This window comes from Miniopterus schreibersii (assembly GCF_964146895.1).
Source record: "Miniopterus schreibersii genome assembly, chromosome: 1".
Lineage (NCBI taxonomy): Eukaryota > Metazoa > Chordata > Mammalia > Chiroptera > Miniopteridae > Miniopterus > Miniopterus schreibersii.
Genome location: NC_138101.1, coordinates 195329587 through 195605051, shown reverse-complemented (window position 1 = coordinate 195605051; position 275465 = coordinate 195329587). Strand labels below are relative to the sequence as shown.

At 49.0% G+C, this 275465-nt stretch overlaps 2 protein-coding genes and 1 pseudogene across 12 annotated transcripts; 2 read left to right on the top strand and 1 right to left on the bottom strand.

The window, feature by feature from the left end:
• The first annotated feature begins 45255 nt into the window (after window positions 1-45255).
• CLMN (calmin) lies at window positions 45256-128745 on the top strand. Of its 2 annotated transcripts, XM_081138685.1 has the most exons (14): window positions 45256-45360; window positions 96022-96083; window positions 101293-101388; window positions 103506-103589; window positions 107375-107467; window positions 109253-109443; window positions 111304-111497; window positions 112350-112432; window positions 115002-116621; window positions 120761-120942; window positions 125208-125268; window positions 125866-125936; window positions 126313-126409; window positions 127890-128128. In XM_081138685.1, exons 1-14 carry the CDS (start codon window positions 45279-45281, stop codon window positions 128052-128054), a joined length of 3081 nt encoding a protein of 1026 aa, XP_080994811.1. In that variant the 5' UTR covers window positions 45256-45278; the 3' UTR covers window positions 128055-128128. The 2 variants fall into 2 exon arrangements, with proteins under 2 accessions (XP_080994811.1, XP_080994810.1); XM_081138684.1 differs by lacking the exon at window positions 126313-126409 and having other exon boundaries at window positions 127886-128745.
• Window positions 96487-97067, bottom strand: LOC308564675 (cytochrome c oxidase subunit 7A2, mitochondrial pseudogene; annotated as a pseudogene). Its single transcript has 2 exons — window positions 97043-97067; window positions 96487-96742 (listed from the first exon to the last, which is right to left on the bottom strand). The product of its transcript is annotated as a cytochrome c oxidase subunit 7A2, mitochondrial pseudogene (transcript).
• Window positions 128746-147507: 18762 nt separating the features above from the next.
• On the top strand, window positions 147508-215564 carry DICER1 (dicer 1, ribonuclease III). 9 transcript variants are annotated; one of them, XM_081159358.1, is made up of 29 exons: window positions 147622-147824; window positions 168206-168269; window positions 169195-169295; window positions 172786-172973; window positions 173605-173767; window positions 174604-174734; window positions 176017-176151; window positions 176571-176731; window positions 178565-178733; window positions 179955-180427; window positions 186400-186532; window positions 187686-187928; window positions 188532-188686; window positions 190982-191114; window positions 191893-191968; window positions 192594-192733; window positions 193503-193682; window positions 193909-194122; window positions 194326-194479; window positions 195445-195627; window positions 195877-195982; window positions 196779-196954; window positions 197839-198619; window positions 201670-201825; window positions 204899-205775; window positions 207793-208061; window positions 210505-210667; window positions 210759-210834; window positions 211164-215564. In XM_081159358.1, the coding sequence occupies exons 4-29, from the start codon at window positions 172830-172832 to the stop codon at window positions 211327-211329; spliced, it is 5757 nt and encodes a 1918-aa protein (XP_081015484.1). In that variant the 5' UTR covers window positions 147622-147824; window positions 168206-168269; window positions 169195-169295; window positions 172786-172829; the 3' UTR covers window positions 211330-215564. The 9 variants fall into 9 exon arrangements, 8 of the variants coding, with proteins under 8 accessions (XP_081015490.1, XP_081015483.1, XP_081015485.1 ...); XM_081159357.1 differs by lacking the exon at window positions 169195-169295 and having other exon boundaries at window positions 147608-147824; XM_081159359.1 differs by lacking the exon at window positions 169195-169295 and having other exon boundaries at window positions 147614-147667.
• Window positions 215565-275465: the final 59901 nt, after the last annotated feature.

Sequence of the window (275465 nt, the reverse complement as noted above, 5' to 3'; positions counted from 1 at the left end):
GGGCCAGGGGATGGAGGCTGGTGCTTGCCTGCCCCTGGGTGACAGAGACGGGCCACCTCTTGCAGGGCAGGTGGAGGAGAGAGTCGGCTTTGTGACGGGGCCGCCTGTGGAGCAGCTCTGATTCCTTCCACTGGAGGAAAAAAGGGGCACTTTCTCTCTAGGGGCAGTGCCCATGCATGTTCTAGAAGTTTCATTGGCAGGGAAGACATGGACAGAGGGGGGGTGTGTGTGTGTGTGTGAGTGTGTATGTGTGTGTACACTCTACGCACATCTCTATCTAGAAGCACAGGCAGGCAGCCCTTGTTTCCAGCCCTGGGCTTCCAGACAACAGACACCACCAGCTGCATGGTCTCTGGGAACCTCAGGGTGTTCCCCCTGATTCCAGCATTTTATACCTCGTATGGGATTGACCCCCGAGATCTCTGCCTTCTGGAAACTTCCTCGGCTGGTCTGGAGACAATACCGTCTCCTTGTGTTTCATGTAACCTGCTTGTAAGTGAGGACTCAGCTCGCTCGATGGGTCCTAAACTTGCCTGTGGCTCTCTTGCCCTGTGTCTGTCTGTACGTCTTTGCGTTTTAGAGACCGGTGATGTTTGTTCAATTTGCTGAGCACTTGAGGTGCTAAAAGGAGGAAAATAGCGAGTTTCCAGGACCAGCTGGGGAGGAGTGAGCACTTTCCCCTCTGCTTCAAGCCCCAAGACCTGCTGTCCACGTGGCTGGACTGGTCTGGTCAATGAGCCAGGCAGTGGCATGGGTGTGTGTGTGTGTGCGCGTGTGTGGTAAGCAGGTTTTGGTGTCAAAAGCAAATTAACTTCATTGTTTAAAATGTCCTGTTATGTAAACGGTATACACAAGGACCATATCCATGCCCACCATACCATTTGTGGTTGTAAAACGTGCATTTGCAATAAATGAAGCTTTCTGGGAAGGCGAGCAGCGTCAGAGCCAAAGGGCCGTCCTGGGACGCGTGTGCTATCTCGGTTCACATCGAGTCCACCCTGCGCCGGCCGCCCGCCGCCCCGCTCCCCGCTCGGGAGGGACGCGAGTTTCTCCTTCGAGCTGCATGTTAAAGGCACAGTGGAGCTGTCACCCCTCCCTGCTGTTCAAGTTGGAAGTCGGTGTTTTCAAACCCGGCTTCATGTTTCCGTTGTTGCTTCATGTTTTTAAAGACGTCTCTGCTTTGTGTTTGGAAATAAAAATCTCTATTTTGGTCTATGAAAGATTGTGTGGTTTGGAAATTCTTCTTCTGAAGTAAAGAAAGGGTTTTGTCCCAAGAGGTTAGGAGGAGAAAGATGACATGTGACTAAGGCTGGCTGGTTTTTTAAATGCATATATTGATATTTATTACTGATTAATGATAATTTAATTAAATCACCTTGACAAATGTATTTTTTATCATCTTAAACATATAAAAATATAAAAGCTCAATGAGATTGCTTTGATTTGCACAATAAGGCCGATTGATTTTTAAATGCTGAATTCCGAGGCAGAACTACTGCCCAGTTTATGGGAAGGTGGAACTCAAGGCAACGGCGTCCCTCGACCCAGCGTCAACATCAGCATCACCTGGGAAGCATCTTCAACAACATTGCCAGCCTCTCCCAGCCTCCTGGGTCACAGTCTCAGAGGGGAGGGGCAGGCCAAGTGGATTTTGAAAATTCCAAATACACTCTGAGTAGGGAGATGGCCCCAAACAGATCCAGGTGCTGGGCAGATAACAGGAGGCCCCTCCAGCCCTTGGCTCCCACCCCTCGGATGAAAGGCCCACCAGGATGGTTTGTCTAACAATTCTTAGCCCTGGGGGTCTGGTTTCCCAGAACCAGGACCCACCACTCATGATAGCAGGTTCCTAACAAAGGTCCCCACTGGCCAGGAAAAGGACAATTTATGTCCAGGATCTGAAACAGAGGCACGAAGTGTACACTTCCATTCAGAACCCTCTACGAGTAGGATTTAAATAGAAAGGCTTTGCATATTGCATAATTTACCACCCCCCCAAATTGAAAAAACCTGCCATTATTTTAACAATGCATGAAATCCGTTTCCTAATCTGTCATCTTAGGAAACCCTCCTCACCTTTCGGGAGGCGAGGGGCCCCTCAGGTGTAATCCTTCCTTCAGTAGCAGGTAAAAGTCAGGAAGTTTCAGGCTCTGCCTTCATCGAGGTGAGGAAGACCCTGAACCCTCTGGATTCTCGACTCGGGATCCGATTCCTCGGCACAGGCCCTGGAGGTCAACACGGGCCAAGTCCAGTTGCTCCGAGTTGCTGGCTTAGTGGAGCAGCTCTGCAGGTGGAGAGCAAAGGGCGGAAAGCCTGCTGTCTGGGGAAGCGGGGACTTTGTTTCCACCGGGGCCCTGTTTCACAACAAGTGACATGATGACATCATCTGCACTCTGCTCACACAGTACTACTGTCGGAGGACAGAAGGACAACCAGAAAACCTTGGTTCGCAGCAAGGAATCTGCAACTGGAAGAGTGTCCACCAGGCTTCTGGGGACCCCCAGTCTAAAGTCTTGGAGCAGTGCCAAACGCCCCCAAAGTAACCCCCGTGAGTCTCACGGCCTGGGACACAGAGGCCCCTGGCCTTCCGTGAGTTGTCCAAAGAGCAGAGCGAATTCTGTGAAGGAAGACAAAAAACTCTGCCCTCTGGGCTCTCTGCCCTTCAGGTGTACTGGGCTTGGGCACAGCGTTGCCCTGTGTAGCTGATTTTTAAAAGCGTTCACCCGCAGAGCGTGAGAGCGTGTGCGCATCACGCAGAGACGCCAAGCACCCGCACGTGCTCTTTCCACGGCAGAGGCACCACACCCGGCTCAGGGCCTTCGGGGTTAAGACCTGGTTTCGGGGGGAGAACCAGATTCAGCCTCCCTGGTTCTAATTTCACACCTTTTGGGGACCCAACCCGTTGTGACATCACACACACACACACACACACACACACACACACACACACACAGTGTGCAAACCCTCGCCGGCCCTCTCGCTGCCTTATTTTTATGCTGCTGTGATTTTTTCGCAGCTGGGCGTGTTATGGAAGCAGTTATCTTACCTCTGTTTTCATCTGCGGCTTCCAAGCCCAGCCGTGACATGTTTAATTGGAGAGATTCATCATTTCTCGGGGAAACCCCTTGGTGCGAACTTTGTTCAGCTACTTGGGCCTGTCAGCCTCTTCTGTCACTGTCTGGCCAGCCCAGGCTCCCACCGCCCCTGCAGTGGCCTTTCTCCCCCTGCTTCCCTCGATTAAGCTTCAAGAGGGGCCACTCCGACCTTCTCAGGCTCCCTTTGCTGGGGTCTCCCCTGCACTGCTCACGGAGTGGCCCTGCTCCCAGCTCCCTGCTCCCTGCTCCCTGCTCCCTGCTCCCAGCTCCCAGCTCCCAGCTCCCAGCTCCCTGCTCCCTGCTCCCTGCTCCCAGCTCCCAGCTCCCAGCTCCCTGCTCCCTGCTCCCAGCTCCCAGCTCCCAGCTCCCTGCTCCCAGCTCCCAGCTCCCAGCTCCCAGCTCCCAGCTCCCAGCTCCCTGCTCCCTGCTCCCAGCTCCCAGCTCCCTGCTCCCAGCTCCCAGCTCCCAGCTCCCAGCTCCCAGCTCCCTGCTCCCAGCTCCCAGCTCCCTGCTCCCAGCTCCCAGCTCCCAGGTCCCAGCTCCCTGCTCCCTGCTCCCAGCTCCCAGCTCCCTGCTCCCAGCTCCCAGCTCCCTGCTCCCTGCTCCCTGCTCCCAGCTCCCTGCTCCCAGCTCCCAGCTCCCTGTTCCCTGCTCCCAGCTCCCAGCTCCCTGCTCCCTGCTCCCAGCTCCCAGCTCCCAGGTCCCAGGTCCCAGCTCCCTGCTCCCTGCTCCCAGCTCCCAGCTCCCAGCTCCCAGCTCCCTGCTCCCAGCTCCCAGCTCCCAGCTCCCTGCTCCCTGCTCCCAGCTCCCAGCTCCCAGCTCCCTGCTCCCTGCTCCCTGCTCCCAGCTCCCAGCTCCCAGCTCCCTGCTCCCAGCTCCCAGCTCCCAGCTCCCTGCTCCCAGCTCCCAGCTCCCAGCTCCCTGCTCCCAGCTCCCAGCTCCCAGGTCCCAGCTCCCAGCTCCCAGGTCCCAGCTCCCTGCTCCCTGCTCCCAGCTCCCAGCTCCCAGGTCCCAGCTCCCTGCTCCCTGCTCCCAGCTCCCAGCTCCCTGCTCCCAGCTCCCAGCTCCCTGCTCCCTGCTCCCTGCTCCCAGCTCCCTGCTCCCAGCTCCCAGCTCCCTGTTCCCTGCTCCCAGCTCCCAGCTCCCTGCTCCCTGCTCCCAGCTCCCAGCTCCCAGGTCCCAGGTCCCAGCTCCCTGCTCCCTGCTCCCAGCTCCCAGCTCCCAGCTCCCAGCTCCCTGCTCCCAGCTCCCAGCTCCCAGCTCCCTGCTCCCAGCTCCCAGCTCCCAGCTCCCTGCTCCCAGCTCCCAGCTCCCTGCTCCCTGCTCCCAGCTCCCAGCTCCCAGCTCCCTGCTCCCTGCTCCCTGCTCCCAGCTCCCAGCTCCCAGCTCCCAGCTCCCAGCTCCCTGCTCCCAGCTCCCAGCTCCCAGCTCCCTGCTCCCAGCTCCCTGCTCCCAGCTCCCAGCTCCCAGCTCCCTGCTCCCAGCTCCCTGCTCCCTGCTCCCTGCTCCCAGCTCCCAGCTCCCTGTTCCCAGCTCCCAGCTCCCTTTAGCTGGTCCTTGTGGCTCCGGTCTGCTTTCCATTTCCAACAGGAGGCTCCTCTACCAATGGGCATCGAGGGAAACTGTTCCACAACGTCCTTGCTCGCATGGTGAGCACACGTTTCCAGTCCCAGGCATGTGCAAATAATTGAGGCCTCTTTTGCCTTGGAAGGAGGGGATGGGATGACAGAAGGAAAAGTAAAATTTAAAAAAAGGAAAACCAAAGGCCTGTGGTACCCTGGGTCGCATCCAAGACGTCAGCGAAAACCCAGTGACGCCCCCAGGAGGTCTGTAGTCCGGTAGTAACACTGTGCCCTTCTGTACTCTCCTCTCGGTCTGGACAAGTGGCCCATGGTCATGTAGATGTTAGTATTAGAGGAGACCGGGTCAAGGGCATATGGGAATGGTGCTATTTCTGCACTTTTCTAACATGCTCCCAATTAAAATTTTACTTTTTTGAAGAGGGATTTTTATGGCCTTGGAAAAAAGTAAGGGTTCTCTTTTGCCCTTAACTTGCTCCCTTAAAAATGGGGATGAATCTGTCCTAGGAGCAGGCGTGGAGTCGGCCTCTGTGTCTGGCTCCCAGCAACCTTGCATCTCCAAGGTATTGGAGCTTGGGAATGACAACCCTCCTGAAAGACACTTACCTCCGAGGGCGTGGTGGTGAGGACACATGGGGCAGTGTGTGTGCAGGGCTTGCATGGTGCTGGGCACAAAGTAAATACGCAGTAACTGGGGGCTAGTGATCCAGCTCCCGTGCCCGCTGCCTCCATCTGCAGGTCCAGAGGAAGCATCTCGGTTTAGACTCCGAGCCTCGAGTTCCAGGACACTTAGCGTGGCCCAGAGTTCTGCCCTGCAACTGCTGCTAGGGCTCGGGGTACACTCTGCGGGCGTACAAGTATCCTGGGGATGCTTGTCGAGGGAAAATTCTAGAACCAGTCAGGGTTCAGTTGCAGACAGCAGAGCCCACTCTCCTAGTCCGAGGAGAGGAGACTTTATTGCGAGGTGGCTCAGGAAATGGTTGGAAGGGCCGAGGGAGTAGATTCCAGTCTGAGGATCCAGGAGGAACTCCAGCCCCAGGACACCGCCTTTCCCACGAGGGACAACGAGAGTCGCCCCTACAAGGAGCTGCCCAACCTGGAAACCGCCACCGACGTCCACCCCAGCAGCAGGACGGTGCCGCACGCCAGGCTTCCCCCTCGTGTGCCTGCCTCCGTGCCAAGGATCGTGCAGGAGACCCTGGGTGGGCGAGACCGAGGTCTCATCCAGAACGTGGCAGCAAAGATGCCCAGACACTGCAGAGACACATACAGATACAGACACACGCCACACACAGGTGCACAGACCCACGTGGACACGCGCGTGGCTCTCTGTCCAGCCTTCCTGACCGTGTCGCATGGGGTCATTAGACTGGGAGCTCGGCAGAGTTTTGAGCACATCCCCGGGGGATCCCCCGTTGACTCTCAGACTGATTAAGTCAGCTCTTCAGAAACCAGAAAATTAAATTTGGGGCCATTTCTCGGTTCCGGATATTGTGCATAACTTGAGGATTACTCTAGGCAAGGAAGAGAGAATGGACTATTTTCTCTTTTTGAAAAGCTGGGCTTGAGAAGAAAAACACTGCTGTGTGGGTTAGCGAGCATTCTGGGGGCCCAGTCAGGAGGCGGCGGGGCCCGAGCAGTCAGAGCCAGCATCTGAGTGAGCAGCAAGCCTTGCCTTTGGGGGTCAGGGGGGCGTCAGTAATGCAGGGGCTGTAAAGAAAGAGGTTGCACTTAATGAAAGAAACGTCTTCTTACAATCAGGTTTTTGCTGACAGGCCTGTCGGTCCCTGACCAGAGGCTCAGGGCCCAAACACAAAATGTGTAGTCGGGGTTGCCAGAACACCTCCCACAAGCTGCATTTTAACAGGTATCAAAACCCGAATTTATCCAGGAGTTGGGGGAAGTCAGGGAGGGAGCCCTTTATTTTAAGGGCAACGCATACAGGCTTAATAGTGCAGTATTCCCACTTTGCTGGGCACTTCCACACATTCTTTCATTTGGTTCTTATAACAGGCAGCAAAGGTAATATTATGTCTAATTCCCGTGACTATTAGGTGGGGAAGAAAGTCATGGTCTCAAGGTTAACAGAGCAGAGCTGGGGAATCTTGAACAAAAGCGGTCAGCCCAGAGGTGCCTGAGAGGTTCCCTGAGTGACTGCCTGGAGCACTGTGTTAAGGACTCTGAGGCTGTGGTGAAGCACTGAGCTCCAAGATCTGCTGCTGATGTCTGCATGCGGTGGGAGGGGCGTATTCGGATTCCTTTAGCTTTAGTTTCTTTATCGATAAAAGTAAAGGGATGCTCTCAGTGTGGGCCCCTAAACCCACATGCTTCCAGAACCCAGACAGGAAACACACTATTGGGTGGCTATATCCCAAATGAGAGACCCCTCTAAACATAAAAAATATCGTGGAGGATACCTGTGTGAACCGTGTGTGTATGCGTGTGTGTGTGGGGGGGGGGCGCTGGATGTGGCCCACAGGCCTTCACTTTGCATCCTTTGGTCTAAATAGTCCCCAGGACGCCTTTTGGTTCAAAATTTCTAAAATTCTATGTGAGATGCAGACCCACACACCATGGGCATGCGATCGCTTTCTCAGTGGACCCATTATTCTAAACCTGATCACTTACCCACTTGGCCTGAGATCAGCTTGAACACCTACTATGTACCTGCCAACGCTTATCTCATTCAGGTTTCACAATGACTCTTCCAGCTGGCTCAGAGAGTTTACAGACTTGCCCAAGGTTGCACAGCACATAATCAAATCAAAATTTACTCCTTAGTGATTTTTCAAGCTTCTGGGCTTTGTAGGCGGAAATTCCATGACCTAATCAGCACTAGTAGAAAAACACCCTCCAAACACAGACAATAATAGCATGACGCTAGTGAGGGCTTGAACCCACCCAACGTCGTGCCTAGATCTGCTGTGGCACGTCCAGTGTTCACGAGGGTTGTAACTCGATCCAGCAGGGTTATCAGGTCGGGGTGGTAGCCGAGGCCTCTGGGCGAGCCGTCCCTTGGCTGCCTTCCAGCCCATAAATTGTCCTAGATGGCCACCTGGTTTTGGCCGTTGGTGGAAGGTGGGAGAGAGGGAGAGGCCCTGAAAGGCGGCATCTTCTCCATCTGGTCCGCATTTCAGCGCTGTTAAATATTTCATGCTCTCCACTGTACCAACAAATAAAAGCAGAACTAATCTCTTTGTTTAAGGTTAATTAATGGCATCACTGGTGCTTAAACGACATACTTATTTTCTCATAACTGGAGGAGGCTGGTTCTGCAGGAGGTTTGCAAAGAGAATAGGCTCTTCCCCTTGAAGCCGAGCAGCCCAATGCTGCTGGAGGCAGAAAAAAATGACAGCTCTAGGGAATGGGGGTAGGAAAGAGAGATGCTTCACAGGAGTCTCAGCCACGGAGATGCGAACCTAGAGGAGACAGAATTATTTCTGGATTTCCATCCATCCATCAATCTATCCACCCACCTACCCATCCTTCCATCCATTAATCCATCATCCATCCATTCACTTATCCATCTATCCACCCACCCATCCAACCTATTCATCCATCCATCCACCCATCCACTCATCTATCAATCCATCATCCATCCATCCATCCATCATCCATCCATCCATCCATCCATCCATCCATCTGTACATCATCCATCCATCCATCCATCCCTCCATCATCCACCCATCCCTTTATTCCCATTGCTGGAAGGGGGCCACAAACCAAGGGACACACATGGCTCTAGAAGCTAGAAAAGACCAGGAATGGCTTTCCCCCCAGAGCCTCCAGAAGGAACACACCTCTTCTGATATCTTGATTTTAGCCCCATTTTTGGACTTCTAACCTCCAAAACTGTAAGATAATAAATCCGTGTCATTTTAAGCCACCAAACAGGTGGTAGTTTTTACAACAGCAATAGTAACCTAATACCCAATCTCACGTGAGCATGAAATAAGCTGTGGTCAAGGGCTGGCTCCACCTCTGCCTGACATTCTGGGGGCCACCCCTGGCGACCAGTGATGAGTGAGTATTGTTCTGGGCCCACCTGAAGCCGGGCTGCTGCAGGCAGAGGTGAGAAGTGTCAGGAGATTGATGAAGTCAGCCTTGTTCCTGAAATGGAAATTGTTGTTAAATAAGAGCATAAATATTTAATCGCCCACGGTGACGACTCTTTGCATAACAATTTCGAGTCCAGATTCAACAGGAAGCAAGTTTAAAATAAGCACGACAGCCAGGTACAGGCCTGGGGCCCCAGGCCCTGGCACTGAGGTGGCTGTCACTCGCTGCCTACTCTCATCTGCCCTTACGAGAGGCCTTTTATTTCGTCCGCCCCCGCGGTGTTTCCAGGTGATCAGAAAGGAGTGCCAGGGACCTGTCCACAGCCTGGGACGCCACTAATGGCCCCACATTAAAAATCTCGCCTCTTTGGAGCACAGGCCCCACTGTCTAAGGTGAGACGTGGCCATGACACGATTTCCTCACACTGCCGGCTCCTTGTCGCTCCCCAAACAGCGAGCTTCAGGGAAGACCTTGAACTGCTCTGTCCGCCACTAGCCCTTGGCCTAGGTTCCCCTCTTCCAAGTTCAGAGCAGAAACGAGGCAGCCTTCCTGCACGCACGGTCTCTGGTGGAGGGGGGCTGCGTGTGCCCACCCGTGACGCTTTCTCTGGCGTGGGCCCAGCCTGTGCTCCTCTCCGAGGTCTCCCCTTGCCCATCAGATTGTCGGTGGCGGGGGCCAGCTTCTCAGGAAAGCTCTCTAACTTTTCACACCTCCTCTGAGAAATAGTCCGGGGAACCTGCTACGGCCCTTGCCAGGCTCACCCAACAGACATCAACGGAACCGTGAGACAGAGTCTGTGCGAGTTTCTCCAGCTGGTGGAGCTGTGAACTTGCTTAGCCTTTGAGAGGCGTGAGTGTGGGGGCCAGGGGGAGGGGGACAGACGTGGAGATGGAAAGAAAGACAGCAGGCAGGTCACAGATAGGTTAGTCACTGAAACAAAACAACAGGCAGTTATAATAGCTCGTTCTTACACTGCGTTTCCCATGGGGCAGGTGTATGTATAACTCACTGAATCCCAGAGTACCTCCATTAAGCAGGCACTGTTACTATTCCCATTACACAGATCAGGAAACTGAGGCTGCCTTGGTCCTGCCCACTTCTAAGCCAAATCTTCCAGCCTCTTGCTGTTTTTGAGGAATGCCGTCCTTCCTCTCCTGTACTCTTCCCATGCTTTCCTTTCGGGCACGGCAGCCAGAATTGAGTCCTGTTGTTTGCCACCGAAGGCTGGCTGAGGAGCAGCCAGTGGTTCCAGTAACTGGATCTTGGTTTAGTCTGCAGCACCTGAGTCTGCCACCTAAATCCCACCGATTCAGGCTCCGGACCCCTCTGAGCCTCAACCAGGGACAATTCTGCCCTCTTGCCCAGGGGACACATGGCAATGTCTGGAGACATTTTTAGTTGTCACAACTCGGGGGGAGCATTATGGGTATCTCAGCCCCCATGACAAATAACGATCCAGCTCCGAATGCCAACAGTGCTGGGAGTGGTGGGACTCTGCTCTAAGCCTGGGGTCCAGCTTTGTTCCCCCTGACATGTATCTCATCCTTAACACAAGGGTCTCACATCTGAATCCCGCCTTTGATTAGACCCGTGAGAGCTCCTTCCTGCCTCCACTTAATGTCTGTTGCCCACCTCTGGGCATCCCGTGGTTCTCTGCTGACCCTGACTTCTTGCTCGAGTGGCCACCTGCTCCCTGTCACCCTTGCCACATGCCACTGTGGACATCCTCCCACCACCTGCAGTGGGTCCCCCGACCCACCCACCCTCCCATAGTGCCAACCTTGCCACATGGGCATGGCTGCACCCGGGGCTTGGCCAATACCAACTGCAGTCCCCATGCTCGCCAAGACACGAACGGAGCCGCACTGGAACACGCTGCTCGCTCCAGGACACAGTGTCCCGCTCAGAACACCGCCCACCCTGCTTCCTGCTGGAGCCATTCATTTCCTGGGCATCCAGGCCAACCCCCCGGAGTTCTGGAGCGGGGGCAACCCCGGGAGCAGAATGAAAGGAGCCGGTGACCCACGCCTAAAAATAAAATGTTACCCAATTGTCGAGTCTGACAGAGCCTGACGCAGAAAGCAAACCCATGGCAACCGGATAAACACACTGGAAACCTTTTTACTCAGTGGATTAGAGCAGATCTCAGCTGGGCCCTGGAGACTGTCACTTGTCCCCAGCACTTTCAGGGGCAGCTGAGACTGAAGATGGCACTTCTGCTCTCCCCGCCCAGGCCTTTTCTAGGTAGGAGCCACGGACCTCAGACAGACCTGGCCTGAGTCTTGCTTTTACCCCGGACAACCCCTGGGAGCCTCCTCCATCCCCTCACCGTGACTGTCCCTGGAGTTGCTGCCAGGACTCGAAGCCCCCCGTCAGTAGATGTGAGTTTCCCCTTCCGCCTCCACCTGCTGCTCAAAGACGGGCTGTCTTGGCTCAGGAGACTGCAACCTGGAGCCTGACAGAGAGAGAGTTTCACGGACACAAACCGCCCAGAGGACGCAATTTGATAAACGAATCCTATTTTGGAGTCTTCTGCTTCCCTAATTGTAGGGAAACCAAGAGATTGAACTCCGATGACCCTCTCGTCTTTCCCGGAGGGCTGTCATTCCTGCCAACGAGTTCTCAGATAATAAATGCTTTTCTTGTGAAGCTTTAGCCCTCCCCTGAACAATAGAGGGACCCCTTGGCCTCACTTATCGCATTTCATGACAGAGTCGGGCCACAGTGATGGCCAGTCTGGAGATCATAGAAACATCTGCTCAAAAGCGGGAGATAGCGTCCACTCCAGACAAGGGCTTCAAAGGGGAGCGGTCCACGCAAAGTGAAATCCTGACTCCGCCTCCACCTGATAAACCGCCTTAGAAACTAAATCCGATTGGGCCCCAAAAGAGAGAACGAAAACCAGAAACTGAGACTCAAATGCCATATTTTGTTTCGTTTTGTTTGTTTTTGTGTATGTGCATTTTAAAAGAGAGAAATGCAAATATTTTTTTGTTAGGATTCTACTTTCAACGAGGTTAAACACACTGAGTCATGGTTCCCAACAGCAAATATGTTGACTTTAGGGGCTTGGAAATATTTTCTGGATGTGCAGGAAGTTTCAAGTTTACCAACAGGAGAGGACTGGAATTCCCCTGAGCAGACACTGTCTGTCTTGTCTGTCCCTGGGTCCCTGCCATTAGCCCAAGGCCTGCCTGGAGCAGATGCTCACCCAATATTTGCCTGACAGGCAAGTTAAGCCACAATCATAATAAGTTCATCAACCATTTGAGCGACACCCTGCACTGTCATCCCCATGTTGATGGAAAGCGCTAAACAACTCAAGTCCAGCATGCCTGGGCTCCAGAACCGACAGTCACCTGAAGCAATGCACTTAGTCACCTCCATTTCAATTCAAGTCCAAGTCTGGCTAGCCCTGTGTCTGGGTTGAACCTGCCTCCCTCTTCTGGGTCAATCGTCTTCTCATTTCTCATTTGAGGAACATCACACACGCAGGAAAGCTGCTGCCTTCAATTTATTGCTTGTCAGTTATGTGCAGGCACCTCACCTGCAGAAATACTCTGAAATTTCTAGGAAGAATTTAAAGTCAGGGGTCTACACATTTCCAGCTGTGTATCAGAGCACAGGGCTGGACCCCACACTGAGAAGAAACTGCTAGGAAGGGAATCAAAACTGAGTAATATCGAAACCAAGTGAGGGAGAAAGAAAGGCAGACGAGAGCGGGGGGAGGAACAGAGTCACAAAACTCAGACAGCTGGACACCATATTTTTAAATATTACATGAAAACAACAGAAGAGCCCGGCCAGCATAGCACAGTGGTTGAGTGTGGACCTATGAACCAGGAGGTCATGGTTCGATTCCCGGTCAGGGCACATGCCTGAGTTTCGGGCTCGATCCCCAGTCGGGGTCTTGCAGGAGGCAGCCGATCAATGACTCTCTCATCATTAATGTTTCTCTCTCTCTCCCCCTCTCCCTTCCTCTCTCTGAAATCAATAAAGATATATTTTTTAAAAGGAAAGAAAGAACAGAAGAAAGAGTTCTGTACTTTTTTTCTTAATTGTAAACATGAAGAAATTGACAAGGGAAGCCATAGACTAGGAGAAAATATCTGCAGTACATCTACCTGATAAGAGACTGGTATCCAGAATCCACAGAGGATGCCTACAGTTCAATAAGAAAACAAACAACCCAACTTAAATAAAAATGGACAAAAGACTTGAATAGACACTTCACAAAAGAGGCACAAATGTGCCACAGAGGTGAGATAACACAGTGTGTCCACCAGAACAGCTAAAATACCGAGAGGACCAGGTGCTGGGAGTGATGGGGTGTAACTGAAACTCACAGGTTACTGGGAATGCACAGCACACAGGGGAGCAACCCTTTTGCAAGATAGTTTCACAGTTTCTTACAAAGTTACACATAACCCTGCCATATGTCTCAGCAATTCGACTCCTAGGTACTTACCCAGGACAAATGAAAATTTGTCAATAGAATTGAATATAACTGTGCAATAGAATATGACTTGGTCATAAAAAGGGAACATTTGGGAAAGAAGTCAGGCACAGAAGAGAACATTCTACATGCTTCCACGCACACGGAATCACAGTATAGACAAAACGATTCTGCAGTGACTGAAATCAATTGGAAGTTGCCTGGCTGGGGGTGGTGTGGGTGCATGACTGGGATCGGGCAGAAGGAAACTTTCTGAGATGATGGAAATAGTCTCAGGTCGCTCGGGTGAAAATTCATCCAATGGTAGCCTTTATTGCATGGAAAGGACATATAATACAGCTGATGAAAAATAATAAAGTAAAAAAGAGAGTCCTATGTACATATGTACAAATATTGGAGTTTGGGAGGCTGATATTTAGCCACATCTCTTCTCTTTTTCTTTGTGTTCAAAAGCAATTGAGAAGCAGATCTAGGATCCAGACAGATGGAGATTTTTTAAAAATCAGGTTTATTACTGAAATAGCCAGATTGAAATAGCCAGATTGAAATGACCACGTGACCACAGCTGGGGTCTCTGGTTCTTCCCCTCTCCTACAAAGATGGCACAGTGGGTGCCCTCAGAACCAGGCCACACACCTGCCACACCCAGCACAGGGCAGAGATGGGGTTTTCAATGGATTCTCAGAGCAGAGCCTACCACACGGGCTGGGGTGAAGGTAGTTTATTCAGAAGGTGATCCAGGAAGCAGGAGTGAGGCGCAGGGAGGAGATGATTCAGGGGAGACCTACCGCGGTTGTTGCCACAGGCTGGGGCCCAATTCCACGGGGCCTCCTGAGAGGCATCCATACATAATATCCCACAGAGCTCTGCCTGCAGGAAGCAACGTGGGGACATTCACCACCGGCTCTCACCCCACATGTGACAGGGCAGCTCTAAGCTTTCCAAAGGCAGACTGGTCTGTGCTAGGATGGCCCATATTTGCAGAGGAACCCGGGAAAAGCTGGCCCTCACCATCAGGCCACCCCTGGAAGACCTTTCCTGCCCCCGTAGGCCATCTCCTGTGTCTCTGGCCTGGCCACCCTCTCCGGAAGCTGGAGTGAACACACAGGAGTAACACTCAATAATGAGCAATGGGGTGGCTAGAAAAATACCCCAGCTTCCTGCCCGTTGGTGGGACAATTCTGAGGGGTGCTCCAAATAGTCTCTCAGAGGGTCCCCAACAGGATTGAGCTTCCATAACCCACAGCAATAACTCGCTCATTAACACCTTTTTTTGGCATTTCTCCCTTCCCCATTCCCTTACCTGCTTCCCAAACCACCTCCCAATAAGCCGATTACACCCAAGTCTTGGGGTCCACTTCTCGGGGGACCCAAACCCCGAGTGAATGAATGATGAAAGCAAAGGAGAGCTAGGATGAACTGTGAAACTATGGGAAAATTAACAACCCGAGCACCGAATGGACAGGAGTCCACTCTCACACTCTAGCATGAGGCCACCCTTCAAATCTATTATGTATAAAAAATAAATAAAAGTTCTACCTGGTAGCTTCCTTCTTGTTGTTAACTATATCAGTCTGCTGGGGCTAATAACAAAGTTCCACGGACCAGGGCACTTAAACAGCATAAATTTCTTTTCTTCACAGCTCTGGAGGCTGGAAGTCCAAAATCAGGGTGTAGGCAGGGCTGGCTCCTTCTGAGGCCTCTCTCCTTGGCTTGTAGACAGCCGCCTCCTTCCTGTTTCCTCACCCGGTCTTCCTTCTGTACCTGTGTGTGCCCTAATCTCCTCTACTTATAAGGACACCAGTCATTCCGACTTAGAGCCCGCCCTAGTGACCTCATTTCAACTTAGTCACCTCTGTAAGACCCTGACTCCAAATGCAGCCATATTCTGAAGTACCAGGGGAGGTCAGAGTTCCAACATATAAATTTGAGTAACACAATCCAGTCCATAATACTAACCTTGAGTCTTTTATTAAGAATAGATTGGCCCTGGCCCATGGGGCTCAGTTGGTTGAGCGCTGTCCCATACACCAAGAGGTCACTGGTTTGATTCCTGGTTGAGCACATGCCTGGGTTGCACACTCAGTCCCCAGTGTGGGCCACATAGGAGGCAGCCGATCAATGTCTTTCTCTCATTGATGTTTCTCTCTCTCCTTTTCCCTTCCTCTTTCTATAAAAAAATTTGATAAAAACTTATTTTTTTTAAAAAAAAGAATAGGTTGGCAGGAAGTTCATGTGGTTTGGGGGCCAACCCAATGGAGAAAGGGCCACACACGCTGCGGGGACCCTCTGGGGCTGCCACTTCCTTTCCTGCCTCAGGCGCCAGGGGCACTCCTGCCATCTGCTGCTTCCAGCTGAGAGTGAACTTAACCCCCACTGGGGTTTTTAAGTTTAAATCCCCTTGCAGAATATTAATCCCACCTGCCTCTTTCCTATTCCAGATCCCAGAGGAGTTGGCGGTAATTGAGACCCAGTCATTCAATCTTCTCCTGAGCCAACGAGGGTGGGTTCCCAAGGTGTAGCCCATGTGGAGCGGTTTTCATCTGCATTTTAATGTCCTCAAGCTCCAGAGCATTTCCCCCGAGCGACGGAGGGGCCTGAGCTCTTTCCCGTCCACCTGCTGCCCGCAGACACAAAGCTCTGTTTGTGTCCCCTTGGCTGTGGGGAAACGGCTACCCCATCACCTCATCCACCCGCAGGCCACTGACGCCTGATGCGAGGTGCGGATCGAAACAGGCCAGGGAGGCGCTGCCAAGCCAAACACGGAGGGAACGCGGGGCCCGCGGAGAAACCAGATTCCCCTGGACCCCGCCGCCCGGGCCGTCTGGAGGGCCCGCTCCAATAAAGCGGCTCCGGAAGGCCCGAAGGACCCCCACGGCCCTCATCTTGACGGAGGTGCCAATAAAAACCTCAGAACATCCAGCCTGCAGGCCCCTCGGCGCTGCCCGGGGCCCGTAAAGCAGGATACGAGCATCTGGGGGGCAGGAGGGAAGAGGCCTGCTCGGGAGAGAGGCCACCAGCCAGCCGGCCAGCAGGCCAGCGAGTGACAGAGCCGCCGTCGGGGAGGCGGAGGCCCGGGGCCCAGGCAAGGGAGGCTGGGGCTGGAGGGGGAGCCGCTGGCCTGGGCCTGCTCCCGGCCAGGCCGGGCTGCAAAATGCATGGGAGCCCCAGGAGAGAGCAGCAACGGCCAGCAAAGGCGGGTCCCAGGAGGGCTGGGGAACGGCCTCGGGAAGCACCCAGGCCCTGCGGCTGTCAATGCAACTCTGAGGCGCTTGGGGACCCAACTGTGCTCAGCGACAGGGGAGGAGGAAGTGTCACATGTGCTCATGCAGGTACCTGTATCCACGGGCTGGACATGCCAGCCCTTCGTGTGCATGAGCATATTTGTGTGCATGGGTGTCTGTGTGTATGCAAGCACGTGCGCAAATGTGTGCAGACATGTGTACACGGGGCCGCCAGATTTGGTAAATATATAGCATGCCCAGTGGCATTTGAATTTTAGACCAAGAAGAAAGTTTTTAGTATAAATATTCCCAAATATTGCGTGGGATGTAGTTAGACAAAAAAATGATTCATTGTTGATCTGAAATTCAGATATAAGTGTGTCCCATATTTTATCTGGTGACCCTATGTGTGCACAAGTGTCCAAATTTAGAGTGGCACAAATATTTGAGGTTATAGAAGGGGGTCTTTGGTAATGAGAAACAATATTTATATTAATTACATTATGTTAATCATATAATATATAATATAATATAATATTACATTACAGTATATTATTATATTATATTAGTTAGTATGATAGTCCTCAAAAGTTCTCCTAGCAGGTGGCTGGTCACCTGTAGTGAGAGGAAGGTGGTTTGCCTCCATGCATTTCACCTGCAAATTCATCTGCAGGCCTGGCAGAGAAAGTAACCCATGCAAATAGCACGTTTGCATTTCCTGCTGTTTCACCCAGTGAGGAAAGTGAGTTCAGCTGGGAGGCTGGAGTCTGTGCTCCTCCACCATCTGAGTCCAGACACCCCTTCCAGGGGCAGCACCGACCATTGGGGTTCTCTGGGGCTTAATGACATCCATTTTCCTGCCCTTAACCGTGAAATATAAGCCAGCTCCTTCATCTGGGGCTTACCCCAGACACAGACATCTGTTTGGAGGGTGATGGGAAAAACTGATTTGTACCTTCTGGACTCCAGAGGACTGAACATCTAATACAAAGACTTGTTTGCCCTTTGAAAATGGTCTCCGCTTGCTGAGGGCATGTCCTGCTCAGAACTCCTGTTTCCCAGACTCAGCAGACATAAACCTTCCCCCGCAGATGGTCCCAGAAGACAGGTGCTGCAAGCACTGGGGGCTTGGGTCTGAGACCAGCGTTTCTCACCAGCACTGTTGACACTTGCTGCCCCATCATTGTTGTTGCCCGAAGGCTGTCCTGGGCTTTGTAGGATGTTTAGCAGCCTCCCCAGCCTCTGTTCACCAGATGCCGGTAGCACTCCTCCAGGGGTGACAACCATGAATGTCTCCTGGGGGGCAAACACCCCTGCCCCATTTGAAAATACTGTGTTGGATTGAATGAATGCGGTTTTTAGTCCCTGGGGAAAATTCTAACTTTAGTGTTTTGTTCTGTTTAAAAAAAAACCAAAAACCGCCTTTTCAGAGAAAGGATGACCAATTTGCAAGTAATATTTATTATTATTAGCACCTGAAATAATCTGCTTAAAGACTGATAAGCACTGAGGGGAAAGGTTATTTATTATTTATGTCACGTGAGGCAAACTAAAGCTAAGATAAGGGACCAGAGGTCAGGAGACAGAGGGAGAGGGAATTAGGAGGGAGGGAGAGAAAGGGCTGTTTATGGAGCATCCACTGGGGGCAGAACCTGGACACACTGTCTCCTTGGTGGCCTGAACGCCACCAGGGACGCTGAGAAGGCCAGCGTGGAAAGGTGGCGCGGCAGTGAGGGGCAGGGCTGGGATTCCCTCCACTAGCTCCCCCCTGGCCCGTGTTCCCTTTCTGGTGGAGGAGAGGGGAGCGGGCATGGGTTCTGGAGCCCGGCTGGTCCACCCTCTCCAAGCGCAGAGCAGTGACAGGACTTGGAGGCCACCAGCCTGTCATTAAGAAGAGGGCAGAGAGGAACACCCGGCGAATGCCTCCGTCTCCTTGAAGCCTCACAGCAACCCCACGGGGCAGACATTCTCCCACCCAGGTTCAGGGAAGGGGAAGTCAGGATGCACCCTGAGCTGGTCACAGCGCTGGGAGGGGCTTCTACCCCGTCTCTCTGCACCCCCTGCCCCGTGCTCTGGCTCAATCAGAGGACCCTCCTCATTTATACACAGACAAGGTGGCCTAAGAGTGTCAGCCTAGCAAGGGAGATATCATATGTAGGTGACAGGGTCCCCGTGGGAGGTACTTCAGTCCTGGAATGAGGTCCACTGAGACCACTGGATCCCTGTCTTCTCTCCCTCCAACTGAGCAACTCACTGCTTGATTGCAGACAGAAGTTGATGTCTGATAGACCATCCCCTGCACCTGGAGAACCCAAGATCACACACAAGTCACAGGTTGGGTCACAGTAACCAATCTAAGTACCTCTGAGCAGCCATCCTCAGGAGATCAAGTCCGGCTCTCAGGGTGAGGACCACACTGCTCGTTTCACTAAACGTCACGAAAGGAGTCAAGTCTGCTTCCCAACTGGCTATCCTGACCTCAGAGCCAGTGGACAAGGAGCCCAGGACTGCCTTCGATTCTGCAGAAATGCCCAGGGGACTAGAGGGGTTCATTGTTTCCAGTGGATATTCTCCCCGGGTGGACATATGCCCTTCTATAGAAGCTTCTCTGTGTGCCAGACGCCCAGGCTCCCATCTGCTCCGTGGCAGGTGATTTAAATACTGGCTGAAAGGGACCTGGAGAGAGGTGAGCACTGCCCCTCTTTGCGACTGAAGAGCTTCTCAGCTGAGAAGCCTGTCCATGTGCACAGACCCCCCTCAAGTGCCCCAACTCTGCCAGGAGGGTGGCAGCTGTGGGGTCGTCGCTCTGTCTGCCTCATGGAGCCCCCTTTTACTCTCCTGGACCAGAAAGTCAGTAGGCATGTTTCTGATACTGACTCAGCTAATTTGTGCTGAGTTCTCTCTGCCTTTGCTCCCCGACAGGAGGGATGCTGGAGTTAAGACAGAGAAACGGAAGAATGAACCGGGTTGAACCAAGCAAGGCAATGCCTGGCAGGCTCTGGCTCCTCTGGCCGACACAAAAGGATTCACCTGGGAAAGGGGCCAGCTTGGGACAATCTTTGTGAGCAGCTCCTTAGCCGGATCTGTCAAACCAGCCAGTGGAAGTGCCAGCCAGACTTGGGCCTCTCCTGCAGGGAGAGCAGTGACACTCAGGTGGCTGCCTCCACCCCAGTTCTTCACACTGTCTGGGAGGGGCGCTGTCACCTGCACACTGCAGAGTTCTAACACCTGCCTGCTCTTAGTGTGGCCCCTGCCCCAGGCCCTGCCCAAGGCTGGAGGCCAGCTCTTAGCCCTGCAGCAGGCTCAGGGTGCTGGTGTTTGCAGGCCACCTGGGCCAGGCTACCTGGCAACCCTGTGTAACAACTACTTCCTCGTCCATAGGGGTGATAGCAGCAATCATCATCACAGCTGCTTTTACGGAGCACCTACTATGCACCTACTATGCACTATGGGTTTGGTGTAATTACCCCCATTTTACAGATATGAAAGGCAAGGCTCAGAGGCTCCATAGTCAATAAGCATCAGAGCTGGGTTTTCTATATCCCAGGTCCCAGCTCCTTCCAGTGCACCACACGACCTAGATGCTGCCATTCCAGCAGGGCCACTTCTCCCCTGGGACCCAGGGTTTCCTCGACTGCCTAGTGCAGCTAACATGCCATCAACAGCACCCCCCAATGGAGTCACCCAGACTCCAGGCCCCAGTGGGAAGAGACCTGGTTCTAAGTCGCAGCATGACCTTGGGCAAGTCATTTCCTTCACCTAGCCTGGGAGAATCTGGACGGCTTCCTGGAAGGGGTGATACCTCAGCTTGGACCTCAGGACTCACATGGGTCTGGCATGCAGAAGGCACTTGGGGGGTGCTTGCAGAATGTGTGTCCTGTGTGAACACTTACTGAGTGTTTTCCAGTCTGCAGGTGGGGTCCTGTGAGGAGGGTCAAGCCACCTGCAGCCCCCAGCAGAGCACTGAGCACAAATAGATGCTGCTTTCCCCTCACTGGCTCTGCCAGGCAAAGACTATAGCAGCACCTGCTCCAGGAACACGTGACAATGTCCAGGCACATTTTTGGTTGTCATAGCTGGCAGGGAGTGCTCCTGATCTAGTGAGTCCAGGCCAGGGCTGCTGCTGAGCAGCCTCCAATGCCCAGGACAGTCCCCACCATGAAAATCTATATGACCCCAATGTCAACTGTGCTGAGGGTGAGAAGCCTGTTTGAGGCCAACTCTCCCGTCTCCTAACATTTTGCAGATGGGGAAACTGAAGCCCAGAGGGAGACACTGACTCAGCTGCACTGAGACCCACATGTCACAGTTCTGAGGGCCCCTGTGTGGGTTCCATGTGACCTGGGCAACAGCAATGACAAAAGGTGGGAGGCAGGGGCCGGCTCTGTGCATGGGATGGGCATGTAGGATCTTATTTAATCCTCACAAGCAGCTTGTGAGGTGGGTGCTATTGGAACCAAGCACAGAGAGGGTAGACCACCTGCCCAGGGCCACACAGAGCCGGGATTTGAGCCTGGGACTGTTGGAACCCAAAGCCCACACTCCTTTCATTACCTGGCCCGGCTCTGGCAGAGCTCCCATCAGAAACACATGCAATCTTGTTGCCAAAGCAAACAGAAGTATCCTCCTATGAATTCCATCGCCAGCGTTCTCACTCCTGTTGGCTCAGGGCTTTCCAGTCCGTCTCAGGATCGCCACACTCTCATGGCCTTGGCCACACGCGCTGGCACTCTGAGCCTCAATGTCCCCACTTGAAAACAGAGACTTTGAGGCTAAGCTAGCCGAACAGCAGGCATGCAATGAGGTCACAGCGCACGGTCCCTCCCCCAGCAGAGGATTAGCCCAGGTCTGACCCCTCTCCCCAGACGTCTTCTTTGTAGCACCGACTCTGGTTGTGGTTCTGGGGTGACCCGGTGCGTTTTTTCCACGGCCAGGGTTAGGGAGGCTTTGCATATTTGTGTGGGTAGCTAAGGGGCCGCCCCCGCGTGAGCCCCTGAACAAAGAGTCCTCACAGCCCTCCCCAGCACCCTGCCCCCCGGGCCCACCTCTGGCTCAATGGAGGCTTGTGGCACCACGAGCTCGCACATTGTGCATTGTGTGAGGCCAGCACAGCGGCTGGCAAAGGCCCTTAGATCAAGGTCGGGGCCGGGGAGGCTGGGGCGGGTGGTGTGCGCAGGGCACGCAGGCTGCCTCCGCCGAGGCCTCAGCTACTCTGGATTTTTCCCAGGGCCTAGGCCACGGGGACTTCCCAAAAGGAAGCCTTCCCGGCAGCTCTCTGCCCTTGATAAAGGCACCCATCATCCCGGGCTGACAGCTCTCAGACGTCAGAGGGCGGCCCAGCCCGCTCAGGCGAAACCCCACATGGTCCAACAGACCTGAACTGCAATGATCCAGGAAGCCACGGCGGAATGAGCTCCAGGCTGAAGCCAAATGTTCGTTTTTCACCCAACCGGAACAACACTTGTGTGCTTTCCAAAATCATTCACTAGGAACATTTGTGCATCTGTTTACTCATCTAAGAAACACTGGCCACTGTCCTGTGGGTCAGTCAGACATAGTTCAAGGTACTGGGGACGGCTGGGAGTAAGCCATGGGTGGGCTTGGGCCACAGAAGGACAGGCCCACCTGGGTGACAGCTCCACCCACGCTGTATGCATTGGGTGGGACTGTCTCCTACACAAAATCAGAGTAGTGACGCCACAAGGATGGGGAGCAGGTACTGAGCAGGCAAAGCTGGGTTACCACATTTCCCTTAGCAATCCCAGTACCTGGCTCCATAGCTGGCACATAGTAGGTGCTCAAGAAATATTTGTTTAATGAGTGAGTAATCAAAGGAATAAATGTGCATGAATGAATGAATGGACAAATGAGTAAGTGGGTGATTGGACAATGAATGGGCAGGGTGCTGGCTTTGAAGATACCTGCAGGATGTTATAACACTTGAACTCTCCCGCACCCAGCCAGGCTTTTCTCTTCAGAGGGTTTGCAAGCCTGGATTCTAGAATGTAGAGAATTTTAATCCCCTGATCCTGTCAGTTTAAGAACACCATACACTTTGAACAGAATCCATAACAATTCCTAAAATCACTCCAGGAGCAACAGCTCCCTAGTCCTGCTTGATTTTAAATTAAGTTTTCAGGGGCAGGGTGGTGAAGGAGACAGAAGGGAGGGCGAATCCCTCAGAAGTTAGAAGCTGGGACAGCTGTTTAGCAGAAGGCGGCTGGAAGATGCTTGGTCTGCTGGAGGCCACCTTTCACCTAAGGCAAGTGAGTCTACGCACATCTGCCCCCAAGCTGCCCATAAGGAACGTCGGGCCATGGTGTGACTACCTGGTCTCCTGAGAGTCAGCGGGTGGACGTTACCAACCCCTCAGCAAGCTCCTGCTGTTTCTTTTGTGAGCTGTGCTTTCAGACACGCCTCCTGGCTGTGCAATACAAACTGAATGCTCAGGATAGTGTCTGCAATATTAAATAGAATATTTGATACCTTTACGATTTGGTAAAACATGCACAATGGAAGAAAAATTAAAAGCAAATTGTATTAGTATGAATTAATAGAAGTATCCTAATTTAATTATCAGGAAGTACCTGAAGTCAACCACTGCTCCCCAGAAGGGAGGGAAAAGGTATGTAGAGGAGGGAAGGTCATTTGTGCTGAGCACCTACTATGTGCAAGGCTGCAAAAGGCATTGTCACTGCATCTGCCCCCTTGTCCCTACAACAATCTGGAGATTCATATCAAGTCCATATTGTATAAGAACCTTATAACAGGATACTTCCATTTCCTCTCTCCTGGCCTTTTTGTTAATTTGTCATAGATTTTTACTTCTATATATGTTATAAATCTCACAATATAGTGTTAGTATTTTCACTTTAAGTATTTAATTATCTCTTAAAGGGATTTAAAAAAAAAGAAAACATATTTTATATTTACCCACATATCTGTCATTTCCAGTGCTCTTCATTCATTTAAAAAGACCAATGGGCTGGCTTTAGCTCAGTGGTTCCTTCGAGTCAAGCCTTCGCTTACCAACCACTCTTGCTTGCGAGGGTGCCCTCCAGTCCTATAAAAAATAAAAATAAATAAATAGAAATAAAAAGACTATGTCAGGTATTGCCAAGGATGTGGAGCAATTAGAAATCTCATGCACTGTTGGTGGGAATATAAGATAGTATAACCATTCTGGGAAACAGTTTGGTGGTTTCAAGCTAAAACTACACCTACATATGATCCAACCATTTTACTCCTAGGACTATATGCAGAACAGATGTAAGCCTATTTTCCACACAAAGACCAATACATGAATGCTCATAGCAGTTTTGTTTGTAATAGCCCAAAGTGGAAACAACCCAGGTGTCCATGAGTAAGTGAATAGATAAACAAACTGTGGTACATCTATGCAACAGAATAGTACTTGGCAATGCATAGGAATGCATTATTGACACCTGAGACAATATAGATGAAGTCTGAAATAGTTCTGCTGTCAGAAAAGAACTAGAAAGAAACAAATGCTATCAGAAAAGAGCTAGAAAGAAACAAAAAGCATGTCCTGTACAATTCCAATTATATAAAATTCTAGAATATGCAGTTTACTCTATAGTGACAGAAAGCAGATGGGGCTGGTGGGTGAGAGTGGAGCATGGATTTCAAAGTAGCACAAAGAAGCTTCTGGGAGTAAATCCATCATGTTAATTGTGGTGTTTTTTTATGGTTACATACATATGTCAAAATTCTTCCAAGTCTACACTTTAAATACGTAATTTATACATCAATAAACTGTAAAAATGTATTGGATTGGCTTAAATCAGATTGGACATGGCAGAAGAAATGACAGTGAACTGGAAGAAAACACAACAGAAATTATCCCAACTGAGAAAATAATAATTGAGAAAAAAAAAAACAATGAAGAGAGGCCAAAGGATCAGAGGGACAAAGCCAGCAGATTAACATATGTTCAATTGGAGTCTCATAAGAAGAGGAGAGAGAAAAGTGGACAGAAAAAATACAGAAAGAGAGAATGGCCACATCTTTTCTTTTAAAATTTCCAACAAACTGTGCATGCCGAAAAAGATCAACAAATCCCAAGCAGAAAAACTATGAAGAAATCCGCTTCACCATCAAATGTCTGATGACCAAAAATAAAGAAAAAATTCTTAAAAACATCCAGATATTGTTAAAAGGTACATTTACAGGGGAGCAATAATAGAAGCCACAGTTGCCTTCTCAATAGGAACAGGAGGACAGAAGACAACGGAATCACATCTTTAAAACTGCTGAAAGAAAAGAACCGCCAACCTAGAATTCTATACCCAGTCAGGTTTCTCCAAAAATGCAGGGGAATAATGACATTTTCAGATAAACAGACACTGAGAAAATTTACTGCCAGCAGATCCGCCCTATGGAAATATTATAAGAAATCCTTCAAGCTAAAGGGAACTAACAGATGGAAATACAGATCTAAGGAAAGAAAGAAGAGCACTGATCATTTGTTTATTTTTATTAAAATGTGGGCCTTGGACTCTTGGTGAGGGACGTAGTCTATTGTGACATTTTTTCCATGGAGAAATCAGACTTGGCTGATGTTATTCCTACGCAGTACCTTTGCATTGGAGATCAAGTTTATTCTAGACTTGAGGGTTGCCTGTATTCTGTTGAGGCAGTAGAGGCATGGGTGATATGATTTAGAGTGTTGTTTTGTTTTTATTTTTTATTTTTTACCAAAAAGACTTAAAAGGTGGTTGAGAGTTTTTTATTTTATTTTATTTTATTTTATTTATTTTATTTTATTTTATTATTATTTTATTTTATTATTATTATTTTTTAAAGAACTGTCAGCTATATGAGAAAAAAAATACCCTTGGATGCTGACTCTGGAACAACGTGCTTCTGGAGTGCCAGGGTCACGCGGTCCGCCTGCTGTGGTGCTGTCCTTCACCCCGTGACTGGGGAGTGGGGATGCGGTTGATGCTGGAAGGGTGGAGGGCAGATGGAGGGAGGAGCTTGTCCTCAGGTGAGCAGCTTTAAATCCCAGCTCTGCTGGATGAGGCATTTCACAATAACAGCCCCCCTCAGGGTGTTTGAGGATTGATGCAGAGCTTGCAGTCAGACCTGCCCTGAGTGAGGCTTATGTTGGCCCAGGCCCCTTCTCTTACCTGGCCCCTGGGGACCAGCACAGCGAGCCAAGAGGGTCCTGAGAACACCTCCCTACTGTGCTCTGATCCCACACCCACACACGGTGCATGACCCATTCCCACTGACCCAAGGACCCCTGTAAAATATTAAAGGAGGCGCTATTTGTAGGTTTAGAATAATACCCATGTCTTTACCTGTGCATCAATTAACCGCCTGTAAAGCCCCACTTCTTATCCCATTTGATCTTCACAACCACCTTCTAAGGGCCTTAGAAGGGTAAGAATCGCATGTGACCATTTCACAGAAGGGAAAACTGTTCTCAAAGGGAAGTGTGACTTGCCTGGGGTCCACATTAATCAGCACAGCTGGGGCTCAGACCTGCCCGGTCTGTGGCCTCCCCACCAGTGATTCTAGTTGGGGAGGCTGATGTGGAAAATTGCTGTAGGAGCTGGAGGCTTAGCTGGGGCTCTCTTGCCACATGACAGCCATTTGTAAATAGCACTGGAGCCGGGTGGGGCCAGGAAAATGTTAATCAAATAAGAGCTATCTTTTACATAGGTCGTTTCTATAGGCCGTTTCCTGGAACCCAGGCCAAGCAGGCGAGATGGCGGGGAGGGGTTGCCCCTTCGCTGTAAAGGAGCCCAGAGCAGCCCAGGGTGGTGAGATTTTAGGGACCAGCCTCTGGTTTCCTCCCCAAACCTATGTAAACATCAGGAGGGTGTCCACAGGCTAAGGTATGTTTCCTAGGGTGACACAGACGGAGGAGGAGCTGGAAGGCAGCTTGTATCATGAGAAGGGGGTGCTGAGCAGCTGTTCCGGGCCAGGGTTTTCACACTATGCGCCGTCTCCCCCAGCTCCTGCCCCTGCTCCCTGAGATCATGCAGGTGACAAAGGCACCAGGCTGCACTTTCCAGAGGCTCATGTTTCAGATGTTTTTTCCTGCTCTGTTTCTCTGGGCTTTTGCTCCCCTGTTTAACTTTGAATGAAGACAAAGCACACATGAACTTACTTGTTTTCAGAAGCAGAAACCCTGGCACCTTTCTGCAATCTCTTCTCCCCAGCCCCACTCTGGGGTATATTTCTGACCCTTTGTGTCTCCTGAATTCCTCCTGGACCTCCATCCCAAGCACAAGGTCTAAGTACCCAGTTCCACCCCAGGACTGTTGCACTGCCTCAGGTTTCCCTCCAGGTCCCCTCGAAGCCTCTCCGAACTAGCCTTAGATAAGAGAAAAGCACTGCCCACCTCCCATGACTGGAGGAAGGGTTGGGGATGGGGGTGTGGGGAGGGGCTCAGCATGCAGGGACCACACCCTCCAGTTCCCTGGCCTCTCCTTGGAGTTCTGCTGGATGAGCAGGCAGAGCTCACAAAATCAGCTGTCAGCCAACTACTTTGCAAGTTCCATCTGCTGGCCTGGTATCCTCTCCAGAATGTTGGGAGTCTATTCTTGAGCATAAAACAGGGAGTAAAATAGTTCCACCTAAACACTACAGAATATAACGTCCTCTTCATCTAAAAGGGCCCAGCACACAGCAACCATGCAATAAATGTCACTATTCAGCTACCCGAACACACGCTAGCCACGCTGTTATCACTGCTGCTAAGCACCTTATGTTACTGCGCAGGCTCAGCTCTTGAAGATCTGCTCGGCGTTTATGGTTGAAACTCTCCCAGTGCCTTGTGGCTTCCTGCCTTCGTCCACGCTGTTTCACCGGCCCTGGATGCCTTCCCATCCCCGTCTGGGGGACTTCACCAGTTCCTTTGCGGCCCATCGACCCATGGCCACCAGCAGGCTGCTCCAGCCTCTCCAGGTGAAGCTGACGCCCTCTTACCCTGATGGTCCCCGCAGCACCTAATCTATTCTGCCTCCATTCTGGCACTAACCACCCACTGCTGTGGCATAGCCCTCGCCTGCTGTCAAGTCCCTGTACATGTGCGCGCACAGATGCAACTTTGAACCAGGTCTTGTGCTTGCCCATAGCCCTAGTCAAGAGTGCCTGTACTCAGCAAGGATGGGTGAGTGAACAGCTGATGAGTGAATGAGTGAATGTAAGCATCAGGGAACTGAAAAATCAATCAATCAATCAATCAATCAATCAATGTGCTAGAAAAAGAAATGAAATCCTCCTCAGTGAAATCCTCCTCTTGCCCAAAGTTACCACCTCAGCTGAGCATTTCAATGAGCCTTCAGTGGCTAAAATACAGCCCAGGGACTATAGCCAAGAATACTGCAATAGCTACACATGGTGCCGGTGGGTACTGGACTTATTGGGGTGGTCACTTTGTAAGTTATAGAAACGTCTAATTACTATATTGTGCACCTGAAATTAAGATAGTATTGTATGTCAACTATAATTGAAAAATAATTAAAAAAAATCCTTACCAACAAAAAGAAATAGATAAAATAAAATTTATCTCAGGTTCTTCACTGCATAAAAAAAGTATCTAGATTTTTCTGCTCTATTCACCTGCAAGTATAAACCAGGGAGTGGTAGAGTGTGGCTCACTCAGGCCTTATAGCAAAGCATCCAAGTGCCCTGGCTCTCCAAACCCCAGGGTTGTGAGGCCGTTGCAGCCAGTGACGAGGTTGTTCCTTTGCTGTTCACTGGAGTCACCATTCCTGTGATTCAGGAGGTACAAGGGACCTATTCCCTGCGGAGCACTGTAACCATGATTATGAGCTCCGAGTCTGACACTGACCGTGCCCTGCCCTCGACAGTTTATGAAGGGAATCCACTTACATATATGCTATGAACACACACATACATGCTCCTAGGTATGCACCTAACATATATACCTAACAGAAATGCTTACACACGTGTGTGGAAAAAACAGGAACAAAAATATTAGCTGAATTATTAATAACCCCAACCTGGAAACTCCCCAAATGTCTGTTGACAATAAAATGGATAAATAAATTAAGGTGTAATCATATAAGAGCTATTGGAAGAAAAAAAAAATCTGAAGTAAAGAATCTGTAAAATCCTGTCGCTTCAGCCCTTAGGAAACTCTTCCGTCCCGATGGGATTGGGTGTGAGTCAGTGTGTGCCCATAAAAGCACACGTTCCCATTTCATCCCTCTGAGTCCTTCCTGGGCCCTCACGGCAGAGAACATGCCCCAGGCAGCAGCCCATCAGTGCGGTGCTGTGGGTTTGCCAAACACCACCCACACGCTGAGCTTTCCAGAAACCTGCCATGGTCCATGGAGGGGGTGAGTGCCAACTCACCGGCTCTGGGTTGGCCCTCTGTGGGCTTTATGACATCAGTCCTCCCACGCCTTGGCAGGTAAACACCATCATCATCTCTATTTACCAAGGAAACGGTAGCCAGGGTGGCTAAAGAGGCCTGGAAACTTGCCCAAGGCGATTGGCAGGTCAGGATTTGAACCCTGATCAGTCCTGCTGATGCCGAAGCCTATGTGGTTTCCAGCACATTGTAAGTGCCTCTGCCTAGAGCACGAGAGAGCTGATGAGCCCCAGGGCCCGCTCCGAGCCCCTAACGCCTTAGAGTCAGCACTTTGCTTCCCAGCATATATGTTCCTTGGGCTGGAATTTGGTTCTGGGAAGCATCCCATGGGAGCTGACCTGCTCACTGTGAGTTGTTTCCGAGGTCCTCGGTGGATAAATACACAGTTCTCACTTGCAGCCTCGGATCCCAGCCTCCTCTTGAAACGCCTAAATAAAGGCAGGGAATGGCACCCCGCATGAACTATAAATACAGGCGTAGACAGTTGTAAAGATATATAATTGTAAGAAGGAAAGGAGGAGGTGGCCATAGAGCTATTTAGAGGGGATGAACACAGAAGGAAGGGAGACAATAAAATCACCTTGGCGTCTTGCACAGCAGTTTGGGGAGTTATGCACACAGAAGCCTCTGGCAAGAGGAAAAGGGAGATGCAGAAGTTTCTCATTAAATAACTTTCCCAACTGAGTACAAAGGTCTCTGGGTGTGTGCCCAGCGCACCTCAGCCCGGCGGGGAGGGGGAGCAGAATTGGGGGGGTCAGGACACACTCTGGGAACAAGGAGTTCAGGTCAGTGCTCACCGGCCTGGAAAATGAGGGGTGGTGGGTCCTGAATCAGCCCTGAAATTGGAAATCTGAATGTGATCTCGGTGGCCCTGCAAGCCTCCCAGCTGTGGCACAGTGTAGAGGCTGAGAGCAGGCACTTTGGAGACAGGCTTGGTTCAAACCCTGGCTCTGTCCTTAACTGGCTGTGACCCTGAGCCAGGGGCTCTGCCTCCCTGGGTCTGGAAAGCGCAGATGCAGACAATAGTTTCTACCATGTCCAAGCTTGATGGGGCCCCAGAGCTGGAAGAGTGGCTGCTGGGGGGAGCTGCATCGCTGTTGATCTGCACTCTGGGAGCTGAGTGTGGACCTTCCTCAGTCCGAGCGAATATTCGCAATCACTTGCACGCTGAGCTTGCACCAGTGGGGAGGAAGGCGCTGGCCTGCTTGTCACTGTAACCCTAACCAGTGACCCTGCGCCGCTCCCGGGGCCTTCTCTTTGGCATCGTTGTTCATTGTCTGTCTGCCCCGCTGCAATATATGCCTCGGGGTGGTGGGGAGCGAGGAGGTTAAGGCCTGGCTGGGTCCTGAGAACCCGCCCAGAGCCAGCTCACAGGGGGAGCGTAGCAAGGTTTGGCGGCATGAACGTGTGTACCCCCAGAAGCCTGGTCAGGGGCGGGATCAGCCTGCAGCGCTACAGGCACTGCTGTTTGCAAGTCTCAAGCTCCTGACAGCAGCAAGCTGAGCACCGATGCCACCTCCTCCTGGAAGCCTTCCCATCCCCCTGCCCTGTGCTTCCATGCTATAGGCCTTTATCATCCCCTGATTGTGGCTGTCCCTTTCCCAGATGCCAGGCACTGTCTCAATGACCGGACAGTTGCAGCAGAAAAGCAATGGCATCTGAATTAAGTGCTAACAGGATGCATCCAGCTGCTGGGCTCAGCCTAGATTGCAGCAGGAATTGAGGGCAGACCAGAGGAGACTAGTCAGGAAGCAACTGCAATAATCCGGGCAAGAGATGCTGTGGCAGGGAGGTGGGAAGAAACAGTTGGTTACAGATTTTTAAAAATTTTTTTATTTTTGTAAAATGGACAGGATGTCCTAGGCAAGGACAGAGTACCCAAATACTGAGATCTGGAAGCCTGGGGGTGAGGTAGGGGCTGGGGATTGAGTGTGATAAAGGAAGACCAAGGAGCTAGTCCCTGGGGCTGGATGATACTTGCCCTGTTCGCAGCTCGCACTAGGAGCTGTGGGAGGGCACAGATTTGAATGAGACCCAATTCTGTCTTCACGCAGCTCAGAGACTGGCAGGGAAGACAGATCCTAGGAGCTGGGCAACAGGAAGGACTCTGACCCCAAGCCAGGCAAACCTGGGCTGGACCCCCACACCACCACCACATGCCCTCCCACCCCCACCCACCCCCATGCCTTTCCCCTGTTGTACGACTACCTCTGAGCCTCAGTTTCCTCATCTGTGAAATGGGGATAATTATACATCCGGGTGGAGAAGATGCTGAGAGCTTTAGAGAAAAGGTGTGCTGGGCACACATAGGTGCTCCACAACATGCACTGTGTATTATTTGCTAGCACGATCCCCCAAGCCCGCAGCGCTGGAGCCCCATCTTCGTACATAATATCAGTTGCGTTTCCCGGAATGGGCCTGGGGTGTCCCCTTGCCTGCTGCCCTGCCTTCCCCCATGGCTGGTGCTGCCTCGGGTGGGCTTGGGACGTCTGGTGGCAAGGTCAAGGCCACGCTGCCCTGGAAAGTAATTGAAGATGACAATGGTATTTTGTGTCTCAGGGAGACTGGTGGAGATCAAAGGCACCACGAAGGAGCTGCTGCGACAGGCAGGAATTCCCTGGCAAATGCCACCAATTACCGAAAATTGGCTGCAGTTACGGCCATTACCATGAAGGGCGGCCTGGCTTCTTCCAAGGGCTGCCGAGGCGCATTTCTGACAGCGCCCCCCTGCAGGACGGTGGGAGGGCGGAGAATTCGGAGGGTCTCCACCCACCACAGCTCGGGCTTCCACACGGATGACTGGCCCAGAAGCGAGCAAGGGGAGTAGGAGGCAGGGGTCCTGGAAAAATATGTGGGGAGAGAAATTGAACTCTAGGCACCAGCAAGGGAAATGACAGTGGACTCGGGGCTCTGTCTGCCATTGGGTGCAGCTGGGCCTTGGTAGGAGGTGGACGTCAGCCCTCTGGGTCCTGCCCCGGGGACACAGCTGTAGACAGTGTGACACAGGAAGGCCTCACTTCGGGCCTGAGGACAAAGCATATAGAACCTCAACAGGATGAAGCACCCGGAGCCAAGCTATGAGGCCCCACTGGGGTCTGATGCCCACTCACTGCCTTTTTGTCTTGGTAGCAACTTTGGGGAGGGGGTTCTGAGGAAGATGCACAGCCAGGGAGTGACCCCCAGAGCGACATATCAGAATGCCAGCAGGTACCAGGGGCGAGGGGAGGGAATGGTAAGGGAGCAGGCATTCCTTCCATCTTGCATCATCCCGAGAGGAAACAATAAAATGGCCTGCTGGTAGGGTGCTTTTGGCTGCAAGTAAAAAGATGCCTAATTGACAGTGGCTTAAACAATGAAGATAACAATTGTCTCAGCAAATAGGTGAGGGAGACTGGCAGGGACTCTTCTTCCAGGGTTGGTTTAACAACTCAACAAATCAAGAACCCAGTTTACTTTCTATTCTTAGTCTCTGCCACCTCCAACCTGTTGTCTCCGCTGGGGCCCAGTGCAATGAAAACGCAGAGTCCTTGTTTCAAAAACAGGAATAAAGTGCTAGAAAAGGTACTAAAATATAAAATGCTTTTTAATTTCATGTCATGCTTCCTCACAAGGTCCCGAAGTGGCCAGGGGTCCCCACCCTGCAACTGAGCATGCTGGCTGCTGGGCTCCTCTCCCCCCAATCACGGGACTGCCATCCGGTGACCAGGCTGGGGACTGGAGCACCAGGGGCTGGAGAGCAGGTGGCTGAGACCCTTCCCAGAGAGGGGGAGGTAGTGGAAGGCAGGAGCACGTGTGAACTGAGGCTCCCGGGCTTCAAGTCTCCAGCACACACTCCATTGTCCCATCAGACTTCACTTACAAAACACAAATTCAAAGAAAAAATTATATAGAATTTTAAGACAGTGACCACAGAACATTAAGCCCCAAGCATAGGATCCTTCAGAGCAACTGCACTGCTTACACATCCATGAAGCAAGCCCACCCCCACCCGGCCTCCTCTCTGCACATAGTGTCTTCATGGGCTGACACCCACAGGTAGGAAAAAAGGAGGCTTTACCCACAGCCTCTCACCCCCAGGGGCCAATGAGATATTTTTACTGTCATTGGTCCAATGGGGTCATGTGGCTGCTGATAGCTGCAAAGGAGTCTGGGAACGTGCGTATCTAGAATTTTGAGCTTCTGTAGGAAGAGGTAGGCATGGAATAAAGCGCCTGGCAATAGCTACTGCTGAGACCAGTGGTTTTTCAACCTTTTTATCTCACGGAACACAACTAATTACTAAAATTCTGCAGCGCACCAAAAAATATATTTTAGCAGATGTGACCAAAAAAAGGGCATAATTTTTATTCAGTCACACCAGATGGCTATTGCTGTGTTGGCTGTTGTCATTGTTTTTATTTGAAAGTCTAAGGGAAAAGAGGTCAGTGTCCCTGACTGAACAGTCACGTAAAGCGTGTTTTTAAAAATCTTGTGGCTCACTGGTTGAGAATCGCTGGTGTAGACAATCAACAGTGGAGCCGCAGGCTAGGATGGGAATTGTTCCTGGAAGCGGGCTCCTGTGACCCAGATCTACTTAGGCCGATGGGTCAGCAATGGTAACGGGTTTAATCCATTGACCTGCTAAGGGATGGGCGCGGGAAATTCAATGGATGCCAAGGAAACACTCACTAGGCGTCAGGGTCTTGGACACACTGCGTTTCATTCTCACCCAGTCTAAGGAGGGTAAGAGGGTGTCCCACTTTTTGCAGATTGGGAAACTGAGTCTCCCAGTTTTAGGTAATTGTCCCGTGTCACACAGTGAGTTAAGTGAACCTGAGCTGTCTAACTCCGAAGCCTGGGCCGCAGCCCTCATCTGGTCCAGTGCAAGCTGAGGACGGGACAGTTTGGGTCACTGCCCCACTGGGGTTCTAGGGGGCAGACTCCCAGCCAGGTTGGGCAGGCCCAAGAGGGTCTCAGAATTGCAAGGAAAGTGAAGGACCAGACAGGATAAGGCTACTGAGGGTGTGATGGGGCTGGGGGGGTGGGGGGTGGTCCAGTCACCAGGAAGCAATAAGAGCGTCAGTCTCCGTCCCCTTAGCACATTACTCCTGCCCCTCCTGCCTCCTGGGCAGATCAGCCTCAGCCATTTTTAGTGCTTTTGACCCTTTGCTTGAGATAGAAACTCCAGGGATTGAGAGATAGAGCCTCTGGTGGGCTGAGCTGGGTTCCAGCCCCACTCCTTGGTCAGAGGATGTGGGCACCTTGATCGATAATCCCACCAGCCAGCCCGTCGTGGGGAGACTGCAATTTCCCCAACGAAGACAGGGTAGTGTTATCAGGAGCAGTGGAATCAATGTTGGACAGGAAAAATGAACAGTGTCTCCTGCCCTGCCCCCTTCTGGAGGCTCAGTTTCCCCTTCTGTAAAACGGGGACAGTGATACCCATCTACCGGAGGTGGTGCTGATTCACTGCACCTGTGTGGGCCTGGCACAGGGCAAACAGCAGCTGTTGGTGTCGGGCCCACCGGAAGGCACAAGATACGGAGACCAACCCTCATGTTGATGACATCCACACCAGGCGACGGTCATGCCATTGGAACCAGGGAAGGGCTAGATGTTGATGGCAGCTCATTTGCTTCCAGAAGGTGTTTGCTTTCACGAGGAAGGGGTGGGTCCTACCAGCGTTCATGCTCATTAATGCTCACAGCCGGCCCATTTTTCAGGTGGGAACTGAGCCTCAGCGAAGCTAAACGGCTCTCCCTCGTCCTGGGCACTGCTGGCTCCAGCTGAGGTCTATGTGGCGCCCACTCACGGTGGCCGTCACAGGTCGGGGCCATGCTGCACCTCCAAAGGGCACGTCCTAATTCACGGGCGTCCCCCAGGGACACCGCAACCCCCCGGGGGGCCGCGTGGAATTCCTCGACGAGCCTCCCCTCCCGGGCCCTACAGATGGTTCTACTTTTGCTCTGAGAGTGTTCCGTGGATTCCCCTGGAGTCATTTTGGGGGTGAACGAGTTACCAGATGCTGGCACACGGCCTCCCCCTCCTCCTTCCTGAAAGGTAAGGAGCTTTAATTTGGGCTTTTCTTACATAATAATGGTTGTGGGGGCGGGAGGACACGTGAAATCAAAAGGAAATTATAGGCATTGCAGACAACTCCCGGCTTCCAGATGCCCGTCCAGCGGCCTCAGGAAGCGGCCTCAGGAAGCGGCCTCCTCGACGCCGGGCTCGAGCATCCGGCGGAGAATTAGTGGGAACTCGGCCTCCTCACCTGGGACCCGGCGCTGGGCTCCGCGGCTTTTGAGAAACGACCCCCCATCACTGCTGCTTAAGAGGAACATCAATTTTAAAGGAAAGGTGTCACGGAAGTTTGGCCACATGGCCTCGCTGGAAAAGGTTGCCCTTTCTCAGACTGAGTGAGGGCAGGACCTGAATGGGGGCAGGACCTGAGTGGGGGCAGGACCCAGAGTGGGGGCAGGGTCTGAAGGCCGTAGGTGACACGGGCCCAGTTGAGGCTGTGGCCTGAGCGCCCCTCTGAAGGTGTGAGGCCCCTGCGTTCACAGGATGCTTGGACTTGGTTCAGGCAGACGGGAAGGGCCCGCGAGGCCTCAGCTGCTGACCACATCTCACGTGCATGGCTCATGTTACCAGTGAGAACGTATTTGCAGCAGCTCCTGTGCTAGTTCGCCAAACCCTCTGATGGCGGCTTAGCAGAGCCATATTTGAGGCTCCCTATGATCCCCGATTGTGTTACTTCAAACACCGCCCCACACACTTCTAATAGTTTCTAAAGACAGGCACAGACGTGCGACAGGCTTATTACGGGCTGGATCTCATGCTATGTCCCCTCCCTCCTGGTCCTGGGGAACAGGCCATCATGATCATTGATCTCATCCCCTGAGCTGGTCACTAGCCCCAGGAAGCTGGGTGTAGAGGTGGGAAGGGAGGGGTGGGGAGGCAGTCAGGAAGGACAGGGGTGTGACAGAAAGGACACTGCCTCCATCGGGGGTCCCAGGCTGTCCTAAGTTGCTGTGTGACCTTGGAAGTCCCTTCCCCTCTTGAGGATCAGGCTCATCTGTTCTCTGAACAAGCGGACTGGGCTCACCCTGACATCCCATGGAAGACATGGTCCTCACTGCCCACGGGAGCGTCACTCAGGCCCCTGCAGGTCTGCCCCAGGGCCCAGTTATTCTGGGACAGCCCCTTGCTGGCCAGGAGAAGGCAAGCTCCTCCTCTGCCCAGAGGTCAGAACCCCAGGTCCTCCAGCTCCAGACTCCATGAGGGCAGCCCCCAGCTCCAGGGCCTCTTCAGCTCCCGCTCCCCACAAAGCACCCACTTCCACTGGACAGAGAGGAGGAGGCCCCTCCTTTAGGGGCACATGATTCCACTGCCGGCATCGCAGTCTGGGGACTCTTTAGCCAGACTGACCCCAGCACCACATCTTGCTGGTGGGTGATCAGGGACACAGAGCTTCCCTGAGCCCTGTGTTCCCATCCATTCAATAGAAATATCGATACATCCAACCTAGATTTCTCACGGGGCTGGTGCAGTGTTCCAGATTGTGAGGGGACATATGTTCACGACAATGGGGCCAGTGAATGCTGGGGATTGCTTGAGCCATGTAGATATTTAAGAGGAAGGGATGGAGGCGAAGGTTGATTGGGGTGGGGGGGGGACCTCAAGCTACCCATTGAAGGAGCCAAGAGCTGAGCAAGCAGAAGAGAGAAGGTGGGGGCAGCCAGGTGGCCAGGAACAGGGTGAGCCAAGATGCAGAGGCTGCAATGAGAAGAGTGAGTGGGGGGGACAGGGGGCACCCAGCCCCCAGAGGCAGCCCAGCCTGTCCTCTGCCAAAGAAGGGCCTCCTATTTCCCAGGGTTTTTCCCTCCCTCCCTCCCTCCCTCCCTCCCTCCCTCCCTCCCTCCCTCCCTCCCTCCCTCCCTCCCTCCCTCCCTCCCTCCCTCCTCTCTTTTTTCCTTTCTCTTCTTTCTACTTTCTTCTCCGAATACCTAGCAGTAGTATTAGTCCCAGCCACTGTGCTGGGCTCGGTGAATGCACCAGCCCCTGCGGTACAGAGTTACAGGGAAGTGGGAGCAGAAGAAAAGGGACAGCTCACTGCACAAATAGCCTATTACCTACCGCAGGCTGCGTGCCACGGAGGGAAAGTTCAGGGAGCTGTGAGCACGGGTAACAGGGAAGCTTTTCTCCGCGTGGGTGGGGCAGGCAAGGTGGTAGAAGACAGGGCCAGAGATTCCTCCCATCCAGAGGTGGAGTTCATTTCTTCACCTCTTGGACCTGAACTTGGCCGTGTGACTTGCTTTGGCCAATGAACATTAGCAAAGGTGACACCAGCAGAGGTTTAAGAAGCACTTGTGCACTGAGGCTTGCCCTCTTCTGTGGTCCCTGGAATCCTGAGACCATGATGTGATGAGCCCAAGCTAGGATGCTGGAGAGGTCACCTGGAATAGCACTGAGGTGCCCACCAACAGTGTGCCAACTGGCACACACAGAAAGCCATCCTCAAGTATCCAGCCAGCCAAGGTGCCAGCTAACTGCACATACATGAATGATCCCAGGTGAGACCAGCTCGAGACCCACACAAATCAGCAGCCACAGACTCATGAGCTAACTAGTGACTGTTGCTGTAAGTCACTACATTTCTGGGTGGTTTGTTACACAGCCAAGACTGACTGATACAACAAAGGGTTCCCTAATGAAGGAAGGTCTGAGTTAGATCTGAACAACTGGTAGGAATTACCAGGGAAAGACTAAGAAAGGATGGAGAATTCCAGGTGGAGCAAAGAATGGGTGCAAAAGCCATTTGGCAGGAGGCAGAGAAGCACTTTTGTTTTAACACTTTATTTAATGCACAAATTGGTGAACTATAACATAGTGAATAAACACTTGTGTAACCAGGCCCATTTAAGAAACAAATCATGACCAGCACCCAGGAGAACCCCCTTGGGTCTCTTCCCATCCACACCTCCTTCCAAGGCTGACCACTATCCTGATTTCTATCACCATAAAGAGAAGTGTCTTTGAGACTCTTAGTTTGGAACTGCATAGATTAGATTTTGAAGCTTTTACCAGCAGCATCCTGCAGTACGCTCTCTCCTGTGTCTGGCTTCTTTTATTCCACATTATGGTTGCAAGTCACATGGCCAAGTTCATGCACCGTGTTGCCCTTTCATTCTCATTGCTGAGTTCCATTATTTATCTGTACCGCGCTTGATGGACATTTGGGTTGTTTGGCTATTAAGAACAATGCCGCTATGAATACTTGAACACATCATTTGAGGAATTGGTATGCATGTTTCTGTCCAGTGCAGACCAGCAATGGAATTGCTGGATTATGGGGTTTGCATATAAAGCAGCGCTCTTGAGGAACTGAAGGGAACGGGGTCCTAAGTGGGGGGACAGTGCATTAGGGTGGAATGCAATCTGTAAGGAGGCTGGGTTTCAGGAAGAGTGCAGTGGCAAGCCAGGGAGTGACAGGCTCTGGTGACATTTAAGCTCACTCTGTGGGCTGTGTGGGGAACAGGATGGGGCGTGAGGCTGGAGACTACCATGGGGAGCAAGGAAACAGGCAGGCAGGATGGAGATGGTGGTGGTGGTCCGGACCAGGATGCCAGCAGAAATGGAGATGAGGGGGTGACATTCTGGTTGTCTAGTGCTACAAAATACAACTTTGCGGCTTAGAACAGCGGTGCAGTTTCTCCCACAATTTTGGGATTGATTGGGCTCTGCTGGGAGGTTCTCACTTGGGGTCTCTCATGCAGTTACAGTCAGATGGTAGTTGGGGCTGGAGTCATTCAAGTTCAGCTGGATGGAAGATGAGCTCTTGTTCAAGATGGCTTTTTTAACTCACGTGCCTGGTGCCTGGGCTGGGCTGGCTGGAGAAGCTGGGCTCTCGCTCTCTCCCTTTTCCACCTTCAACTCCCATCCCATGACTAGCTTGGCTTCCGTCACAGCATGGCTGTTTCGATTCAGTGGCACCTGGCTCTCCCCAGGTCAAGCATCTAAGAGGAGAGGACAGAACCTACAAGGCCTCTGATGACCCAACCTCAGAACATTGCTTCCACTATATTCTCTTGGTCAAGCAAGTCATTAGATCCAGCCTGGGTTCAAAGGAAGGGGAATTAGACTCTGCCTTTCATGTGAGGAGCAGCACGCGTGTGCCAGGAGGGAAGGGTTGTTGATGATGGCCATCTTTGGGCACTGGCTACTCAGGATGGATTTGGAGGTCAGACCAAATGGACAGGACCTGTTGCTGACTTGGAATCTACATGTTAAAATCCATTTAAACAGCAGGAAACATACATATGTTTCCAGAGTTCTTCACAAAGATATATGATGCCATCTGAGATGCTGAGGGTCGGAAGTGGAAATACCTCCCAGCATTTCACACAAACCTAAGAAACCTCCATGCAGAGGGAAATAGAGAGAGGCTTTTGTTCCTGACCTAGAAGGGAAAACTTGCCCCTGGTGGTTATTTGGCTGGATTCTTTCCCAGTGAGTCTTCAACAGGACCTGTTCCACCTAGTAACCTGGGCCAGCTCCAAAAGGTCAAAGGCTGTGCCACAGAGCGGAAAGACCAGGCTCGGTTTCTGCACAGTATCTGGGGTCCAGTCCCTTCTCTGCTCACCTGTGACCCGTGTGACCTTGGGGATGTTATTGAACTTCTTGTCCTGTTTCCTCAGAAGTAAGATCAGGATGATAACCTTGGAAGGGCTGTTGGTGGGGTTAAGTGAGGTAATGCAAAGCATTGGGCACAACCCTCAGCAAATAATGAGTTCTTGGTACTGTTACTGCCCAGCAGACAAGAGACACAATACATCTGTTGAAACTGACTTACCTGTGTGTCAGTGTCAGCTTGAGGGGCTGGCCCAGGGATATTATTATTATTATTATCATAATTATTTTGCACCAAGCTGTAGCTTTTAAACTACACTTCCTGGGATTATCATCAGCAAAGTTTACTTTTGATTCCAAAATGTTTTTAAATTAAATATGTATATATTCCTGCAATGTTGTTGAAAACCCCTCAGATAGGGTATTTTCTCTCCCTCTGCAGCATCCTGTCTCCCCCAACATCTTCACAGAGCCAATCCCTCTCACTTTCGGGGGAAAAAGTTTTTATCACTTGCTTTACTGTAAAATGTACACTCCTGAGTGTTCCAATGCCAGCAAAAAATAAATAAATTAGCAGGGCTGACTCCGGGGACACGAACCTGGAAGAAATGAAGGGTTTTATTTATGGAAATTGGGACATCCAGTGCTGTCTACTTAGGAGAGCAAGATTTTTTAAAACCACCTATCAACACCTCCACACACCAAAAAAAGTAATAAAATCCCAGAGAAGACATTAATATTTTACATTACAGGTAACCTCGCAAGTTCAGCGGGTAGGTTTTCTTCTGTGTGTGGTTCATTTCATGCCATGGACATGGTCTGCATCTTACCTAAGAGTCTTACTGAAGTATTTCTTCTCTCTTCTATCTTTGATCTCAGCAATCCTGACAGGTAGGGATTCTGGGCCTCATTTTACAGATGAAAGCACAAAGGCCCAGAGAGGTTAAGAACTTGCTTAAGGTCACACAGCTCTAACCTCCAGTGTCTGCCCACCATCCAGTACACTGCATGTTCTCCACCTTTTTACTTGAACCTGGATTCCTTCTGTCTCTTAGCCTCTCTCTCTGCCACCAGCCTTTGCATCATGTCCTGCAGTATTCCTGGAGATAGGTAGCAATCAACGGGGAGAATTTACCAGGGGAAAAAAATCAGCAGATACCTGGCATTCCTAAGGCATGGAAGAGACTCAGATTCCAGAGGAGCCAGGGCTCAAAGAGTTCTTAGAGTCACTGCTTAGTGATGTTTAAATATCATTTGTTTATTCATACATGTAACTAACATTTATTGAGCACCTACTATATATCCAGCATGGTACTGGGCTCTGGTGATACAAAGATGAATTGGGCAGCCCTGCTTGAGAGGCATTCTTGAGGGGTTTGCAGTGAAGTGGGTGTAAGAGACATGCACAAGTACCGGAAGCAGAAGCATCGGGCCTGGAGCTGCAGAGTTCCTTAGCCAGCCACCAGGCACTGTCAGTTCCAGTCTCAACCACTGGAGAATCCATGTCCATGACCACCGCTCTGGTGTAGGCCACCGCCATCTCACACCCGTGTCACCGAGACCAGCAAGGTTTCCCGAGTTCTGCCTACACCTCTGACCCCTTCTCTGAGCCACAACTAAAGGGACAATCTGACCCATTTAGTCTTCCAAAGGCTCCTCTCTGTCCTTACAACAAAGTCCAAACTCTTGAGCCAGGGCCCCTCCTCAAAGGCCGATTCTGTGTCATGACCACTCTTGGGCACAGGGCCAGGCCATGGGCGGACATCCAACCAATGTCTGATAAGTGAATATGAGAGGCCAGGGTGGGGGGTCTTTACACTACAGTGCAGCCTTGTGACATCATAATGCAGACCCCTGTCCAGGAGATGATCTTGGTCTATTCAAAGGATAACCTCTTAACTAGATTTAGTATGAAATTTCTAACAGTGTTTATATGCTGATGGGAGCTATGATTTCAATGGAGCTAAGACTTTTAAAAAATGTTATATAAATATGACAATGGGTAGCAATGGCTGATACCAAAATGGCCAGTTATTCTTGTCTATAGCATAAGTCCAGCCATACTGGGGATTGAAGCGGGTGGGCAGTAAGGACTACAGGACAAGGTCTGGTCTGGCCTTACTCTGTGACCTTGGGCAGTTGACTAAGCAGCTTTAAGCCCCATCTAAAAATGATCCCTGCCCAGTTGGCCTAAGGAGGCTGCTGTGAAGACCAGATGAGCACTGGCTGGGAAGGGCTGTGCAAATCCTACAGGGCCTGGCACACAAAGGGGCCACGCAGTGTCCAGAGAGAGGAGCTTCCCACCGTGGGAAGCCCATCACACATCTCCTGGAGGTGGCTGGTACAGTACACTGGGGTCACCCTTGTTCCTATTCTTTTCAGAGGGGGCCTGGGATGTAAAATGCAAACCTTCGGTCCAGTTTCTCCACCTACAGGCCCCACGAGCAGAGGTAGGAAGAAAGTTTTAGAAGTCCATAAATGAGGAGGGATGTTCATTCGATGATCTCTAAGATTCAGACCAGGAATTCTCTGTGATTTTCTTCCTTTCCCTTGGCAGAACTCAGTTTTAAACAAAGACAAGGATTCTAGCGGAATTGGGCAACTTCAAAAGAATCAGCTCTGGAAACTCCCGGAAGCCAAGCCTTCAGACAGAGTACTTTTTCTTCCCCAAAATAAAAGTGCAAAAGAAAAATAGTACTGTCCATTCATGCAAGAGAGCAAATAACCTAACCCCCCCTCGAAGTCACACGCCCCTCTGTCCCAGCTCCTCCGGTCCCAGGAGGCTGTACTCGCCCGAGGAAGAGGCACATCACAGCCTGGTACCTGCCTGTGCCCAGGTAGGTGTGCTTTGCCCAGCACTAATATGCAAACACTTTTTTGATCGCTTCCTCAGAAGGCTAGTTGGGCCCAGGACATGGGGGTCAACTGTTTGTTGTTTGGTCCCTGCTTTCTGAGTTCAGGCCTATAATGAGAGGCATCCATTCATCCATTCCCTCAATATCGAGGCCTCTCTCTATGCCAGGCGCTGTCCTAAGTGCGTGGATAGAGAAATTAATTACACACAGACCTTGTTCTCAAGTGGTTCCCAGTTTATGAGGGGCGAGGGCCATCAAGTAAGTGTGATTACAACGCAATGTAGAAACGGGATAGCAGGGTCCATGGCTATTATGAGATTGTCTGAATATTATGGGAATTGTATAAGATGGGCATCATCACTAGATCAAAAAGTGTAAAACCAGGATGGATGGGCAAGGAGGTGGCACAGAGACCAATCAGGGAGGACCAGAGCTTAGGACCGAAGAGAAGAGGGGTGAAATTGACACGTTACGGCAACGAATATTCAAGTACCTTCTAGAGGCCAGCCTCATGTTCAGCGCTGGCTCAGCTTCCTATTCCATTTTAAAAACCACCTAAAATTCTCTTTGTACTTTGTTGTGTGTGTGTGTGTGTGTGTGTGTGTTTGCTACAGGAATAGGTTTATGCAAAGAAAAGAAGTTCTTTAGGCTGCTGATGTAACATCTGGTACACAGTTGGTGCTCAGTCAGTGGTGATCATGGCTTCTCGCTGCCAGGGAGTTGTTACTGCCTAAGCAATGCTCCCCATAGATGCAGGGATCCATTCACAGGAATGGCCACCTTTGTATTGTGAAAAATGGCCTATCCCTGCAGCCAATAGCCACACTGAACTGTTCAAAGCCTTCTGTTCCCTGGGACCTGCCTCTTGATGGAGGGGAAGCCTGATTCTCTTAGGCTCTTTGCTCTGGGAGGAAAATGATTTTCAGCCCAACTCTACCCCATGGCAATCACGGAAAATAAATTAAAGTGTAAAAACCAGAGATTACTAGCAGATGGGGCAAAACCAGGTGACGCCTAGCTACAAGTACCCTGCTCCTTGGAGTGTGAAATGACCACTCGCTTTCAAATCAAGTTGGGGAGAAGGCAGCCCCCACCTCAAGCCTGGGAGCATGTGCCCTGGCACCCATAAGCCCCATGGGGTCTCCATTGGGCTTCCAGACCGGCAGATGAGGACAGCTGGGGCAGGCAGGCAACTCCTGGAAAGGGCCTCGAGAGGTTAAACAAGAACTTATTGGTTTCTGTCTGATTGTAAAAAGATGTGCTCATGGCGGGTAATGTGGCAAATGGAGAACAAAGAGAAAGAAAAAGCAATTGAGACAGAGCTCTGCATCCTGACCTTATATTCCTGTCCGTCCTGCGGACAAACCTCCCACCAGAGGGTCAGCTCCCACGGCAGTGCCGGCCTGTCCCTGGCTGTGGCCCTGGTACCTACGAGAGGGTAGTGCACAGGGAGCCACCCAGGTCCTGTTTCCACTGACCCTTGCCCAGATGGCGGTCTCAGTGGTGGCTCCCTTCATCCCTCCTCTCAGCTCCAAGCCCAGCTGCTCACCCCAAGTTCATTTTCTCCTTTCTGGAACTTACTTGCCACTAATTACCTTGTTTCCTTGTTTGCGGGCTGTCCATTCTCTCTCCCCAGTAATCTACCTGAGGGTAGGCCCCGCTCACCTTCCAGTCCTGCCTCAAGGGCCCAGGTCCCCGCACCAGGGCGGGCTCTCTACAGCTGTTAGTGAGGGAGGGGGCCACCCATCCGGGTAGCCAGTCTGTCAGTAAAATAGCCCATGTTTAAATGCTCGGTGAAGCCTGGCCATTCTTCCGCCCCTGGAATATCCCGGTCTACAAGCCATTGTGTGCGTGTGTATGTGCGTGCCTGCGCTCGGGGAGATGTCACAGTGCTGAGCTGGAGGCTGGAGCCTCAGGTCCCCAGCTCACTCCTCACCCTGGACAAATTCCACGACTCCAGACAGTCACTTTTCCGGTCTGTACAGCCAGTCAAGGACTCCCCCTGAGGCATGCTGTGAGCCCCAAACAAGATAAGATCCTGGAACTCTCAAGAGTTAAAAGAAACACGTACACACTAGGGGAAAGGCCCGCACTCGTTTTCTGTAGTGCCCAAGACGGTTGCTTGGAGACTCAGCGCCCCGGTCTGCAGGGGGTGCCCTAGCTCCCGAGGAGTCCACTGTTTCTCCCTCCTCTCTAGAACCCAAGGCCACGTCCAGGCCGGATCCCCGCAGAAATGTCCCCAATATCCAAACCCAGGGAAGAGGTCCTTTTGCCATGCTCCTCCGCGCCCCCGCCTCTATTTGGAGATAGATGAGAGCCTCCCCCTAACTCCATTTCCACAGGCATTGGCCCCCTACCCAGGCCCTGGCCTCTCCCCTGGTGCCCTCAGCGCCGGTGGGCACGGCTCAGCCCTCACCTCCACAGGGGCTGCCTCTCCTAACTGCGCGGGGGGCAGGGGACCTGCCTTGAAGGGGGGGGTGGAGGGGGGGGTCGTCCCTGGGGGTCATCCCCGGGACAGGGCTGGAGGGGCCGCGCTGGAGATGGGGTGGGAGGGGGCGGCCCTTCTGAACCAGGCCCCGGGACCCTCGGGCTCACCCCGCGGTTGCGTCACCCAGCCCACCGCCCCCTGAGACATCACAATCTAGGGGCCGGGACCCCCACGCCTCATCAGCGCCTGTCTGCAACCAAATAATCCACCCAACAAACACCCGGGGAAGAAGGACACCGGCCTGAGCGCAGCCTCCATCTCCGCTCCTCCTAGCGCCCCCCGGGGCCCCCGCCCCCAGATGGGGGAGTGAGCGCGAGCCAGGGCGCCCCGCACCCGCCGCCCCGCGCCCGCCAGCTGCCCGCCCGCGGCGGGGGCGGCCCGAACGCGCCCGCCCCGCCCGAGCCCCGCCCGCGCCGCCGCTCCTCCCGCTCCGCGGCGCCCTCGCCGGGTGCGTGCCGCTCGCGCGCCCGCCCGCCAGGCTCCCCGCGCCCGCCGCCCGCGCCCGGCCCGGCGCCCCGGCCCTCCCGCCCGCGCTTCATGGCTGCTCAGGAATGGGACTGGTTCCAACGCGAGGAGCTCATCGGGCAGATCAGCGACATCCGAGTCCAGAACCTGCAAGGTAACGCGCCCCAGCCTCCCCGACAGGGACGCCGGGCCGGGGTCGCCCCGGGAGCCGCTCCCGCGCTGGGCAACGGCGGCCCGCCGCCCCCCGCCGGTCCTGACCCCGTCTCTGTCACTGACTGGGAGCAGGGCTTGGGCCACCCGCCCCCGAACCCCAGCGTCGCCCGCCCCGGGGGTGGGGCGGCACACGTGTGTGTGTGTTTCGGGGGGGGGGTCCTCTTTTTTTCCTGCGGGACGTCACGAGTCTCCTGCAGCCACAGCGGAGTTTGGAGAAGTTCGCAGTGCGCTCCGGGGGCGGCCGGGTCGGGGAGGGGGGAGCGCGCGGTTACGCTGCGGGTGGGGGTCGCGCACTTCTGGGCGCCGCGGAGCCGCGGGGAGCTGAGTGGGGGCGGCGCCTCGGGGGGCTGGGGAGCAGGGGCCGGGGGCTAGGTCTGCGGTTCAGAAGGGCACCCAGCCCAGGCCGGCCGCGCTCCTCCAGGAGCGGCCCCTCCCCTGGCCCCGGGCTCACCTTGGCGGGCGGGAGAGGCCCCGCCCACTGGGGCGCGGGGCGCGGGGCGCGGGGCCCGGACCTGCGTCCACCTGGAGACGCGGCGAAAGCGAAACTAGGTGGCCCGCGCCTCCGACCCGGGCGAGGAGTGGCTCCGCCACAGGTGGAGTGTCTTTATCTTTCACAGGAGTTTATTCATCGTGGAAACTTAGCACAAAAATCTATCAAGGGGAAAAGTCACCCACACTCACCTCCTGCCCCACCCCCCCAAACATTTTGATTTTCCTGGAGGCGTATTTGCAACCTCTCACTTTTTAATTGTGAACTTCGCAGAACTGGACAGAGTTCCACTGCCGCCCCTTGTCGTGCACATGGACCCGGGCAGGGGAAGTTTCTTTAGCAGTTTCTTTTGCAGTCGTGGGTTTCTAGAGATTCCAAGGTAGGGGTTGGCTCAGAGGGAGTTGGGAGAGGGCGACAGAGAGGCCACGGGGCTGTTGTTGCCCCAGCCCCAGCCCCAGCAGTTGACGTGACTTCACTGCTGGGGGGCGGGACAGGGAGCCCCAGCCGGCAGAGTGCCGTCCAGGGGGTGGCTGAGCAGTCAGGTTTAAACATTACACCCGATGGAATGTCCTGGGAGCCCACGTGGACCTGCTCCACCCCCAGGTTGGGCAAGGACAGTGCGGGCAGAGGTGACCTCAAGTGGAGAGGGAGCCTACTGCAGGGGCCAGTGGAAACAGTTTTCTCTGGGCTCCCCTGACCTCTTCTGGCTGTGATTTTGTGTAAGAGGAGGACCCCGCTGGAGATGTGGGAAATGATTTCTTTTGATAATAAGTCTCATGTTTGGATCCTGTTTCCTGAGAACTGACATCTTATTTGGGGGTTGGCGTTAGTATCTTTTGCTGAGATGGCATCTGGTTTGGGCTGTTGGGGTGTGTGTGTGTGTGTGTGTGTGTGTTAGGCAATTAATTAGTGGGTGTTTAATAAACACATTCTAACCAATTCTTGGTGCCTCTTCTTGCATTCCTCAAGGATCAGCTCCCCCGTGTAAGGGAGATCAACTTTTGTGAAGGGATGTTCAACAATGTGAGCAGTTAGCCACACCTAAAACTTGTGAGCAAATGGAGATAATTTGATATGGGTTCTGAAGGCTGGGTAGGAGTTCACTGAGTTGGGTTCCTGTCTCTCAGCTCCCAGTGAACTTCCTTGCTCTTAGGCAGTACCAGTTACAATTTGAGCCATCAAAAGCTCTGCCATTAAAAAAAAAATAAACTTTTTAATGGATATATGTCATATATATATCTTATATGATTACATATATTTATGTAAAATGCATTAATCTTAAGGACAAGCCCAACAAATTTTTACCTATGGATACACCATCACCCAGATCAAGATGCAGAAGATTTCCAGCGACCTGGATGGATGCCTCATCTCCCTCCCCAGTCAGTAGCAACCCCAACACACACCTAAGGCAACCACTATTCTGATCTTTATTACTATTATTTTGCCTCTAGAACTTCATATTACATTGAATTGACTAGCACGTACTCTTTTAAACTGACCTTTTAAATTCCACATTATGTTGGAGCAATTGTCCTTGCTTGTTTCAGTACTTTTTTGGCGGGGGCGGGGGGGGGGGTATAAAACCACTTGAGGTATAATTTACATATCATAAGATTCACCTGTTTTAAGTTTACAATTCAATAATTTTTAGTAAATCTACAGAGTTGTGCAAACATCACAACAACTCAGTTTGGCAACATTTTCATTACCTGCAAAAGAACCCTAGTGCCCAGCATATGCATTGGTCTCAGCTCCCAGCCCTGGACCAGGCAGTGGGTAGTTCCTTATTTTTGCTGAAGACCCGTCTGTTGTATACACAGTTCATCAGTGAGGGACATTTGGGTTGTTTGCAGTTCAGGCTATTGTGCGTGAAAGAAGCTGTTAGTCCGGGGGGGGGGGGGGTGCTGCAGGGTTGCTGGCTCTGGCTCTGCTGCTCTGCCCAGCATCACTGAGAAGAGGCTGGGAGAGGAGAAGGGGGCAGGAATCTTCTCTCTATCTCCATTTTCCCCTTGGCTTTCCTGTTTCTTGAGTGGATATTTAACAGATACTTTCTCTCCTTGTCTCTGTGGTACTCAGGAAGTCCCAACCAAAGGGCCAAGTCCCGAAGGCACCCCACCACATGCTTAGAGCATCTGCCCAAACCAGCTGCTGGGTGTCAGCAGGCCCTGGATGGTCTGGATGATCAGCTCTGCAGGCCACGGGCAGAGGCCCTGTGCATCTGAACTCCGCGTGGGTGGTAGTCAAGACGCAGGAGGAGTCCAGGCAGAAGGGTTGTTTTTAAAGCTATGTGCTTACTTGGGGCACAGGTAGTCGCAGTGGTCGACACTGAGGGATGTCACGAACCTGTAATCAAAGGGACTGAGGAGGACGCCCAGCCTCCATGTGCTGCCATGGTCATATGGTCCTGATTCTTTTCAGAAAGCTTGACCCACGGTCCTGGGGTCAGATGCTCCTAGGGGCAGCCTCAAGAACACTGCATTTCAGGTGAAAGTGGTTCAGTAATGTACCTATATCTTATATCTTTCTCTATATCTATATTTTACATTAATTAGGAGGCATGTTGCCCTCTGCTCAGTTGATCATCTGAAGCTTTTTCTATGGCCCTGAACTGTGGAATTCTGGGATGCAGGAGGATACAATTGTGACACCGCCAGATTGCCCCCAGGGAATGTTAGAATGAAAACCTTCGGGCCTGAGGTTGGGTGAGCCGGACAGAAAACACGGCCTCTCCCAGGAGGCATGTGGCACCACTTACTGACACATGGGCAGATGCAGTCCCTGTTGACATGTTCACTTCAGTGCCTCATAAAAATGATTGTGAACGAGTGACTCTCTGGCAGAGAGCATTGGATGTCCCTCTGGGAAAAGGCTGCTATGCCACCCTCACACTGTCCCTTGCAAGGAAACGGGGGTGGCCCAAGCTGTTGACCTTTGCAGAGAGGAGAAAATGGAATTGCAGGATGTGGGCAGCCTCCACCTGGTGGCCCCCGCTTCCCTGGAGCCATGTGGAGCTGAATTGAGGACAGAGGCAGTTGGTTAATGGGTCTGTGCTGTGGGCGGCACGGCATTACCTTTCTGATGACAAGGCACTTTGGCCGTCTCCTCTCCGTTTCGACCTCGCTTTAGGGTTCATCTGAATGTTCCACTCCTTCTGGGGTCACTTGACTGTTGGTCAAAGGGTGATGTCAGGCCAGGACTTGGAAGATGCTCCTGTTCCCTTAAAAAGCCTCTGCCACCCCAGAAATCCACAGTCCTTCTCTGTGGACTTGAGCAAACGTGTGCTGAGCATATAGCATCCTGCAGACACTGGAGAACCCAAAGTGGTGCTTTTCCCTGCCTTTAGGGAGCAAAGCCATCGTGGGCACCCAGCCAGACTGGGGCTGACTTTTCTGCCTCTGGCAGCACAAATGGCAGTTCAGTTTGGGGCTGTCTCCTGTTGCCCTGGGCCTGTGGTCTGATGCTGTGAACCTCGACCTCGTTGTTCGGTAGGTGGATGGAGTTAGGTGGGTGGGGCTAGGCAGGCAAGGCTGTTCCCACCACTGCTCCCAGGAGCCAGGAGGGGGTATCACTACTGCCCCCTGAGCCCTGCGGGCTGGCACTCCAGGAGCAGCCTCCCCACCCCTGCCTCAGTGTCTCCTTCAGAGTTTGCTAGGAAGCCCTACTGCCCAGGGTTAGTGAGCAGGAAGGGTGTTTTGGGGCACCTGGAATTGACTGTCACAGAGAGGTGGTAACAGTTACCCTGTCTAATTGCAGCCTGGGTGCCCCGTGCTAACTGCTTTTAACGTTGTCCACTGGCCTTTGAGGCTGGTGCTTGTTGCAGAAGTGGAGAGTTGAAGGACTTGCCCAAGGTCAGGGACTTGTGAGTGGAGCTGGGATTGAAACCAGGTCAGACTGAGCCCATGCATCCCTCGCTCTATGAATCACGTTGAGGAGCTGGTGGCCTCAGGGCTGGGAGCAGGGAAGGCCTCTCAGAGGAGGGGCTGTTAGAAGTAGACCTTGAGGCTGAGCAGAAACTTGACTGCAGGAATTCGACATTGCCCGTAGGAGGAAGGTGGTTGGGAAAGCCCAAAGGCACACTCGGGGCAGAGCAGGGCCTGTGTGGTTGAAAGATCAGCCCTGGCTATATACACTTCTTCCTTGCATTCCTCTGGCTCAGAGCCAGGCGCAGGCTCTCTTCATGCTTGCCTCAACTCCCTAGTGACCTCTTTATGGCTCTGGCCCTTGAGTCACCTCCTCCAGTCTACCCGCCACCCAGACACCCAACACACATCCCTGCTAATCCCTTCACTGGATGTCCGTGGCCAACCCCGGGCAGCCCCTTGGTCCATCCCAGGACTAATAGCATCATTGTCCTGTGATGGGAGAAAGGTTGGGCTGCACTGACTTACAGGATCAAGTCCAAGCCCCTCAGCCTGGCATGCCGGATCCTCTGTGGTCTGGTTGGGGATGCCACACCAGCCTCCTCTCACACAGCTACGTACCCCCTCCCGGCACCCAACCCCCCCCCCCCCATTCAGTCTTCATCCCTCCTGACATCCTGTGCATGCAGCGGGTGGCATCAGTATCGTTGCTGTGGTCAAAGGTATCCAGCACCCAGAGTGAGAAGGAGCCCAAGAGGGCTGGTTCCTGCCCTCTCCTCCCCTGGTTCCTGGAGGGCACAGAAGCACACTGGAGGTTTTTGGATAAAAACCAAAGAAAATCAAATGCAGAGGTTTCATGTCCTCCAGGAACTTGCTGCCTGTTAGGGCCCTGCCCCGGGCTGTGTGCTGGGCTCCAAAGGATGAGTCACCACGTAGAGCATTTCTTTCAGGCCCCAGCTGGAAGCAGGTCATAGCTTTGAGCTAACTCTGGATTTTGCCCACAAAAGCCCTGTTCCAGGCCTGCTCCATCCGTAACCCAGGCTGTGGATTCCTCTCGAGGGGACTCGCCAGGTGGAGTGCGTCGTGCAGGTGGGGAAGCCACAGCCAAGACACAGCTTAAGTCCTGGGTCTGGGTCCTGGCTTCGTTGCTCACTTGCTGTGGGACCCTGGGAAGTCTTTTCCCTGAGCTGTGCCTCAGTTTCCTCATCTACAAAATGAGACAGTTGGACTGTTGGGCTCCAACAGGCCCCGGGAAGGTGGTGTAAGGACAGAACCTGCCCACGGAAGCCATCGCGTTCCAGTCCTGACACACGGTGGGCGGCCGGTGTGGGACGCTGGGCACCGCTGAGCTCAGCTGGCTGTATTCCTGGATTCTTTTCACCACTAATGCAGGAGACTCGCTCCTACCAGGGTCCTGTGCAGAAAAGGTTGCAGTTCATAAGCTTTGCTGTAAACCTACACGTCGGTAAATAATGTGGGTTCATGGTTTATTCTGGATCAATGAAGGCTCCTATGAAAAGCCCAGGGAAGGTGTGGGACCCCTGCTCTGAACTAGCTGGGTGCAGTCGACGGTGCCCAGGGAGGCGGGGTTCCTGCCTTCACCTGTGCACATGCGTTTGGGGCCAGTTGAAACAGAAGCCCAGCGCCTACACGGTCTGTAGCTGTAGAGAGGGAGGCCCTCGGGCCAGTGGCAGCAGCCCCGGGAAGAGGTTTCGCCCCGGAATCATTTGTTAGTGGCCGGGCTCCTGCTGGCCTTGACTCCAGCCAGCAGCACTGGGCGACCTCATGGGGGAGGCTGGACCTCTGACCAGATCCAGTGCCCTGGGGCAGCAGCCCTTTGCTGAGAGGCCCAGACTGTGCTCACTGCCCTCCCTGACCCCTGGAACGCTCTGGCATTTAAATTTGACTGAACAGCTGAGGCCCTGGGCAGAGTCCTCCTGCCGGACCATAGGTCACGCCTGCGCTGCCTCCGAGGGAAAGAGAGAAAAATAAAGTAATTGTCTTTTTAGTGGTTGACCATTAAAAGTAAACTCCCCGTTCCCATAGAAACCTTTTCTGATTGCCCCTACCCCTCCCTGTACCTCTTTTTTAAAATTGTGTCCGCCACAGAAGGAATTAGAGGCAGTGTCCAAAATCACACGTCTGGCTTTAAAGAACATTTACCATTTCCCCCTCACTTTGTCTTGTTTTTTGTGTTGTTTTTTTTTTAATATATATATATATATATTTTATTGATTTCAGAGAGAGGAAGGGAGAGGGAGAGAGAGAGAGAAACATCAATGACGAGAGAGTCATTAATCAGCCGCCTCCTGCACGCCCCTGACTGGGGATCGAGCCCGCGACCCAGGCATGTGCCCTGACTGGGAATCGAACCGCGACCTCCTGGATCAAAGGTCAACGCTCAACTGCTGAGCCACGCCCGGCTGGGCTGTCTTGTTTTCTTAATTTTTAAAAAAATCAGAGCTGGGATTGTCAAACTATAGTTTTTGTGCCAAATCCGGCCTGCTGCCTGTTTTTGTGAATAAAGTTTTATTGAGACACAGATGTGTCCATTCGTTTTCGCGTTGTCTACGGCAACCTGTGATAAGGGTGTTAGGACTGAGGGTGCACAGGGTGGGTGCTGCAGGGGGAGCGGGAGGGGAGGCCCAATTCAGCCTTAAGAGTTGGGGAAACCGGACAGGGAAAAATCTGTAATCACAAAGGCAGACGGTGTGAAACCAGGGAGTAGGTGTGCGGTGGCCAGTGTGTGTGCGGGGGTTCTTCAGTAGGATTGTGACCAGGATTGGGGAGCAGGCCTGGAGGCAGAGGAGGGTAACCTGTGCAGTTGACATTCCCCTTTCCTTCTTGGCCTTCTTGGGCCCTGTGATCGTCTGCTTCTTAGAGATTATAGCTCAAAGCCCTTGAAGACAAGGAAAAGCCAGGCAGGATTTGGGGCATTTGCAGAAGCCCTGGGATCATTTTGGTGTCAACCAGCAGGCCCTTCAGCTCCTGTAGAACTGGGGGTCTAATCAGAAGGTCCTTTAGGGCTCTGATGACATCACGCCCCACTCCTGCTTCCTTCTCCTGGGGGGCTCTCCATGCTGGCAGGATCTTTTGCGATATTTATATCCCTCTTCTCTTTTAAACTATTTTCAATCCTCTATGGTATGACATACTTAAAAAGCAGCATTCTGGGGCCTTCTAGCTGAGAACTGGGGCGGGGGGTGGGGAGGTGGCACAGAGATGACCTGCCAATTTGGTGGTGAAATGACTTAACCCTCAGATGGCATCCTCCACTTGTGCCTCCCTCACCTTCCGTTTCCCATCAGTCCTGGCCCTGAGTGTGTCTCTCCTGTGGGCCTTTCCATTCCTGCTCGCTTTGTGAACATCCTTGCCATCAGTAGCTGGGACCTCTGTTTTCCTGCCTCAGTGCCTCCACCCCTGCTTCAGCCCTGCAACCCAGAGATCTTTCTCTCTCCCTATCCGTCTTCCACCAAGAAGCCTCTGCCCTCAGGAAGAAGCCCTACTGTTTGCTCTGGCCCCTCACTTCTCCTGGCTTCCAGGAATGAGTGAGACCCAGCTGCACCCAGAAGGCTTCCTGTTTCCCCCACAGGCCATGCCCTTTCTCATCCCTGCACCTTTTTCTGCAGTGCTCCTCCTGCAGAGAATGACCATGACCGCACCTAGGGCGGCCTCCCGGAACCCAGCCTGTGCCTGCCTGGGTGGATTTCACAGCTGCCTCCTATGGATTCTGTGGGGCCCCATCCCTGAGTAGGTCCCTGAGAGAAGTAGGTCTTCTCAACTGTTGGCCAAATTGTTGTAGCTGAACAGTGGCCCCCCAGCAATGTCCACATCCTAATCCCCAGGGATGTGGTAGCTTACTTGGTGGAAGGGACTTGCAGGTGCAGTTAAGTGAGCGGTCTTGACATGGGGGATGATCCTAGATTGCCCAGGTGTCCCGTTTATCACAAGCATCCTTATAAGAAGGAGGCAGGAGGGGTGGGGTGGGAGGGGTGGTGTGACAAGGGAGACAGAGGTCGGAGTGATGCCACATGGGAAGGGCCCACAAGCCGAGGAATGTGGGCCGCTTCTAGAAGCTGGAAGAGAGAAGGAAACCGGTGCTCCTCTAGAGTCTCCAGAAGCAATGCAGTTCTGCCAGTAACTTTGATTTTAGCCTGTCAGACCCATTTTGGACTTCTGAACTGTAAGATAATCAATTTTTGTTGTTTTAAACCACTGAGTTTGTGGTCTTGGCACAAAGATGGTGACATCACACCAGCCTCTAGGTATATATCCTGTGGTGTGGACCCTGGGGCTCAAGATGCTCTGGCAGCTTTAACATCTCCATTCTAACCCTTGTGTTCTTTTGGCATTGACGTCTGTGAGCTCTGGAAATGCTCTTAACCTGGAGCAGTCGAGTCCTGGATGTTTTGGACAAATAGTCTTCTTCTTGCCTAGAAATGTGAAAGTCTGTTTAGAATGCAGGAGAACATCATTAGAGTACTGGCTTACAGGCAGTTCCAGCGTTTGGTTACATGACATCAAGAGTTAAACGGCTCGGCATACATGTTGTGAGAATCTTAAATTCCCAGAGAATAGAGGAAAAACCCTCATGGTGCCTCACTGTTTAAGTGAGGTTGAATGGCACCATACTATACTTCTCTCATATAATTTTACGAGGTTCCCCTCCCTCCCTTCTTAGCTGAAGGTCAACCCATAACCTTCCTTGCTCTGGTTCCAGGGCTGTCTCCATGGTATTAAGTTTATGAAAACAACAGTGATCACTGATAATGATACTTTCATTTTTTTTCTGTTTCTACTTATTTTTATAAGACAAGGGTGAAATGCAACCACATGTTCCAGTAATTTCCCAAACGTGCAGTATAGTGAAGATGGCAATGGGGTGAAAAGGCTCCCCGATGCTTAGCAGGGCCCCTTCATTGTCAGGCTGACTTAGCAAAGTCTCGACTTGAGTGACAGTAGATAATTTGGGATGCTATTGTTGGAAAATGAATAATACAGAGTACAGGCTGTGTAAAAATCAATTAAGTCAGAGAGCATCTTAACTGGTTATAGGCGTTGATGTCCGGATTGTGGGGAACGTGGGGGATGGGGCGGTGACCACTTACTGGACATTGTACCACATCTTCCAAATAACCCCGTGTTGGGTATTACCTGTCTCCGCAAAATTAAGGCTGAGCTAGAGCATCACAAATGCCAAGCTACTGAGCTAATAAGTGGTAGGACCAGGAATCAGAATGCAGTCTGGGAAGATGGATTAAGTTGGGGGGAGGGGGTGTGAAGAGGGGGCTGATGGGACTTAGATTTGGGGGAGAGGAGAGACTTGGTGAGCACTATCAATGCCTGTCTGGCTGTGGAGAGGGCAATTGACTTGGAAACCACGAAGACAGCTGCGCCAGGCTAAAGGGGTGTTGGGCAAGAAGTCAGGTGGCCTTGGGTATTGAGCCTTATCAGAGCAGACTCAGTGACTCAGTTGTCCATAGTCACTTATGTACCAGGTTCTTCACCCCGTGACAAAATAAAGTGAATTCCTAACTGATGACTCCTGACTAGCGATTCCCGGGGCAGATCTGAGAAGAGTGGGGACAAAGACCCCATTTTAAGAGGCTGACAAGATGAACTCCTCATAAACTTGAATTATGACAGAGGTGGCTGGAGGCAGCCATGGGAAACCATCCTGTCATTCTCATCCTCGGTCATATGGTGACAATGGCACATTAAAAAGCACGGTCATCTCCATTACCTCATCTGAGTCTACCGTGACCCTCTACGGTTGGTGTCATGTCCCCACTTTGCGGATAGACACAGAGGCCCAGAAGAGCTCAGCCACGTTGCCCTGTCCCACAGCTACTGAGTGGACAGCTGAGGTTCCATTCCGCACTCTGGCGTCTGGGACCCCCTGCCCCTCCACACCCACCAGCACTTGCTGGGGGCCGGCCGGTACAGGTATGCCCTTGCCTTTCATGTGCACAGGGACAGTGTGGAGTTCTTTGGAAAGCCGGCCTGGCCTTTGAGCTTGACTCTGATCTGAAACAAAACAAAACGTGATACCTTCCAAAGCAAAGCTGAGGGCCCTGGGCCTTGGAAGTGGGGTACTGGCAGGCCTGGGGTGATAACCTGTTGAGCTCCCAGAAGTGCTGTGGGCAAGTGCCATGAAGTGGCATGTGATGGCTCACCTGGGAGGGGATGAAGGGGACAAGGCTCCATGAAGCCACAGGACCAGTGATGGGCTTGCAGAGGAGGACAGGAATCAGACAAGTGTTTCCCCTGATGGACTGTGACTGACCAAGATGGGCACTGCTGTACTGGGACTGGTTATTAGCGATGGTTTGCTGTTTACTGTTGGTTTGCCCTGGTAGACCAGAAGCCTCCTTGGGTTGGGTCCTGGGTTTGTCCTGTCCACCACTGTCTTCCAGGCTACCCTCCTGCCTCAGGCTCAGTGTGTGCTTAGTTTATCTATTGAATATACAAATATATACTCAAAGGGAAAGGGTAGATTCTGAGGTCTGGCAGAACTGGGTGTTTAGTTTTAGCCTTTTTTGAAGTATTGACTAGCTGTAGATGTCTGAGCCTAACGACATCTTTTTAGTGAAAAGGGATAATTCCAACTTCTCTTGGTTGTTAGAACATTCAGTGATGTCACACATCTTCATTAGAGCCTGTTTCCCCTTCCCTTGCCTTTTCCAAGTCGTACATAACTGGTCCCCGCACTAAGCATCATCGTTCACCTGTTGCCCAGGTCTTTGTTTTAAAGCCTCAGCTCTGCCGCCCACAGGGTGCCCTGGCTCCTTGGGAAAGAAAAACCAAATCGCTGAAGGAACAGGGTCATTTGGTGTCTACACTGTTTGATGTTGGGCCCCTGCCCCAGCCCCAAACCACAGGCTACCTGGGGCAGAATTGGCTGGCGCCGAGCTTTTAAAGTTAAGCTGTGCTTCGGGGCCAGATTCAAGATTATCCTGCCTGAGCCGCCATCAGACCAGCCAGGCTGACTTTTCTCGATCTTCTAGATTTTTGAGTGGGTTGGATCCCCCGGAGGGGAGGAGCACCATAGACACACCCTTCCTATATTCTGGTTGAGACGGAATCAATCCATGACCCTCCAGGTTCCCTGAAATGATGCCTTTTTATCCTGAAGCCTTTAGCAAGTAAACAGTGGATCAATAAGAACAGAACCAGACACAGGAGAGCCTGCCTGGCTGCGGAGGAGAGAAAAGATGTTTGAAGCCAGGGGGAGACTGAAGTTTAGCGCCTTCACTTTGTAGTTGTGGAACTTTAGCTGAATGACAGGGCCCTGTGTAGTTTGGATCTTGTCTGTGTGTAATGGGACTTTTAATAATAGCAGCACCCTCCCAGGGTTGTTTGGAGATTAAATGAAGCTGTGACTGCTGAGTGTCCAATACTAGTCAGGACCTTCGGAACAGATGTTTCTTTATTTAAAGTAGAAGGCGGATTTTTTTGGTATGGTGATCATCATTTGGTAGAGGTTCAGCTGAATGATGTGAATGAATCGATCACTTAGCCACTATGTTTTTTTCCTTTCAATCCTCACCAGAGGATATTTTTTTCCATTGCTTTTTCAGAGAGAGTGAAGGCCGGGGGGGGGAGGGGAGAGAAACATCGATGTGAGAGAGACACATCAATTGGTTGCCTCCCACTCGCGGACCGACTGGGGCCCAGGATCAAGCCTGCAACCGAGGTACGTGCCCTTGGTCGGAATTGAACCCGGGACCCTTTAGTCCACAGGCCAATGCTTTAATCACTGAGATAAACTGGTTAGGGCTGACTTAGCCAACATTTTGAGTTCAGGTTTGGTGTCTACACTCGGGATCACACTGTGGAGGCCACAGGGCAGTGGTCGAAGAGCCTTCAGTGGGTTGTCTAGTTGGGAGGCTTGGAATCCATTGGAGGTAGGAGAGGTGACTGGGGCTGAGCCACCCAGCAGTTTGTCATACAGCAGGGCCTGGTGCTGGGTGGGGATGGGGGTAGGTGGACATTGGCAGGGGTGGATTGGCCGGTGAGTGAGCAAGTTTCTGTGAGCCAAGGTACAGAGACAGGAATGTGCTGGAGTGTTCAGAAGGTGGGGAAAGGGCCAAGAGGGGGCGGCGTTAGTGGGTCCTTATTAGTAATGACGTGACCTTTTTGACTCGTTTGCCCCCTGCTGCCACTTTACCCTGGGGATGTGGCCTAGGCTGGCTTGCGGGCAGGATTCCTCAGTGAGTACTGAGGGGACACGCTTGGTTTTGGGAGCAGGATGGGCTTCCTTGAGTGGGATGTTCCCCGTGCCACAGGAGGTGCGGCATCCTGGGTTGAGCCCACAAAACACTAATTGTGTGACAATCTCAGTCTCCCCACCGTTTCTACCTGGGAGTGGTACCACCCCTTTGAGGATCAGTAGGGTACCATGCATGCAAATGAAAGGGGGAGACGGCTCCCCCAAAGAGCATCTCCGCTCTCCGACACAGAAGAGTTGCGATGACGACGTGCGCCCCCTCTCAAAAGGCTCTTTGATGTGAAGCCCCAGCTTTGCGGCTCCAGGAAATCAATAGTTGATGTAATAGTTGTTCTGTGAATTGTGTCCATTGTAACCAAATTCTCTCTGGTTGTTAGAAGAATCTGGCAAAGTGACACGACAGTGTGTGACCCCTCTGTGTTATTCCACAGAAAATTACTTCATGTAGCAGGTGCAGATGCGGCGGCCTTTATTTCTGTTCCAGAATATTCCCTCTTTGCTCTGTGAGTCAAACCCACCAGAGCCCGCCTGGTTCTTGAGTTTCCTTCGTGCAGCAGCCACTTCCAACAGCTGTTTACCGAGCGTGTGCTCGGTGTCGCCCCCCCCCGGGCACCGGTGAGATGCAGACCTGGTCCCTGCGCCACAGCAGGGAGTCAGTGCCCATGGGCCCACTGAGATATAGTGACAGGCGGGGTGGCCGGCTCCTGTGTCTAATAAGGGAACCCTGCATCAGGTGCCATGGAGGACGTTCAGACAAGGTGACATTTTCGGTTGAAATGAGAAGGATAAATGGAAGGGGGAAGGGCACATGCCATGCAGAGGGAACTGCTCGCCCAGATGCTGAGGGGGGCAGAGCATGGCTCATGGACACGGCTTCATGGACTCAAGCTGACAAAGGCTTGGAGTTGGAGGTAGAGCTTCTGGATTTTTCCCCACTCAGCCAAACCATAGACTGGGATTCTGGGCCGTTATCAGAGGGACCAAAATGTCTATGACTCGCATCCTTTGAAATAGGCCGAACTCTGAAGAAGCGCTCCTGCTCCCCCGCCACTGATGGCATGTGGGTTGGCTCTGGCGCTGGCCCATGCAGTTGGGGGGCTCCTGTTTCATCTTCTGCGTGCTGTAGGGTGCAGCAGGCACTGTGGCTCTAGTTCTAGTGCCCTGTGGGTGTGCCCTCTCCTCCCCGCATGCCCACCTCTCTCGTTTCCTTTTCCTGCCCCCTCCTCCCAGTCCAGGCAGCTCTGCCCCCCGAGAGGAGGGACCACCTCCTTCTAGCATGATTTTTGTGGGTGGGGGATGATTACAATGTGGGTGATGGAGCAGATGATGATGGCAGTATGTCCCCACTTGTATCACCAGCATGTCCCCATATTGAAGACCTACTATGTGCCAAGGACTCTGTTGGGTAGTTTATATTTTACTCTCACAACTATAGGAGTAGGGAAATTATCTCCATTTTTCATATGCAGAATTAAAGCTCAGAGAGGTCAAGTACATGATCCATAGCCATGCAGCTAGTTAGTGGCTGGGTCCAAATTGGTTTTGGATCTTTCTTACTGTGAAACCCGTGCTCTATCCTCTAAGCCACACCAATCCCCCATCAACATGGAGTCTGGCACTGTGATTGACAAGTGCAAGACTCTGGCCTCCTTCAGTCCTGTAGTTGACCTTGATATCTGACGTGCAAACCAAGGGGTTAGACCTATATTGTCCTTTACAGGGGCCACCAGGCACTGTAGCGGTTGAGGACTTGTGTCTTGTCCAGACTGGCATGTGCTGTGAGTGGAAAACATACACGGGAATCGAAAACTTACTGTGAACAAAAGAATGTAAAATATCTCATTAATAGTGTTTATACATGGCTTACATGTTGAAGTGAAAATGCATCAGCTATAGTAGGTTAAATAAAATATACTATTAAAATGAATTTCTCCTGCTTTGTTTGGCTTTCTATAATATGGCTACTAGAAAATGTCACATCACACCTATGGCTCGCATCTTTTTCCCATTCAGCAGGGCTGGGTTAGACAGTGATTTCTAAGGACCTTTTAATGCTTAATTCGTAGACCCCAGTGCTCATGTTTCCCTTCTTCCTATGTGGTGTCTCTGAGCCCCGGCCCCCTGCTGAGTTACTTCCCCATGTCTCTATGTCTGCCCCTGAGACTGTCCACACAGCTCTATGGGAATATATCACAACTCTATGGGAATATATATATATATGTGTGTGTATATATATACAGCAACTTCATTCACAGTAGCCCCACACTGGATCCAGTCCCAGTGTCCCCAGCTGGTGAGTGGGCACAGATTGTGATGTCTCCGTGCAGTGGGACACCCATTACTCAGCAATCAAGGAGAAAGAACCACTAACGCACACAACACAGAGGGATCGAAAACACATGCCAAGTAGAGGAAGCCAGATTCTGAAGGTTCTGCATACGATTCCATTTATATGACACTCTGGAAAAGGCAAAATGATCAGAACAAAGGAATGGATCTGTGGTTGTCAGGGACTGAGGAGTAAGGGCCGAGGATTGGCTGCCATGGGGCACAAAGGAACATTTTTTGGGTGAGAGAATATTCTACATCTTGAATGTGGTGGTTATGTGACTATATACAAAAAAGGGTGAATTTTAGTATATGTAAGTTACACCTCAATAAATCTAACGAGAGATACACAGAGAGAGGGAGAGACACCTTTAATGACCTGGGCATCTCCTTATCAAAGTTGTTTTCATGACACTGGCGTATCCGTTGAAACAGGCCTGCACAAAAGTGGCCTTTTTGTGATTCTGTGACCACTGATGCGAGTCAGTACTTTCTAAACTGATCTTTGCAATCTCTTCCTCATAAAAGCCACAGGAATCCCACCGAGCCCCAGGCATAGATTTACCTTGTAAATGAGACTTTACAGACCTCTTTCAAGCCTAGTAAAGTGAGACCTGCAGGGAGAGCCACAGGTAGGAGTCTGACAGCCACCCTTTCACTGTGACTCCCAGCAGGCACCAAGCCCAGAGCCCTCCCTGGGAGCACACTAGCTGGCCTGCCTTTACTTTCTCCACCTCTGAGAGACAGACCTGGGAGTAACTCTGAATTAGTCTTGATTAGGATTGGCTGTGAGTTACAGAAAGTGCCAAATAATTGTGTTGTAAACATATGCATTTATGCACAGGCAGTCCAAAGCTATAGGCAACTGTGCACCACAAAATCTGAGGGACTCCGCTCCCTAGCTCATAGTACTGCCATCCCCCTGTGTAGCTCATGACCTCATGGCCCAGGATGGCTGCTAGAGCTCCAGCCATTACATTAAGTTTCAGGCAGCAGGAATGAGGACTGGACAATAAAGAAGGCTCAGGGGATGAATGCTAGCTCTGCCAATGGACGATTCAAGAAACTGCCTATGACATTTCTGCTAACATCTTATCAGCCAGCACTTGGTCATATACTTGCAATTAACTGTGAGGGAGGCTAAGAAATAGTCTGTGATGCACACCTAAGAACAGGTGGCTCTCTTTCAATGAAGGAAAGAGAGAACAGGCATTTCGGGTGGGGGAGAGAGCCAATAGTGTGCTATAACACCCAGTTTTGCCATGTTTTTGCTCTGGGGTCTTGGACCAGTCTCTAATCTCTTTAGGTCTCAGTTTTCCTGTCTGTAAAATGAGCACAGTATCTGCTTCCTCTCTTGCTTGTTATGGAAATTAAATGAGCTGATGTTTATATAGCCCTCGGGGCACTCAGTTTCCCCATGGTAACCATTTTTATGACTCTCAGGGTGTTATCTATAAGTGGCCTCTGGTGATTAATGTCTGGGCTGAGCGGGCACTGTGGAGAACACCATAAAGAGAGGACACACGCTGGAGATACCCGAGATCCAGCCATCCAGCCATATTTATTCAACACTTACCTCTGATAGGCCCGTGGACCAAGCCACTAATTGATACACTAGTGTCACCACCAGCTGCCCTGCAGCGGGCACCGAGCTCATGCCTTTCTGTGCCCTGGAACTGTGCTGTTATCACGCCTGCTTGGCAGAGGGGGAGCCTGAGCACTGAGGGGCTTAGGCAGCTGGCCAAGGTCACATGGCCAGTGGGAGGTGGGCTTGAGACCAGGCAGTGTGGGGGTGGCCTGGGCTCTTTCCCTCCATGTGCTGCAGACTCCCACAGCTTTGTGCAGGGTCAGTCTGTGTGTGGAGGTCCTGAGGTGGGATTTGTTTGTGGGTCGCTCTTCTGTTCTGGCCAGCTGTCACGTTAAGTGACCTGGTCCTTTGGTCAACGTGACAGCACTGACCATTGCCCCACTGGACCTCTCCTCTCATTGTCTCGCTCATGTTTTTCCCTCTTCCCTGGGTGCTCCTTCCTCCAGCGAACTCCTACACATCCGTGGAGGCCCAGCCCAATGTCTCTTCTGAGAAGCCTCTCCAGACAGCGCCCCTATGCGGACTAACATCTCCCCTCCACCACCACTTTCAGTTCTTGGCTCGGATCATGCTTATCCCATTGTGCCCCAGTCACTTATTTATACACCTGTCACCTCTGCTGGCCCATGCCCAGGAGCGGAGGCTGGCTCTTACCGAGCCCTCTACCTTTAGCACCTGGCATGCAGGAGGTGCAGCGTTTGTTGAGTGAGTGATAGATAGCTCTGACCTCCTCCCCCTCCTCCTCAGCAGCCTTCTGGTCTGTTGTCAGGGCGGCTGTGGGACTGGCGCTGTCCCCACTGGCATTCAGCAAGCATTAGCTGGAGTGTTAGGTGAGAGACGGAGGAGGCAATGGGGAGGCTTTTTTTCTTTTTTTTCCCACTGCCTCCTTCGTTGTCATTTCAAACCCAAGCCTGGCTTCTACAGACAGCAGGTTTGTTGGCCCCGGGGAGGGAGGGACAGACGCCTGGACCCCATTCTCAGCCTCGCAGGGACAGCTCAGCCCAGAGATTTGTCATTGCATGGATTGATTGATTTCGTCATCTCATATCACAGACAGGACCACATGGGGGGCAGCTCCCCAGCCTGGCCCTGCCCCTCTGAGCTGGGGCTGGGGCTCGGGGGCTCACTCCTACCCTCAGGCCAGGCACTCAGTTAGAAACTGTTCTTGGGTCCAGAGAGAGCAGTGAAGAATGAGCCTGGTGGATGGGACGCCCAGGAGGGCTTCAAAGTCCATTTATTTTATTTAAAAACAAATTAGAGAAAGCTTGGGGAAGGGGGTGGGGCGGAGAAAGAAAGAAAATGATCTTCAAGCCCATCCACTCTGGTGTAATTATTGTCACTTTTATGTTTTTTCATTTCTGATCCTCTCCCAAGTCCATTTACATATGTCCTTGCGGCCATGGAAGGCCATGTGCACAGTCGCCTTCTGCGTGTGTCACTTACCTACTTCTCTTTCCTACTACTTGCTGCCCCCGCATCTGAGGATGGGTGGTGGCCAGTTGGGTGTGCTGGGATTGAATTGGCCATGTCCTTGTCCTTGGAGAAGCAGACTCGGGGGGCCTCCTGTCCCCACGCCTCCACAGGCATCCTGTGCTCTCACAGGCCTGCCCTTCCAAGCTTGTCTGTGTTAATCCTTGAAGATTTCTCTCTGCCTCCCAGCAAATCCTGGCTCCTGGCAAAGCTGGTGTGGGTTTTTTTTTGGGGGGGGGCGGATGCACAAGCACAGGGATCCCCACTTGCCCCGAGATGGGCCTAGGAGTCCAGAGAGCAGGTGCAGCCAGCCGGTCCCCTCTGCGCCCTGAGAGTGGGGTAGGGGAGAGCTGTTCTCAGGCTTTTGACATGAAGCTATTTGAAGTCAAGGGCATGGTCTCCTAGGAAGGAAATCCATGTGTAAGACAGTGAGCTTTGCTCCCACCACCCAGGGTGGGGGTGGGTGCCAGGTGGGGAAGGGGGCAGTCCTGGGAGGGTAGGCCTGCTCTCATTACTGGTCTTTGTTTGTGTTGTTATTTTAAACTATTCTAGGGGAGGTTATGAACTCTCTGGAGGCTTTTAAAAATAGCATTGTTTCTGGTTTTAAAGGTAGTCCATGTCCACTGTATAAAATTTGGAAAATACGCGAAATATGAAGAAGAAAATAAAATCACCCTGAGTGGTTCCTCCCAGAAATGACCACCATTAATGTTTAGATACATTTGCTTTTTAGGCTTTTTCCTGTAAATGGGTTGATGGTTTTACCATAAGGAGTGTAACATACAGTCATCTGGACTTGCCTTGTGGTCCCAGTGTCACTGCTGACAGGCCAGGTGATCTCGAGCTGATGACTTATTCTCCCCATGGCTCAATCCCCTCATCTGTGAAATGGGCCTAAAGCTGGGCCTCCTTCACAGGCTTGCAGTAAAGCTAAAAGATGTCATGTGAATACATGTCACGCCCTGGCACAGTGCCAGGCTCCCAGTAAGCACTCAATAAATGCCGGTCGCCGCCGTTAGTGATTTCAGCCAATCGTGTGTACATAACTTTGGACCCTACCTTTTCCCCTCCTGTATTATGATCTCGGAATTTTCCCGTGCCTTAAACGTCGGAGAAACGCCGTTTCTGTGGCTGCGTAAGAATTCTTCTGATTTATGTAGCCACTGTTTACCGCTCCCGTCTCCAGTTTTTCACGCTTTGGGATACATCCTGCTGTGATGGGCTCCTCGCACATTCATTCTCATCCCCTTTTCTGATGATCTTTTAGGACAGATACCGAGATATAAAGATATTGGCCCCAGGCTATAGGGATTTATTTCCGAGGCTCTGGGTAACATGAGACCAGATTGCTTATCAGGAGGGTGGTGCTACTTTGTGCTCTGCAGCCAGAATTGCTGGGACTAGGACCGTCTTACCCTGCGCCCCTATCACCTACCTTCTGGTGGGGTTGATGCTTCTTTGCAAAAAGGGCTCAGCGCTGGCCATGCCTGTAACTGGGAGCCTAAGGGGATGAGAGGGGCCGCTCTGACCAACCTCCAGGGAGGATGCGGCTGTCTGGATTTTTTGTTCTGGCGTAGGCAGCAGGCAGCCCCAGTTATTAGTCAGCTCTGAGAACGGCAGGAGCCGTAGGAGCTGTGGGACGCAGACTTGCATGGGCAGGAGGAGGAATCTGTTTACAGAGCTGTCGCCAGGCTGCTTGGCTCCCAGTGAACAGGTGGTTTCCTGGATGGGCAGCCAGGCCCCAGGCAGACAGGAAGCGCCACGCCTCCTGCTCAGCCAGTGAATGTTGTCATCAGTAACCAAGGACACTTTCACCGCCCGGCTACCATCCAGTCAGCTAAAGCCTTTTCCAAGGTGGTTTCTCCCTGCCTCCCTGCCTCCCTCCCTCCCTTCTTTTTTGAATTGTCTCTATTTTCTTGGAAATGAAGAATTCGACACAAGAGCTTGGTCAGGTCAGTGCCTGACAGGTGGCTAGGAGGACCGTAATAATAATGATAACTGCAGATTGTAGCCGGTAGTTCAGGGACCCCTGCGCTTTCCCAGCATATGTCCATGTGGCCTCTACTGCCAGCACGTGCGCCACAGCCTCAGGGGTCCTCATGTCTCTGCATCATCGTTCCTGAGCTGCTGAGACTTACCGGCCTCTTTGCCAAATACTCCTGTCCATGGGCTCTTAGAACCTGAGCAAAATAAAACCAAACACATGCAGGTAAAACAGTACCTGTTTTGTAGGAAAGGATGCCGAGGCTCAGGGAGGTTAACTGAGAAGTGGCAGAGCCAGGACTTTACCCAGGTCGGTCTGTCTGTCTGTCTGTCTCCAAGACCTGTGCTTCTAACCTCCACCATATGCTTCCTTCGTACATCAGTGTCGATGGAGTACCCACTGGGTGCCAGAGCACTAGTGGGCGTGGGCAGTTCTGTGAACAGCAAGGCCGTTCTGACATTCAGTGCCTCAGAGCGTCATGCTGAGGGTGTTAGTTTCCTGTGGCCACTGGATCAGATTGGCACAAACCTGGTGATTTCAAATCACGCACATTTATTATCTTACATAAGTTCTGGAGGTCAGAATCTGATGCGGTCTCTCTACCCAGGTACGTGCAAGACTGCATTCCTTCCAGAGGCTTCAGGAGAAAAATCTGTTCCTGGCCTTTTCTAGCTTCTGGAGGCCACCTGTGTCCCTTGGCTTGTGGCCTGGAAGCCAGCAGCAGCTCATCTTCTATCTTTGCCTCTGCTTTCATCACTGGCTTCTTGTCCTCTGCTGGGTCCAACCTTCCTCCTCTGTGATTACACCCAGTCCACCCAGGGAATCCAGGAAAGTCTCCCCACCTCAGGATGCTCAGCTTGATCACACCTGCAGAGTCCCTTTTGCCACACAGAAGTAACAGTCACAGAGTCTAGGTTGAGTATCTGGATATCTTTGGTGGGGCTACAGAAGGTGACAGGGTCGCAAAGCATGACCAACCAGAAGATAGCGGTAAACTGGGCTGAGCCACGGTCATTGTCAGGGCCAAGCAGTAGCGTCTGTCATACACGAGACGCTTTGCAAACTTAGGGGGCTCTACAAATGTCAAGGGCTCTGTAGATGTCTCTATATTAAACCTATTTCTTGCCCGGCCTGCTTGGCTCGGTGGTTGAGCATTGACCTATGAACCAGGTTCCATTCCCTATCAAGGTACATGCCCTGGTTGCGGGCTCGATCCCCAGTAAGGGGCGTGCAGGAGGCAGCCGATCAATGACTCTCATCATTAATGTTTCTCTCTCTTTCTCTCCCTCCCTCCTTCTCTCTAAATCAATAAAAACATTTAAAAAACCCCTGATTTCTTTGCTAACAGAATATTGTGATGTGCTCAGATGCTGAAAGGTGGGGGTGGGGAGGGGTCCTTGAGGACCTGGAATGTCCTGAGGACGCCCTATGGGACCAGTGCCAGCTTGTTTGTCAGGAGCCCTTGCCATCCAGCAGACCCTGCTCAGTGGATTTTTTACAACTACAAGAGCCGAGAAGCACAGCCTTGGGTTTGAGGCAACCTGTCTTTAATGAGAGGATTAACCAGCTTTTCTTTTCTGAAGGTTTCATTATTGTGAAGCTATAATCCCTGAAAGACATTCCCCAAAGAGTGGAAGCTTTGCCTTAAGATTTTTCATGCCTCCCTCAGCTGTTGGGTTCATTTCTCCTGTGCCTGTAAACGTTTACGCGGCGAGGATGCTAACCCCTCACAGGCCCAGCCACTGCAGAATGGCATTCCTCTAGTTTCAGCTCGGCGTATTCCCTGTGTAATTTCACCCGTTTGACAAGTAAAACAGGTGGGTTTAAGCACTTTTTCTTTGGGATTATACTTGACATAATGTTTCGTTTTGTAAATGTATCCAAATAATTTCCAAAGCTGTGCCAGTTTATGCTCCTGCCAGCGCTGTGGGAGATGAGCTCACACTTCTTCAGGTGACTTAAGCACGGAATCTGCCAGTCTCCTCAGCCTTGCCCTTTGTCACCTAGCAGAACCCTATGCTCCAGCCTCTCTAGTTTCAGTCATTCAAGTATTCCTGCTCTCTCTTGCTTCTAGGCCTTTGCATAGGCTGTTCCCTCTGCCTAGAACACTGTTCCCTCTCCAGCCCTGCCAACTCACTCTGGCTAACTCCTTCTCTTTCAAAGTTCTTCTCTTTCAAGAAGCCTTCTCTGATTCCAGAACTTCATTGGGTGCCCTCCTTGGGCAACTTTGCCCCCTGGACCAGCTGGATTATAGCTGTCGCCGCTTTGGGTCACACCCTCTAAGCCTGGAGGCCTTGGGTGAGTAAGGCCCCTGCCTTAGAAGACAGGGCTTCTACAGGGCCATGACCTGGAGGCCGCTTAGGTAAGGCCACTGGCCTTTTTTTTTTACTTATGTTTCCTCTTCTTCCCAAATCATAGATGCCCCTTTGTGGTAGGTGGCTGGCTGTCCGCAAAATTGTGTGCAGACTTTCTGTGGGGTCGCGTGGCAAGCAGAGGCTAGCCAAGGCTGGTGATGAGTGAGACCTCGATGATCCCTGAATGATCTGCACACGCTTCAGGCCTTTGAACTTGCTGTTCCCCTCTTCCTAGAGGAAAGCGTCCCTCTCCGGCCTCTCTGTCTTTACCTGTTTAACGCTAATGCATTTTATTTTACTATTTTTTATTTGGAAAAGCAGCATTTTTATTTTGGGGGACTTTTTTATTACTAAAGTGCATAAAATTAGCCATGTTAATGTGCACCATTCAGTGGCATTTAGTCCGTTCACAGTGCTGCCCAACCATCACCTCTCATAAGTTCTAGCATGTGTTCATCTAGTCTTAAAGTAGACCCCACACCCAGCAGTGGTGACTCCCCACCACCTCCACTCCTGGCAACCACTAACCTTTCTGTCTCTATGGATTTACCTATTCTGGGTAGTTCATATAAATGGACTCATACAATGCATGTCACCTCTTGTGTCTGGCTTTTTTCATTTTGCATAATATTGTCTAGGTTCATCTTTGTTGTAGCAGGTGTACTTCTTATGGGTGAATGCTGTTCCATGGTGTGGATATTACATCTCCCCTCTTCTGTTGTAGTACCCTGTGCTGCTGTAAGATCCTGCCCACCCCCCAGATCCCCAGGTCCACTTAAGTGCCTGCCTGGGCTCTCCATACTAGACTCAGCTGCCCATTGAAGCCTATCCCACCTCCCCACCTCCCTTCCCACTGCCTCATGGTCATCTCTGAGCAAATCATTGGGTCTTTCCTCAGATGTGACCCTTCCCGCCCCACCCCCAGCTCTTGCTCTTGTCCAGGTCCCCGTTATGTATGCCTGGACTAATGCAGCTTCCTAAAGGGCTTCTGGACCTGTACTTGCTCCCCACTCTAGTTTTTCCTCCTTATGCTGCCAGAGTTATGTTCTTAAAAATGAAGTCTGAGTTGGCTATTCTCCATGGTTCTCTAGAAATCCAAATCTTAGTGCAAGAAAAACCATTTTAGAGATGATATTGGCCTTCTGCCTATCTTCTGCTCCTGCCAAATCAAACTGTTCATGCTTTTTGCAAATGCTGTGTTCTGGACATTCTCTTCTCTAGCAGTTGTGCCTGGCGAACTCCTATTCATCCTTCAGAACCCAATTCACATATTCTCACCTTCTCATGCAGCTGATGCTCTGAGGAAAATTGCCGACTATGACCAGGGACACAAAGCCAAGTCCAGAAGGTGTGGCCCACAGCAGATGAAGGTGGAGCAGTTCTGTGGCATATTGGGGGATAGTGGAGCAAACACCTACCCCCTTCTCTCTCTCATTCTCCCTCTCTCTTTCTCTCTCTCCATCTGCCGATGTTGGAATTGCCCCTCTCTGTGCAAGAAAACAGCATGTTAACATAAAGAATCATCAGGGGTTTCCTAAGGCTTGCTTCCAAATTTCCACATGTAGATAGAAAGATTTCAGCTAAAAGTGGAATTGAATGGGGTCATCTTAATTTTACGTCTAGAAATGCTGTCCTGGCAGATAACAAGAGATCTCAGAAATGCTCCCCCTGAAGGACTTGGTCCTGGCTCCGTGTGCTAATAGATTATACATGTGTGAGCTTGAACTCCCTGCCTCCTTATTTTGCCTGGGTCCTCATGGAGATCTCTGAACAGGGAGACTGCTTTGCCCTCGCAAGGCCGAGGGTCTCCCACCTCCAGTGGTCTCCTACTGATGGCCGGCAGTTTCAGACCCGGAGCACCTATGTATCCTTTAAAGCTCAGCTCCACAGGCAGCCCCTCCACAGGGAGCCCCCCTCAATTCCTCCCAATCTGGGGAGGGGGGAGGAGATTGTTGCCCTGGAGACTGTAGCGCGCGGGTTTACTCTCTTTTAGCCCACGAGCTCCTGGAAGGCAGGGGCGATGCACGCCCATCCTGTTATTTCCTGTGTCTGTCTCTGAGCTCAGAGTTAGTGCTCCCAATTTGTTGAATGAATGAATAAATAACCACTCAATTGTTCTGGATCTGGGGGAGACCTGCCCCACTGTCCTCCAACCCCGATTCTCTGGGATTTGTCTTCATCTCCCCATTTCATCTGTTCACTTTCTGTGTCTCTTCTCTCGACCCGCCAACTTTCTCTAAACACTGCCCTGACCTGCTAAACCCAAGTGCCTGCCACAGGAGGAAGGAAGGGAGTTTACAGAGATTTCCATCAGAAGGAGCTTGGATGGTCAAGAGATAAGCGCTGGTTGTCTGACCTGTGCCGCTTGAACAGCTGTTCCGATGAGCTGTGGTGCCTGCAGGGACCGCTGTTCCTTGTCAGGAGTCAGACGGGTCAAGGGTGGGAGCTCCCGACGTGCTCGCAGAGCCAGGACGAAAACTAATCAGAAGTCCGCCGTCTAAGCTTATTCTTCTGGCTTGGCCTGGCCTAGGTCCCTGTCTGTGAGATACTCTGGTGGCATGGAACTGGGGACAGTTTCTGGACACAAACTTCATTTTATTCTGAGAGCACCTTGAGGCAGCCTGTCCGAAAGGCCAGCCTCTGGGTAAGGCCTTGCTCAGCGGGGAGATAACCAAGGGCCCCAGCAGCAGGGGCCTGAGCTCTGTGACATCTGTCTCTCCTTACGTCCCCGTATTCATGGCACTGAGAAGTGCCAGTTCAGGACAGAGCCCGGCAGGCAGAAGCGACTGAGGGCAAAAATGATCCCCCCAAACCTTTTCTTAGAGCAACTGTATATTTTAATCTCCATTAATTAAAAATGATTATGGAATATTTCAGGCATTCACCAAAGTAGAGAGAATAGGACAGTCATGACCCTGTGCCCCTCGCAGCCACAGCGGCGACGGAGCTGTGGCCGCTCTTCTGTCACCCTTGCCCCCAGCCTGTTCCCCGCCTGCCCTGATTAGTTTGAAGCAGACCCAGACATCACATCGTTTTATCCACAGCTACTGTAGAATAGAGCTCGAAGAGAGAAGCAGTGTTCTGAACACACTACCACAACGTATCCCACGAGGAAAACGTTCCTTTAATGGCATCAGGTACCACTGCTCCTGGTTCCCAGTTGCCTCAGGAACAGTCTTTGGTTTTGCTTTTTGCCCTTGCTGAAGTCGAGGCCCGATCAAGGCCACACGGTGCACCTGGTTGCTCTGTCTGTCTCCTTTTAAGCAAAGGGGGAGGCTTGGAAATTCCTGGAGAGCTGAGAGGGGTTGGTGCCCACCCGCCCCGCCGGCCCACGGCCCGGCAGGAGCCCCTGGAGCTCTGCAGGACAACGTCACTCTGCTTCTGTCTGTCCTGCCGCCTCATGCGACAGTGCCTTCTTACTCCTGGGGTATTTCATTGTGTCCTAAATGTGCCCCAGGTGTTTGTGGCACCGAGCTAGACACAGGGATAGAGAGCTGAGTCTCACCGAGAAGATACACAGTAAGGGTATCTGTTGGAGTCCGTGTGTGTGATCATGTGTGTGATTGTGTGTGTGTATGTGATTGTGTCTGTGATCATGTGCATGTGTGAGATTGTGTGTGTGTGTGTGTGTGTGTGTGTGTATGTGTGTGTGATCATCTAAATCTGCCATCCCTTGTCTCCCTCGGGTCTTTACTCAAATGTCACCGTTTCGGTAAGGCCTTCCCCAGCCACTCTATGAAAGTCAGGGTTCCTGGGCCTCAGCACTGTGGACGCGCTGAGCCAGATAATCCTGCCGTGGGGCTGCCCTGTGCCTTGTGGGACGCTTAGCAGCATCCCTGGTCTCTGCCCACTAGATGCCAGTAGCACCCTCCCCTCCATTGCGATGATCAAAACCCAGTCTAGGAATTGCCAGTTGTCCCCTGGGGGCAAAATTAGCCCAGATTGAGAACTGATTTAAATTTAAATTGGGGGAAATAAAAATCACCACTTTCCACCCATCCCTCCCTCACCCACAATCTCCATTCCTCTTCTTTTTCACCTTTTTTCTTTTTCACGGTAGTCCTTATACCCAGCTAACAGACTAGACAGTTGACATATTTTTCCAGACGATCGTTGGCTGCTCTGTACCAGACTGCAGGCGCCATGTGTCTGGGACTTTTGTGTGTGTTGTCTATAATACACTCAGCTGCCTCTCTAGAGCTTAGACCACTGTCCAGCCCATAGGATGGGTCAGTGAGTGTTTGTTGAATGAACAAGTGACTGTCTTCCAATAATACTGAAGGACACCCGGGAAAGAAGACAGTCAAGGTCCCCCCTGCCTGTAGCCTCACAGTTTGGAGATACCTCCTGAGGCAGCATGCTGGGTGTGGCCAGCTCCCTGGGGCTCAGGACATGCTTCCCTCCCAATCCGTGGCCGGGCACCTGTACCCAGGTGCCCAGGAACCTGACAGGACATGACACTGGCAGCTGCTGCTGGGCAGAGAGGCAGGCAGCTCCCCAGGGGTGCGCTTGCTGCTGACCACACGATGGCATGATGACAGCTAATCGGGCCCATGACTGCCAGGCTCGGGCAGGGGTGGCGATTAAAATACCCGCTGATTTCATGATCCTGATGCCACGTAGCCCTGGGAATTTCATAAGTGTGGCCTGTGCCGTGTGGGGCCTGATGGGGGGAAAGGAAGACAGCAAGAATTTTCCCAAGCAGAGCGATGGAAAGGATGACCGGCGGAGGAAGGGGGACCTGTGGGTGGGTACGCGGTCATCTCACGGCCGAGCACTTGCAGGGGGATAGACGGTGGAACGGAAAAAGCAACAGGAGCAGGGGCTGGACAGGGCATTCGGGAAAGAAAGATGACCCCGGCCGGGAAATCCAAGAATCGCAGCGAAGGACGGCCTGAACCGGTCGGTAAGCCAGAGCCCAGACATGGAAAGCGGGAAGGTATACGGGTAGGGCGCGGCCTTGCCTCTCTCTGCCTCAAACAGGCACAGAGAACGGGAGTTAAAACAACCCCCAAACCACGTGGGAAAGGTCCTGTTCCCCAGGTAACCGAAGGGCGCGAGGGTTCAGAGCTGGACAGCTGAGTGCGGAGGCCCCGGGTGAGGGCGGGGCTGGTGGGAGGCCTTGCAGAGGTTCGTGGGAATCAGAAATAATCCTTTTAGGGTAGGAGAGGACTCGGGGACTGTGCCCGTTATTGTTGTGGATGTCGTGAACCTAAGGCATGTCGTCAGAGTCGAGACCAGGTAGGTGAGGGCAGAGGAAGTATTTTTAGAACCATGGGTCAAATGTACACTCACATTTCCCTGCTCACCCCTCCCCTCCCCTGGTGGAAGGCTGAGACATTCAAGGTTATTCAGTTGCTCGGTTGTGAGCCTAGGGAGGGCAGGATTAGTGTGATTTTCATGGATCCGTCATAAATGGGAGAGAGAAAGGGCAGGAGCGTGTGGGAGGGAGAATGGCCGGAAGTGACACGCATTTCCACCTGATTCCATCGACCAGAACTCTGTCACAGGACCCCCCCTAGATGCAGGGGCTGGAGATGCAGGCGCGCCTCGGGGATATCTAACACTTAGGAGGGGAGCCTGACTCTTCAGTAGGCAGGCAGCCGGGCTTGGGGATCCAGGAGGGGAGCCTGGAGAGGGCTCAAGTTGGCAGAACCTGTTGACCACAGTCAAGGGGCCACGTGATTATCCACTGGGACCATGGATAGCAAGGTCTTTGATGAGCTGAAAGGCAACATTTGAACACAAAGCTCTGTGATGTTTATCAGTTCTCTGACCACCTTTCAGTAGATCTACCAATTGGAGGGGAAGCATGTTTTTACACAAACACCTGTAAACTTCCAGATGAAAGGACTATAACGCTTCTTGCTTATCCCACTTTGTTCTGGTCTAAGTGTGGCTGCCCCCACACAGGGCTCTGGTGTCTTGTGTGTTGGTGGCAGCTTCTCCCGTGGCCTGTGCATGAGATGGGTTTTGCCAGGAGATGGCTGCTTGTTGCTCGCAGCTGCCAAGAGGATTGTATTGTGGGGCTGTTGCTATAGAGAAAATCTGATTATATTCAGGCTCAAATTCGTTAAGTCAGAATGTTCTTTTTCCTGAAGGGCTGGAGAATGTCATGGGGAGGCCCTTCTTCCTTCTGCCTGCTTCAGGCTGCTGAGAGGCAAATGTTTAGCAGTGTGGGGCTGAGCATGAAAAGAGGGCCTTGTTCCTTCTGATCCCAGCCAGCTGCTCGAAATGTGATTCACTGGGAAGTGAAAATGAAACATTGGCATGGTTGGAGCAGTTGCAAATTATTGCAGACAGGAGGCCTGATTCACAGGTAGTGTCTTTCTCCTCCCCTTTCCTGCACTCCCACATGCTGCAGTACATACCTGTGTGTATTAGTCAGGGTTCTCCGGAGACACAGGATCAACAGAATATGTACAGAGAGAGATGTATTTTAAGGGATTGGCTCACTTGATTATGGAGCGTGGTGAGTCCAAAGTGTAAAGAGTTGGGTAGGCATCAGGCTGGAGATTCAGGGAAGAGTTTCAGTTCAAGTTCAGAGGCCATCTGCTGGCAGAACCCCTTTTTGCTCGAGGGAGCTCAGTTTTTGTTCTATTCAGACCTTCAACTGATTGCATGAGGCCCACCCACATTTTGGAGGGCAATCTGCTTTATTCAAAGTCAACTGATTTCAATGTTAATCTCATCCAAAAAGCACCTTGTTAGAAACATCCAGAATAGTGTTTGACTAAAGATCTGGGTGCACGGCCTAGTCAAGTCAACATATAAAATTGACTATCAGACCGGGTTCATTTCAGATGTGCTCACAGAAACAGCAGGCTGACCTGCAAAGTGCATGGACACTGGGAAGCCTGGGTGTGAATCTTCCCTCCTGAATTTTCTAGGAATGTAATTTCAACATCTCTGAGCCTCTGTGGCCTTGTTAAAATACTGGCCATTTATTGAGCCCCTTCTGTGACTGAGCAGGGTAGATTCATGATTCTTTCCAAGTCCAAGGCAGGGCATTTGAAGGGACTGTCCCAGGGTTGTACAGCTGCTGAGTGGAAGAGTGGAGCCCAGAATCCTGGTCTGGCTTTCCATTCTGCCTCCCAGAAGGACAAGCTGTGTGACCTGGAGCATGTTCCCTGAGTCCTCACACCTGCTGGCCTCATCAGGAAAATGGGGGAAAGAATAGCCCATACCTCGAACTCAGCAAGATTTGCGATGATAATCTCTCGAAAGCATTAGCACGTAGTGCAGTGCCTGCCTGGCACACAGCAAGTGCTCAAGAAATGGTCTCTATTTTTAGTAGGCATTTAATAAATGCCAAGCCGGTATCTAGTGGCTGACTCTGCTTGTTCTAGATTATTTTTCAGGCCATAGCTTGCTGAGCTGTCCCCTGGTCACTGGAGTGTATTTGTTTGTGTTTTGTGGAGGGAGCTGAAGCTAGTTCTGGTGAGTAGAGCAGCTGGGGAAAAGCTAGTGTTCAGTAGCCAGGCCAAGATCTGGGTTAAGCCCAGGCAGGTACAGGGCTCCAAGGAAATGTGAACTTCAGAACTGTCTCTGGAGCCCGGCTGAGCATGGCTGTAATGATTTGCAATAGGTGATGACACTGATGCTGACACCCCACGCGATGTGGGGAGACACGTGGAGAGTTCAGATTGATGTCCTGGACACTTGGGAATGCAGACGCTGGTGGACGCTGGCCCCGCCCCAGTGCCTGTCATGCAGGCTTTGGATGCTGGCTCTCCTGAGCCCTGAGCCAGGGAGCTGCTGCCGGGAGGAGAGATTCCCAGGAAAGCATCTGGGGGACGGAGCTGCCTGCAGGTTGTCAGGATTCATTCCTTCTCAGAGCACAGTTGACGGATGCTCTCAGCGGCCGGGGCGTGAGAGGGTGGTGATGAGTTCCAGGTTCTTGCTGCGACTGCAAGATGGGCTGTGGGGATCCCCGTGTTGTCTGGGGCACAAGGAGGTGGGAGGAGACAGCACATCTGCAGGCTGCTTAGGATTAAGGCCGGGGTTGGAAGAGCCACCCTGCCTGATAGCAATTATGTGCTCTACCGGGTCCCACTGCAAAGGCTCAGGTCCCTGAGACCTGGTGACTGTCAGATTTTTGAAAGTGAAATAGAGGATGCTGTCAATTATGGTCAGTGCTTATTATTTATAGATTCCATATCTGCAGTTCCCCTACTCGCTAAAATTAGTCGTAACTCCAAAATCAACACTTGAGGAGCTTTTGCAGTCATCTGCAGATAGGCACAGAGTGGCGAGACATTTGAGCTATCTAGTGCACGTGTCCCCAGCAGCTATGGGACACAGAGACAATCTGGCTTCTTTTGTCAGCTCTTGCTCTGTAAACAAGTGTCCTCTTTGAGGTTCATTAGTGCTGCGTTTGTAGCATTTTTTGTGCTTTTTGTCGGTGAGTTCGGAGTTTACTCCACACACGGTACTAGAAAGCACAAGAGCTGCAATATTCCTTTCAGAGAAAATACATGTGTTAGGTGAGAAAATACATTTGTTAGATGAACTTCGTTGAGGCATCAGTTGCAGGGCTACTGGCCATGAGTTTAATGTCAGTGAGTCAAGAGTACACACTAAATAAGGTGTCTTTAGACAGAAACACATGTAAAAAAGGTATGTGTTGATCAGTTGACAAAAATGGTGTGTCCAGAGGCTCCCCTTTTCCCTGGGGAGCAATAGCTTAGTTTTTGCTAATTCTTGTTTGCGGTGACCTTCTAGATCACAGCTACTGTCAATAACAAGAATCAACTCAACTACCGTTGGCCAATAGGGAAAAATTGGGTCATGTAGTCATTCAAGACCTCACTTAAAGCTGCCCCCTCCAGGGAGCCTCCCATGGTCTGCCCAGCCTCTAACGACCTTTCCCCTCCCTCGTCTCGCCCACAGTATGGATTATGCTTATCATTGGTTTGACACATGACACAGACACTACAAGACATCAGTCATTTTCCCCCGTACGCTTATCTCATTGAGGCGACAATATGAGGAGCCCCTTGAAGGCTGGGCACGTGCCTCATTCTTTGAACTCTACTTATAGCAGGCAGTATACTAAGTGTGTGACTCTTTCCACAAACATTTGATTCTTTAATTTGATTCGTGTATTGGATTTGTTCTTTTAATGAACAAATAAATACGAGACCAGATGGAGGAAGGAGTGATGTACTCACTGAATGCGAGGTGCCCATGGGGGGCAGCAAAGCTGGAATGGTGAGGAAGTCATCATCCGAGATTCTCGGGTGCTTCAGAGTAGGGGGCAGAGAGGAGGCCCCCGCCGTCTTAGGAAGGGCAGGGCGGGCATCCAGGGGATTTGACAATAGGTGGAGAAGTGCAACGACTATGTTCCAGGCAGTAGGAACAGCATGTGCAAAGGCCCGCAGGCGTGGCGAGCGGGCCTGTTTCAGAGCTACCGTGATGGGCAGCAGCAAAGGGCAGGGCTGGGTGGAGGTGGGGAGCGGAAAGGAAGGAGCGCATGGACAATGGTGGGTCCAGGCCCCAGGGGCCACGTGTTTGTCTATTGAGGAGTCCTGGGTTATGAAGAGGGGTTGGACAATGCTTTTGTCCTTAATTAGCTCAACAATTAGCAGGCACTGGGGAGAGCTCTCCACCCTGTGCTGGCCAGTGGGCGGGCTCTCGGGAATAAGGCGGCCTGTGGTCCTCAGGGAGGTCACGCCCAGGAGGGGGCGGTGGGCGAGAGCCTATAAGTAACTCCTTTCCCAGCCCCGCAGCCAGGCATGAAAACAGGAACCCCAAGCAGATCAAGATCGCCTTTCTCTGGCCTGCTCCCAGCAGCTCTGTGGGAACTGCAGCCTTTCGTTTCCTCCCAAATGTTTCTTGAAACCCCAGAGGGCCCAGGCAGGTGGGGGTGGGGTGTCCTCCCATGTCCTTGTTAAGTACATGTTGTGGCACCGCCAGGCTTGTCCACAAGGCATTTCCTCCTGCCCTTGTGCCTGAAGTCAAGCCTGGTATGGGGGGAGCCGGTGGACGGGCAGGGTCCAGCCAGCATGCAAGCTTTCCAGGCTTGTCCTGTGTCACAGCGTACACACCCGTGTCACCTCGCTCCATTCCTGCCCACAGAAGGCGCTGTCTGCCTGGGTCTCCTGTCCCAGCCCCGGTTAGCAGGCCTGCTCCTCAGTTCAGCCTCCAGGGCTCAGCAGTCCCCTGAGCGCACACACGCATACACAAGCACACACACATATGCATACACACCACACACAAATACACCATATACATAAATACACACACCACACATACATGAACACCACACACATACATAAACACACGCACATATATACACACCACACACCACACACACATACATATACACAAATACCAATACACCACACACATAAACACACACATCACACACAAAAACACAAATACACACACATACACAGACACTACCACACCACACACATGAACACGCACACATAAACGCGCACACACACCACACACAAACATGCATACCACACACAAACACACACAACCATATCGCACACACCACACACACGTAAACACACATGTACAAACGTACACAAACATGTTGCACACACACCACACACATACATAAACACACACACACAAATACCCACACATATCATACACCCACAAACATCCTCCACATGTAGCACACATGTACTGTATACATCATACACACACACCACAGACGAATATAAATGTACATAAACACACACCATACACATGCACACCACACACACATCATATTTCCACACTCACCACACATAAATACACCCACTGTACACACACACACACGTCACATACCACACATGCCTGGACACACCACAGTCACCACACACACACACACACACACACACACACACACACAGGAGATGCGCTGTTTCGGGGCTGCAGTGCTGGCCCCACACTCGCTGTTCCCTCAAGGCATTTCCTTCCAGCGCTTTCCTTTTGGCTCTCGCTCTTTACTGCGGGCCCCTCGGCCTCTGGCTCCTGGCCAGCTCTTGTTAATGTCGCCCACATGGCACCTCACTGAGCTCAAGGCCGCCCCTCGCCTCCGCACATCCCCTTTGGGGGCATCTGGCGTACCTACGCACGTGCACCCCCTCTCTGGGATGAGCCGTGCCTGTGTGGTTCGTAGGCCGGCCCAGCAGTCCCGTCAGCGGGAGGCAGGTTGACAAGAGCCAACCCCGTTTCCTATCGTGCGCCCGGGGCCCCGCGTACGACAGTCAGAGGCAGAAAGGGGACCGGGGCACATAGGACATCCCGAGCTAGGGGTGGGGTGAAGTGCCTTGGGGGCTCCCCAGGGTCACTGCAGGGTGGTAAGAAGAGCAGACCTTTAGTAAAGAGAGGTTCCCTGCCCTGTAGAGAGGCCTGAGTGTGCCAGGGTCACGCCTGGCCCGGGGTCGGGTCGGCGCGTGGTAGCTCATGCCCCTCGGAGCCGTCGGTGCGGGCGCCAAACACGTCGGCGATCCTGAGCGCTCTTAGCCCACTGCCTGCCTCCAGAAACGTTTGCTCCCTCGCCCCTCCCCACCCTCTGTGTCGTGCACGCTAATTGAAAGAGATTAATATAAATTAATGAGGTGTGGTTAAAATATTTTTAACGCTAAGCACATAGACGCCCCATTAGCAATATTTTACATGGCTGCTGCTGCGTCTTTGGCAAAGAAGAGACACTTTCATTTACAGCTGGCGCCCTTCACATCCCAGAGAGTGACTTCAGACCCATTGTCTGTAGAGCGTCAAGAGGGAGCGGGAACAGACGCAGCGACACGTAGTTCCTCGTCTGGACGCCGTTGGCAGCAGGGGCTGGGCCATAGTTTCGTTGGATGTTTTACTCTTGCCTTCGGTTGACTCCTCAGATTCTAACTTGTTTAAACTGCAGCCCAGGGTGGAGCACGAGTTCTAATGTAAGGAACCCACGGGACTAATGGCCTCACTGTGTATTTGGTCCAAGGGGACCCCCTTGGGTGGCGTTCAAGGCTCTGTCAGCGCCCAGCTCTCCCAGCGCCCCTCCCTGCCAAGGAGCTTGGGTTTAACAGGTGTCAGGACACACTGTTTATTATTAGTCACCCTGCAGCCTCCGCTGTCATCATCCCTGTCCCCCTTCCCTGTCTGCCCACGATGTCCCGCAGATCTACAAGTGCCTACTCCGACCCACCCACCCGGGAAGCTCCTGAGGCTGGTGGCCCGGATCCACACCAGAGCCCTGTCCTGCCCTCCGGTCTCCTGTGTCTGTTTGCCTGGCAGGTGCAGCCTGGGGCCCTGCGTTTGGCGGTTTCTCCCCTGCACCAGCACAGACTCACCTTGTGTGTCCAGTGCATTGCTCAGTTCCACGTTTAAATGAATAAATTAGGGGACTTTGAGCCAGGAGCCACCTGGTCTTCTGTCTGGTCACTTAAGGGTCTTGAGTGAACATTTAAAAGATGGTTGAGAAGAGAGGGGTGGGCCTCCTGGGAATACTCAGCGGGCGCACAGCACCCCAGGGGATGTGCTCATTGGGAGGAAGCCGTGCTCATGAAGAGAGCTGTGCTCATGACACCTAGGCTCTGTGACCATCGGCTCAATCACAGAGCCACTAGTTACAACTTCCTCGGGCAAGATTCACTGTGGCTAAGGCCACACAGAGTCCCCTCCCAGAAACATTCACGAGCCTGTTTTGTGAATAGAATTGGGTTTAAAATGACAGCCGGGAAGTCCTTCCTAAACCATTGCAGGGGAGTGAGTGGTGGGGACTCAGTGGAGGGTGACCATGTGTCCCCCCTGGATATAACCACAGTACATCCCCCCATATGACCACAGTACATCCCCCATATAACTAATCACAGTACATCCCGGTGGGCAAGAACTTGGGCTCTGGGGCCTGACCGCTGGGCCTCAAATTGCAGTTTTGCCCACGTCTAGCTGTGTGACTGTAGGCAAGTTAACTAACCTCTCTGTGCGGCAGCTTTCTCATCTCTAACATGGGGATAATAGTATCTACCTCACAGGATTAAGAGGTTAAAATAATGCATTTAAGTGAAGTGCTTAGAAGAGTACAGCCGGCCCTACTCTAACAGGACATACACGCTCCCGAAAATCCCCCAGTGATGCAGAAAATGGGCTCAGGGCGTCTCAGTAAGTCCGGGCTGCTAGAGCGGCTACCCTAGGCCCCGGGAGCCTTCGGCCACAGGCATGTGTTTCTCCCAGTTCTGGAGGCTGGGAGCCCAGGATGAAAGTGCTGGCGGGCCTGCTGCTCCCGAGGCCTCTGTCCTTGGCTCGCAGGTAGCCGCCTGCCCCGTGTCCTCACATGGTCCCCTGTGTGCACACTGCTCTGGTGTCTTCTGTGTGTCCAAATTTCCACCCAGAATTGGTGGCGGAAACGGCTTTGGCTGGTCTGATGAATGTAAGTGTGTCCACTGGGGCACAGGACCAGGGCTGGCCCATCTGATGTCACTGCCGAGTGTCAGTTTCTAAGCACTTTGGAATCATGTCAGTCATTTTATACTCACGTCAACCCTATGGTGCTGTGGACTGTCCCCTTCCCCACTTTACAGATGGGGACAGTGAGGGGAGGCACATCGCCCACAATCACAGAGCTGGCACATGGTGGAGCAGGATACCCTGACCCCTTACAGCTGGCTGTGTCCGTTTTTAGACTTTTTAATTAATAAGCTGCTGTTCTCTGGCACATGGCCTGCTGCCCCCCCCCCCCCCCAGTGCTCCTGGGTGATTTGAGGCCCCTGGGAGGGGACGACCACCCGAATCCGCTGGTCCTGGGGCCAGGCTCAGCAAGAGCTGGAAGGAAGAGGCGGGAAGCCATAAAGCAGCCTGGAGGGAAGTTATTTTTCAATCAAGTTGGGCTTTGCCTCGCTAATCCCCTCTGCGGGGGCTGAGGGCAGAAACCCTGTCTGTGTGAAGAGACCCGAGGCCTCGTACCCGGGCTTACAACCTGGGCCTGCAGCTTTGAGAAGCAAAAGCAAAGGGATGTGTCTCGGAAAAACAGTGGGCCCAGGAGGGTGCCAACTGCAGCTTATGAAAAAGCGACTGAGCCTGGGGGGGGGGGTGCTCACCAACAGGGCCCCCGACTCTCTCTGTGACACCCTGGCTCCAGGATTAGACCCCATCTACCTGAGACATTTGGAATCCTTTTTTTTAAATTTTCTCTGTGACCCTGAGCACTACATCCCTCACCTCTCTGAGCCTCAGTTTCCCCATGTGTAAAATGGGGATACTAACCCCCACCTCACAGTGTCCAGCACCTAATAAGTACAGGTTCCTAGTTTCCACAGTCAAGGGTCACAGATTACCTTTGTGACTTTGACGCCACATCCTTCCTATTCTGTAATAAATGAATTCCGTTTATAGACTTGGAGACATTCAGAATGGGACAAGCGAGGAGCAAATGTGTTTAAATGCATTGTGTGTGAAACAAGCCTCTTTTACTACATCTCTGAGTTTCTGGGGTCGGTCAGCGAGGATACAGGGTTCGCCTTCCAGCCAGAATGGCTGGACCCCGTCGCAAAGCTGACCTCAGGCGCCAGGGCCCCGGCTTTTTCATAACGCATGGCGGTTGGTGGTGGCTGGACCGTCGTCATCCGAGAGCCGAGAAGGTGGACATTGTCTTCGGCCCTCGGCGCTCTCCCCCCCCCTACATGGGGCACTGTGTGCAGGCGCCTAGTGCGGTGCCACATGGGAAATAAAAAGTATGCTCAGGAAACCTAGAGGTTAGCGGGGGTGATGCTGGTTCCAGGTGGTCCCCGGAGCAGACTTCCTGCATTGCCATTAAGAGCAGCCCCCTCTTAATGCCTTTTCAAGACCTCGGCCTGGCCACCTTTTCTAAGGCAGGTCCTTCCCCATCTCCCCCCACTCCACCAGCCCACCCCCTGACACACACATTGGTCTCATCTCCGAGGGTTTTGTCCAGTCCGCCCATGTTGCCCAGAGGCCCCGAGCAATATGCAGTATTGACGATCCCTTGTTTGTGCCTCTGTCTCTTACATTCATTCGTTCCTTGCACCCTGCGGTTAGAGGCAGGCTTCCTGGCCTCCCCTGGTGACCTCCAGTAGGACCAATCTGCAGGGCTTTAGAGCCTGGATGACATGAACCAGGATCTTCACGACTTGTCACTGTTTCTCATTTCTCGCTTGGACTCAGCAGCTGCTATTTACTGAAGCTGGTTGGTTTTTGAGCAGAACCTAGATGCTGGGGGGACCTAAAGGAGACAGAGGCCACCGTGGAGAACTCGTTGCCCATAATTTGGCTGCTGAGCCATCTTATCGTGATCATTCGTTCCCTCTGGCTGCATGAGAGAATGCGGCGAAGGAGCTTTGCAGAGTGTAAAGTGCTGTAGAAATGTCAGGGCGCACAGGCTTATGCATATAAGTGCTTATGACTGGAGTATTAATAGCAGGCAAAGAAAATGGAACTGGCCGTCCAGCAGGGATAAGGTTCAGTACGTGTTCTGTTAACAAACGATGGGCCTATAACAGCAAGAAGATGGGTGTTGTATCAACTAGGATTGCATTTGGCTGCAAGTAACAAAAACCCAACTTACAGTGACTTTCTCCAAGAGGATTTCTTTATCTCATACGAGGAAGCCCGGAGATGAGCAGCCTGGGGCCGGTTCTGGGTCCCAGCAGGGCCGTCGAGGTACTGGCTACACCTGTTCACTGCTCAGTCATTCTTAGCAGTGGCCGTGGGGTTGGTTTTCCAGCTTCACAGCCCCATTCTAGGGAGCCAGAGGGTTAAAGGGTTAGGGGCCCACACCAGCGGTCCCTGCCCCCTCTCACAGAGCACTCCTGAAACCCTGCCCCGAACTTCTCCCCTTCATGAGCTGGGCTCAGTCCCATGACTGCCCCCGCCTGCAGGGGTGCTGGGGAATGGTCCTTTTTAAATGCCCACTCGAAATTAGGATCCTGTTAGTTGAGAGGAAGGGAAGGATGGATGTTGGGGAGCCAACCAGCAGTGTCTGCCACAGTCTGCCCCTTAGCTACCCAACGTCCATGCATACCTTCTTTTCATATGAGAACTCATTCACCTTCTTCCCCGGGGACAGTCACAAAGTGTCACTGCAATACATGGTCCTTATTTAGTCCTGATTCAAGTTGCTGTAGTCAGTGCTCAAAATCCAGGATCATGACGGGCTGTGCCAGTTTCCCTGTCAAGTTTGAATGTGTCTGGTTCCTTGTGCCTATAAACTAAAAGACAAGCTACCTGCCCCCTAACCCCAACACAGCGATGGAGAAGGAGCAGCTTCTAAATATTTAATATATTTTAAACATTTGTAAATAATAATAATTATTTATTATTAAATAAAATAATAACAAACTACTGCCATTCAGGAAAGGTGAGAAAAGATCTGGGCAGGCAACCAGCAGTGCCACCACACAGAATACCACATTGCATATGTAATATGGTTGGAATTATGTTAAAGCAAGCAAGCAAAACATTTAAAAACATGTAAAAGAAAGAAGGGAAGGAAATAAGCTGCCTTGGAATAATTTAATCCATGTGACTTTTTCTTTCTATTGTATGTTCCAAGGTTTTCTGTTATAGGCATCTGTTAATTTCCTAAACAGAAAATTCCTTTCTCACATATTACATTTTATAAATATTTCCCCCGATGGTGTTGATGATAAGAGATCAGAAATCTTGCACCATGCACAGGGTTGAATACATAGTAATTTTTAAAGTAAAACTTAAATTTCTATTAATTATATGCACATAGTTTTAAAAAATAAAATTTACAGGCCAGCTGCTAATAAAAGTAATAGTCTTCACCCCAGCTCTCCCCACCTTCGGGCCCGCTCCCACGGGAAGCCCCTCCCAGAAGTTGCAGTTTAGAGGGAGGACTGACTGAAGTATGTGAAATTGCTAATAACACAGCTGCCGAAAGTATGTGTCCACCTGAAGAGCTCCTGGCCAGGTGACAGGCAGTGTTGCACAAGACAGTGACCTAAATCGGAAGAAAGAATAGCTCTGCTAACCATTTCTGACCTGGTTTACTGAAGTCTGTGAGTCACCGTGGCGGGTGGTGTCCCCATCACAGGCAGGGTCAGGAGACAGTGCTGTGTCACATTTAGGATGTGGACTTTGGGGCCAGGCCTGGGTGTGAAACCTGGCTCTGCCACCTACTAGATAGGCGACCTAACTTGTCCCTGCCTTGGTTAGTGCATCTGTAAAATGGGAAACAGGACTGTTCCTATTAAGGATTCTTTGTTGTTGTTTTTAACATTTATTGATGTATTTAAATTCTTTATTTCTTCTTGCCCCCATTTTGACATTTTATATTTTCCTAAAAGTTGATCTAGTTATGTTTTTAAACTTTCAGAGTTCAATTACTTTTTTTTAGATCGTTTGCTTGAATCGGGACTAAATAAGGACCATGTATTGCAATCTGTTGGCGTCCCTGCCCTGAGCCTTTCCTAAAATACAGGTTTCCCTTCATTTCTTTTTTTTTCTTTGCAGTTTGCTTGTTGAAGAAATTAGTGAGGATGCTTTTAACTGTAACCAACAGAAACCCACAGGAGCACAGTTAAGCTAAAAAGCTGCAATTACTTTAGGAAAAGTACAGGGGTCCCACGGACCCCAAAGCCAGGGCGTGGCAGGGTCGAAACCTGTTGTCCCTGCCTCCTGTTGGTCCTAATTGTACCCACTGAAACGTCCCCTTTTCCACAAGACAAGCTTTGAGATATTGGAAGCCTAATTTAGAGTAGGTACTGAGCTCCTCATCCTGGGAGGCATTCAAGCAGACTCTGAATGACTGCCTTGATGGCAGTGTTGCATGGGAGCTACCCTTGGTATTTAAAGATCTCTCCAATCAGAAAACTGGATTGCAAGTGCTGTGCTGGACAGAATAATTCTGGGTTCCTCATGGTGCTAAGAAAATGGGGGAGATCAAGCAAAATTTGATCTACTGGGAAATTTTACCTACAGGTGTCCTTGTTTGATTTTTTTTTTTTTAACCTGTTTTTTTACCTGTTCGATTTTCTGAAGAGAGTGAGCAAAAAGCAAACAAACCCCGCTCCTGGAACCTGAAACTGAATGTTCAAAGATGGGCTGTGATGAGTGTAGCCATCAGTAAGACCTAGAAAGGCTGCTCATATCTGGCAGTGTGGCTGGGCAAGCTGCAGCCCGCTGCCTGTTCTTATAAATAAAGTTTTATTGGAACATAGCCATGCAGTTTATGTATTGCCTTGGCTGCTTTCTACCATGCTGTGGAGTTGACTAGTCATCGGAGACCATATGGCCCATAGAGTCTAAGCCATTCACTGTCTGACCGTTGACAGGAAGATTTTGCCAACTCCTGGCCTAGAGCAGTGGTTCCAGGTGCCAGCTCAGTGTCAGAATCACCCGGGGAGCTTTGACATAATGCAGAGGCCTGGGCCCTGCCCCCGGGGATACTGATTCAATTAGCTTGGAGTGGAGCCCAGGCAGATTTTTTAAAGTTTCCCCTGGTGACTGACTGTCACGTGCAGCCAGGGCTGAGAATCACAGGTCTAGTCTCAGTGAGTTTTTTAAGATGACAGAACTGGAATTTGGCATTCTAAGAGTTCCCCCCAGTGACAGTGACCCGACCTTGACCTCGTGTCAGAGTGTAGCCCTTGAGGTCTGAACCACTGGGCTTCAGCTTAAGGGACACCTTGTAATGATGACTCTCTCTGGTGACCCTAAGGACTCGTGTCCCTGAAGAGGGATGAAGGTGAGCCACATTACCGCAAGGGCCGTGTGTGTGTGTGTGTGTGTGTGTGTGTGTGTGCGCGCGCGCGCATCTGTCTGTGTCTGTATGTATATGCATGCACACGCATGGGCATGCATGAGTGTGTACATTTGGATGATTTACGTAAGTAATAACTTTTGTCTGTTTTCAAACAAATGTGTTTCACAAAGGGACCAGTGGTGTGTGAAGCCTTCGGATTTGTCATCTTGGCACAGCTCAGTCCCCCGGCTCCGGCTCCGGCAACCTGTGGTCTCTTGTGTTAATTAACGTGAAATGTTGGTGACACGTCAAGCTCCGGGAGAATTTGACACCTCTTGCCTTTCCCCATCACAGTTTCCAGTCGTTACCTCTCCTGCTCAGGATAGGAATTTAAATTCACGCCGGTGTCGCTTTTTGTTGGCAGGTAGAAGTTGTAAATGGGAGTTTCACAGTTTGCTTTATCCCTTGCAAATATTAACCACCTTGCAAATATTAACCACCTTGCAAATATTAACCACCTTGCAAATATTAACCATGTTCCATTCATGTCTTTTCTCCCAGGAGGATCCCAGGGCCTCCTGTTCCTCCCGGCTGCTGTCCCGTGAGGGCCTGCTCTCCTGGACACACTCCAGGGTCTGTTAGCTAGATGACCAACTCATCCCAGTTTGTGTGGGACTTTCCCAGTTTTATCACTGAACACCCTGTGCCCTGGGATCCCCTCTAGTCCTGGGCAAACTGGGACAGTTGGTCACCCTAATACTGGAGGTTCAAGCAGCTGATTGGCCTTTGCATGCACAAAAATATTAGTATTCAAAGGTATGTGTGTTTTAGACAGATGTCCTTAAAAATGCAAATCAAGGTCATTTGTATGAAGTGAGTGTTTTTAATGTCCTTTTTAAGAAACAGCTGAACCCGAGAGGTTGGGCTAATGCTCCCTATTAGGCTTGTTAAGCTCCACTCCTAGGGGACGAAGCGCCAGGGCAGCCTTCATTCTGCAGGTGAGCTGTCCCGGGCGTGGAACACCTTCAGGAAGGTTCTTCAGTAAGATTTGCTCTGCAGGGGTCAGCAGCCAGCGTGGCACCGGGGAGAGGGGCTTGGCTCACAGTGACTAGGCTGTCTGAGCTAAGCCACCAAATGCTGGGGCAGGTCACGTCCTCTCTGAGACAGTTTCTCATCACCTCTTGCCTGCCGAGGTTGCGGCGGGTGTCGAGGGATTCTCCCTGCCTGGAAGAGGCTTGGTGGACGTGGGCTTCCTCCCTTCCTCCCTCTCAGTGGGGGCCTGCTTCCCACCCAAGATGGGCATTAGCCAGGGCGGACAACTGCTATAGCAACAGCCCCAAAGTGACTGTGAAGGTGTTTCTCACTCTCCCGGTTGTCCAACAATGGTATCCCTCATGGGCATCTCTGCTGGGCCATCCTAGCCCAAGGGAGACCGGGAGTCTGGACTCCTGCCCTCTTGTGGCTCTGTCTTCCTCTGCGTCCTTTGTGTTGCCCCTGTGTAGTGGCACAAGGCATGGAGGACTGCTGGTCGCACCCACCTGTCCACACTCTGGGCCCTGCGACCTTAAGGGACGCTAGGAAATGTAGTTTGGCTGAGTGCCCAAGAGGAAGAAGAAACAGGGTTTGGCCAGCATGTGGTCGTCTATGTCACAGGATGTGTGGCTGCCTGATTCAGTGGCTGTGTGGACCCCCCCATGGAGACATCTCCCCCAACACAAAGCCCTCTAATGAACATCTCTCTAAATTTCCAAAGCAGAATTCTTACAAGGAAGTTGTGATTAGTTTTACTCAGAGAAGGGGTCTGGCTTCAAATGAGCTTAGTTTAGACAAATTAAGCCAATGTCTTTATTGCAGAACTTCTCAGAGCCTTTAATATACTGATCATAAATATCCAGGACGTTGGGCTCCTCTTTTGAGAGGTCTTTTAGAAGCGGTACCCTGCAGAATATGATTTGGAAAACACTACTTTAGAAGTTACTCAAGTTTATATTCAGAAACCAGAATACTTTCAAGAAAACACTGGTATAAAAATATCACCAAAATTTGTGGTCCTCAACAGAAACTTCGGTCCCCCAAGGGCTCAGGGGCACAAGAGGTAAGACTTCCCGGCGTGTGAAGAGAATATTTTTCTATCTCCCTGTCTTCCTTCCCTCTTTCCTTCTCTCCCTCCTCCCTCTCTCTCCATCCCTCCTTCTGGAACCTGGCAAAGGAACCCCATGAGGACAGGGTCCCCCTCTATTACCTGTGGTTGAGTGTCCTCTTTGTATGCTGCCTGGATGGGTATGGGCACGACCTGTACAACACCCCTTGAGCCCTGTCTCAATCGCAGCTGCTCGCGTCCGGGCAGTCTGCCGGGATTGGTCCTGTCCCCCCGGTCTGCCCATCTGGGTGGATGTTAAAAATCCCTTTTCCTGAGCTTGGGTTTTTATGGCTGGCTGGCGTCATCTGTCATAAATAAATCAAGGTGGGCTGAGGTTTAGCACTGAGGTTAGACTCACTCTCAGAAAAAAAACTGGAGCGGGTTTATTTTTTATTTTAGTTACAGGCACCAGCCCTATATATATAGCTTAAAACTTAATTTGGTGTGTAATTGGGACTAGCCCTTTGGAGCCCTGGGTTATGTGTTTTGGAGCAGCTGAGAAGCAGGGCAGAGCGGTGCAGAGCGTGGTCTGTTAATTGGTGGCCTCTGGGACCCGTGAGAGAATTGGATTTAAGTCCCCAGTTAGAATGAGTTTGGCAGTTTTATTTGTCTCTATGGGGGCGGGTTGGGAGACCACCGGTTTGTGCCGACTCGAGCAGGCTGCTCCCTCTCTGTCCTGAAGCCCCAGGTCCCCGCATCCCCGGCCTGCACAAGGGACAGAGGAGAGGAGGCTTCGGAGGAGCAGGGGGTGAGGCGCCGCCAGCCCCGGCGGCCACTTCTCTGCACATTTATTTGTAGGAGTTGCACGCGGCTCGGTCTGTGGTCCCAAGGAGGGTTTTACATTTTATTACCGAAGTCTCGATAAAAGGGACTTGGGTCAGAGCAAACATTCGGGGAGGAAAAACAAAGGAAATTAAATGCAAAAGTCAGCGCCGGTGCGGCCCGCGTGGAGGCCTGGCTTTCATAGCGCCGGGCCGGTGGGGGAGGTGGTCCCCAGGAGTCGGAACCAAGGGACGGCGGCCTGCTGTTCCCGAGCCTGGCCCCTCTCCTGTTTGAAAAGAAATTGCCGTTTAATTTGTTTCTGAGTTTTATTTCTCAAGTGAACCAGCATGGGGCCGTGTAATGAGGTTGTGTTTCTGGGAGGTGTTGAAAGATGGGAAAGGAGCGAAACCACCGGGCAGGGCCTGGCGCGTCCAGACGTGGCCCCGGCCCCGGGAGCCCAGCAGGCGGGGGCCGCCCGAGGGCCAGCGGCAGTGGGTGCCCATGTGCGGGCTGGTGACAGTCAGCTGGTGGACTCTGTCACCTGCCTGCCTGCGTGTGGTATGGCAAACACAGCTCTAATGTATTTGAGCCTCGAGGCCACTGAAGTTGGTACAGTGATTCCCACTGTACAGATGGGTGAACCGAGGCCCTGGGAGCAGAACCTCCTGTGTTCAAGTTCCCTCAGAGCCAGGCCCTCCTGTTTGAAACTTCTCTGTGTCCTGTGGGGAGAAGGCTGAGGTAGGAACAGCCTGAGGCGGTCACACAGGCTCCCTGGAGGCTTTCTCAGCCCTGGCGCTGCTGACACTCAAGGCCTGGTCCCTCTGTGTTGTGGCAGGTGACAAAGAGTCTGCTGCTTTCAAGGACTCATAGCTGCTGCATGGGGCTGTCCTGGGCACTGCAGGGTGTTGAGCAGTGTCCCTGGCCTCTACCCACTAGATGCCAGTAGAATGTCCCCTCAGTCATGACAATCAAGACTGTCTCCAGCCCCTGCGAAATGTCCCCTGGGGGCAGAGGCACCCCTGGTTGAGCACCCCTGGCCGAGAGCCTGGCCGGGAGGGCTCTGACCTGTACAGGGTATTCCTAGCATGGGGACACTGAGACCAGCAGCCTGTCTGAGGAGTAGAGCCCCAGGGGATTCATGGGAGAAGCCGACTGAGGTCGCCAGGAGGACCCTGCAAACATGTGGGAGGCACATCGGGCGGTGTCACCCTGGAGCCCAGTTCAAATCCTGCCCTTCCAGTGAGAAGCCAGGTTACTTAAACTCTGTGCTTCAGTCTCCTCCTCTGTGAAATGGGGGCAGCTCTAGACGGGCTTCACAGGAATATCGGTAGATAGAGGATGACTCCTGTGGTGCTTGGGCGCAGGAAGTGATGGCTGCTGCTGCCAGGCCCCCAGGCTGCGGCTTTCAAGGCCTCACAGCCTCTGCTTGGGGTGGGCGCCCTAATTTGCATGTCTCCTTTTGTGTATCCGCTTCAGTGGTGGAGGGAGGTGAGCTTTCTGCAGCTCACCCTGAGCTTTTGTCCTGGTGTCAGGTTCAGGTGGGCCACTGGGTATCTGTCCAGTCCACACCTGTAGCCTCCTGCCCTCTGGCTTGGAGGAATGAGCACATAGCAATGGGGTCACAGTTCTCCCATCTGCCTCCCTCCTCCTGCCAGGCAGCGCCCCTGAAGCTGGAAGCAAATGCTCCCACCAACTCACCTGGACGGACATCACAGGACCCATCTCTCTCTCGGAGTTCAGTCCTCCCAGGTGAATTCTGAGTCATCTTTCAGGAGATTCAGAGGCCTCCCAGCTGTAGGAATTCAGTGACTGCAGCCACTACCAGAAGAACCCTTTGGACACAGGACAGGAAGTGACCTTTTCTTGCCCGGGGTCAGTAAGCGATATCACATGTGATGGTAGCAAGCCTGGGGGTCATAGTCCTCTCCCCATGCTGTGTCCTGTGGTCTGTGGTGGAGCTGTGTGCTGGCTCCAGACTGTTTGATGTTTCTCCCGCACCAGGTGACATTCCTATTGCATTCCCTACTCCGCCCAAGGGTGACCAAGGAATTGTGCCACTTGTCTCTTCCCAGTTCACACCCTGCATCTCAAATTGTGCACCATCGTCACCTCCAAGCTGGTTAAAATGCCTCAGCCCCAGAGAGAGTGGGTCAGTAGGTCATGGACGGGGTCCAGGAGTTAGCATGTCAACTGTCACCCCAGAAGCTCTTGATACTGTGATCCGTGGGCCCTGCTTTAGAAACGCTGAGTTGTTCACTGATCACATTGAAATTAAGTGCAGTGGTATCTATCTATATGCATTAGCTGCATGCATGTTGGGGGGGGTTCTGGAAGGATGGTCTATAAAATGTCAATAGTGGTGATCTCTGGGTAGGATGAGATTTCGAGATATTTTAGATCTATTTCTCTCTGCTTTCCTGTATGGTTTTAATTATAGAGGAAATAGGACATAGGATGTAGGTGTGAGGGGAATGTGGACAGAGGGAAAAAAGGCCACATGTGTAACGGAAACTATTTGCGCTCAGAGCTGTGCCCCTCTCTCTGTGACTCCCAGCTCCCGAGCCTGCGCGGATGGCCTACAGAAGAAAGGAATGGCAGACTTCTCATTTTCACCTTGTCTGTTTTTGGCAAAGCAGCGACCAGACTCATGGCTGGGAACTGAGATGGTGGAGTTGAGCCTGAAGGCTGGGCCTCCCATCCCAGCTCTGTCCTGGAGCCCCGGGCCCGGTGCGCTCCTCCTCTCCCTGGCCAGCACCCGGGCACCCTGGCCAGCCAGGCAGAGCCAGGGAGGGTGATTTTATAGCACGGTTATTACTTTGTTGTTGCCCAGTAAACCCACACCGGGCCCCACAAACACTGTGTGAGAAGGCCAGACCCTGCCCGAGAAACGGTTTCCTACACCTTTACAACGTGATAGGTGCGGTGGAAAAAAGGGGCCGTTGGATTTATGGAAACTATATAAAGTTTATGGAGTCTTGGCAAGCCAGAAGTAGAAAAGGCCTGCAGGAGGGGGGTGGGCACTTCGGAATGGAGAGAGCCATGAAAGGGCGTCAGACCTCTGTGTCGGACACCAGACACAATAGCCCAAGGCCGGGGCATGCCGTAGGACGGTGGGGGTGGGGAAAGTGGCCTATGGGACAGCTATTAGGGATGCCTTCGGGGGTGACCCCACTGAATCTTACAGCCTGCCTGTAGAGGGGAGACTGAGGCAAAGTATTTTGAAAGTTAGAACATGCCCAAGGTCGCCCAGCTAATGGTGTGTGGCTCTCACGTGGATGTTCTGGGGCAGGCTAAATTCATGCAGTCTCTCTCCTGTGGATTAAATGGTGTGTCCCAGTTTCAGGTCCAGAAAATGTGGTCTCTGTGCCCGATTTTAGTTTGGGACTTGTCTGTTATTTGTGATTTCATCTCATGGTCCCCTCATATCTTCAGTCACCACCTTGCCTCCGCCCCCTGGGTCAGCTTTGCTGTTGAGGCTGATCTGTGCCCAGATTCACCCACGGGCCATGGCTAGAATGAAAGTGAAGCCTCCCAGAGGGTGGCTCTGGATCAGGGCAGAGTGAGAAATATTGTCCTTGCCTTCAGGAGCCCCTCCGTGTCCCACATGTACTGTGGGATCCTCTTAGAGTTTTTGGAGGAGTACCCATTGGGGTCTGAAACCACCTCTTCCCATGCCCTCAGCCCTGGACACTTCTCATTCATTTCTCCTTACATGTGTGCTCTGTGGTGTCCATGTTTTCTCTCCTGCTTGGCTGTGAATTCTTGGAATGCTGATTCTTTGCTTAATTCTTTATCTGATTTTGCTCACGGGGTCTGGCATAGTTCCTGGCATGTAATAATTGAATAAGTATCAACTGGTAGGATGGGTGGGTGGATGGATGGATTGATGGATACATGGTTGAATGGAAGGATGGATGGATGGATGGATGGATAGATAAATATGTGGTTGGATAGAAAGATAGGTGGATGAATGGACAGATGGATGGATAGATACATGGATGGATGATGGATGGATGGATAGATAGATAAATATGTGGTTCAATGGAAAGATGGGTAGATGGATGGATGGGTGGATGAATGGGTGGATAGATACATGGATGGATGGATGGATGGATGGATGGATACATGGATGGATGGATACATGGATGGATGGATGGATGGATGGATGGATGGATGGATGGATGGATAAATATGTGGTTGGCTGGAAAGATGGGTGGATGGATGGATGGATGAATGGATGGATAGATACATGGTTGGATGGAAAGATGATGGATGGATGGATGGATGGATGGATGGGGCACATATAGACTAACGGACACCCACTTCCTTGTTTACATCTTTCTGCACAATTAAACCAGCAGGCTCACCCACGTTCTCTCAAGCTTTCCCTGAATGCACTTTGTTTCATACTTTGCTCTCTCCGAAGCCATATGGAGAAACCAGCCTGGGTGTTTGAATGTGTGTGTAAATACTTTACAATCCCCATAAACTTGTTTAAAGACAGTTGGGGGTGAAGGTATAAACTGGGGCAGCCTTTGGGGAGGGCGATTTGGAAGTAGCTATTAAAATTTTAAATGTGCCTACCACTAAGACCCAGCAGTTTCACTTTAGTCGTCAGGCATGAGAAATACGTTCACAGGCTTGTGCACAAAGAACCACACGCCCAGATGCTTACACAGGGATGCTCGTAACAGTGAGAACGGGAAACGGCTAAGTGCCCAGCGACAGAGGGACGGCCACTAAACTATGGGACACCCTTCCTATGGGAAACACTGCAGAGGCAGAAAGGTCTCAAGCGGGGCTTGGGGCAGGGTGTCTCCAACCTTCAGGAAAGCTCTGAGACTGTCACTCAGCAAATGCGCCCCCTCCCTACCTCATTTCTCTCACTTCTTTTCCTTTCTCCCTCCTCAAGAAACAGTTTACTGGAATTAGACATGTAATCCTTGTGCCCACTTGCCAGTGACCTTCCCTAACAGAAAGGGAGGGAAATGAGAGAGAATCGGCCACATAAAGCATCATTACTGTCTGCTGGCTCTTCAATTAAAAAGACTGAAGGGCACAATATTAAAATTTGATTTATGGGCACCACTATCTGCCCAGTAATGAGGCTGAGAGGAAAAAGGAACTGCAGTCGTTACAGAAAACTGGAGCCTTTTCCCTCCCGCAGCAGAATTGCCTCTCATGTTCTTATTGCTAAAGAAATGGGAAATGGCTTTAAGTACGTGTGATGTGTTCTTCCAACATGTTGAAATCCAGAGCTTGGTAAGCGGGGAGTCAGCCGACGCCGGCATTTCAAGCTTCCTGAGAGGTGTGGCGGCTGGAGCTGTGGGGCTGCTGGTGGGTCCAACCCTGGGACTGGCACCCACCACCCATCTCAAAACTCCCCCGCTCCTAAGACCCCCGTCCAGCGAATGCCACGGAGCTCGGGAGGGAGTGGAAGAAGCACAGAATCCAGCTCCGAGTCCCAACTCGGCTGCTTATTTGCTATCTGTGACCCCCAGTTTCTTCACCTGCAAAGTAGGAGCGTTAACCTTAGCAATTGTGTGGCTTTGGGCAGGTGCCCCAGGTCTCCCGTCCGCCCCCAAGGGTGGTAGTAAGGATTAAATTAGCGAATTCGGATAAAGTGCCTAGATGGGTACCTGCCCCATAGCGAGTGCTTGGTAAATATTTTTCTATTATTATTATTATTGCAGATGTTTTTGCTGTAATTACAAGACCTGGGATTCAAACACAGACCCCCTATTTTCCTTGTGCCGATGGGGGGCAGACAGACCAGAGGGCAATGCCCAGCTCTGACTGTCCAGCAGGTGCCCTGGGCGAGTCGGGGTACCTCTCTGAGCCCCTTCCTGTTCATCTGTAAAATAAATTTCTACTCCACAGGCAGTGTTGTCAGGGTTAAAGATGAACGGAAACAAAGTGTCCAGGACGCGGTCAGCGCTGGCCAGAGGGAGCAACCCTCGGAGAGGAAAGCTTTCCTAAGAAGCCTGTGTGGGTTTATGGCTCCGGCTCTCTGAGGCTCTGCAGACTCCTGCAGGATGCGCCCTTCCTGAAGGAGCTTGAGTGTTTCTTGACTCTAGAAATAATAGTGACTAAAAAAAAAAAAAAAGAGCAGCCATTGTGCCAGGCACTGTGTTGAGGTGGCTTGCAGGATCGCAGGTATCTTAGGGCAGCCTGGGAGTGAGCAGATAGACATGGAGATGGGCGACTGCCCCAAGGACAAAAAGCTGGGAGGTGAAGGCCAGAGAGCCCCACCCAGGACTGTCAGTTCTTTCCGCCACACTCGGGCGCATTCCGGAGCCTGCATCCCAATTCCTAATCGCTGGCCTCCGCACGCCCTGTCTCTCAGGTGTCCCAGCTCCTCGGGCCCGTCGCCCCTGCCAGGCAGGTATACAGCGCTGTCACCTTGTGTTAATTTGTATCTCACCACCAGCGCTCCTTAAGCTGGAGAGAGTCAAATGCCCAGATGCTCACCTGAGGTTGTGTAGGACGTTTTGTTATGTGTGTCTGAATTTTGGGTATTTAATCTACTGAAGATGCTGGGGAGTGCGGTGCGGCTGGGAAAACAGATTATAGGTGCCACCCAACCCCTTGCCAACCCCCTTGCGTTCGTTCATTCGTACCCGGGACCCTCCTGGGCTCTGTCTGCCATCTGCCTGGGATCCCCCTGGGGAAGAGGAGGGTGGGATCTTGTGCGTATTTCTCTTTGCCCGGCTAATGGCGTTTCTTTGTTTGCAGTGGAGCGGGAAAATGTGCAGAAGAGGACCTTCACTCGGTGGATAAACCTGCATCTAGAGAAGGTAAGCGGCGCTGGGCGTTGGTAACTGACGGGTTCATCCGTGACTCAGTGTACAGTTCAGTAGCCTGGGGAGGGGACACAGCGGCTCTGTGTTTTCTGTTGTTATTGTCACTCATTCATTCAAACATCTATCCAGTGCGTGCTCACTGCCTGGTATCAAGCTCCGGCTGGGAACACGGAGGTAAGTAAGGCGCTGTTCTCTCCTCCTGGGGCTGTTAGTCCAGTTGGGGAAGGAAAGGTCTACCTTTTTTTTTTCCATGGTAAAGACTGCTTTGTGGGTCTTGCAGTTAGTACAAGTCAATAGATATTGACCCCCAAAGAAGAACTCGGTATTTTATCAGCTTCCTGGCCCATAGAGAGCTGAGTGAAACCGACCCAGCTGACTGCTGGGAGTATAACTGCAGTCAGTCCTGCTTCTTGGGAAGTGAAGCCACAGCCAGCTGATATATGGCGTTTGCTGTGCCACCAACTGTAAGAATCACGGCAGCTCTATACAGGAGGCACCAGCTATCCCACCCTTCAGATGCACTGGAATTCCACTGTCCTCCTGAAATATGATTTGTTTCCCTGGAACTTTATTTTCAAACTGCCTGCGTGTAGCAGTGCGAATGGTCCTCTGGGCAATCTGACAAAGAGCCGGCAGATTTCGTAGCACGTTGACTCAGTTACTGCCCACCAAGTGCCACAGCGGAACGCTGGGAGCGAATGTCGCCACACCCAGAAGGTCTGTCTTTAAACAGATGAGCAGACGTTAGGAGACATTCACTATTGTACAACCCAGACACTTCCATGGACAGGAGACGAGGGGGGATCTTGAATTCTGGTTTGCAGGCGGAGGGTGGGGCTCTCATTAAGACTTTTGTAGGAATTTGGATTGATTTATGCAAGAACCCTTGACACCTTCTCACAAAGCCAGATTCCCGTTAACCACGTAATGTTGCTATTGATCAGTAACATTACCTGCCCCTTTGGGTGCCCCAGGCATCACATATCTCCTTTAATCCCCATGACGACCCTTATTACCCCCACCTCCCCAACCTGTTATAAATAAGGAAGCAGGTGCAATGACTTCCTGCAGTCCCACCACCAAGGGGGACGCTCTCCCTGTGGCTTCTGAGGATTCAACTTTGTGGCCTTCCTTTCCCCTGTTCTTTCTGTCTGACCTTCTCTGGCCTGCAGTTTTCAATTGCATTTTGTCTGCAGTCCCCTCGGGCAGGCACAGCATAAGACAAAAGCAGCAGAACCGTTCACCCGCTCATAGCAGAGGGAAGGATGAGCCCCAGAGGGGCAGGGATGCCAGCAGGCAGCTCCAGAGAGAAATCCCAGCCCTCCTTATGTCCCTGAACATTCAGTGTTGCCTGGGGCTGGCTTTCTTTATAAGAAAGCTGGCGGATCAGGCTTCCTTCCACTCATTTCATTTCTTCTGAAATCCCGCTATCTGGTTCTCCAAACAGACCCAGCCAGCAGTCTCATTTCCTTTTAAACCTGGAGGTATTCCAGTGCCCACGTTAGTTCAGGCAGGTTTGTTACCTTCTCTCCTGTCCTCTCACAGGCACAGGAGTAACTGTCCTTAGAGTTAACCAAAATGAAGGTTCTTAGAGGGAACCATCAAAATGATTAGAAAGCAGAGGAAATAAATGTGGTTTGTAGGAAGTGGAGCCCTTGCCCATAATTCCCATTCACGGAGTTGACTTTCGGGGCCTGTGATATTTCCCGAGCAGCACTGGGCCACCCACACCTCTGTCCCCCACCTGTAGAACAGGGTACACTTGACCCAGGAGGCTCCTGAACTCTTCAGGTGAGAGACTGCCTATCGTGGATGAAGTGTGAGAAATCATTGCCAGTTATTTGGACTGTGGGTGCATTTTCGGCAGGGCTCATAAAGTGAAATGTTATTTCTGGAGAAAAGGAGAACCGTTTCCCAAACCTGAGTTCACTGAACTCCTAAATGAACGCCTGATGTGTGTCTGGGTAGCTGGATCCCTCCTGGTGGACAGCATGTGGCCGTGGTGTCTGTCTTTCTTTCTTTCATTCTTTTTTTAATTAAAAAATAAATACAGGGAAGTACAGAGGGTAATACAGCAAATACCCGTCCCTCACTCACGGCCCCAAACGAGCCTCTTAGCATTTATCCTATCAGGGCTTTTCCCCTTGGCCGCGCCCCGGCTCCTTCCGCCGGGCAGGTGGGCAGCACCCACTCTGAAGATAAATCAGACAGCACCTGAAACCCATGCCTAATAAACAGGGCAAAATTAACAGCCGCGTTTCCAACCCTGAGACTTTCAAGAGCAACCTTTCATGTAGAGGAAACCCAGGAGGTCCTCGGGGAACTGGGCTTAACTGCAATTTGAAGGCTGTCAGAAATCTTTACCGAGGCTCTGGCTCCTGGAAAAATTCCTTCGTTTACCGAAGGAGTTAGATCATGAAGAAAGCCCTGGGGGTGCTGTTTACTCGGCCATACCGATCTCATGAAGCCCATGGAACGTTCGGGGCCCCGGGACTGTTTTCTCTGGAGCGGTTTCAATTTCTCCTCCTGCCCTCTCGCGGAGTGGACCTTGGCCGAGGCCCCGTGTGCTGCTGCTGCCTCCGAGGCTCCCACAGACACTGTTGATGGAAACGATCCCTGGCCACCGTCGGGGCTGGTCACTGGAAATGTTGTTAGTCCATCCATCGGGGGTGTTTTGTTCTGGCCTCGTGATCTCTGCCTCCCATTAGCAGGAATAATATTTCCGTAAGAGTCTCTGTAACCCGATGCCCTCGTGCTCGGCCTGGAATGTGCCCAGGGAGCCATGGGAGTTTGCAAAGAAAATAATCTGCCCTTTGGTTCAAAGTCACTGCTGCCCTTGAGGCGAAGCCCTTTTCTGCGCACCTGTGGGTGGAATCGCCCTGTGTTTGGACTCACCGGGGGGTCAGGGGCTCTTATGAGGCCTAAGGAAATGCCACCTTCCCTAATAAAATAGAAAACACGGGCCCTCCAAGGCTGCCTGGGGAAGGAGGCCTTCCCGGAGGAAAGGGTGCCTGGGCCACAGCTCCCTCGTGTTTCCAAGGCTTTCCTTACCCCAGGTCTCCTGCTGGTTATAGCTGCCCACCCCCTTTAAATGTCCCCTCATCTCCTCTGTGAACATCCCCTTTCATTGTACCCAGGAGCAGAGAGCACCCAGCCTAACTATCCTAATGTTGCCAAAGGCCCCAATACTGACAGGTAAATGGAACCGGGGCTCGGGTGGAGGCTCATTAGAAATGTAGGTTTATGGACCCTGTTACGGGAGGTTCTGTTGCAGTTAAGTCTTCACCAGGCTGCACTAAACAGAAACTTTTCTTCAAGCAAAGTCTGACCTGAGACTCTAAACAAAGGCCCATAAGAGCTGAGTGTCTCTGATGAAGGGGGTGCAATGGACCGGCCTCCCTCTTGGCTCCCTTGGCCCCCATAGGGTGCCCTGAAGTTGTTCTGCTGAAGCCTAGGGTCCAGGGAGCCCAGTTTGCAGATCCCTGGGCTGGGCCATCTGACCAACAAATTCAGCCGACCACGTGGATTCTGCCACTTCAAGCCAAACTCGTGGTGGGCAGGGCACAGTGTCAGCTCACCCAGACTCTAGACCTCTCCAGGACTAGGCTCAGAGAAGAACGCTGGGGCAGGGGGTGGGCAGCTTTCAGTTCCTCCCACCCAGGCCCCTTCACACTCCAGGTCCTGTGTGGAGAGCTGCCTTTCCCCAGGGAGAGGGAAGAGCTGGGTGAACTGGGGCTGAGGGTGCCGTTTACTGACCCAGGGAACCCAGAATGGGAAGCGAGTGAAACAGAGAACCGATGCTTCAGGGTAGTTCCCTGGGGAGGGGCATCGGCTAAGGACACCTCCCTTTCGGGACTCATAACCATGAGGCGTACACCCCCGGGGTGCAGTGCCTTACTAAAGAGGGCACCCCAAGTCTCTGCGGGAAGGAAGCCACTTTAGAGTAAACTGGTTTGACTGACCAGTTTACTGGGAGGGCAGGTGCTGTGCCAGGTACTTTTCCTGCATGATCTCAACCCATTGTAGTTCCCGCTTTTGTGGTGAGTCAGAAACCTAACCCTGACCTTATAGCCAAGGATACTCAGGCCCAGGGAGGTTAAGGAAAATGCCCAAGGCCAAGTCCTGTTGAGGGTAGAACCTGGATTTGAACTCAGGTGTGTCTAACCCCCTTGCTTCTTAGTGGAACAGGTGGGAGGTACATTTATCTCAGGAAGCCTGGATGCTGTGGAGGAAAGAGGCAGTAACATTCACGGATTAACTTTTTAGTACAATTTTTAATTTGTTTGGTTTGTTACAATGAGCATGTACTATGTATATCTAAACATATAAATGTACATCAACACATACATATAAACCAGCCTCTCGAACTTTGAGATCCCAACAGACCTATAGACGTGGGGGTGAAGGGAAAGTTTCTCTCCCTCACCCAGCCACCCAGCATTCAGCGGGCCAGCTTGTGTCCCTCCCAACCAAGGTGCCCACACCAGCCTCCTTCCTGGCTTCCTCTGCCAAGGGCACCCCAGCTCCAGACTTTGGACTAAATATTAATAATGTGACAACTGGCACCTCAGGAAGGCGCGCATATTTGGACTGAGCAGTATGGGAGATGGGGGAGCCCTGCCGACACCTGGGCCCTGGCCCAGAGGGTAACTGACCCGGGGTTACGCTGTCACCGTGTGGGTCCAGCTGCACCTGTGGCCAACCAGCGTGTCCTGATGAGGACCCGGGCTGTACCAAAGAGCCAACTCATCCAAACACTGGGTACATCACCAGCCTCTTGGAGCCTCGGGGTCCCCAGATCTGAGGTGAAGGGCTTGTACCCAGTAATTTTATGTGAGACCTCCATCTAGAATCATTTCATTCTTTGGAAGGCTGTGATTACGACATGCCTTTTCTTTCTACCCTTAAGCAGAAACGTGGATGGAATGTGATTCTGAGGTCGGAGATCTCATATTAGAAGGGTCCCCAAGGGTCACCTGTTTGATAGGTCCTCTGACCCTGTCTCCTCTACAGCTCCCCAGCACACCTGCTACCCAGGCATCACCTCCAAGGGGCCGGGCTATGCCCGCTGTGTACGGGCCTTGCTGCCTGTGGACAGATGTGGGTGTCCAGATGTTCTCTCTGGAGTGAAGCCTACAGCTATGAACTAGTTCTGTGCCTCACACAGGCCACTGATCGGCTGCTGTCTTCCCCTCTTCCACAGTGCGACCCTCCTCTGGAAGTTAAGGATTTGTTCATTGACATACAAGATGGCAGAATCCTCATGGCTCTGTTAGAAGTCCTGTCTGGGCGAAATCTGGTACGTATGGCACAGAAGGGTCAGGAAGAAATAAAACACCAAGGAAACGGCACTGAAGGTTTCTTTTTAATACAGATCTACAGGGTGTCCCCCAAAATGCATATGCACTCTGAATGATTAGAAAGCCAGTGCTTATTAGCTTACAGTTCATTTTCAAAATTTAAGAGAATCTACAGAAATGAATAATATTTTTGTCAATGCCTGTTTTCGAACTGATGACTGGTCCAGGCACTGCTGATAACATGAAGCAATGGAATCTCAAACAGCAAGAATCGTTTTGTTCTGTATTTGTTTGCCCTCAACTCAGCAACTGCTGCCAGTTTTATACCTTAGTGGCACTTTAGGTTAAATATTCTTTGTTCAGAGCTTAGTCTGGCTTCACCTATTATTTCAAATCAGTTATACCTGAAAAGGAGTGAAAATTAAGTGAGTTATCAGCTGTTCAAGTATGTATACATTTTTTGAGACACCCTATATATGTATATACACATACCTGGCCATACATAAGTCCTATGACATGACACTGTGGAAGGTGACATTCCTTTCTCAGTGACTAAGACTGATATAATCATGGGTAACTAAGCAGTATCTTTTTTTTTTTTTAGCAAGTATTTACTTTAGTAAGTAGATGAAAAATGCCCAGTGTTTTCTGTGAGTCTGTTAAGGCTAAAGATTGGAACTAGAACATTATGGTTTAACTCACCAGCCGTTATATTAACCAGAATGATAGGCAAGAATCAAGGTGATGGGGAAGGCATCTTACAGCCAAATTCTATCGTCTCCATCCCAAGGCTAAAGCTAGAACTGCTGCCTTCTAGAACCTTCTTATAAGTATAACCAAAAGTATGACCAAAATGGAATTGAACCGCTGATCTCGAGGTTTATTTCACTTGGGTCGTAGCGAGCCCCTTTCGTGCGGTGTGTGTCTGCTCTGTGCAGGCCGGTCCCGTCTCCCCTTCACAGAGCGGGCTGCTCAGCCTCAGTGCTGGTGGCGTGTTGGGTGGGACGGTCCTTGTGGTGGGGCCTCCTGTGCACTGCAGGTGGCTTAACAACAACTTGGTCTCTACCCACTGGATTGGATGCCAGTAGTACCCCCAGGTGTAACAACCAAACATGTCTCTACAACAGTCCCAGATATCCCTTGGCGGGGGTGGGGGTGGGGGTGAGGGTGGGATGGGGGCAGCGATCTGGCCAAAATGTGGTAATGTTGACGCTGAGAAACCCCGTCTCATGTCAGGGTTTGATTTGCACTGAGTGACTCTTAGTGGCAAATACAGAGGTGCAGCGATGACCCATGAGCTTGGCCTGGCAGTTCATGCCAGGTGTGACTGACACCCACTGGTTTGCCTCGTAATGGAAACCACCCACCTGGAGGGGCACCATGGGCTTCAGTGTAAGAGCTCATTCTGAGGGTGCTCCCAGTGTGTCAGCTACATGGCTGGAGCTGGAGCTTCTGTAGGCACCTCCCTGTCTCCCCCTCTCTCTTTCTCCCCCTCTGTCTCTATCTCCTCTGTCTCTCTTTCTCTGTTCCTCTGTCTCTATCTCACTCTCTGTATCTCTCTGCCTATCTTTGTCTCCCTGCCTCGGTCTCTCTCTCTACCTCTCTCCCCCCTTCTCTCTGCCTGTCTCTTTCTTACTCTGTCTCCCCCCCTCCTCTCTGTCTCTCCTCCCTCGTCTCAGTCTCTGTCTGACCCGGGATCACTGTTCACATAGCTCTTGGCCAGCGAACAGGAACATCTGCCGCCCCAGGGAGGGACTCGCGGGTGATTTAGCAGCTGCGTGGTGACGCCCCTGGAGGAGGCTCCACTCCGGCAGGAACCGTGGGCCGGGAGCAGAGCACGTCGCTGCAGGGCTCTGGGGGAGGGGGCACTATCCAAAGCCAGGAGCTGGGTCAGCGAGAAAAAACCTGACAGATCTCTGCCCCCTGTTTAACCCCTGGGTCCCCCACTCACCAGCGCGACTGAGCGAAGCCCCAGGAACCATAAATAAGGGGCGGGCTTCAGCTGGGAGCCCGACTTTGCGGAGATGAATGTGAGACGGCGGAGCCGGCAGCGGCCGGCGGGCTCCGCGGCCCCGAGGCCTGTGTTGTGTGACTCGCTGTCTGGTTTGTGTTACAGCTCCACGAATACAAATCCTCCTCCCACCGCATCTTTCGGTTGAACAACATAGCGAAAGCACTTAAGTTTTTGGAAGATAGCAACGTAAGTATTTGAAACACATCTGGTTCACACAGGCCTTTGAGGACGGCACTTGACGTTTAGTGCCGGTCACGGGAGACGCGTGGAAAGGGACCCCGCTAAAATGGCCAGTTAGACTCAGTTTAAATTGAATGGAACTCGGCCAGCGTGCCCGTGGGCGATACAGGCCCTGACCCCCAGCCCACCCTCCATCTCCATCAGGACAAAAGCCAGGAGCCGGGTTAGAGAGCAAAAACCTGACAAATCTGTCCCCTGACACCTGGTCACGGGAAGGGAGGGACAACTGACTGGGTCTCGTCTCTTCAGGACTCAGTTGACTCTTTTCTTTGTTCCTTTGACAAGAGTGCAGCGAGCATGTCCGAGTACAAAGCTCTTAGAGCTCAGAATATGGGAGAAGCACAGGGGGAAAGGTAAACCTAAGTGAGCCAAGGAAACTTACAAAATTCTCCCCTCTGATAGAACTTTCTAGACTTTAATTTGCCTTTTCTGTGTTTTGAACTCTGCCTTATGTCCCCTAGAGGGATGACATTTACCCAGTCAATCTGGGTAAAACACTGCAGCTTGCCCGACAGTAAAACTTGGTTGTAAAGTGCGATTCGCTTGGAGTTCTTGGTGGTCAGCAATAGGAGCCCAGATTGGCTAACTTAAGCAGAAGAGGGGTTTGTTGAAAGGAGGCTGAGTAGTACACAGAGTGACTTAAAAGCTGGGGGACCAGGGATGGAACCCAGGGATGCCAGGCCCACTGCAGAGCTCCCGACGCCCCAATCCAAGGACCTTGTGGGCATAGCCACCCCTGCGCTCAGAGGACATCACAGCCCCTGGAATGAACTCAGTGTCCATTCACATTCAAAGGCCTGGGCTGCCGAGCCTCGATCCCTGCCCGCATCCCAGCTTCCGAGGCAGGCGAGGAAAGGGAGTGTGGCCGCTGTGGCTTCCGGTCCCGGGAAAGGATGCAGAGCCTCAGCCTCAGCTTCTGTGTCTGTAAAAGAGAGGGCGTGGGAAGACAGCCTCGCGCAGAGTGCCGCTGAGGCTTGGATGTGCAGCTGAGGCTCTTACTACTTCACCTGCTCCTGGAGGGAGCACCAGGCGTGTCTTCTGAGCAGTGTCTACACCTGAATTCCAGAGGGCCTCGTTTTTGTGATAACGGGTGGGCGGGTGTTTCAGGAAGGGCTGGCCCGTGCCCAGGTGTCACACACTGAAAGCCTGGCCTGCTCTTATCCCTCCTTAAATGTTTCCCAAACCGTCTGCAGTAGCTGCCTATGGTACAATAGAACATTCGAGCTCCCCTCTCCCTTTATTTTTTATTTAAAATTCTGGAAATGTTCCAAGAGTGGATGTTTTTCGTCAGTTTTGTGCCCCATTTTCCAGGCAGGTAAGGCAGGTGAGTGACCCTGGGATGGTGGAATGGTGAGCACAGGTGAGTGAGACAGGAGACAGACATTTCAGATGCAGTCTCTGTCCCACTCCCAGGATCCACAGACCACTCACCGGCCCTCACTGGCCTCTCCGTGTCCTACTGTCCCAGCTCCAGGGAGGGACGGGCCACTGTGGAGCCAAAGAAGTGCCCAGACCTGGGTGATCAATGCCAAGCAGGTGCTGGGAGGGGCAGTGGGCAGGTTCGTTTGCTCCAGAATTCAGATGCTGTTAGATGCGGCTGTGCAGTGTCCTTCCCTCTCTCCTTCACAACTGTGCGTCACAGAGCATAGCACTGACTCTGTTGTCAGAGACTAGCTGCCCCACGGGACCAACTCTGTGACTGCCAACCTCTGAGCCTCAGCTTTCTCAGCTACGAAATGGGTATATCATGAGCATGGAATGAATTAACCCCTGAAAACCACTCAGCAGGAAGTCGGGCTCCACATGATGACCACTTTTGCTGCCTCGTGCTCTATGCAGCAGCCAGAGGGGGAGAAGGTATATTCCCATAAGCCACTTGATCCCTTTGTTGTCAAAGTGCCAAAAATAGCTGAGCTATGGGGGAAAGGAGTAGGAGGACTTTGTCCCTGAAGCTTCTGCCTGACGTCTGGCTGTTCCATGGTCTGTTCACGACGGAGGACCCAGCAGTGGCTGGGCACCCATGATATTTGGGACTATCCACTCCTTGGGCCTTGGACTAGCTGCAGTCACCACCCTCCCTCGCTGGGTGCTCCAGCCTCGCCTCTCCTGGGATGGCGCGCCATCCTGCTCACCGAATCCCTGCGACACAGCCCTGTCATCTCACTTTGGCACCTTCCCACGAACCTCAGCTCAGAGGCCGCGCTGGGCTTCCTCCAGGAGGGATCATCAACTTGACCCACTGCTCCAGTTCCCTGGACTGGGATGAGTTCAGTAAGCCATGGAAACGGAGGGGGCCCTCCCAGCAGAGGGTCGGGAGACCGGCAGGCCACGTTTCACAGGTGATTTCATCACGTGGGGCGTGTGGCCGTGACAGATGTGGGTGGAGTATGGACCTGAATTTGATGGGCCGTGTTTTTCACGGTATCGACAGCTCCCTTCCTGGATCCAGCCTGCCGGTGATGAGCTCACGTCATCTGAATCCCATTCTTGGCATCAGCCTGCTAACGCCCTCAGCCAGGGAACTATGGAGTTACCCTCTCCCCAGGTTAGGAAAGCCCAGGCCCTGCTGATCGGTGTTGTCAGAAAACTGTGACAGCTGATAGGATCAGAGACCCTTGTCAAACACTTTTAAAAGCCCTTAGGGGAGGGGAGAATGGAATATTCATCTGAGGCCCCCTGTTTTCTTCCCCAAGTCTCCCTGCCGAATTTTGCCCGGTGGATTTGAAAGTTTGCCTTGACTTTCTTTCCCCCTGCTTTCCCCTGAAGAATGGATTTTACACTTAATAAGGGTTGTAAAGAATAAAGAAGAGAATGTGACAGAGGCAGTGGTGGCCTGCAAAGTCTTACGTATTACTCTGTGATCTGCGGACTCAGGTTTTGTTTGCAGAATAAAAGGACTTAGGGCAGGGGTCCTCACTCCCCCGAGTGGGCAGTGGCATCACCTGGAGGGCTGGTTGAAGTGCACGTTGGAGTCCCCCTCTCAGAGCCGCTGGTTCAGTAGGTCTGGGCAGACTTTGCATTTCTAAGGGGTTCCCAGGGACCACACTTTGAGAACCATTGCCTTTTGGATTTGCTGAGAGCATTATCCTGTGGTCAGAACCTAGTTAAATAAGTAGAAAATGTCCTAAGGGTTCCTCAAATAGACACATTTTAACCAGTCCATAGGATATTTTGTAATGATGCAGAAACTGGATGCCAGCCTTATTCAAGATGCTGCATCTCATTAGCAATAGATAACCGTCATTCCCGTTGTGGTCCATGATTGCCAAAGTCAGTGCTCTGTGTTTGTCCGGAGATGCCCAGACTGCAGGTTTGGGGGTGGTGGTGTAGCACGCGGACGGACCTAGTGGGCACTTTACCATCTGTCCTTGGAAAAGATGACTGAGACCTTATTAGTGTCCCACCCCGGGCAAGTCACATTTGACCTCTCTGGCATTTCCTCACCTAAAATACAGGGATAATAGAAGTACCTACATGGTGGGGTTGTTGTGATGGTGAAATCAGTACTTGGTCAGGAGCTTAGAATACTGTCTGCGCATGGTAAGTTCTATGTATGTGACTATTAAACACACATATGCACACTTTTGCATTCTGGGGTCCCTGAGAGGTGGCCTTGGGTAACACTGGGCAGCACAGGTGAGAAAGAGAAACAGGTCCATGAGGGCATCAGAAAATAACCTGTTTTCAGTGTATATGGCCACCCTGTTAAGCTCATAAATTGCTTCTTGTAGGTAAAACTGGTTAGCATCGACGCTGCAGAAATAGCAGACGGCAACCCCTCTTTGGTTCTTGGGCTGATATGGAACATAATTCTCTTCTTCCAGGTAAAATCATTTCCTTCCCTTAACACACAGTAATGATCTTGCATCTGCTTAGGGCCACCAGAACAGAGTGGGGCCAGATCAAGGTGACAGTGAGATTCAGTTTCCGAGAGATTTTGACTCTCCTGTTTCCTGAACAAGAACCAGAGGACTCCGGTTGCTAGAGATTTGAGTCACTGTGATTTTAAAAGTGATGGGAGCTCTGTTCTCCAGAAGAGCCTATCCATCCTCTTGGAAACTGAAGAATTAAAATTTACTTGGAAAAATTATTTTAAAGTGTCACAGAACTTGGGAAATACTTCCAAAAATTGAACTTGGTAGAGTTACTTTCCTAAAATGACTGCTGTTCATCAGAGATGATTAAAGAGCTTGTCCAAAAGATAGCTCTAGGAAGGAGCATGTGTGACAGGTGAGAACTTCTTTTTCCATCCTTAGCAACATCAGCCTCTCTTTGGAAATAGGTTTTACAGAGAAGGAGCAGGAGCCATGGCTGGGGTATGAAGGTGGTATTTAAAATCGTGCTCAGGTTCTTTGAGTAGAAGGGGGTAACCTGCTGTTTCATCTTCTCAAACCCCCCTCTTTTGAAATAGAACATCATGGCTCATTATTTAATTGCCCTCCCAAGAGTAAAAATTATCTGCATAGAGGTGATTTGCTGGGATTTTTGGCTCAATGCTTATGTTTCAGGGAGGGACGAAGACAAACAAAGTTTGGAGACAATAGATCTAGTTCTAGGTGAGCCTTGAACTTTAAAAACCAAAGCTCTCTCTCTGAGCCTGTTTCCACATCTGGGAAAAGGGGGCCATGGTCATAATGTATGATGAGCTGCTGTGTGGGAAACCCCATGGTCAACTGGAGTGTTATAGTCGGGCTTCGGTAACCGGTGGTCATTATGAGACTCCCTGATAGATGCTGGAAACATCCTGAAAATGTGTAGAAAGTCCAGGCCTAAGTCTACCCCAGATCTTCCTTCAATGATTTAGTAAATGCCTATTGAGTTTCTGCTATGTGCCAGGCTCTGGACATGGAAAGTCCTGCAGTCATGACTCTGGGATCGCAGATAGGTCAGTCCTCTCTTACAGAGCTCTGTGATGCAGGCCATGATCAAGGTATGAGCAGTGTTGTAAGAGCTCTGAGCAGAGGCAGTTACCTCTGGGGAGGAGGAGAGTGAGGAAAATTGCCTACAGGAGGTGACATCAGAGCTGGGTTTTGAAGGGTGAGTAGGAGTGTGCTAGACCAGTGCTTCTCAGGCTTGACTGTACACACAATTCGCCTGGGGGTGGTGTTGAAATGCAGATTCTGATTCTGTGGGTCTGGGGCAGGGCTTGGGCTTCTGCACTTCTCACAAGTGCCCATGATAAGAGCCGTATTTTGAGTGGTCAGGAATTCAGTGATGCAGAAAAGTGACATCCAGGCAGCAGGACCAGGATGAGCACAGGCAGTGGGACTTGGAACAACATGATGCATTCTGGGAGTGATAGGCCATGAGAGGAGGGGGCAGGTGGAGTCAGGTCAGGAAGACCCTGTGTGCGGAGTCTGGCCAGAGCTAGAGAGACTCGGGGAGAGATGACCTTCCCCGTAATGTGTCACTGCATGCACTACAAGCCACATGAAACGGTCAGGCTGTCATGGGTCTGGCCCTGTCCCCTGACACACGACCATCGGGAAGGGGTTTCACCCTGTCTGCATGAGCTGGTCCCTCCGGTCAGGGTCCAGGTGTTCCATTTGGTCAGACCAGGGTTTGCCCTGGGTCTGCCTGTGGGTCTGAAATGGACTTTTTCCTTCCAGATCAAGGAGCTCACCGGCAACCTCAGCAGAAACTCTCCACCTTCCAGCCTGTCACCCGGCTCAGGGGGCACAGACTCAGACTCTTCCTTCCCACCCACGCCCACCGCAGAGAGGAGCGCGGCACTGTCCGTGAAAGACCAGAGGAAGGCCATCAGGACCCTGCTGGCGTGGGTGCAGAGGAAAACGAGGAAGTGAGCCTGGCACCCTGTCCCCCCAGGCTGCTGCTGGGCAGGGGAGGAGGGCCCTCCCTGGGTGGGCAAAGGAGAGGGGCATCGACACCTCCTAAGTTATGTGCCACTTACGTGCCTGCCTCTTCATGTAGACTGTCAGAGCAGGGAACGGTGTATGTTTTTCACATTTTGTGCACAGAAAGCTGTATTCACAGAATCTTTGGTTCGCGGAAAGCTCATGAGAGGATCTGAATCAAATCAAAGGGCTTCCACCGTGCTCAGCCCCTCAGCGGGGCTGTCTCTTGGATCCTGATGAGTAAACATCGTTCTCCCAGGGTATCTTTCAACCTACTTAATAGCGATAAAGGCTGTAGCGTGTCTGAGTTAGGTTTGGCCTTTCCCAAACTTAGACCATGAGCTGGAGCAAAGTTCCTGGCCTCCCGTTTGACCCTGTGCAGTAGGCAAGGCCTTTTAGCAGTTTGGTATCAGACCTTTTATTTACTGGCAGTGGCCGACAGCCCCTGGGCCTCTGGGCTGCGGGCAAGAATGGGTAGAAAGCCAGGCCACACCAACTCAGGGCCACCTCAGCTCTGCCACGTTCATGCTGGGTGAGATCCTGGTGAGTCACTTCCCACTGGCCATATCTGCAAGGTGGTGACTTACTGTTCACTGCCTTGCAGGATAGTTAGGGTGAGATGAGATAGACCCCACGAAAGCGCCTGGCTCCATACCTGCAGGTTAAAAGCACTTCACAGATATCGGATGTAGAAATAAAAGATGAAAGGAGAAAAAAGGTGGGAGAGAGACTGGATCTTTGGAGTTTTGATTTTGGGGCAGAGTGTGGTGGAGTTGATTAATGCGAACAGTCATTACATGTTGTTTAAAAAAAAATCAACCAAAAGAGAGCCAGGTGACTAAGAAAGGGGAGGTGTCTTTGGGGTGATGACAGTTCTGTTTCTCCATTGTGGCCGTGGCTCCAGGACTCTGTACTTGTGATAAAATGCCGTGGTACATATACCATCACTGAAAAGGAGACTGTGAGACCGGGTGAGGTCTGGGGCTTAATTAATAGTCTGTCCCAGTGTCAGTGTCCTGGCTTAGGTAACACATTCTGGGACGTATGACGCGCTCTGCTTTTACAACTTCTTATGAATCTTAAATAATTTCTAAATTTAAAAACGTTGAGTTTTTTTGTTGTTGTTTTTTAAGAGAACTCAGTGATCACCGTGGAGACACTGGCAGGTCTCAGAATGGTTTCTAAAGGAAACTGGTGCCTGGCAGGATCAGATCTTCATCCCTCATCTATGACATTAGCTGCCACTTAGTGAGTGGCTTCTGTGTGCTGCCTGCGTGGCACATTTGGTTGTCCACCTGCTGTGGCCATTCTTGTGGGTTCAAGCTAATACTTCATGACAGCCAGGAGGGCACAGCCTGGAGATCCCTGTTTTATCGTTGAGGCGCCTGAGGCCTAGAGGGGCACGGGGCTTGCCCGAGGCCACAGCACAGGAAGAATAGAGGGGGCAGCCAGGTGTGCACAGGGACTTTCTGGCTCCACTTTATTGCACAGCACATCCTGTTTGCTGTTTTGAATATCACTGATAAGATGATCAGTGTATAAAGTTGCTCCTTTATCTGTCTGGAAATCAGGAAACACAAGGTCCTGTTTGGCCTCCTTGTAGGACGCATACCTTCCTCTCCCATTCACCCAGAAAGGGAAATGCGATGGGTCTGTGCAGCTCTCTGGGGCCCGGGGCGCCCTAGCCTTGTGGGGTCAGCAGCTCCCGGCCCCCCTTGGAGGCCCACGAGGCTGCTGGGGGCTGACCCCTTATCATTGATTCTCTTTGCTAAGAGGCATGTGGCCGCCCCGCTGCTTTTCCTCAGGTATGGCGTGGCCGTGCAGGACTTTGCAGGCAGCTGGAGGAGTGGGCTGGCCTTCTTGGCTGTGATCAAGGCCATTGACCCCAGCCTGGTGGACATGAAGCAAGCCCTGGAGGACTCCATGCGGGAAAACCTAGAGAAGGCTTTCAGCATCGCGCACGACGCCCTTCACATCCCCAGGCTCCTGGAGCCCGAAGGTAGCAGCAGTTCCCTCTCTCTCCCCTCTTAATGCTTTTTATTACCTGTGTCACCAGTGTTGTCCAGGTAGAAAATTTAGAAAATACAGAAAAATCCAATGAAGATATTTATATATCTTCTATATTCCTAACACTGAGATAATTTTCCCAGTATTTTTCTATGCATTTAATTACATTTTTAAACATAATTTAGAGCATTCAGTGTATGAATAGTTTTGTCTCTTCTTTTTTTACTTAATGTTTTAATTTTGACATAAATATTTTGCATGTAGCTATAATGCTTTCATTATATATTTTTATTGGCTGCGTGAATAGCATGCCGACATTTACTAGGCTCTGCCACCACTGGCGGCCACTGAGGGTGTCTCAGAAACATGTTTATATGCAGCGCTGCAGGGAACGTCACACTGAATGCAGCCCAGGGCGCTCCTCAGATGATTTCCTTCAGGACCAGGCCCCATCAGGGTAACGACAGAGTTGGAAAGGACACGCCTTTTCGGGGCACTTGGCTGTCTCTGTCCGATTGGTTTCCCCATGGGTCAGGCTCGTTGGGGACCCCCTCCAGCAGCGAGTAAGGGCCCTGGGTCACCAGGCTCACTGACGAAGCCAGCCATGAGCCAGCCGCTCGCAGTGGGGGGACTGAGATGGAATAACGGGCGATCTTGGGGATCAGGAGTGCTGGACTCTACATCCCAGCCCCTCTGTTCATCAGCCTGCAGTCAGGTGATTCACCCTCTCTGGGCCTGACTTTGCTCAGATGGAAGAAGGAGAAAAAGCCTCAGGGGCCTGTGGGGTCGTCTGCCAAGACCCCGTTTTCGTGTGTCCTCCTAATGCCTGTGTCTCTCTTCACAGACATCATGGTGGACACGCCGGACGAGCAGTCTATCGTGACTTACGTGGCGCAGTTTCTGGAACATTTCCCGGAGCTGGAAGCAGTATGTTGGTTTTCCTTTCCTTTCCTTCTGAAAGTGTTCGTTTCCGGCAGCTGGCCATCAGGCGACGCTGGGGCGGGGCTGTGCTGTTCGAGGAGCAGTGACTGAAACACTGATCCCAGGCCCCTGTGCGTTGCCTTGACACGTGCTAATTTCCCATCATAGATAATGGGCATTATGTTTAAAAGCAGGTCGGGAAGTGAGGCAGCCGCACCCCTCGTAAACCTTTTCCCAGACCAAACTTTATTAAAGTTATAAAAGATGCTCGCGTGTAATGTGGGGCACTTACTCGATTTTTTAGATGTCAGATGGAACATTTTAGCTGCCTACCAGATTCTGTCAGAGTGTGAAAAATGATAAAAGGCAATGTTCAAAACACACCTTTTTATTTTCAGAATCTCAGACTGTACTTGCTGACAGATTTTTTTTTTTTACCAAAATGAGACCTTTAAGGGGTTGTCATGGCTCCATGAACCCTCCCCCCAACCCGCGCATAACCCAGAGATGGTGATGATGATAATGGGGATTATAACAATAGCGATAGCCCTTTCTTGAATGCGTTGCTAATTTACTGAGCACCTCGTGCTGGCTCGGGGGTCTCGCCAGTAAACTAGGTGGGTGAGGCCCCTGACCTTGTGTAGCTTTGTTCTAATAGAGAACACAGTTAACAAGTTAACAAACACATTATTATTTCAAGTAGGTATAAGTAATAGAAAAAATAAGCGTAAAGAGCTAATGTTAGCAAGGGAACAGGGCTGCTCTACTAGCTGGAGGCCGGTCAGGTGACTCGCTGCCATTCCTGTGGCTCAGCATCATTGTCCTCAGCTTATAGATGAGAAGCCTGGAGGCTTCAAGCCCTCTCCAGGGTCACACGGCCACCAGCTACGGAGCTCTGTGACCGCAAGTCTCTGTGGTTCCAAAGTTCAGGCTTTTCGATCCCTCCCAGCATAAGGCTGAAACTGGGCCCCATTTGGTACAGCTCAGAAGAGCCAGATGGGGTCCTCCCTGCTGTGGCTTTCATCCCAGTCCCATACCAGCTTTCTCACGCTGTCTGCAGGATTAGCTTTCTCCTTGCAGACTGTGTGCTGATTTTTAAACACGTCTTTTATAAACGGTATATAGTCAGGTCTCGTTTTTTATCCATTCTGACAAGAAACAGCGTGTCGTTTAATTAGTGTGGTTTTTGTCCGTTTACAGAGATTTACTCTGCCATCTTGACTATTGATTTCCATTGGTCCTATTTGTGCTGTGCTCCTTTGTCCTTCCTGCCTAACTTTTTTCGGATTCAGTTATTTTTTGGTTTCCATTTTGGCTCTGCTATGGGCTTTTTGGGCACATCTCTTTGTTGTATCTTTTTAGTAGTTGTTCTAGGGATTATAATATTCATCTTGAACATACCTCAATCTACCTTGAATTCAAGTAAAATGCATATCTTATTTATTTTTATATATGCAAAATTTTAATTCCACCCACTTTCTCTCTATTCCTCTGTGCTATTTACTGTCATTTACTTCACTTCTCATATGTTTTAATCCCAGTACTTTGTTCTAGTTTGGCTTTAAACAGTCAGGAGGCTTTTTAGTCTTTTATGTTGACCTATTTCAGGTACTTTTCATTCCCTCCTTCATATCCTGGCTTCCATCTATGATCATTTCTCATCAGCCCAAAGAACTATCTTGTAGCACAGGTTAAATAGTTATTTTAAAGTCTTTATTAGCTAGTTCTAAACCCTGGGTCATATATGGGTCTATTTCTAATGACTGTTGTTTCTCTTCATTATGGGTCTCATTCCCCTTCTTCTTGGTATCTTGAAATTTTTTATTTTATGCCAGACCTGGTGTATAAATGAACATTGCCCCCCCCCCCCCCGAGAATACACCTCTTTCCCAAACAAGGATTTACAATGAGGAACTAATCATGTTGGCCTTCTCAGGAGTCAGTAAAGGATATGTTGCAGTTTTATTGAATTTCAGCTTTCTGGTTTCACATAATTTTAGGATGAGGTCACCACACTGATTCCACCAAGTGCATTGGGAGCCAACCACTACGATACTCCAAGATCGCTCTTGGCTTTGCAGCCCTGCCCACAGCTGTTTCTTCCTTAGCAAACATCCCTGTCACTGTGTGTGTGTGGGGGGGATTAGCATTCGATAAGGAGATTTGGTCTTGCATTTGGCACCCTTTTAGATCCAATCTCTCATACCCACCCACACAATCAATGAAGAGTTGATCTTTCCCTATGTCAGGTGGGTCAGCTCTCCTACTGTGTCCCTGACAAGGCAGTGGCCCACAGGGATGAAGCTGCTGACAGTCTCCACTCACTTAGAAGGGCTCACCTTCTCTACCGTTTAGTTCATTGAGGTTTCTTTGTATCCATACCTTGCAAAGAATAGTAATTTTTAACTACTTTGGCAGGAACAGCAGTCTTTTGCAACAATCTCCAAGTTAATTAGGATGCTTAGTGTTAGTTTGGAGGTGGCTCTCTCGGCTTCGGGTTTTGTCCTTTGAGAAAAGGGCATACCTTGTCCTTCAACACGCTTCTGATTTTGTGTCGCCCTGTGTTTCTTTGCAGGAGGATTTTATGGATTCAGACAAAGAAGCCCCTATTGAATCCACCTTTGTCCGCATTAAAGAAACGCCTTCTGAGCAGGAGAGCACAGTCTTCTTTCTGGCTGAAAACGGGGAGCGTGCCTACACCGTGAACCATGAGACCAGCCACCCGCCACCCTCCAAAGTCTTTGTCTGTGACAAGCCTGAGAGCGTGAAGGAACCCTCCCTGGATGGCATTTCCAGCCGCCCGCTGTCAGTCAGCTCCACCGAGATCAGACAGCAGCTTACGGACCAGGACCTCCAGGGGGTCCCAGGTAAAACCTGCAGCTTCAGTGAGCCGTCTCCGGAATCTTCCATCTTAGCCAGAAAGGACAACCACAGGTCCAATTCTTTGTCAATCAAGAAAACGGTACACTTTGAGGCTGACACCTATAAGGATGCTTCATGCAGCAAGGACCCTTTCCACAGTCAAGACTTTAGCTTCGAAGGGAGCCTGAGAGGGACGAAGGAGTTATTGAAGCAGGATGGACACGTCTTGGAGGTCACGGAGGAAAAGCCCAAACAGGACGCCCCCAAGGTCCAAGAGTCAGCTCCCAGGAAGGCCCCGGGTGATGTTTGCTTGGCAGACAGTAAGCTCGGTCATTCGCACACTCCCCCCTGGAATGGGGCATCGGAGCGCGCGGCCAGCCAGGGGGAAGAGAACCGTCCCCTTTCGCCCCTTGGAGAGGATACTGTGATGGCCAATTCCTTGGAGATCAAGGTCAAGCTGCAGACTGTGGACGCTCTGGACGAAGAGGACGATTTTGAAGGCATTCCGCTAAAAGCCTCCAAGTTTAACAGTGACCTAGTCGATTTTGCCACAACCAGCCAGGCCTTCGGTGAGGACCCTTCTGCTCCTGAGAAGAAGCCTGCCCAGGGCGAGGGTCCCGAGGAGCACGCCGAGAAACCGGGGAAACGCAGGAGTAAGTCTGCCCACAAAAAGGAAGATTCGGACGGGCCCCCGGGGGCGCCGGAGCAAGAAGACAAAGACTACTTTTTGGCGCCGGAGGAGGAGCCGGCGGATAAAAAGCCAGAGGTGTACGAAAAGGCCAAGTGCAAGTCCCCGCGTCGCCGGCGCGGCGAGGACGAGGCGGAGGCCGAAGCGCCCGGGGAGCTGGGCGCAGACCTGCCGCCCACGCCGCCCAGCAGCCGGGTGAGCCTGGAGACGCTGGGCAGCGGCAGCCACAGCGAGGAGGGCCTGGACTTCAAGCCCTCGCCGCCCCTCTCCAAGGTCTCCGTCATCCCCCACGACCTCTTCTACTACCCACACTACGAGGTGCCCCTGGCCGCCGTGCTGGAGGCTTACGCCGAAGGCACGGAGGATTTTAAAAACGAAGAGATGGACTTTGAAGAGCCGGAGGACTTTCTGTACGACCTGGAGCCCAGAGACGACAACGCCGAGGAGCCCGAGGAGCCCGAGGCCTCCGAGAGCAGCGGCAGCTTCTCGGGGCTGGGCGAGGACTTCCCCTACTCGGCCATGGAGGAGCCTGCTCCGGACAGGGCTGCCCAGGGGGCCCAACCGGCCTCGGAACCCGCTCCCCCACCCGCCCGGGACCCCCAGCCAAGGGACGCCGCGGACAGTGCCCCTGCGGAGAGCCAGCAGGTACCTGATCGCCCTCCACGGGGAGGTCTGCCCTCGTGGGGCTCAGCTGCTGCTTTCAGGGAAGAGCTTCCCTCGCAGGGTCCCAGGGCTCACGGTCAAGGAGGTGCTCACTCGGGAGCCCGGCAAGGGCAGGCTGGCACTCGAGGGTGATCGCCCCTTGAATGTTGCAGCCTGGGTGCCTCCCTGTGCTCCCCCGGCCCTGGCCCTGCCCACGGGGCTGCCAAGAGGATCCAGCAAGGTCATGCTTGAGGTCCAGCATAGTGGAACCAGTAACCTTTTGAAATAGTACTCACAGCTACACTTTGAATATGTTTTTATTGATTTTAGAGAGAGAGGAAGGAAGAGGGATAGAAAGATCGATGAGAAACATAGATCGGTTGCCTCCTGCACACCCAGCCGCAACTCAGGCATGTGCCCCGACTGGGAATCGAACTGAGGACCTCTTGGTTCATGGCGTCAGTATGCAACCACTGAGCCACACCGGTGAGCCACACACAGCTACACTTTAGATGCACATAGTGAATCGTAGCCCCTGCTTCCTGCAGCAGCGTGGGAAAACCAAAGGGAGACCTCATGTGTTTGACACCAGCCTTGATTTTTTTTTAAAGGCCTTTTGCCTGTTCAGCACTGGTATTACTTGGCCCCAGTGGTTTGAAGGGGGTTGTGTCAACAGGGTAAGGAGGGGACAGGCACTTCTGAGCTTGAGCAGCTGGGCGCACACTCATCTGGCACTTGAGGTGCTCACTTCTTCTGGCCCAGCAGTTCAAGAGGGACACCGAGGAGTACGCAAGGAGAGGGTGCAGGGGCCCTGGTGTGAGGCCACAAGGGCAGGGCAGGGAGGGGCCCTCCTGCAGGCGCCCTGTTAGTAAGCGCTCCTGAGGCAATACTGGGAATGCAGGATCCAAATCCATGCTGACTGGGCCCCTGCAGGTACAGGGCAGATGGAGCACCCAGGGTGAGATGGCCTGGGAGGAGAAGGGCCCCAGGTGAGCCCACCTGCCCACTGCGTCCAGCCTGTGCCAGGTAGTATGCAGGGAGAACCAGGCGAAAGGAGATCCTGCCTTCGGTGTTTGATGCTGGGAGACCAAGTCCCTAATAACTGTGCTAGGAGTGAATTTGGCATTAGACCTAAGAGGTGGGGCCCAGCCAAGGGATTCAGGAGTTCACCAGGGGTAGACACCCCCCCCCCCCCCCCCAGATCCAGAAAGGCTGCATGTGTGGAGGCCTGTAGAGCTGCAGAGGGAGTTCTGGGTGGGGGTTGCACAGCCTGAGCATAGGAAGCAAGGTGGGCAAGTGGGGGCCCTGGTGAGGACATCCATCAGCTCTTCCAGATCGCCTTGACCACCTCTGCAATGGCTCCTCACACCACCCCATTGGCTCTTCCCAGTCTTCCCGGTCTCCCCTCCCCAGTTCAGCCTGCCCCCATCTGGCAATGAATCCTAAATCACAAATCTCATCCCTCCCCTACTCCTATCTCCAGAATAAAGTCCACATTCCTTAGCATGATCTTTGAGACTCTTTCCTCTCCCATCTAGCCCCCACCCCTCGTGGCCCCCTTCTCTCCCTCCCCTCCAGCCACATGAGCTTCCTCCCTGGCTCCCAGTTACCCCATCTCTCCTCTGCCTCCAGGCTTTGCTTGATCTGATCCCAACGCCCTTTCCACCCTCCACTTGGCAAGCACTTATCCACCTCAAAGCCTCACGCACATGGCACCTCCTCTCAGGAGCCTTCCAGGCCGCTCCACAGGCAGAGCAGCTGCTCTCGCATCTCAAGCCAGTGACAGTCTCAACCTTCCCGACTCCAGGGCTCGGTCCAGCTTGGTGGGTTGTGATTTTGTCTCCCAGGAGAGGGTGAGCATTTGTCTGTTAAGGTTTGGACTCTAGAGACCAGCCTGACAGGGCCTGCGATGCAGGAAACAAAGGCAAATTGCATAATTTGGGGGCATATGGTGAAGGTAGGGTTCGTCAGACACCAAGATAGATGAGATGCTCTGGCCCACAGCAGTGGAGAGCTGGGGCTGAGGGACAGGCCCAGAGGACTGAGAAGGCCTGCAGCTTGGGAGGCCCACAGGAGAAAGGGGAATCTGAGTAACCTTGTAAGACATTTAGGGTTTAGACAGGCCAGCCATGGTAGCTTGCTTTTATCGGTTTGCCAACTCTGGACAAAGTGGTACATAGCTTCCAAGAGTGCTGTGGGGAGCAGAAGTCTGACGTGATAACAGCCTAGGAGGCAAGTGTGGCAGGACCAGTTGGCCCTTTGGGGCGGGGGTCACTCACTCTGTATCCGTCTTTGGATGGAGAAAAGAGCTGATGGTTCTTCAGGGGCCCACCTGCCATCTTCCCCGTTTGCCCCCACGTAGAGGAACCTGATCCCAGTCCTCCACCCCATCCCACCTGCTGTCTGCTGGCTAGTCGGAAGCCAGCCCTGCCCGAGAAGGCTCTTCCTGCCAGAGACCCCAAGATCCAGGGGTTAGAAATGTCCCTCGGTGAGATCAGGTCTTGGGGTCCTCAGGTTGGGGACCATGACAGCCACTGGGGCGATTCTCTGGATTGTTATGGCCAAAAAACTCGTTTAAGACAAAAGAAAGGGGACCAAGTGGGTGGTGGGAAGAAAGCCTCAGTTGCATCTCTGTTCCTCGGTGTTAATTGAAATGGTTAATTAGGGGCGTGGTCCCTTTCCCCGGCTGGCCAAATGTGGCCCCTGGAACCGCAGATGTGGGGGTTGGATGGCTTCTGCTTTCCTTGTAATCACTTCCAAAAGTGGGCTGCACTCCTGTCGTGTGCCCAGCATGTGGACAGGTGATTTGGGGCAGGGCTGAAAAGCCCTGGGCTGGGCATGGAAGCAGGAGGCCGAGATCTGAGTCCCCTCACACCGAGCTGGGGTGGAAGCTTGCGCCCGGGACAGTGTGGAAGCGGTGCTGTGCCGTCTGCCTCTCGGCTCTGATCGGCTTCCCCAGGCCTCGCCCGTCCGCCGAGCAGCCGCCCCCGCTCTCAGGCCCACGTTGCAACCGGCTCCCGAGTGTAGCCCTGGCCTCGATCCCTGTGGGTGCAGCTCAGGATGATAGGCGAGGTCTGTGAGTCTTGCCTCGTGGCAGACAGGAGAACACAGGGTGGGGCTTTTCTCTGATACCTGGCCCTCCTTGAAAAGAGAAAAAAATATGTCTTCGAAAGAGACTGAAAAATGGCAGGTTCTTCTAGTCTTTAAAAAAAAAAAGAAGTCATCGCATTTCCCCTCTCAGAAAAGATACCGTTGATGATGGGGGAGGGACTGGAGTGTCAAATTGCCGAGAGCGTTTTTAATTTCTGCACAGAGCTTTGTTCCGTGGCTCAAGGGCCTGGCCATTGTAATCCTCTTGTCCGGCTCCCGCTGAGCAGGTTCTTCTAGCCCCTGAAGGAATTCCTGAGAGGCGGCTCCGACGATTCCCACGCTTCTTGGTTTCACTCGGGAGCACAGCTGATGCGGTTCAGAGTGTCTGGCGTGGACAGTGGTCAAAGGATGTTCCTTATCAGATAAATGCTGGAGATGCCCTGTGATCCACCTCCAGCCAGAGACACAGTGAAATGTCATCCCACCAGTTATATGTTTGCCTGTGTGTGTCCCTGTTGTTTGCCTGTGTGTATACCTCTCCAAACTCGGGCCACCTTTGCACCCTTTGGCCCACCTGGCTTCCAGGATTCATTTCTCTGTTTAAGTGGATGATGGTTGTCCGAAGGGCCCGACGGTCGCCCACTGTGAGGGACATCCTGTACAGGAAACACTAGTACTGTGGGAAGAGGTTGGTAATTACTATACCCATTTGACAGACAAGGAAACTGAGGGTCAGAGAGAGAAAGTTACTTGCTCAAGGTCAGATAGCTGACTCAGCCAGGGTTTTAAACTAGATGCTATGGACTCTAGACCTTGTGCCCTTTTCACTCCACCCGTCTAGAGCACTTGAACTCTGCATAGGGGCAGGAGTTGGGTTGGGGTGGGCTTCGCTCCCACGGCAGGCTGTGCTGGGCGGGACTCCCAGGGGATGCAGAGTTGAGAGGGATGCCCTCGCTGGGTCTTGGAGTCAAAGTGCTGGGCAGTGTCACTCACTCGATGTCTTCAGCGTGAAATGCTCACTTGTATTTGGTTGTCCTGTCCTTAAATCCCAGGAACCCCCAAACTCAGAAAACTTAGCGAAACCTCTGGAAGAAAAGGGGGTAGAAGAATCGGTCAGCAGTAAGAAGAAGGAGAAGAAAAAACACGTGGACCACGTGGAAAGCTCAGTATTTACAGCTGTTCGATCCTCAGATGACCTAGAAGACGAGCCTGGTGCCCACAGGGTCCTCTCCAGGTATTTTATTACCCTCTTCTCACCCTAGAGACCCAGCTAGAGAGAGGGACTCTCCGAACCTGTTGTATTGTAAGTTTCTGATGTACTGGGGTTCAGGGGCGGGGCTGACAGCAAAGGAAACTGTAAGAACATTCATACGGGTTCATACAGGTCACCTGGCAAGGTGGCCATGGGCCAGAGTCAGAAACACAGATGCCTCCTCAGCTCTCCACCTGGGTCCCCGACCCGACCTCGCCTTGCCCAGACCTGCTGATAAGGCGTCACGCTCGCCTTGTCTCCTCCCTCCAGGTGCCCTTGGGTGGGAACTAGCAGTGAGCAGAGAAATGGCTGGACCGTAGGTAGGTGTGGGCGCGAAAAGCAATAGACTTGGAGACTCTGCTGGCCACGCCGGCCCCTGGAAAATCAGTTAGAGAGCAAACTTAGCTGATTATTAGCGTCTTCCAGACCTGGAAGGGACCTGCTGCATGTGTGCGGAGGGGAGATTTCATCGCTGTCACATGGAATTTGGACTTTCATATTATGGCTTCGCCCATGAGTTTGGTTCTAAAGAACTACGAATGGTTCCTTTAGCTCAGGGAGGATAGTGAACTTGAACTGATCAATAGGAGGCTTGTTGCAGACATCTGCTCTGTCACTCCAAGGTCACTGGATGGGCCGGATTTGTCCCAGGGAAAATATTTAACGGCTGACTTTCAGAAGTCTCTGGTTTCTCCCCATTGTCACTCTTCGTCACAGTAGTCACTGTGTACGAGCCCTGTGTGTTCAGGCATCTCCCATGCATGTCCTCATCAACTCTCACGGGCACCTCCATCGGCGGGGAGGTGGGATCGCGCATCATTATGGTGGACGAGGAGACTTGGGGCACCTCTCAGCTTAGGAGGTGGCAGAGCTGGGGTCCTGGACTCAGACCTGTCGGACTCCACCACCCGCTTTCTTTTCCTGACCCCTCATTGCCTGCGGTGGGTGAGCCAGAATGGCTGCAAAGGGAAGTTGTTGAGATTTGCATTTGGGGAGTGAGTGAGGAGAAGCCCAGACAGGGAGAGCCGGGCAGGAGCTGGCGGGTGCCCAGCTTGCCATCTTCCCTCTGCCTTGCCTCCGTGCGGGGCTGTGGGGCACAGAGGAAGGGTCGTCTGGAGCTGGGCTGGGGAGAGGTAAGGCACAAAGGAAGGGTCGTCTGGAGCTGGATTGGGGAGTGGGAGACTGCTGCCAACTTTGGCCAGGACTCTCAGAGTCCCTCTCCTGCCCCTTTCGAGACTACCTGGCAGACATCTATGTCCTAGGGTGTAGCTGGACCCTGCTATAAGTGCTGGTGAACACTTATGGGCACGTGGCCCGGGGCTGTCACCTACTTTATCACAGCTTGCGGAGGGGCCATTGGTCACTTGCCAGACCACTCAGCGTCTCCCTAAGCAAGTCAGTTCTCAGTAATCTGTGCAGCCATGGTGCGATGGAGTCTGCTGAACTTGGGGACTTCCGAGGAGGTCAGCCGGGCGTGATTCAGGCACAGCTCCATCCCCCAGGTCCTCGTAGCTACAGAGAGAGAAGACGGCTCTAAGACGGCTCCGTCCAGTCTGCCGGGACTAGGACTGGAGGGGACGCCTTAGGTGTCAAGAGGCAAATGGAGATTTCACAGTTTAGAGCTCAGAGGCAGGTGGAGGGTCAGGGCTGCCTGGGGCTGACCTGTCATTTGTGGTGAGCGTTGAGGGCTAAGTGGGATTTGGATCTGGGAGAGGGAGAGAAGGGAAGGCAGTCCAAGTGAAAGAAAGAACCTGAGCAGCTGGCACGCTGCGGGCACTTGGTAAATATCTGTGGGATGTAAGGATGGGAGGAGAAACAGGGAACGTGGGGGGCAAGGGAGCCTCTGGGCTGGTGCTGCATCAGGAGGCCCCAGCAAGACCCGTCCCCGCGGAGGTGAGACACGGGGGGAGGCAGGGGAAAGTAGACCACGTTTCAGCATATGTGGGAAGAGGTCCGGCTGACCGTTCACTGCAAAGGTTTCTCTCGATCTCAGCATGGACCAGGCAGCAGTTCCCTCCCCAGGTCCCCCTCCCCGCACACCGAGGGCAGAGCTGTAATTAGAGGGAAACAGTGCGGCCCCGTGAAAGCTGCGTGCCACTCGGAGGCCGAGGGCGTAGATGCGCTCATCGGGGTGGGTGAGCCCAGGAGCCCCTCCCGTGTGCCAGGCCACGGCACCTGCTCCCTGCAGTGTGGGTGGTGCTGAGTTTAAAGTCAGTACCTGGCCCGAGGCTACTGAATGGGACTTCGCTCTGAGCATCTCTTCCTGGCTGCACCTTGACCCTGTCACCGCCTGTGGCTTCCCGTTGGTCTCGGCAGAAAGGGCCGTTGTTCCACAGTCTGCAGGACCCCTCGTGACCTGTCTCCCAGCTTCACCTCCATCCACCCTCAGTGACCCTCTCCCCGTATCCCCAGTGCCCCAGGCACCCTGGTCTTAGTTGAGGTCCCTGGATGCCCACCCCTCACCCAAGCTCTTTCACCTTTGAGGACCCTCTGTCCCCTTCCTGTCTCCTGCCTCACTCCCTTGGATTCCAGCTTCACTCTCACTTCCTCCAAGCAGCCTTCTTGGATTCCTCCAGGCTATTTTTGACCTGCCTTTATATGTTTTCATAGCCTCTGCTCTTATCAAAACAGTAGTTTCTCTAATAATTTGTGTAAGAACGTATTTACCATGCGTTCTTCACCTGGATGGTGAGCCAGTGCCCTGGAGGCAGGGAGGCCACACCAGCATTGCCCCAGCATTTAGCACAGCCCCTGGCTGTAGCTGGCATTCAGGATAAATCCTTTGGGTGAATGAATGAATGAATGAATGTGCGCTCTCAGTCTGTGACTGGCTCCTGGGAAGCTGGGTCCTTGGCACCTAGCGCAGTGCCTGGCACCAAGTAGGCTCTTGATGGTGCTGAGAGAATGAAGTTAGGACACAAACCTGAATAAGTCTCCCGTTGATTATACTCTAACACAAACACCACCTAAAATAAGCATGCTGGGAAAAGGGTCGGAGGGAAGAGCGAGAGACCCCTCCTCGTGGGGATGAGCTTTTTGCTAGAACACATCACAAACACAGGGAAAGAGTGCCCCCCCCCAGGTTCTTCAGTGCGCCATGTCAGCTTACGGACACCGCACCGGGGTTCTTTTTTCTTTGTGGGTACATCTTGTTTCATTTCTATGCCGTGATACCAGCCAGCAAATGCTAGCACAGGTTTTGGATTGAGGGCAAAGACTGAAGTTTCCCCTAGGCCTGGCCCAGCACCTGGCACAGAGTAGGTGCCCAGTAACTATTCATTGAAATGTGCCCAGTGCAACAGAAGAGCAGGTTGAAGTTTCCAGAACAGTGGTGGGCGGGGAAACCAAGACTGTCGATGATGAATTCCTTTGGGATAAACTCGTGCATCAAATGCCATTTTTCTGGACCCCAGGATGCCACATAGTAGGTTTCCCTGGAGGCAACTGAGATGACTGTCTCTGTACCAGGGCACATCCGTACCCAAAACCTAGTTCTCCTGTCGAGTAGCAAGGCAAGGCCACTTTGACCTACAGGACGCTGTTATCACGCCCCACCCCAGCTCTGTGAAGTGAGGTGTGGGGGGTGGGGGGTGATGATCCATTTTAGAGATGAGGAAAGTGGATCCGAGATGAAGTACTTGGCTAAGGTTTCCACTTAATCAAGGAGCCAGAATGACTGCCCAGGCCTCTGGCTGGTTCTCGTTCGCCTCAGTCCTGGGCAGCCAGCTTTGTTAGAAGGTCAGAGATCTCTTCCATACCAGCCTCAAAGACGTGGCCAGAAAATTAGCCTCCTCGCACATGAGAAAAGCTAGACAAGTAGACCGCAGCATGGTGCACAGGACACAGCCCTGGAAAGGGGGTTGGACACCACGCCCTGGCCCAGGTCTGGCCTTAGCTAGCAGAGGGCGTCCGGCAAGTCCCCAGACAGGGATGCTTGGAAAAAAAGATCCCTTCCTGCTGAGAAATGCTATGATTTTCAAGACTACGTGGTCTGCTTTCTATTTAAAATTCTTTCTCACTGTGTTTTCTTGTTGACGAAGGCCCAGTGTCTCTCTCTAATATCCATCCTAATATTTGTAAGAACACTCCAGCCCAAAGGGACATAGTGGGTAAAATGTCTCATTTCCGTCACTGGGTCCGAAGCCATAGTTTGCAGAAGCCTCAAAAGGGGGCGGGGAAGGAGGCACCCAGCTGAGCCACAAGGAGCTCTTGGTGGCACCAACTCAAAACGTGTGTTTATTTTTCAGGACTAGCCACAGCGACTCCAGCATTTACATTCGACGACATACTAACAGGTCTTTGGAATCGGTTAGTATGCGAATTTCTTCTTCTTCCGAGCGCCACTGCTAATCAATTCCTTTCCATCCCTCCTCCCCAGCATGCAACAGCTATACTTTTGGATGGAAGGCAAGCAAATTGAAATCTTGTTGTTAAGCACAGTCCAGTCGGATGTCCAGTTTGGGCAATAGGGGATGTAAATAAAGTGATTTTAAAGCCCGAAGGTCTCTTTGTTATATAAAAAAAAAAAAAAAAAATGCATCCAACGCCCCCACCCCCGCACACCCCCCCAGAAAGATGGCATTCAAAGACCAGTGCGACAGGAGTGGAGGGTCCCGCTTTACATTTGCAACAATGTAGCTCTGGTTGTGCGGGGGGGGACCGAAGCACCCTGTCCCACAGCCCCGATTCCGGTGCTGGGGCCACCCATGCGTGGTGGCCCGGGGAGGGGGTGGGATGACCTGGAACATTGCTTAGCACTTTGACTCGGGAACTAGATGTTTACAGTATTGAGGGAAGCATGGCATGCTCGGCTTTGTGCGTTTAAAACTGTTTTATTTTCCGTTTCAGAGATATCATCTTTACTAATTGGGTTGCGGGGGGTTTTGTTTATAAATCTCACCGTAGGATCATTCTAGCTATGTTCAGTTGAGGAATGCAGCCGATCTGGATGACAGGAGACACCGAATGTTAACCAGGTTGGTGGGGTTTAAAAAAATGTTTTCTTTTTTAATTATGGAGCTTACCTTCGGAGGGGCGGGGGGGGGGGGCTCCTCGCCAGATAGGCTTTGTCCATAGCAAGATTTAAGAGCCCGAGATAATGCAAAGAAATAACTGTTCCAGAGAGAATGAATGTCAATTGAATGTGAGTGGGAGGGAAAAGTGGATATTAAGTAACAGAAAACGACTCTGTTTAGAGACGGGTGCGGGTCATGCAACTGCATTTAAATAGCGGGGGGGGGGGGGGGGGCATACACTGCCTATGGGAGGAAGAGGCAGGCGGGAGAGGTGATGTGACACCCCGAGTTCTGAACGCTCCCTGACAACCGTGTTCATTCTGTGTCGCCACTGCAGGTACAATACTCAGAAGCTCACTGAGCTGATTTTACAGTTTTATGGCATCAGAGCAGACATGAAGAGGGAGTGCAAACATGCCAGGATGTCCATGAAAGTATCTGTTACTGTGGGAGAACTAGACGACCTAGTCTAAGGCTGCTGGGCCGCTGGAACACGGCCCACGTAGGACCCAGGGAACCAGAGAAACCTCTAAAATGACACGTCTGACGTGCTCCTTACCCCTGTTAAAGTTATTGAATCGCTTAATTTTATTGATCTTTTTCATATTTGCCACGGATTTAGTGGGCTTGGAAGGACTTCAGTTACTGGAATGGAAAACCTCTGCCTGAATGTTGCCCAACACCCAGGAGTGTAATCTCTAGAATTCCACCTTGCCGGCTCCTAAAATAGAGGCCAGACCTGTTTCCCACCCCTGCCGTAAAGTGGAAATATGAATTCACATTTTCCATTAGGCTTCACACACTCCTAGGAAAATAGGACTGTTAGCTTTTACGAGATAGAAACTTTGAAAATGGAACCTGCAAGGTTGAGACGTGCAGTCGTGTTTCCCATGCTTTCGAGCTCTTATTAGCTTCGCAATAAAAAATATAGTTTAAATTTTCTCTAAAACCAGTTTTGAGAGAGAGAAAGCAATTCTGTCCATTGTCTGTTATCTGCACGTGAGTCACTCAGTGTCTAGACCAAGGCAGATGTTTGGTCCCCTCCTGGCCTGGCCAGTCACTGTATCAGGAGACAGTATGGGGATGAAGCGATGCTCGCCTCTCAGAATCTCCGTCACAAGCCCCAGATGACCCCAAAGAGCTTACACTCTCAGCTTCTGGAAATGCAGCTTCAAGCAGAGGCTCCCGATGCCCCTTCCGATCAGATTGTGTCCTTGGTGGAAATTTGGAACTGCAGTTGGTCACCGCCACTCAGTACCCTCTGGGCTTTATCCACCAGGCAAAAAGCTAAATACCACTTTAACGCTGCCCTCTGTGAAAGAAAAAGACCAATCTGACCAAAACCAAACCTAGTAATTATTTTAAAAACCAAAAACCAAACTTGGTGGTGGTTTTTGTCTTTGCTTGTTTTTTGTTTCTGATGGCTGTTCTCAAATGATCTGTAATTGGGGAGCTCTCTGTTCCTTTAGATGACTCATGAAGTCTCCTCTGTCATTAATAACAGAGTTGTCAGTATCTAACTGGGCTAAGGGCACAGTAGTGGAAAGGAAGGTGTCCTAGACTGAGAGTTAGACCCCAGCCAGGGTCTGGCTCTGTCACAGTCCTTGTATGGCCTGGGGCAAGGCACTCTACCCCGTGAGCCTCAGTCTGCCCATCTGTGGAATGGGCTAACAGCTCCTCCTCCTTTGTGCTGTGGAGAGGAACTGAGCGTTATGAACGTTCACCGGGACGCCTGGCCCCCAGCCCCTGCCTTGGGCCCATACACGCAATGTAGGGGCCCTTGGACGCCTCCCTGGGCTGCTCTCAGTCTCCAGATGGGCAGTGGGGTTGGAGCAGGGGGAGCCAGTGGGGTCCGCTCGCCTGGGGTCCCCCTTGTAACAGCTTTGCCTGTGCCTTCCTCCCTCCTGCAGGAAGGCCAGCCACTCCGGAGAAGCCACGCAGTGGGAGAGCCAGAGCCCGCAGAGCGACTCCCTGACCCAGCTCGTCCAGCAGCCCGACATGATGTACTTCATCCTCCTGCTCTGGCTCCTGGTGTATTGCCTGCTGCTCTTCCCCCAGCTGGACGTCACCAGGCTCTGAGGCGGCGCCGCGGGACCCGGCCGTGGCACTTCCTCCTGCTCCACTGTATTTCGGGCTCTGGGCCGGGCACCTCTGCAGGCAGCTGAGGATCCGCCAGGAGACGAAGACTCCTCGCTTTGGGGTTTTTCATGTTTCCTTTCCTCCCGTGTGTCCTAAGCATGCTTCCTCTCTGCTGCGCGCTCAGCACTCGGTGTGCCGGATCCTTGGGCGGCTCTGTCCTGCGCGCCGCGCTTTGTCGGTCACTAGTATCTACCGTAGCCCGGTCGTAGCCCGTCCCGGGCAGGTTCTTAAGGTCCTGGGTGGACTCAGTTACTTACCTCTCCGAGGAGAGTTCTCCTGATGAGAAAGAGGGGGGCTGCCCCAGGCAGAGCCTCCACTGGGGAGAGAACTGCCACGGTTTTCTCCAGGAGGGGGCGTTTGAGGGAAGGTGCCTGGTGTCCCTGCACTTGCGGGGTCCGGTGATGGGGTGGGGGGACATCTGGGTGACATACAGCTGCCAACGCCAAGGAGGCATCTGGGAATGGCAGATCCAAGCAGGAGAGCGAACGAAGGCTGTGTTGTGAGCTGCAGGGTGCTCTTTTTCACCCTAGGTTTTTGTTTTTGAGTGGGAAAGGTGGGATGCGTTTTAAATTCACTTTTGCTTTGTTTGAATTGAGGTAAAGCTGGATTTTCAAATCCTTTCCACCAATGGAATCCTCCTTTCAAATGAATTCTTGGGGCAGGGCGTGGGCAGTCTGTACATAGATAAAAGCAGAGTTCTGGCTGGCACAGGGCAGTCCGGATCCCTCCCACTTTGCCTCGGCAGCCCCCTGACTTCCATCGATGGCTCCTGAGGTACCTGTGCTAATCCCCAAGCCCCCCCCCCCCCCCCCCGGGCCCTGCAGAAGCCCTGGGAAAAGCCCAAGGAGGAGTACAGAGGAGGCCGGGCTAAGAGCAAGCTCCGCTGTTAGGGCTGGACGTGGCCCAGCAGGGTCCTGCCCGAGACAGCCTGTGGGCACCTGCCGCGGAGCGCAGTCTCTGCCCCGGCATCCTTCCTGGTCCTGCACAGTGGTTTTCCTGAAAAGCCTTTCTAGAAAGCACCCTGAGAAGCAGATCAGGACAGGCAAACGGTTTGGCAGAGGGCAGAGGCACCCATCTGTCCCTCCATCTCCCAACCCAGGCTCCCTGTGCACTGTTTCCTACGGAGGTTCAGGTCTCCGTGACTGTAGGGCTTCCGCCTCCCATTGTCCTCCCCCGGAGAGCATGAATTAAGTGACACTTGCAAAATCACAAACTCTTAGGTCAGGAGGGACCTGGGACAGCATCTTGTCAGCTGAACCCAGAGAGGCAGAGTGGCTTGTCCAAGGTCACCCACCCCACCAGGAACAGACTTTCAAGCACACCCAGCCACCCCATTGGCCCAGTCTTTTAGGGAACATCCATTGTGCCCGTGAATGCCCCGGAGGGGGGGCGGGGGAAGGTAAAATGATTAGATAAAAATGACCCCATTTAAACAAAACCAGAATTTTTAGGCCAACTTTCAACCTTTGTTTTGTTCTTGGATTTTTCCCATGAGGAAGCTGTATTCCCTTTCAGGTTCAACCCCTATTCTTTCTGGGGACCCTTGACAGCTCTAACAGCTTGTCCACTGACATACCAGCCTTGCTTTCCCTCTAGGAAGCACGTTTCTCTCTTAGCAAGCCAAAAACTCGTTTATTTCAAGCAGTGAGGTTCAAGTTTACAGAATTCCAGCATGGCCAAAAGAATTTACATAGCACATTTAAGCCGACAGCCGAAGTCTGGCGTCTAACCCGCTCTGATCAGAGCCTGCCCTCTCTCCATGGATCTGAGCTTTCTCAGCTGAACGCTGTTGGGAGCTTGGAGTGATTCCATCTTGAAGGCCAAGTGTCCCATGGAAAATGAACTAATTAACGAGCACCCTGGCATCGCTGAAAGCTCAAAGGCACAGATAATAAAGATTATGCACGTGATATTTTATAACCCTGAACACCATGCCGTGCTCACCTAAATTAGATGCTCGAAGACCCAGGGAAGAGCTGACCCAAACGTTAAATCATTTCATTTACGGTCTAGACTTTGTTGAGAAAAATCTCTGCAGGCTGCTCCTCTCACCCGTTACAACTTGTAATATTGTTTAAAACCATCCACTGGCAAGATGCCTAAAAGTCATTTGGTTCAGGTTGGCAGCAAACCGAGTTTTTTGGGTTTTTTTGAAAGGAAAAAAAAGTCTCATTTGAGCAGAGGGTCATATGGAAGAAGCTGGATATAAAAGGTGGATAGAGAAGCCTGCAGGACAAACTACCCCATGGATTTCAATTTTTTAAAAAAGAATTTCTTTTAGACTCTTATCCAAGCAATACATGTTCATAGTTTAAAAAGAAACAAATGCTGTAAGGCTTTTAATGAAAACTAGTAGCCCCTTGAGTCTTGCTCCCCAGAAGTAACACTTTCGATTCTTTCCAATATTTATCTTTGTTTTTCTACATAACATGCTTCTATTTATATATTTTTTTAAATTAATTTAGAAGCACCCACTGACTTGCTGTTATGGCAGATGAGGCTCTCACTCTTACCCATCCCCTGCTTTGTTTGGCCAGTATAGTTCGATTATATTGTTTGGTGCATCTCTGTTCAGTGCGGCTATATAAGGACTGTTTTTACTCCTGAACCAAGTAGTGTACAGTGCTTACAGATTCTTGTCAACATTTCTCTCCTTGATTTGATTTTTTTTTTTTTTTTTGGTGTGGCACATTCTTTAGTAACTTCTCAAGAAAAGGAACATGGGAAGTAACTATTGTGAATATTTTGAGATTTTTGCATAACTTAAAATGTTTTCATTCTGCCCTTACCCAAGTGTGGCTGGGTATAGAACTGCAGGTAGAAACTAATGCCCCCTCTTTACCCACCAGCGTGGTTGCTGAGATTTCCGATGCCATTCTGATCCCCAAGCCTTTAGGTGTGGCTTGGGCATCCCTCCCAGGAAACATTCAAGATCCCTTCATTGTTAGTGTCCTGAGCTGTCCTGTGGTGTGGTACCCTTGGTGCTGGACCTTGTGCTGGCTCTCCTGGGAAGTGTCTTAATTTTTCTTATAGTTGTTCACCTTTCTTTCTGGACCACCTATTGTTCCAATGTTGGACCTCTCAGGTTAACCCTTTAATACTTTTTACCTTTTCCATTTCTCATCTCTCTATTTTTTAAATCTGCTTTCAGGGAGAGTTCTTCAGTTTTATCTTCTCAATACATCTGATGAATATTTTATTTAATTTTTAACTTTCAGATCATTTTGTTTTGTCTCTTGTTTCTGTTTTCTAGTGTTCTGTTCTTGTTTTGTGGGTGCAGGTCTTACCTCCCTTTCTGGGGCTTAGCGGGGTTCCCCCAACTCTCTCCTCCATGGGGTGCCTGCTTGCCCTTTGTGAAGGCGGAGGGGGTAGGAGGCAGAAACATTTGGAGGCTGTGTGTCAAGTCCATCTTCACAAAGTTTAGGTTATTCGATAGCCTCGGGGATCATATACATATGGGGCCAGAACCCTGTTTAAGAAATGAAAACACTGAAGATCGGGAAGGAGAGCCGACCGTCCCACTGCTGGGTGGTGCCCTCCAGGGGGCATCTTGAGTCCCAGTTGGGTCTTCTACAGACCTGCGGCCTCCAGCCGCGGGAGCTCACCTGCACTCCCCTCCTTGCCAGGACTCAGCATCCGGAGCTCGCCCCTCACGTCCATCGAGCAGACAGGTGAGGAGTGACTCTCACTCAGGCCAGAGCTCATCGTGGCTTTCTGCACGAACTGGTCCGCCTGGCTCTGTCGCTGGAGTGCGGTCATATGAACTCTCACGCAGGCTCAGGTTTTCTCAAATGTCCAAGAGGACTCCTGAAACCCCACCAGAGTTCTGAGACGTGGCCTCTCTCCCCTGTGCCTGGAGACCTCCCTCGAGGACCTCTCCGAGTGACCCGCCTGTCGTCAGCTTCATGACCTGAAGCCCACGAAGTGGGCTGTGTCGGAGCTTCGAGCCAGAGTGGCTTCTCAGAACCTTCTTGGTGACGCTCTTGCCAGGAAGCCAGCACACAGAGCTCTTCAGGTCCACGCGGGTTATTCCTTCACAACATTGCGTAACCGCCGCCGAATCCACCTGCGGGGGAAGATTGAATGTCTGGGGCCTGCACAGCCATCTGGAGCCCCACAAATCGCAGGTCACGTCTCCGGCCCGTCCAGCTGATGAGCGGGGCTGCTCGGATGACAGGGCCCAGGTGCTGAGCTGAGAGCTGGCATGGGCGACATCGGTCTCATTTGCTGAAGGCGCTGCGGGGAGCTCGCCTTAGCAGTTAGCCGGCGTGAAGCAGCCAAGAAGCCAGGCAGCCTCCGCTGGCGCTGACCCCCAGATCTGCCCCACTCTGCCTCTCATCGGGCACTTTCTTGAATGAAAGTCATTCGGCAGCTGCCGGGGAGGGGAGCCCAATGCGTGAGAAGCACCGGCTTCGTTTGAGTTCCCCCTGAAGCTTCCATTTCCATCACATGCAGACCGTGTCCTTGGGACCCTCGTGAGCCCCCGGCCCTCTGTGCCCTGACACAGTGATCTGCAGGTCTTGTCACTTCTCCGCTGTCATGCCCGGGACCAGGCGTGGGGGAGCGGGGGGCACAGGCCGGAAGACTCAGCGCTCCTGCGTCTCCCCGTTGGCGGAGGCCAGCAGCCCTGGGGTGGCTCCGACTTCTGGGGCTGCCGGAGCCCTCGGTGCCGGGAAGGCCGACTGTGTTTACAGTGTGTGCTGAGAATCCTGAGAAAACATCAGGGTAGCAGCTCTGCCCAGCCCGGGGCTGTGGCTTCAGCCAGACAGAAGACATTCTTGTTTATGGGGAAAAGACAACCAGTATTTTGTGCTGTTCGACCACATGGTTTTTAGATACACACACAAAGCAGCCATCTCGGCCCTGGTCCCACAGCTTTTTTTTTTTTTTTTTAAGATGGAAACAACTTAATTGTCCACTTTTTAAAAAAAATATGTTTTTTAAATATGTTTTTATTGATTTTAGAGAGAGAGAGGCATCGATGAAAGAGAAACATCGATCGGCTGCCTGCTGCATGCCCTGCGCTGGGGATCAAGCCCGCAACTTGGGCATGTGCCCCGACCCCTGACTGGAATCAAACCCGCAACCTCTTGGTGTGTGGGTTGATGCTCAACCACTGAGCCACACCAGCCAGACCACAGCTAACTTTTAAAAACCCCTGACACTCAGACATCAAGTCTAGCTGTCACCTAGCAGGGCTCTCTTTACTGAACCCAGTTTTTTAGACAAGTCACTCCCTCCTCCTCTGGGAGGTTTTGTGGGAAAGAGGGCAGGCTTGGGGATCAGTCAGATCTAGGTTTGTGTCTCAGCTCTGTCACCAGATATCTGGATTGATCGTGGGCAGATCAGCCTCCCTGAGCATCTGTGTAGAGCAGACACTCAGTACAGATTTGTTGAATGAATTATAGCTTCCTTGCAGGCTCGAGACGCCGCCGTAAAATGCTCAGTGGCCCCTGGTTCATCCCTCCTTTCTCAATGTTCAGTTCCCCGGGGCCCCTCACCTCTCTCCGACCCACCCTCGCCTGGCCAGCTGCTCTGCCTCAAGTCCAGCTCGTCCCTTTTACAAGAGGAAGTCACAGCCATTGTGCACCCATTAACTCACCGGACCCTTACAACAATCGTGGGAGGTGGCCGCTCCAGAGGACACGAAACACAGGAAGGAAAAAGATTAAGGCCACAGGGCTGGGAGCCTAGGGCTCGCTTTCAGACGCTGCTTTTCCCCCGAGACACCACCGCGGAGGAAATAAAGTTACGCCCAAATCACATTCTGATTCTTGGCGGCTTTGGCCTACTTGGCAAACGGTGGGTGGAAATTCTCCGAGTCGGGAAGGGGGCAGACTTCGTCGGTCACATTGCGGCTCCCACCTTGCATCCCTTGTCCCCTTCCCCAGGGTCTGCACACCTTGATCCCCAGCTCCATTCAAAACTACTTAAATATCCCCTTCATACTCACATATAAATGACTGAGGCAGCCCCAAATTCGTGTTTTAGCCTAACGTTGCAAATTGGTAACCAAATGCCTCAAAGGGACCTTTAGTAGTACGATCTCTGTGTTTAACATGGAAGATTTCTGTTAATTCTGCCTCCTGCCCCCCACCCCACCTGCCAGTCACCTCTCCACCACTGACACGTGTTCTCGGAGTAGGAAGGTAGGCCTCTTTCAGAGAACGTTGGCTCCCTTGGTCTGGCAGAGCACAGCTAAAGTGGGATGGAGAACACACGCGTTACTTGGATGAAGTCGTAATTGGTTGGTCTGAGATGGGGATCATAATTTTCCCTTTCAGTTTAAAGGTCTTGAGTTTTGCATGGTTGTAAAAACAAACAAAAATCTTTTGATGGGTTTATACCCTTTGCAACAGCTACCACTTCTGTTCATCCCACCAAAAGCCAATATGAGTGTATTCTCTGCAAATTATGCTGTGAGAAAGGACAGCCCCAAAATGTTTGTGTTCCTAAGTGTCCTGCAAGGTTTGAAACACTTTTTTAAAGGAAACACGGAGTGTCTGTAACCTCCATGAGAGTCGACTTTGTTCCAAAGTAGGACAAGCTGCCTTGGATACCAGGAGCCCATGTCCTAGCTGTGGCTCCACCTGTGGTGACACCTTGAATAATTCATTTACCTCCCTGGGCTGGATGCTGGAAGACCTCTTTTGAAAAGTCCTAGATTTTAAAAATCCAAAGGTTAGCAAATTAGATTATTTTTATAAAATCTCAGCAAGTGGCCTATTTGTTTAAAATAAGTGTACCTCTGTACTGGCAAGCGAATCCCAAAGCTTGGAGCATTGCTTCCTGCTTTTGGTCCTGAGAAAGGTGCCTACAAAGGTTGGGTAAAGTAAAAGGTAGTTTGTTAAAAGTGTGGGAATGAAAATCTGGAGTAGAATGTGGGAGATTTTTTCTTCCTAGGACTCCTAGAACTAAACTCGTCTCCATAAGTCAGCATCAGGGGTGTTTTCCCAGGGGATTTCTTTCCAATTGAGAAGTTCAGCTGCAGGAATAAATAGCTATAATCGACTAGACCTGCCTACTTCACCCATCTTGTCCCCCTCCCCCAAGCAGACTCAAAATACTTTGACACAGGAAGTCCTCTGGAATCAGAGGCCCTTTGCATTCTGCCATTAGATCCCTAAGCCAAAGGCTGGCACGTTGGTGTGGAATGTCCCTGGGGTGGGTGTGGTACCTGGTGGGGAGGGGTACCCTGAAAAGAGACCAGCCCTTTGCCCTTGAAATTACACCATAAGATAGCTGCCTGCATCACTTGCATTGGTGCTGGTAATATCAGCCAAAGACGTAAAAGAGGAAAAATCATTGTCCCCTACTGTACCTCGAAAGGACAAATTATTAAACCTGGAAACAGGAGTTTGTTCAGAGCATTTTGTATTGGATGGTGATAAGTGTTTATTTTTTCAAGGTCAGTAGCATGTTTATCAGATTTAATGCTACAGTTCCTTTAAATGCCATGGCAGGACTGAATGGACAATGTATGACAATTTTTATTGAGAGCTCTAAGAAAACTATTGGAAAAAGTGAAATGTTATTTTGTAGTACAAGGGTTATTTTGTCTACTTAGTATATACATAGCTGTAGCTTTGTATAAAGGAATCTTTGTAAAAAATTGTACGAATGTACACTTATTTATTGATGATTGTAAATGAAGATATTAATGACTATTTGCATAATTTATACCTGTGGGAAATTAACTGGAGTATTTGTTGACTGTTTTCTATTAAGGAATTTTAGGATTGGTGCTATGATGAATGGTCTTGTAAAATTACATGTATTCTTAAGAAAATTTTTAAGCATAAATTTCATGAACTGTCCATCTCATTGATAATTTTTATTTCCATGTGTGTTTGTGTCTCTGCGAACCAGAAATGACATTATCTTTCCTTTGTCCCGATAAACAGTACTGTTGCCAGGTAACCCTGGTTGCCATGGTTTTATTTTGGTCAGGGTGGTTATGCTATAAAAAACTCAAATGTGAAGATGGGGTGACACACTTCTTTCCATTAATTGCACTAACATTTAGGATTACTTTCAGCTGCCTCCGACAGAAAAACCCACAAGAGCAATGGCTTAAACACAAAGTTTTATTTTTGTCTCTTAAGAGGGAGGCCATCAAATCTGGGTTGGTTCAGCAGTTTGGCGTCTGTCCCTCCAAACCACACATCCATGCACTGTGCTGAGAATGGAAGGAGAGGCAGGACTGGGCCGCCCCTGCCTTTAAGACTTCCAGAGGGACCACAGGACACTTCATCTTTTGGCTCACTGCCCTAGCGATGTCACCGACCACAGCTGCTAGGCAACCAGGAGAGGCGTCCTTAGAGTGAACACTGTGCTAAGTGAATTACCGATAGTGGGGAGGATGTAGGCAGGACAGGCAGCTAGCAACCTGGGTGACACCTGCTGCTAGGCTGGGCCAGAGGTAGCCAGCTTGTGCATTACACAGTGCGGAAGACCTACTGGGTACGTGGGCGAGGGGTTGGGGACAGATACGGGAATGAGATAAAGTCTGTCCCCCGAAGGAGCTCGGGGTGGCTCGAGAGGAAGGCGGTGTGTATGCAGCATGGCCACCGTTTCTTGAGCGCTCTCCCAGGCCCTAGGCTGGAGACCCACTGCAGGATCATAAAACTCACAGCATCCCGTAAAACTTGTGGCCCCATCCTGCCCTTGAGAAGGTTAAGGTAGGAAAAAAATGAATTCATTCATGTGCTGCCCAGCAGAGGAGAATGATAACCATCCCATCGGCCTGCCTTCTGTGCCCCCAGAATGGCCGAGAGAGCGTGACTCGGGGCCCGGGATCCACGGTGGCCCCCGGACAGGGCTAACAGAAAAACGGACAGGAGAGCTCCCTTTGCCACCTGCATTCGGCTTAAGATCTGGGACCTCAGGTGAGTCTCCACTTCCCCAGGCCTCCATTTCTTCAGATGCGAAGTGGATGTAACACCCATGCTGAGGTTCGAAATGAGCCACTGTCTGTGGAAATACCCAGGAAATAACCCAAGGACAGATGTCCACGGTATTAGAAGCGTATTCTTGCCTGCCTCTTACACAGAGCCTTAAAGCGCCAATTATTATTTTACGGAACTCGAGCCCCTCCCACCCGGCGTCCCTCACTGGCGGACATTTTTGCGCCATCGCCATACCCCTTGAAGTGTCCCAGCAGCCTTGGTGTTCTAGACGGGCGCACTATTCTCTCTGGCCCCGGGCAGCGATGTCTCAGCTACTGAGATTTGACAAAGGAACAGAATGAATTCGTGTACTGGGGGCTTGAAGATGCCATTGTATCTCTGGCTCTTTTTTTAAGACTGTTTTTTAAGAGCAATTTTAGGTTCACGGCAAAATTAAGAGGAAAGTATACAGATTTCCCGTATATCCTCTGCCCCAGACACGCACAGCCTCCCCCACGATCAGCGTCCCCCGTTGGAGTGGGACCTCGGTTACAACTGATGAATATTACCACCCAAAGCCCAGAGTTTACCTTAGGGTTTATCTCTGGCTTTTCACAGTGTCTATGATTTGGCCCTGGCCAGTGTGGCTCAGTTGGTCGGGCACCGTCCCATGCACTGAAGGGTTGCTGGTTTGATTCCTGGTCAGGGCATATGCCCAGGTTGTGGGTTCAGTCCCCAAGCAGGGTTCATGCGGGAGGCAACTGATCAATGTTTCTCTCTCCCTCTTCCTTCCTCTCTCTCTAAAAGAGTCAATTTAAAAAAAAAGTCCGTTATTTGTACCAAGTGATTTTAACTGCAGTACAATTTTTAAGGAAACTTTTAACATTTTTTTAATAAGAGCTAACAAGGATAAACAGGTCAAGTGAGTCCCATGGCTTTTAATATAGTTAAGCAAAAAAATACAATGAGTAACTGCCAAAACGTTAGAAATTTCACGATATATGAAATTCGTAGTGGATCACAGTGAAATATATAGCTCCATCTACTGTAAATACTTTGAATTGGCTGTCTCTGGGTTTTGTACTTTATGGATCTTGGTTCACTTTCATAATGAATTTAATTTTGGAATTTTGTAAGTGATGTCGTACTTGGAGCATTTGGCTAGACTCCGAGGGATATAATTAATTACATAATTATTAACATAATTAACATGAGGATACTGCCCTAGGGACCTCCTAGGTGAACGGTTTTAAGGCAGCCCCAGGCCCAGCCTGACATTTGCTGATGGGCTGACCCCGTGCTGACTCAGGGGGCTGAGGCGTTCGGTGTGAAAGGAGTTATTTATTCTGCTTTACCTAGAGCCACAAGCATCGGAGTGGGATGAAATTAGTGACAAGGGGGAAAGGACTTTTGGAAAGTGTTGGGGGCGTGGATAGAGAAATCCAAAGGCAAGGTAAGGAGAGGCCACGAGGGTCTCACTCATCCCGGGCTGACCAGCATTTGAAGACAGGGAAAGGTCATGGTCAGAGGCGACTGTTCTCTAATGGTCATTCACTTACAGCCACTAAGCCTGGCACAGCGGGAGGACCCTCCAACATCCACTGCCTAGTGATGACAAGGTCACGCAGGTAAAAACCGTGCCCGTGACAAATGCTAGAATAGAGGTATTTGCAACATGCCTTGAGAGCGGAGAGAAGAAAGACATTCGAAGGGGCAGGAGGGGTGGGGAACCAGGCCTCAGGCCGGGGTGACTTCACAAAGGAGGAGAGAAACACAGAAGAAAGAGAGGCCTTGTTAGGGCACAGCCAGGGAGGAAGGGCATTTCAGGCGAGAGGAACAGCAAGGACAACTGCACAGAGGGGTGAAATTTCACCGCGGGTTTAGGAAACAGGGCAGCCCGGGGCCGCAGAGCTTAGGGAGATGGCTGGGCGAGAGGTTCCATAAGCAGGGACAGCGTCTGCAGGACCGTGAATGCCAGGGCGGAAAGTGTGCAGACGCCGGGGAGCCACGGGGAGCTCGGGAGCAGCGCGGAAACAAGAGAACTGTCTTCAGGGAGCAGAGCGGCCGGGGTGGTTAGGAGGCCCTGGTAATGAGGTCGGAGAGAAACAGAGGACAGGGCCAGGCAGGGACCGTGCAAACAGGAGACAGAGTCACAAGAGGGAGTTCCGATTCGCCTTTGGAATGGCCAGCACCGGCCACTAACTGGGCCTGGGTGACATCTTTCACCAGGACAGGGCATCCAGAGAAGCAGTACTCAGGCACGTGATTGTGATCCCACCTGCTGGCACAGGACACGACACGTGAAATGTGTTCACGTTATTTAGTATTATTACTACTATTGCTACTATTCTTACATATCTCAAAAAATTGTCATTTTTGTGATTTTTTTTTTTCAGGTACTCGCCTTCCTAGATAATTTTTAGGAAGTTTCTAGAATTGGATTTCTTTATATGAAGCAAAATATGAGAGATCGCTAGAAAACACGTATTGCATTTATGATAATTAGCCCTCCAATCAGAACCTCTGTAACTTAGTCGATTCAATGTTGCCCCATAAAGCATGAGGATATCACCGCGCCTTGCTTACCCCTGTCTCCAAAGTCAGACGCTCGGACCACTTACTATTATGTCCCCAGCCTCCAGCGGGCTCTTAGAGCATGGCCAGTGCGCCAAAGCCCTTTGGTGAAAAAGGAATAAATGAGTGGGTGGGTCAATGGATGGGTGGGTGGGAAACATAACATGCATCGTACTTGGAAACTGCTCAGTGACCCAGCCAAGGGTGAGCAGAATGAGCCCTTAACAGACACTGAGACACGCGGGAATCCACAATAAACAAGGGCCAGCTTCCTGCCCAGAGGCAGCCCAAGGTAAGCCCCCTGCACGCTCCCGCTCCAGAGCACTTTTCTCAGCTAAATAAATTCATCCAAGACGGCAGGTTTCCCCCCAAACAATTTGGATCCAGTTTCTAATAGTGTTTAGAATTTCTTCAGACTCTACAGACTTTCTGTACTAGGATATTGATTTAGCTACCAGTACAAAACCCCAAATGCCAGTGATTTAAACAGGATACAAGGTCATGTTTCTCACCTGAGAGTTGAGGCTCCAAAGTATTGGGATTCCCAGTCCTTTCTACCATGTAGCTCCGGCTTCTTCAACATGCAGCTTCTACCATGTTGTCTAAAATGACTCCAGTCCCCCCTCCCGCCCCGAGTCTCTATTCCAGCCCCGGGAAAGGGAGAAGAGACGAGGGGAGGAATCTTCCTTTACTTTTGAGGATCTGACCCAGAAGTTCACACATTTCTTTTCACATCTCATTGGCCAAACCTGGCCATGCTCCCTACAAGGGCTGCTGAGAAATTAAACGATTAGCTGGCTCCCCACGTGCCTGGTAAAACTTCTCTCATTATAGAGCAGGGGCCCTTAGCCTGTCTTATGCCATGGGCCACTTTGTCAGCCTCATGAAACTGCTTCTCAGAATTCTCAAACAGTCTCAAAAATATTTACGTTAAGAAAATAATCGTGCCCTGGCTGGTGTGGCTTAGCAGTTAGAGCATCTGCCCGAGGACTGAAGGGTCTCAGGTTTGATTCGGGCCAAGGGTGTGTAGCTCGGTTGCAGGTTCGATCCCTGGCCCTGGTCCAGTTGATGTGTCTCTCACGTCCATGTTTCTCTCTCTCTCCCTCCCTTCCACTCTCTCTGAAAAGCAATGGAAAAAATATCCTCAGGTGAGGATTGAAAAAATAAAGTTGTGAAATGGTTGGCATTGTGCTTCTTACCACATTAGTAATGACTGTGACAGCAAGTCTAATAACTAAACTTCAAAGTCAAGATGAGTGGAAACAAAATGTCAAGCTATCCATGACTGATGTGATATGAAAATATCTGCGATTCCTTCCAGTGGCAAAGTCGCAGGCACTGTTCACCCCGCCGTGGCCATCACCTGACACTCATAATTGAAGGAAATGCTGAATTTCAGTTAGAGGCTCGTTGGAGCAAAGATGTAATCTTTTCTCACCCTGACGCATGAACACCCTGAATTCTACTCCAAGGCTTCTGCGGGTCCGTGGGCCTAGTTTAAGGACCCCACAGACAGGCTCAGACGAATGGGGACAGGGCGGCAGCACTGACTTTGCCTGGCCGCACCCCAGCCTCTGCGTTTTAGGACGTGCCCAGCCTCTGCGGTCCACTCTCTGTACCAGCCAGGCTTCAAGGAGAACAGAAACCACAGGGGAGCCTGCAGGGAAGGCTTTCCTCTGAAGAATGAAATGATTAAGCACAACAGGCATGGGTGCCACGGCGGGTTGACTAGTAAGAAGACAAGGGAACTCGAAGGACTATCGAAATTGCAGGTTTAAGGAAGGCCCAGAGCTGAGATCCAGAAACTGTCCGAGGGTGTCCTTACTGGGCTGCAGAGCAGTTGCTGTGGCGTCACGCTCGGGGACTCGCTGGAAGCCTGTCCTCTAGGTGCTGGGGAAGCCGTTCACGGTGAGGTATCTCATCACAGGTACATGAACCCCCCCCGGGGAAGATGCTGGGTGCTAGGTGCTAGGTACTCCTGACTGCTGTACTGCAGAAGCCAGCTCTGGGGAAGCCACCTACACTGGGTCACCCCAAAAGATGGCACTTTGGCCTAATGATTGTTTTGAACTACAGGCACTTCAGAAAAAACAGGCATAAGGAAAACACTCTGACTTTTTCGTTTTGAAAGCAGGAGATAAAACTCTCTTTGGAGGGTACCCTCCCCATCCCAGGAGGAAAGAAGACATTCTTCCCAGCCCCGAGAATCTTCCCGCAAACGTCATCCCACGAGCTTCCTCCCGCAGGCCCGCCCGGCCAGGCCCGGGAGCCCGAAGCTGCTTTCCTTGGGCCTGCCTGGGCCTTGCAAGTGCATCGCTCCGTGTGGAAGGTGCACGGAGCGGGGATTCTAAGCCACCATTTGGAGCTGCTTTGGAGTCAGGTTTCTCCCACGTGATGGGGGCTACACGTGTTAATGAAATATTTGCTTCCCTCTTGCTAATCTGTCTTTTATTACAGGGGTCCCAGCCAAGAATGGAGCAGGTAAAAGGAAAATTAATTTTCCTCCCCCACAAGTGCAAGACTGGTAACTGGGGAAGCCGCCGCTCTGTGGAGGGGGCACTGGGGGACCTGCCCGAGCTGCTGTAACTGGTGATGCTTGAGGCTTGGCGGTTGGTCAAATAGCCCTTGTTTGACCACCAATTTGCTTTTTTCCTCCATACTCCAGCCTTGTTTGCCCAAACTACGGTTCCGGGCTTCTACCCAAGTTCTTGGTTGCCCCTTAGTTCTCTAGGCAAAGATTCAAGAGCAGCCCTGAATCCTGCTGGTTAGGCTAAAAGTTGGATAGTTTGCTCAGCCTTTTCTAGCTTATTCCTTGGAGCCCAAAACTATTATCTAAATATCCTCACTTAGTTGGAATCCTATCACGAACTGCAAAATTGGGTGACGTCATGATGCTCTCTGAGAACCTCATCTGCTACTGGGTCCTACCCAACAGACTGAGTGTTCTTGGACCAAGCCCGGACCCGCCAATCTCTTTTGGATCCTGGGAACCTTACCGAGTCCAGCTTATGGGTGCCCTAGTCTCGAACCCTGACCCCATCCTGTTTCTACTCTCTGCCCCTTCCCTCCGGTCCACTGCTGACATCCACAGCAACACACAGTTAAGGCCATCAGTCAATCAAGAGCAAAGGTGGGAAGACCTAAGACTAGTCTTAGGGACATGCAGAGATGGTTTCTACAGATGTGGGGGTTTTTACGGGGGTGGGGGGTGGGGCTGGGTGAGTCTAGAAAGCCCTCCACCTAAAGAATTTATCTTTGTTTCCTCTATTCCCTGCCCTCTCATTTCCCCACAGCAAACACACACCTTGCCCCCAGCCTCTCTCCATGCTGGAAATAATACCATTTGTGATTTTTCCTTTCGGAGTTACATCTTTATAATTGCAGAAGGTGAAATCAAGCTTTCGGGCATTCCTTTCATAAGGGCGCTAATCCCATTCACGAGGGCTCCACCCTCACGACCTAATCACCTCCCCAAAGCTCCACCTCAGAAGACCATCACCTTCGGATTTCAACATATGCATTTTGGGGGGACACAAACATTCAGACCGCAGCAGGGAGCTCTCCTGGCAGTTGCCTTATCTCACTTGCTTAGCTCTTATCACATGGGGGAGACGTCAGAGAATCGCCTGAAAGAAAATCTGGAGCATGAGAACTAAGAGAGAAAACTAGAGGAAGTTTCATTTGTCTAGGAAAACAGGTTGGTGAATGTGGTGAAGAGAGAGGGAATGGATGATAAGGCTACTTAAAATCAATTTTAAAGTCTATAGTAGTTCTGTGTAACTATTTTTTTAAAAATCTGGACAAACTTGATGTTGTAATTCCAAGTTTCTTTAGATTCGTTTAGTAGAAGTACTAAAGCTGCCTGAATGTTGTTTCCTGAATAACAATTCAATATAAATTAAGATTGCAGTATTTATTTTTCCAAATAAAAAAAAGCTGATACTAAGATACTGGAAAATTGCTTTAGTCCAATCGAGGTGGAAAATCAGTCACATAGTGAAACACTGATACGGTTACCACAAGACTGTAATCTTTCTGTTTTCTTTTCCCCTGTAGGAGTGAAAAGACACTGAAACTCTGTCGGAGAGCTATTCAGGGGCCTGGGAAGAGCAGAACGTGGTTTTAGGTGACTTTTCCTGGTAAATACCACGTTGTCTGAAGGTCAGGGTTCTTTAGTTCTAAGTGAGACGAGCCTCAGGAATTCAGGACTGATGGGAGGGCCAATGGCACGATGGAATTAAAAGTTTCCCCCAAAGAGGAAATGCCAAGAAATACTGAGTTAATTTTACTCAAGTCAAGAGAGGTCTGATCTGACCTGGGAGAGTGAAAAATGTTCTGAATGTCCCTGACTGCTTTTTTTTTTCTCCTTCATTTTATTCTGATGATTGCCAACTGGTGATTTTTTTTTTTTTTAAACATATCTTTATTGATTTCAGAGAGAAGGAGGGAGAGGGAGAGAGCTGAAACATCAATGATGAGAGAGTGGTCATTGATCGGCTGCCTCCTGCACGCCCCCAACTGGGGATCAGAGCCCACAACCCGGGCATGTGCCCTGATCAGGAATCGAACCTCGATCTCCTGGATCCTAGGTCGATGCCCAACCGCTAAGCCACACCTGGCTGGGGCACTGGGTGATTTTTAATTCCATTATCCCTCCAAATTCTTGGCTGCGTTCTACTCTGGGTAACAGCTGTCTCTTCTCCTCATTTACTCATTAAAAAAAATCAGTGTGGACTTGTGGATTATACTTTATTATGTGGGCTATATTCTCCTATTATAATTTATTTTGATGCTCAAATGGCTCCAAATTTGGCCAGTAGGAGCCCCTTCAAGATGAGTGCTTTGTCTTTTTGAAATGTCACCATCATTCCTTGAGCATTTCATACTTTCTGACACAGTAAGATGTTTGAGGGTCCTCTATATGGCACTTAAAGTACATTCATACTTATTTTTATAGCTATAGATATTGAAAACCTTGACTCCCCATCAATACCTCTAATTCCAATCCAATCACACAGGCCTTCTTGCTTTTCTCATTACTGCCCTTGTGACCCCTTCTCCAACAGCGAAAGTCTGGCTCCTTTGTCCTCAACACAGGTTTTCTTTGGGTGGTCCCCCCTACATAATCAGCCACCGGACTCTGCAGGCTGCCCTCCCTTCCTTGTTTGGGCTCTTACTCTGACCCCCACACTGGCCTGACTTCCTAGCTGAATATGGGGGGGTGGCTATATTCTCCTCTGTAGACAGAAAAGCAGAGAGAACAAATTGGTAGAGAGGGATACACAAATGATGCAGGTACACAGAAAAAAAATCACAGAAGGACACACAATCTCTTTTGGGTTCCTGGAAGCTTTCCAACTCCTGGTTCTAGTCCTTTGCTAAGATGTAGCTGCATTCCTGCCCCTGGCTTTTGCGAGAAACCCTTCTATCCTAATGATAAATTCTTCCCTTTTGGGTGAGCTACTTCAGGTTTGTTTCTGTTGCTTGCAAACAGAGAATCTTAAACAAAGGCATATTTATATCCTGGCTTGTTCTAAATAAAACAAAACAAATTGTGGAATATAGTCAGGGTCAAGGGGAAATAAAAATTAACCCGCAGAAAATGCATACCACATGGTACTGTTGCTTAATATGGCTGAAATATTAGCGCTAAGATTTTTAGTGATCTGAACCAAGTATGAAACACTATTCCTTACAAGATTTTTGTCTCCAGATTTGAAACAAACCAGCAACTAGAGGATGGATAGATACACCACTGGGACAAAATAGAGTCTAGAAGGGAACTCTTCAACAAATGGGCAATAAATGGCAAACTGTGTAGCCATCTGGAAAAAGTATTAACTTGGATCCGTACCTCACCCCATATACTGAATCAGTTCCAAATAGATCAATGCTTAATTGCAAAAGACTGGAAGTCTAAAGGTTCACCAATAGAGTATTGGTTAAATAAATTATGGCATATCCCTGTAATAAAATGTTATGGGAATTGAAAAAAGTAGTGAGGAGCTCTGTATATATTGCTATAGACATATCTTCTTGATATAATAAGCAATAAAAAGCAAGATGTAATAATTGTGTATGTCATACTTCTATTTTTGTAAATTGGGGAATGTCTTGACTTCTACAGGCATAAAAAAATTCTCTAGAAGAATGAGAATAGTGGTTACACGTTTGGGCACCGAGACAGGCGTGGGGGAGAGATTCTTTTTACCGTATACCTTTTAATGCTTTCTGATAGATGAACCATATATAGTGTGTCCCAAAAAATGTATACACACACTTTAAATAATTATAAAGGCACTTTATTAAACTACATTTCATTTTCAAAACGGAGCTATCAGCTCTTACAGCACGTATACCTTTTTGGGGGACACCCTGTATACATACTACTTATTTAAAAATTAAAACAAAAAAATTGATGAAAATCAGACAAACCAGCTGACGGAGAAGCCCAGCTAGTTGTGACAGATTGAGAGGACACAGGAGGGGCTGAAAGTTTTACCCGCCCACCAATTCCCCTCCGCTGGTGGACCCCCGTGGCTATCCCCACCCTGAGATGCCCTCCTTCCCATAAGGGATTATCTCCCCAAAGCCTTTCTATATATCACCAGGGGGTCTACTGCCCACAGTGCTTGCCATATAAGAAACATTACTTTTAGGGAAGTCTGCCAAGAGCATTTGGACTCTTTCCTCCTTTTACCCCTGAACATTCTACATTTAGGTGAATTTACAGTAACTATAGGATCCAAATTTGCGCACAGTAGTGAATGGGCGTACCAACCTCAAAGCCAGAAGAGCTGGGTTCAAGTCTCCCTCATTCACCTGTTGGCTGTTTACTTGCTGGAGGCTGTTTATTTTGTTCACCTTAATAGACAGGGCCTGGGGGTGGGGCAATTACAGCGTCTACCCCACAGGGTTCACATAAAGATCACAGGCTACACCAGCCTGCCCAATAGCACTATAATGCGAGCCCTATGAATTCTCCTATACAATTCTTCTAGCACTCCCATTTTGAAAGACACAAATGAAACTAATATTTATTCCAATGTATCAAAAAGATTACCACTTCAGCATGCAAAAAATATAAAAAATTATTAGAAGACGTTTTGCATTCTCTTTTGGTATAGAACACGCTCATCTGAGTTCCGACCGTCCCGTCCCAGTTGCTGGGACTGTTGTAAGAGCTCGGCAAGGCCTCTGCGCTGCGCCCTGCGCGCAGCACACAGTAGGTGCTTCCTCTTGGGCAGGAGCATGGCTGCTGGTACCACGCCTCGTCTCGGGTAAACTCATCGGGTGGGTCCTGGGGAAGAGACGTCTACATGTTGTGATAAACGAATAGGATTTTCCTGAAGCCAGTCCCTCGGCCTCCCACTAACTCGCAGCTCCGAGGTATGGAAGCGGGTAGCAGCCAGTGCGGAGGAACAATTTACATAAGTGGGGCCGCTGTCCCCAGCTCAGGATGTGGGGGTCCCCGTCCCCGGGCTGGGGGTGGGACGCGGGGTCTGTTGTCCTCCCAAATGCGCAGGGACGCGGGGCTCAAGCGGCCGAGTGGGAAGGTCCTTTAAACACGGAGGGAAGTGGAAGAGGGGCGCCGAGCATGGGACGGGGCCACTTTCAGGGGCCGGGGGTGCCAGAAAGGGCAACAAGGGAGGCGGGCGAACGCCCAGCGCCCCGAGGTCCCGCCCCGCTGAGCGAGCGCCCGCAGCCCCGGCGCGGCCCACGCACGAGGCGGCCCAGGCGCGGGGCGGCGGCGCGAGTCCCGGGCCCGCCGGCGCTGGGCCGCAAACGCCTCCTCGGCCTCCGCCGCCGCGCCGCCGTCTCCCGGCTCCTGAGTGGCTGAGGCGCCGGGATTAACCTTTCACCGCGCGCGCTGTCCAATCACAGGCTCGCTCTCATGCGGGCGCGGGGCGAGCGCGGCGTGGGGAGCGGGCGGGGCGGCGTGGGCGCCGGTGGGATTCTCCAAGCGGCCGTGCGCCGTTGCCGCGGGCCGTGCGCGGGCTGCGGGCGAGCCGGGCGCTGCGCAGTCTCCGCAGGCGCCGGCGGGAGGGGTCGAGGCGGAGGCGCGCGCCGCGCGGGCTGCTGCAGGCCCAGGTGAATGGAGTAACCTGACAGCGGGGACGAGGCGACGGCGAGCGGGAGGAAATGGCGGCGGCGGCGGCGCCGGGCGGCACCGGGAGGCCTGGGCTGTGACGCACGCGCCGGAGAGGGGCCGATGGTTGGCGAAGGCCCGCGGCGCCCCGTGCTGCAGGTGAGGCGGGCTCCGCGGAGCCGCTTTGTGTCCGGGGCGGGGAGCGGCCCCGCCCGGCCCCGCGCCCGCCTCCGCCTCCGCGCCCGGCCCGCGTGGGCGCCCCTGCCCTGGGCCCGCGCTCCGGCCTGGCCCGCGGGGCGGGGACGGTGCGGGCGGATGGCGCGGCCTGCGGGGCTCCGCGCCCGCCCGGCCCTGCGCCCCGCGGAGTCGCGGCTTTTGAGGGACGGGGACGGGGGCGCCTCGGTGCTCGCCGGGCCCGCGGGGAGCGGGGGCTTGACAGGGCCGGCGACGCGCGCCGAGGGGCGCGGGACCCGCCGCGGAGCCTCGGGAGCATCCCGGGGACTTGCGGTGGCGGCGGCCACGGCCGGGCCTCCGTGGACACTGGGCAGGGCCGGGCGGGAAGGAAGCCGGGCCGCGGGGGCCCGCGGGGGCGGGTTGGGCGGATTGTTCGTGTTTATTGGCAGGTGACCAGGTCTGGGTCCCAGGGGGCGGGTGGCCGAGGCCATCTTTCCGCCCCTCCCCTCGGGTGTTTTTGTGCTGGAACTTCTGAGCCCCGCCGAGGAGCCTTTCTGCAGGGTGTCCGGTCTTCGGGAAATCAGTGTACGTTTTAAGTTCGCACATGAGATTCACGTAGGTTGTCTGGCGGAGCCGAGCCGCCCGGCGGCCTGGCCCGCGGCCTCCTGCGGCGCCGGGAGCCCGGAGGTTTGCGGGAACGGACCTGAGCGGACGGCCTCGCTCCCGGGCTCGGAGGTTTTTTGGGGAAAGGCCTGCGGTACTGAGCCGCGGAAGTCCCCGTGTTCTCGCAGCCAGCGCGGTGTAAAAACACTCGTGTGACTCCAGAGCATCACTCCGGAGCGTGTGCTGCTTGAGGGTGCTGCTGCCTTTGAATTTTCTGCATCTGGACGACCCTGATGCTCGCCTGTCTTCCTGCGGCTTGTTCTTCAAGCGCAGCGCGCTCAGTGAATGGAAAAGGGCAGAAGTGGGGTAACTTGGAAATCGCGTATTCTTCGTGTGCTTTAATAAAAGGCTACATGGAGAGATGCGTTGATATAAACATTAAAGCTTCTAAGTGAAAATACCCGTCTTCACCGAGAGCTCCAGTGATTTATCGCAGGGTGGACGGCTGGACAGGATTCTGGAGGTGGTGGCTAGTGAGTGGTAATTTTAGTATTACTGATGCCTGCAGAGCTAGGTTCTGGAATAATCCGTTTATTTTGCCAAGTGCTGTCTTTAAAGCTAGAGAGCTGCATGTGGGGAAAGGACTTTCTCTTCCTTTCGCTTATTTTAGTAAGGGCTGGCTTTTTATGCCAGCACCGCACCGTTAAAGGTTGAGGTCTACGGTATGCTTATGGCGCTGTATGAACTGAAGAGCGAGGTGATTTTGTCATTGCCGCGTCTTCTCATCTTGGTTTTAGAAGGCATTTTATTTCAATGTGGCTCGTGATCTTAATTTAATTTGGTAGTGATTTTTGTGGTGCTGTGTATTGGGTAGCACATTTTGTGTAGTGCTACCTTCTAGGAAGGATGACTTTTATGACATCGAGGTATTTCTTCCCTGCTGCTGTCTGACATGTGAGATGCTTGTTTCATTTGAGAAGGTAGATATTTAATGGACATTCTCTCTCCCACTTGTGACCTTAACATCCTGTGGTCATTACTTTTGGCACAGGAGAGGAGGGGACTCTTTATGAGTAAGAAGTGCCTCCTTGTCATGTGCCAGGATGTTTCAGGTGCTTTTTATACACATTCTCACTTAACCCTCACTGCGACCCTGAGACACTGTCCTTATTTTACACGCACGGAACGAAGACTCAGGGATGATTGCCCGGAGTTATGAGTCTGGAGGGGGCGTAGCCAGGACTGTCATGGTTTGATTTCAGAGCCCTTGCACATGTGCTCTTTTCATTGCATGTTCTAAGTGGATTTGAGAGGAAAAACCTGTATAACATGTAGGTAAGTTAATACTTGTTGAATGAAGGAAACACTGTAACCTTAAATGTTCAGGTGACCTCTCATCTGAATATTTCAGATTTTTTTTTCTTTTTTTGTGGCAAAATATACATAACAAAATTGATCATTTTAACCATGTTTAAGCGTGCAGTTGTGTGGCATTAAGTACACTCACTGTTTTGCAACCGTCAGCACCATCCGTCTCCAGAGCTTTTCCCCTTCCTCAGCTGAAACTTTGTCCCCATTAAACACTGACCCCCAGTCCACCCTTCTTCCAGCCCCAGGCACTCATCAGTCTGCGTTCTCTGTGAGTGTGACTACTCTTGGAACCTCATATAAGTGGGATCATGCAATATTTGTTCTTTGTGACTATTGGGTTTCACTTACGCTTCTTCAGGGTTCATTTATGTTGTAGCATGGGCCAGGATTTCCTTCCTTTTAAGGATGAATAATACTTCATTGTGTATGGGCACACTGCATTTTATTTATCCATTCATCCGTAGGGGGACACCTGGGTTGCTTCTGCCATTTGGCTTTGTGAAGAATTCTGCTGCAAGCATAGGTGTACAAATACCTGTTTGAGTCCCTGCTTTCATTTCTTTTGGGTATATGCCCAGAAGTGGGTGGGGGGGGAGAGAAACATCAGTGTGAGAAATACATTGATTAGTTGCCTTTCATATGCACCCTAACCTGGGATCGAACCCACAATCCAGTTATGTGCCCTAACCTGGAATTGAACCTGTGACCTTTCAGTGCACAGGATTGACACTAAACCAACTGAGCTACTCAGATAGGGCCAGATTGTTTCTTGATCATCAAAACACTGGACTCAGAATGTATTGCAATATGAGTTTTCTCAGGGCTGTTCCTGACAGTTACACTTTCCTACAAACAGTTCCTCTGTCAGGAAAAGACTTTAATCTCCTTGAGGGCCAGGTTTGACTCATTTTTATGATCTTAGTTCCTATCAGTGTCTGGCAAGTAGATACTCAAACAACTGAGTTTATTCAGTTGATCCATCGTGGAGCTAGGTTGTGCTCCTGGAAAAGTCCTATTTAACTTGTGTAAATAGTAAGTTGGAGCCAAGTGATTTGTCTTGTTTACTTTATGCTCTGCTTTTTTTAACATTCAAGAGTTTAGCTCATTCTAAAAGTCCAGTGGATGTATATGTTCTATTATTTGTCTTCTTTGAGACAGAATTTGAAATGGTATTACACCAATAGGTGTTTGAAAGGACTAAAAATGGTGAAGGTTGAGGGGTACATGGTGGAGGGGACTGGAGGGAATTAGATGAGAAGCTTAGGGCAAAGATAGCTCAGCATCTGCATGTAAGTAAAGATTTTTTTAAGAATTTAAATTATTAGTCAAAGCAAAAGAGGAAACAGTACTAATTACAGTTGGCATTGATTAATGAAAGGAAGTATACCAATTAACCAGGAGAAGCTGACTTTCCTCTTGTATATGTATTGTTTAAATTCTTACATAAAATTACATTAGTAATATGTAGACAAAATGTTTTAAAAATGATAGCGAAACATTTTTCACATGCCATTTAGAGAAACTAGAGAAAAGCCTCAGGCATAGTAGAAAAGCTTAGTAATACAGATGTACATTATTCTGGTGATTTGATTTATTAGAGTTCAGTTAATTTATCTTTCAGGTCATTTCCCTGAAATACCAATTGTCTCATTCAGGCTTTTGACAGATGCTGAATGGCAATCTATTCACAAAGGAACTCATTTCTGGACAGTATAGGCAGTGAGGATTTTCCAAAATCTCCTGTCAGTCTTTAGGAATGTGTGTTGGCCTAAAAAGTAGGGCTGCTTGTGTGGTGGTATATGGTCAGTGTTACAGTTGCTTCTTGAAAAACGTGGGGGTTAAGGGGCGCTAACCCCCCCTGATCCCCAAGTCGAAAATTCATATATAACTTTTGACTTTCTAAAAACTTGGGTTGTCCCTCACTACTGGTGCAGGATTGATTCCAGGCTTCCCCCCATGCCCACCCCCCGAATACCAAAATCCTTGGGTGCTCAAGTTCCCTATATATACTGGCCCTCTGCAGCTGTGGGTTGAAAACACTACAGGTATTTATTGAATAAAAATCCGCGTGTAAGTGGGCCCTTGTTACATTTTTGGAGGGTCAGCTATATTTTTGACGTCTGGCTGGTGAAATTGAAATTTTCAGTAATGTAAGAATGCTTTTTTAAAACAAATTCTGAGTACAAAATGGCTTTCCTATTTATGTAAAATTGTCAGTGAATTGTTGGTTCTCCGTTAATATGTGAAGTTTCTTAGGGCAAGGATAGCTCAGCATCATTTAAATAAATGACTAAGAAGATGCCACAAGAACGCATTGTCTGAGGATGTCTATAAGACTTACTAGAAATAAGACAGGAAATACTTAAATTTTGGCCTTAGTGTTTTGATTTTTTTTTTTTTAATGTATCTTTATTGATTTCAGAGAGAGGAAAGGAACTGGAGAGAGAGAGAGATAGAAACATCAATGATGAGAGAGTCATTGATCGAGCCCACAACCTGGGCATGTGCCCTGACCGGGAATCGAACCCCAATCGCCTGGATCGTAGGTCGACGCTCAACCGCTCAGCCACGCCTGGCCTGGCTAGTGTTTTAATTTTTGAGACCCGTAGTGACATTAAATGCCTGTGTTAAGGTTTATAGAATAGTAAGCATGGACTAAAACAGTGCCTGGCGTATAGAAAGTGCTCAGATTTGTTTAGGGAATAAGTTAGTTTATATTACTTTTTGAAGTACTTAGAAGCTAATACAGTTTTATGCAGAATAACACTGCTTGTATATTAAGCTTTTAAAAAGATTACTACTGCAGTGGCAGGTGTGGCTCAGTCGGTTGGTCGTTGTCCAGTGCAGCGAGGGGTTGCCGGCCTGATTCCTGGTCAGGGCACATTCCCCTGGTTGCGGGATTGATCCCCAGTAGGGGGTGTGCAGGAGGCTCCAACCCATGTTTCACTCTCACATCGATGTTTCTCTCTCCCTTCCTCTCTCTTTAAAAATCAACAAAAAGTTTTTTAAAAATATATTATTACTGTTCTGATTTTGGACGAATCAGGCTGCCTGGTTCTTCTCCATCTGTGAGGTGCATTGTGGACGGAGAGAAGTGGTAAGAACTTCAAAGAAGGAAATTGCTATAAAAATTGGGAGTTTTACTGGTATTGTAGGCTTCTCATCGTTGACGTGGATGAACCCTCCTAGTTGTGATGGTTCTTTTTTATGTCACAGCTCAATGTGTGTAGTAAAGGAAGGATTTTAAAAACACATTTGGAAATTCTTTGGGGGATTAGAATGTGTCAGCAAAGCACAGTGAGGGAAGGATCTCAGTTTGAAAACTGATCTTGAACTGATGTGGAAGCTTCTTTGATTATGGAGTTAAATCAGTAGCCCTATTTGAAAGGGAAGAGAAGGGCAGTAGACTTATATGATATATATATATATATATATATATATATATATATATATATGTATTTTAAATATATCTATTGATTTCAAAGAGAGGGAAGGAGAGGGAGAGAGAGAAACATCGACAACGAGAGAGTCATTAACTGGCTGCCTCCTACACACCACCCCCAACTGGGGATCCAGCCCACAACCTGGGCATGTGCCCTGACCAGGAATCAAACCGCAATCTCCTGGATCCCAGGTTGATGCTCAACCACTGAACCACACCGCCCGGGTAACTTATCTGATATTTTGAGATTCCAGGATTTCTGTCTTCCTTCTGTTGGTAACAGCCTAGGGAGGGTAAGATTAACATGATGATCCCAAAGTTTTGAGTGGCCTCTCCCATATACATTCTGCTACACAACCATCATTCATGGGTAACTGTGATTAGTGGCATTTTAAGCCTTTCCCACTTTGCAAAATTAAATATTAAAATTTTATTATAGTATTATATGGATGTTTAAGATCAAGCCTTTGGTGTCAGAGAGACCAGGGTTCAAATTCAGATTCCTCTGGCTTATGGCTGAGAAACATGGGCATATAGCAACCTCTCTGAGCCTCAGCTTCCTCATTGGTAAACCGGTCATAATAATAGTGTCTGTTTCTTGAGTTGTGAGAAAATGAGTTTCTTAAACTCTTAGCTGATTTCTGGCACATAACTACCATTTAATAAAATTTAGTTGATATTTCTTATTTAAGTGTGTATGTTAGAGAAAATCATTCTATGTTCTTAATGAGATTATATTATGTTTTTCCCCTAAAATTATTGATATTGACATGTATGTCTGTATTTATAATGGAAAATGAAAAAGAAAAGAGGGCTTGAGAGCAGCACTTTATAGACAGATTATCTATATTGAGAATTGCCTGTACTGTACCAAATGGTTTACCTGTTTCAGTGCTAGCAAGTGTAATAGTGACTGAAATATTGCTAGCTTTTCCTAAATAGCCATTCTTCTTCTGTTCTGCATGAATAAATACATCATCCATGAATCTGTGTTTCAAACCAGCATAAACTTTTTATATGTGTCACATGTACTTGATGTGGGCCAATGGTTTTTACTCTTTGTAGCCTACTGATTTGATGAAAAATATGAATCTTATCCCCAGAAAAATGTACATATTTGTGATCTTACATAAAATTATAGGACGTACAGGGACTCCCGCGGAACACTATCCATAGACACTTCATTTAGGCTATGTCTGCACATGTAATGACAAGTAATAGGTTAACTCAGGAAAAACAGGATTCTCGATAATTGAGGCATGAGTTCCACATGATTGGTGGAACTGAATGAACTGTAAAATAACAAGTGGTAAAGAAACCTGTGTTCCAGTCTGCTTTTACTTCTAAATAACTAGCTGTGTGTTAAGGGAAGGTCATGTTGGCCTTTCTAGACTTAGTTTTAATTTTCTCAGTATAAAATTAGAATATTCACAAGTCTCCAGAATATCTTATAGTCAGTAATCTTCGAAGCACCCCTATAATTCAGGTACCTCTCTATTTCAAGCTGAGATTCTGTACTAAATACCAGACATGAAAAAGAGACTGCATTTACTGAGCATTAAGTTTTGTGTATAGTAACCAAAAGAAAGGACATGATGGAATTGTGAGATGTTCTGAGCAGGAAATGTAAGGCGAAAACCTTGGGAATTAGTCTTAAAAAGTAGATGAAGTCATTTTTTGCTTTGAATGGATGGCAGAGTCTTTCAGAGACGGTTGAGTCTTTTCATCTCTCTCTCCATCTGGTACAGCTTAGTAAGTGCTTGTTAACAGATGAGAATCTGAAAAACCGTTTAATGTCTTCTATCTGATCAGTAGGGTGAAGTCCAAGTAACCTATTGAGAGGCCTCTGGTACTGTTAATGAGAAGAAAGGTGTCTAATAGGCACCCTGGTATTTTAATTTTTAAAGCTTTTATTTTGTATATCACACTGTACTGACATTAATTAACCTTTCTAACAGTATTGTATAGCTAAACATTAGGAAAAAAACTCCAATTTCTAAATCTTTATATGTACCTGTTAAATGTAATGAACTCAAGTGATTTGTTAATTTTATACCAAACACTATTTTGGGTGTTTTAAGGAAAACGCAGAATTTTGTTAATAGAAAAGTAAGGACAAGTAATAGAACAACCTAAATTAGGCATTTAAATGTAGTATGTAAATTGAACTGGAAGTAGGCAAGCAGTAATTTCCATGTGCTACTACTGTATTAGTGTCTTAAAAGGAGTAACTCTTTACTGCTTATGTAATATGTGCCTTTGGTTTCCAACACTTCTTCAATAAAATATGTGAAATATGAGGCATTGTCAAACAGTGTTCTTCTTTTGGGATATGTTTGTAAAAAGTTTCCATTGTTATACAAGGTGGAGCAAAAGTAGGTTTACAGTTGAGAATACTTGAGACACAGAGTTTATTTTTTGTATTATTTATTAATTATTGTATTATTTTCCATACAACTGTAAACCCCCTTCTGCCCCACCCTGAATATTGTTTTGCACTCAGTCTTTGTAAACCTCTAGCTTTTCCTGTTGTTGAACGTTAGGGGATTTTGGGAGTGTTTTTTTAACATATGAGCAGGTCCGTACTTTGGCCAAGAGTAGGAAAATAATAATTTTCTTAAAGCCTCTTTAGCAGAGACACACACATACAGACAATACACATACATACATACATACACATATGAAATCTGTCTTGCCTAAGCAGCAAATGCTCTGGCAAAATGCTTACTGTGTTGTTTTTACTAGGGAAGAAAAAGTTACACAGTACATTGTAGTTTCTATAAAATTAACTTGTCTAGTTTGTTTTACTATGTCTGAACCCCCTTTATGATAATCTCTCTTACAGTAGAACTTTTTATTTCACTAGAGAAGTCATGTAGTGTTTCTGTCAGACAGTAAGTCATGTTTAGTCTTCAGCCGAATGGAATAAAGATACTAGAAGAAGTGGTGAGATGTATAGTCAGTTATTGTGCATTTATTGAGCACCTGTGTTTCCTGGCTGGAAAGGCCAAGAGAAATATAAGTGCATGGGACTGATTTTGGTTGCTAAGGCTTTACATTTGAAGCAATATTTACTTAGATGCTTATGCAGATTCAGTTAACATAAAATACTCAGTTATTTTGCTGCTTTTATCTGAAGTTGGGTCCACTCTTTTTCAACCCCTTGGGGATATCAAAAGGAACATATCCAAATACAGTTTCTTTGACTAGCAAATCAGTGTAAATAGGTATCTCTTTTGATACTATGGTGTATTGTACATTGTGGAAATAAAAGTTTGGAAGCAGACACAATTTTAAGTAGAATTCCACCTCTCTTGTTATTAGTCAAGTGGCTTTTGATCAGTCATTCCAAGTCCCTGTGAAGTGGAGATGATACTTAGTGTTGTTTTGAGGATAATATTAAACCAAATAATGGAATTTAATTGCTCAATAAAGGTAAGTTCTCTCCCTTCCGCTCTTACTCTGGGAGCTTTTGGTATTTTATACACACTGTGGTAAATGAAGGATTGCTTTGTTCTCTTTAAAAATAAACTTTAAATTAAATATATTTCAGTAAACAGGCAAGTGCATAAATCACAAAGATATACAGTGAACACACCTGTAACCAGTGCCCAGCTCAAGGAACAAATATGCCCAGAATTTTATATGCTCCTCCCAATACCCCCTGCCAGGCACTACCCCCATACTGGCTTAAGTACCTTTTCTTATTTTTCCCTTTATGTAGTGGAACGCGTACAGTATGATTTTGCGTTGGGCTTTTGTGTTGGGTTTCTTTCACTTAACATTGTTAGTGAGATTCCTTCCATGTTGCATCATCTGGTATTCTGTCCTATGAATATGGCAGCATTTCCTTGCCTGCCACACTGTTGATGGACATTGGGCTTGTGTTCAGCTTTATTATGAAAGTGCAGTCCTGAACCTTCTTGTGCATGTTTTTTTGCTGACTGTATACATCTTTCAGTTGAGTATATGCTTAGGAATGGACTGACTTGGGCTGTAGGGGTGCGTGTGCTCAGCAGTAGCGGATACTCCCAGTTTGCAGCTCTGCCAGCGGCCTGAGGGCGTGAGAAAGCTCTCTAGGCTCCTCGTCTTCCCCGCACTTGGGGCCTGTCCTCTTTGCTTTCGCTGTTCTAACGGGTGTGTGGTCGTAGCTCATTGTCATTTAATCTGTTTTACTCTAATTGCTTATGAAGGTTATTGACCATTTTGATTTCCGGTGCAGTGAAGTCCTTTTGCCCACTCGGTTTGCCTGTCTGCCTTTTGCTTGTTGATTCGTGGGAGTTGTTTGTAGCCTGCTCTGTCTTGCTTTTCACTCTCTTAGGTCATTTAATGAACCTGAATTCTAGTTTTAATGTAGTACAGTTTGTCGATTTTTTTCCTTTTGATTAGTGCTTTTTATATTTTGTCTAAGAAATGTCTGCTCATCCCAAGGACATGAAGGTATCTGCCTTTGTTTTTTCCTAATAACTTTATTGTTTGATTTTGTATACATTTAGTATACAGTCTAACTGGCATTCATTTTTGTGTGTGATGTGAGGCAGGAGTAAAGATTCACTTTTCTAACTGGATACACAACCTAGCTTTTATTTGGAAACACCATTCTTTTCTCTGCTGTACCTACAGTTTTGTTTTTGTTATTAAGTAACCATATATATGTACACACACACACACACACACACACACACACACACACATATGTGGGTCTGTTTCCATATTCTATTTCATTGTCTATTTTTGTGCCAGTACACACACTAATTACAGTAGCTTTATATTAAGTCCTAATAAATCAATTGATTTTTATTTATTTTTAATTATAAGCCATCTTTGAATGCTTGTGACAAACCACAACTGGTCATGATATATTTTCCTTTTTTATATTTCTGGATTCAGTTTGCTAGGATTTTGTTTAGGAATTTTGTTTTTCGTTTGAGAGATAGGTTCGTAATTTTACTCTCCTTATTAGGTTTTGGTGTCAGGATTGTGCTGGTCTCATAGAAATGATTGGGAAGTAGTTTCTCTTATTTCTGTCCTGAAGAGTTTGTTTTTAAGATTGGAGTTATTCTTTAAATATTTAGCAGAATCACCAGTGAAGCCCTCTGGTCTTGGGGTTTTTAATAATCCATTTTCTTTAAAAGGTATAGGCCTCTTCAGATTTTCTGTTTCTTCAGATGTTAACTTTGGTAAATTGTGTTTTTTCAAGAAATTTGTCCACTTCATCTCAAGTATTTCCTTGAGTGACCACTAAGAAGTAATTGATACTAAAAATAAAAATAGCCAGATAAAACTTTGCTCCATTTGGAAAATTACAACTTTTTAAGAGATCATTAGGTAATATAAAGAATACTTTGTTGTGTGTGGAAAGACAGTGGTATTTCAGTTAGGTTTTTTATATTCTTAGAAGTTAGGCACAAGTGTGATTTATGTGGACAAAGTTAGTTACCTGAAAAGTAATATTCAGAAGCTCTTGGTAGCTCAGTTGGTTGGAGTATTGTCCTGATACACCAAGGTTGCGGGTTTGATCCCTGGTCAGGGAACATACAAAACTCAACCAATGAATGCATAAATAAGTGGAACAACAAATTGATCTCTGTCCCTCTCTCTCAAATCAATAAATTTTTTTAAAAGAAGCTATTGATTGGTATGTGAAATCTGTAATTAGATTGGAAGCTAAATTTCTAATCTTTGACCAAAATTCACTTTGGATTAATCCAACCAGTGAATTATAATTTAACATATGTTTTGTTGTTCTTTGAAGGATTGTTTTTAAGTAATAGTAAAAATAAAAATAAATAGAGTATAAAATAGGATTGTCTTAAAAACATTTTGAGAGGGGGACAGTCAATATTCAAATGGCCCCAACTTCCTCCCTCTAATACATGCAGTTCTTTTTCACACCAATCAGCTTATGTATTTTTTTTAGTGATTTGCACGTTTGACTTGGCTAATGAATTAAATGTATGTGCTGTGGATTATGTAGGGGAGCAAGAGGAGCCTGGTGCGGACACCTTTGTAGATCCCATTATAGAAATGAGGCTGAGACTGAGAGGTGAGGCCATTAGCCCCAGGTCTTACAGGTAAAGAATGGATTCAAGCACCACTCTGACTCTGAGCCCAATGCGTCTTTCCTGCTCTCATCTGCATTTGTTCTGTAATATATTGGGTTTAATTGTAACACTGTTGAGTGAAATAAGAGTTGCTAGTTTAGGAGGCTGCGTTATTCTGCTGCTGCTGCTTTTCTTCCAGAATTCCTGAGTTCCTGTAATGGAGGGTTTAAAAAATTTTTTTATTGTATTTAGCGGTAGCAAATCTTCATCTTTCTTTTTAGATTAATTTAATTTTTGGAACAGCCAAAAGTTCCCTTGGCAGCTAAGTGTGGCTCTGCAGGTGGAAACGTGCGACAGGCAGGCAAGGATAGAGAATCCAAGCTAGAGATGGGGCCTCGAGCTGTCTTGGTTCTTTCAGGGTGGGGGTAGGTGGGTGGGTGGTAGGACAGGGGACTTTCAGCACGCCCACAGAGACAGTTTCAGGCAAACCAGTATGAGGAGAGGTAATGTTTGTAACAGGAAAAGCAATGTCTGCTCAGAAGGAAAGAGTTCAAGTTCAGGAGTCTCTGTTGTGTTTAGGTGTCCTTGTCTGTGAGCCTTGGACACAGAGGCAGTTGTCCTTGGCCTGAAGTCAGTAGGCAAGAACCCTTGGTGTGTACCGAGAGTAGAAAGACACGGCCAGAGTCTTGCTTGCGTGGACAGGCCGAGGTTCACATCCCCACAGGGCGTACGGGAGGCCCTTTTCCGTCCGCTCCTGCTCGTCTTTCCAGCCTCATTGCCCCGCCGCTCTGGACGAGGGCCCTGGGCGCTGCTGCCCCTCATTCCTTCACCCTGGCCTGCAGGGTGTCTAGTCCCCAGGGTGTCCTCCTATCCCCTTCCTGACTTGTGCTGTTATTGCTCAGTCCATAAAACATCTCCAGTTCAGGTCTCACCTTCTCCACAGTACAAACTTGTATTAGGGATGTCTTGCTCAGTAAATAGTTGTTGAATGAATGAATAATTTAAGGGGCAGGAGGTAAAACAAAGGTTTTTAAGTGAGGAAAACCACCTTAAATATTACTTTCTATACTACTCAGAAATGAAATGGGATAAGTTCTATTTTTCTGTGTTCTACTGATAGCCAAATACTGATTTATCAATATTGAGGAGAATTTTGGTTTTAATGTTATTTCAAACTTGCAGAGTTTTAAAATATTTCAAACTTGCAGAGTTGTAGGACTAGAGCTCCCCAGGTTTACCAGTAGTTAACAGTTTGGTGCATTTGCATTCCAGGCCTGATGCGCTTCACTGCTGAATGCTCAAGGTATGTTGTCTAAGAACAAGAATATTCTCTTACATAATCCCAGTACAGTTATTAAATTCAGAGAGTTTAACATTGATAATATTTAAATTTCACCAGTCTTCCTGTAAGGGAGGGGGAAAAACTTCCCCTCTGTGTTCCAGTTCAGTGGCTGGGGACTGAATTAAACTGACAAAGGACAGGCTAACTAGAGAAGAGGTTTCTTTTTCATGCCTGCAGGAGAGTCATAGGAAGAAGTGAAAACCCAAAGCAGTGGTTAGGCTTGAGGGCTCACCTGTCATTAATAAAGAGTAAAGAGTGATAAACTAGAGAGCGACAAGCCAAAGGAGAAGTTGGCGCTTCTAGGGCTGGTAAATGGTGGCGAGGTAAATCTGTGAGGGAAGGAGGGGAGGGGAAAGGCTATTTCAGTAAGGTTTGTTTGTGCAGATTCTAGTCCCTGGGGCCTGTGGTGATAAGAGTCATCTCTTCCTGGTACTGGAGTGGCAAGAAGGGGACAGCTTCACAAAGGGACATTTATGGCCCGCTTTTAGGCAGAGAGGGGGAGGCAGGGCATTCCGCCTGTGTCTGCTGTTTCTGTCTTGCCTTCATTCAGCTCAGACTAATCCTTGTGCCAAAGTGATGTATTTTGAGGTAGTGTTTTCTGATCCCCCTTCATCCCAGTGATGTCCTTTATGCAGTTTTCCGTTCCTAATACAAGAATCAACCCAGGAATATACATTGTGTTTAGTTGTCATGTCTCTACTCTTTTAACCTGATAGTTTCTTAGCTTTTATATTTTATTGATACTGACATCTTGAAGAGCACAACCAGTTTTGTAAAATGAATCTCAGATTTGGTTTTCATGTTTCCTCATGATTAGATTCAGGTTTTGTACTTTTAGCAGGAATTCTATGTAAATGATATTTCTCAGTTCCTTACATTAGGAGGTGCATGTTCTCAGTTGGTCCCAATATTGGTGATGTTAACTTTGTCACTTGGGTTAAGTTAAAGTGGTATCTGGCAGGTTTTTTCAGTAAAAAATTTCAGTTTCTATGTCAAAGAGGTAACCTGTGCAGAGTTATTTTGAGGTGATGTAAATATTCTTCTGTTACCACCACCCAATAGTTTTAGCACCCATTAATGATTCTTGCCTCAATTTTACTAATGTGACGGTTAAAAATGGTGATTCTTTTTTTTCCTGTCATTCTTTCTACACATCTAACATTGAGTAGAGTTTTATCTGGATTTTAAACCTAATAAAAAACAGTTTCTAAAATGAAAAATTAATGAGAAATATTATTTGAGTCTTTGGGTTTTCCCAGTTGTACTTGAAACTGTAGAGCTTTAAATTGTTGCTGAGCCGTTGTTAAGGTTAGTGTCAGGTCAGGTTGCATTAATGTAGGAGACATTTTGCAGTGATTGGGCGTTAACCCACAAGGTCTGGGCCGGGAGGATGAATGGGGCTGTGGGATGTCAGGTTTGCCGTTGTATAAGTTGATGCCTCTCTAGCTTTGGTACTTCCAGGTCAGCCCGAACTTTTCTTTGTAGGGGAGGGGGCAAGGATGGGGGCATTAAACTTATTAAAATAATTTGAGTTAAAGTCTTTAAAAAGCAGGCAGTATCTCAACTGAAATTTTCTTTGACCTACAAAAATACATGTTAATTTAAGGCTAGATAAGTAAAGTTTATTCTCAACATACAATTAATTAATGAAAATATATTTACAGATATTTCCAGCTTTCCTTGAATTTAGTGTAGGGTGTGAGATTATCTTTCGTTTCAAAGATTTAACGGTTTTGGGGTGGAGGGCTAGCAATAGCAAAACACCTACTAAGGAACAGAAGGTAGGATGACGCCCTGAGTTGGGTGATATGGGTAGCACATGTCCACTGGGAGAGAGGGGGTCAAATGGTAGAAGTTTAAGGGAAAGCTTGGGAGTGGTGGTGAGGGGTGGGCCCCAGAAGGAGAAGCTCACCTGGGAAGGTTGGGATGCACGTGCCATTGGTGTTCTAGGGGAAGCAGGTAACATGAGTGGGCGCTCGTGTTGCGCGCAGCAGTGACAACGTGCTCTGGAACTTTTAAGTTGTTTTCTTTCCTAACTCAACGTTGATTAAACATCCATCATACTCACTAGTCTCTTAGGCTCATTTTGTTTCAGGACCTGACCTCTCTTTAGTATTAAAATGTGCATGTTGCCCTGGCCAGTGTGGCTCAGTTGGTTGGGCGTCGTCCTGTGCACAGAAAGGTTGCTGGTTTGATTCCAGGTCAGGGCACATGCCCAGGTTGTGGGCTCGATCTCTGGTAGGGAGCATACAGGAGGCAGCCAATCGATGTTTTGCTTTCATATCCATGTTTCTCTCTCTCCCTCTCCCTTCCTCTTTCTCTCTCAAAATAAATAAATGAATAAATAAATAAATAAATAAATAAATAAATAAATAAAATGTCCATGTTATAATGTGTTAAAATCACTTGACAGAAAATTGTGGCCCCTTTTCCTCATAGGTGTTCTTAAGTGGTGTAAAAGATAGGCAGAAGGTGTCATGAGTTGAGTAAAATTCTAGCACTTGTAGAACAAATGTTTTTATTGAGTCAAGTACAGAAACTTGGAATCAAACATTAACCTTAAAACTCACCTTGAAAGCTAGTGGCGTGTTAATTATTTACTTCTCTTGAAACAAAACTGCAGGGTAAATGTCATTATAGGTAACTTGAAGGGGACGGGCAGGTATCTGCCATTTTGATGAGTTGGATTGTTGTCTTTCAGAAGTATTCCAAGTAAGTGGGCCATTGGCTGGCAGCCTAGAGATACTTTTTATAAGGAAATTTTGATGGCTGGAATTTGTTAAAATGGTATTTGACCTGCATTCAACTTCAATTTTGGACAAATCTAATTTTAGGCATAATTATGTTGCAATGTAAACATAACATATTTATGTTACAGATTTAGAGAAACCCATAAATTTGTTTGGTTCATAGAGCAGCGCAAGAAAAGAAGGCTATTGCATTTGTGGTTTAAGTTATAGAAACGGGGGTAAAATTTACCACAATTAATGGCTTCAGAAGGGAGTTTTTCTTTTCTAGTACCTAAAACAGAACCATATATCTCTAAACTATTGTCTTTATACAAATCATTCTCAGTTTGAAAGTTTATTTTCCAATTCTAAAAGTAATAAAATGTTCAAATTGGAGGGAATTTTAAAATGCAGAGAAGTTTTAAGGAAAAGAAATTACTCCTGGTAGTAATCACAACCTCAACTTCTGAGTGAATATTTTCTCTCCATTCCCCCTTCCCTCCCTTTTCTTCTTTTTAGTTTTTAACTTGAAGACATAATCATGATCTTACTGTAAATAAAAACGTTCTGCTTTTTTTATTGGATGCCAGAACATAAGCATTTTTGTTCATTATAAACTCACTATTTTTAATGGCCCTGTTGAACTGCATCGTGTAAGATGAACCATGGCCTACCAATCCCATCCCTCATTCACTGCCAGACGCTTAGATTTGGGGTGGGGGTGGAAGGGGCACTTCTCACTGTTGTAATTGGTAATGTTGAAGGGAGCGTTTCTGTATGAATGTTGTTAATGTTGTCGGCTAAATTAATATGCAAGGAGTTCTAATTAATAATAACAGATATGACAAGTAATGATGGAAATATTTGTGTAATTAAGTATCTAAAGATATTGGTGTTTAAATCCCTGAAGTTTGTGTCCCTTTTCTCTCCTCTTTGGTCTCAGTCTTTGATTAGACCTTAGTCTTTTCATAATCCATATTCACCAAATGGCAGTTAATAAATCCTTGAATTACTTATTTTGTATGCTATAGAAATTTTGGATATTTATCTTTTTGTTTTTTCTTACATTTTCTGTTTTCAAAACTTGTCCATTTTGATGATGATGATTTCTTGCCCATCTGCACCATTTTATTGCCTAAGAAACAGCTAAGGAAGTAATATTTTCAGTGATGTCTGTAGAACCAACAGGAATAGCATGTAGTACTTTTTTTTCTTTTAAAGTAAACTAGTGGATACAAAGCTATTTAACTTTATTTTACATTATATACTATAGTTTGTGATTTAAATTTGATTTTTATCTTGTAAATTTATAATGACTAGGTAGTTTGGAGTTTGGGGTTTTCATGTTCGTCAGGTAAAATACTGTATAAAACCTTGTATAGTTTAAATTTATATGAGAATACATTTTCTCTACTGAATTTCAGGATTAATAAAACATTTTAGGTTTTTTTAAAGAAATTCCTTACAGTTTTAAGAATTGTTTGAAAACATGATTCTAGGTAAAGATAGTGTGGTTTTTAAAAATGACCATTTAGTGAGCATTTTCTGTGTTGTAAGCACTTTTTGTCAACCAAGCTTCATATGTAATGCTTGATCTGACTCGATCCTCACAATAGTCAGGGGTTCCTATCTTGTAGGCAGGGAAACAACCTTCCAGAGAGGTAGTGGAGTCTGATAACCTTGCTTTTCCTGACACTGGACCCCTTGCTGGCATTCAGATGACTTTAAATAAAAAATACGTTAAAAAATAAAAAAGGCCTGGCCGGGCATGGCTCAGCAGTTGAGCTTCGACCTAGGATCCAGGCGATCTGGGTTTAGTTCCCAGTCAGGGCACAGGCTTGGGTTGTGGGCTCGATCCCCAGCAGAGGGCATACAGGAGGCAGCTCATCGATGTTTCTCTTTAATCGGTGTTTCTCTCTCTCTTTCCCTTCCTCTCTCGCTAAAGACAATTAAAAAAAACATTAAAAAAAAACCACAAAAACAAACAGTTGAGACTCTTTTCTAACTTTAATATAGAAGGGAGGTTAGAGGGAGTTGTTTTTAAACAACTTGGATCCCTTCTGTGTGCAGATTTCTTTTTAATAAGGCTGTTTGCCCACTTAGCTCCCTCTTCTTTTTTAAAACTCCTTTCCCTAGTATAGTTGGGCAGCATATTTTAGGATTTCTCTAATTTAATTCCACAAAATGGAATGTTGTTATTTGGCATGCATATACTATTTGAGAACTGGACTTTATTTTTTTAAAAGCTGATGTTGGGGAAATAGAATTAGAAACAAAATCTCCTTACAACCCAGAAAATCTCTCCACAAGGTAGAAGGAAAGAAAACAGCTTTATTATTATGTAAACGTTGAACCAGAATGTGATGTGCATCACAGGTTAGGCACTGAAGAGATCGAAAAGACTGTGGTTGCAACCCATTACATCCATGCTGTCAAGATACATCGCTAATTTCTTGTCTATATCACTGGAGGTAGGTGTTGCAGTTTGGAGTCAGGTGCACCCAGTTAAGCTCATCTCTCTCTAGGAAACGTGAAGATTGTGTATAATCTTTCTTTTAAATCCTCATTGGAGGACATGTTTATTGATTTTAGAGAGAGAGGAAGGAGAGAGAGAGGGAGAGAGAGAAACGTTGATGTGGGAGAGACGGCAGTTGGTTGCATCCCTTACACACCCTGACCGGGGGTCGAGCCTGCAGCCTTCTGGTGTTCCGGCAGCGCTGCAGCCACCGGAGCCCCGCCAGGGTGCTCGTTATCTTTCTTGATTTCATTTCAGAGATGGCTCTCAGTCCTTAAGGAAACACTCCTGATGAGTGAGAAGAGCTGGAAGTTTAAGATTCACATACATTTGAAAAGAACTAAGAAATAGTTCTGTAAAAAAAACGGATGAGGAAGGAGTCTCTTCAGTTTATTTTTAACTGGGAGAATTAAGCCTCTTATTTTTAGTTTTGCCCTTATACCAACAACCATAGAAGCAACCATATAAAGATGTCACTTTATATCCAGAGCCATGGGTGCCTGTAGTAATTTAGGCTTGGTTGGAATTAAAATAATGCCTTGGATGCTATAGCATATTGTTATGGTAAACAAAAAAATTTAACTTCCTGGAAGGCTGAAAGTCTTTGAAAGAAAGCGTTTATTAGGCCATGGCTAGCAGAAAAGAAGACTGGTCTTGGGGCATGGAACCTAAACAGACCCCCAGCAGCGAGGCTGGGTGGGAAGGCAGCATGTTCGTCATCCCAGAGCTTTGCAAGCATCTTTACACATCAGGGAGGGGAGGGAGATGTGAGCCGGTCTGAAAGAACTCCCGCTGGCGGTAGACAAAGAGGACAGGAGACGGTGAAGTGGGGCTACTTCTGGGGTAGGCGCAGAGCCCAGGGTGCCTGTGTAGGCTGTGGGCAAGTTCGGAAAGCTCAGGTATAAATAAGCTGAGGTTCCTGGGGTTTGAGGTGCCTGACTGTTCTCTCTTTAGAATAATCTGGGCAATAGCCACTGGAAATTAAGCCGAAATTCCACCATAGGCCAAGGAGTGTGAGCAGTCTTTGTTAGAGCTGGCTCAGAGCTGTTAACAGGCTAACTGTTCTCTCTCTCTCCTCTGTAATTTTATTTTAGAACATCTCAGAATTGCTTTTCTGGTCAGTTACTAGGAACTAAAAGCTCTTCAAGCATTTTTAGTTTTATCTGTTAGTTTACCGAAGTACTTTTCGCCGTGTTTTAATATCAGTGGTCGTGTTTTTTTCTTTGGTTGTGTTCACTATGAGACCTTATGGTAGCTGTGCATTTGGGCTTCACCAGAGTAGGAATACAATCTGGACATTAAAATTTCTAAAGTTAATAGTATCAGGATCTGTGACACATTACAAGAAAATGAATGAGTGGAACTTCTCTGTTACCAGTTTTGAAAATGGGCGCCAGGAAGCTCTGTGCCTTTAGACTTCAGATGAGAGACTTAGCTGTCTGTTGTTACAAGCCTTTGTGTGAAAGGCTGCAGCCATATACTGGATTAGATGCTAATGTGGATTAAGTTTGTTGGTTTATACTAAAACTTGACAGTGTCTGGTATGTGTAACAAAGGGGCCTATCAAACAGGAGTTTGCATGTTTGTAATTTAAGTCATGATCCTCAAAATCAGAAAACGTGACCTATTGGCTCTGTATTATGAACATAAAATAAGTTCTCATTGTATTTGGCACGTTAACTTTCTAATGTATCTATACAGAATTGTCTAGGGAAATAATTTGCATTAACTCGGCAGTATTAGTGGGGCTGCAATGAATTTTAAAGGATTATCAGCTTGTTACTTTAGTTATGGTGCTTTTAGAAAAAAGGTGAATATGAACTAGAAAAGAGGGGGAGAGTGGTGCTGGTGTACCAAATTTGCATTTTATCAGGTGGCACTATTTAGTGGAATTATAAGTCAAAGCGTGAGGTAGCTGTAAAAAGCAGGAACTGACAAACTGGGAGGTAGGGAGGTAGGGAGGTGGATGCCTGGATGCTTGTGTAAAGCGTGACACCAATTTACCACAGTGTTGTGTTTTTAAAGCCAGATTTTACGGGAGGTAATGTAATTTACTACCAAAGATTCTCCCTTATGTCGGATTATACTAACAGCTTTTTAAAATTTTTGATTGTATTAGAACGTAATAAATTCAAATTTTAAAGGGGAACTCTTTTAGGCATGTACTATTTTCTTGACTCCCATAGATAACTAAATTATTTTATCAGGGATCTTATTCTGATAAGTTGAATAAGAAAATTTTGTTAAGTAGGAAATTTCTTAAAGTTGGTTTTTAAAAATGAGTTTTATGTTCTAAAATATTCTCTCTGATTGCTTTTAGGTTACCTAGGGTATGAATTAATACAGACTTGGAAACTGAAAGAACTTAGAATCAGCATTTTGAGGTAAATATGTACATTCTTAAATAGTGTTAAGGTTTCCCCATCCTGCTTTGTTAACTTTCTAGCAAAGTAAATTTGTGTATGAAATGAGGTTTAACCTCCACAGGAATGTTCTTTAAACAGCTAGGCTGGACTTAGATAAGGGAAAGAAGACCATTGCCAGTTAGTTCTTCCTGATTGTGCTAGTAGAGGCATTGTAAGTTCATGAAATCCGGTGTCAGATCTAACAGAGTCAACATTTGTTGATTAAATTAAGCTTTCATCTCAATATTTTGTGCTTCCTTAGTTTTCGATTTATAATCTCTCTTAGTAGAGCCACCCCTAAATTTAAATTTCTCTACAATATTAACATTGGTGAACTGTGTTCCTGAATTCTTTTATTCATAAATGAATTCTATAAGAGTTTATAGTATTGATTTAACTGTTCTTTGAGTTTGTGTTTTTATTTTCATTTTGAGAAATTGAAATTGCTGATAACATTTTATACATGTATTGAAGACCTATTTACTAGGTGATTTGGATTTTTCAGCCAAGTTACCTCTTCTGGTGACCTTTATTATTTCTTCTGTGTATGTGGATTTAGGAAGTAACACACACTTACCCTTTTATTTTTTCATTTTCCTAGTCGCTATCTTTAGAATTTATTTACTTTGTTTCATTTCCTTGTATTATTTTAGAACCTTTTCTTGAACTTTTTTCTTTCCCCCACATCTCTTGGAATGAGGCCTGCTATTATTCCTGCTCTTGTTCTTTGTCTTAGGGTAACTTAATATCCAAAAGTAACTCAAATGTCTTTTGTTTAAATTTTAATACAAAACTACTGCTCTTTATTCAACTCTTCATATCAATAAGACGCTCTTATACATGTGTTTATATTCACTTTCAGTACAGGAATCTTAAAATTGGCTATTTTTGCATTTATTTTTAGAGCAGAAGCATGGGCATGCTGTGATTTTCCAATAAACTGCTATCACAATGTCAAAATGCAGTTCAGACAACAGCAACACAGAGATCTCAAACATTAACACGGTAAATCAGTGATTTATCCTGTGTGGAAAGTGGAAAAGAGTTTATTCGTGTGTTGTACTAAGTTGTTTCTAAGTGAATAATATATGGAAGCTATGAAACAACCTCACCAATTTCATGAGAGTAAATTGACCAGAAATTTAAAATCTATGATTGAAACACAGTCATGTGGATGGAGGTACTGTTGGCGCTGCTAAAGCAGTTAACTGTAGTCAGTTCATCTATGAACTGTAGCACTTTTACTTACCAGCAGGGACTCAGAGCATTTCATTAAGGCAAGTGAGGGGAAAAAAAAATGTATTTCAACATGCCAAACGAAGAAAAAATTGGCAAAATTATAGGTCTTTCTGTTTTCACATTATTGGATTACCTGTTGAATTTTTAAATCTTGGATCTGCTTTCCCTAAATAGGAGGTATATTACTGGGCCCAGCCACTCTATGCTAAAAGAATGAAAACTCATGTAAATGTTATAACCTTCTGGAAACTGTAACTGGGAGGGTTAAGTTGCTGTCCTCCATTTCCTTGCAAATCTTCCTCTGGCTGCACCCTTCAAGGCCAGGAGGACTGGGTGGGTGTGGATTTCCAAACCAAATAGAAATAGTTTTTGAGCTGCCTATGATTCTGTTCTATACGTTACTATGTGGACATTCATGAATCTCTGATTCAGTTCATAGGACATTTACTTATTTAACTGTATGTGGTACGTGTACCAGGAAATTTAAGAGCTGCGGAGAATGAGACCGTACATCTTGTTCTCATGGAGCACGTGTGCCAGTGAAAGAATGAGGTGTGCGTAGGTGTCCCTGAATATATGTGGTATGGTCCCAATTAGGAAAGCAGAGAGGGAGGCTGCTGGAAGGTTTTTATGCCACTCAGGGGACATTGTTTTCATTCTGTTGTTTGTTTGCCCTGGCCCAGGTATGGTTTGGTACAGTGGTAACACAGGGGTGTGTGAGATGTACAGCTCCTGTCCTCAAGGAAATCCTGGTCTAGTTGGTCAATTTATTTACTTTTTACAACTCTTTATTTAAAAGTAATTTCAACCTTACAGAAAAGTTGCAAGGTAAGAATAGGACAAAGAATATGTGCTTTACCCATTTTGTCCCATTTGCTTTATCAGTTGCACACACACTCGCTCTACATATATATGGTTTCTCTTTCTGAGTCATTTGAGAATAAGTTGCATATATCGTTGCCCTTTACCACTAAATACTTCAGTGAGTATTTCCTACGAACAAGGATATTCTCTTACAGAGCCCATAGTCACATTGCGGTTATCAGCGTCAGTGAGTTTAACAATGCTGCTCTCTGCAGTTTTTCAGTGGACTCAGTGATGTACTTATTGGCCCTGTTCTGCCATACAGGATCCAGTCTGAGATTAGTTTCTGCATTTAGTTGTCATGTCATTTGGTAGTCTTCTTTAATCTGGAACATTTTCATAGTTTTTTGTGTGTGGTGTTTTTGTGTGTGTTTTTTGTATTTTATGATATATTTTTGAAGAATACAGACTTCCCTTTAAAAATAATAGAACATTCTTCTCATTTGTTTTTGTACACTTTTTTGGAGTTATTAATTATTATAAGTGCTGTTGTCATCTATATGAGAAGAAATGGTGACGTGACAGTGGTAGGGAGGCGGGGGTCGTGCTGATTCCTGGCAGTACGTGGTGGAGGAAGGTGTATTTGGAGTTTTACACTGTTGCCCTGTTCTCTTTTTCCCCCACCCTCCACCAGGATTTAGACTGATTTCCTGATACTTTCTACCATGTCTGTAAATTGGTTTGGGTGCAGAGTGAGGTGTCAGGCTTAAGGATACGTAATCTGAGACAGGAAGCAGCCTGTAGTAAGGAAAGAGCAGTGTAGAGGGATCCCACGCATGCAGCCGGGTGGGAGGTACCTGCGGATCTCAGCCTTGGCCTTCAGAGTGATCTGTTGGATCTCTCTTCACTTTGGATTCTTGGCAGCTGTGTTGAGTAAAAAGCTTGAATGGTGAACCTGAGGGTGTGCATCCTGTGGACCTGCAGAATTGAGAAAAGTGAGCGCTTAGTGTGGGTGAAGGGAATGGCTGTTGCGGCTCTGGTTCAGTGAAGAAGGAGCAGAGTGTTGCTTTGATCCCAGGAAAATAATGACTTGGCAGTTTTCATAATGTTCTCCGGGGTACTTTGCTGGCCGTCTTCCTCCGAGAAGGTAATGAGAAGGGCTGTACTGTCTGGTCCACAGATGGTGCGTGCCTTGCTGAGGTCCTTGGCTCCTGCAGCCATATGCCTCTGTTCCACTCGCTCCAGATTGCACTTATATTAGCAGGATGGTGAATTCTGGTCAGCTGAAGTAATCTCTGCAATCAGAATTTTGTTGTGCCTGTGTGTAAAAGAGGACCACATTCGAGACTTCTTGTTAGATTAGACGCAGCAACTGAAGTCACTGTGTTGTACCAGGGTCATAAATTTCATATGTCAGGAGATTCAAAGTTTTTGTTGCCAAGGAACAAAGAGCTATATTCTTTCTTTTCAGTTTCATAGAGTAAAAACAGTGAACACTCCAAAGCGCAGTACAAGGGAGAAAATGCACTTCTACAGGCAAGTAAATTCTGCTGACAGTAGGAAAGCTGATGCTGGACTTTGACATAGAGATTTGAAACCCTAACCCTCTTATCTGCAGGTTAGGAATTTTAGAAAGACTCAATTTTTATTTTGTTGTTTCACACACCAAATTTATCTTTGGAAAGAAGATATGAAATGCACATGAGTGCTTAGATACCATGAAAAACTATCATTTCACAAAATTATGTGCTCTGTTTTAACTTACCTAGGATATGTATAATTTTAAAGATACTTATTTAAATAGTTGATCATCTCTACTAGGTTGTTAGTTGAGAAAAAGACCTCTGTTTTGGTCTTTAGATGAAATGATTAACTGCTGGCATTCATGCGAATCTTTCCTCTGTCCAGGCACAATGCTAAGTGCCACATTGCCTCATTGTATCAATAATAGCATCACAGACTTCACAAACAACATTTGTAATATATTTATATATACACTGACATGTTTTATATATACATATATTTTAAAAAGCGTCACATTATACATATTAAGGACATGGTTCTCTGTCAATAAATATAGATGTGTATTATCATAGTGGATTCAACGCATTTCATTATAGCCATACCACAATTTGCTTAGCTAAATTTTTATTAATACATTTAAAGTTATTTCTTGTTCTTAGTAATAATGCAGCAATAAACGTCCATGTACTCAGATGTTTGTACAATTGTCTAATTCTTTTAGACAAGTTTCTAGGGATAGGCTTGCTGGGTGGAGAGAATAGGAGGCTTGACTTTTAAAACAATCCTCTTAGATCAAGAAAAAGCTAAACCAGTTATAGGAAGAGTTTGAAAGGCCCGTGGGAGTGATGTTCTGGCGTCTCTCGTTTCCGTGCTTGCTTTGTTTTAACCCCGCATGGTTGTGTAATGGTCTTCTTTTTCCCTTTTGTAGTCAGCTGTGCTAGAGCAGAATGCAATGAAAGAAACACTGGATGAATGAAAAGCCCTGCTTTGCAACCCCTCAGCATGGCAGGCCTGCAGCTCATGACCCCTGCTTCCTCACCAATGGGTCCTTTCTTTGGACTGCCATGGCAACAAGAAGCAATTCATGATAACATTTATACGCCAAGAAAATATCAGGTACTAATGAGAACACTAATACTGGAGCATTTTTACTAAAACGGAATAAATTAGCATATAGTTGACACAACTTAATAAAACTCATTTACCTTTTCAAGCTTTCCTCTTCTGATTAATTTTCTCATTCCAAATACCTTTGTTGTTAATAATCCTTTTCTTTTCTAACATCTGCTGGGTAATTGGTTTGATGGTTTTATTTGTGAAGTTCCTTATTATTTCCCCCCAGTGAAAACCTCACTGTTCCTTAATATCCATTTGGATGTGTCTGTCCTCATGAGCGGGGTAGGAATTGAGGTTGGTTGAACAACTATGAACTGGCAGAACCTCGGTTATTATAAATTTAGTCATTCATATAATTCTAGAGAAGTACTCTGTCCATGCAAAAATCTTTTTTAAGGAAATTGTAAATGAGTTTCAATATATGTTTACACAGCACAGCTCTATATAACAGGCATTTTAATGCCTCTGGTTAGTATTCATATAGACAGATGCAGAAAGTATGTTTTTTGGCAAGCTTAGTGGAGGAAGATTTTAGAAAACAGTGGAATTTCCTGAATTAAAAGAAAGCCCCATTTTCTAACTTTGTACTCAGATAAGAAGTGTATAATCGTTTTTTCCACTGTATTTCCAGGTTGAACTGCTCGAAGCAGCTCTGGATCGTAATACCATAGTCTGTTTGAACACTGGCTCAGGGAAGACGTTTATTGCAGTACTACTCACTAAAGAGCTGTCCTATCAGATCAGGGGAGACTTCAACAGACATGGGAAAAGGACGGTGTTCTTGGTCAACTCGGGTAATAAAAATTATTTTTTCAAATCACATGAAGGAAACTGGATGCGATATTCTCTGTGGACATTAGGCTAGATTATTGAAAATATAGAGAATAAGGTGCTTGTCGAAGCTCTGAGCGCAGAGCTGCTTATTTCTTAACTCTGTAGTATTTCTTTTAAATGTTAGGTGTAAAACTGGCTTTTCTTTTAAATGTAATTGCATTGAATTCTGATTCTGCATATCTTTTGAATGGATTACTATTGGAACATAGTCTAAGGTGTGTTAGTTATTTTGTTCTTGATGTTTTAGCTTCACAAAATATGTCAAAAGTTGCTTGATTATGAGATAGGTAACTTTGATTTATGATTTTGGTATACCAGTTGTAGAAAGAAAGTCGTGTTTCTTACTAGTTAAAAATACTGCTTTTTATGTTTGGGATTATATTAAAATGAAAGGTATAAAATGTGAACCTGAGCTGCTAGGGTACCAATACAACCATGTCAGTCCCCTCCTTTTTTAGATGATCTCAGCGTGTAAAGTTCTATGTGCTATAAAATACGTGTTAGTCTGTAGTGTTTCTTGGTGAAATGATCTGATTTTATTGACCAAAACAGGAAGTTGTATTTTTAGGTTGGGAGAAAATCAGCTGTAAAGAAGGAAGGTAGTACAAGGTTCTCTGAAGTGAGTAGCAGAGACAGGGTGGTGAGTCTAATAAGTGCATTTTGGAAATATCTAAATAATAGGTGGTTAGGTATAATACATAATAATAAGGATTTCCTTAACTGTCTTAATCATTAGTCCAGAGAACCAACTAGAGCCAACTTCTCATATTTACATGGAGTTTCTATTTCTGATCAGCAAACCAGGTTGCTCAGCAAGTGTCAGCTGTCAGAACTCATTCAGATCTCAAGGTTGGGGAGTACTCAGACCTAGAAGTAAATGCATCTTGGACAAAAGAGAAATGGAACCAAGAGTTTACTAAGCACCAGGTAAGACTTGTAGAGAAGTTTCACTCTATAAATCCCTACAAGTCCTTGACTTGGTTTATAAGATGACCTGTAGCCTTGGTTGTCTGAGGTGGACTTGAAAACTCTACTTTCTTGTGCTTTGTCGCCCAGAAATGAGCCCCGTGCACTCTTTCTCACTGTGGATCTCATTTCTGTTGCTCTTACTTCATAGTGTGATTTACTTGCTTGAAAAGCAAAATTCCAACTACCTGTTTCCAACTTGGAGATAACGTGCTTTCAGAAAATGTACTCGAGTTAAATGTCTTAAAAGTGGAGACATTTCTTGGTTGAGTTCTTTGGATGTTTGACGAGACTTCCTCTAACTTAACGTATCCCTGCAGCCAGCATGTGTTGAGGGCCTTTTGGTGGATCTGAAGTGGTTAAGAGCTGCTTCCTAACTAACCTTTAACAGTCTACATACAGTCTGCTAGTGTGTACTGGGTTAAGTCGCATTAAAAAAAGCACTTAAATGTCCACAGAATGATAAGCTATAAAAAGAACATTTAATGGCTGTAAAAAAAGATGAAAATTTTACCCTTTGCAACAGCATGGATGGACCTGGAGAGCATTATGCTAAGTGAAATACGCTAGTCAGAGAAAGACAAGTACCACGTGATCTCACTCACATGTGGAATCTAATGAACAGACTGAACTAATAAGCAAAATAGAGAGACTCATAGAGAGCAGGCTGACAGTTCCGGTGGTGGTGGGTGGGGCGGGGGGACAGGGGGTGTGGAGGGATTGAGCAAAAAAGAGAACTCATGGACACGGACAACAGTGTGGAGATTGTGGGGGTGGGGGGAGTGGGTGGAGGTAGAAGAGGGTATGGGGGGATAAATGGTGATGGAAAAAATTAAATTTTAAAAAATCACAACATTTAGTTTGTCATCTTCCAGAAAACCTTGTCAGTTCAATGGGGAAAAAACAGTGTGAATTGTTTTGTGATTTGATTAAATTGACAGATCTCATCAGTCAAAATATGGCTGTAGGAACCTGAAAACCTGAAGTAGATTTAAGAGATTTACCATGAAAACATGGTCCCCATTGTCAAGAATTTTTTCTCATAGTCTGTTTTATGTTTTCCTGATTCTACTTCTTGTTTCTCAAGTATGAGCTTATACATTCAGAATTTTTGTTTTAATTTTGACTAATGGATTTCTTAGTTCGCACCTACAATACAGTGGCTCCATAATCTCCTTTCATGTGAGTGTATTCATGCAGGTGATGGTACACTTGTTTGTACTGATGTCAGGTTTTATTTTAGGTTCTCATTATGACTTGCTATGTCGCCTTGATTGTTTTGAAAAATGGCTACTTGTCACTGTCAGACATTAACCTTTTGGTGTTTGATGAGTGTCATCTTGCAATCCTAGACCACCCCTACCGAGAAATTATGAAGGTAAGTTTTTATATATCAGTCTTAATAATCCAGGTCAAATTATTGAGTAAAAGCAGTGTTCTTACATACCAAAACAGTGATATTAGTTACCAATTTTGAGAACTTGGTTTCAGTGTATGAATGAATGAATGAGTATTGAATTAACATTCATTTACATCTATACTCTATAATAATAAGCTATACTAAAACTATAATGAATCTAACTCTGTAAGAAAATTTTAAACATAACAAATCTGCCTTTTAATAAACAGCTTTTAAACAAGCTACCATAATTTTTTTTCCTTAATTCTGTAAGTAATATTTTAGTTTCTGTAAGTAATATTTGTCAGTCTTTTTGACATGTTTTAATACGGCAGTGTCTCTTTTGGTTTGGCCTTGCAAAATGAATTTCTTACTGTCAGTATCTTTTACCATGTTAGCTCTGTGAAAGTTGTCCATCATGCCCTCGTATCTTGGGACTAACTGCTTCCATTTTAAATGGGAAATGTGATCCAGAGGAATTAGAAGAAAAGATTCAGAAACTGGAGAAAATTCTTAAGAGTAATGCTGAAACTGCAACTGACTTGGTGGTCTTAGACAGGTATGCACTTCCTATGGATTTGGTATGGCCAGACTAGCTGGAACTGATTCTAAGCCTTCGGTATCTGCAGTGCCTTGCAGATAGTACCTGCTTAGGAGAAACCAGTGGCTGTTAAACGGAAAGAGCAAGACTAGCAGCTCTTTATCAGGACAGTTACATGCTAATGCAGGGATTTAACCTTGTTTCCAGAGAGAGTGGCAGATTGAGGTGTTTCTGCGTAACGATTGGCCCTTCATATTTGCTGCTACTGACAGGGATTGGGAACATGGGCAGTAAACTTGTGTCCTTTCTGTCTACGTGTGCGCTTTGTTTTTCTGACCTAAATGTCCCATCTGATGGTTTGAAAGAACATTATTCAGAAAATTCAGTATTTTACAATATGCTTTAAAGTAACTGGAAACACCCTGTAGTTTTGAAAATGAGGTGAATTTCTGAGAAAGATGTTTATGATTTCTAGGTTTGTCTCTTTGTTGGAGGTTGGTATTTTTAGTTTCATTAAAACACACACACTTTTTGATAAGTTCATGGATGGGAGCGTATATAAATTAGGTTTTAAAATGTAACTAATTCAGTTCATAGTAAAATACCTTTATATTCTTCTCAGATATAGTCTTTAACAAGGCTAAAGATTACCAAGTGGTGGCTCTTATAACAGTTATAATAAATAGAAAACATTGATTTCTCAGGTTATGAATTTAAATCAGACATGGATTTTGAATACTGGCTCCACTAATTGTAAACTTTGTGACTTCAAGTGAGTCATTCACTGTTCCTGCACCTGTAAAATGACACTGACAGTGGTTTCAGGGGCTTCTTCAATGATTAATTACATCGACACCTAGAAAACACCTTGCAGTGTGCCTGTCATTTAGTAGACTTTTGGGAAAGTTCTCTTTGTAGAATGAGAAGAAAAGCTAAGTTTTCAGGTTATGGGAACTTGGGTATCCAAATGCCACATGAAATATGGATCTCAACCTTTGGGACGTTATTTTTTACTTCCCTGAGCCAGAGCGATCTTTGATGTAGCAGTCAACTTGCCTTTATTCCACCTGGACTAGATTGGTAGCCTGTACTACTGAAGTCTTCAAGAAAAGTAGAGGTATTCGGGCATTTAAGTAAAATTGATAGGGCATCTGTTGGATTTGGTATTACCTAGTTCTCTCAGTGTGGCTCTTTGGTTAAGTACGGATTCTGGTTGACAATGATGAAACCTGTAGTCTTTAAATATGTCACTACTGTATTTCTTTTCCTTAATTATTGTATGTGCTTTGAGAATGTTACATGCTGTTCTAGTTGTCATTTTATGACAGATCCAAGGAACAATATTGTAATTGACAAAGTTGTGGGGAGCTTTCCCTGTGTCAGGAGGTGTTAAAAATGAAGTTGACATTTGCAGATGCTGTACGTTTCCAATAGTATGGAAATGGATCAATTTAATGACAGTACTTCCCCCCATCTCCTACTCCCCATTCCTGATTTCTGCTTCTGGAAAGTAATCATTATTGAGTTTCTTGAGTGTTTTGACCAACATTATTCCTAAGGGGGCAAAAGATAAAAGTCTGAACCTAAAAAACAAAATAAAAGACCTGGGATAATAATGAATTTACAGAATTCTTTGTCAGCTTTCTGTAGTCATTCCTTAGCCCTAACAGGCAGACACGCATTGTCGACACAAGCGAGGACCACTTCAGGAAGGCTCCTGAGCCTGCCTGTTACCCCGAGTGGGCGTATAAACTGAACACAGACGTTTCCTGCTTGGTTAGATATGTAGTGGATCATAATGCAGTAGTGAATTGATTGCAGTAGTGACAGCTGTTGTTTCTGATGTTAAAGATACACTACTCAGCCATATGAGATTGTGGTAGACTGCGGACCATTTATGGACAGAAGTGGGCTTTATGAACGACTGCTGATGGAGTTAGAAGAAGCACTTAATTTTGTCAATGACTGTAACATATCTGTACATTCAAAAGAACGAGATTCGACTTTAATTTCTAAACAGGTAAGCATACACAAAGTAAGTATAGGAAGTATAATAAAAGGCTTCTGTTTATTTTTAGTATTGAAATGAAAATATGCTTCTAGCGAGGCTGTTTTCTATGCATTTTAACTTAAGGCCCTACCTTCTTATGTCTTTGGACATTTTTCATTGAGCATATAGTAGGTTGAGTTTACAACTACCTGACAGACATTTCTATTAAGTATAGATCTCCCTGATTTAAGAGATGACTTAGGATTCATGTCATGGCTATTTGAATAAAAGGAGTGAGTCCAGTTTTTTTTTCTTGGTTGGATGAGTTAGTTCCTGCTCAGACCCTTTGGCTAAACAAATTCTTGTGCCGTTTCCTTGTGTAACTGGATATGACGCGTCATCCCTGAGTGGGATCCAGCTTTGAGAAGGATTCCTTAGGATAGTGGTTCTCAAAGTGTGGACCCCAGACCAATAGCATCGGCACCCCCTGGAACTTGTTAGACATGCAGATTATGGGCTCTCCTTTGACCTGCTGAGTGTAAAGCTGGGGGTGGGTCCAGCTGGCTGAGAGTGACAAGCCATCCAGTTACCCTGATGCATTAAAACTTGAGAACCATTGTTCCGGGACTTGGCAACCATTCGTGGGTGCCAACACTGTATTGCATCTGCCATCTGAATTTCTCTCTTGCTGATTGTTTCTGAGGCAGCAATGCCCAGACTCTCCTCAGCCCTTGAATTTTCAGTCTGTCTTTTACTCTCCTGCAGAAGATTCCTCAGTCACTCGCTGTGATCTCCACTCTGCTCTGAGCTAGGGTTGTAAGGTGTGGTTCTCTGGGCATGAAATGAAAGGAAAATTGTCTTGCTCTTTGATAGTGAAAATAAAATGACCCTGCTGTTGAATTGCTTGCATAGTTACCTGGAAATAAATGACTCAGTTGTCCGAACTAATCAGAGATCTAAAATTAAGTTTTATTATTCTTATACAATTGCATCTTTGAATTTCTATTATGTGATCATCATTGCTGGGGAAAACGAAAGATTCTCGACATATGTATATGAAAAAGTAGAGCCTGAAAAGACCACTGTCCCCTGTCCCCATCCTTAGGGTAATAACCTCAGTGTTTATATTAATCTCTGGGATAAACTAATTTTGAAGGGGCAGATTGAAGACAACTTAAACCCCAGTTAAATCCTGTAGGAAAGTGCTACCTGATTATTGTGTAGCATTTGGCTCTTTACATTCTTTTGTAGATACTGTCAGACTGTCGTGCGGTATTGGTAGTTCTGGGACCCTGGTGTGCAGATAAAGTAGCTGGAATGATGGTAAGAGAACTGCAGAAATACATCAAACACGAACAAGAGGAGCTGCACAGGAAATTTCTATTGTTTACAGACACTTTCCTACGGAAAATACATGCACTATGTGAAGAGCACTTCTCACCTGCCTCACTTGACCTGAAATTTGTAACTCCCAAAGTGATAAAACTGCTTGAGATCCTGCGCAAATACAAACCCTACGAGCGACAGCAGTTCGAAAGCGTCGAGTGGTACAATAACAGGAACCAGGACAACTATGTGTCTTGGAGCGACTCGGAGGAGGAGGAGGAAGATGAGGAGATTGAAGAGAAGGAGAAGCCGGAGGCGAACTTCCCGTCTCCGTTTACCAATATTTTGTGCGGCATAATTTTTGTGGAAAGAAGATACACGGCAGTTGTCTTAAACAGGTAACTGTAAGGTTAACATTCTCCCCGCAGTGGAGCAAGGCAGCTGTGGTGCTGCGAGGTGATGGAGGGCCCTCCCGTGGCTCCGTGGCAGTGCTGCTCGTGCGCGGGGCCCTGCTCTCCCAGGAGGCCGGGTTTTTATGTGGCTGAGGCTTCTCAAACGGTGCTGACCTGTCCTAGCCCATCTAACATGGAGCGGGTATGGAAAAGGCAGGTTAAAGGGAAGCATTCCGTGTTTCATGTTCAGTTAGATTCACTCCAGCCATTGCTCCGTGGCCATGTGTTAGGTGTGTTAAACGCTTTGCAGCAAGCTTTCTGTAATCTTTGGGTAAATTTTTTTTTTAATAGTTCTGTCAATCATATTTCTTTTTAAAAAAATATATTTTTATTGATTTCAGAGAGAGGAAGGGAGAGGGAGAGAGAAACATCAATGGTGAGAGTCATTGATGGGCTGCCTCCTGCACGCCCCCTGCTGGGGATCGAGCCTGCAACCCAGGCATGTGCCCTGACCCGGAATCAACCTGGATCTCTAGGATCATAGGTCGATGCTCAACCAATGAGCCACGCCAGCTGGGCTCTTTGAGTAAGTTTTATCTCTGTGTATTATCGTGACTTATTTTTTTGTGTTAGCTTTTTTTTCCCCCTTAAGTGTTGATTCAGGTTTGCAGTGGAAAAAGTTTAGAACAACTGGATTCACAATTTGGATTGATTCATAGATTATATATTAAAATTTCCCGAATCAGGAGAGATTAAGTATTAGGGAAGCATTTGGAGAATATTGGCAAAGGTGACAGTGAATCCACGTGAGGCTCTGGATTCGCATCCCTTTCCTCCTCCAGTAGCAGCTCATCTTCCCTGGACACAGACCCGCCAAAGAGCTGGACTTCAGGTTGTGTCAGATGGTCACCTAATGGCTAGTGCTTTTGGTTTGTGCGTAGATGCTTTGTTATTTGTAAGGGCCAAAAAAGTGGTTCTTATTTTGTGCTTCAGACAATCTACTTTTCTGTGAGATCCATTAATTGGCCAGAGTTGATCCCTAAGAGCCTTTTCTGCAAGTAGTGATCTCTGAGGAGAAATTAAGCTTTGTTTCCTGAGGTAATTTAGGATTTTTGTTTTTTTCTAAACCGCTTCTGACTGGTTTGGGATTTTTGAAAACTTACTTGAGTAACGAGAAATTGGACCCTGGGGCCGCCGTCTGGTGGTTTTCAGTCTGGTAATTTTCATAGTCATTGGGCCTGATCCTCGAGATGAACACAGAGTAAAGTAATGTTAGGTAGTGAATTACACTGAAACCAGGAGTTTAAGATTGGGAAGGGACTTCGCTGACTACCTAATCCAACCCACTTATTTTTGTAAGAAAGAGAAAGGGCCTCAGGAGGAAAAGTGATTTGCTCTGAGTTAAATTGCTAGTCAGTGACAGAGACAATTCAGGACTCCTGCCATTCTGCCTCCTCCTCGCCAGTTCTTTCTGCAATCCTGGTGCCCCTGGGCGTCACGGAACACTGGCCCCGTGCTTTGGAGTGGGAAGGCTGCCAGGAGCCAGGCCCCAGAGGATGGCTGTTCGGAAAGGCAGTCAGCGGTCAGGAGAGTTTACTGTTGGCCCGGCTCTAAGCCTGGTTGCAGACATACTCCCACCCCCTTCCAGGATGGTTTAAGAATTACATTTTGAGAGAAGAAATGAGGGTTTATTTTCTTCCTTGCCACCCTTCTGTACATGTGTTTTTAAATGTAGAGATGCACCAGTTTTCATTGCAGGAGGATTACCCTGAAAGGTGTATCAAAAATCAGTCAGTTCCTATTGACTTTGAGGATCAGATTAATTGTGATCAACCCTCATAAAGTGTGGCCGGCATTTCGTGGTGGCTGATGGATCAAGAGCGATTTGAGGGCTGACTTTATGGGCAGCTAATTAAATGCACAATAGGGTTCTTGTTCCAGCTGGCTTTTTAATAAGCTTAGGAAAACTTCCTGAAATCCAGTTTCTTGCCTTCCATCAACTTAATGGAAGGAAAAGCCCCCTTTTCAGTGAATAGCTTCATGGGAGTATAAGCCATTGTGATACACGGGCAATTTTCTCCTCTCCTAATTAAAAAATAAATCACAGTAACTTCTGCATACAAAATAGGTGTGTGTACAGTCTTAGGTTTATAACTTCCTTTTGCCTTAGGCATATAGGGCTTTATGGTTTATAATTTATCTGTATATACATGTATTTTTCAGTTTCACAGTGCTTCATGAAAAGTAGTAGATATGTTTACAGATGAGGAAACTGAGACTCAGTATGTGACTCTCTCAAAATAGCACTGATATTAAGTGCAGGAAATGGCTTTCATTCTCTAAGTCTAGTGCTCTTTTCACTGTGTAACTTACTGATATTATGTGACATTGGACAAACCTGGGTTTACATCCACCCCGCCCTGTGCCCCCTGCATTTTCCTAATAATGTTTTGTTTACAGAAAAGTTGTGAAGATAGTGCAGAGTTCCCCTGTATCCCTCCCCAAGTTTCTCCTCTTATATTATTAACAACTTATATTATCATGGTGCATTTGTCATAACCCAGAAACTGACACTGGTGTGTTACTAGGAACTAAATGCCAGACTTGATTTGAATTTCACCAGTTTTCCCATTGACATCCCCTTTTCAATCCAAGGTACCAAATTGCATTTACTCATTAGCTCTCCCTAATCTCTGTCTGTTACAGTTTTTCAGTCTTCCCTTGGTTTTGATTTTTGATGATGGCGGCTGTCTTGAGGAGTCCAGCCAGGTGTTTTGTAGGATGCCTCTCAGTTTGAATTTGGCGTTTTCTCAGCGTTCGGCTGGGTGTTAGGATGTGGAGAGCACCGTGGAGAGGGGGGGTTGCCTTGTATCGGTCCATGGTGTCAGCGTCAGGCATCATGGGCGCTGCAGACTCGATCACGTGGTTTGCCTGTGTTTGCCAGTTTCTCCTCCCAGGTTACTCTTTTGCCCTTTCGCCCTTGTTCTCTGGAAGCAAGTGACCAAGTCTAGTTTATCCGGCGCGGGCAGGATTTAGCTTCATTCCTGGAAAGGGGCTTATCTGTGTCTTACTGGAACTGTCTCCTTCCTAGGTACCTACTTGTATTTATTGAACCATGTTCTTTTATCAGTATGGACTCATGTTTGTTTAGATTATACTTTGGGCTGTAACCTAAATTGAGGTTATTGATTTTGTTGCCCACGTGGTCCCACATCTTTGGGGTTAGCTCCTGTGTTACTTTGATGCTCTTCCTTCTTGAGTTATGAGAACGTCGTTTTCTGGTGCTGCAGGATGCCCGGCTCTTAGCTATAGAACAGTCATTCCTCCCAGGAGCTCTCATTCCTTCCATTTTTACCCACTTTTTAGAGGTATATTTTGTGAAAGTTATTTAACTTTTTCAAGCCTCAGCGTCTTCATCTATAAAATGGTAGCAGTAGCTCCCTCTCCTATTGGACATTGGATGTAAAAATGGCTGCTGTTCTCACCTGACACACAGTAGGTGCTAATTCCTCATGGTCTTTGTGCAGGCACTTGGGGAATACAGTATTGGTGGGTTATAACTATCAGTGGTGGCCTTTTTGGTACAATCATACAGTTACATTTGATTTTCTCACATTGATAATAAAATATAAGGAACAAGGATATTATTAAAGGTATTGTTGATAGATACTTCAGTACCTGGCAGACATTTCAGATGATGGGTTTATATCTTTGGATTTTCCCCTTACGGCTGTATGTAAATTAGCACATTGAGTCAAATCACAGTTTTCAGTAGGACATCCACTAGTTTTTGAAATCTCGCCTATGTAGCTCCGGTTTGGGGCCATGCTGCTTCCAGTGTAATTGGGTAGGCAGTATGCATCTCCACACAGTGTGACCGGGGTCAGTGCCAGCTATGGTAAATTAGGTGCAGAGATGGAGGGGAAGCATCCAGAAACTCTTCGTTTGGACATAAGTAACGACTGCAGAATATAATACAACAGTAATGATTTTTAAGTTTCATTTTATTCGTAGTTACTTTTCATGGAATTTTATAAAAATATTGGTTTCTGTTGGATTTGAAATTAGAAAAAATAATAACTAGATCATTCCAGATTGAGAAGCTCTGTGCACTGGAGGACATTGTAGTTTATCCACAGCCTGCTTGTGGGACAACACTCAAACTCTGTGTAAGAGGCAAAAGAAACAAGTGAGACTCTGTCTTCCAGTTCTCTGGTCCCCTGAAATCTCCAGGCCATTTGTCTTGCTCACTGATACGCTTCCTGCAGCAGCAGACCTGTGTCATTTCTCTGGAAGCCTGAAGCTCTGTCTTGGGCACATGACTTGGCATCCCTTCAACTTAGATGAGAGGGAATAAGTTTTTTCTCTCAATGTTGTCAGCCTAGTATAGAGCCTTTAATTATTGCTCACAGGAGATTTTGCTTATTAATGTGCATGTTGTCTCCTCTGTTCTCTGCAGTGCTGATGTGAGTTTCATTATGGAGAAATAAATTTACCATTAGTGCTTCCATCTCTAGCTAATTGAAGTTGGCCAGACTGATCATTTTGGCAAAGTAAAATACATTTCTTGCCTAATTAGGAGTAACTTGAAATGCATTGTTTTAACCTCTGTTGCATTCAAATGAATGCTTACTTACATAAACTAAAATTTGGAAGTGCATATTATTTCTAAGATAGTTCATATTTTAGATTTGGGGGCATGCTATTTGCATGTGGCACTGTTTTCTGTTACAGATGTTGTAATAACTAAAAGCTGGGGATATATTAAGAAGGTTCTGATTCTGAACATAAGTACTTGAATTGTAGGCAGGCTCTCAGACTAACCTGGACATGCCAGGGTTGTGCTGATTTGGAGGCAGAAGGATATTTTAGATGCCCACTCAAAGCTTCTTTCAGTTCTTTGATATTAGTCTGTTTCATGTATTTAGAAAAGAAAAAAAAAAAGAATGGTTTGACTTAAAAATGCAATTTTCTATTAGGAATTTGTGCTATGTTGTATGACTTCAGAGGAACCATATGGGATCACTTACGTCAGGTGTGGAACCATTTATCCTCTGTGCTGAGTGTTTGAACGTGGGTATTTCCAAAATAACTGTAATGGCAGCACTAACTGTTCACCTTCTGTACGCGTAACGTGATCTCTGCCGCAGCTCTTCCATTTCTTAGCTAGAAGGCCAGCCCTGGGTGACGAGCACTGCGGGTTAATGCAGAGGAGCAGGCAGGAAGGGGGCAGGCCGGGAGAGCTCCGGGGTGTTGCTCTTTCATCAGGGGATGGATGGGGGCTCTGGCATGGCTGTGCCCAAGTCCAGTATCTGTGTGCAGAGCTGCGGTCAGTGCCTGGGGACAGGAAGCTGTTGGGAATGGAGGTGCCCACCATAGATGCAGACGTTTCTTTCTTGGAGCTCTGCCCTCAGTGGTACGGGGTGCTGGGGTGAGGCTAAAGAACTGACCAGGCTCCTTTCCCTGCAAAACTGGACTTCAGGTTTCCTTTGCTGTGGAGTTTCTCCCTTGGTGTAAGGCATGCGTGCTTTCTCTTTGTGAGTGTGGCCACAGAGACAAGGGCTTGGCTGTTGCCCCAGGTTGTGCCTAACCTGAGAGAGGGGTGTGTGGCCTGAAGCTGAGGTGGAGGAAGAATTCCTGCCTCTCTGCCTGGCTCGGCTCTGTCCCCTCCTGGGCCACATTTCTATTAAGTGATCATTGCCAAATGAAAAGGTTTGAGGCACTGTGACCACGCTGTTCATCAGTAGAAATCAGCCGGCCCTGTAGCTGGTGGTACAGGTATTGGGCCCACAGATCTACCCGGTGAGAGTGGCCGTGATTTCTGTTTAAGCTACTTGGGGGAAAATTACCAAGACCATGCTGTTAGGAATATTGGCAAAAAATACATGCATTTCCATTTTAAGGGAGACCTTACAAACAAGGTCTACATTTTTTCCCCTCACCAATGCTTAACCTCAAAATGTATGTAATTTCCTTAGATTGATAAAGGAAGCTGGCAAACAGGATCCAGAGCTGGCATACATCAGCAGCAATTTCATAACTGGACACGGCATCGGCAAGAACCAGCCCCGCACCAAACAGATGGAGGCAGAGTTCAGAAAGCAGGAAGAGGTAACTCAAGCTAAAATAGCTGCACAGTGACATTTTCAGAACACATGCGAACACACTCAGCCCACAGGAACTCCCTTTCTTCATGGTTCCTCGGCATTTTCGTGCGTATAGAATACTTGAACACAGCTAGAGTAGCTGTCTCCTCCGAGGCACCGTGTAGTGACTTAAGTTCAGGATTAGAATTGCTGTCTGGTAAATCAATTTTGTGTCTTAATTGCTGTCAACCATTTCACTTTCCTTTATCGGATGGCACACAACCACGTTTCATAGAAGAACGGCATGTGTGACCACGACTCCTGTTGACTCTGGATGACTCGGAAGCAACAATTGGAAGTTTTTCCTACAACGGGTTTTGTTATGTTTTCAGCAAAGGTTTTGGCTTAATTTTTTTTCATGTTTTTTAAGATTTTAATATAGGAAATAGCATTGTAAAGATTTGAAAGCCTAATGTTGTGTTCTGGCTCATGAGTGTAATCTTTTTATTTAAAGTTTGTTATTTAACTTAAAAGTAGCAGAATAATTCACATTGATGCCTTTTTGTATGTCATAGCTTTTTGATACTATTCCTAGTTTGGGGAGTCCGATAGCCAGAGTCTGATCTGTCTAAAACCCAATTTACTTTATTGTTCAGTGTATCCTGGATTGGGAAATGGTTATTTTAAATCTAGGAAGAAAAAAATTTTTATTTTTTAATTAGTTCTGATTTCCTTGCTTGTAATTTTTAATTCCAGCTGATTTAGGGGTTTTAGTGAATTTTGGCATCTTTTGAGGAATGTTGGCACAGCCTCACAGACAAGATACCACTGTGGAGGGTCAGAGTGTCAGCAGGACTCGGGAGGTGCATTCATTTGGTCACTGTTGGCTGGATTCTTTTGTGGTCATTAAGTAAGAAGCCAGCGCCTTCAACCAGAAGGCTCTCTGTGATTTGTACAGATTTCCATAAACTTGAAAGGCACTTTGGTTTTCAGGTCACACTCAGTGAAAAACTGCCCTTAAGCCGTTTCTTGCTTGCGCGCTCATGCAGCGCAGGCTCGGCTCGACGCCCTCTTCCTCAGCCTGGCCTTAAAATTAGTGTGTTTAGGGTTCATGTGTCAGAAGTGTTTTTGAAAATTTTTTTAGAATTTCTTTTTTTTTTTTGGTGGCTTTTTTTCAGGTACTTAGGAAATTTCGAGCACATGAGACCAACCTGCTTATTGCAACAAGTATTGTGGAAGAGGGTGTTGATATACCAAAATGCAACTTGGTGGTCCGCTTTGATTTGCCCACAGAGTATCGGTCCTATGTTCAGTCTAAGGGAAGAGCAAGGGCACCGATCTCCAATTACATAATGTTAGCAGATACGGACAGAATAAGAAGCTTCGAAGAGGACCTTAAAACATACAAAGCTATCGAAAAGGTAAGATCCAAAAGGTAACATGGGACCGTTAACTAATATCTTACGTGCATAGAAATAGATAAAAACTGGTTGATCTACAGAGAATGGCTGCAATAGGTGTGTGCAGTGTGTACATGATAAGAAAGTTGAACATAATTATAGAGCCAGCGGCATTTTATAAAGTGTTTGAAAGCTTACAATAGAATAGTGAAAATGGTTGTATATGGATCACTGAGGAAGAATGCCTGGAAAGTATGCTCTGCTGTTAGTGTGGACAGTGTAGCGACAGCTGATTGTCGTGACAGCTGATTGTTGAGTGGTGGAGTGATTTGAGAGTGATGACATAGCTCCTATACTAATGAGAGATTGGTAATCATGTGTGTGTAGGTACAGGTACACTGTGAACCCTTGTACCTGTATGATGAGTGTCTCCATGGTCGATTCTGGGAGGAGTGCATTGGGAGAAATTTTCCTGCAGCAGGTGACTTTGGAGGATGGAAGTGTGTTTGGAAGAGAAAGGTTTCATGTCAAGGGAACTTTTTCTATAGGTTCAGAGGTACATAGCACACATGGGGCAAAGAAGGCATTTGTTCTCATCACAGATTCTGCTTTTAAAATGTTCAGATCTTGAGAAACAAATGTTCCAAGTCAGTTGATACCAGTGAGACTGACATCGAGCCTGTCGTGGATGATGATGACGTTTTCCCACCCTACGTGTTGAGGCCCGATGATGGCGGCCCACGGGTCACAATCAACACGGCCATTGGACACATCAATAGGTACAGTACAAGCTAATGTGCATGGAAAACCTGAGTATTGCAAGATTTAAGTCTAAACCTATAAGTATTGCATTGTTGTTTCCTTTTTGCAAATAATCACCAATCTTTCTGTTTATTGCTTGTAATATTTTGATAAGAGAAATAAATTTAATTTTTTTCTGAATTCTGAAATGTTTTATGCCTCAAATGTTGGGAGATACTGAAATTTGCATCAGCAGCAATTTAGGATTATGATGAGTTACTTGTATTTCTGAGTCTGTTCTAATTTACTTTGTCCTGAGTTGGTAGTGGCATTTCTGAGAACTAAGAAGAGCAGGTACATACCTGGATAAGTTCATGCAGAGGCAAAGTACAGGAGCAGCCAGCATAAGATCTCCCTTTTTAACTTTTTATTTGGAAACAATTTTAAACTTTAACATGTCGCAAGAATACTACAAAGAAGTCCCATGTACCCTTTGCCCAGAGAGACCTAGTCAGGTTCACGAGAATGTTCTGTAGGGAAAGAATTCCATCCGAGATCACGGGGTTACCTGTTGTTCTCGTCACCTCTAGTCTCCTTCAGCCTGGAAGTACTGTTCAGTCTCCCCTCACTCGAACGACCTTACCGCTTTTGAGGATTACAGGCCAGTGACTTTGTGGCCTGTCTCTTAATTTGGGTTTGTCCGATGTTTCTCGTGATTAGGTCCAGGTTATGCATTGGCCGTGTATCTTCTCTTTCCATTTCATTGGCTCACTCAATGTCATTTTGAGGTCTTACTGGCGGTAGTGATTTTAATCACTTACGTAAGGTCCGCCACCTTTTGCTGCTATAGTTACCTCCCCCCTTTGCAATTAGTGAATCATTTCACGGGGAGAGACTATATAACATTCCACTCCCCAGTTTCACTCACTATTTTAAGTATCTGTTGATACTTCTTGCCTAAATTGATTATTACTGTGATTTGTGTGGAATGGTGATTTTTCTAATTGCATTTTTTTTTCTGCATTTATTAGTTGGCCGCCTTCTGTAAGGAGGAACTTTCTCTTATCTAGTATGAACTAATGGATTTCTGTTCTCTATTTAATGGGTTATAATCTCTTATTCTCGTTTATTACTTATCTTGATGTTAAAATTCTGGCCATTGGGAGCCCCTTCGAGGTAGCTTCCATGTCTTTTTAACATGTCACTATTATTCTCTGAATACTTCCTTATTGTATGGCACACCAAGGTGTCCTAAACTGAACTCATATTTTCCCTGCTCCAGATTAGATACTGGTTATTTCTCCAAAAGGTCCTAGTTCCTTTTAGTGGAGAATGAGTGATGTTTTAAAAACAAATTCCTGAACACTAGATATACTTATTGCCACTGGAGGATTGTCGCTACAAAGCTCTTTAGTTGACAGAGCTAGAAAATGCATTTATGCGTATACATGTGTGTGTTCACATAGGCATGTGTATCTATATTTATTTCTGTAGCTGACTGCTCACCTGTTGTTACCTCCAATGTTAGTGTGACACCAGAGGGTTCAGTCTAGCTTGCCTCTCTTTCCATCTTTGTTCCTGGTTTTTTTAATAGTGAGAAATACGTTTCCTGTTGTTTTCAGAATAATTTATGTTCAGTCTCCCTGCATGCAGCCTGTCAGCTTCCTGCTCTGCAGGGCTGCTGTCACGTTTGGGTGCTCTGATTGCACAGGCCCTTACCTTGCAGGGCTGCTGTCCATTCCAGGGCCCTTCTCGCCTGGGTCCTGGCCCCTCTGGGTTGCCTTCCTGTCTCAGCAGCCTCCTTGCTTGGCCTCAGCTCCCTGTGGCTGGCTTCTTGCCCTGCAGCAGCACCCTCCTGCGCTGCTGCTGGTGGTCTTGTTCTCAGGCCTCTTGGTCAGTACTGGCTGCCCTTCCACCTCTTCTAATGTCTTCCTTGCACAGGCCCAGTCCTGGTTGGCAAGTGTAAGATTATTAAGGAATGAACACTGGCAGTGTGTTCTCTTAAAAGATTCAGAACAACAGTTTTTGTGCTGTCCAGCATGGTAGTCACTAGACATGTGGCTATGTAAGTACAAATTTTAATTTTAATTAAAATAAAATAAAAAGTTCTGTTCCCTGGCTGCCCTCCACATTTCAGGGGCTCAGTGGCTGTCCTCGTGGTCAGTGCACTTACAGAGCATCATCGCAGAGAGTTCTGTTAGACACAAATGCCACTCCAGTAGAGGGGAAGAGGGACGTCATAAATCAGACTTGAGGATGTGAATGTCAGTACAGATTGTTTTCATCTACTTCTCAGTTGTAGATTGAGCATCCCAACTTACTTTTCTTCACAGATACTGCGCTAGGTTACCAAGTGACCCGTTTACGCATCTAGCTCCTAAATGCAGAACCCGAGAGTTGCCTGATGGGACATTCTATTCAACTCTTTATCTGCCAATTAACTCGCCTCTTCGAGCCTCCATTGTCGTAAGTTTATAAAAAGACATGATTACACCTTTAGCATATGCCATGATGGATTTTTTCCAGCTTCTCTAAGCCTGTGCAACTTATAGGTAAATTTGGCTTTAAGTCTACTTTGAAAAGTAGGTATATAAATCTCTTTTGTAGTCAGCTACATGTTTAGGTCTTTAATCGACTGTATAACTCACAGACTCGTAGAATTGGAATATATGACCTCTGAAGTCTCTTAATGTCAACCTTTCTGACAGAACCATTCAGCTGTGGCTTAGATACATACAGTGACACAGATTCATTAACTATAATTGGCTGCTCTAGTTATTTTGTTGTTGACTTGAGAATCTGCCCTTGAGTAACTGCTGTCCTTGATCCCAGTGCTGATTTCCAGATATTCCAAGATGACTCATTTCTGTTGCACGTTAAAAGTTGTTTAGTACTGTTACCATGTATGCTATAGCACATCCTGATATATCTTTATTTTGTTTTGGTTACATGTTTGTACATTAATGAAAATAAAATACATTAAAATCTTATTAAAATTTAAATTCACCAAAATTGTCTAATCTTAGCTTTAATTTATTTAGTTTTTCTGGGCAGGATTTCTAAAGATGTATATTTTAGATACAGAGAATAGGGTTTTAAACTTGACATTTTTCAAAATAAAGAACTTTGCTCTGGTAAATTTCAGCTTAAAAGGTATTGGGGCAGAGGTTTCACAGATGCTTTAGGTGTTAATGATGATACAGCTACGTGCAAGTACAATGGAGATATTTTTTGTTACTTTCAGGGTCCACCAATGAGCTGTATACGATTGGCTGAAAGAGTTGTAGCTCTTATTTGCTGTGAGAGACTGCACAAAATTGGTAAGTGTGTGAAAAGCACTTGCAAATAAAGTTAAAAACCTTGTAAAACAAAAGCACATCAAGGACTTTATAGGCTCACGCATTTTGTGGAGCTGTGAGCTGTGCCCTGGTGACTGTGGGTGTGAGTGGGACACAGCCTGACGATCCTGTGCGGGTCAGGAGTGCTGGTTTCCCACAGCTGAACTGCAGACAACTGTCATTTTTTGCTTTCTTTTAGATACACAAAGGTTTTCACTTACTGTTGAATCATGAATGTTTGTGTTTTAACATATCAGTCTCTCAAATTATATTAGTGTGCTAATTAACCCACATTTTTAAAAATGGGAAGACTTGTTCTTCCATGGCTTTTGTAAAGTGATGACAGTGTGCTGTTTTCCTGTTCGTGTGTTTTTATTTTTGAACTTAGAACAGTTTATAATCCTGCTCATATTGAATATATGAATGCCGGCATAGACCGTGCCTTAAGTAGCACATTCATTTATGTTTTATTATTAAGGGCAAAGATGCTTTAGTTGTCATTACTCTTCCAGTTGCTGTCTAACGTAATGCTGCTCAGTATTATTTACTAATTAATTAGAGAGGCAACACTTGCATTGTTTATGTCAATTCTCGTTTCATTTCTCAGGTGAACTGGATGACCATTTGATGCCAGTTGGGAAAGAAACTGTTAAATATGAAGAAGAGCTTGATTTGCATGATGAAGAAGAGACCAGTGTCCCAGGCAGACCAGGTTCCACAAAACGGAGACAGTGCTACCCAAAAGCAGTGAGTATTGGTTAGCACTGGGTAAAAATGGAGCCTTTCTGACTTCTTCTTTCCCATGGCATCAGATCCTAATTGCTCTGTTTGGCTTCCCGAACCCCTGTAACCTGGCCCACTCTGGACCTCCGCTCCTCTCCCCAATTTGTACCTTCTCTTGGACCTGCACCGGGCGCTCTTTCCCACTCAGACATCGCTTCTGTTTTTCTTCGGGAAGGGTTCTTAGACTCACCCGTCAGAGTCCGTCCAGAATAAGCTCATTTCGTTTAAAGAGGTATTCTTTGTTTTATTCACTGTAGTGATAAGATTCCTGCTTTACTTGTGTTCAGGGCTAAGACAAGAGGATTTATATGATAAAATGGACAAGTGAAAATATGCCTGTTCAAATGAGGGGCACACCGGTGGGTATAAGTACAAATATTTGTCAGGAGTTAGGATGTGACCTACTAGGAACCAAAATCAGTTATTTTAGTGTCTGTGTCCAGGTTGATGCGGGGCAGGATTCATGCACTAAGGCATCTGAGCCTAACTTCTAGTTGTAGTTGTATAATCAACAGTGCACATTGTGAAGTAGGTGAACTTGGGCCACCTGTATCCCAGACCTGAGAACTCACCAGCAGGTTAAGTAAATAGGAGGCCATGTGCCTCAGTTATTTTCTTAGCTTTTCCTCATCAGCATTTAGTAAAGCCAGAAAGAAATTTGCTTTCTTGCCAACATCTGGAAGAGAAGCTGTTGTACCTGAGCTTGATGCTTAATCTTTCTTTCCAATTCTAGATTCCAGAATGTCTGAGGGATAGCTATCCCAAACCCGATCAGCCCTGTTACCTGTATGTGATAGGAATGGTCCTGACGACACCGTTACCTGATGAGCTCAACTTCAGGAGGCGGAAGCTCTATCCCCCGGAGGATACCACAAGATGCTTTGGAATACTGACAGCCAAACCTATACCTCAGGTGAGACACTCCATGATGACTGTGTTAAAAAGACACTGTTTCTTTAAAAAAGGTAAACTACTTAAGAGTGGCTGTTTTTGTTACCTCAGTATGTTTAGTATTTAAAAAATGAGCCGTTTCTTCTATTCCCTGATAGAAAGCATCACTCCTCTTCTGAAGTTAAATATTTCCAAGGGAGTAAAATACCTGTTAACCTGTGGGGTGCTTTATCTTTCTTTTTGCCAAGATCCCGCACTTTCCTGTGTATACTCGCTCTGGAGAGGTCACCATATCGATCGAGTTGAAGAAGTCTGGTTTCACATTGTCTCTCCAAATGCTCGAGTTGATTACAAGACTCCACCAGTATATATTCTCACATATTCTTCGCCTTGAAAAACCTGCACTAGAGTTTAAACCCACCGACGCTGACTCGGCCTACTGTGTTCTACCTCTGAACGTTGGTAAGGAGGACCGGGCTCGAAAGCGTTCACTTACACTCGCTGAAGAGTGAGTTTGGCTTGACAGCCAGCTTCTGTGTATACTCCAGAAGTCTCTTACTTGGATAACTCTAAGTTAGACACATATATGAATGTATAGCTTAAGGAAGAATCTTTCCTGTGGTATTATATTTTAAAAAGCTAAAAGAGTCTTTTCCTTCCCTAAGTTAATGACTCCAGCACTTTGGACATCGACTTTAAATTCATGGAAGATATTGAGAAATCCGAAGCTCGCATAGGCATTCCCAGTACCAAGTATTCGAAAGAAACACCCTTTGTTTTTAAATTGGAAGATTACCAGGATGCAGTTATCATTCCAAGGTCAGTAGTAAGTGGAGATCAGGGTGCCGGCGATACGTTGTTTCAGAGGCTCACTTGTTCACATGGGAGTGTGATTGGGCTCTGATTTTTGGCAGTGATGTTTCCACTAGGAAATGTAGGTCTCTCTTCATGTCGGACTTTTCTCTCCAATTTACGCCCTTAAAAAACAAAACCTAAGCACTATGGTTGAAGAGATTTTACTTCGTGAAGGTCAGATAAAACGAGTGGTGTTGACAGGCTTTCTTCTTAAAATCACCATCCTTTTAATCCTGAGAGTCTTCTATAATTTGATCATAAATATTTCTCAACATTTTTATAAAGAATAATGTTAAGTGCAAAGGAAATAGTAAATCTGAATGCTTTTACTCATTTTGTAAAAATTTAGGGAACGGAGATTTTTAGGCACTTTTCAAAGAGTTTAGAATACTGGCTATAATACAGTCTTTCTCTGATTTTTTCTTTGTGCCCCTCAAAACCATATTTTAATGTTAGCTGTCATCACACTGTCAGCATCGGTAATGGTGCAGTAATGCACTCCTGTGGCAGGTGTCTGTCACAGTTCACATTCGTAATGTACAAGTGTCTGCTCAGTTTGGGTAGTGGAAGTTTACTGTTATATTGATGAAATTAGGAGATACTTAATGGTGCCATTTAGCTTCTTGTGTCATCAAAGTATAGATAGTTAGCCTGAGGATAAGAGTGAAGTAGTGGAGAATGGTCAATTAGGTTTTGCTTAATATAAATGTAGTACTTTTTTCCAAATCCACTTGTAATATGTAATTTGCAGTTGTTTTTATTAATGTTACTGTTTTTAACCTTTTGAACTCTTAAAGTCATATTTGCATTTCCATATTAAATACAGTTGTATTTGAGAAAGTCATATTTGCATTTCCATATTAAAAACAGTTGTATTTGAGAATAGTTGATGTGGACTGCAAAGTCACTGATTTTTTTTTTTTTTGTAGGTATCGAAATTTTGATCAGCCTCATCGGTTTTATGTAGCTGATGTGTACACTGACCTTACCCCACTGAGTAAATTTCCTTCCCCCGAGTATGAAACTTTTGCAGAATATTACAAAACAAAGTACAACCTTGATCTGACCAATCTCAACCAGCCGCTGCTGGATGTGGACCACACATCTTCAAGGTAAGGGGTTTCACTTGAGGCATTTTGCCAGGGGCGAGTGGGCACATGTAGAGGTTCACTGTCTATGCTGCCCACCTGTAGACTCTGAAATCAGACCCTTTGTGCACAGAATTGCCCAGGTGTGGTCCAGGGGTCTGCGGTTGTAAGTGAGCTCTTCAGGTGGCTTGTAGGCACACCAAAGTTGCAGAATCGCTTTGAGGGTGTACATGTTTTTGTCTGTTTGATACAATTGTTCTGACATTTTTGCAGACTTAATCTTTTGACACCTCGCCATTTGAATCAGAAAGGAAAAGCTCTTCCTCTAAGCAGTGCTGAAAAGAGGAAAGCCAAATGGGAAAGTCTGCAGAATAAACAGGTAATGAGTTGATGGTCATAGCATAACTTAATATTTTTATAGATAAGTGTGAATTTTATATTATCAAGTGAACTAAGTGACTTGTAAATATTTTGGAAATTGCTCAACCCTTAGGTTTTGTTTCAGTTTGACTGATATTATGTGTTGACTTTTATTTGACTGTCTTTTTGGTAAGTATGAGTGGTTTGGCTTTTACATTTGGTCCATTGGTACAATTTTATCATGAAATCATCCTTATAAATCCTAGGATAAATCCCATTTGGTCCTCAAGGGTTATTTAAAAAATTTTTTTTCCAATATTTCCGTTATAGTTGACATTAGGTGCAGATGTACAGCATAATGGTTAGACATTGCATAACTTGACCCAAGCAATCCCCTGCGAAAGCCCTGTACCTCCCTGACACGTACATGGTTGTTATAGTGTTGCTGACTGTGTCTCCTGCGCTGCGCCGCCATCCCCAGGCGATTCTATAGCCACTGGTTTGTCCTCCTTAATCCCTTCACCTTTGCACCCTGCCCCTGCCCCTGCCCCCTGCCCCCTGCCCACCTGAGCCATCAGCTGGGCTTATATATTTTGTCCACTGACACAATTATATCAGAGGAAATCCTCCTTGTGAGCCCTAGGATAAACCCGTGTGGCCTTGAGGGATTACTTTTTAAAATATTTTTAAAATAAGATTTTACTAGTACTTACGATTTCTGCCCTTATCCAGTAGTGAGGTTGGTCTTAAATTTGTTTTTCATTCTTTTGTGCGTTTGCTTTATATTCGTCTCTTTGCATTTTTCGCTTTCCAAGATCCTGGTCCCAGAGCTGTGTGCTATCCACCCGATCCCGGCGTCGCTGTGGAGGAAGGCGGTGTGCCTGCCCAGCATCCTCTACCGCCTCCACTGCCTGCTCACCGCCGAGGAGCTGCGGGCCCGCACGGCCAGTGACGCCGGCGTGGGGGTCCGGGCGCTGCCCGTGGACTTCAGGTAGACCTCTTGCAAGAGAGCCAAACTAGGTTTAAACTTTAATTTTATATAAAGTGGCTCTTAAAAGATTAAAAAACGTGGATGTCTAATACGTGACATAAATGCATCTTTTGATTCCTAAGTGAAAAATCTGTATATTGAGTCCTGTGTTCCTGTGAAGTTGCAGAGGGAGGTGAGATACTAAGATCAAAAGTAATTCTCTTCCCTCAGTGCTGCAGTTGAAGTGAAATGAAAATGGCCCTTGTTACTGTGCGGACATCCTAAGACCACTTCCTCTTGTACTTCCGATGCGCGTTGAAAAGCAGTTGCTTCAGTGTGTTCTTTGTCTTCATTATTTTCTTCCCACTAGGAAAGTGTCTGCACTTTAAGGAAATCAGTGGTTTAACCACTTAAATTAATTTTGGTTATCCAACTGGCAAGACCAAGATGGTTCTAGAGACTGAGGAACTTTAAAATATAATAATAGTAATTGTTGTGAGTTCCACTTCGAGTTGGAAGCTCAGGCACAGAGGGGTAATGTAAATTGCCCTAAGTTTCCCATCTAGGTCACTGGAGGGCCTGGGGTCCCAGGTCCCGCAGGCCGACTGCAGGCTTCATGACCTGACCACCACACCGCGGTGGATGGGCTTAAAGCAGTGCAGCGAGCCATGCCCCACCTCACAGCGTACACTGGGTAGACGTCTGCCTTGGAAACTTTCTCTTCTAAAGTAGTAGTAGTAGTAGTAGTAGTGTGTGTGTGTGCGTGTGTGTGTGTGTGTGTGTGTGTGTGTGTGTGTGTATATATATATATATATAGGGATCTTTATTTTTTATACAAATTACTCTTGCTTTAAACCTAGCCCTTTTGCAGGATCTGATGGAAAGTTATAAAAATGTCTTTGCAGATACCCTAACTTAGACTTCGGGTGGAAAAAATCTATCGACAGCAAATCTTTCATCTCAATTGCTAACTCCTCTTCAGCTGAAAATGATAATTACTGTAAGCACAGCACAATTGTCCCTGAAAATGCTGCACATCAAGGTGCTAATAGAACCTCCTCTCTAGAAAATCATGACCAAATGTCTGTGACCTGCAGAACGTTATTCAACGAGGCATCCGGTAAGCTCCCAATTGACGTTTCCACAGATCTTACAGCAATTAATGGTCTTTCTTACAATAGAAGTCTTGCCAATGGCAGTTACGATTTAGCTAATAGAGACTTTTGCCAAGGAAATCAGCTGAATTACTACAAGCAGGAAATACCTGTACAACCAACTACCTCATATCCCATTCAGAATTTATACAATTATGAGAACCAGCCCAAGCCCAGCGATGAATGTACTCTACTGAGTAATAAATACCTTGATGGAAATGCTAACACATCTACCTCAGATGGCAGTCCCGTGGTGGCCGCGGTGCCTGGTCCCACAGAAGCTGTTCCAGCGCTCAAGGACAGGCTGGGTTCTGAGCAGAGCCCCTCTCCTGGGTACTCCTCGAGGACTCTGGGCCCAAATCCCGGACTCATTCTCCAGGCTTTGACCCTTTCCAATGCCAGTGATGGATTTAACCTGGAGCGGCTTGAGATGCTTGGGGACTCCTTTCTAAAGCACGCCATCACCACATACCTGTTTTGCACTTACCCTGATGCTCACGAGGGCCGCCTTTCATACATGAGAAGCAAAAAGGTAAGAAGTCCTTCTTTCACTTGGAGCAGTAGAGTAATTGCTCAGTTGCCTACATTGGTTTCAGAGGATGGGGCAAGTGTTAACCTTGGGGGCTGCCATACCTGGCATGTGCAGCTGAAGCCGTGGCACACCTGCGCAGGAGTTGACATGAGTCTGTCACTGATGAAGGGTTCAGGTTTGGGGGCTGGCCAATCTGGATGTGTCTTATTTATTGATAGGCATTCAGTTCACATACAACTGTTTTTGAGAGCCTGTGCCTTAATTCAGGTGAATGAAACATTTATTTGGGTGGCGCTGTCTTGGCATACAGTGCATACAAACATGGCTAAGACATGGCTTTCACGGAGCAGCTCAGCTCATGGTTGTAGGAAGTTGGGGAGGGGAAAGAGCAGCACCTTCCCTTTGCTCAGTGACTCCAGCGTGAGGAGAGTGAGCTTCGGATTCTGAGTAAGCATTGCCTGATAACCCAAAGGAAAAGGGTGTGCTCTTAAATTTAGTGTGGAGTCAAGATTTAAGGAAGAAAATAATGAAGGTAAAATGATGATAAAAGGGTGTCACAAGTCCGTGTGCACCTGCTTGACAAATAGCTTATCTGCCAGTTACCCTAAGTACCCAGGGAAGGGTCATCACTTGTGATCAGGGGAGATGTTAAGGGAAGAGGTGTGTGCCCAGTGTGCCCGGGAGGTGGACAAGCAGCAGAGCGTGTGGGTCTCAGTGAGTCAGCTGGCAACAGTCACCACTGTGGAAATTCCCAAGGAAAGACTTAGAAAGGTGGGTGGGCCTCAGCTGCATGGTGGAGGGTCTTCCATGCGAGGCAAGGGAGTTTGCACCTTGAATGTTGTAGGCACTGCTGAATGTTGAAGGCACTCATTGCATAAGGAACTGCTAATATTAATAAAGAGGTGGTTTTAAATGAGCAGTCTGGTAGCCGAATGCAGTGAGAGTTGAAAATCAAGACCAGCCAAGCTGAGCAATCAGTTGGCTTTGAAGAAGTCTAAGCTTAAGCAGAAGTGGGTTGTCTGAGTTCTGGCTCTAAGGAAGGAACTGGGGGGAGTGGTATTGCAGAGGAAATAATTTTAGCCAGCACTTATGGAGTGCGTACTCTTGGTAGACTACTCTCTTATTCCCTCTTAGAGATGAGGAAACTGGAGTAGTGGAGGTCAACTTGCCCAAGATCATGGCAAATAGATGGCAGAGCCCAGCCTGCCTTTAGAGATCTTGCTTTTCGCCATTGCACTGACCTAGCCTTGATACTACCCTGTAACACCAGGCACTATACTGGGCATTTTACAGGCCTTCTCCCTTAATCTTTTCAATGAGCCCTAAGAGGTAGATGACATGTCCCCATTTTGCAGATGAGAAAACTGCTTAGGGAGTTTAATTACCTCATGTAAGGTCATCTAGCTAGTCTGGGAGAGTCAGGAGTGTGTCTGAGGCTGGAGCCTGTCCCATCACCATCTTTGCTGCTGCTTCCCGTATGGTTGGGAGGCAGAGAGACGAGAGACGGGGGGTGCAGTAATGACAACCACATAAGCTGGGAGGTTGGGCGATACTGGTGCTACGGTGAGGTAGACAGACATACAGGAATCAGGGCTCGGGTTGGGTGTTTAGACCTCATGGAATATGAAGTGGAACGTTCAGATAATTGACAATTTAGAACTAAGATATGCTTTGGGGGAGTAGTCTTTATACGAGTGAGATTTCCCAGGGGTGGTTGTAGGAAGATGGTATCAGAGGCTAAGAGTGATGACTCTGTTAGGTAAGAAAGACATTATTTTCTATTTCGAACATTCATCTATTTGCTCAGAGGGCCTTGACTCCCTGTTTCCTGCAGAAATTCTTACTCCCTTCACCTGGTGTAAGGCCTTTCGGGATGCTCAACCTCAGATACATCTGTCTCCTAACCAGGCTTACGCCCTTTTCACACGGACCCCTTGTGCACATGCACCTGGTGCTCTTCTCAGAGCTCTCACCCCATTTCTGAGCACTGAATTCTGCTTGTCTCACATTTGATCTTCCTATTTAGCTCTTTTTCTATCCTGCCAGCCATTTCTGTCGACAACGTTATTTCCATCTTCTCGTTGGCATCTGAGATGTTGTGTTCTCATAGTATGGGAAAGGAAACTGGCATCTGTTTGAGCTGTTACGTTTCAGGCAGCGTGGGAAAGCCCTTTAGCACATTGTGAGTGTTGGTGGACTCCTCCTTCCCAGCTGTGTTCTCTGCAGGGCCCACTCTTGTCTTGCGGACTTCGTTTTCTCAGGGATGCCGGACCCAGTGCCTTCCCTGTGATGGGTGCTTGCCCCATGGTATTGGGTTACTTGGAGAAAGGGCTCATGAAGTACTTAAATAAAAAGAAACCCAGGTTTTAGAAAACGAAAATGAGGTTCACAGTTTTAGACTCTAGTTTCCATGTAAAAATGAGACAGAAATGCAATAATTTGAGTAAATTAGGGAGGTGATGGAGGCCTTAGGAAAAACAGAATGGAGGGTTTTATTGATGCAAATCAACATGAGAGTTGTTCTTTATTGCCTTTTGCTCTATTTTAAAATGACTGAACAAAAACTATCTTGCAATACCACACAAAACAAAAAGGAATAATGTTCGAGAAAACATTACAATTGCAATCATATTTGTGGCTTAGGTTCTAGCATTATAAAATTATTTTAGCTCTGTTCAGTGCCAGTTTTCACTTTAATTTCATTGAGAATATGTGACATCTTGGACTTTTTATATGGATTCTTTTTCTGATAGCTCCAATTAGCAATTTGCATTTTATATCAGCAGATTATGCTTTCAAAAGGTTGAAATTGAACTGTTTATTTTGACTTTATAAGGAATTTGCATATATATATCAGTTTTTTCTGATCTGCATTTAATACTCAGAAATATTCATTTAACTACACTAATGAATGTAGAATTTAATATTTTCTATCAGTCTTTATATTGATAACCAATTACAGTAATTTAGGTAAAAATGTTAATATGCCTTGTGTGAATTTCAGCAGTGATCATTTATAGTAAGTGTCTTATAAATCTTTTCTGCTGAAGGTCAGCAACTGTAACCTGTATCGGCTTGGAAAAAAGAAGGGACTGCCCAGCCGCATGGTGGTGTCAATATTTGATCCCCCTGTGAATTGGCTTCCTCCTGGTTATATAGTAAATCAAGACAAAAGTAACACAGATAAATGGGAAAAAGATGAAATGGTAAGTTTTTTAATAACCGGAGGATTTAGTTTTTGGTGAGGGGGAGAATTTTGTTCTATTAATTTTTTGTTTCTTTTCCCTGGTATGTTTATAATAGATGTTTGATATATTGAGTTAATAACTCTATAAATAGACTGTCTTTTCATTGGATTTAGAAACAATGTTGCAATTTTGATGGAAGACAATTTCTGTTATCTTCCTTTGTGAGAGTTTAGAAGAGTATCTAATGTTGTGATTCAAAAGAAGAAAAAGAAACACCCCATAACACTTCACTTTCCTGTTAACCTGTTATAGTTTATCGTAGATCTTTACTTAGCTCTGTTCAGTGAAATGACCTTTCATTGACCTATGATCTCCAGTCTGTGAAATAATGAAATTTCAATAAAATCTTGCTTTTGCAGCTCAGGGTATTTTCAGGACTGTTCCTTCTTTTGTGACATAATAAATCACTGTACATAAACATTGTAGTTTTCTGGAAATAGTTTAAATCTTGCCAATGACTTCAGAAGACTCCGAATGTTCGCTGCAGTGCTTCATGGTGTCTTGTCTTGAAGGCCACCAGAGGGCACCTCGGAGGGCCGCTGAGCTGAGCTGGGAGAGCAACCAGTCCTGCCGGGCTTGGCTGGAAAACTCCAGCGCCTCTTCCAGAGGGAGAGGCGCTCTCAGGCAGTTTCATCTCAGAAGTTATTTTGCACAAGTGATAAACTGATTCATTGTTACTTCATTTTTACTTCAGGCCAACAATGAGAATACCGTTTTTTTCACAGGCTATATTTTCTAACTATACATGTTCTTGTCTTCTTTCTGACGTGCATGTCCCAGATATCGGTCCTAAGTATTTCCAGGTCTCACACTCTGTGACTCTATCTGTATTTTTACCTCTATATTGAGTGTGTTTTTAAGCCATGCAGTGTTCTACTTATAGAAATTAAATGTATGTGGAAAAGCATCAAGAGAATATTTTAATGCCAGTTGGGTTAGAAAAAGTACGTTATTAATTTAGAAATAGGTAGAACCTTAGGAGAAAATGTGTAGATTCTGAGAACTTTAGAGAAAATATTACATTTTTACAAAAATTATGCCAGTAACAATTACCTTGCTTTGTAAATCCAGTTTTATAATATAATTGACTCTTTAAAAAAAACAAATTTAGGATAAAGTTGACATTGGCATGTCCTTTTGATTTAAAAATATTTTTTTAAGCTACAGCACACAGTTCTTTTTCTTGCCATTTCAGATGAACTGGCACTTGGGTTCTCAGGATACGTTAAAAATACCGTTCATGCTTTTACTGAATAATTTGTACTTACTGAAATAGGCCCTTACATGCTATTGAAAAGCTTATGCTCATCCCATTCCTGCTGTATATGCCCTACCACTCAGCAATAGGCTTAAGCGAAACCTTTGCATACAGATGCCGCAGGTGGTAATAACTCAGGTAGAAAGGTCACTTGAACTGTGAGAGGAGAGTTCCGTGCTGGGCTTTTTACTTTTAGAGGTTGAAGTGCTCCTGGAAATCATTTAGTGAGGTAGAATCCCACTGTTTTGCAGATAAAGAAACTGAGACCCAGAGGCTTAAAGAATCTTGCCCAAGATCATACTGCTTATTTGTGATAAAACTCAGTCCTTTGGTTTTTTCATTTCGTTTTGTTTTTTTGTTTTTCTTGTGCTCTGCTAATTTTAGCTAATGTTAGCGTCTCTATAAAGAACATATAAGGATGTTTTTAATTAATTGTTCAGTCTGATTTTTTTTTAAAAATTGAGATTTGGCCCTGTCTTCTAAGGACCAAACAATAGCCAAAAAACAACTCGTGTTACCTGGAGAGTATAGGATTTTTAACAGGAAATAGTTCCTAGAGGTCTGCTAGTGTTTCTTTTGGGGTTCTTCCTTATTCTAGAAAAATTTTTATAAACTTTTTTAAAATTTAAAAATATATACATAGTTAAAGGTATATATGGCTAGGCTCATTGCTCTTACTACTTTTCAAACTATTATAGTTTGTAATTCTCTTGAGTCTGGCTTAAAGTGAAAATATTTGCAGCATTTAAAAAGTGCTTGACAAAAAGTTTGAGAACCTTTCAGAACGCTCTGAAAGTTGTCACCATCAGATTGGAACACAGCCTGCTGCCTCTCCCCCCAAAGTCAAGTCTTGGTGTGTGTGTTTTTGTTTTTGTTTTTTTTAATTTTATTGCTCATCAGAAATTTGGCATCTTCCTAGCATTGCAAAAAAGTTACATCATTACTGAATCCTAGCCCATTATTAAGGTTGTCATTCACAAAATAAGTTTTTGCCAAAGAAATTGGAATTAGTAAAGATCTCCTGACAGAAATTGGATTGTTGTGTTTCGTGTTAGTCTAAATTTTCTTCTATTTTTGTCAGTTATGCTATAATCAGTTACCCTGATTACTGTAGCTCGGTGGAGGGGGAAAGTATAATTTCTCAAATTCATGGCTTGGTTCAGTGATCACTTTTAGTTTTACATTGTAGCAAATGTACTTTGATTCAAAGTAGAAATAGGGACAGAAACTTTATCATGAAACTCTTGCACATTTTTAACGTTATGAAGATTTAATAAATAATTGTATCTGCTTTTATAGTATACTCCTAATTGCAAAGGTAATTCTTTTTCTTCGTCTGGAATTTAATTTTATTAATTAGAAAATCTTTTTAAAACTTCATCAGCAAAATTGAAGATCTCTCTGATCGGCACATGAGTGCTTTCATTGTGTGTCCTGCCAGAGTTAGAGTTCTCAGCTGAAGGTTTGCCTTGTGGACATTAATTTTAACTTCATATACCAAGTATAAAATCCTTAGCTTAAAGCTTCATACTGGATAAAGGTCATTTTATAACTCAGAAAATGAACATTCAAAGAACATGTTTTACTTTGTTTATATGATTAAATAACTTATTTTATGTTAATTGAAAACAAATGGCCATGATTTTAAAGTTGCCTTTTAGTATTTGTGGTTGTCATTTGAAATTATCCATAACCCTTGCTTTTATTGAGTCTCAAGCCCTTTTAAAAACAGCAGCTCTGTCTCCCCTCCTTCCCCATTCCCCCTCGTTGCAGACAAAGGACTGCATGTTGGCTAATGGCAAACTGGAGGACGACTTGGAGGAGGAGGAGGACCTGGTGTGGGGGGCGCCCAAGGAGGATGCCGACTACGAGGACGACCTCCTGGAGTACGACCAGGAGCATATCAAGTTCATAGACAACATGCTAATGGGATCAGGAGCTTTTGTAAAGAAGATTCCTCTCTCTCCGTTTTCGACCACTGACTCTGCGTACGAATGGAAGATGCCCAAAAAAGCCTCCGTAGGTAGCATGCCATTCTCGGCTGACTTGGAGGATTTTGACTACAGCTCCTGGGATGCAATGTGCTACCTGGACCCTAGCAAAGCGGTGGAGGAAGACGACTTTGTGGTGGGCTTCTGGAACCCGTCAGAAGAAAACTGTGGTGTTGACACAGGGAAGCAGTCCATTTCTTATGACCTGCACACTGAGCAGTGCATTGCTGACAAAAGCATAGCCGACTGTGTGGAAGCCCTGCTGGGCTGCTATTTAACCAGCTGTGGTGAGAGGGCTGCTCAGCTTTTCCTCTGCTCCTTGGGGCTGAAGGTGCTCCCGGTAATTAAAAGGACTGATCGGGAAAAGGCCATGTGCCCCGCTAGGGAGAATTTCAACAGCCAACAAAGGAACCTTTCAGGGAGCTGGGCTGCTGCCTCGGTCGCCAGCTCCCGCTCCCCCGTATTGAAAGACTTGGAGTACGGTTGCTTGAAGATCCCACCGCGATGTATGTTTGATCATCCAGACGCAGATAAGACACTGAATCACCTGATATCGGGTTTTGAAAATTTTGAAGAGAAAATCAACTACAGATTCAAGAATAAGGCTTACCTCCTGCAGGCTTTCACTCATGCCTCCTACCACTACAATACCATTACTGGTAAGGAGCCCAGACCCAGCCCCACTCTGAAAATGCGACCATGTGCGAATCGCATTATTTTGGCCCTGTAAAAAAAAGTGATCTATGCATGTTCAAACTTGGCGCCTAATATGCATGGTGGGGGGAGGAAGCAAAGACACACGAAAGAAGCCTTTAATTTTTTGGAGAGCTACATGGCCCCTTTGATAGTTGGGAGGAAAGCGCTCTCCTATGCTCACATATGTCATTTTATGTGCTGCGCAATTAGGGAAAGCGGAGCCCTGGCGTTCCGATGCGCCCCTCCTGTTTTATCCTGCCCCAATGCCTCTCTGCTGCTTTGGCTTCCTGATTTATTTACATATTCTGGATGCACTTCCACATCCTTTTATCATTCTTCGTGAACAAAAAAGGCCTCTCTCGGGCCTTTTTAAGTCTAAAGATGAATAGATTATAAGAAATGACTTCACAGAAGGCTTCACTGCCCTCGCTCTGACTGCTATTGTCTCTGCTCTGCATTGGGCTCCATGTTTCTCCCCTCTTTACTTAATAGGCTCCCAGCCCACGGGATTAGGAGGAATAGGCACCTAAAAGCTAAACTCAGCTTCAGCCTGCAAAACGTGAAGTCTCCATGTTTTTCTGTATCAGAGGAACGAGTGCTTGACTCGGGAATAACAAAGTGCTACACAGTTTGTGTAAGAAAAACAACGTAGATTAGGATGGTCTGAGAAATGTGAAGCCAGGAAGTGAAAATGATCCGACTCTGGACTAGAAAGACTGTGACACTGAAACCTGTTTTTCTTGGTGAGAAGAGACGAGGCGTGGTTTCTACTACACAGTCCTGGGGCAAGGTCTGGGCTCTAGCCTACCTCAGCCCCTGCCTTTGAATCACTGGGGAGGCTGGGGCAAGTCACTTCATCTGTCCCTGCCTCAGTTTCCTCAGTTGAACGTACTCTCTTTAATCACTGAGAACATTTAGGTACTGGTTAATATTGATAACTTTTCACATTTTGACAACCAACTGCTTTGGCCTAAGGTCTTGGCTCATGTCCAACTCTTTATTTCTCAATCTTGGTTTGTGTCAAATTCAGCATTTTTTTCTTTTTAATATGTCTTTATTGATTTCAGAAAGAGGAAGAGAGAGGGAGAGAGAGAGAAACATCAATAATGAAAGTCATTGATTGGCTGCCTCCTGCAATGCGCCCTGCTGGGGACTGAGCCCGCAGCCTGGGCGTGTGCCTTGACCAGGAATCGAACCCTGATCTCCTGGATCATAGGTCGATGCTGAACCACACTGGCCAGGCCAACTTTTTTTTTTTTAATTAAGTTTTTTTAGAGGGAGAGGAACGGGGGGAGAGAGAGAGAAACAGCAATGTGAGAGCAAAACATCAGTTGGGTGCCTCCCACATGCCCCTTACTGGGGGTGGAACCCTCATTCTTTCCATGCACAGGACAGTGCTCAACCAACTGAGTCACTTCAGGCAGGGCACAATTCAACATTTCTAATCTGAGTTGAGAAGAGGGTCTTCTTGTACTAACTGTCATCTTGTGTAACATCTGTTACACAGGAGTGGCGAGGAGTGGTGTCACTTAAACACATTCGAGAGTGAGTGCTGTGCATTGATGGTGCCAGGTGGAAGCTTGCGTGCGGAGTCGGCCTCACTGCAAGATGGTGTGAGACTTTAGGACAGTGCCCAGCACCTGCCTGGCCAGCATGGTGCCAGAGGAAAAGGGTTCGGTGATAATGATGTCACCTGGGAAAGGTTTTTTCCCCTTAACAAGCCATTTTTCTTTGGGCCACTTAAATATGTTATGACCCCAACTTATATATAAGAAATGGGCTTAATTTGCCATTAAAATGTAATTGCCAGAGGCTTCAGTAAGTGTGAGATGTCAAGTGATGTCATTGAAGAATATATGATATGAGCCCCAATAAAACTCTCTGAAATGGCTCTGGGGTCAGGCCTTTCTATCAGCCGTTCTGTGGAAATTGTAAATGCTTTTGCCCAGGCTCACGGCTCCACTTTGGCTCCTCCTTCAGATTGTTACCAGCGCCTCGAATTCCTTGGAGATGCGATTTTGGACTACCTCATAACCAAGCACCTTTATGAAGACCCGCGGCAGCATTCCCCAGGGGTCCTGACCGACCTGCGTTCTGCTCTGGTCAACAACACCATCTTCGCGTCACTGGCCGTGAAGTACGACTACCACAAGTACTTCAAAGCCGTGTCCCCTGAGCTCTTCCAGGTCATTGATGTCTTTGTGCAGTTCCAGCTCGAGAAGAACGAAATGCAGGGCATGGATTCCGAGGTCAGTGCTACTGAGAATATGTTCAAATCAGAGTTAGAGCCAACCGTCTGGGGTTCTGGGCAGGCTCAGAGCTTTGACCACACAGCTGTCCAGAGGGCCTGCCAACGGCCAGGGCTGTGGTGCTTGGCACCTGCACGGTCCTGGGGAGAACTGGGGTGAGTGGAGTCTTCAGGGGGCCTTTTAAACTTGGCCGCCCACAGTGCGCAAAGTGTGGTCATTCACGTGGGGAGAGAGAGCCCGGAGCAGTCAGGTATGTGGTACCCTTTCTGGTCCCATTTTGGCTTTCAGAGAAGTGCAGCCCCCCACCCCCACCCCCCCATGGTAGCCTTAACCTACTGAGAGCTCGCAAGATTTATTCCGTCTGCCTTGCTGTTCAAAATGGGTCAGGAATATTTGCTCATGTCTCAGGTAAGCAGCACAAACACGTACTCTCCTTCTGCTGGAAATGGGAAAATCTCAGTTAAAAACCAAACTATACATTTTCAACCATTGGAATTTGAGAGGCTTCTACTGTAAGTTCAGCCAAAGGTTCTTGGTGATGGAGCTGATTCTAATGTGTTTGTGAACCTTGGAAAGGGTGTTGCTTCGATGTCTCCAGTGTCCCCCTAGTCGTTCACCACCATCCATCTGCATCCCTGCGCACGCTCTTCCATACCGGTCCCTTTGTTTTTCTTATTTCTGTAGATTTCTTACGGGGGTTGAGGAATTTATTCATAAATTCCTCTAGTAGCCATTGTAATTGTTCTTCCTCTGATTTGTACCTTCCTTTTTACTTCTCAAACCATTGTTGGGGCTTTTGTGCCTTACCTTGGTTTCCTGTGGGAAGCGAAGGGCCTGAGTTCTGAGGAGGAGCTGCAGGCAGGCAGCCTGTGAGGTGCAGGATCTGTGCTGGGGGCGGTTAGTTGGCCGTGTTCCCTCCCTTGCACCTCGCCCAGGGTCAGCAGTCTGAGTGGGAGCGGCCAGCAGTGAGACTAGGAATTAGAACCGTCTCACACACAGCACTGTCTCTGGTTCCATTCTGCACAAATGCTGTAAGCTTGGAATTTGAGGGACTCGCTAAAATTATATTTAAATTCTTTTTTACACGACAGTGGGACCTACTGGCTCTGTGTTCACTCTTTCTCTCCCCTTTGTTTATATAAACATGTATAGAAGTTATAAAAGCTAATTGGAAAGATTATGGTCTGGCTTTTCTAATTTACTCTTTGAACTTAAGAACTCTGTGCACCTTTCTGGGCCTCAATTTCCTCATCTGTAAAAGGAGAGAATTAAACTTCATACATTTTAAAATTTCTACCTCTAAACCATGATATGTGAACCATAACTGTCTTATTTTTTCAGTAGTTGGCATTATAAATGGTTTATAGAACTTTGTGTCACTAAACAAACCTGTTTAAAAATTACTGTCTCCCTGCTTTTTATTTCTACTTCACAAGTAGTTTATGTTTATTTTAGAAAACACAAATAAGCAAAAAGATAATTAAAGTTACACAAATATACAGCCTGAGAAATAACCCAGATTAACATTTGGGGATATATTATTGCTAACGTGTGTAGAGTAAACATACATATATATGTGTGTGTATATATAAAATGGAGTAATATCATGCATAATATACTACAACCTCTTTTACCACTCACTGTGTTGGGGATGACTTTCCACGTATTGAGTAGCATTATGACTTGCAATAGCTGCATGCTGGTCAGTACTCGGCTGTCAGGGAACATATTTAGTCATCCTTTGTGGCTGGATATTTAAGCTGCTTTTAGTTAGGACTTTTAATAAACATGGATGTGATAAATATGTGTATATATCCAGTTACCTCCTTAAGATAAATTCCCAGAGATGGAATTGCTTTGTCAAAGAATTCTGAACCCTTCAAGGGCTTTTGATACTTACGTAAAGTTTCTGTTCTGTGCATTTGGATACCTGTTATGTGTCAGATACTCTTTTATAGCGAACACGTATTAAGTGTTTCATAAAAAGGAGCTTGGAGGGAAATATCTTCCACAGAGAATTTCCCTGCCAAGAAAGTGGAGTTTTCCCAGGCAGCGGGCGTCCTCGCCGCTGGCCGGTCAGCCTGCTGCCTCGGTCTCGCCAGGCGCCGGGGCAGCGCCCTTTAAGGTGCAGCTCTTTGATGATGAGTGAATTTGAAAAGTTTTTAATACACATGTGTTGACTGTTTCTAATTTTGTGTTAAAGTTCTTTTTGCCCTTATTTAGAAACCTTTTTTCTTTGCTGGGTGTAGAATATTAAATGGGGGGGATTCTTTCTTTCTTCCTGAGAGGTTTGGAAACACGTTTTATTTCCAGAGAAGATAATGGCTGTGCAGAGCCTGTTGCGGAGCCGGAGGCAGGGCAGGGCGGCCGGCGGGAAGGGCAGCGGGCCTGCGGCCTGCCCTTGAGGCCTCGGCGCTTACGTGTCGCTTCTCTCGCCCGACAGCTCAGGCGGCCCGAGGAGGATGAAGAGAAGGAGGAGGACATCGAGGTTCCCAAGGCCATGGGGGACATCTTTGAGTCGCTGGCTGGTGCCATTTACATGGACAGCGGGATGTCACTGGAGATGGTCTGGCAGGTGTACTATCCTATGATGCGGCCCCTAATAGGTACTGTTGGCTCCCCTTCGGAAGAAGCAGAACCAAAGTTAGAAACAACTTCAAGGGTATTATTTACACTACTCTCTCATTTCGATTATAGAAAAATTTTCTGCAAATGTGCCCCGTTCCCCTGTGCGAGAATTGCTTGAAATGGAACCAGAAACCGCCAAATTTAGGTAAGCAAAAACGTGCATGGAAAAAATTAACCTCCTCAAAAACAAGAGGAAAAGTTCTCAGTGAACGACTCTGAGAAATATTTACACTGGGGCGCCCTCTCGCGCAGTTTCCACTTTGGCCTGATTGACTCCTCTTTTGTTTTTATAAAGGGCTGCTGAATTAAGGAGAAACGGCAGCCCATCTGCCGCCCTGTGCTCAGGCCACGGCGCGCGTTCCCCTGCGGGGTGAGCCTGCGCGCGGGCTCGTGGCCCAGAGCGCACTCAGCGCTGATTGACAATCATAATAAACACGCCTGACTCCTAACTCTCGCTGTTTGGCCTCTTTACAGCCCGGCTGAGAGAACTTACGATGGCAAGGTCAGAGTCACCGTGGAAGTAGTAGGAAAGGGAAAATTTAAAGGTGTTGGCCGCAGTTACAGGATTGCCAAATCTGCAGCAGCAAGAAGAGCCCTCCGAAGCCTCAAAGCTAACCAACCTCAGGTTCCCAACAGCTGAAACCCCTTTTAAAATTAAATTTTTTAAAAAGCAGAATGAAGGTGGAAAATATTTAAATTGAAAAGGGTGATTTAAGTTGATACTGAGTGGAATGAATTGAAGGCAGAATTTCAAGTTTGGTAACAAGGTAGATTGCAGAATAAAACATTTAACATATGTATAAAAATCTTGGAACTAATTGTAGTTTTAGTTTTTGCGCAGACACAATCTTGTCTCTTTGCTCACTTCTGCTTTGTTTGAATCACAAGAGTGCTTTAATGACATTTAGCAAGTGTTCAGAATAATTACTGATAGTTTGTATGTTGGTTTTGTTTTTAGTTTAATTTCTGTCACCTTTGCTTAGTGTTAGGAGGCCACGGAGCTGAAACCTCATACAATCCCTAGAGTGATATTAGAGTCCTCGTACCAGCCTCAGTCTGTGCGGTGTTGCCAGTCCCACATCGCTGGGGAGCCCGATAGGATGCTGCAGTTTGCGAGAGGGAGGGAAGTGTGCCGGTGTCGTCTTTGTTTCCACGTTCTGTTGGGTAAGATGGTGTTTCCCGGGCGCTATTGCACTTAACAGTAAGGGACAGATTTTAATGGTCATCGGCTGGCATGCTGGTGAATCCAGTTTTAGTTTTCTCATGCCACGTAGTCTCGCATAACAAAGGTTCTTGCCTTAAAAGTAACGTCCTCTTGGATATTCTTTCATTTCTAATCTCTTTTGGAACAAACTGATTTTACATTCCCTTTATTTTATTGTGCATTAGTTGTTGAGACAGTGTGATATTCACAACTCACTAGTGTAATTGTAACTGAACTTAAAACAGGATATTAGGATTTCTGTCACGTACTGAAGACATTTTAAAAACCAGAATCTGTAGCCAATGGATTTTTTTAAAACACCGTCATAAAAATGATCTTTGGCTAAATATCCAGTTTTACTAAAAAAACTCCTGCTAGGTAGTTCCACTGATAGAAATTGTGGCAAATAATTTTGCCCTGTAGGCTGTTTCTCTAACAAAATAAATGTTAGACATATCACTCCTAAAATATGCTGCAGATTTTCTAATTCATCAGTTACCTGTTGAAAGAAGCAAACCCAGCACCTTGACCGTTACTCTCCTCACGTAAATTCTCACTGTATTTCACGGCGTCGCGTGTCCGCCACCTACCAAAGCTGTGCTGCTCGTGCCGTGGAAGTGTAATGTTTGCGACAAGCTGCCGTGATTGTGACACATCTGTGAGTTAGCTCGTTAATTTAGATCAACTAGCTCCTTATTTCCATCCACGGAAAAGAAAGAAAACATGATTTTAGGCATTTGCCTGAGTCTCTAATTAGGCCCGTAGGCACTTTTCACCTAAATACCTCAGTTCTTCTTTTCTTTTGCATGCGTTTCCCCCTGTTTGGTGCTATGTTTATGTATTATGCTTGAAATTGTAATTTTTTTTGCACTGTACCTATAATACCTCTTAATTTACCTTTATAAAAGCTGTGGGTCAGTCTTGCACTCCCACCAACATACCAGTAGAGGTTTGCTGCAATTTGCCCCATTAATTATGCTTGAAGGTTAAGAGAGCTGAGCAGAGGTGTCTAATATTTCCCAGCACATTGTTCTGAGCTTGATTTCATGCAGCGCTGCGTTTGCGTTTGAATTGCAGCTGAATACTGTACCTCCCGCTCTGTCTGCACCACCGCTCCCAGGGATACGCCTCTGCATGTGTCGCCCAGGAAACTCAGCTCCACTTGCCAGGAGACCTGAGGGGGATGCTGAGCTTCTCCAGCGTCACTCATCATCTCCAACCTTAAATTGGGGTGGATCTATTATTAAAAGAGTTTTTGAGCAAATTAATTTGGGTGGGCTCATTTTTAAAATATTGAATTCTGATTTGGAACCTTAGATTTCTATTTGTTTTTTAAAAAAATCCCAACATAGGATCTCCTGGCAAGTTAAAACCAAGCACCTGAATCCTATAACTGTAAACATGTACAATGAACAAGTAAGCTGGATGTGAATTTTACTTGTGAGGGTGATTTGTGATGAAGTCATATCACAGATCTCCGAATAATTTATAAACTACCTGCTGCCAGGAGCTTAGGGCTTTGCATTGTCTAGTGCACTCATCCCAGTGTTACGGGATTCTCTCACCTCCTGGCACCAACATTGGGTTGTTTCACAGTTACAATTCCCATTGGGAGAAAAATGCCTCAATATATTTTGTAACCTTAAGAAGAGTATTTTTTGTTAATACAAAAAAAGTCCAGACTTGGATATGATTAGGTCATGCATTCTCAGGGGTTCAAATTTCCCGCTACCATTCAAAATGTTTTACCAACAGCAAACTTTAGCTATTTCTTTCTCTTTTTTTTTTTTGCTGTTGAAAATTAACTGATTTTAATTTGTGACTCACACTTTGAAGCGTTCTATGATCCCCTGGTTACTACGTCAAAAAATAAAAGCTATGAGTTAGACTATGAAATGGTTATGAATGCTTTGTGCTGCTGATTTTAATGCTGTAAAGTTTCTCCCGTTTAGCTTGTTGAAATGCTTCGAGTCCATTAATTAAGGAAAAAGAATCAGTCTGTGTTGCCCCACTTCCCCACCATGTGTGTCATCTTTTTGTTCCCATGATTGCGATGTGAGACGAATGTAACAGGGGAAACCTGCTTGTGGGGGTGTCGTGCCAGCACTCCTGGGGACGACTGAGGAGCCTGTCTTGAGACGCAACTGCAGAAACTCCTTGTGATGATTATGTGGAGGTCAGTTGGCTTGAACCTTCGTTGTAAATGTTTTTCATCTCTTTTATGATGTACCTTCAGCAGTCCTAACTATGCTGCGTTTGTAATAGCCCCCCCTTCTGTTCATGTAGCACAGAGAAGCATTGCACTTGGTACCATGCTTTACCTCATTTCAAGGAAAAGATGCTTAACCGAGAGGAAAAATGTGGTTTGGCTGCGCTGCTGTTTTGATTTACCGAATTTGAAAAAGTTAATTCTGATGCCTGCAACATGTCATATATACTTGCACAATTAAATAGATCCTTCTCGTCTGTGGCATTTTTACTGTTTGTGAAAGTATGACAGAGATTTGTTAACCAAACTCTCAATTATGTTTTAAAATGTTTGTTACTTTTTTCTTTTTTTCTTTTACATTATGTGATATGATTAAATGTAGAATGACCTCTAACACTCCTGTAATTATCTTTTAAAATACTAATATTTTTATTTTCTTAATAGTAGCTTTCCCTCAGAGAGATTCAAATGACCTGCCTAAGTCGCAGGAGACTTGAGGCGCTTCGGTTCTGTTGGTTCAGTTCCCAAACGCAGCTGCCGCCCGCAGGGAGCTTCTCGGGCCATTGCCGGGAGCGGAGCGGACGGCGACTGCGGTCGGAGAGCGCAATCCGACTCCAGACCCACCACATGCGGTCCCGAGGCCCAGGGCCTTAGAACTTTATATCTGCTTCTGTTAGGGTATCTAATTCTTTACACAACATGTAACCCACCAGACTGAGACCTTGATATTTTTATTTAAACTGCATCTGGAATTACGTTGAGTCCTTCGCCAGTTTGTGTTATCTGCAGACGAGAAACTCATGCCGTGTTTATCACCTATATGGTTATTTCAGTTACATTTAAATAGGTGTATTTTTTTCAACCACTGATTACTTTTCAGGAATTTAATTATTTCCAAATAAATTCCTTTATTTTATATTGTACATGAAAAGTTTTTAAGGTATGTTGAAGACCAAGAATATTAAAATGATCTTAAAAGTGGTTGGAGACGCCAGCAGCGATGTCTAGGGGATCTGCATTGAGACTCAGTGTTTTCCACCAGCAGTGAAAATGGTCTTGCGAAACTGACTTGTAAATATATTTTCGTCACTAACTGCTTTTTTTCCTAGTCCGTTTTTATTTGGACATCAACCACAGACAGTTTAAATTTTGTAGCTGCCTTCAGAATTCACTGCGGCAGCAGGTTCCACAGCAAAACTGCGAAAGTGAACAAAAGTAACATTTCTGCTGTAAATAGAATGAAGGAAAATGACTAAAATCAAGTAAAACTAACATGTAATTGATTGACAATAAAGTATTTACCATCACGTGCTGCAGCTGTTTTTAAAGGACATGATGTAACTTGTTCACATGTATCATCTGCAGGTTTGCAGTCTGCACCTTATGGGCCACAATTACCTTTCGTCATTTTTTTGTAATAATTGTAGCCGAGTGAATCTCTAATAAAGTTATGGTCTGTTCACTGTGTGTCCTTTATCTTTTCCTTTTTGCAATTTGATCGGCTCAGGTGGGTGGTAATTCAAGTAGTTGCAGCGGAAATGGTCTTTAAAATGTTCTAATTCCAAGCCTTATGAAAATGCATGTTTAATACGATGAGATTCTGTTGACCAAGTTGTGCTTCCAGTCTCCTTGTGGAGTTCTGTAAAAATAATTCTCTCTTCCTTTCACGATTTAAGCCACACCAGCATGTTTTTCTGAGTTCTGCCACATGACTGGTGTGTTCCAGGGCCAGCGTTACTGCTGAGAGATCTGAACTTTCCCTAAGAGAACTTGGTCCTTCTGAAACCAGGTGGACAGAATGCTCAGCTTCCAGGTTCTTAGGACCCACTTCCAAACTATGGGTTGAGAAAGAATTTTATTCCAAGCTTTGACCCAGCCTTCTTGTAACCTCAGTAAACTAAGTGTTAATAGAAATGACCTGGCTGTAGGAACAAGGTGGTGAGTATAAGTTCCTTAGAAGAAAAAGACTTTAGTTTTCCTTTGTAAGAGTTTAATCCCTTCCTTTCCCCTCCCTCCCACTTCTCCAACTGAAGGGGGAAAGTAGATGTGTTTTCATCCTGAAGAACTAGGACGTGCCCAGTGGCCACGGAAGGACTCGGCCCGAGGCCAGTGTTGGTGAGAGGCCGCTGGGTCCCCATTCCCCGGGAAACAGGCGTTTTCTTGAACCTCCGCTTTTCCCGCCCTCCTTGGCGTTGCGGGTGTTTTTAAGAAAGGAAAGCCCCTCCCTCAGTAAAGCCCCTCCTGTTGTGCTGAAGGTGTCATTGCAACAGGGCTAAGTGAGCAAGTGGAGCTGGGGCTTCAATCCCAAAGTGTGTGTGTGACAGACACAGCCTCGCAGCAGGAGTGGGGCCCCAGTGGCATTTTGTCTTGCAGCGTGAAGGGGATGTTTTCTGCCTTGAAAAGCTTTTTTAAGAACTGACTTTTGATGAGCTGTGTATTAGCCGGAGTGTTCTCTGTTTTTTTGTTGTTTTGTTTTTTGCTTTGAACGTTGCCTTTCATTTGTAAGACTTCCTACCATCCCTACTTTGCAGTGGGAAGAGACTTGAGCAACTGCCAGGGATGTTAAACAGATGGGATGCTGCGAAAGGTTCCATGGCTATCTGAGTTGGGGCAATTGTGGGTTAAACAGTTAAAGGGGTTCTTTATTATGCTGAAGGCATTGGGACCCTAAGAGAGGGCGGCATTCCCCAGACTAATTAGACCAAAGACACCCTCACCATAGATCCTGCGGTAGCAGCGTCCTGAGCACCGCTCTGGAGACACGCCTGCCAAGGGCATCTGGGCACATGGCGAACCATGGTGCTGATGGTGCCAGGAACTCAGCCTGGCTACTCTGGCAGCCACTAGGCCCAGGTCACGTGAGAAGTTGACCAGCTGTCCCTGCGGCTGGTGGCCTGGAAAGGAACCCTAAGGTTCTCTCATTACCCGGTCGTTTAGGTTCCTGTTCATGGCTGAGTCTAGGTCCTGGGGTCCTGGCTAAACTTGGCTTGCAACTAGTAGTCATAAAGTAAAACAATTAAAATACGTGTTTTGTGTCAGAATAGGTTTGGCGTGCACGTCCAGGTGTTGGGCCCTGACGGTCCCAGAGCGGGACACAGCTCGTGGAATTGGCCTCCCTCACGGTGGGCGGGTGGTTCTCCCCGGTAATCACGTCTGCAGCGGTGGGGGACCTGCGTTTGTGCTGTCAGCTCGCCTGAAACTCCTGGGCCCCTTCCGACACCACCTACACTCCAGTAACCCCTTCCTTGCAGAGGTGCCTGGGTGCCAAGCCCTCAGGACACCTCCTTCCCATACCTAGCCCCACGCTCAGCCTCAGTTCCCACCGCCGGCCCAGTCCCTTCTCGGCACATCTCATCCTATTGTCACCCCCTTGCATGTCCGTCAGCTGCTGGGACGCCAAGGACTGTGCTAAACACCACTCCGTGTTCCGGGTCCCAAATGCTGGGCTGTCTGCTCTGCTGTGAGCACCCGTGAATGACTTCAGGAGACAGGGAGCTCAGGGTGAGGGGAGGGGGTGGTTCCAGCGGAGGGAGAGGAAAAGCTCTGCTTTTTACCGTAGTCACCAAGGGACCTGGGTCCCTCCTGAATCCTGTGTCACCGTCTCGGGTGAAGGATGGGTTTCCTGGTCAGTCTAACAGCCGCTCCGTGTGGAGTTGAAGACTCGGGAGGGAAATGTCTGGGAGAGCCTGTGCTTTGCCTGAAGGTGGGGTTTGAATGGATGCTATGTATCTTCTAGCTGATCTTTTCCCTTTCTGCTTTGACTCCTGGGCAGCTCGGAGCCAGATTTCTAGCAGACCTCTAGTTCATCTGTTCACCTAAATACTTACTAAGCACCTTCTCAGTACAGTGCTGGGGAAGAGCCGTGAGTAACGTGAAGCCCCCCCTTGGTGCAGGCCGTTGCATCCGAGTGGATCCTGGTGGGGAAGACAGGCCGCAGCCACATTTACATTGGCGGGTAGTTACCTTCTGGGAACAAGACCCTGTGTTTATATTAGTTTCTCATTTCCTATCTCCCCAGCCTACCCTGCTACATCACCTGTTCCTTCATTGCCATAGATCCTTCCTGGCATGAGATGGGCTGTAAGAAACATCGAGAGTCCTCAGTCCCGAATGCGTTTCTCGAGCAGCTACTAAGTATTTGATAGGAGCGGACCTAGATGAGTGAGGGGCTCTTGGGGAGGCAGCCAGCATTCTAGTCCCAGCTCTGAACTTGGCCGCTAGGTCCCAGTGGGCAGCACATTCAGGGGGCACAGCCACAGCGCACCCACTGTCTGAAGACAGAAGGCGGCCAGCCCGGCTCTTCACGAAACAGGAGCCATTGTCCTCTGAGTCTTCCCCTTTGGGAGCCCAGGCTCAAAAGTGGGCAGGCACCGTGAGACAGAAGTTGCTTTTATGGGAAAGTGTGTTTGAGCTTTAAGCTCTTCTAAGAGCCGAAAGGGCACTTTGGGTTTTGTTGGGTGGTTAGCTATTTTTGCTTACATTTACCTATTTTGGAATAAAGGGCTGAATCAGTCCTCTTAACGAGCCAGAATTCCAGCTTGAGGTTGTGTTTATAAATAGAGCATCCAGGCTTTCCAGAACGAAAACTCATTCAAACCAGCTTTGTTGACAAAGGGGAGGTACCGTCAACCAGCGGTCTGAGCATTTCTACGCATCTGGGATTCCCACGTGGCAGGCAGGACCCAGGCCCATTCCACTTCAACCCTCCTGTGCCAAGGAGGCCAAAAGGCTCGAGTCCGCTGGGGCCCCGGAGCCCGCCCGGAGGGTCGCCCCGATCTGCCACGCCCTGGCCCCTGTCCCCTCGTCTCCGCGCTGAAGGAGCTGGCTCACGGGATCTGCTGGCAGTTGGTAATACTCAAGGCCGCAGAAATGTTATTTGTGAATGCAGAGGTAATCGATGTGAGTCATGGCTGGCCAAGACTAAATTCCTGGAGGCCAAGGTCATGCTCCTGCCCTTTTGCTCCGCATACGTACGCGCCCATCCACGCACATGCTCCAGCACCCACTGTGGTTGGGCCCCTCTGGGAACCGGTCAGACGGACAAGCCCATCAGGCTCATGGAAGCTGACGATGCGGGGGGCTGGGGGCTGGGGAGACAGATATTAAGTAACTATGATAGCTTTAGGGAACGATACTTGCTCAGAAGGCAGTAAGACACGGAATGTAATCCAGTGACCGGTGCAGTGGGGTGGCCAAGTTTAAATAATGACGGGACACATTTACGGAGTACCTACGGCTCCCGTCACTCCTGCTGGATTTCATGCGAGTCAGTGCTACTGATGCCCATTTTAGAGATGAACGAAGATGGCAGGGACTCTGAAGACATCCCTGAAAAGGAACAGAACACAGAGCCTGCATTCAGGGCTTACATTATGGTGGGGACAATTGTGCATATACAATCAAGTAATTTCAGTCTAGCATCCCCTCCAATAAAGGACTGACCAGAGACCCAGTAGAAAAAGGCGGGAGGATTAAGGGCACGTTTCCTAAAGGGTTTTGAGGGATGAGTAGGCGTTCTAGTCTCGCTGTGGTAGCTGGTCCTGGGTGCCGTGGACGTTAGCAGCCTCTTCAATAGGCCACTTTATTCTTGGGATGGTGGGTCCAGGGGGGTCCCTGAGACACAGCTCATGCTATTTGCCCATGTCATAAAGTCCTGCATGTTTGAGGAATTATTTAAGGTAAGCGATCACTATAAATCTTCAAAATTAACTCACACATTTTAACCCAAATTTACAATTTCAGCATGGATGGCAATCCCCCTGCAGACGTCCTGAGCGCAGGCTGCATTGTTCTGCGCTGCAGTTTTAACCCCGTGTTCCCGGGAGCAAATCTCTTTCCTCGCAGAGTCTCGGGTTCCTCACACGTAGCGTGGGGGCTGAGCTAGACCCGCGCATCGGACTGAGAATTGCCACGAAGTCAGAATCTCAGGTGGGCCCGGGCATCTGCATATTTTTAAAAGTCGCCCAGATGACTCTAACATGCAGCCAAGGTGAGGAAGCGAAACGGCCTCGACCCTGCTCTGCTGAAGCTTTGGGCTGGAAGGAGGGGCGCTGTGAGGCTGGGCCTCCCCTCTCCCCGCCGGAGCGCCTCCAATCTGATCTGATCTGTTTGTTGAGCTGACTTAGAACATTGTGTTGAAAGAAAGGGCTCTACTGTCAAAACCGAACGTTTGAAAGTCACTGGGACAGAAGCCTGTGAGGAGCCCCGACTCCCCATCTGCAGCTCCCTGTGGGGTTCCCCAGGGCCTGGGTCTGGGTACCGTTTCTACACTCTTAAAGGAGCCGCAGCCGCCCCTGCAGGGCCTGCTCACCTTTCCTGGGCAGGCGAGCTAATCCCCCGGTGTGGCCGCGAGCGCTGCAGCCAGGGCTCTGGTTACCTCGTTATGAGTTACGGCGCAGTGGCCTGGTGAAGGGTCGGAGGCATTTGAGACCCTTTGGGATCCAATGCGAGATATTACTAAAACGAGACTCCATTTAATAGGTGATAAATCTCGATATTGTAGGTTTAATATAGTTTGATGGCTGTAAATCCAGTGAATCTACGGGAGGAATTTGCTGTGTGCTGCATTTATGAAATATTTAGTCAGGTGTTTCTAAAGGTACGACTTTCCTCATGGTGCCTACTTTTACGGGCTTAACAAGAAAGCCCCGTATCGGTGTCAACTGTGCTGCTGTTTGCAGGCCTTTGAGATGAAAAAGGAAGAGGCTTTGTGGTCTCTTTTGTGTCCTAAGAAAGCTCTTAGGTAATGTTCATAGTCATAACCAAGTCAAGAAACAGATTTTACTATATTTCAGAATATGTCTTAGGGTAAGAAAATGATTGGGCAAAAGAAACTTAATAGCAAGCTTGTATTTGATGTTTTAAATATCAGGAAGAGGTACCTGTATGGGGTTGAAATATGGCCAGAGTGTGGATGTTGGGGTGAGTCCACTAGCATGGTGGCCAGGAGGCCCTGAGTTCATGGCTGGCCTCGTGTGTTTTGTATTGTGCAACAAATTCACATAAATTTGATGGCTCAGAACCACATACGTTCATTCCCTCACAGTTTCTGTGGGTCAGTAGTCTGGGCACAGCTTGGCTGGGTCCTCTGCCCAGAGTCTTACAGGCTGCAGTTAAGGTATCAGCTGGGCTGAGGTCTCATCTGGACTCAGGATCCTTCCAAACTCACGTGGTTGTTGGCTGAATTTGTTTCCTTGAAGATACAGAGCTCCTGGCAGCTTGCCTTTCAAGGCTAGCTGGAGAGCTTCTCTCACACTTCAGTTTCTTTTCAGGGAATGCTTGGACCCGTCTGTAAAGGGTTCACCTGATTAGGTCAGGCCCACCTAGGGTAATGTCAGTTCTTTTTAATTCAAGGCCAACTGATTAGGGACCTTAATTACATTTGCAGTATCCTTTCACCTTTGCCATATAACATGACCTAACCATGGCAGTGACATCCCATCATATTCTCGGGTCCTGGCCACACAAGGGGATGGTGTTATGTGGGGCACATACACCCAGGGGCAGGAATCTTGGGTGCCATCTTGCCTGCCACACTATGGTTGTGACCTTAGACAACTCTCTTCACGTCTTCAAGCTTTCCTTTTGATAGCCATCACATAGGGATGGTAATTCCTCCCTGTCTCAGAAGGGTGGTGTTGCCCTCAATGAGACAATTCGTGGGAAGCCCCGGGTGCAGAGTGCCACATGCCATGGGCAGGCGGGAAGTGCCTGAGTGGATGGAGATATGGGGAGTATTACTAATGCTGAGCTCTGCTTCGGGCCAAAGATACCACCGAGTACCCGAGTGGATGTAAAAAGGCAGACACCTCGGACAATCTTCCATTCCTTTCCTTTCATCAGTCGTCCAAACGGGCACCAAGACTGCTTATATTGTCACTCACTCTTCAGAGCAGTTGCCTTTCCAGATCCCCACACTCTGAGTAGTGGCCACGGACATCGTTTCGGGGTTAGGGATGGATGCAGTGTCCAAACCTTACCTTGACCCTCCAACGTCCTCCCAACCATTCGTTGAGATCAGAAAGATACTGTAATCAACAGCTCGCAGACTGACCATGAGTGCCCCTCGGGGGTACCCCCTCCCCCAGCAGTTCCCCCGATCACTCTCAGTCCACAGTCGCAGAGCCCAGGTGGACTCAGGCAGGAGAAGACCACTTCTTGCACTGTTGCTGCTGGTCACTGGTCAGCTATCAGCGGAGTAGTATCTGGAGCACAGATAACTGCCTTTGCCATTGTAACCGAAGGCACCGTCGTAATTACAAACGCAGGAAGATGGAGGGAAAATCCATCATATTTAAAAGTGTTTCAGTGTCAGCAAACGCACTGCGATGCCATTAAGAACGTTTTTGTTAAGGACACATTTGACTTGAGGTTTTTAATTTGTTTGAAGTGTTTTGCTAAAACAGAATTATGTTGGAGTTTACATAAAAGTAGAGAATGACATGAAAAGTTTTAACTTAAGCAGCAAAATATAAAGGCTAATCTTATTTAAAAGTAATATGTATGTCTTGATTGAGTGCCCAGATACTCTCAGCTGGGACTTTTTAGTGGGAGCGGGTCTGAGCTGTTACACTGGGTTACACCGAGAAAGGTTTTCCTGAGCTTATATTGCCAGACCCTGAAATGCTCTTGTGGCTGCATTTAATAAAGAAACGAAAGTCTTGAGTAAGGGGATATGATTTTTTATGACAGAAGGAATGCAAATAACTTTTAGTCTCATTGCCTTGACTGGGCTCGGTCTGATTTGATGGCGTTTAATAATGACTTATAGCCTGTGCTGACAATACGCAGGCCCGCACAACGTCACCGCGCTCATTTATTCTGCTCGCTGTAAAAACAAAGAGATGGCAAATAAATATATGGAATGTTCATTGTTTGTCAGAGGGCCCAAGCCAAGAGTTTTCAGTGACCTTTTAAAATATGGTCCCAGGCTAGCACTAAAATGTCTGTCACTCAGCACACACGGTTGCAGGTTTTGACTCTTGAACCCACGCATCTCGAGCTTTTCTCTTTCAAACGGGGGTATGAATTTCCAATCAGCTGCCCGATTTGGGCTTTCGCATCGGAGGATTACTGTAAATTGCGGCCTGACAATTACAATACGCAGGGCACCGGCGAGTTATTAATGGGCTCGCCTACTGATGGCCTTTCAGCGCCGCCTCGGCCCTGCCGAGCCTCAGCCTAATTAGATCCAGGGGTAGGGGCCCCTGCGGATGAGGCGAGTGGGGGGGCTCCCCAGGACCCCCCCACCCCGCAGAGGAAGATATCAATTGATTATGTATGGCTCCTGTCCGCCACGTCGGATCTCTAATGACTTGTATTGGCTTAAGGAGCTCTGCCTGATTTGACAGCGTCAAGCTCAGCTGACAAAGACCAGCAGGTGACTTTAATTGAGGACTTCGATGGCAAGAGGTTTTATGCAAGACAGAGCAGCAGTTCAACAGACACAAAAGAGGCCTGTAAAGAAAAAAAGTCTGTAGCCGGTCTCGAGCGAGACTGGGACCAGACCTGGACTTAGCTACTTTCCTTTCGTTCAGTTTACACTTTTTTCACCCCTCCGGTGGTGGGATCAGGAAGGGAGACCCCCTCTCCTCCCCCTTTCCTCCCCGCCCCTGGAAATTCTGCAGCCGTCTCTCCTCTCTTGGGTTTCAATATTTATCTTTAGGGATAAATTATGTCCAGGCATAAATTATGTTTGACACATCTCGATGCTCGGGGAAAAAATTAAATTTTTCACTGCTCTGAAAAACATTCCCCAGAACATATCACGCTCAGAGTGCGTCCTGAAAGGGCTGAGCGTGCTGTTTAGTTTTACAGAATTAAATGGATGGCCTGTCTGAGGCATCGGAAGGGCGCAGGATAGTGATCAGTGAGTGAATGAATGAAAAAAAAAATGACGGCTGATAGGATCGCAGACTCGGAGACCGGGAAAGGAGGGGGGGGGGGGAGGGCCGAGCTGGGCCCGGCCAGAAAGCGCCTCGCTGGCGAGGTCACTTAGAAACCTGGGCAGGAGCCGCCTGGTGCTCTGGAGGGTTGGGCCAGCTGAAGGCGCTGTGTCCCCAGGAGGCTGGGCGGCCAACCTTTACTGGTGGCCTCTGCCCTGAGTTCCACTCTAGGGGCTCAGAGGCACTGTCTCCACCTTTCTGGACGCTATGGGCAGCCCTCCTGACCCAGCCCTACCAACTCCACTTCTCCAACCCAGCACTCTACACTCAGCCTCGCCCAGCTCCTTGTCAAGCATTTTCATGCTTCCAGCCTTTGCCTGCGCTACTTTCTCTGCCTGAATCTCTCTTCCTCCCCCTCCTTTCATCTTGCGAAGTCCTGTTCACCCTTCAAGACACAGTCTGGTCACCTCCTCCGGGGAGCTTTCCAGTTCCTCCCTTGCCCTCCCCCAGGCATCCTGACTCCAGAGCCCACACTCGCCTCCACTATGCTGTGTTACCTCCCACAAAGGGGTAAGGAAATGTTTGAATATCCGACTGACCAGCAGAACGCAATTTGCACACCAGTGGAGGTACCAAAGGAGCCCCAAAGTTAGAAGGGAGAGCTGAATTCTGGGGAAGGTGGGCAGAAGCAGAATCGGGACTGGGAAGGGAGGTGGGCCCGAGCCTGGGCGGGACTCGGGGGCAGTGGTGGGAGTGGGGTATTCTGGGCAGAACTTGGCCTCCGGACGGAGGCTGGTAGCTCCGTGCCAGGTAGTTTAAAGGCTGGGAATGTTGCCCGGAAGGACCCCCGATTTGGAAACTGCGGGGTCTGTTCATCCTAATAGCCTTGCTTATCCGTAAGTTATGAACAGGTTGGCAGATGCCCCCGAGCCCCCAAGCAGCAAATCCACACCCTCCAGCCTCCACACATGCTCCCGATGTCATGGCCTCAACCTCCCCACCTCTGCTCTGCAGAACAGCCTTCCTTCCCCACCCGGCCGGGCCCACCCAGCACTCCAGGCAGCCCCTCCTCTGGGAAGCCTTCCTGGATTCCAGGTCTCGTAGAACTGGGTTTCCTGGGCACCTGTAAGACGCTTATCGGTCTTGTTCTTTGTGTCCCTGGAGCCCCCTGTGGGACTCAGCGCTGCATGGCCCGGGGCCGCCTCAGGCTGCTGTGGAGGGAATGAGAGGGCGCAGCGGAGGAGCTGGTCCCCAGGGGCTGCCTTCACCCGCCGGGGCTGGGAGGTGAGGGGCTCGGTCTGCTTTTTAAAACTTCAAGCTTGGAGCTGTTGTATGATTGCTTGTCTAAGGGGGTCTTAGGTAACTCGGCGTGATTCAGGTGATCGTACTGGGTTGCTCAGCATCTGCGGTGAGCTGGGCCCTGCGGGGGTGGGTGGCTCCTGCCTTGGAGGTAATGCCCGTCCAGTCGGGGAGGCGACGCACAGAGCAAATGGGGAGCAGCACGGAGAGGGGGACAGATGCGGGAGGGTGGCGGTGGGGAGGGGGAGACGGGGAGGATGGAGACGGGGAGGATGGAGACGGGGAGGATGGAGACGGGGAGGATGGAGACGGGAAGGATGGAGATGGGGCCGGCCTGGATCTTATCTGAGAGGAAGGAGAAGGTGAGGGTTCTATGCCTGTCATCCCTGGTGCCGGGGTGGGCACACCCTGAGCTGCTGCAGTGCAAGGACCGTCACAGTCAGCAGTCTCCCTCGGTGCCTGCTATTACCCAAGCCCTGATGGGTCTCTAGGCGATTGATTACTCATCCCCTACCAGATGGCCCACCCCAAGTGACGGGAGAGGGTGCTGCGCTTGGCTGTCCCCCATTTGTTTTGGGGCCACCGTGGATGCCTTTTCCCCAGAGGGCCCGGCCCTTGGGAGCACGGATGCCTAGTGGCCCAGAGCCGCAGGCCCGCCTGGGCTGACTGACCGCCGGGCCAAGGCCTGGCGAGCAGTTGCTCCTGCCTGAGCCGGCGCCCGAGCTCAGGGTCGCTCGAGCTCTCTGCGTCGCAGCCATTCCCCAGAAAGGCCTCATTAGGCCGCATTTGCAGACTCGCTCTGCCGGGCGTGACCCAGGCCTCCCCGGGCCACTTGCCCGTGGACTCATGGGGGCCCTTGGGGGGCTGGAAGTCCTCTCTGTCCCCCGCTCATCGTTCGGGGGGGAGGGCGGGGTCCCAGCCTTCCACCGGCGGGAGGCTCCTGGAGGACGGTTTGTAAATTTCATTCTTGGTCCAAAGCCCTGACGGTGATGATGGAGGTTTTCTGGCCAAATCCAGCTGAAAAGGACCCCGCATTTCAAAGTGTCGGGCTGCAAAGGGCAAGGCTGGAGGATGGGGGTGGGGGAGAGGACATGGGGGGGTGGCAGGAAGAGGGAGGGTGGGGGTTATGTGCTCAGGAGCTCACCCGGGAGGGCACAGCTGGAAGGTGGCAATTGCTGGCGTGGGCATAGCTGTCCCTGCAGAGATCAGTGGCACCTCCTGTGCATGAACCCCCCCTTCCCACCCTGGGCCCCACCTAAGGAGGCCTCAGGGAGAGGCCCAGAAAAAGAAATGGCCTGCCAGGGGGTGTGGCGCTGTGATGGGGTGTGGAGATGCAGCGGGACCCTGGGGCCCAGCGGCTCTGGGGCTGGGGGCTGTGGTAAGCAGCCCCTCTGCCCCCCTCAGGGAATGCCCGTACTCGGGCCTCCTCCGCCTCGTGTCTCGATCATGCAATGTGGAAGCTGAACGGGCTCGCTGTCTCCCGTATAAGCCTCCCTTCCCTCCCCAGCCACTTTCTAACGGGGGAATGAGGCACCGAGAGGGGAAGGGGCTGGTCCTGTGTCCCCACCCACCTGGCTGTGGAGCTGGAGCAGCACCTGCCTGGGCCCTTCTCACTGTATAGCACGTGCTCCTTCATCTCCACCCTCCCCATTCACGTTTTATGTTTGTCTTCTCCAGGCGCTTTCTGTTTCAGTTATTCCCCTGAGCAGAAGGGAGGAGTCAGGACAGAGGGGATTCTGAGAAGGAGTGTATGTGAGAAGCAACCGGGAAGGATGGGAGAACTGCAGGGAAGATCCTAGATGGCAGAAGCCGTCTCCTGGTTGGGATGGTGGGGAGGAAGGGAAGTGCGAAGGTGGGACACTGGCAGAAGGAGAGAGGGGACGAGATGTGGGGAAGATCCCTAAGGAAGGATGCTGGAGACCCAAGATTTTGTAGTGGCTAAGTGCCCTGAATTTTTTTTTGCAATAATGTTGGATATGAATAAGCAAATACATGATGGTGATGATGGTGATGATGGTGATGATAACAGCGGTGATGATGGTGAAGATGGTGGTGATGATGATGATAGTGGTGATGATAATGGCAGTAATTATGATGATGGTGGTGATGGTGATGATGATGGTGGTGATGGTGGTGGTGATGATGACTGTGATGATGATGGTGATGGTGATGGTGGTGATAATGGTGAAGATGGTGGTGATGGTGATGATGGTGGTGATGATGATGGTGATGATGGTGGTGGTGATGATGACTGTGATGATGATGGTGATGGTGGTGATAATGGTGAAGATGGTGGTGATGGTGATGATGGTGGTGATGATGATGGTGATGATGGTGGTGGTGATGATGACTGTGATGATGATGGTGATGGTGGTGATAATGGTGAAGATGGTGGTGATGGTGATGATGGTGGTGATGATGATGGTGATGATGGTGATGGTGGTGATGGTGGTGATGATAATGGCGGTGATTATGATGATGATGGTGATGGTGTTGGCGGTGGTGGTGGTGGTGGTGCTGATGACTGTGATGATGACGGTGATGGTGATGGTGATGATAATGGTGTTGATGATAGTGGTGATGGTGATGATGATGGTAGTGATGGTGATGGTGATGGTGGTGATGGTGATAATGACAATGATGATGGTGATGGTGATGATGATATTAACTCACTTGTGTGACCTTGGGTGAGTCCTTTATCTTCACTGGGCCTCAATGTCTCCAGTTATAAAATGAAGAGGTAGCACTTCAGCCTCCTTCCTCCTCTGAGATTCTGTGATCCAAAGAAAGGATCAGGAGGATGTAGAAGAAAATTTTAGGAAAAAAGAAAAAAGATTGGAGAAGGACAGGCAGGTTGGAGCCAAACAAAACAGGAGCAGAGGGGAAACGCTTATGCAGGCACGAGACAAAAGAGCGACCTCTCCTGAAAGTCTCTCTCGCCCTGGACTGGGAAGGCCGTCCCTGCCTTTCTGGGGATGAGGGGTCGCCTGTGCTGGGATGGAGGTGGGCTGGCAGCACAGCCACCCTGTGCGACCGCACCGGACTTCCCGCCCAGCAAGTCCTCACCTGCTAATTACATCTACCAGGCCTGCCCCCACCGGGAATTTGGCTCCACAAAATCACCGTTCCACCCCCCAAAGGGTCTGGAGCAAATCATTAAAATATCAGGTTTCCAGCCTCTGGGGGATGAGTAGGTGCTAAAAAGAGGCCAAGCTGGATTTGTCAAAAACCAATCAGCTCTCACACACCAAATATCCCCTCTCGGTGCAGCGACCAGCCTGGTGTGTAGGGGTGTGAGAGGCAGTGGGGGGGTGGAGAGGGGGCTCTGGGAAAGCACTTAACTCCGGGGCACTAATTAGTTGCCCTCAGGGCCAGACAGAGCGGTGGGGAGCCGGGAAAGGCCCAACTGTCCAGCAGGATTAAGGCAAGAGAAATCACCTCGTGAAGCACCTCCAAGCCCAGCTCTCCACCAACTGAGGAAGTTTGTGACATTCGGGCTTCGGCCTGCAGCCTGGACTCGGTCTTGTAGGAAGCCGTCCTACAAGGGACAGTGGGCCATGGCTGTGGCAGAACTCTGTGTGCTGCAAAGAGGGGGAAAGGCAGGCCATCCAAGCGCTCCTTCAGCCGGAGGCCTCTTAGAGTGGCCGTGCAACTCTTCCATCCATGCGACAGAGGAGCGTGAGCTCTGGCAGACACGACTGGTGGTTTACCCATGTCGCCTCACCCTCGCCGCTGCTTGAGGTCTCACCCTCGCCTCCCAGCGCAGCACCAGCATTTCCCCGGAGGGGAGCAGAGCACACCTCCCACCCCCTGCGGGCCAGCAGGCCAGAGATGAACCCCCGCTGGTGGCAGCCCTCAGCTAAGATGCAACCAGAGTCAGTGTGTCAACGGCCCCCCCAACCCCCCCACGCTTGTGGAAACGGGCAGGGTGGGAGGATAGCTCTGAGGTCCATGGGCTCAGGTGTGGGAGGCAGTGCTGGCTCCACGAACCCCGCTGGGAGAGTTCTCGGTGAAATTTCCCATTAAAAAAATTGGCCACTATTTAAGAACATTCCCTTTGGTGGCCCAATTATCCCCATCTGGGGCAGAATTTTGCCCCCAGGCAGCCAGCAGGCGAACCCTGCTTTGCAGTGACACCAGCCAGAAGCTACAAGGATGTGCCTCCTGCTTCTCCATGGGGGAACCCAAGTCCCAGACTTGCCTACACTGAAGGGGGGACCCATTCCTGGGCCTGGCCTGCCGAGGGGATGAGATCTCCTCACTGGAGCACCCTGTACGGGACTGAACTGAACCTTCCCAGACAACCTGGGGAAACTGAGGTTGACAGGGGAGGGAGCCTGCAAGCTCCCACCCCCCAGATAGTGTCTGAACAGAGGGGAACCCACCCCTCCCGGCCTCCTGGGCTGTGCCTCCGCTGTGGGTCTGGCAGGGCAGGGCTGTGGGAGGTGCCCTGGTTGCAGTGTCCCCGTGGGAACCTCCTCCTCGGCCTTTGTGGGTGGCTCTGCCCACTGGTTAGTTTTCAGGGCCTGGGGCAGTAGAGTGTGCTGACAACTGCCAAAGCCCTGGGTGAGCGTGAGCCCCCAGACTTCAGAAGGGCTGCGGTGTTTATTTAAAACCTTACAAACAGTTTACAGCCAATGGAGCAGAGTTCCCAGGCAAGGACTCCGCTCCTGGGCAGCCTGAGAGGCTGCGGAGAGGACAGACACTAGCGGGTCCTCACATTTGGGGGCTCCCCGCAGATGTGCTTGCTGATGGGGCCACCTTGAAGGGCAGCCCTGGGAGGGTCCTGGCTCCGGGCTTGTTTTACACACTCTCTCGGTTCCCCCACTGTTGTGGGTTGAATTGTGTCCCCTCAAAAGACCTGTGAAGTCCTACCCCTGATACCTGGGAGTGTGGCCTTATGTGGAACTAGGGTCTGTGCAGACGTAGTCAAGTTCAGGTTGAATGGGCCCTGGTCAGGTATGACTGGTGTTTGGATAACAAGGCTATGCGGAGACCCAGACGCACGGAGAGGCCGTGTAGAGATGGAGACAGAGATTGGAGGGATGTAGCCACAAGCCACGGATTGCTGGAGCCACCAAAGCTGGAAGAAACAAGGAAGGAGCCTTCCCTGGAGTCTGCAGAGAGAGCAGAGCCTGCCTGACACCTCGATTTCATACTTCCAGCCTCTGGAACTGGGAGAGGATCAGTTTCTGCTGGTTCAACTCACCCAGTTTGTGGGTTGTGTGTTTTTTTAGGGCTGCCCCAGGAAACCGATGCACCATCCCCCTCCAGGGCCTCTACTAGGATTCATCCACGGTGCTCCTGCCCTGGGGCTCTCGGGCTCAGACCCACATACGCCTGACTGCCCCTTGGGCATGTCCACCTGGACCCTACCTGGGCCCTTTCAGCTCAGCTGTGTGTAGCAGGACCTGATGGCACCTTAACGGTGGCCTGGCAGGTTCCAGGGTCCTTTGTGCTCCCAAAGCACAGGATCTGGAGCAGGTGAGCAGGTGAGCAGGTGAGCAGGAAAGTGGCAGACACCATCTGGTGGCTAAGAGGACAGGGTCCTGAGCATGTAAATGACAATTAAAAGAGACCCCTGGGAGAGCTGAGAGTGGGACCCGGTGAGAGAAGTGGAGCTCCTGCCTTTGAGGGTAGGGACAGGCGACAGGAAAACTGTCTGAGGGGTGGTAACCATGCTCCTGGGCCTCCCCAGACCTGGAGCCGGCAAGTCTCTGATGGAGGCCGTGGCCCCGACTGACAGCACTGGCCCAGGGGTGGCAGAGTCTCTGACCGCCCCCAGACCTGCATGAGAACTGCATTTTACTGGGATACCGAGACTTGCACCCATGTTGTGTTAGAAGGGCCTGTGCTCTGAGTGGACAAGAGGAAAGGACATTCTGGACTCTAGAGGCCCCCAAACGTGTCTTCCTCCACTGCTTCCGCCCACATGCTCCAGACAGAAACCAGACATTACCCAGAATCCTTCTGTCTCTTGACCCTCCCCTGGCCCGGTCACCAAGCCCTGGAGACTGAACTTCTCGGAAGGAAAGAGGTCTGTCTCTCTCTGCCCGGTGGCCAGTCTCTCCCTCTTGCCTGGAGGACTCTGATGGGCCCTAAAGTTCTCCCGTCCTCCAGACCTGCCTTCTCTAAGCCATTTTCCACCTGGCGGCCGGGAAGGTTAAAACTCTGATTCTCACATGTCAGGCTCCTGCTTAACCCTCAGAGCCCCCTCCCCCATGCCCACTCTGCACAGAAGCACCCAAATCCTTGTGGAGGCTGGCGGCCTGGCCTGAGCTGGCCCTGCCCCATCCGGTGCTGCTCGGCACGCTCCCTGCTGGGCAGCCCCAGCCTCCTCTCGCCCTCCATGCACAGCGCTCCCCCTTTCCCTTAGCCAGGCCTTGCTCCACACGGTTCCCCACCCGGCACGCCTTCTCCCACTCCCTCCTTTCCCCCGGCAACTGCCGCCTCGCTTTGAGATGCCACCTCCCCTGGGAGGTCTCCTGGACGGCTGCGTCCATGTGCCTGTGCTTTTCCTCCACCGCGAGGGTCACGGTGATTGTGAGCAGCGCTGTGGGCGCTGGCTGGAGGCTTGCACGGCCTAGGAAGGCAGAGGCCCGGTGTGCCCGCCCCGCAGCATCCGCCTGCCCGGCACAGTCACTGTCGCCACACCAAGTGAAACGCAGCAGGGACGGCATTTTGTACAAAAGGGACCCCCTGCCAGTTCTTTAACCTGGGGCCCAGGTTTCCCCCCAAGACTTATCTTTTAGGTCCATCTGATGTTCGAGCACAGCAGGCATGGGGCAGTGGCCTTCGTCTGGGGAAACTCGGGGTGGTTGAGGAGGTTTCTGTGGGTGCCTTGGCCGTGAGTGGGACTTCTGGGGCGAGCTGGCTGCCAATGCACTCACCTGTCACCAGGTGAGTCAGAGAAACTTGCTAAGCAGCAGCCAAAAGGCCCGGGAGCCGGCTCTGTTTCCTCCCAGTCAAGCAGGTTGATGGGGAGACAGGTGGCCAGGGCAAAGGCTTTCTTCCCGAGCGGAGAGAAGGAAGGAACTGGAGCCGTGTGATGCCCTTGGGCATGCCGTGGTGATGACCTTGGGCTTTCCAGGCGACCTCCCAAACCGCTTTCCCCTCTCACAAAACAGTGATGGGAATGGCCTCCTTAAACATCTGCAGAAACGAGCAAACGAGCCAACACAATCCTGCCATTTGGGTTGGGCAGGTCCCCTTCCTGCTCTGGTCTTTGTCACCTCCTCTGAGAAGGGAGGAGTGTGTGGGCACCCTGGGGTCCCAGCTGCCCTCAGGCTGTGGCTCTGGCTCAGTGGCTTCTCAGGTGACCCGGCTGAGTGGCCCGGCCTGAGATCCCGCTGCTCTGCTGTGTGTGGGGGGCATGCTGGGCGCTGGCGAGAGCTACGTTTGTTTATTTGATTCAAGTCCATCCCCCGGTATCCACAAACTCACTTTTGTTTATTTTCAAGAGAAGTAAACAAACCAGTGAGACTGAGCAGCTCCACGCCAGACGTGCGTTTTCACTGTAAAAATATTTTTGCGGGTCAGAAAATTGCACCAAAATGTTTTCACAGGCAAAATGCTGCTGTGTGCGGCTCGGGCCTGCGGCTGGTTGGCTGCTGGGGATGGGGCTGTGTGTGCACCCCGGGAACACGTTTCAATAACAATAATAATAACAGCAAACACATTACAAAGCGCTTTGTTTGTCTGGCAGCTCGCTGTGAGTTCCTACGTGATGTGTTCTCACCTGCACCCCCCCTGTGGTCAGTGTGGTCATCAGTTCCACTCTGCATATGAAGGAAAGGAGGCCCAGACAGGGCGAGTGACTTCCCCATGGTGATCCCTCTCAGTGCCCCCCAGTGATGGATGGCATGGAGTTAGGGTCCTTTTGCTCTCAGAGTGATGGAGAAACCCCCCCGCCTCTGGCTCTGCAGAGAAGCATTCCCAGGGGTCTACACTGGAACTGGGGCTCCCAGCAACAGTGGGAACAGAGCAGGGTTACCCCAGAGGCATCTCCAAGGGCCTCCTCACAGCTGGGACAATGACATCCTCCGGTGGAAGCTCTCAGAGGGATTAGTCAAGGCCCCAGGCTAATTTGTGGGGCTCAGCAGCTATGGGAGGAAGGAAAGTGCCTTGGCCGGCAGCCCCTCTTCTGTGCCAGGCACCCGTCTGCCCCTGAGCCGCATAAGCCTTCAAGTAACATCACGGAGCCAAGAAGACGACGTCACGGGCTCTCGCTGTGTCTCTCTGCACCCAGAATGCGGTGCAGCACAGCACAGGGGAGGTCTCTGTAAACAGCTTTTTAACAAAACTGTGTATTTAGAACCATTTAGTCCAGGATGATGGCCCTCTAAGGGGCCTGGAGTGAGTGGCTTTCATGTTAGCCTGGGGACAAAAGATTTTATATACCAAACATTATCTGTTACAAATCAGGAGAGCGGCCCAGGCCTGCAGTGTGTGTGTTGGTGTGTATATGGGTATGTGTTGGGTACACTCTGTGTGTGTGTGTGTGTGTGTGTGTGTGTGTGTGTGTGTGTGTACATGTGTGGTGGGGGCGTCTCCATTCAGCTCCGGAGTGGGCTGTGCTGGTGGCCACACGGACAGATTCCAGGGAGGGTTCCCCAGGGCCCGGCCGCACCAGCTAGTGGCCAGGCTTCCAGAAGTGAGTGGAGAGGGCAGGTGGCAATGAATATGCCCCCAAGGAGGAGGGCGGGGGATTGAGCTAACGACTCAGCAGAGGTCAGGTATGTGATAGACACAGAGGACCGGCAGGTGAGGGACGGGGGCGCGGACGGTGGGGAGCAGGTCCTCGCCTCCACCGCCGATGGGGCCACACTGCTGCTGCGGCCACCCCGAAGCAGCATCTCCTGGACACCCCTGCATGCTGGCCCCTCTCTCAGCTCTCATGGACACTATCCCATTCAGTGCATCCCTTTCAAGATGCAGGACTCTTACTGCCATCACCAGCGGATGGCACGACACCAGACACATGAGGTCACTTGTCCAACGTCCCACAGCGGGTGGGAGGTAGAGCTGCGGGAAAACCCTGAGCCGGAACCGCTGTGTCATGTGAGGATCCCAGTTGCTGCTTGGTGCGTGGACAGAAGTTCTCACATTCTGTACTGGTTCACCTATGTGTCTACTTGGCTGGGCTACAGTGTCCAGATATGTGGCCAAAAATTATTCTAGATGTTTCCGTGGAGGGTGTTTTTGGATGAAATTGACATTTAAATTGGTGGATTTTGAGTAAAGCAGATTGCCCTCCCTAATATATGGATGGGCCTCACCCAGTCAGTTGAAGGCCTGAACAGAAGAAAAGACTGACTTCCCTCAGTCAGAGGGAATGGTGCCGTAGACAGGTGTTGAACTTGGGCACTGGCATTCTCCCTGGTTCTCCAGCTTGCCAACCCGCCCTGCAGATTTTGGACTTGCCAATCTCTGCAATTGTGCAAGCTAATTCCTTAAAATCCATCCATCCATCCATCCATCCATCCATCCATCCATCCATCCATCCATCCACCCACCCACCCATTTATCCACCCATCCTATTGGTTCTGTTTCTCTGGAGAACCCTGACTATGATACCTTCTCAAGAGTGGATGGCATTAGGAATGAGAGCCTAAAATTGGGCAATCTGAAGTTGACATGAATGGAAACTTTTGGCATCCAGAGTGGCCCAGGAAGGAGGTCAAGCCAAGGAGCTGCCAGGAGCAAAATGGGTTCCTGAGCAGGTAGAAGCAGAGCAGGAATTCAGCCCAAAACACCTTGAACGTTACAGGGCTTGATTACTCTGAACCTACTAATGGGGAAACTGAGTCACCAAGCGACAACGGCTCACTCCAGGCCAGTCACCAGCCTGTGGCAGGCTGCAACCTGCTCATCGCATGCTAGAGCTCCTCCTGCCACCAGCCCAGGCTGCCTGGAAAGAAGATCGTGTCACCTCCTCGCTGCTGGGTCCCATCCCCACGGGCGCACCTAATCAGCAACGGGGGCCTGGAGAGAGCAGGCCGCAGCCTCCCTCCCCGACCTCACACTACATCATGTCGTCCCCTGGACGGTGGCCTTGGTGTAATCAGACACCCGAGTCAGATGTCGCAGCATTAACAATCCTCCACACGGTATAAACAGAGTCTAAATCAAATGCCAGCGAAAGGATATTGCCTTTTAAATCGGCCCTGACAGCTGTGGAAAATATTATGCCCGAGTAGATCCGTACATACGACAGACATTAATTCTCACAGAGCCCCGCACAGCTCCTCCGGATCGCTGGTGAGATTTTATTTTATTATGGATTGCATGTATTGAAGTAAGACCATAATCGTATTGTGCGCTGACCTCTGTTTTTATAGCTCCGTATAAACGGCAGTTAGCGTATTAGACGGAGAGATGTTTACAGATGGAGAAATAAAAACACGCCAGTTTACTGTGTTGTGGAAACCCGAGAGCAGCCGAGGCAGGCCTGGGTTTTGTTCGTCAGAGGCCCCATCCTGATGGGAGCAGACAGCCTCGACGGGCGGGAACCCCGCGCAGTGGGGGGGGGCGGGGGCGGCAGCTCATGGCTCCCGAGCGCCAGGGCCTCGCCACCAGCCTCCCTCCCATCTCCAGGATTCAGGACACCCCAGCCTCTGGGATCCGGGGGTGCAGGGACACAGAGGCGCAGGGGGCCGAGGGGAGAGAGGACCCGGGCTGCGGGGCTGCGCGGACCCGGGGCTGTCCTGGCTTTGTGCTCAGTGGTTCTGTGGCCTTGAGCTGAAGCCCTCAGAGCCTTGGCGTTCACGTCTGGAACGTGGGGGTGAAAATCCCCGTCACAGGTACTTGCGGGGAATGAGAGAGAAACAGAGGGCGCTGGGCATCCAAGAAAGTTCCTTGCTTTGTCTCCCCCCTTTCCTTCTAAAATCCTGTTATATTTTCGTCACCGTGGACTAGAGTTCTCAGCGAGTGGCTTCTCCGGCAGCCACGGGCCACTTTAGAGTCCCCTTTGGCTGCCCGGGGAGCCTCTCGCGTTTGTTGCTTATTTGCTCACAGTGTGAGGACAAGTGTTGGGAGAAAGCGAGGCAGAGAGTGACGCGCTGTCTGGAACAGGGACATTAAAGTATTAGGAACAGTGGCCAAGGAAGGTTTAACCTCGGAGTGAAAACCCAGAATAGTTTTCCGTGGAAAACCACCTGCGAGCATTTGGGAGAAGGGGACTCCTGCAGGGGGCAGAGGGGCAGAGGCTGGGAGGCAGGCCCGGGCAGGGTGTTTGGAGCTGCAGTGGGGACAGTGATGGGGACGAGGTCAGGGACATGTCAGGGACAGGCAGTCAGGCGTCCAGATGGGTGTGTGGCCTGGTCACACAAATAGTGCCACCTGCTGGCTGCCAGGACTGGGCACTGGGGTGCTTAATGGCTCCAATGGGCAGGCCACTGGAAGTTTGGGGCGTTACAGACTGAATGTTTGTGTCTCCCCGAATCCATATGTTGAAGCTCTGACCCCCAAGACGATGGTAGCAGGAGGCAGAGCCTTTGGGAGGTGATCAGGTTTGGATGAGGTCACGAGGGTGGGGCCCCGTGATGGGATTAGTGTCATTTTAAGAAAAGGGAGAGACCCCAGAGTTTTCTCTGCTCACACCCAGAGGAAAGGTCCCGTGAGCACACAGTTAGAAGGTGGCCACCTGCAAGCTAGTCTTCCACTGACGTCATCTGCCCTCCCCCAAGTGTGGCCTCGGAGGAGAGGAGGGAGATGGGGGCCCTCTTCAAATACACAACGGCCTGGAACACAGGGGCAGGCTCAGCACAGTTCTGGAGGCTTCAGCCACAGTCACCGCAGCTCCATCCAGAGACCTCGGGATGAAGAGGGCCGTCCTGGAGGGAGGGACCCTGCTCCGAGCTCCGGTGCAGGAGGCGGCCAACCAGAGGTGGGAGCAGGGCCACCTGATGGAGAAAGTGTGTGGGATCCTCCATCGGGCGAGGCCTGGTCTCCTCGCGCCTCCTGTCGCTGAGTGCCCATGAACCTAGGCTGGTAATGCTTCCCTACCAGGCGATCTTACCCCCAGGGGACCGAGGGCAAGGTCTGGAGCCACTTTTGGTTATTACGTTGTGTGTGTGAGGAAGGGCATTGTTCCGACCTCGTGGGTAGAGGCCGGGGATGCTGCTAAACATCCTACAATGCCCACCATAGCAACCCCGCCCCAAATGATCTGGCTCAGAGTGTCTGCGGTGCTGTGATTGAGAAGCCTGGGTGTGGGTCAGGGTCTGACCAGGACCTCAGAGGTCAAGGTGCTTTGAAGATGGGGACATTGAGGCCCAGGGAGGGGAAGGGGCTTACTTAGAGTCACATGATGAAGCAGGGACAGAGCCAGGACCTGGACCCCACAGACTCCTCACCCAGTGCTCATTTTCCAGGGCCAGACCAACTCAGTACCGGTTCCCATCGGAGAACCCAGTCTCTGCCAGCCTTTTGCACGGGGGGACAGTCATGCTCCGGTCTAGCCAAGGGTTAAGATAACACTGTGCCCACAGCCTGGTGTTAGTGTAGACACACTCCCTGCTCTCTGGGTGGCTGCTAGTCAAGAATGTTCTCTTTCCTCGCTCTCCCCTCTGGAATCTGGACTGAACTCAAACCGGACTCGCCATCCCCTCCCTGAGCACAGACCCAAAGTCCTCCTCGTGCATCTGTCTTCTGGTCCCACATAGCAGCACTGGCTCGGCTTCCACCCTAACGAGAGCCAGCGGCTGCTCTGCCTGTGGCCTCGGCCCTGTGAGAGGCACGAGGTTCAGCCTCCTGAGACGGCGCGAGTGGAGGCCTCACCCCAGGTTTTCGGGGATGGGTCCACAAGGACGTTTCCAGCATGGGCTTTGCACGTGGCCCTCTCCCCGGATGTCTCTTCTGAGACACAGAGGCAGGGTGCTGGCCCCGGGCGGGAGCAGCAACTCAGCCGAGAGGCCCTTTCTCTAGTGACAGCTCAGGTCAGGGGCAGGAGCCACGCAGGCTCCTCCCTCGGGCTCTGGAGCAGCAGCGAGACCCAGGTTGGGGCTCCAACTTAGGCGTGTGCATTCGCCAGCCCGGCTGGCGACACGGGCCCGTGGGTTCCAGTCCCTTCTGCCCACAGAGTGTGCAGGACCTGTCCATGGCTCTGCATCGTCTGCAGGTTTCCCAGGGGAGAAGCGGCCACCCGGGGCAGGTATCCCCTGGTGTTTGAGGAGGGGGAAGGTGGGCAAGGAGAGTGTGGGCCTGCGTTAGCCGTCTTTTTGTATTTTCCTTTTCTTACCTCTGTATTTTGAAATAATGACAGACTCATAAGAAGCTGCAAAAATAGTACTGAGAGGCCCTGAAGACCCTCCCCCCAGCTGCCCCCAGTGCTGACATCTTATTGTGCGTTGTCAAAACCAGGACACTGTTCCGCACAGCACAGTGAATGGGTCTATCGGCTTTGTGTGGATTTCAATGGTTTTTACAAGTGCTCATGAGGTGTTTTTATTGCGTGTCTTTGTGTGTAGCTCTATGACATTTAAAAAAAATCGTTATTCATTTCAGAGAGAAGAAGGGAGAGGGAGAGAGATCGAAACATCTGTGATGAGAGAGTCATTGATCGGCTGCCTCCTGCACACCCCCCACTGGGGATGGAGCCCACAACCTGGGCATGTGCCCTGACCGGGAATCGAGCCATGATCTCCTGGATCCTAGGCCGATGCTCAACCGCTGAGCCCCACTGGCCAGGCATGTAGCTCTATGACATTTTTCCCCTGTGTAGGTTTGTTTGACTGCCACCACCATCATGATTCAGACTGTGCACCTCAAGGGACTGTCTCCTGCTTCTCCGACACAGCCACACCCTCCCTCCCCTGCCTAGCACCCTGGGTCCTCTTATCTTTCCCACATCTCTTTAATTTGGTCACATTGAGAACGTTCTGTACATGGAGCCACCAGTAGGCCGCCGTTGAGACTGGCTTTTCTCTCTCAGCAGGCTGCCCTTGAGACCCATTCGGGCTCATTCCTTTTTATTGCCGAGGAGGAAGCGTCCACGGCGTGAGGTTTACTTGACCCGAAATCCATCCACATTGCCCAGGCGGCCCAGTGGGTGGTGGCTGCGTGAGACGCGGTGACAGAGAATGACTTGGCCTCGTCCCGTCCTCGGAGGACACACCGGGCGATGGGCAATGCCGTTTCTAGTCACTAATTCACATGTCGCTCGGCACGTTTACCTCGCACCGACTGTGCAGCGTGAGCAACGCAATGGAGAACAGCAGACCCAATTCCAGGGGGCTGACGGCTCAGGGGAGGAGACAAACACTTAATAATTAACCGGAAAATACAGTTATAACTTGCGGTAAGGCCTTTACCAAAAAGAGCAGGGATCTGGGAGAGAGGGGAACCAACTGGGTAGGCGACTGCTGCACGCTCACCTGAGGGAGACGAAGAGGCATCAGTTCGTGGAGGGAATGGCATTCCAGACCTGGGAACAGCATGTGCGAGGGCTCTGTGGCTGGGGAAAAGTGCATGCCCTGGAAAAACGGAAGGAAGGCAGAAGTGCTGAAGCTGACCCAGGGGATGAGGTAAGGTTGGGTCATCATCTGGGTCCTTGTAGGTGGAGCATTTGAGCTCCAGAGCAAGGGGGAGCTTTCATGGTGTTTTAAACAGGGGGGAGGTATTGTATGATTAGTGTTTTGCAAAGACATCCTGGTTGTTGTGTGGATGGATACTGGACCCAAAGGGGTGGGAAGGGAAGCTGGAGACATTGGGAGGTCATGGTGGCTTCCTGTGACCATGACCACGGTGGACTAACTGGTCTAAGCATTTGGCATTGGAAATTTAGAGAAGTGGACCGACTGGGGAGGTTGACAATCAGGAGGTGATGTGATCCGCATGTGGAGGGGGTGGAGGCAAGTCAGGGCAGGGCACTGTCCCAGGTCTGCATTGCTGCCCTGGGCTGCGGGGTATGGGGATGGGGCTACGTGAGGTGGTAGAGAGAGTGCAGATCGGCTCTGGGCAGAGTGGTCGAGTTCCAGCTCTGGCTTCACCATTTACTGGCTGTCTGGGCCTGGTGAAGTGACAGCCTCAGCCAGCCTCTATTTTCTTATCGGTAGAATGGGTGCAGTGATTAGCTCACGGAGCTGTTGCAAGTTCCAAATGGGATGGTAGGTGCATGGTGCCCAGCACAGGGGCTGCTGTGACAGACCCTCCGTAAGTTATAACCACCTTCCTTCCCCTCTCGCCGAGGCCAGGAGTTGGGCCTTGCTCAGCTGGCTGTGCCAGTATTTCCCAAGTGCCTGACACAGGGCAGGTCTCCATAAGGGCTCGTTCATTCTTCTCTGTCCTCGAGTGTCCTTGAGCAGCATCCTCTTGTCCAGGGACATGTGAATAGTTCCAGGTGGCTGTGGGGCCTGGGGTGGCTCGGGGGGACAGATTAGATGGCCCGGGGCCCTTTATGTGTTGGACTTGGAGCGTTCTCTGTTTCATTTTTAGAGTGTGATTCACCCTATGTGATGGCTGTTGAATTTGAAAAGCGTGCCCCAGGGAGAGGGGTCGGAGATGAAGACTTTGCAGGTCTGGAGGCGAAGGAATCTACCGTATTTCTTTCATCTGAAGGGAATGTTCTTTTTCTTTCCTCCTTTCAGCGTTTCTGAAGCCAGGAGACATCATGTGTGTTTTGCACCCCCAGGACTGTTGTTAAATCTTCCGTGGACGGTGGTTTATATCGAGGAAACCTGGCCGTGCTCGGCCTCCCTTCCCCTGCTGCACTCAGTCACCGCGAATTAGGCGGACGAGCCAGACACAGGCTGTCTGAAGGTTTTCCGAGTCCCCTGGCGGCCTCTCTCCGCTGTCCAGAGCTTCTGAAAATAGATGGAGATATTTTATTATTTGGTAGCGTATAACTTCCTCCGCGCCGTCTCCCGGGGCTGTTCCTGGTGAGCGCGGAGACGTTTGCTGCGTGCACAGCAGGGTTTACCTCCGACAAGGGGACCGCTGAGTGAGGCGCCTGGTCGGTGATGCGGGTGCCGTGGGGAGCACATGGAAAGTGGGGTGCCCATGGTAAGGCTAGCGGTCAGAGGGAGAGAATTCTCCTCCCCCCGCCCCGGTAGTAAACAGCCACGGCTGTGCTTCCCCGAGTGGCATGGGGTCCAGGCGACCTCAGAGAGAGGCTGGCGCTGCCCAGGCCTGACCGGGCCCACAAGCCCCTGCCCGGGTGTCAGGATGTGTGGAGAGGAAGGGGAGGCAGAGGGTGCTGGAAGGAGAAACCCTTTGGGCTCTGGGTGCACAGAGTTTCAGGGTGGGTGGGAACCCCTGGTGCCATGGCCTCTGGTCCCCTGTGCTGCTGCAGGTTAGCGGTGCTGGACCCGCGGGTGACGAGGGACCCCATTTATCTGTGGGTGGTTCTGATTTGTGGACACGGCATCTGCAAGAATGGCTCCCCCCAGCTCTCAGTCTGTGGTTTGGGGAGAGAGTGGACTGGGCCCTCCCTTTCCGAAGGACAGCCCTTTAGAGAGGTGGCAGTGCCAGGCACGTCCACAGCTCCTCTGTGACATGCGGGTGGCCCAGGGCCCATCTCGTGGGATGGAGAGGCGCCTGGCGACACAAGGAGACTCACAGGACGGAGGCAGCCTTGAAAGCTAATTCTCTGCTATCAGGATGCGATGCGGACACTATGTGGCACGTGGCATCCCACCGGGACTGAAGGAGGTGGCTCAGGGCAGCTGTGGGGGTGGGGGCAATGGACAGGTGGGGCTCGGGCTCCTGAAAGCTCCCCTCCTCCACCCGGAGCAGCCCCGGTTCCATCTGTGTCACATACTGTGGTTCTTGGTGAAACCACCTCAGAGGAAGGTGGGCTCCCTGGAAGGTGCTAGCTCAGCCTGCCGTCCACCACGCCCAGGGCCGGGGCCTCAGCCTCGTCATTCTCGCTGGTCTGACTCCAGGCTCCATGCATTGCCCTTGGGCTGGCCTCTCCATGTCCTTTTATGTCCCACTCCATGCTGCCTACATCCCTTTAGGCTCCTGAGCCCGGCAGGGCAAACTGACCAACAAACACCGTGGCTGCTCGCACTCCCTGCCTGTCGCCCTCTCGTATTTAGGGTGCTGGGCCAGGGCTCTGAAAAGCAGGGTGCGGTTTGTTCCCGAGACCACTGCCCCAGCACCCGCCCCTCCCTGCGTGGCCGGGTGTCCTGACAGGCGCGCCCACGGGCAGCCCCCTCCTGGGAGCGCGAGTGTCCCCCGCCCCCATGCCCACCCCTTGTTCCTAAACGCTCCGGGAGGCCAGAGGCTGGGGACCCCTGCCCCGCCGAGCCGCATTCCTTTCCTGCAGTGTTTGTTTGATTTCCCTTCTGTCCTGTAAACACTCGCGGGCCCGTGGGCGCGGCAGGCTCTGTTTAGAGAGACGCGAAGGATGGATGTCCAGCCGGCGGCGGGTCCCGGCCGAGCTGGCTCTCCCGGGGACGCGAGCGGCTCGGGTGCAGCAAAGAGGGGGCCCTAACTGACCGGGCAGGGCCTGAGGTCCCCCCTGGGCAGCTGCTCTGCGGTCCCTCTCCCGGGATGGGACGTGTGACGACCCATTCCCCTCGCAGGGGCGCTGCTCTGGAGATGACACCGGGTCTGCTCCCCGAGCTCGGCCACGCTCCACCCCGGGGACCCTCGGCCACCATGGCCCAGGGGCTTCACAGATGCAGCCTTGGGCAGTGTGGCCCATCTGGCCTGGCTAATGGGGGGCACTTGGGTGGCCTGTTGTCCCCATGTTGGTTCCGCTTGCTGCTCCCTCTCCCCAGACCTTCTGGAGGCCCCAGGGAAAGTGGGGGCAGCAGCAGGGCCTCCTGTGGGTGTCCTCCTGGTGGGAGAGGCCCCACCGCATGGGCCCTCGCTGTCACACGGGCCCTCCCACTCTCAAGTCCCCCGGGCCCTGCTCCCTCACTCCCGCCACCCCCAGGCTGCATCCCACTCCCGGTGCCCACTCACACCCCGCACTGAGCGCACAGTTGTACACGCTCCCACACACATGGTCCCAGGGACAGTCCCGCAGGCAACCGAGTGCTCACACACACATGCACACATGCATGTACAAACACACACATGTACAAACACACAGACACACACAGACACATACACTTGTACAAACACGCACACGCCCCTCCACAGCGCACTCTCCTCCCCGGGGAAGGGCGAGGGCTGGGTGTCCCCTGAAAGCCGCACCGTTTCACCCGCGGAGCTCCAGTGTCCCTCTCTATTGCACACATTCGTCCTCTTGGCGTCAGCAGCCTGCGTTTCTTTGGGGACTCGCCCCTCTCCGGGCCCAGTATGTAGGTTCGGCCTGGGCTGACCCTACCGGAGACCCCAGGAAGTGAGCCAGACCTGGCTAAGCAGAGGCCAGCCTGCTTCTGGCCACGCCATGGCACAGGGATGGGCACACGACCCAGAGTGGCCAATGGCAGCCTTTGGCTGGAACTTTCCAGAAAGAGCCTGTGCCCTGAGCTGCACTGAGAGCCCAGAGATGCATGGAGTGAACCACACAGGAGGGAGCAGGGTCCAGAGGGGCATGTGCCTCCCTGGTACTCCCTGGTCAGCTTGTGCCCAGGGCGGACACTTACTAACCTTCTCTTTGCCCAAATTAGTTTGTGTTGGTTCTGTCCCCTGCACCCAGAGGCACCCTGAGCAGGACAGTGTGGGTGAGATGGTGCCAGGCCTGCAGGCACTTTGGTGTGGAGAAGAGGGAGCTGGGGGTCGGCTTGGTGAGAAGAAAGTTGGGCAGGCGGCTGGTTAAGTGATGGGTTATGTGGTGGAGCCAGGACTGGAAGTCAGGGCTCCGGGTCCCAAATCCTGCTCTTCCCTTGTCACCCCCTTTGGGGCAGCTCCGGGCCTCCTTTCCTCATGCGGGCCCGTCAAGCCCCTTGGGGCCCCTCTGAGAGTGGCCTGTGCTCAGGAGTGTGGGGGCCTGACTCTCAGGTGGGGGGCCTCTGCTCTGTGGTCCCTAGCTCCTCTTCCCAGATGGGGCAGGGGGTCAGTGGGCAAACGCACCAGCCTCCAACCCTCCAATGGGATGATTTCCATAATTTCCCAGGGTCCCCAGCCAGGCGGAGCCCCGGTGCCTGCAGAGGGACTAGCTCGCTAGCGCCTCTCCTGCCCACTCCGTTCCTCCATCGTTTCCTTGCTCTTCCCGGGACAGCCTCCAAGTAAACAACTGCTTCCAAGACCTGGTTCCCAGGTCTGCTTTTGGGGAATGCGAATTGGAGACAGTTATTTTGGGGGTAAAACAAGACCATCCATTTCCAGAGCTTAGCACCACACCTGGTGTATAGTAAGTGCTTAATAGACATAGGTCATTGCAGCTGTATCGTTACCCAGGCCCATCACTGACATTGTCACTGTCATCATCACTGTGATCATCAAAGTCATGTTTTCTCTTTGGACTGGGCTGCCTAACGTAACAGACTCACCAATCTTCCCACCCTGCCCCCCTCCCCTGTGGGGAACCCGGCTGTAGGCACTCGGCACAATTGCCTTCCAGATCAGCTGCCAATCAGATGTCCTGGGAACTTGTCCCTGGTCCTGGCACCTGCCAGGGGCTCTGCTGCAGCTGTTCTTTCTGCTTTTCTGCCTTTGAACTGTAAGGTAGGGGCTCAAGTGTCCCCCTTGGAGCAAGGCCAGGGGAGCCGCCCCTCCCCGTGGGCCTGGCAATCCCCTCCAGCCGGGTTCCAGCAGGAAGATCCAGCGACTTGCAGGAGGCAGGCATTTTCTGGGCCCAGATGGCTGCACCCCCAGCCCTTCCCCAAACAAGATGCACGTCCCTCCTGCTCCGTGGCCCAGTGATTAAAGCAAACATATTCAAAGCAAAGAGTTGTGCAAATCAAAGGAGAAACGAAGAATGCATAAAACCCCAGCAGTTTAAGTTTCATATTGGAATATCAAAAGAATATTGAAATATAGGAATATCAAATACCAATTGGTTCTTTTTTTAATGTTTTGCATTTACAGACTCAATTTCAGTGGGATAAACCCTGCTCTCTTTAAGAGGCTCCTGAATAATATAAATTCACTGCATTTAAAGGAAACAGATTGGAAACCTGGGGCACAGATAGGTTTTCTTTTTCCTAGTTTTGCACAGCTATGCAAGGGGATCCTGCAATCTTCGCTGACTTGTCAGTAAAGTCACCAGGCTTGGGGAGGAGCTTGTCTGCCCCGGGTCACACTAGGTGCTGGGGAGACACGGAGTCAAGGGTGGAGCTGTACATTATAGTTCCTGCCTTCAAGGAATCTCAGTCCTCCTGCTGAATAAGACTGACCCTTAGTGTGCTAGTCAAGGTTCTCTGGAGAAACACAATAAGGTACATGTATGTATGTATGTATGTATATATGTGTGTGTGTATCTATCAGCTATCTTACTGACCCATCCATCCACCATCTATCTATCTATCATCTCTCTCTCTCTCTATCATCTCATCTCTCTCTTTCTCTATATCTATCTCTATATCTATCTCGAGATTTATTTTAAGACATTGGATCCTTTGATTGTGGGAGCAAGCCCAAAACCTGCCAGTCAGGCCAGCAAGGTGGAAATTCCAGCAGGAGTTGCTATTGCATCTTGAGTCCACGGGCATCTAGAGGCAAAATTCCTTCTCCTCAGGAAACCTCAGTATTTGGTCTTGAGGCTGTCAACTGATTTCACAGGGCCCACCACACTATGGAGGGTAATTCGTTTTGCTCAAAGTCTACCAATTAAATATCAATCACATCTAAAAAATACCTTCGCAGCAACATCAACACTGGTGTTTGACTAAACAAGTGGGTACCAGAGCCTAGCCAGGGTGACACAGAAAATTAACCAAAACATTTGTCAAACAGCCTGGAAGGAGCAGAAAATTCAGGGCTGAATTTGCCCGTTGGTTAAGCCCCTCCAGGGGGCCCAGCACTGTGCCAAGTACTGGAGAAGCAGTGAGAGACAGGCGGCCAGGCTCCGATACGCCCTGCAGGAGCCTGATGGTAGGAGCCCGAGCAGGACATGGATGAGGCAAGGTGAGGGCGTGAGAGGAGCCATGGAGAAAATGCAGCAGGATGGAGGGAAGTGACGTGGAGCTCTGGGTGGGGGGAGGGCAGCCGGGATGCAGTGGACGGTCACCTCTTTGGGAGGTAATGTCTCAGCTGCGGTCTGAGTAATGAGAGGCAGGCGGTGATGGGATGGGGGAGGGAAGCGTGTGCCTGGCAGCGGGAAGCGGCAGTGCAAAGCCTGAGGCAGGAAAGAGTCTGAGGTCGGGCAGAAAGCTCTTATGGCCAGGATGAGAGATGGGATAGGTTGTGAGGTTAGAGGGGTAAACAGTGGCTGGAACATTCTGGGGTCAGTAGGCCATTTATATTCTAAAATTAATGGGAAGCCTTTAGAAAATCATAAGCAAGGGAATGGCATGATCTGACTTAGGCGTTTTGAGAGCCACCCTGGCTGCTGGTGGAGAGTGTGGTAGGGAAATTAGGTTGCAAATGGGGAGCCCAGTCATGAGGCGGCTGCAAAAATCATGGGGAGAAGCAGCAGCTTCTGGTGGGGTCTGGAGCTCTGCAAATCCCCTTGACAATGAAATAGTCAGAACTGGTAAAAATATTAAAAAGCAACGATTAAAGTCTCCGGAGACTGTTGTAAGGACACACAGCAAGTGAAGAAACATTTACTCAAGAAAATCTATTAAATCTGTGGCAACACATATCCATTCAGCTCTGTCGTCGCCACCCAGCTCAGCACGACAGAAGCTCCGCTCCCGGCGAGTGCAGCCTGGGCCACAGGACCCTCTCCCCCAGCTCCCGGCTGCAGCTGCAGCTCCTCCTCAGGGGGGACGAGCACCAGGATCTCTCGTCACCCCCAGCTCTGTGCTGCAGAGGCTCTGCTCCAGGCCCAGGTCCCGAGGGGCCTGGGCCTGTCTTCCTCCAGTTAGCCCCGCAGGCGGAGCGGGAGCTCACCCCAGGGAGGCAGCCAGGGTGACTGGCACCCCAGTTGCCAGCTTGCTCGTAAGGTGGAAATTCCAGGGACAGGAGATCAACGTGAACGTCGGCGTCCTGAACAACGTGATAAACCAAGAAGCTAGCAGACGCCGTCGAACAGTCTGCCTAACAGCAGGAGCACAGTCACTTTCCCCGTGCACATGGGTATTCTCTAGGACAGCTCATGCTTCCATAAATTTCAAAACGGTTGGAACCACGTCTGTTCTCTGGCTAGAATGGAATGGCATTAGAAATCAATAACAGAAGGAAATTGGGGAATTCACAAATAGGTGGAAATTAACCTATTCCTAAATAGCCAATCCCAAGGAAAATGAGACTATTGTGGGACAAATGAAAGTGAGGATACAACGTATTGAAGCACGTGGGATGCGCTGAAGTCGTGCTCAGGTGGAAACTTCAGTGTGAATGTCTATGTTGAGAAAGAAGGAAGATCTCAAACCAATAACCTAATCTTCCACCTTAACTGACTGGAGGGGGAAAAGAGCAAACTCAACCTGAAGAGAGCAGAAGGAAGGAAATACTAAATATTAGAGAGGAAATAAATAAAATAGAGACTAGACCAACGATGGGGAAATGTCAAGGCAACCAGAAGTTGGGTCTTGGAAAAGACCAACCGAACTGACACACCTGTAGCTGGACTGACCAACAGAAGAGAAAGACTCACACTCACATGGCTAAAATCAGGAATGAAAGGGGAGGCATCACAACGGACTCTACAGATACAAAAAGGATTGCAAGGGACTCCTCTGCATGACTACGCCCAACAGGTTAGATAACAGGTGGGACAGACAAATTGCTAGAAGCACACCACCTACCGAAACTGAGTCGAGAGGAAACAGAAAACCCGAATAGATCTCTACCAACTAAAGATGCTGAATTAGTCATTTAAAAACGTACCACAAAGGAAAAAAACAACCAAACATTTAAAGAAGAATCGGTACCAATTCTTCCCCAAAAAAGAGGCGGGAGCACTTTTCAATTTACTCTGTAAGTCCACCATCACCGTGACACCAAATAAACACACATTACAAAGAAACTACAGACTAAGATCTCTTAGGAACATTGATGAAAAATTCTCAACAAAATAATCGCTAACCAGTCTAGTCAGACACAGAGGGATCACACACCACGGCAGGCGCGATGCATCCCAGGAATGGGGTGGGTGTGGGCGGTGAGGGAAAGCAGGGAGGTCAGGCAACTCCGAGGTTTTGGCCTGAAAATTTCATGCCACATACTGAGGGGGGAGATAGAGCCGCATCGTTTTTGGGGAGGAAACTAGGAGTTCTGGTTGGACATGTGTGATGAGCTTGGGAGACATCCTGGCTGAGGCCATGGTGACAATACACGGGCGCATGGACATCACTGTACGGGAGGAACAGTCACTGTGGCTCTTCCTTCCGTTCTGTAAGGGAGAAAGCCGAGGCCTGGAAAGGTGAAGGGCTCCTTAAGGGACCCCATCCTGGGTGGCAACCGGGAAGGAGCCGGCTCCTCGAGACATCATGGAGCAGCTAAACTCACCAACCCAGGGGCCACCCCCACGGGGATTTGTGTTTGGATGAGGGAATCCCTGGTCTTTACTCCTGAAGCCACGCTGAGCGGAGGTTTCTGTTCTGTTCTCTGCAGCTGGAAGCATCGTGACCATCACAGGCATTCCCTGACGTGTGTTCAGTATTGTCCCGTAGGATACTCCCTGGATCAGCCAGCTCTCCCTGCTCCTTGGAATGAAACACAATCCCAAGTCTAGGGAAGAGATGGCTTCAGGCATGGCTGGATCCAAAGACTCTCACCATGTTCCTGGGACATATCTCTCGGCTTCAAACCCCACCTCCTATCAGCTCGGCAACCCTGACCCAAAGAGGACCTCACAAGCAGGGAGAACTCTTTTGGGCCAGGCTTGACTCACCTTCTACCCTTGTGATGAGGCTTATGGGCAAGTTTCAGACTCAGCCCCATTTAAACGGCCGTAGAAACAAGAAGAATCTGTTACTGGAAGAAGAGGGAAGTGTGCGGGCAAGCAAAAAACAACCGGTGTCCATGGCACCCGCCGCAGAGGGGCTTTGTGGCTCTTCGTTTGGGAAATGCTACATCCTAGATCTCCCTCTTAGAAATTCACAAGGCGCCTTGGTATAGTAAAGGTCCTGAGAAGTGCTGCAGAAAAGGGCTAAAACTCTTGGGAAAGTTTAATAAGCACTTTCATTTTGCTTTGTTTTGAAGCCCACTAATTAGCATCATAGGAATCCCAAGCTGGGAATAGGAGTGGGAAGTGCTGGGTACGTGACCCTGCTCCCAGGCCCCATTTCTCACATTTGTGAATCCTTCAAGGTTGCAGGAAAGGAAGAAAAAATAAGGTCCTGGGTTCGAGGGGGACACTGTGTATGTGCCAAGTCAATTCACGAGACCAGAGAGGCATAGTTATGGCAAGGACTGGGCGAGGCAGTTGTCCCCCCCGTATGCCCACCATCCACCAATGTGTGTGGCTGAAGTAGGGACAACCCCCCTGACACGTCACGGACGTGCCCAGGAAATTGCCAGAATATGGACGCAGCGCCCTCCCCCACCCCCACCCCCACCCCCACCCCAGACAGCCTGAGATGCACAGCCCGGGTTGTGAAACGGTTAGGAGTGTAGACTAGTCCTCCTGGAGTCGCTGCGGTCTGTGCGTGTCCACAGATTCCAGGCAGAACACCTGCACGTGTGTGCTTCAGGCTCGTCTTACGCGGATGGAAAAGCACCGCGTCGGCTGTAACTCCACAAGGCTGGCAGATCAGCCTCCGGACCCGCATCTTGAGATAAAACGGAGCAATGGCCGAGCGGCCCATCTCCTGGAAGGCTTCCTATAGCCCCGCAGCCGTAACTGGGGACTCTGATGGGACGGAGGTGTCCCAGAAATGCTCCCAACCACCGTGGTTGCATCAGCCCTGCCTCGGGAGCCCGCACCCAGGCTTCCTGCCACGGGGGACAGCAGGCTGGATTTCCAGCGCGACGCTGTGGGCCCCGACGCGGGGTGTCCCCGCCCGGCTCGGTGGTGGCCGGCCTACTCTAGCTTTGCTCCCGAGGAAGGGGAGGCGGGCTCCCAGGACTGCTCAGGCCACCAAAGCCAGGAGAGGAGGGAAGACACCAGGAACAGGCTTCAGAGCTGCCAGGAACTCGCTTTCCCTTGACAACTGGGACCCCTTTGGCCCCCAGGCCCTCGGCTTTCTGCCCAAGGACCTTTATGGTCCTAGACCCTCTTCTCCGGGAGACGACATCTCCAGACAGGTGGAGACACATCTCTCCCTTTTCACTGCAGAAAGGTTGCTGAACACAGGGCAAGGCACCGAAGCAGCCCGACTAGAGCGGCTCGGTGGGTTGGGTGTCATCTCGTGCATGGAAGGGCTGCTGGTTCAGCCCCGGTCAGGGCACACGCCTGGGTGGTGGGTTCGCTCTGCAGTTGGAGAGCGTACAGAAGACAAGCTGTCAGTGCTTCTCTCACACATTGATGTTTCTCTCTCTCCCTCTCTCCCCCTTCCTCTCTCTAAGCATGTCCTTGGGTGTGGATTTAAAAAAAAAACACTGAGGTGTTGGGGGCATCTTTAAGAATCTGCCCCTAACTAACAGCCATAGAGATATAGAAGTTCTGATGACTGAAGGAGTCCACGAAAGAGGAAAGACAAGCCCAAACCAGAACAGATGTTTGTAGAAAGTAATGGAGAAAAGATTGACATGCAGAACACACTGTCCAACAGAAATGCAATGGAAAGTACACATGTAGTTTCATAATTTTTGGTAGCCTCAATAAAAAAGGAAAAAAACCAGGTAAAATTAGCTTTAATTAATGTTAACTATATGTAGCGTATATAATAAAGTTTTAATGAACATATTTAAACTGTTTCAACTTTTGAATTTAAATCAATGCAATAAAATTCAAGATTCAGTTCCTCAGGAGCACTAGTCACATTTTCCACATGGTGGTGGCTCAGCCTACGCTCCCAACTGTCTAAACGTCCAGCTTTTGGAATGAAGAGCACATTTTTTAATGATTCAGACACATACCCTTTCTTGGTTTCTTGTGCTTGGAAAACAAGAACAAAATTATTTTATTCTGGAAGCTTACATTTTTACTTTCAAAGCAATATAACAACGGTAAGAAAACTCTGAGCGGAGAAAGAAATCACCCGTATTCCTACCTCGCACGTTCCCAGGCAGCCCGTGGACACACCACCCTCCACACCACACGCATCTCGCCTCACATTCCTCACACACGCTCATGCACACACATGCACACTGCCCCCTTTTACCCATCAGACATAGGTTAAGCTCAAAGGTCCTCCCTCAAGCGCCCTCCCAGAGTCCTGCACTGATCACCGGCACCTGGTACACAGCAGGTGCTCAATAAATGCATGTTGAATGAGTTGCCTCTGCAGCCCTGTCAGTTTTACTCTATAATATCTATTATTATAGCAAACCACGTTTCCAGTTTAAGGCATGGCCTTCATACCCAAAGGCCGGGGGGATTCTGGGGAGCAGGCCGACTGGCACAGCGCGGGGCATTTACAAGCTCTGTGTCTGTCGGCAGCACCGCAAGGAACATCTCTCTGCACGTAGCTTGATCCACTAAATTGCGTCTTCACCAAATACTGTCTCCAGGGTGGTCAGACCAGGCCAAAACCTGGGATCTTACTTACTGCTCTTGAGTTATGTTGCCAAGCTGCCCTCCAAAAAGGTCATATGCGAGTTCCACCTGCCAACAAGCCCTGGGTCACAATCACACTGCCAGCAGTCTGTGTCCTGCGAAAACGATTTCTTTCGCGAACTGAAGTGTATTGGTTAAAGATTGCATTTGGCCTGATGTTTATACTTTGTTTCATCTGACTTGCGTGCCTTTTCCTTCGCAATTTTCTCTTTGGCTTCAAAGCTTAGAAAATAACTACTTCTCCAGGAGCCTGACAAATATTTGATTGTATTTTCTGCTCGGCTTTGGGGATAATTTCATTTTTTATGTATAGCTTTTTTTTTCTTCTTCTTTTTATTGGAAAAACTAATCTAACAGCATCGTGGAACATTCAGAAATAAAGAAAATTGTTCCTACCCGACACGACCACCCCCTCAGAGCTGCTATCATTGTGTGCAGCCCTTCCAGTATTTTTCCATATGCACACATACTTTACATAGTTTTAGCCATGAACAGACGTGATGTTATATTCTGCTTTTTCACTTAACGTAATAGCATAAACATTTTCCCATGTTGCCTCCTAGTCTCCTTAAGAATAATTTTAGTCGCTGCATAATATTTTATTGAGTGAATGTACTTACAACTTGATTAACTGATGTCTTCTTTTTGGAGATACCTGAGTTGCCTTCAACTTTTTACTATTAAAAGCAATTCAGCAATAAAGACTTTTATGCATCAAGTCTCTTTGGATTATTTCTTTAGGACCGAGTCCCGGAGGAACATTCCTGGTAAAGGGTATTAAACCGCAGCAGACACAGTTGTCTACACAATACCCCTTCATCCCTATAAACAGCACCTCAGATCCTGGTCAATGTTAAAATTACTTTCCCAGATTCCCTTGCAGCTGGCCTAGCCCTTGGCCTCAATGAGAAGCAAACCACAGCCTGAACGTCAGGTCACTGGGAAAACTATTGCTTTTCTGGTTTAAAAAGGAGTGATTTGGAGACCAGGAGGGTGGAGGACACCCCTTGGGCTGGTAGAGAGAAGGACCCTGGCCACTATGGACATCATGGAGATGGGGCATTAGCCCCAGGCCCTATTTCTGGACTCTTGGAATAGTTCCCATCAGTCTGTCATTCCTGAAGTATTTTAGAATATCGTATCAGAATTCCTGTGTTTCCCAGAGTGGGGGCGTTTCGAGGGGGGAAGTGACGTGTCCTAAACATCTCTCGGATATGCACCAGGGGCCTTACGTATAGCACACCCCCTACCCCTCATGGACAGCTAACGAGGTGGGGTGGAGTCTATTGCCCCATTTTACAGATCAGGAAGCAGGACCGGAGAGCTGAAACACTTTTTCCAGGTTTTCTGATTATTACGTCGCAGAGCTAGGACCCAAATCCGGATCTATCTAACTGGAAGTTCCACGGTCTTTCTGTTTCTAAGAGAAAGCTCGCTGCATCGGGGAGGGAGAGGTGAACCCCCTTCACTCAGAAAGCAAATGCTGTCGGGGTCAGAAGGGGAGAGTGTGTGCATCTGAGGGCACTGGCCCCTGCAGTAGGTTCTCTTCAAACTTGTGTTCGCAGCTATGCCCCACTTCTGGTTTTAACATTTCCCTTCTGTTCACCATTTTTTTTTTTTTTTTTTCTGATTTCAAGAGCAATAAGTGTCCATGCAGAAAATTTGGACAATAGAAGGGGAAAAAAATAAAAATCATCCAGAATCCCAATCCTAGAGTTAATCACTAAGGACATTTTAGTGTGGTTTCCTTCCAGTCTTTTTTCCACGTTGGTATTATTTGCATACGAACAGGCAATTTCTTCCTAGTGCCCATTACATTGCCTGGCTGGGAAGCCTTCAACAAACACACATTCAATGAATGGACAAGTAAACTCATGGTGATGTTACATCCCAGACCCAGCAGGTCGTCTGGCACATCCTGGGCCATCAATAAATCTTTGTTGAATGACTAAATAAGAAAACAAATGAATGCTTTTATCTCGGCTCCTAGCCTGGCACATAGTAGCGTCTCATTAAAATGGAAGAAAGTAATTAAGTGCTGTTTTTTCTTAACACTTTATGAGAAACATGTTCTCATTTCATTACAAACTCTTTATTGTTATTACTTTTCATGGCCACATAACCTTCTACCACTTAATCTTTAAAGAGTTTAACATTTTTCACTATTACAGTAAATGTTACGGCCATCATCTCGGTGCATAACTTTGTATATGCTTTAAATAGATTCCTCAATATGAAATTATTGGGTCAAAGGTTTCTGACATGTTACTATGGACATAACTCTATTCAAAAACTTTGTTCAGCTTCATGTCCAGACCAACAAGGGACACACGCGCCTGTTTCATTTTATGCTCAACAGCCCTGAAGAGCATCGGTGTTTTGTTTTTCCACCGGAGTGGCACTTTGCTGACAGCTCCAGGATGGACAAGATCGGCAAGGCCCACAGTGGTTATTTTAAAAGTGGAGTTAATGTCATCCTCCTGAGTGCACGGTGGGATTTATATTCCCAATGACGGGGTTTTCACGATGGCCCCAGTCTCCTCTGCACCGTGAGAAGCGGCAGGGAGGGTCTTCGAGGCCCTTTTCAGGGCTGGGGGACGACAACCCTGGATCCTTCTGAGGCGCCCCCAGGAGTGGGGATTTCTTTCCTGCTCTGCTCTGCACTGGTTCTTTTTGCCAAGTGCAAACTCATTTGAGAGTTAATTATGTGGTTTAATTGGGCTTAACACTCTTCTGGCTTAGCTCTGACAAGGGCCTAACCTTTGGGTAACAATTCAAATAAATAATGCTTGCAGACGACATTATAATTTTCAAATCAGCTTCACATGCCTCAGCTCCTTTGAACCTCGGAATATTCCTGAGAGGAGGCAGGTGTCACTAACACACCCGCCTCTGAGAGAGACGCGGCCCCAGGCGTCCCGCTGACCTGCCAGAGCCCACGTGTCGCCACCGGTGGAACCAGGACTTGAACTCAGGGTTGCTGACTCCGGGGCCCAGGTTTTTCTCCTCCCCTTGGGAGGGAGTAAAAACCCTCAGCTGGTCAGAATGAGCAGCTGTGTCCGGCTCTTTGCGCTTCCCAGCCCCGCACAGGCAGGGCCGTGGCCAGGCCCAGGCCAGGAAGCCAGAGAGGAAGGGCTGCCCGCTGTTCCAGGCCGCGGCGGGAGGGGCTCCCCGTGGTCGGGTCTCCCGCCTCCCACCCTGGGCTGAGGTGATTTGGGAGGAGGACCGATGCTGAGATGGGAGCCACGCAAGGGCAGCACCCTGGATCCCGTGGCCGACTGCCCTGGAGGGCCACCAGCCCTGCATCGGAGCATGTGAGTGAGCAAGTAGGTTTTGTGTTAAGATTGTGGGGAGTGTTTGTTACTGCAGCCTGACCGAGCTTGCGCTGACCAATACAAGAAATTCACATGTAAATGGATGTACTCCTTGAGGACCGTCTGTGGTGTGGTGGAACCTGGCTTCTAGGCTCGAGTCTGTCCCTTTGTGACCTTGGTCAAGTCACTTTCACTTTCTGCATCTCCTTTTTCTTCTCTCTAGTATTAAGTAATTGGGTATCAACAGTGTACAAGTAGCTGTTTTATTATTATTTTTTAAGCCAAGAGCTCTTTTTTGTTGAATAGTATCTACTTTGTCATCCTGGTGAATAATCTAATTAACTTTAAAGCTTCGCTGCTTGGCCTGCTTGGCCTCCCTCTGCTCGACCTCCCCCCTCTCCCGAGAGTCTGTGCGGTGCCCTCTGAGGCGTCCTGGAGCTTCTCGCAGCCCAGCCTAGAGAGCCCTGGGCCAGAGGGGAGTCTAGGTTATGTTGTGGTACTAGCTTAGAAGACACCGGGCATATATTCCAGATTGTGGCCCTGCAAGTTTCTTCCCATCAAAGTAAGACTTCCCTTCAGATGGCAGGCGATGGTCGTCATGAATCCACGCTCATTTTCTGCTTGTGGCCAGTGTCTCCTGAGCATCTGTTGGGTCCAGGCCTAGTCTGGACCCCAGGGCATCCAGAAATGACTAAGAGAGTTTCCGTTCTGAGGAGTCATCGCGTAGTGAGAAGCACAGGGAAGAAATGGAGGTAAAAGATAATACATTTTATTTGTGACAATTGCACAAACAAATTACTGGTTTTTGAGCCCCATTATGTTCTGGGTACTTTGGATAAATTATTTTGAATCTTCATGGCCACCCTCTTAGCCTCCTGGATGTTCCCAAGTATTGCCTTTGGGGTCACCTTTCCTTTTAGTAGTTAAAGGAGAATAGCTCGAACCCCCCCCCCACGTGATGGGGCTCTCAGCAGCACCCTCCGCCCCGTTTCTCTGGGGAATCTTGGGGGGGGGGTGTCCATTTCTCCCGTCTCCGCCAACTCTAAGCTCTGCCTCCACAGGATTTCTCATGGTACCTTTGTTGCACCTCCTGTGTTCTGGCCCCTTCTCCCCAGTCCCTCCCTCCATCTGAAGTTCCCCAAAACACCCCGAGAAAGACCGATGTGGGAGCTTGAAGACAGGGGAGGGGGGGTCCAGCCCTGGTACCACAGCTGCGCATGTAGCTTCAAATTCATCTTTGCTGTGACTTAATCAGACTCTTTGTCACGACCTTGGTTCCTCCTGTCTCAGTAAGTGGCAGGGAGCAGGACTGAAGTTTTTCCTTCCCTGATACAAACCGACACTGCGACACCTGTCATCTCCACTCCCTTCCCCAACCCCTGCTTGGAAGGCACAGTGGCTGCATTCAATTTTGTTTTATTATTTTTTTTAAACACCTGCCTTTTCACGCCTGTAAGGCACAGCCGACCCTCGTTGTTCTTGGATGCCGTTTTTGTGAATTTGCTCCTCGCTGAAATTTATCTGTAACCCCGTTTTACGCATGTGCACAGGGCCGTGGAAATGTAGTCTCCGGATGCACCATTTCCACCTGAGATCAACAAGCTGATGCTCTGCCTCCAGTTTCCCTGCACTTACCAAACACAAGAGCCCTGCAGTAGTCCGTGGCGTATCTTTTGCATTTTTGCGCTTTTTATTGGTGATGTCCCTGTCGTAATGCCCCCCGAAGTGTGTGATGGCTACGCTGGCTGACGAAGGCTGCCGTGTGCCTTTCCAGAAAGCGAGTGTTCATTCGGGCGCAAGTTACCCGGTTGGCCATGGGTTCAATGTTCATGCATCAGCAATATCTACTAAACAAGGTACTTAAACAGAAACACACATCAGACACGCTTATGTCTTGGTCAGCAGAGAAGATGTTGTGGCCAGAGACTCACAGCCTAGCTCTGCATTTCTCTAGGGAGTGGTGGCTCAGCGTAGGCTAATCCCACGTGCTCGGGAAATTTATAGAACATAAGGACCATGAATAAAGAGAATCCACTGCGCTTACTTACCCTTCTCCATACACAGGGGAAGTGAGCTCAGAGGAAGCAGCTGCCAAGTTCATGCCCGGGTTGGCTGGTTCTGAGGCCCCTGCTCTTCCCTGAAACCGAGCCGGCCCCACCTCCTTGCTCCCTGCTCTCCCGTCTACAACCTTTGATGCGAGGTTTATTTTCTATCCCTTAAGGGGTCATGGAAAAATTGCCCATCCCCACTTGTCCCCTGAATTTTAATTGTCCCAGAAGGGTCTGGGGGCTGAGAGTGGTAACCTGTTCCCCCACCCGCAAGCTGGGCCGCGTACAAAGGGTCCCCATTTCAAGCTCTCCCACCCCCCAACTTTGAAGCTTAATAGCTTTAAAATCTTACAAGTTGTAAAAACAATTAAAGCAATAATCTTAAAAAGAAGCAGAATGCGCCTTCAAAGGAATGCGAGCCGTTCACACTTCGCGGTTAAATGCGGCCTGTAGCTGGCCGGCCTGAGAAAACGCAGAGGCGCCTGTGAATTTGTTGATGCCAGTTTGGACAGACTGTTTATTTTCATGATTTCATGGAAGAATTTTAATTTAATGAGTGTTTTATACTCTAATGTAAAGCATCGTTCGAGCCCTGTAATTACTGTGTCAAAATAAGCCTTCTTAAGCGGCAGCAGCTTGAACTCCGGGGCTGGGACTCGCATCCGAATCAGGCCGGTGGAAGGGAGGTGGGGGCTGCTCGGAGCGCATGGCCTCCTTAATGGAATCAGAAATTAACACCCGAATCGGCGGAGGGGTGTCTCCTAGACCTAACGGCCCCCAACATGAGGCTTAAATGCTGGAGTGGATGGGCCTGGAGACAAGGGTCTCTTCTTGGACATTCTGGGTCTTCTCCTTCCTAACTGCGAGGTAACTTGCTTTGGTAAAAGCCTGTTTATCCATCAGCGTGTGCCAGTAGGTAATTTCAGTCACATATGTCATCATTTCAGCTCCCCCTCCCCGCTTTTTAAAAAAGAGGATATTTTGCTTTTGGTTTTATGCACGACCCACAAACATTATTTTTCCTCTCATTTGTTTATTTTAAAGCATGGAGGGGATTTTTGTGCCGAGCAGAAGAAAAAGGGCAGCTGCTCCTAGTCCTCGGGTCAAAGTTTACGGCCAAGTGAAAACCCGCAGCTCTCGCCAATTCCCTGTCCGTCTGCTACCTGCTCTGTCTCTCTGTCCGTCTTCTCGGACGCCCACTCTCGCAAGGGCCAGGGTTCCCGGGAGCCGTGCGCGCTCCCTAATGAAGCACAAAATGGTCTTTCCAGATGCAGGCTGAGAACCTCACCTTTCATCACGCCCCCCCTTGCCCCTGGATGGGGATCCCCCAAACAAGCCCCTGGAACGTCTTCTCCGGGGAATTCTTTTTTTTTCATGCTAAGCGGCCCGGATTTGTGTTCATTGTTCCAAGTCCAAGAATCCGACTGTGCAACTCGATAACTTGCTATTTCCATCCCTGCTAAGAAATGCATGGGACGCTGAGTCCTTCCTTAGCAAGGGGGGAGGGACTTCTCCCTCCCGGGTGAGCCGGCCTCTTTCATTTGCATTTTGATGGCACTGGCCAGGTATGAAGTAAGGAGAGCAGTGAACATTCGAGCATCTCAAAGTCCTGCCCTGATCCACCGTCTCCTCCCTGCGAACAGGGGCTGGCGTGACCATTCTCCTGCTGGGGAACCCGTGGCTCCGGGAGGTAAAATGTGTTACTAAGGGTGGGGGGACTGAACGTCACCTCTGGTCCTTTTTGACTCTCAACTTGAAGTTCTTTCAAATAAAGATTGCCAGATTAGGCAGGAGAAGGGGGAAAAAAAAAAAGACTCCCCATTAAATTTAAATTCAGATAATAACGACTACTTTAAAAATATGCCCGTGTGATATTTAGGACTTCCGTATACTAAAAAAAGTATTCGTTTATCTGAAATCCAAATTGAACTGGGTGTCGTGTAATTTATCTGAAGCCTGCCGTCCAGTTCACCACCTGCCTTCCTTTAGCTGAATGAGGATGGGAAGCCTTTAGGTGCCCTGTTGGCCCTGGCTGAACCCACTAGCAGCTCAGTTTGTTTCCACTGATGCACTTGAACTTGGAATTTGGGGAGTTTTAGGTGGGGCAGGCGCTCTTCAGGCACCACACTCCCCACCACTCCTTGTGTGGCACCAAGAGCCTCCCAGTGTATGTGCCCCCCGGTCTCTGCGCCACGACTTGGGCGTCCCGGTCCCATCTTTCCTGGCCTTGCCCCTCCGTGGGTTGTGGTTGGAAGCTCCCAGGGCAGCTTCGCAGAGCCCTGTTGTGTGTCATCTTTTGAAGGAAGAAAACAAGATGTATCAGCTACTTATACTGTGCTTTAGTCACCCCAATTATATTCTAGGAGGCGGGTGTGACTGTCCCCATGGCCGCCGGTGAGGAGATGGGGGCTCAGAAAAACAAGTCACTGGTCAGGTCTGTCACATGTCTGGCAGCAGGCAGGGGACTCGAGCCGGGCGCCCGACTCCGCTGTCCCATAGTTCTGGCCATGATACGTCTATCTTCAAATTCTTTCGTTCGTTTCTGCGACCAGCATTTGGGGGTGACGGCGCGGCCCGGGCCTGGCTGGCTGCTTTCACTTCTTTCTCTGGGGAAGGGCTAAGCCCAGACCTGCAGAGCGTCAGCGAGGGGCTTCGGCTGTTCTGACCCTGCAGCACAGCGTTGGGTCTGGAGTTTTACTTCCCGGGCACACCGCGTCTTGGTGGAAAGCCCTCTTCTCATTTTGCGCCTGTGATGCTGCTAAATTGTCCCCTGGATTTATTTCAAAGCGAAAAGAAGCAGCAAAGATTGCAATTCTTCTGCTGTAGTTGCTCTTTTTAACTCAATTACATTTTGACAATTCGGAATGAAACTCGGGGCATGTCTTTGTTTAAGCCGTCGGCCTCGCATCAGAACAGTCAGCTGAAGGTACATGGCTAGTGTCAGGACTAACAATCTTTGACAAGGGCATTTAGCGGTTGTAATTCAAATCTAATTCAGAACATCTTAGCACCGGACCTGTCAGGCCCTTAAAATGCACTGTAACTACAAAACCAAGGGCAACAGGGCCGGAGCCAGCTCTGTGCGGGCTCAAGCTGATATGTCAACAAGAGCAGTTACAATTAGGGGTTCTTTCAAGCATACTAAACTAATTTACAGTACTCGGGAAAAGTGGGAAAAGGACCTGAGGCTTAAAATCCCAGGACTTCTAGATTTCAAATCCCCAGCACATAAAAATACAATTAGAGTTCGGCACCAGACCGCCGCGCAGGCTCGAGTCTGCCTTTTGGGTTCCGCGTGTACTTTTTGCCCTTAAAAATAGGTGGGCTTAAAAATGCATGCATGTGTGGAGTTAAAACAAAATAATAATAGTTGACCCTCAGCCACTAAAAAAATAAAAATAAAAAAAAAATACCCTTGTCAGGTCTTATTACAATCATGCTGTGGGTTTGTTGAACCCCAAATCGGCAACGCACCCCTTTATTATTTGTGGATGCTGCTTGTAATTGGATCTGGCTTAATTAGAGAGTGTTTCTTCTTGATTTGGTTCCATGTTTGGCCACAGAGCATCCAAAGTCGGTGTGGCCCGCCTGGATGGTTGGAACGGGAACAGGGACTGGGGCGGGAAAAGGGGGATTCGGAGCACGGCTAGCCCCCTGGACACAGACAGGATTAGGGTGACCAACGTGCAATTTTACCATCAAGATAAAACAGGGCCTGATTTTAGAGCTCGCTGCTGAGCCTAAGCAGCTGTGCACTTTTAAGAGGCGCTGCCTTTAATGCCAGGACAAAGGCTAATGGGAGTGTTTGCAGATTTTGCTTTTATGATTTATCTACTTTTTATGCACAACAATATAGACCCTCTACTCGGGGGACTCGTAAATGTGATTTTACTTCCCAAATTACAAAGCTAGTCAATTATTCGGGAATGAGTCATTCATTCAAAAGTGTCAGTAATGTGATGTGTTAACCATCAGGAAATTTTACACCAATTGGAATTATAAACACCAGATTTGAAAAAAGAAAAAAAGAAAATCTTAGCCAGCAGTTAACTCTATTTATGAAGGGTGCCTCCTGTTAGGTACTGCATTTGTGGGAAGGCAGAGCTGGAGAACGTACGGGGGGATTTTTTCCCTTCCTGCCTCTGTGTCCCTACCCCCAAACTAAGGTTCTTCTAATACATTTGTCTGCAAGACAGAGACGGGTGGGGAGCCACCTCCCCGGTTACACAGGCATGCTGGCAGACGTGGGACCGAGGAGTGACTGAGTCGGCGCGTGTCCTCCGTGGCCCCTATTGGCCGTGGGATGGGCTGGGAACACCGCAGTGGAGGGACCCGAGGGGGGGCCGAGCTGTTTCCACGGAGCTGCTGGGTCCCGAGCACCCGCCTCTCCTACCCACCCCACCCACTTGGACTCCCTCTCTCGGCTTTGCTCCCTCTGCCGGGAGCCAGCCACGCCGTTGCCCACCCGGGTGGCTTTGGTTTGATCCCAACACCCATAAACTCTTCCTTGTGGGCGGGCCTCTTGGAAGAGGGCAGTTTGGTATCAGCAGGGGAGTGCCATTGGGAAGGTTTCTTTGCAGCGATTGATCACAGTGGAAACTGAAGGGGGAAGCATGGTGGTCTCGTTCTGAAGTTGTTCCGGGAACACCAGGATGAGTCAGGGTCCAACTCCCAACCACTTGCCTCCTCGGAGGCCCGGCGAGTAACTCGGGTTCCAGATCTAGTTCTGGGTGTGGTTTCTGGATCTCTCCTGAACGGCCTTCACTGTTTCTCCCAGTGAGCAGTGGATGGCAATTTGTGCCCCACTCTTTCCTCTGCTGCTGCTCCTAGACCAGGGGCAAAATCTGGGGCCCCCAGACTTCCATCATCAACTCATTGACCGCATCTGTCCTGCCACGTCCTGGAAGGTGAAGCCCCTCACCCAGGCTTGCCCAGGTGCTGAAGGACTGAGTAATGTATTAATTAGTATGTTCTCTCTTCTTCCCAAGGCTGAGGCAGCTTAGAGCAAAGGATTCTGGTTCATTCCACTGTTTCAATAGCCAGTGGCTGTGCTGGTTTCTGGGGTTACATGGAAGCAAAAACTGTGCGTCTTCTCGGTAAGGAGCATGGGGAGAGATTCCTCCTGACTGAAATGGGCATGCGAGGTAGAAGCAGGGAAGACCCTGCACCGGCTGGTAGTTAGGGGAGGGTGACTGGCACGGGTCAGAAAGGGATTCCAGCAGAGACACAACAGATCCCAAAATGATTCTCAGGGCCCATGTGTAGCTCACCTTTCCCAGAAAAACAGCACAGCTTATAAGAAGAAGCCTGGACCTGTGGAGACCCTTTACTTAGAGGGATGGATTTGCGAGCAAGTCAAGTTATATTTCCCTTCGACTGCTGTCCATCATTAGGATTTGAAGGCAGCTGTATGGTTATCACAGTTATACTTATGTAATTATTGATGGATTAATTACTCACGTAATCATTGATATTTACTTGCTTAGGGTCTCCCCCTTCCTACCTTATAATCCTTGCTCATCTCTAATTCATGGGGCATTGCACCATACTTGACTCAGAGTACATATCCATTAAATATTTGTTGAATGAAGAAAGAAAAGGGTGGCTACCCCCAGGTTAAAGCTGGAAGTGAGAGTGAGGAGATGGCTTCTTGAAGTTGGAGGTGGGTATCGGTGTGTACAGAAGGTTTTTAAATGGCATGTACACCTTCTCAACCATTGGGGGGGGGATCAAAGAAAATAAAGGATAAATCATTTAAAAATCTTATAAAACAAGGTGGTGAACACAAGAACAAAATACCAGTTATGACAATAAATGTAAATGGATTAAATCTCATGCTTCCCCTAAATTGATCAAATGCTTCCAGGAGGAAGCACAGGAGCCATCTCTCTTTTTGCTTCAATAATCTCACAGAATCTCATGGAATGTTTCTATCGAATGACTTGACAAGTCTTATAGTCAGTCTTTCAGCAGAGTTTAATTTCCAGACCCTCTGCTTTCCTGCAGTCCCCACTTCTCCATTCTCCGTTGTTACATCCAGGACTCTGGGGATGCAGGGGGGTGGGGACAATCAACTCAGCCCCTGTAGGGAAAGGCTGGAGAGCAGGCAGTGCCAGAACTCAGTGTTTAGGATGGAGAGGATGCGGCAATGCAGGGAGCGGGACAGCTGGGCCAAAGGTGACACACTCACTCTTGATAGGGACAAGGTCTCCTTCATGTTGATTGGCCACCCAGGATGTCTCGGTGTCTTGCTTTCACACTGCCTCCTTTGCCATCTTTTCATCATTGTCTTAACAGTCATCATTTCAACATGTTATCTTAAAAGTTGTTATGAAGGTACTACCTTTGGAGAAATGTAGTCATGGGACTCCCACCCAGACAGCTTCTGTCCACAGTGAGATGGGGACAGGTAAGGTGAGCTTCAACGGTAGTGGGAGGGCAAGAGGATCTCTGGAGTCTGGAGATCCCTGTGTCTGAGTCCTGACCTTTGGAGGCGGAGATGTGTGCCTATAAGCTTTGCCCCATGGATTCAGTTTCCTATCTTCTAGAACAGCATCTCTATCAAAAATGTTGCCATATCCATTTGACAAAATGACACATCTATACTCTTCAAAAGTGTCAAGGTCACGAAAGACAAGAAAAGATGGAGGAACTGTTAGAGACTGCAGGAGACTCAAGAGAAAGAATAAATCAGTGTCATGTGGGGTGCTGGACAGGATCCTGGAACACAAAAAGGATATGGTGGGAAAATGGGAAATGTGAATAAAGTCTTTAGATAAGCTGATAGGATTGTACAAATGTTGACTTCCTGGGATTTCATAATTGCACTATAGTTATGTGAGATGTTTGCTTTAGGTGAGGGATACATGGGCACTACTATTTTTGCAACTTTTCTGTAAGTCTAAAATTAATTCAAAATAAAAAGTAAAAAAAAAAAAAATTTTGCCATAACCTGAATTCAATGCAATTTTCCTTCCTGACTCCCGCCCTCTCCTTGCCTTACCTCCTGATGCCATTTAGTTATGCAAACAGTTCTTACTTACCCTTGTTAATGGGGAGAACAGTAGTGTGGAGAAAGGGGAGAATTGTACATATTCTCCCCTTTATTTCTACTTGCCTTTGCAAGGAATTTTAAGGCACCCCAACATTCTATTGAATTTTGCCCAAGTTTGCAGTGCATTTTGCTTTAAATTTTAACTTTTAGAACTAAAGATGACTTGTATATTTATTTGGGAACTCCTCTGCTCTTTATGCAGCCCTGGGAGCAGAGTAATAGCTCACTAAATGCTTATTAATGAATTTTATGAGCATATGTTGATTTAATTCAATAAACATATACTGAATGTCTAGTGTCCTATGTCAGGAACAGTGCTAATTGTCACCGGTGACACGAAGTTGAGTAAGACACAGACCTCGTTCTTGGGGGCTCAGGCATCAGAAGAGATCAGACACTTGGGCACCTGATGTGCTTTCTAACTGAGAAGAATGCAATGGGAATGAGAAAAAGAGATCGGTTAATTCTGTCTGCGACATCAATGACAGCTTTGCAGGAGAGGTGGTATTTGAAGGATGGATAGAGTCTTGAAGGATGGATAGGAGCTCCAGAGGTAGAGAAGGAATAGCCAGGGAACGGGCAAGGAGGACTGTCTGCACAGTGGCCACATACCCCAGCCTGCCTTCCCTCTGGAGGGTACCAAATGGCTGTTCCTGCCAGTGGAATGTGAGCATAAGTGGTGTTTGCCATCCCTGAGCTGACATGATTAAGAAAGGGGTATATCATCTCCTGAACTCTTCCCCTGTCCAGTGGCTGGGTTTAGAGGATTCTGAATTCCAGGGAATGGCAGAGCCACATGGAGGAACACTGCTCACCAACCTGAAACACTCACACTGAACTGTTAAGGGAGTGACAAGTGAAGTTTTGTGCTGTGACATTGAACTTTGGGGACTTATTTGTTACAGCAGCTGGCACCCCCTTAACTTACACGAGCACATGTGCAGGTCCAGTGTGCATGAAAGTGGTGGCCGGTCGGCCCAGGCTGGCCTGCGAGATCTCAGAGGAGCCTCGAGTGATGCTCTGTGGAGTTCGAACACTGACCTTGAGATGTTTTATTTGGAGAGTTCATAGGTCAAGCAGGGTGGGAGTGGAGAGGTGGAGTTGAAGTGTGTGAACGAACGGGGCTGGAAATTTTGTTCCCAAAGATAGCTGAAAGTTGGTTTAATCATAGCTTAGTAAAAAAATGCTGTAAACATCTCTTTTGCTATGCGGTTGCTCGAAAGGAGGCAGGCTCCAGCTCAGCCACAGATGAAGAATATTTTAGAGGTACGGGAAGTCTCTCTCCCTTTCATTTCTTCCAGAGTGTTGTGAATGACTTCACGTTAACAAAGCCCTGTGAGCTCCCCCGTTACAGGCGACTTTAGCACTTATTGTTGCTCTGACTCATTCCACGCAGGCTCGCTTCTCCCTCATTTCCACGGCCTGTCCCTCACTTCCCATGTCCTTAGCATGCATGAAGACGGGTTTGATTTCCCGAGAACTCTGGTGGAAATAACTCCTCCTGCCTTTTAAGGCCATTTATATATTTTGAAAAACGCATAAAGAAGTTCTGAGTTTTGCAAACAGATATGAAAGTTATGTAAGAAAAACATGCGAATGGTGGTGACATGACTCAGAACACAGGAGCCAATCCCTGGCAGGTACTTGGGTCCCAGCCCTGGCTCTGTCCTCAACATGCTCTTTGACCTCTGGGAACATTTTACTTTCTAACCTTTGAAACCAGAGGGTTGCTCCAGGCCAGTATTTTCCAAAGCTTGGTTGATATGGCTCTGGTGACACATGAGGTGCTTTTAGTCCATGAACAAATCATTTCAATATTACAATAGTTACATATTTATATTAATGTTTAATAAAACAAGAGAACTAGCGCGGAAAAGCCATGATTTTGTGGGTATTATGCATCACTATGATTTCCCTTTAAGTTAATGAAGAATTTTAAAGGGAGGTAATTTAAAGAAAAAAATAGGTAAATAATGTAAATTTTTCGTGGATGGAGCAAAAGTTGTAAAGGTTGTGTGCTGATGACTGAAGCTGGGAAACAGTGGAGTTGGGCTTTTAGGTCTGATCATCTGTGGCTGATTGAACCGCTCGGTTCCCCTTTAGGAAAATGAACCAACTGACCCTTTTCTGTCATTATAATACGGTATTTTAAATAGGCATTTTAGGATTATTCTCCTCTTTGGTTCTTGTTTACTGTTAAAATGATTTAATTTTAGGTGGCTTGTAATTTTTTGTTGCAATTTCATCTCTCAAGGAATTGCTTCCTGTAGGAATTCTGTGCACCTTGAATTAGAAACTGTCTCTGCAGAGTGGCCTTTCCTAGTTTCACTTGTCCTGGACTAGTTTCTACATTAATGTGTCAGCTTAGGGTTCAAATGCTCCTCTTCTGTGGAACGTAAAGTTTGACTTGGGTCACCAAACCCTAGGATGTGGGGTTTTTTTCCTTCTCAGGGCTGTGGACACGTGGCAAGCTCCCTTGCCATTTTCTGCTCGTGGCTGCCTGCCAGGGTCTCCATTCTCCTACCTCCTTACACACACCTGAGACCTCTGCCCTTGGGGTGACGGGGAGCGAGAGACGGGGAGCTACAGTTGGTAAGTCACTGGTCCCATGAGAAGTCCAGAGACCCATAGCTTGCTCATTCATTCATTCATTCATTCACTCGCTTACTCATCACAGGCATTTATTGAGTGCCTGCCTTATACCAGGCTCTCTGAGGGGAACTGAGAAAAAAGATCTCCCAGAACTTACTTTCTAACAGGCCCAGGATGAAAAGTTTGGCTCTACTATTTACTGGCTATTAAGTTTGGGCCAATTGCTCAGCTCCTCTGAACTTTGTATCAAGTACAAGGGAAGGAAAGGCTTAGATCAGAGCGTGCGTGCTGGTTTGTTACCTGGAAGGAGCGCAGACTATATGGAGGTAAGTAGATTGGTTGACTTCGGGGAGGGTCATTTGGAAGCTCGCCTCCAATTGCTTCAGATTCGTTTCAGTGAAATAAAATAAATGCCTGGTCCTCAGTCAAGAGCAAGCAGAGAAAGGAGGGTGTTGGCAGTTTGAGGAGAGGGAGGCACAGGATGACTTCGGAGAGGAATGATTAGGATAAAGAAAAAAGAATTTCTGGGTGGCCCCGAGACGCCACCTGGGGTTTGGGTCAAGAGTTCAAGGATAGTCCATCCGTGTGCCTTTCCCCAGCCCTGCTCCTCTGCATGGGGGCCAGTGTGGAGCAAGCAGTTATAGTTAATGAGATTTTAATATGCATTCTCTCATCCATGCTCATCACAGACCGCAGAAGCTACTTCATACCCATTTTACAGACGGGTAAACTGAGACCTAAGCAGGTAAAATGGCTTACCCGGGATCGCATGTAGGAAGGGGCAGAGCCAGGATTGGAACCAGGACAGGCACCAAAGCTCACACTCTTACTCCTCGTAGTGTGTTCATACAGCGGCTATATGTGCCCTTTAAGGGAGCTCTAAGTGGTTTGGTTATTTAACCATCTGGAGGCTGCCACGCAGAATCCAAAGCCGACTGTCGAAATCTAGGCCTGATCCTGGTACAGGTTCACTGGTAGCTTTGGCCACATCAGTTCCTCGCTGTGGGACTTGTCTTCCCCAAAGTGAAGAAAGCGATCTAGGGGCCACCTCTATTCCTTTCCTGATCTTTAATTACAGGCGTTTTCTGTTAATCTCTCTCTGGGAAATACGTTGGGATAAAACGGACAGACTCCTGGAATCCCGTGGAAGTTCAGTGCCGCGTGGGCTTGGGGTCGTTTTGTTTGACGCGAGCTTTCCCTTCTTATCACCGCAACCCCGCAAACCTGGAGCCACCGAGAGCGTGGAAGCCGAGCCCAGGGCAGGACAGCGGGTCAGGGGACTGCGCCGGCTCCCGGGAAGCGCGGCCCTGCCGCCGGGGCACTTGCTTTGTCACCGCCCTGCCCCTGTAATTGCGAGAGGCTCTTTTGTTATTAAACAGACCCAGCCCAAACAAAAGGGATACTGTTTCTTTTATGAGTAATGTGCTAACTCACCCCTGGCAAAAAAAAAAAGCTCCAGCCCAGCATCGGAATGAGACAGCATAAGATTTATTACAAAGGCTGCAGAAATTATTCCGCCTTCACAGCACTTAAAGTGTCTAATTATTCACAGCTGTTTCCAATTCGTCTCAGGTTGTTAATTAAGGGGGGTGGGTCTTCCCCTCCCTCCCGGGGCGACCACCTGAAGCCTCTCGAGGCACCGGCGAGGAGCGGTGACGGCGGGCCGTGGGCGCGCCCGGGCGGGTTGTCCGTGATCTTCTCCTTGAGATGGAGGTGAAGCTTAGGAGACGGGAATGTGGCTCTGTGAGCGAGGAGAGCCGGCTGAGGGACCACCTGCGGGGACAGGCCTGGCTTCTCCCCTCCTCTAGGAATCCGGGGAGCCCGGGCACCCTCGGGAGCCCCGGGGAGGGGCGGAGGGAGCGAGTGGGCCCAAGTATGGAAACGGTCAGGCTGGACCTTCCAGCAGCTTCCCCGCAGGCTGTCTGCCCGCCCCGCCCAGCGCAGCCTTTCTTCCCCCGGCCCCCCCTCCTCGTCCACACCCCTTGTATCTCTGTCTCAGGTGTCCCATTTGCTCTGATTTTGAGATAGACGATTAGTCAATATTTGTTCAACGAACACTGAATGGGCACCTGCTGTGTTGTGAGCAGAGCACTGGGGTTTTCGAAAGGAATAAAGTGTCTGGTTCCCTTCTGTATTGCAAACTGTATCTTACTGACCTTTCACGTCTCCCCGGTGCACCGTGGGGTGGGGTGGGGTGGGGTGGGGTGGGGTGGGGTGGGGTGGGGGGGCAGCTGGTCTACAGTGAAGGGTGGGGTGAATCTCGGAACAGAGAGAGCTAGGGGTGGGCAGCCACGATCAGGGCGTTGACTCAGACCTCCGGCGGGCTGTTGGGCCCCGAGCAGTAGCTCAGCTAAATATGAAAGCACTGAAATGAGACCTGAGCTGTCGCCCAAGAGATAGAGTTTGAAGTGCGAGTCCAACTATGTTCAAATCGCCAGCAAAACAAACAAAACCAGCACTCTTTGGAGGAACGACGGAATTCAGAGTCTCTACAACATGATGGTCGCAAGGCCTAGGAGAGAATCCAAAAGTCCTTGACACTCAAAGAAATAGGAATATATGACTATTCTTTAAACTGTATTTTAATTTTTATTTTTTAAATTCTCACCTGAGGACATGCTTAGAGACAGGGAGAGAGTGAGAGAGAAACATCGATCCCCAACTGGGGATCCAGCCAGCAGCCCAGGTATGTGCCTGACCAGGAATCGAACTGGCAACATTTGGGGGCACAGGACAGCGCTCAACAACTGAGCCACCCGGCCAGGCAGAAGAGTAACAGACACTGACTCCAACTTGGCAGATATTGAAATTAGCAGGCGAAGATTTTTAAGGCAGGTATTATAAGTATGCTCAATGATATAAATAAAAATATGCTCTTAATGAATGAAAAAAGGAAATACCAGCAGCAAAATAAAAACCCCTCCAAAAAAACAAAAACAAAAGCAACATCCTCCCCCTAAAAAACCTGAAAAAATACAGTATCTGAAATTGCGTAGATAACATGGTAATGAGTGACATTACTCACACAGAAAGTGACGGGTCAGGACTAAAGTCCTTCCCACCGTAATAAAATATTTTATAACTTTTCTCAGCTTCCATTTTTTCATATGATGGAAACAGTAATATCTACATGTACCTTCTCACTTGATAACCAAGAGAGCCTTTGATACACGTTTGTGTGTGTGTGTGTGTGTGTGTAATTTTAGAGCTGAGAATGCTGAGGCTTTCACGGGGGGCAATCATAGTTCTCATTCACCGAGACCACCTTGCATGCCAGCTGCTGAACTTAGTTTCTTGCTCACCTTGGCAATAACCTTGTACAGCAGGTATGTTTATTATTCCATCTTACAGCTGGAGACACTGAGGCCCAGGGAGCCCAAGCAGCATGCCCAGGACAGCCGTAGCCAAGGAGCTCAGACCCCACCGAGCAGTGGTGAAATGCGGACAGCTCAGGGCCTGGATCTCACTTCACCACGAACTAGCTGCGTTGTGCATCCTTCAGGAGAGGCAGTGTGTGCGGGAGCATGGGCTCTGGAGTCAGCCTGGGTTTAAATCTAGCTACGTGAACTCGGGCCCCAATTACCTGGTTAACCCTCACCCGAGGATATTTTTTCCATTGATTTTTAGGGAGAATGGAAGGGAGGGAGAGAGGGGAGGAGAGAGAGAGAGAGAGAGATGTGAGAGACATATCGATTGATTGCCTCCTGCATGCGCCCCAGCTGGGGCCGGGGATCGAGCCTGCATCCCAGGTATGTGCCCTTGACCGGGAATGGAACATGCAACCCTTTGGTGTGTGGGCTGACGCTCTAACCGCTGCACCACACCGGCCAGGGCGGGCCTCGATCATGTTAATATAAAATTGGAATAGCAGTGAGACCCACTGGTTAGATTTGTTGAGGGTTAAATAAGGAGAACATGCCCACTGCCTGGAGGGGCTCCTTAAGTGCTAACGAGGCTTCTTGAGGACAATACCGGAGGGTAGTGGGGGCTGCCACGGCTCTGCTCTTGTCCTGACACCTGGCCGTTTCCGTGCACACCTGCCCAGCTCCCAGCTGTCATCACCCAGGGCGAAGACAGCTGTCACTCGCGTCTGTCTTCGCCCTGGGCTTTCTCTCTGTGCCTGGAGTCAGCTCCGCAGGCCAGCGAGGCCGCCTGGAGGTGCTGAGGATCAGTGCCTCCTGGAGCAGCCCTCGACCAATAACTAGTGGATGTTGGTGGGTCGACACCCCAGCTTCCTCACCCCTTAGGGGGATCACTCGGGCATGTAAGCTGCACCATTTTCCGGAGATCCCAAGTGGAACTGAGCCTTGACCTGTGGTGGGGACGTGTTTGCTTTAGGGCCTGATGGTGTTTCCTAGAATCTCCTCCCAAATAAATCACTGGCACATGAATTCTGGTCTCAGTGTCTGCTTCTGTGGGAACCCGACTAAGACAACTAGCCTCCGATGTAAGGTCCTTCCAGGTGCCACAAACTGTGCGGGCACCTGAAACACATTCCTTCATCTTCTCATTAAAACAATGTCTGTATTGTATTCGGATAAGAAACTGAGAGTCGGAGTGCTTACGGGATGTGTGGGTCAGTAGGGGTAGAGGAGAGATTCCAGCCAGGCCTGTCTGCCTCCAAAGCACATGGAACGGGGCAGAGTGTCCTGCCTGAGGGACGTTATGGGGCCGCTCAAGGGCCTGACTGGGTATTTTGTTTCAGTCTTCCCTGGGCTCTGCTGCCTCTCGTTCCATAGGGTCCACTCTGTTCCATTCAATCTAGGGTCTCTGATTTTCTTGACCTTTTCCCAGCTGCATCCTGGATACCTCTTGTGGAGATTCACTGCAACCTCAAGCCCCTTAAATGCTCTGAGAAGTCCTGTAGTAAAGCACATGCTGAGCTTTTCTTGGAACTGGCATTTCCCAAACCCATTCAGTGGCAGAGTGTTCCCCATGGTCAACGACTGAGTTTCCTGGAAACACTGCTGTGCAGGGCGTAGGGCCCTCCCTGCAGGGCAGGCCCAAGCTAGAGTCAGTGGTGGTCACTAAAGTTTCCTGGGGAATGGTGGTGTGAACCCCTATTTCTGTGTCCTTTATGTTTTGACCTATGTTAGAACCGTCACCAAAAAAGCCCATGAAACAAACAACAAACAAAAAACCCAAACACAAAACCCTGGTATGTGCCAAATGGCAAATATGGGTGCTTATTTTAATTAGGAACTATAACTGTATATGGGGAAAAGCATAAATGATTGAATTTGGAGCTATATTCCCTTTAAAAATTTTTCTTTCCTCTCTCTGAGATACAGGTCAAAGGCCCTGGAGGTGATGGGCCCCCTGAACAAGCAGCGTGGGTGGGAAAAGGTCCTGGACTCGGGAAATCTTCCCAGAATCCTCCCCACCCACAGTCACGTCAGTACATTGGAACCACCACAAGGGCAGGGTCTGTGCTCACTCACCTCCCTGCCCTCCTTGTCACACAGGGCCTGACGCACAGTAGGCATGCAGCAGAGCTTTGCGGAATGAGCAATTCCCTCTCCGGCTTTCCCTCACATTTTTACTTCCTAACACTCAATTGTTATGAAAGATTCAGAATGCCCTACTGCATGCCAGGCTCGGGGCCAGGGATGACCAATCCGTAACCCCTTCCCCGAAGAGTTCACAGTTTAACGCTTTCGGGGTTTTTTTTCCCATTCAGGGCCCCCTCTAGCTCTGGATCGTTCAACTCTGAGATTCTATAATTCGATCACACGAAAACTCTGTTATTCTAAGATTCCATGATTCCATGCCTCTCCTCGTGAGCCCTGGACATCTGCCTTTATTTTGGATCCTCTATCAGACCAGTTATCTAAATAGACATCTTCTCAGTTCATTTATTTGTGAATGTGTACCAAGCATTGATGGAGGGTCGCCTCTAAGAAATTTGTAGATTCAGTTCAAGGTCAATTGAAGCTAACTATATTAAAGGGAGATCTTATCTCTCTCCATGAAATATTAGCCGTGCTTTTTGTAAAAAAGAGAATTAGGCCAAAATAGTTCACATAAAAGGGAAAGAAAGACTTCATGGCCGCATATATTTACGCATATGCTCATTTGGTGGTTTCTTCTCTTAATTACGAACAGGAGGCAGAGATCTAGGGTCATTCGGAGGGTACGTATGGACCTGGTCACAGGCAGAGTTCACAGAGCGTAGCACCCGAGACGTGGAAGGAAGCGGGAAGACCATTGAGTCTGTCACCCACTCACCCAAGGTCACACAGGAGGTTAAGGGCAGAGAACAGCCCCCAGCTGATTCCTCCCTCCTGGTCCAGCCCTCTTCTTGTGTCCTAAGGATGGCCGGGCAGGTGGATGGAGACCAGGGAGGGAATGAGAACATCAAAGGCGCCAGCTCTTTATCTCTGTGGATATCATCTAATGCTAAGAAGGTAGCTTGGTGGCCTCAGCTTGAGGGGGACAGTGTGACAAGGTAGAAAGACGCTGGCCTGGAACTCCATTGGGTTTAGTACAAACTCCCCACCCTGTACGGGCTCGGGTCAGTCAGTTCCCTTCTCTGAGCCTTGATGTCTTCAAGTCTGAGGAAAAGATGTTGAAATGGGTGATCTCAAAGTGAAATGGCTCTGCATCCCCATTTATGTTCCTGGAAGTTACTATTTTATTTTATTTTATTTTATTTTATTTTATTTTATTTTATTTTATTTTATTTTATTTTTTCTTTCTTTTTTTTTAAGTTCTGGTGCCCTGACCGGGAATCGAACCCTGATCACCTGGATCTTAGGTCGATGCTCAACCTCTGAGCCATGCCCTGTCCGGTGAAGTTCCTTTTTTAAATGTTATAATTATACAAGTAATGTGTGAATACATTAGATACCAGATGATACAGCTACAAGCGTGAGTCCGTTATAGACAAGGCTGAAGTCCATTTTACCCCTTCCCCCAATCCAGCCCCGGTCCCCAGAACAAATCAGCGCGGCTCGTGTCCATGCGTTTATACATCCCACTGACACTGTATAATCTCCGCTCCCACGTGTGTGCTCGTATGGGTTTTGTTTCTTTGCTTTTACCGTCTGTACTTGCCCTGCCTGGATTCCTGACCTGCAGATTTATGAGAAATCTGAAGTCCATGTTGCTTGGAGCGCTACTTTGTGGGGTGTTGCAATTAATTATTGCAACAGAAATGTTGATAATTTTGCAGCCTTTTTTCCCTAAGTTCTTTCTTTAAAAACTTTTCTGAAGAATAATTGGGAATAGCTGTAAAACAGAAAGGTATATATTTAAATAGTACAGCATGGTGATTTAATGCACATTCACATTGTGGAGTGACTGCCAAGGTCAAGGTAATGCGCGCCTCCATCGCTCACGGAGCTAACTCCGCGCGCAGCGCTGACGGCCTCCAGCAGCCACTTTCGAGTGCACAGCACCGTGTTATTAGCTGTAGTCACCTTGCTGCACATCACGCCTCAAACTCACTCTGCCCACAGCTGAAACCTGCCCTTGACCTCCACCCCGCCTCCCCTCCTTGGCATCTTCCTGCGCTTCGTGCTTGGGAAAGCCAGTCCTCCTGAAGCTGGCCTCCCTTATACATTTTGAAAGTGCCCTTTCTCTTTCCTTTTTAAATTTTTTATTGTTTTTATTTTTTAAACATATGTCTTTATTGATTTCAGAGAGAGGAAGGGAGAGAGAGAGAAACATCGATAATGGGAAAGTCATTGACCGGCTGCCTCCTGCACGCCCCCGACTGGGGACCAAGCCCGCAACCCGGGCATGTGCCCCGACCGGGAATCGAACCCCGATCGCCTGGATGCTAGGTCGATGCTCAACCGCTGAGCCACACCAGCTGAGCTCTTTCTTTTTTTTAAAGTGTCATTGTCTCCAAGCCATGTTTTGACATGAATAATGAATGCATCCAAAGAAAGACCTGCGCCCTCGCGTGCGTGTCACTTCCCTTGGACGCAACGGTGGGCTGGAATTTAGACCCCCGGTGGGAATGGCTTTACATAGGAGTGGGGACAGATCCTGCTGGGCTGCAGGGGTTCACGGACATTTGCCTTATGTGTTATAGAACATTTAAATAGCACTTTCTGAATGCAAAGGTAATATATACTCATGGCGGAACATTTGTAAAATGCAGGAAAATATAAGTGGATAGATCACGGCTGGTTCCACGGTCCTGGTATACGCAGTGTTATTAGTTTGGCGTATTTCCTGGGCAGTCTGGTAAGACTGGACCCCCCCCACACACACCCCCATACACTCTTATTTTACACAGTAGAAATCATTGTGGATGCGGTTTTGTGTCCTTTTGTATCTTTTTCTTCACATTAGATCATAAGTGTTTTTTCCTGTTTCATTAAAAATTCTTTATAAACGGCCACTGTAACAGCTGCCTCGTATCTTCCCTTTGGGTCCCCAAGCTTCGCGTGACCGACCCTCCCTCGCGCAGAGGGCTTCCAGCATCTTGCTATTTCGGACCCTGTAATAAGTGTCCTCGCGTGGTAGTGCCTGAAATCCGGCTGGGAGGGTCCCCAGGTGGGGAAGCCCAAGGCCAGGTGCTCTGAGGTGCTATCCAAGGGCCATCAGGACAC

Coding starts and splice junctions, on each gene's coding strand:
- CLMN (XM_081138685.1), top strand. CDS start 45,279: ATGGCTGCTCAGGAATGGGACTGGTTCCAACGCGAGGAGCTCATCGGG. Junction 107,468..109,252: donor ACATAATTCTCTTCTTCCAG/GTAAAATCATTT, acceptor TTTTCCTTCCAG/ATCAAGGAGCTCACCGGCAA. Junction 125,269..125,865: donor CTAACAGGTCTTTGGAATCG/GTTAGTATGCGA, acceptor ATCTCACCGTAG/GATCATTCTAGCTATGTTCA.
- DICER1 (XM_081159357.1), top strand. CDS start 172,830: ATGAAAAGCCCTGCTTTGCAACCCCTCAGCATGGCAGGCCTGCAGCTC. Junction 174,735..176,016: donor AAGAGTTTACTAAGCACCAG/GTAAGACTTGTA, acceptor GTTTTATTTTAG/GTTCTCATTATGACTTGCTA. Junction 176,152..176,570: donor CCTACCGAGAAATTATGAAG/GTAAGTTTTTAT, acceptor TTACCATGTTAG/CTCTGTGAAAGTTGTCCATC.